General features: G+C 36.0%; 2 protein-coding genes across 12 annotated transcripts; one reads left to right on the top strand and one right to left on the bottom strand.

Annotated features, from left to right (window-relative positions):
* Positions 1-70,639: 70,639 nt before the first annotated feature.
* NDUFA4 (NDUFA4 mitochondrial complex associated) lies at positions 70,640-77,062 on the bottom strand. Its single transcript, XM_036429320.1, has 4 exons — positions 76,900-77,062; positions 75,834-75,922; positions 75,066-75,126; positions 70,640-70,855 (listed from the first exon to the last, which is right to left on the bottom strand). Exons 1-4 carry the CDS (start codon positions 76,939-76,941, stop codon positions 70,799-70,801), a joined length of 249 nt encoding a protein of 82 aa, XP_036285213.1. The 5' UTR covers positions 76,942-77,062; the 3' UTR covers positions 70,640-70,798.
* A 15,142-nt stretch (positions 77,063-92,204) lies between these two features.
* On the top strand, positions 92,205-242,284 carry PHF14 (PHD finger protein 14). 11 transcript variants are annotated; one of them, XR_006740965.1, is made up of 20 exons: positions 92,213-92,737; positions 93,235-93,345; positions 102,949-103,730; positions 111,038-111,182; positions 117,576-117,735; positions 120,776-120,887; positions 121,405-121,542; positions 124,009-124,155; positions 124,790-125,060; positions 125,363-125,469; positions 126,540-126,635; positions 129,356-129,459; positions 132,372-132,503; positions 134,880-135,048; positions 154,932-154,982; positions 155,107-155,228; positions 186,325-186,354; positions 187,064-187,181; positions 207,869-207,950; positions 226,035-226,230. XR_006740965.1 is itself a non-coding variant. In XM_045578335.1 (19 exons), coding segments are annotated over exons 1-19 (2,973 nt in total). In that variant the 5' UTR covers positions 92,205-92,736; the 3' UTR covers positions 192,137-192,151. The 11 variants fall into 11 exon arrangements, 10 of the variants coding, with proteins under 10 accessions (XP_045434291.1, XP_045434286.1, XP_045434307.1 ...); XM_045578335.1 differs by lacking the exons at positions 207,869-207,950; positions 226,035-226,230 and adding an exon at positions 191,957-192,151 and having other exon boundaries at positions 92,205-92,737; positions 186,328-186,354; XM_045578330.1 differs by lacking the exons at positions 207,869-207,950; positions 226,035-226,230 and adding an exon at positions 191,957-192,151 and having other exon boundaries at positions 92,205-92,737.
* The last annotated feature ends 4,900 nt before the right edge of the window (positions 242,285-247,184 follow it).

Raw genomic sequence — 247,184 nt, 5'->3', positions numbered from 1 at the left:
ATTTAGATATTAAAGTACATTTTTTTCTTATAGTGTAGCCATCTTTTGACTACATAAATTAGGAAATGACTTGAAAAAATGACTAAAATTAGATGGGGGAAAAAACTATCTTCACATTATAGAATAGGTATCACTTTGATATGTTTTGCGAAATAATACCTTGAAATACATGCTATTTTACTTAACTTTGTTTACTAAAAAAAGGATAAGAATAAATAATTGATAAAATATAGTTTGCTTCAATACAAAAGCCCTGATATTTGTTATTCTAATAAATCTCAGCAGAAAATGAACATACTCTAGCTCTGAGAGCCTATTTTGTAAATAGGTTGGTCTGATATTATGATATGCAGACATAGAATGTTTTTTTCCCTTGCATAACATATTTAGTTGGCTTTTTTCTTTCTTTTTATGTGTAATTTGACCTAAATTTGCTTTCTTATTTGTATAAAACTCTTTTGATATCTAACTTGAAAGAAAGAAGATAATGATATAGTAAAGTAGAATCCCTTTCCACAATAAACAAACTAGAGACTAGCATCTTTTGATTATGTTTTATTATGTGCACAGAAATAAAATATAATTATTTAGTCTGTATATTGACTCACATAGAAAATATACGCTATTATTCCTTACATAAGTAGTATGAAATGCTTTGAAAAAAAGAAAAGAAATATAACTAATTGGCCAGGATTTAATAGTAATGCCTCTAAGGCAACAAAGAGGAGATAATGATCCCTACACGCATAGCTTTAGGAATGCTTAAAATTTAAACTATTGAGGCTACCATTCCTGCCTCACTTGAAAAGTGTTCTTAAAACATTTCCTTTTCATTTGCTAAGATATGATACTAGTTATATGTCCTTCAAATTGGCTTCATTAAAATCCATTTGCTCAAAGATGATTCAATATAAAAAAATCTATTAATATACTATACCACATTAATAGGCTGAAAGAGAGAAAATATGTCTATTTCAATAGATGTCAATTGAAACTACTTGAATAACTTCACCATTCACAAGGGAAGGTCCACCTTTGATATTATTTAGTATTTCTATGGAAGTATCATTCAATGAAAGAAAAGAAAAGAAATAAATGTATATAGAAAAGAAAATAATTTGAAGATAATTTTTATACCTAAAAAGCCCAAAAAATCAATGTAAATCTATAATAAATAATAATAAATACAATAAAGTCTGCTGACTAAACCAATTCTAAAACTTAATAATTTTACTATGTATAATCAATGATCATCTAGAAAATATGATGGAAGAAAAATATTTCATTTACAATAGCAAAAAGATAAAATATTTAAAATAAACTTTTTTAAAATGTGAAAAACTTATATGAAGAAAATATTATAAATGTACTGAACTGTTAAAGCATTTTATTCTTGGGTAGTAATATTCAAAATAGAAAATACTGAATATACACTAACAGAATTATTATTGAAACTTTACAAAAAGTATTAGTTTACCTAGAAAAATAATGTGAGCATATCCAGGGGGGAAAAAACACACATTGAATAACAAGATTAATAAGGAATAATTAGCATAATGAGATATTAAAATATATAATGAAGCTATAAGAATTAAATTGTTTTGGCACTAGAGAAATATTTTAAACAAATAAATTAATCAAAATACATAACAGAAGTAATATGAATAATAATAGAGGCCTGGTGCATGAAATTCATGCATGGGGGCCAGGGGTTCCTCAGCTCAGCCTGCATCCTCTTGCAATCTGGGACTGCTGGCTCCTAACCTCTCGCCTGCCTGCCTAATCACCTTAACCACTCACCTGCATCCCTGATTGTCCCTAACTGCTTGCCTGCCTGCCTGATCTCCCCTAACTGCCTCTGCCTCAGCCCCCATGCCCAGGACCCAGGCTCCCCTCCCTTTGGCCAGCCACAGGCATCTGGGACCAGGCCGGCTCCACTCGGGCTGGCCAAAGGCACCTGGGACTCAATACAATCCCCAGCAAAATTCCAAGGACAATTTTCATAGAAATTAAACAATCCTAAAATTTTTAAGGAACCACAAACACCATATATAACCAAAGCAACTTTGAAAAAAAGCTGGAGGCATCCCACTCCCTGATTCCAAACTACTAGTATATTACAAAGCTACAGTTATTAAAACAGTATAGTATTGGCATAAAAACAGTCACAGAGATCAGTGAAACAGAATAGAGAGCCCAGAAATAAGCTCATGTATATATGGTCAATTTATTTATAACAAAGAAAGCAAAAATACATAATGAGGAAAGAACAGTCTCTTTAATAAATAGTGTAGAGAAAACTAAACAGTCACATGCAGATTTCCCAAGGAGAAAGTTGCTTACAGATGTCTCATCTCCTACTTCAACTCATCACATCATTCCAATACAACTTTTAAAATAAATAAAAGAAAAAAATTAATACTATTCTTACTTTCTAGATTTTATAACTCATCAAAAAAAATTAACAAAAAGTAAAAAAGTTTCACCATAGATGAAAACATTACAGCCAATTTTATTTCTACATAGTAAAAATATTCAGAAAAAAATTATTTTCAGCTCCACTAACCCCACATCATTTTAGAATTTTTCTTAAAATATTTCCATTCATCTAGCTCTAAGAGTTCCTATTAATTCAACCTTACAAAGGAAAGGCAAAGGAAATATCCAAATAAGAATGAAATTTACTTAATTTCTATTATTCTCAGGTTCAGTTTTCCATTTCCTCTACCTAATTTTAACAGAAACGTCTACTTTCTGAAAATTTTCAAATTATTTTTAAAAAAGGAAAAAAGCCAATAAATAAAGAGCATTTTAAATAACTACTGTGGGGGACTGATACGGCAGGGGCCAGATATGGAGGAGATCTCCCTTTTCAGTATCCTGCATGGAAAGACGGTTCTAAGTGGAAGTGGCCAGGGATTGAGAAATAATAGAAATAAAGAGAGAAGATACAGAGATAGATTTAAAGCTGGGAGCTGGGTGGGCCGCCATTCTGTCTGCTGGAGAGGCAAGAAAATGATGGCCCTCCTCCCAGCGCATTTATTTTATACCCCAATACCAGGAGGTAACACCAAAATTTAAGATCAAAAGAGCTTATTTGCATTCTTAAGTAGGCCCTAGCATTCCCGTTGCTTGTCTGGATTTACATATCTAGACCCGCCCCTGCCAACACCTGGGCTTGATATGAAGGCCAAGCTGATTACACTTCCTGCAGTTGTCTCGGACTCAGCTGACAATTTAAAGGAAAAATGCCCATTTGCTTTCCCAGGCGGCCCTCTGCAAACTACTTTATTTATATTTTAACATTTTATTTAAAATAATATTTATAATCAGAAAATATGCCAATCTTAAACCATCCACTAAAGGAAAATATACTATAGATTCTCAAAAGAGGAAAAAGCATAATTCTATGTTTCACCTCTTTTTTTTAGGCCTGTGTAACTAAGAGAGAGTTAGGGAGAAACATTTGAAAACAGGAAAAATGAAAATGCTCCCACGTCAGCAGCATTGGCAAAAGTCAAGGATCTCTGGTCTGCAGTTTCCTTTGATAAAAAGTTGTTGTACCGAGATTCTTTGAGATTCTGTGACCCCCAAAGACCAGCAGGGAGCCAAGTCCGATGCAATTAACAAGAGAGCCTCTTCCATGTTAACATGGGCTCTATCCCACACACTACCACAGCATGGCGGACAAGAGCGCAAATTTTGCCAAGTGGGGGTGGGGGGGTGTCACTGCTTTGGCTGACCCTGATTGGTTGGGTGAGGGCTAGGGTCCAGTTACACAAAATGGAGGATAACTCTGCCCTGCCCCACAGTGGAGTCAGGGTTCTAGTCAGAAGTTCTCCTCGCCCTGCCCTGCCCTGCTCTCTCAAGTACAAATTCAGAGTTTTACTTCATACTTGAAAAAGCAAAATAAAATCATGCATCTGTCTACAGCATCAACACTTAGCTTCAATGTTCTTTGATGTTGGCTCTTAATTATGCCTTGGGTTGCATTTCCCTTCATTTTCTAGGCCCAGGCCTCCCAGGGACTAAAGGCTTATCCTAGTATTTACACACATCAACAGTGCTAACTCCTACCCAAATAAAGACTTAGAGGGATTCAATAGTCATTTTTTAAGACTGGCTCTTTGGGAGCTCTAATTCTGGAAAGCTGAGTTGTAAATAACATTTAAGATAGTATTAATAAACATGTATTTCACTGATTATTAATGCGACTGTGGCACTTGTCCAAAGTCGATGCTCTCCTGGTGTAGATGGAGCCCTTCTTCTCTCTCCATAATGTTCCCACTGACTCAGTCTACCTTGGCTGTCTTCCTTAAATACTCCCAACCCAACCATAATTGTTATTGCTACTTCCTTTTTGTCCTGTCTCATCATTTTATAATCAACCCAGAAAAGATTCACCAAGCATGACTTGACTTATCCTCAAAGAGCCAATGCATTTTTTGCATGCTAGTCTTTTCATGTGTCATAACAATAGTTCAATTCATAAAAAGTTAAATTTAAGAAATCACTTCTGGGTTGCCAAAAATATTATTAGAGGGAAATAAAAATGAGTGAGACAAAATCTTCTCCTTGTAGAGATTAGTGTAGGTTAAACAAAATCAAAAAGAATAATTATAAAACAAAATTTAAAATATAATAATTGGGTTATTTATAATAGGGACCAAAGAGAATGTAGCTATTAATTTTGACGTGGAGAGAAAGAGAATGCTATGGATGATAGAGCTGAAAGGAAGATTGGACCCTGCCCTTCAATGTGTTGCATACATGCAAGAGGAATTATCAGATTCAAGTTATCAGATCCTATTTCTATTTTTCAAAGATTGTTCCAAAGCAGACAGGAGAAATGAGGAATAGACTAGATGAAGACATTCTAGAGTCAAATGCTGTTTAGGTCAGGGGAGAAGTGGAGCTGTTGATGAAGTTAATGGGCCTGCAGTTTTGATGTGATAACATCACATTAAACCCAGTATAGGCAGAATGGGTTATTATTCTATTTAAGAGTTTTAAAAAGGAATAACAGCCCGGATGGTGTGGATCGGCAGTTGAGCATGGACCTATGAACCAGGCCACTGTTCCACATGCCAGGGTTGCAGGCTCAGTCTCCAGTGGGGAACTTGCAGGAAGCAGCCAAATGATGACTCTCTATCAGCATTGATGTTTCTCTCTCTCCCTCTCCCTCTCTGAAATCAATAAAAACATTTTAAAAAAAAAATAGCAACAATGGCTCTCGTTGGCTGTAAAGTTTGGGGATTTTTTTTTTTTTTTTTTTGAGCTGGCTAAAATTTCACCAATTAGAGATTTTATGTGTATTAAAAAGTTTAAAATATAAACACTCCTGGTATGATTGAAGGTTATTGGTATTTCATAACTAAATATGAACTAGCTCAAACGAATTGTCTTCCCATTAATATACCAGGGGAAAATGGGAAATTTCTGAGAGGAAAAAAATTATAAAATGATAAAGGTAAAGAAAGAACCAAGTCTAGCATGAATAAGCCTGGATGGTATCCTAAAGTAGTGTTTTAGGGCTACAAAAGAGCAGTTTGAGGAAACTGAGGACCAGAGTTGTGGGGATAGGGTCATTCTAAGCAAAGAACAATTTATGCAAATCATTCCATTAATGTGCAATGTAAACTGATTCTTTTTTATGAATAAGAATATCAAGAACAATCTTGAAGGAAAAGATAATCTTTAAAACAAAGTTTGCAGCCTCAGAAGAATACTATGGGAAAATGGGAAGAGTTGCATCTTCATGTTTTAGAAGAAATGCTGGCATATTTTTGTATAAATAGATTGCAGAGTGATCTTTTTCATTGTTGCTCTTTAAGCAATATGTAGATGGCAGAATTACTTTACTCCACATTGGACAACATCCTGGAGTCTCTATTGAACATAAATAGTGATGGGTCTAGGGAAATGGTCAAAATTCACAATCTCCCAAGAATGGCTCAGTCCAAATTTACAAAAGCAATTTTAAAACATTTCTAATGTCCATCTCTGAGTACCACTCATTTTTAAACTTTTTAGTTTTAAGAATAAAGAAACCAATACAGATAATCCCCTAAAATATTTTGTGAAACCATGCTGAGTTGTAATTAGCAGCTATTTGAATAGTATTAGCAATCTCTTTGGCACTAAAGAATCATTACCATGATTTCAGGGCCTTGCAGTCAGCAAAATCTCAATACTACCTACATTTATGGAGTTTTTCTGCCTATTTTCCCCCTTCATCTAAATTCTTACAGAGGAGCTAAAGACTCACAGAGAAAAATTTTAAATAAAAATTATAAATTATAAATTTAGGGGGGAATTAGATGTATCCTATTGAATATTTATTTCCCCTTCTATATAATGTCTTTAAGTAAAACCTGACTCTTTTCCATTGGTACTGTGGTATTAACTAACTGGAAGTTTAAACATTGGAAGGATGATTATAAAAATAATTTCTGGCTTAAACTTCTAAGAATGAAAAAATAAAATATCTGTGTGTCATTTGTTAACCAATGGGCCATATCCTCCATGCTCTGGATATAAAGTCAATGGGTCCTTATGACAAAAGCTAGTTTCCTGACACTGGTCTCTGCTTCTCCCCATCTACCAAAAACTGGTCTGTCCTTCAAAGTCATGATCAGTACTTTTCCTTCTATTAATCCTTCTTTGAGATCTCTAGCCTCTTCCAAATTTGTCTATGTCAAGTAATTTTCTTAACAATATTTATAAAGTAATCTGACTCTACATAATTTTAGATGTTTATGGGGTGTTTCCTTAATTAAATTATAAGCACAATGCCAAACAAGTACTAGATATTTAGCAAATGTTTATTTCTTTGATTTGTTCTCTACCTATTATTGTTTCTTCCTTATCAAGCCTAGTGTAATCCAAATCTGCTGGGCCATTTAGCTATATTGATGATTTTCAAACTGTGCTTCAAAAGAAACCCTCAGAAGTTGAAGGGGGGGGCGGGGAGGGGGGGGAAGAGGCCAGCTTATTGGGAAACTCTCCCTGCCTTTGGGAAAATATATATGGTATATAGAGTAATGAAAGTGAACCAAACCAATTTAACAAAGATGCATAGAATTCTACAAATAAATCATTGGAAATAGTTAACAATAATCTTTAATTACCTTTAAACTTGAAGATTTCACTTAAGTAAAATATCAATAGTATTTGTTAAGTGATGATACACTTTTCTCCAGTCTAGGAATCTCTGACTATTATCCTTCTATAACCATCATTTTAGAGTGTTTTTTTTTTCTTTTTTTAAATTTTATTGATTTTAGAAAAGGAGGAAGGAAGAGGGAGAAAGAGACAGAGACAGAATTATCAGTGAGAGAGAAACATCAATCAGCTGCCTCCTGCACACCATGTACTGAGGATTGAGCCGGCAACCCAAGCATGTTCCCTGACCTGGTATCCAACTGGCGACCACTTGGCACATGGGTCAACACACAACTACTGAGCAACACCAGCTGAGCCAGAGTTGTTGTTTTTTCTTTTATGAAATCCATAGACTTGCCTAATAAAGGAAATTAAAATCTGGCTTTGATATCATTTAGTAATTAAATCTCAGTCTGTTTAAATTAAAATAAACAAATCAGAGATTACGACCAATAGAATTCTTAAGTTCTTATCTAGTAATTGTAATTACTTAAAATTACTATTTCTTTAGGTCTAACAATTATCATCGACTCTCTTATGCCTTTTCTTGATAAAGAAATTTTGTTAGACAGCTTCTGGTTATAGGTAGTATTACTGCTGAAAATTGTAACTGTAGCTGTTCTGTTCCATATAGAGCTTAAAACAGTGTGTGATATATAACGTTCAATAAAGGTGGATTGTTGAATAGGTACAAATTTTAATAAATTAAGATCAGGAAATGATTTTTACTAATGTTAATAGCTCCTAACTACAGATTAGTCATATCCAAATTGCCTCTTTTTAAGTACTCTCTCATTACAGACTCCATCACATCTCAGACACCCATACTAGTACTTCTTCAAGGAAGGAAGAATGATATGCTCTGAAACAGCAAGATTTCACAGTCACGCTGAGTGCACATCTGGACTCTAAAACGTGGACTCCAGCAAACTATCTAATGTCTCTAATTCATAGGCATAGTCTCCTTACTTGCCTTTCAGGGTTGCTGTTCATATTAAATAGATAGTACATGGAAATTCACATTCCAGAGCTCAGCACATAAGGCATCAAAGAGTGTTCCATTTTCCCCCCTTCAATGCGATATACTTTTCTGTATATCCAGCTTCATTGGGGTCTGGTACCTATAAAACGATTACTCTAGAATTTCAGCCCAAAGGACTCTGCTTCTAAAATGCTCTACTCCTTCACCCCAGCCAACAGACAGGTACCATGCCCTGGACACAAACCCCAACCAGCATTAGCTCTCCTTCAATACACCATCAAAGGAATTTAAAACTCTTTAAGTTACAAAAATCAGAGAATTCCAATCTCTCTGTTTCTGTTATTTACTCAAAACTCCTCAAGAAAAAGCCAAGCATGACAGCACCAGGTTTTAAGTTCTTTGTATTTAATCGAGGTATGCACTTCCAGGAGTAATAGAAATTTTGATCTAATTAACACTCATAACTCTCTAAAACAGACTTTAGAGTTAGTGGCTGGAATTCTCTTCTTTAAGGTTTATTACCTACAAATCAGAGTAATTTGAAAGCTGAGTACCCATAACTATTTCATTGAACATTTCTTCAAAATCTTAAGTAACTTAATTTCAACTAAAGTATTAATTAGGAATTTATACTTTCTCAATGTCATAAGTGACCTTTACTCAGAGGTTGTTAAGGTAATTTTGTGATGTAACCAAATTAAATTTCAACCTTAGATACAGGCTATTATTTTAAATCAGATATTTTAATAGTGGCTAAATAGACACTTGCATTACTTACATTATAACTTACTAGAGGCCTGGTGCACAACAATTTGTGCAGTTGAGAGGGGTTAGGTCCCTCAGCCCTACCTGTGCCTCTCGTAGTCCAGGACCCCTTGGGGGATGTCCACATGCTAACTTAGGCCTGATCCCCAAGGGATTGGGCCTAAGCTGGCAGTCAGACATCCCTTGGGCAGCCTGGGAGCCCTTGGGGAATGTCCCTCTAATGGGTCTAAGCTGTTAATCAGACATCTTTGGTACTGCGGTGGAGGCGGCAGAGGCTTCTGCCACCACTGCTGCACTGGTCATCCATGAACTGGCTGAACGATGCTCCCCCTGTGGAAGCACACTCACAACCAGGGGCAGCTCCTGCATTGAGCGTCTGCCCGGGGGTGGTCAGTGTACTTTATAGTGACCTTTCATTCTGCCATTTGGGTCAGTTTGCATATTATCCTTTTATTATATAGGATTTCCCCCAGAGAGTTTATAACTATTGTTTCTCGTTTAGCTATCATGCCTAAAGTTTTCAATAAAGCCAAGACAATTGTATGTTCATCCTCTAGCACAGAGTGTGGAGATATCAGCTGCTCCTATGACATAACATTTAATTTGTTTTGAAAATAGTTTCCATTTGACCCAATGAAATCCTCCATACAGCTGTCTTTGTTCCCTGTCTTTGCCTGCCTCCCTTCCCTTTGCCTTAGCTGCTTTTATTCTCCAACTCATACTCCATTACTAATGTATACACTGATTCCTTAATTTCATTCACTTCACTACTGAGACTATTCAAAAAAGATTTTCTCTAGCTCTGTGACTGGTGATTTTGACTAAATTACTTTATTTTTCTAAAAAGGAAACACAGGAATAATTTTTACCAAACTTGAACTCCCTCGTGATTACATTGTAGTTTATAGAATCTCATGCTAGATGCTTTACAGAAAGAGGTTAAACCACTAAAAATTGTATAATAGTATTTATTGATGCAAGTGTGTGGTTTTTCCTCAAAAAGTGTGTAATATTTTTAACATTTCAATGAAAATATTTCCAGATTCTCCTTCAAGCATCTAACCCAGAAAACAATGAAAGTCCTTCCGATTCAATAAAACTAGGATGACTTCACATTCCATTTTTACTTAGCTAGATTTATAATTATTTTTAAAAACCATGACTCGAAAATAACTGCCTAAACAGAGTGCAAAAATTTTTTTCTTGCTGCTAAATATGTCTCAGTCCCTTAAGGATGTGAAGTTGATAGTAGCTTCAAATGCTATCTCACATAGTTGGATTTTATTCTATTTATTCACTTGAAAAATATTTATTGAACATGTACTATGTTATGGACACTGAATAAGACTGAACAATACATTGGCAAAGAATCAGATGTATTTTTCTCACATCAATATTTCTCTTCATCTTTCCCTCTCTCTTCTACTCTCTCTAAACATCAATGGAAAAACATTCTTAGGTAAGGATTAAAAAAATAATACACATTAAACCAAATTACATTACAAAACCAACTGCTGTCAATTGCATTGTCTCACACATGTTAAAAGTTCCTTGAGGTTCCTAAGAAACCAGTAACCTTACTTTTCATTTCCTTTTCACAATCTAGTTTACCCTTTCAGTCTTTCCAAGTTCATACAATGAATAGTCTACCTTCTTCAACTGAATTCTGAAAAACTCTTGACCATTTCTCTTCCTTGCTTGTGTAGGACTTTGCCTTATTTTATTTTAATTTCTTATCCTTAGTAAAGCATGACCAAACAGAGGACAAAATAAGGGCAATGAAACAATCGTTGGATGCCTTTTATTTCACAGCTCTGCTCATCTGCTGCACAAATAGCACAGCCCATGGTTAATCACTGCACACTCCTGTTCCCAGGGCACTCGTGGAGCTTCCCATATGGTCTGTTCAAAATGAGGACTCAGACATATATCAAATACAAATTATCCAAAGAAATGTGATCACACAGTGGAACCGAGTCATAAGAGAAAAATACCTGTTCTACAAAAACAGAAACCTACTTAATAAACACTCCACATTTCTGGTTCCCAAGGCAAAGCAGTCATGTGCACACTCTATAAATCTTCATCCTAGCATTAACTCGGATAATCTCTCAGACATACTCAACCTGAAGAAGCCTTTGTTTCACTCATTCAAGCAAGAGGAAAAAAATTCCATTGATTATTTCCCTTTTCTTCTTCCTTCATGTTGTAGACTTTTCAGATCTCGCTGCCTACTCTAGGTGGGCTTAATTCCTCTATGAAAAAATCTTTAAATGTCCCCCCACCAAAAAAAAAATGTCATGTTTCAGCTCCATTCTGCCCCTTCCTACTGGCTTAGGCAATTTTCAGCCTTAGGTAGGGTAATCATATAATTACTGTTCAAACTGGGCCATTTTTGAAAGTAAAAAGATACACAAAGCAGGAAGGACAGTGCAACAGCCAACAAAACAGTTTTCTCTCTGGGAAAACTGAGATAGAGTGACCTCGACTTAGGGTTTGCTTTTTGGTCAACAGAAAGCTTTTCCCCAAATTTTAAAGGTTAGTCCAAAGAGTCACTTACATAACCAGAAACTACTTGACTGGAGGTTGATCCTATTCCCCATGCATCTCACATTCCTAAGGGCAGGCAACTGGAAAAGGCAATGAAAATCATCAGTTTTCATGAGAGACTTCTAGTTACAAAAAAGCATAGAGAATAAAGGAATGGGGGAGAACTTTTTGATGCAAATATGTGCCAGATATACCTAAGAGAAGCAACAGATTAATTGCATCTTCTTGATTAATTGCATCTTCTTAACAACTCCATAACTTAGGTATTAGCATTCCCATTTTAAGAAATGGGCAGTCCATATATTGATAGTGAGCATGTCAATTACTATAACATTTTTGGAAATTAATCTGACAATATCTATTGAAAACTTTAAAGTGCCTTTAGATCCAGAAAAATCTACTTTGGGATGTATCTTCTATAAAAGGGAAGCACCTGTATATAATGATGTATGTGTAAAGAAGTTTATTACAATATATTTTTTAGTAGCAAATAATGACCCAATTAGAAATCACATCAATAAAAGTATATCATAGAATAATGTGTATAGTGTGATCTTGTTTGGGGTAACAAGAGATGCTTTCTTATTTTTATCAATTTAGTCCTGATTTTCCGAATTTCATGAGCTATCTAAAATATAGTCTAGCTGGCTGGTGTTGCTCAGTGATTTAGCATTGACCCATGTATCAGGAGATCATGGTTCAATTCTCTTTCACCATTGATGTTTCTATATCTCTTTCTGAAATCAATAAAAATATATTTTAAAAAGTAAAATAAAATATATTCTACAATAGACTTTAATAACTCAATAACTGTGCAAGGGTTAATAAACACAGTTTTCTTAGAGCTTCAAAATCATTGTGAGCTCTGGAGAAGTGATGTTTCTAAACTGAATGGCGACAATTAAGATATGATTTTTAAAGGAAGACATATGTTTATTTCTTCTGTTAAAGTCTAGCTTTAATATTTGGCATGTTTCAATCAAATAATTAACATGGATTTACAAACTTCATTCTCTTTCCACAGTTATCAAAGTTATATTGGGAGTCTCCAGAGAAAGTCAGGTTGAGAACTCAGCAAAATATAAAGCAGAGGTTGCTTGAGTCAAAGATCTTAGAGTGAAAGTCACGCAAAAGTAGGACCGGGTGGGAGAAGTAGACAGTCAGGAAGAAGTCATGAGCTCTTAATCCAAGAATAAAATAAAAAATGTAGCCAGATTTCAGGCAAACAGGAGCTAGGCATTGGAAAATCTTGCACCAAGACTATGTGACCTGTCCCTCAGCAGCCCCATGGTTTCCTGTCTGTACTTCTCTCTGGGATTGTGCCTGTACCATCCACTTCTCTATTAGCAGCCCCCTCAGAAAACGCAGCTTGTGGAGAGCCTCTGATGGCTGCCAGCTTCAACTCTTTGTCATTGTCCTCAGCTCTAATAAACTCCACTGATTAATAACAGTTGCTTAGTTCAAATTTTTATAGAAAGATTCAGGCTAGTTATCCCAGCTAGTTTTTTTTTTTAATATTTTTTTATTGATTTTAGAGAGAGAGAGGAAAGGACAAGATAGATTGCAACATCACTTATTGGCTGCCTCCTGCACACCCCTACTATATCAGATCCTATATAATAAAATCCCAATATACAAGCTGACTGAACAGCAGAATGACTGATCGCTATGATGTGCACAGACCACTAGATGGCAGATGCTCAACTGGAGCTTCCCCCTGGCAGTCAGGGCACTCCCACAGGAGGAGCATTGCTCAGCCAGAAGCTGGACTCACGGCTGGCAAGCACAGCGGCGGTGGCAGGCGCCTCTCCCTCTCTGCAGCAGGCATACATCCCCCAAAGGGTCCAAGACTGCAAGAGGCCACGCTAAGAGTAATCCCCACACACACACACCCATGCACAAATTTGATGCACCAAGCCTCTAGTAGTTTAATAGAAGCCTTTACTAGTGCAGTGTGTCAGTCCCTGGTCAGCCTATGGAATAGATGTCTGAGGACTGATGGCTCTCTCCTGGTTTCACATGGACCATACACACTCAGTGGGCATGATGGGTACAGAAAGACCTAACATTTATGTTTGACACCTTTCAAAGGTTTGAGAGTCACTCACTTGAAATTTATACAACTTTTTCTCACAGGAAAAAAAATCAAAAGCAAGATAAATAATCTTTAAAAAAATCAATTGTCTACTACAATTAAGAACAGGGAGGAGAACTTTTTTTCATTTTCTAATTTCATTTCATTTCACTAATTGTCAAAGCAAGTTCTAGTTCATGAAGTGGTTTATACATTGTAGTTAGCTGCCAAAAATAATTATCAATATATTATTATAATATGTGTTAAATAGCATCCAAAATAGGAAAAATGATAACCATCATCCAAAATGGTTTCTCCACAAAACGTATGTGTATTTCACATCTCAGCTTGAACTGTATAGGCTTTTAAAAGCACATTTTCCCCAGTTCGAGCAAGAATTACACCCCCTTCCTCTCCAGGCTGTCTGTCTGGCAGTCAGGCACATCAGCTCCAGACCACAAGTAATGTAGTGCTCATGGCCGGAGAGAGAGTCTCTAGGTGAGACACAGATATGAGAAGCAGGCAATTGGCAAGGATGACTACACTATTTCAAGTTGTTGTTGTTGTCGTTGTTGTTGTTGTTGTTGTTAAAAAGCACTATAAAGAAAAGCGCAAGGCAGTAAGAAAAAGGATCAAAGTGAAGTTTGCCTTTTGTCCTCTAAAAGTTTCTGCTTCCTTTTCCCACTTATTGCTACTTCTAACGTTAGTATTAAGAAATTGTAAGGTGAGCCAAAACTGGTTTGGCTCAGTGAATTGAGCATCGGCCTGCAGACTGAAGGGTCCTGGGTTCGATTCCCGTCAAGGGCATGTACCTTGGTTGCGGGCACATCCCCAGTAGGGGGCGTGCAAGAGGCAGCTGATTGATGACTGATGTTTCTAGCTCAGCGTTTTTCAACTGCTGTTCCGCGGCACACTAGTGTGCCACGAGATGTTGCCTGGTGTGCCGTAGGTGCAGACAAGACAAGAATTTAATAATTTTTCACTATTTTGTTTACTTAATATTTCATAATAAAGTAATTATAAAATACTTTCTTTGTGTTTATTTGATTCCTATTCAAGAGAATTACTTTATATATAGTCAATATAGGCACAGAGTTAAATTTTTTAACATTTTCTAATGGTGGTGTGCCTCGTGATTTTTTTCATGAAACAAGTGTGCCTTTGCCCAAAAAAGGTTGAAAAACACTGTTCTAGCTGATTGATGTTTCTAACTCTCTCTCTCCCTTCTTCTCTGTAAAAAATCAATAAAATATATATTTTTTAAATTGTAAGGTGAAGTGAGAGACTTTGCCACAGCTTTGAAATGCTCAACTATGAATGAGGGAAAAGAAAAGGGGGTGAGAGAATGAGGGAATTCTGCTGACCCTAGCTAGGGAACCTATTTGTAATTGCAAAGACATTCTTAAGTCAGGCATATGCAAGTCAGGGGCTGTGTGTAATTGGGTCGTATAATATGACATTCATCCCTGACTTTTTTCCCCTCACCTAGTCTCCTGGTTTTATATCCTCCTTTGATGTAAGATAATATGGTTGTACATGAATGACTGGAGTTAAAAAATAGACACATAAAATTCTCTCAAGCTAGATACTCAGCATCCTAAATTGTGAGGCACTCTTTAGCCAGAGACAATTTCACAGAGAAGAGAAATGTGGCACTGTATTACACAAATGGAAAACAGCCTTTATTCCCTTATTAAATTTTCAAGAAGTTGCATGGAGATTTAACCACAAAGCTCACATTATTTAGGGGATTTAATTATTGTTTGTTTCTTTCTTTCATTTTCTATCTCCAAATAAAGCATATTTCATTACATGGTGAGCATTAATGCTTTTAGGAAGGTTCAGAAAGGGGGGAAAAATCAGCTTTTTACAAAAGCAAAACCATAGTCCTTATTATCTACACAAATTAAGAAAAGCCATGCTGCTCCAAGATCGGGCAGAAAAGAGGAAAAATGGTTCTAGTGATGCCTTCTCGGTTTCTCTTTAGTAGCAGATCTTTCTAAATTTTGGAATTTGGGTCGACCAAGGTCTAGCCTCACAGAGGAAGAATAAGCCTTAGTATAGTATCAACCAGGGGCCCAAAATCAACCAGGGAGAACCCAAAAAGCACAGGTTTCTGGATTCCAATTCAGATACTGTGGAAGCCAACTCCCCAAAAAATGTTAACTTGAATAAGGTCTCCCTCTGAATCTCTGATAGCCTACAGGCACATGTCATACAAATTTTTCAAACCATTACCTTTGAGTTTTTTTTTGTTTTCTTTTGTTTTTTAATAAGTTTTTACTGTTCATATTATTACAGATGTTCCTTTTTTTCCCCCCACCATTGCTCTCCTCCACCAGGTTCCCACCCCACCCTCTTCCCTTTCCCCACTCCCCATTGTCCTCATCCATAGGTGCACAGTTTATGTTCAGTCTCTTCCCACATCCCCCACTCCCCTTTTCCCCAAGAATCGTCAGTTCACTCCCCTTCCAAACCTCTGATTCTATTATATTCAACAGTTACTATTGTTCATCAGATTTTTTTTTTAATTTCCTTGGTTTTTAGATTCACTTGTTGATAGTTATGTATTTGTTGTTCATAATTTTTTATCTTTGTTTACTTTCTCTTCTGAAAAAACCCCCTTCAGCAATTCATATAATTCTGGTTTGGTGTCGATGAACTCCTTTAGCTTTTTTTTATTAGTGAAGCTCTTTATCTGACCTTCGATTCTGAGTGATAGCTTTGCTGGATAGATTATCTTTGGCTGTAGGTTTTTACTATTCATCACCTTGAATATTTCTTGCCATTCCCTTCTGGCCTGCATGGTTTCTGTTGAGAAGTCAGCTGACAATCGTATAGGTGCTCCTTTATAGGTAACTACCTTCTTTGCTCTTGCTTCTTTTAATATTCTCTCTTTATCTTTTGCTCTTGGAATTTTAAGTATGATGTGTCTTGGTGTGGTCTTTTTTGGATTCCTTTTGTTTGGAGTTCTGTGCGCTTCCTGGACTTGTAAGTCTAATTCTTTCACCAGGTGGGAGAAGTTTTCTGTCACTATTTCTTTCAGTATGTTTTCGATATCTTGCTCTCTCTCATCTTCTGGGACCCCTATAATTCTGATGTTGGTTCGCTTGAAGTTGTCCCAGAGGTTTCTTACATTATCTTCAATTTTCTGGATTCTCTTGCCTTCTAGCTTCTGTGGGGGAGTGTCTTCTGGCTCTTTATGTTCCAAATCTTTGACTTGATTCTTGTGATCTTCCCTTCTGTTTTTTAGGACTCTGTAAAATATTTTTTATTTCAGACAATGTATTTTTTATTTCTTGTTGATCCCTTATCATTTCTTGATGACTCCTTATTAATTCTAGTTGATCTCTTTTCATATCCTCATAGGTCTTATCCATCTTTTCTAGGAAATTCTTGAAAAACCTTATAAGCGTAGATTTGAACTCTATATCCAGACGCTTTTTGTCCTCCATTTCTTTCGTTTGTGATCTATTTTGTTGTCGCATTTCACAGTTACAGATGGGATGGGGTTTCAGGGTGGAGCCTTGGCTTCCGTCAGCCCCGCCCTATGCAGGTCCTTCAGTGCTCGCTGCCGGCGCCTCTGAGAGAAAGGTGCCCTCGATTTTCACCTGCTGCCAAACAGTCTATGCTCTCCCACAATGAGCCCGGTATTGGGGTTCAGTTCAGTTGGAAGTGGAGTTGGAGGTGGCGTTCAGAGCAGTCTGGAGCCCCAGTCTCCTTCCCGTCAGGGCACTCCCGCAGCACAGCCGACTGTCCCTTCTCTGCGCGCAGTGTGCGCGCCGCCGGGACCTCCTTTTGCCTCTCCCCGGGGTTCCGCCTTACAGCCCAGCTCCCTATGGCTGAGCCTGGGTCCCCGGGGTCTGGCCTAGAACTGGGGTTCAGAGCAGTCGGGGGCCCAGCGCAGTCGGAGTTTTATCTCCTTTCCGCTAGGGAACGCCCGCCAGGCACTCGGCCTCCCCCCGCCCCTCCATCTGGCTCCGTCCTCTCCGCGCTGCGTCTCCGTACCTTGGGCTTTTCCAGCTCCTCCTTGCCTCCTTCTGGTTTTCTCCTTGCTTCTCGCTGTAGAATTTCCAGTCAGTCAACCTTCCTGTAGTTCTGGGCAATGTCCGTTTTATATTTTAGTTGTTTTTTATTGAAATTGTTGTGTGTGGCTGCGGCTAGGTGTTCACCTGGGAGCTACCTTTGAGTTTTTTAAATGTATTTTTATTATTGATTTCAAAGAGAGGGAGGGAGAGATAGAAACACTGATGAGAGAGAAACATGGATTGGCTGCCTCCTGCACTGGGAATCCAGCTTGCAACAAGGCCAATGTGCTCCCACCAGAATCAAACTGGCAACCTCCTAGTTAGTGGGACAACACTCAACCCGCTGAGCCACACCACAGGGCCAGAGCCTGTTTTAGTGTGATACTTCTTTTATCTTCAAGCAAAATTCATTACCTTGTAGCTTAACATGCATATTTCCAGACTGAACTTCAGATCAACTGGATCAGATTCTCCGTGGGGTGTAATCCAGGACTCCTCCCCTGTAATTAGCACCCTTGCTTACTCTTATACCTCCTAACTTTTGAGAATTACTGCCTTAAGTTTTTTTTCCAGTAACCATTCATCCCTTGTCTATTTTTTTTCCACTCCATAGTTAATTTCTTTATTAATATACAATTTTCTCTTCATATTTTTACTAAATTCAAAGTAAAGAAAAAAAAATCTTCAATATGTTTTCACATGACTGAGGTTTTCCTAAGTATCAGGAAACCTTGAGACGTGTTACACTTGTAAGCGATGACTCTTGGCCATTTTCCAAGTGCTACTCCTTCCTTCATGTGAGGAACTGGGCTTTACAGATGGTCATCAGTGGGCTAGACCTTTGGCTTGCAAGATCTTGATGTGAACCCTTAGGATAATGTATATAAGTCACAACACACTGAATACTGCTGCTCAGTATCCCCAGTTAGGAAACTGCAGCTCTTGCCATCGCCATCGATTATAAATGAGGGAGTGTTGGTCTAAGTAATGTCCATGGAGTGTAAGCGTGGGTGAATTTCTCCTTGCTCATCCTATTAAGAAAACTGTGGGAGCCATCGAAGACAGTTCTCTTCTTATCAACTGTTCATAATGTCAAAAGAAGCCTCACCCACAAAGAGCTGAAAAACCAGTACAGGAAATACTTGATTCTCACTGTATTTTCTTAAGAAGAATATACAAGGACTTTTTGAAAATAATTTTTACCTGACCTAGGTCACTTCAAATCCTAAATCTGTCATTCAGGGCATTATAAAAAGAAACCATCCACTTTTTAAGTGCCAGCGGATTCTTGGTTAGTTAGATTTAACAGTGCAGATCTGTTTTTTATGTGGAATTTAAATCCACAGGAATGTTATTTACATGTTGACACTATGATTCTTTTAGTGCTCTTTTTCACTTTAACTGTCATGCTTAATACTAACAGTTTGTGGCCAGTACCACAGTCTGCTCTTGGTCTTGTTCTGGCAAAGAGAAAATAGCTTCTCCATCTCCTACTCCCAATTACAAAGTCTATTTGATTTCTCTAGTGGCTACCTGATGATGCCCATGTACACAGTTGTCTTTCAGCTATTTGAACCATGTGTTTACCGTATGCTAGTTGTTGGCTTCACAGAAATCAGTGAAGAGATCTCGTGTTTCATTCTGACACCCAGTCCAAATTTTCCAATGATATTTCATTCTGCTTTATTTCCTACTTTTGCATTCCAATCACCAATAGTCATCAGCATGTCTTAATTTCTTCTTGGAAATTTTGCATAAAACTTTCAATTGGATCTTCTCCCGCTTCTGGAGTTGGAGCATAGAGTTGAATGATGGTTATGTTAACAGGTTTTCCTAGAAGTCTGAGTGACATTATTCAATCAGACCTTGCAGCGTACCTTCCAACTGCCTGTGTTCCGTTTGGCCTCAGGATGAAAGCCACTCCGTTTTGTCTAAGTTTGTCATGTTCAGAGTAGAATACTCTGTAATTGCCTGACTGAAAATCTCCCATTCTTGTCCATTTCAGTTCACTAATACCAAGCACTGCAATTATATATTCCCTTATTTCCTGGTTAATTTTTCCAAATGTTAAGTCTCAGAAACTTCACACCCTTTTAAATTTAGTGAATGCCTTGATGGCAATGTTAAGTTTTCCCTACCCGGATTACCAGGGCTCATCAAATACGTGAGCATATACTTTATAGCACGCATCTGTTACTGGGAGGCAGTTACCTTACCAGGGTCTACATTTCAAAGTAGATTGGTTTTCTAATGTTAAATAACAAATTTAGTGGCTTAAATAACATGCATTTATTAGCTCACAGTCTGGGATTTCTACTTAGGATCTCTCAAAGTTTAATTCAGGCTGTTGGCAGAATCCAGTTCCAAAGGTGGTAGGAAGGAGGTTCCATTTCACTGTCTGCCAGCCGAAGTCTCTCTCAGCTTCTAGAAGCTGGCATCGTTCCTTCTCGGGTGACCCCTCCATATGCAAGCGAACCAGCTGTCATATTCCCCTCCTACCCCGTTATGCTTCAAATCTCTCTGACTTCCTCTTCAAATCATTAGCTGGAGAAAGCACTCTGCTTTTAAGTGTTCATATGTCAGATCAGAACCACCTATAACATTTCTACCTTAAGGTCAACTGAGACATTTAGCATAACACGATCATGGGAGTAATGTCACTTTGTATTCACGTGTTCCATAGAGTGATACATCTGTGGTAAGCCATCCAAACATTCTGCCTACCCCACTCAGCCTCTCTTATATTCTGGTGTGTTGACTCATGATCACCAATAGTTTATCAGCAAAAATGGTGTGTGTTTCCTCCAGGCTGGGATTGTAAAAATCAGATGTTTCTTTTCTAGTTTGTCTCTCACCATCTGCCTGATAAATGTTAAGGACTTTGAGGCCCTAATGGATAGTTGAGCCACAAATAAAAGGGTCGTAAGTCCCTGAATCACCAAGTAGAAGAAAGCTGCTCACAGACAAAGAAGATTCACAGTGAACTCTTAATAAAAAATATATTTTTATTGAACCAAGTGACTAAAAATTTGGCATTGATTTGCTACAGCAAATGTTATCTTACCAGATATTCTGTTTCTTGTATTTCTAAATACAGAGTAAGCAAAATTAACTCAAAATATACATTTTCTGATTAGAACTAGACAGCTCTCAGTTTGAAATCCAATTCCAATTCCTTCAAGTAATAGTTCAATGCTTTACAAAAGCTGTTTCACCTCTTTGACTGTTATCAAGTATTAACAAACTTCTGGTGCCTGACTAATTAGAATAGGAGGACTAAGATTTCACTTCTCTTTTTAGCAAATATCATACTTTATATTAATAGTTACCACCTATTAAATTTAATTAATCATGTTCTTTATGTACATATTCTTTGGCATTAGAAATGCTGGCCCAAACAATTAAAAAAAGGACTTTAGCCGGGACCAGTTTGGCTCAATGGATAGAGCGTCGGCTTGGGGACTGAAGGGTCCCGGGTTCGATTCCGGTCAAGGGCATGTACCTTGGTTGCGGGCACATCCCCAGTAGGGGGTGTGCAGGAGGCAGCTGATCGATGACTCTCTCTCATTGATGTTTCTAACTCTCTATCTCTCTCCCTTCCTCTCTGTACAAAATCAATAAAATATATTAAAAAAAAAAAAAAGGACTTTAGACTTCTCATAAGCACTTCAGTCATGCTGTTAGAGATTATGCTCCTATTTGGTGCCTTAAAACATATATTCTACATACCTACAGGTACTATTTATCTTCTTCAATAAGCAAAAACAGATGTCTCATTAAATTGCTGAAATAAATAAAAATATACACTAGCAAATCACAAAAAATGGGAATTACCTCTTCAGTAGTGCCCCTAAAATGGATAGTATTCAGTCCTTGGACTGGGAAACCAGCCAATACTCTTAAAATGACAATTTTAAAATAAAATTTTCATCTCATGTATAGGAAGCATTTTCCCCCCTTCGGCAAATCAACTTTTAGTCTGTAAAACACGATGCTCGCTCATAATGTCATGCATCTTACCCATAATAATTCTTTCTTATTAACTGCATGGGTACAATTTATTTTCCTCTCAGGCTATGAAGGTGCATGCAAGTGCGGTGACTCTGGCTGCAGCTGATAAGCCAGCCCACAGCAGCAGCACTGCTGGCCTGATGAGATTTGTAAGAAGACAATATTCCATTGGCTCAGAAAACTATGCTGTATATCAAACCCATCAAAAATAATATCTACAAACAATGCCTTGATGCATTTGCCAACTCTCACAGAAACCTCTCTGCTGTGCTTCTGAAAATATAGTTTGATTTTTTTTCTGTTGCAATGAAGAAATACAGACTACATTTTTTTTTTAAAGAAAATTCTTATTTTTGTTTATATTGTTTTCACTAAGTATGGTAGTCTAAAAGAATATTTTTAAATGTTGGCTTTCAAACAGACATTGCTATAATTCAAGAAAAGGATGGATTACCCCTCCTCAGGGTTAGGGTCATTTATTTCATAGAACAATTAAAAAAAAAAAAGAAAGAAAGAAAGAAAGAAATCAAGGAATGGTCAGAAGAGAAGCATGTCACAGTCTCACAAACTAAAATCCCATTGTAAGTTTTCCAATGAAATTCTTATCATTGAGGATGGCAAACACCTTCCAAAAAGGTGCTGCTTCTTCTGCTTAGAATAATTATTAATTATTTATACTATTTTAGCATCACATAGTTATTTGTCCCAAAGGCACATATAATATTTTAATCTAGTATATTTTTTATGTCTTTGTTTTTCACAAAAATAATGCTACTATGAAAAATATCTTAACAACAAACCACTGTGAGGCATTTAAATAGTGGGTGCACTAGATTTATTCACTTTATGTATGTTTTACACAAATTAAAAGGAAAATAAGTTACAAAGATGGGGTCATATTCAGAAAATGCTTTATAGTTTACAACGTAATGACATATACTTCCCACAATGCTATATACGAAAATGGCTAGAACTAGAATTAGCTTCGAATGTAAATTGACTCTCATTTTTTAATTTAAAAAATATTATTGATTTTACAGAGGATTAGAGAGGTAGAGAGAGAAACATAATAATGAGATAAAGTCATGACCTCCTGGTTCATAGGCTGATACTCAACCATTGAGCCACACTAGCCAGGCAACTATCATTTTTTGAGAGTTTATTGTATGTTATATAAAAATCCCTACACATCAAACCTATCCAAAAAACTCTAAACATGCTTTAATGAATTTTCCAACTTATACAAAAACATGCACACACTGTCTTATTTTTTCAATTAAAAAAATAATAAGCTGAGACTCAGGTAACTCAGCTGAAAGCAAAAGTATGAAGACAACTATTTGCGTTGAGCACCATTTCTGGATGGGCTGCACTCACACGATTACATGATCTCAGTTAATCTTACCAACTGCTCCATGAGCCTAGTATTACTATATCTTCTCTTTTTTCCTCTAATGAATTTTAATTTTAAATTTTATTTCCAAAGTTGTCATGAGGCAGAGTGGTTAGGAGAGATTGGGTAGGCAGGCAGGCAGGTAAGCTGTTAGAAGCCAGCGGTTCTAGATTGCAAGAGGGATGTCTGACTGCCCCAGGGTGGGATTGGGCCTAAACTGGTAGTCAGACATCCCTCGAGGGGTCCCAGATTGCAAGAGGGTGCAGGCTGGGCTGAGGGACACACACCCTCCACCCAGTGTATAAATTTTGTGCACCAGGCCTCTAGTAAACAATAATAGGGTTCTAAGAATCAGAAGATTGTGTTGCAAGTTCCATCCTTCAGAATGAAGATGAGATACTTCTGTGAGAACTAAAAAAAAAAATATATGATTTATATGAATTTTGTTTTTAATATATTTTTATTTATTTTAGAGAGGAAAGGAGAGGGAAAGAGAGATTAAAAAAAAAATCAATGATGAGACAGAATCATAGACTGCCTTTTGCATGCCCCACACTGGGATCAAGCCCACAACATGGCCATGTTCCCTGACCAGTAATTGAACCATGAGTTCCAGGTTCATAGGTCAACACTCAACCACTGAACCACACTGGCAGGTGATTTATGTAGATTCTTAAACTGTGTGTAACTTGCTACAAATTAATTTGTTTTGTGTTATTAAAATATGTCTATTGATATTTACATAAAAGAAAAATAATCCACAAACTATAACTACATTTAGTTTGGCTCAGTGGATACAGTGTGGGCCTGTGAACCAAATGGTCCTGGATTCAAATCTGGTCAAGGGCATGTGCCTCTGTTGCAGGCTCCTCCTTGGGAGGAGCAAACACATCAATTGGTTGCCTCCTGCATGAGCCCAGGTCCCAGTTGGGACTCATACAGGAGGCAATCAATCAGTGTGTTTCTCTCTCATCAAAGTTTCTCTCTGTCTTTCCCTCTCTCTTCCACTCTCTCTAAAAATCAATGGGAAAGTATCCTAAGGTGGGGATTAAAAATATAATAATAAAAGATAAAAATAAAGATTAAACCCAAGTAGTCACACAGGCAGTAAATGGAAACCCAAGTAGTCACACAGGCAGTAAGTGGCTGAGCCATGTCTGCTTGATATCCAAGTCCAAGATCTTTCCATCTCCACATGCTGCCTCTGCCAAACAAGGCAAAGGAAAATCAGAAATGCTTGCAAATCATTAGCCACCTCTTAATTGTAAATTTGTTTCAAAAACTTAAAAACCCAACAGCAAAACAGAAAAAAAAAAAAAAAAATGTGTGTGTAAACAAGGCTTCTTATTTCACTACATTGTGCGCCAGACCATATTGCCAGTAAAACAATGTGTTATAGGCTCATTTATATTCAAGGCAAGAAAACTCTTTGGGGAAAAAATTACTTTAAGCTGCACTTTTAATTCCCCAAATGGAAGCTTTCTTTCTTTTTTTTTTTTTTTTTTTTTTTTTGCTTTAATTTTCAAAGTAGGCCTAGATGTAAGCATCATTTTGCCAATACATCTACACAGAAAGGTTGCTCCTAAGGTACAAAAAGAGGATATGCTATATTCTTCATTGCTTCCTATGCTAATTTTGGCCTTTCACATAAAAGGCTTTCCTGAACAGTGGTGCCAAATGTGTGGATAATTCTGTGTGATATAACCTCTAGGCCATGTGAAACCAAGCCAAAGTTACCAAAATAATTTCATTCAAGAGAATTTGGATCTAGTCCTTCATAAATGAAGAAAACCTAAGAAAAAATGAACATATTCTTTTAAGTAAGAAAAAAATGCCCAACAAAAAGTAGCCAATGTCTAATTTTATAACGTCCCTGAAAGTAAGGTTTGCACTGTGAGCTTCAATACCACAAAAAGCTTTCTAACTATGGGTACGATGGGATAGAATTAATCTATATAATTGTGTCCTGGGCCCTCCTTTCTCCTTTTGCCTTAGCATGTATGTTTTGGTGACCATACAAATAATAATCAGGTCAATGCAAATAACCCACAGATCTACATTTGAATGTTTTAGATATCTTAACCAGTTCATCCTAGCAGCACTTCAAAGGGAGAACTATAGTCTAAAGTGGGCTCATTATTTTCCTTTCTAAACCTATTTCTATTCTTCTTCCCATTTTTTGTTGTTGTTGCTTATTGCACCACAAATAAGCCAGACTCACACCTTTGGATTATTGTGACTGTTTTGTTTTTTACCGTTTACTCACCATAAACAAACGTTCTGCTGCAGCAAATACTGTAGAGAGTGCCCGGGAAGGTACATGGGCATTTCTTTAAATCGTCAGCTGAATTCAGGGCTACTAGCAAAGCCACACCCTGGAAACACATTCTGCCAAAAGGCAGAAGTGTTATCAGCTTGACCTTCATTTCAGCCCAGGTGCCAGGGGGTGGGTTTTATTATGTAAATCCAGCCAAGCACCAGGAATGAATAGGAAAACTTCCTGGTATTTGAAAGTATAAAATAAACATGCTGCATCTGGATCACTCTCCATCAGCAGAGGGCAACTACCCTGTCCCAGCTTTTTCCTTCTATCTCTGTCTTATCTCTTTCTTTCATTTTTCTCAATCCCCTGCCGCCCCTACTCAGGAAATGGACCTCTCTCTAGTCTCACTGGATGTGGAAAAGAGAGAAATATTTACAAAATACTAAGAATCTGAATATTTTAATACCTCCACAGCTGCCATCTGGTCTAAACCACTGTCTCTTTCACTTGAGTCATTAAAATGATCTCATAAATAGGCCCTATTGCTTCCTTACTTCCTCCCACATTGGTTAGGATTGGATATTGGAATACATGACAGAACACTTAAAATAAGAGGACCTTAAACAAGACAGGAGCTTATTTTTCTCACACATGATATAGTCCAGGCAGAGGTAGTTCAAGGCTAGTATGGTATTCTATTGTATGATATCAGTGACCAAGGCTCTTTCTGTCTTGTTGCCTCGCAGTGAAGAAGATTCACTTCATTATCTTAGATGCTAACTCAAGCTTCAGCCATAAAGTTCATATCCGATTCAACATAAAGGAAGAAAGGTTAAAAGAAGGAAGGTTCCTTCTTAAAAATCAGTGTCTGAAAACTGCACTTAAACTTCCAATTTCCATTCCTAGGATGAAACTTGGTTTCATTGCCATTTATTACTGCAAGGAAGGCTGGAAAATGAAGTTTTTATCTCTATATAGGTTGTCTGCAAGGTGAATTCTCATCACCACATTAACAAATATTAAAGAGAGAGAGAGAGAGAGAGAGAGAGAGAGAGAGAGAGAGAGAGAGAGAGAGAATATCAAAGGATCATAAGTCTTAGTAGGTACAAATTGTGTATGAAGATCATACTTTAGAATGAGCAAGCTGGATACATAAGAGACAGAAAGCCAGAAATTAATATTTAAAAAAGGAAAGCTGTCATTGGTAGTAACAAAGACACTAGTGCAACCATGAAGATAAATAGCTGAAGTAGGAAGGAGAAAAGATCATAAGAGAATGAAAACTGAAGAACATAAAGGCAATGAAGAGATATTCTGCTTGGGATGCTGAGCCTATCCAAAATTGTGAATGGAGTAATTTAGAGAGAAGACAGCAATCCATATATTGACATCTTCAGTGAATTAAGAAAAGCAACTTGGAGCTTCCAGATGACTATGCAGCGGGGGCGGGGGGGGGGGGGGGGGGGGGGGGGGGGGGATTGGTTTGACCTGATGGCATGAATTTTAAAGCTATGGCTATTGAGGAAAATTTGAAAGCAACAATAAGGAGAATACTATTTCCCAGCCCTGGGAAATCAAAAAGTATGGAAAGGAAATAGTCACTCATCTAGATGGACAGGGGCAATATATAATATTATCTTTAGTATTTGTCTTCAGCTACGGAAAAAGAAAAAAGAAAAGAGGCAGAGAAATGCTGAGGTTTAACTTTGAGGTGCATTTGTTTGTGACAAATACATTCTAGGTAGGAGATAGAAAAGTTGAGTTTTAAAAATGGGGTAAAAAAGGGGGATGAGATCCACCTTAGGGGGATGAGATTCACAGAAGCACATGGGAATGAGAATCTAAGTATGAGTTCACTTGGGTTTTGGGCTTCTTGTGATAAGTAATGTAAACAGGATGCAAGAATTGATGCAGTTGTTACTGTACATGCACATATATATCTATATATATAAAAGCCTAAGCAACTGTTAAGACCAAATGACTAGAACAACCATAATGACCAGTTGGCAGATTTCAGTAGTGAAGCCCTCCTCTAAACAGTCTAATTCTATTCTTTGATGAGATTAGAGCACCAAAAGCTACATATTTAGACTGTATTCTTTAAGCCTAATTAAATCATCTTTTTAAGTCTCGTTTGACTTTTTATTTAAATATTGTTACAGGAAACTACATAAAATCCACTTTTACATGTGTTATAAAACTTTAAGTATAAAAAGTTAAAGATTATTACAGCAAATATTAAAAAAATACAATGATATGTGGCTGAAATAAATAATAAAAACGTATACCTAAATACGATCAAATAAAAATTGAAAGCATTCTACTTAAAAAGCAGAAATTGTCAGAGTGAATAAAAAAAGCAGTACCTAATTATATGTTTTCTATAAGAGATGTACTTTAAATGTAAAGATACTAGATTAAAAATAGATCTGCAAAGATATACCAGGTAAACAGCAAGCATAAGAAGACTGAAGTTGCTATAGTATTATCAGATAAAGTAGACCTTAAGACAGAGAGTATTACCAGAGATAATGACAGATGATTCATAATGATAGAAAAAAAGTAATTTAATTAATTAAGTTTCTACTTAAGACCCTTGCCTTTGAAGGAAGCCCATTCCCAGCCATAGTCTGATTAAGGCACAATGAAATTGAGAGGAATCAGGTTTATCTAAATTACAAAGCTGTTATATTTTCTTTAATTCTCCCCTTCCTTTCATGCACCTGTCCATTAGCTCTAATCAAATACTATTTAATGCATCATCCCTTATTACTCATTTTACTTAATTAATACTACATTTTGTAGCAGACTGGGAATCTAATCTCAGGAATCAGCTCTCCCCTGAGGACCCCATCAGTTAATCTATAACCTTTCACTACACTGTTAGACCCATTTTATACCTGACCATTTTGCGGGACAACTAATATAAGAAGTTTTGCAAGTTCTTTGTACAACTCCTAATATTCTAGAATTATCTTGAATATTCTAGTTGGAATACCAGGATTCCCTAAATCTACTCTTCTATATTTTCCCTAAATCTACCCTTCTATATTTTCACAGAAAAGAAATATATCTCTATATTGCATAGACATAGACTTAATAAGAGGAACAGCATACCTATAATATATATGTCTATACAAATGATATCACATCAAGATCCCAGAGGGAGTTGCACACTAAATGTGGGATTCCTTTTCTTGGAGAGTGAGAAATGCTTTTATAAATGTGTTTCTCAGATTTTATTTTTTTTTCAGCTACAAATCTATTTACTGTTTTATAAATAGATACACCTTAAAAGAAAAATATGACAAGTTGCTTTCTGCTGTATCCAACAAAAATGTTGCTAAAAGAGAACGATATGCCCTGGGAGGAAGGAAAAAAATGCATCACTAAATTCTTATTATGAGTCATACCAAATTGTAAAAAACTGTTTTGAAAAGGAGAAAAACATCAAAGAGAGGTTATCAGAATAGAATACTGTCAGATGCTATATCTAGATTAGAAGATATCCACAGAAGATAGATAATTTTCTTTTCTGTTTGTTACAATTTAAAAGAAGTGAATTTTGCAGTATTATAGACCTCAAATGAAAACTTATCTTTGCCGCATCACTAGTTTCAAGTCAATGTTATTTTTAGACCACCCTGTGTGTCTATATGTATATATATATATACAAATATATGTATTTATATGTACATGCACATGTATATCTATATATATAAAAGCCAAAGTGACTATTAAGACCAAATGACTGGAATAACCAGAATGACCAGTTGACCAGTTACTATGACATGCACTGACCATCAGGGGCAAATGCTCAATGCAGGAGCTGTCCCCTGGTGGTCAGTACATTCCCACAGCCAACCTCCCACAGTCCCTCCCCCTGGCTGGTCCCTCCCCCGCCCAGCTGGCCCTAATCCACCCCAATGGGGGCTGGCCAGCCAAACTTCCTCAGTTCCTCCCCTGGTTGCCCAACCTCCTGCAGTGCCCTCCCCAAAATTCTTCTCCTGATTGCTGGCCAGGCCTCAGGACTCCACCTGTGTACGAATTCATACGCCAGGCCTCTAATATATATATAAACACACACATGCATGCATTTCTCCCCTTAAAAGCATAAATGTACACAATTAATCTGTGTACATTCTCCATTATACATTTTCTACTTTCTCTGTCGCATAGTTTTCCACAAGGGACAGTGAAAATAAAACATGAAATTTTCAAGAGCTGTTTTCTGCTAAAGCTTTGTTGGATTTCTTTTACATTCATATCGGTCTCAATGTTTCTAGCTTTATTTCAGGGAATCAAAAGTTTAAAACAATAACCCATCCTGTTTTGCACACAAAAAGATAATGAGATTGCCTGGCCTGTGTGACTCAGTAGTTGAGTCTCAGCCTATGAACCAGAAGGTCATGGTTCCATTCCCAATCTGGGCACATCCCCAGGTTGTGAGCTTGATTCCCAGTGGGAGGCGTGCAGGAAGCAACCATTAATGATTCTCTCTCATCATTGATGTTTCTACCTCTCTCCCTATCCCTTCTTCTCTGAAAGCAATAAAAATGTATTTTTTAAAAAGACAATTAGATTTAAGTGAAAGTGTCTATAAAAATAAGAAAAAGGACTTTCCCTTTACAATTATGCACTTCATTGTCAAATCTATTATTTAAAACAAAGGTAGCCCAAGCCAGTTAGGCTCAGTGGATAGAGTGTTGGCCTGTGGGCTGAAAGGTCCCAGGTTCATTTACACCAGGCCTCGTGTGTGTGTGTGTGTGTGTGTGTGAGACACACACACACACACACGCATGCATTTCTCCCCTTAAAAGCATAAACGTACACAATTTATCTGTGTACATTCTCCATCATACTGTGGGCTGGATCTCCAGTAGGTGGCATGTAGAAGGAAGCCCATCAATGATTCTCTCTCATCATTAATGTTTATCTCTCTCTCTCTCTCTCTCTCTCTCTCTCTCTCTCTCTCTCTCTCTCTCTCTCTCTCTATCTCTCTCCCTCCCTCCCTCCCTCCCTCCCTTCCTCTCTGAAATCAATAAAAATATATTAATCTTAAAAAAAAAAAAAAAAAAAGACAACCGGTTTGGCTCAGTGGATAGAGCATCAGCCTGCAGACTGAAGGGTTCCAGGTTAGATTCCGGTCAAGGACATGTATCTTGGTTGTGGGCACATCCCCAGTAAGGAGCATACAAGAGGCAGCTGATCGATAACTCTCTCTCATCGATGTTTCTAACTCTCTATCTCTCTCCCTTCTTCTCTGAAAAAAAATGAAATTAAAAAAACAAAAACAAAAAAAAACAACCTGTGGTAAGGTGGACGATGCAGATTTGGCTATTCAAAGCACATTCATTAATGGTCACTTTCTCCAACAATTTAACTAGTCCTCCAGCAATCCACATGGATCAGGGTTAAATTAATGAATCAAGAAGGTTCCAATCTATTTACTTAATCAATATAGCCAAAAGGAGTATGAATTAAAAAAATTTAAAAGGACCAAAATAATAGTCTCTGTTTTACTTCTTTTTGTTTCTTTAATTTCTAAGAAGAAACTTAGCTTGCTTAACAAAAACAAAACAAAGCAGTTGTGAGTCACAACTCCTTCATGTTCCTCAAAGGAAAGCAATCTACTTATAACCAAGATACAGTCTAAATGGGTTATTATGCTGCTTCTTTGTTTTTTGTTTTTTTACCTTTTATTTTTTTATTTTTTTAATTAAGGTATTATATGTATACATATTTTTCCATTGTATGCTGCTTCTTTGTAACCAAAGACATCCACTGTAACTCATTACCACATCCAGAGTAAAACAGGTCCCTCCAACATGAAAGAGAAGAATGTTCTTAAGGAACCAAATAGAAACTATTAATGTTAGAAGTTCAAATATAAATGTACTGACTTGCTAGTTTTATGATAAACCACAAAAAGTGGATTTTCTTGCAGTATCTACACACGTGATCCTTAAAACACACACACACACACACACACACACACACACACACACACACGTGCACTCTTTAAGCATTTCACTTGCTCAGAGTGAGCAAGGATACATTTCTAGTCCCAAACACTGAGGAGAGTTTCAGGAAGTAGACTCTCAGCAGGTGTTCTCTCCAGCTTACTTCTTTTCCCCCATTCATTCTAAAATATGAAAATGGTTCAACAACTATTTCTTGAATATCTATACATGTCAGGCATTGGAAAAGGCATTAGAGCTCATAGATCAATGTTTTCTGGGTGCCTTCTCTTTCCTGTACTCATGAAGGGTGGATAGTCAGCATTTCCCCCTTCTCTTTGCCATGTAAAATTATGTACATATGAGCAGCATGTCCATTTCAGCTATCACCCTGTGCACTCCTGAATCCCATCTCAGTGCATAATATTTATTTTATAATATATTATAAAATAAATAAATAAAACTCAAAATTGGAGGCTTTTAATCAAATTCTCCTCAGAGCCGCACCAATCCCTGCTGGCTTTATTCCCCTCACCACCCTAACTGATGCACTCAAAATCTCCTACCCGATACTCTCTACTCAGCAAAACAAGAGCCCAACAGCACACAAAGCCTCAGTGGTTAGCCCGACTCTAAGAAAGTGGTATTTCCCTTCCCCTAAAAAAAGTCAATTATCTATACATATCTGTACCACATTTCTTTTAATGCAGGCCACTGAATTAATGGCTCATGCAGTCTTTCGGCCTGTCATTTACTTGAGTAAATGTACACATGGTCAGAATCCTTAATTTAGAAAGAAAATGTCTTCTTGAAAGCATAAAGTGTGTCCAAGCAACATACAGTCTTGGTTCTGCTTTCCTGTTCAGCCTTAAACCATTCCAAAGCAGTAGTCCAAATCGAGGCACCAAAGTCAAAATTGTTTAGCTCCGTTACCCAAACACCCTGGGACTGCAAACAGACAAGTCCATGGGTGCCTGTGGAGCCTCCGGTTCACATCAGCCCTCCTAAATCCACCCATTCTTCCTCCAAAAACTCTTTCCTCAGTCCAAAACCCAATCGGACTTTCCCAGCTGCATGTTCAGGGCTCTCTCTGAAGGACCCTGTTCTTAGGTGCAGGATTAGGAGAAACAGAAGCTGAAGTAAGTGAAGTGGGGCATACTGCTTACTTGCCTACAGAAGCAATTTCACCTCAATTTTTTAAATATATTAAGTTGATAAACAGCAGGTAAGTCCTCAGTAAGTATTCATTGCTGTTACAGTTGTTGCAAAAATTATTTCTATTCATTCCTCTGTCAACCCTGGGGAAAGATAGCCAAATCAAGTTACTCTTAAAAAAGCAGACACTTGCACTACAAACAAACTGGAGGGAAGAGGGACTATCCTTGCCAAGGACAGATTTTAATTGATGATGGCTGCAGCACTAATGAGGCTGCCTCCCATTGATATGGCTCCTGCTCCCAAGTACCCCTCTGAGGGGCAGCCACGGAGACACAGAAACAACCCACTCTGTTGCCAGAGCTTCTGGTGTGGCAACATCAATAATCATAGCAGCACTGATCCTCCTCCTTTAAACCTGTGTTGTCAGCTCAGACCGTGCCTAGGAAATCAGACTATCCAGGAAAATACCAGTAAAAAAAAAAAAAAAGGGAGGGAGGGAGGGAGGGAGGGAGGGAAGAGAGAGAGAGAGAGAGAGAGAGAGAGAGAGAGAGAGAGAGAGAGAGAGAGAGAGAGAGAGAGAGAGTAATATGTTATTACTAGGAAGACTAGGGACATGTAAAACTTTTTTTTCTAATATTCAATGTAAATTTAGCGGTTTAAATAAAAGCATTTCTGTTGTAGTCTTAATGTTCATGAAAGCAAGATATTTTAAAGGCAGATACTCATTTGGGAAAAATATATGAAGAACTAAAAGTTTTGAACTTGAGTAGAATAAAATTAAGGCAACAGCACAGCCCAAAAGCACACAATTCACCCCGAGGAAAACTTAAATATCCAGATACCAGAGGTGATTTTTTTTTGTTACTTTACTATCTAGTTTGTTTTTTGAAACTCCCCATTTTAGTAAGAGCATTTGAGATCTTGCTCAGTTTGGCTCAAATAAACTTTTCTAAGAAATAAAACAATAAAAAAAATTATTTAGAGAATAATAGCTGCAATAGGTGAATTGCCTCACTTATTAGTCACAACTTTCTTGGCAGGTACAATTGCAAATGAGGAAGTTGAGAGATAGAAAAGAGAAGCAATTTTTCAAAGTAACATAACTAGCATGTGATTGAACTAAGATTCAATCTATGCAGTCTAGTTTCTAAACTTGCTCTTATAGCCACTAACTTTGCTGCCTTCTTTTAATTTATATGATCAAAATGGAATTTACCAGATGAATTCATATCTAATTAAAGTAGAAAGTCCAACACTTAGAGACTAACTTTTTTCCATCTTTTTCATATTTTTAAATTAAATCTAGACAATGTACGTTTCAATATCACATAATTTTATTGCATTTTTATATCATAAAAATTAGATAAGATAATGCTTTCTAAAATTCATAAATTTAGCCCAATAATCTCATTATATAAATAATTTTTTGAAAACTTTATTTTTTTATCTTTATTGATTAAGGTATCACATATGTGTCCTTATTCTCCCCTTGCCCCCTCCCCTTCTTATGCCCTCACCACTCTGGCATCTGTGTCCATTGGTTAGGCTTATATGCATGCATACAAGTCCTTTGGTTGATTTCTCCTCCTTGAGTTAATCTCAGCCTTCCCTGCCTTCCCTCTGAGGTTTGACATTCTGTTCGATGCTTCACTGTCTCTGGATCTGTTTTTGTTCATCAATTTATGTTGTTCATTATATTCCACAAATGAATGAGATCATGTGATATTTATTTTTCTCCAACTGGCTTATTTTGCTTAGCATAATGCTCTACAGGTCCACCCATGCTGTTGTAAATGGTAGGAGTTCCTTACTTTTTACAGCGGTGCAGTATTCCATTGTGTAGATGTACCACAGTTTTTTAATTCACTCATCTGCTGATGGACACTTAGGCTGTTTCCAAATCTTAGCTATTGTAAATTGTGCTGCTATGAACATAGGGGTGCATATATCCTTTCTGATTGGTGTTTCTAGTTTCTTGGGATATATTCCTAGAAGTGAAGTCACTGGGTCAAATGGGAGTTCCATTTTTAGTTTTTGAGGAAACTCCATACTGTTCTCCACAGTGGCTGCACGAGTCTGCATTCCCACTAGCAGTGCATGAGAGTTCCTTTTTCTCTGCATTCTCCCCATCACTTGTCATTTGTTGATTTGTTGATGATAGCCATTCTGACAAGTGTGAGATAGTACCTCATTGTTGTTTTGATTTGCATCTCTCAGATGATTAGTGACTTTAAATATGTTTTCATATGTCTCTTGGCCTTCTGTGTGTCCTCTTTCAAAAAGAATCTATTTAGGTCCGTTGCTCATTTTTTGATTGGGTTGTTCATCTTTCTTTTGCTAAGTTATATGCATTCCTTATAAATGTTAGAGATTAAACTCTTATCAGAGATAACATTGGCAAATATGTTCTCCCATACAGTGGGCTTTCTTGTTGTTTTGTTGATGGTTTCTTTTGCTATGCAGAAGCTTTTTATTTTGATGTTTCTTTTCTCTTTAGTTTCCATTGCCCTAAGAGCTATATCGATGAATATTTTGCTCTGACATATGTCTGAGATTTTGCTGCCTGTGGATTCTTCTAAGATTTTTATGGTTTCTCATCTTACGTTTAAGTCCTTTATCCATTTTGAATTTATTTTTGTGAATGGTGTTAAGTTGGTGGCCTAATCTACCTCTGCTCTTCAAAAACACAAAATAATAGATGTAGAGAATCACAAATTCCACTTACTGGTAGTTCTCATACCACTTAAAAAAAACAACTTTTCACCACCTCAGTAAAAAGGGCATAAAATTCTCAACAAATTACAATCAAGAAGATGTTTACAGGATAGGTTAAACATTGTATACATCTTTGGTTAACTGTGTCAGCAAATTTTTCATTGCCTAGTGGGCAAATTCCTTGGCCAAGGGTAAAGATAAAGAATATGCTAAAGCATGAAATATAATAGGAAGAGAGCTCAATGAGAAATGTAAAGCAAACTAGTCAAAGTGATACCCAAATTTCAAGGACTAGAGAGCCTCCTGTTTAGAACAATCAGATGTATATTTCTGCCTAAGTTTTTATTGCCTGAAATCTAAGATTCTTCCAGGTTTTACTTAATGCAACATTTCTTCATGCCCTACTATGTGTAAAGTGATACATGTGATTGGACGTTGAGTAATGCTGAACTATGGTCCCTAATCTTTAACTGATTATAGTCTACCAAATTATATACACTTATAAACAACTCTTAGCTCCAATATGTCTTCCTCAAAGGTGGAAGTTTCCCAACTAACTTTAACGATCTTATTCATCAAGAATTTCTTCACCGTGGTGCTCTATTTCTAGTATCGTTTGACTACAGAAAAAAATACTGTAATTAATTTATTGTATCTTTCTGTACATTGCAACTTATTTTAGATATAATGCAGTGCCCTATGTGACATGAACAATATAGTTTACTAGTATATACTGAAGCATGTAAAGTAAAAGCAAGTCATCCAGACCTAATTCTAAGGTCTTGGCTCAGCCAAAACCTTGTGTACAAGTGTAAATGATAGACTCATGCCATCTAGCAGTTGCAATATCACCCATTGCTTATCTATTGCATTACCTGATTTCATGAGATTAATTTGAACAGTTTTAGCTTTAACATAGATTTAATGGAAAACTGAATTAAAAATATCTTTAAACCACTAATGTTGAAAATACTAGAAGAATAAAAATTATAATACTTTTACTAATTAAGGAACATATTGAATGTCTATTGCATACTTTGCTGGTATGAGACACCCTGACTCCTTTTTCTTTAATTAGACAAGATTTGAAACCCTTTACTTAAGAATTCCCATACAGTTAAAATATATCAAAAATAATTGTGAATTATAATAATATTTGCTTAATAAAAGTTTTATTAAGCAAATAATATTTGCTTAATAAAAGCACTTTACAAAGAATAGTTTCACCTGCCTTTTCTCTTATTTAATAACAAATCTGCTACATTCAGTGGATTACAGCAAAGGGGAGACACCAAGTTCTTTTTTAAACGTAAGAAAATATCGTGTCTGTTACCTTTGCCTTTTGTAAGTTGCCTGCTATCCTGTATTTGGCAAGACAAATAGAATTACATACTGTGAGTGACTCACAACAGAACTTCACTATCAATCATTTGTCTGGCTCTGCACAAATTCTGTAGGGCATTCAGGACATTTTGCTGCCTATGAATATTTTAGACAAGAAGGATCCCTGAAAGCTTCCTGATGGATTAATATGAGAAAGGAGGACATTTTCATGCTTTAAAACTATTTGTTAAAGTAATATGCCATTACTACACTCCAATGAAAAGATGCCTCTTTAAACAAAAGAAACAGCTCTATGGAAGAGTTCTGGCTCCCTTTATCATAAACTGATTTCAGGGTAATGAGATATAATATATAAATATTGCATGTACTCCTCTGCAGGAAATGAAGTGGTGTACTGGTGTCAACATCTCTACATCTAACAATAATTGTGGGGAAAAGAAAAAACAAAAGAAAATGTATAAAAGCCATTGAAGAAAATAAGTTTGGTCATGTACCTCTTTAGTATTGCCAATAAAATAAAAACTATTTATTACCTTCTCTATCATTGTAGTGTGGGATTCACACCCATGAATAAACTGCAGGTACCATTCTCAATAGCACTTCACAACTTCTCAAATACCCTTATACTTTATTTTAAAGGTAACAGAAAATCTGGAAACCACAGGAAAATAAAACAACAACAACGAAAGTGTTGCTTGTGGCTCAATACTATTAACATTTTAAAGTTTCCTTTCAGTTTTAAATATATTTTATATGTATTATTCTGTGTCTTAAGTTGTCCACTAATTTTTCAACATTTCCCCATGTTATTATAAAGTTATCATAAATATTTTAATGGCTACATATCATCTCCTTAAGAATACATAAGAAAGTTGATTTAACATTTGTCTATGTCAGATATATAGAAGGCACCCAATATTTACTCTTATAAATATCACTGCTGCTCATTTTTTACTACTTAAACTTCTTTTGTCTAAATTAAGCAATATCTCTTCCATCTAGAGATGGTAATGCACCCAACTCCCCAATCACATAACAGTTCTTTTTTTTTTTTTTAACAGCTTTTATATTACTAAGAATAGTATATAGAAAGTATATGTCTAGAGAATACATTAATTATTACCAATTATAATGTGCTTTACAATTTATTAACATTCTCATAACTACCTTGAGATGTGTAATTATCTCACTTTTTCAAATTAATAAATTGTAGACAAATGAGTTTAATTGCCCTACTCAAGTGCAAAGTAATTAGTAAGCCACAGGGCTGATATTTTACTCCAGGCTTTTCCAACTTCAATGGCTACTCTCTTCTCAACACATTTGCTGGGGAAGGAAGCTAGGAGGATGAACTCTGTAGTTGTTACAAGCATGAGCACTCAAGTCCAACAACCTTGGCCCAGAACCCACTTCTGCCATTTATTCTCTATGAGATCTTGTATAAATTACTTATCTCCTCTGTGCCTTAGGTTTTCAATCCTTTAAACTCTGATAGTTATAAAAATATCAAAGCTAGCAAATATTTAAGAATTAAGTGAGAAAATTCAGTTTATTAAGCACATAATTAAAACCTGCATTCGTTTCTTACCTGTTAGATTAAGCTTTCCATACCCTTAATTAGGAAATAATGAACAACATAAATAGGCCCAGAGAAAGAGAACCAGCAATCAGACTCTTAAACCTCAGAGGGAAAGTAAGGGAGGATGGGGGTAAGGGGAAGAGATCAACCAAAGGACTTGTGTGCATACATATGGGCCTAGCCAGTGGCCATGGACAACGGGGGTTGGGGGGGGGGGCATAACTAGGGAGGGGTTTGGGATGGGAATGGGGGAATAAGGACAATTATATAAGACCATAATCAATCAATCAATCAATCAATAGAATTTAATTTGACACATCACCCATATTTCCACACTTTCAAATAAACAACATACACTTTACCTCCATTAATTAAAAATAAATATGAGAGAAAGCAAGATGGCAGCATACATAAACAATTGAAATTGCTGCCTCATACAACCACTTCAAAACTACAACTAAAAAACAAAACGGACATCATCCAGAAACACAGGAAGGCTGGCTGAGTGGAAATTCTACAACTACCCTGTTTCCCCGAAAATAAGACAGTGTCTTATATTAATTTTTTCTCCCAAAGTTGAGCTACATCTTATTTTCAGGGGATGTCTTATCTTCCCATGCGCTAGGTCTTATTTTCAGAAGATGTCTTATTTTTGGGGAACCACAGTAGAAGGAAAGAGAAAAGCACATAGAGACTCAGAGGAGCTGTGGAAGTAAAGTGCAGAGGTATGGAGGTGCATGCGCTCTGAAAAGGGCTGGTAACTGAATACACAGTTGTCTTTTTCAATTGGGAGGGAGACACAAGCTCCCGACTGCTCTGAACTCCAGTTCTGAGCAAGACTCTGTGGACCAAGACACATACGGGGAGAAACTGGACTGTCTGGCTTCGGACTGAACTCAAGGGTGGCTTTCTCTTAGAGGTGCTTGCAGTGATTACTGCATGACACTGAGACCCAGGGGCCTCTTAGGTGTCTTCTCTGCACTGTTGATTCCCTGATACCCTGAGACCCTGCCCCACCCAAGTTGAGCTCAGAGGTTTTGCATATTAATGTCTTGGCCCTTTGCAATCTAAAATAACCTAACAAACTGCAGCTGGGTCAGAGAGCCCCAGAACATCCAAAAGAAGGCCCAAGGCTAAGGTGACCAGATCATCCAGGTGTTGCTGGGACAGTCCTGATTTCTAACAATTTTTCCCACGTCCCACGGCATTTTTAAAAAGTCCTGATTTTTGGAAAGAATCTTTCCAATGTTTTCGATCTTTTCAAAAATCGGGACTTTTTAAAAATGCCGTGGGACGTGGGAAAAATTGTTAGAAATCAGAACTGTCCCCCCAACACCTGGACGATCTGGTCACCTTACCCAAGGCCCCACAGCAGCTTGCATTGCTTCACAGCTGGGCCTCGTTTGGGCACCTTCAAACCCTAAACAAAAGAAAGGAATCTGCAGATCTCTCTGTAGCTCCTGCTGGGTGGCCTCAGGCAGAGGGTAAATTAGCACCTCCATGGAGATCCAAGAGCCAGTGTACCCAGGGGTCAGAGTGAGACCATCCAGATTACAATTCCTCAGATCCATAAAGGACACACTCAAGGGGCAGACTCAGTGAGCACCAAAGCCCCACTGAATCAAATCTTGCCTCATAAGAGTATCTCCAGCATATAAAGTCTCCCATTGTAGACACAGCTGATCCTCACAGCCAATTGGCCTGAAGGTCAATTCCTCCCAGTGATATCAACAACAATCAAGGCTTAACTACAACAAGATTGTACACACAGCTCACAAAGGGGTGCACCAAGAGTGTCCACCTCAGGTAATTAGAGAGACTGAGCCAGTGGGCCCTATAGAATACCTAGAATACAAAGCCACTCAATCAACACAGGGAAGCAGCCAAAATACAGAGACAAAGAAACAGGTCACAAATGACAGAAATGGAGGAAAGCAAACAACTGGATATAGAGTTCAAAATCACAGTCATAACGTTTTTCAAGAATCTTCTAAAGACCACCAATAAATTTAGTGAGATCCTTGAGAAAAAGGACCAACTAGAAATTAAGCATACACTGACTGAAATAAATAATAATATACAGTAATAGCAGATTAGATGATCACAAGAATAAAGTCAAAGATTTGAAATGCAAAGAAGCAAAAAGCACCCAACCAGAAAAGAAAAAGCAAAAAGAATCCAAAAATATAAAGATAATGTAAGGAGCCTCTGCTACAACTTCAAGTGCACCAACATCTGAATTATGGGGGGGCCAGAAGAAGAGAGAGAGCAAGATATTGAAAACCTATTTGAAGAAAAATGACAGAAAACTTCCCCCACCTGGTGAAAGAAATAGATTTACAAATCCAGGAAGCACAGAGAACACCAAATAAAAGGAATCCAAAGAGGGCCACACCAAGACATATCATAATTAAAATGCCAAGGGCAAAAGATAAAGAAAGAATATTAAAAGCAGCAAGAGAAAAAAAGTTACCTACAAGGGAGTACACATACAATTGTGAGCTAATGTCTCAACAGAAACTATGCAGGCCAGAGGGAGTAGAAAGAAATATTCAAAGTGATGAATAGCAAGAACCTACAACCAAGATTACTCTACCCAGCAAAGCTATCATTCAGAATTGAAGGTCAGATAAAGAGCTTCACAGATAAGAAAAAGCTAAAGGAATTCATCACTGCCAAATCAGTATTATATGAAATGCTGAAAGGTATTCTTTAAGAAGAGGGGGGGGGGGGAAAGGTAAAGATAAAAATTATGAACAATAAATACATATCTATCAACAAGTGAATCTAAAAATCAAATGAATAAAAAATCTGATGAACAGAATAAACTGGTGAATATAATAGAATCAGGGGCATAGAAAGGGAGTGGACTGACAATTCTCAGGGGGAAGGGTGGAAGGGGTGTGGTGGGGTGTGGCAAGAGATTGGACAAAAATAGTACACCTATGGATGAGGACAGTGTGTGTGTGTGGGGGGGGGGTGGTTAAGGGCAGAGGGTGGGGTGGGAACAGGATGGAGGGGAGCTATGTGGGGGGGGGGGCGCGAAGAGGAACACTAATAATCTGAACAGTAAAGATTTATTTTTTAAAAAATAAAAATAAATATGAAACAAAGAAACACTTCAACATTATCACCCACTTATCTAAAAAAGTATAAAACAGATTACTTTAATCAATCCTTATTCAGATACAATGCTTACATTTGTTAAGGTTTTAGATTAACTAATCTAGCTGTACTTCCAATAAGGTTGCAGTACAAAAATATATTTTATACCTTTGAAAAAGATTAAGATTATCTTACTATTACTCTAGTACTATAACTCACCTGGCTTTATACAAGGTCATCAGTATAATGAGCTTTAACAATAGCAGGTAAAGTATGATTATAGTTTTAGTGATCCACTAGAATCAAAACACTGAATAACCCTAAGAAAATTAATTTAGACTTTTTGCCAATAATTGAAATCAAATTTATTTAGAATGAGATGTCTTGCAAAAAAAAATTCATAGTAATTCATGACAAAGAACAGCAAAGGAAAAGTTATCAGAACAAGTTTCACCATGAATAATTGAATCAGTTAGGGTTCAACGAGGAAACAGACCACCATGAGTATGGTCTAAGAGATTTATAACAGGAATTAGATCTTACACAATTAGAGAAAGGGCTGGGCAAGAGGAAGTTCAAGAAGGAATTGGAAGCTCAGAATTAAGAGTAACCAACCAGGCAATCTGAGAAGCGCATTCAACCACTGAACCAGGGCTGTAAAAGAAGAGTTCATAGTGAGGTCTGGGGGAAGTGGGCTCCCATGCACCTGCCACTTCTGCGAGTCCACCACAGAGAGTCCAGGAGTGGGCCTGGAACTACTGTGGGTCAACAGGATCAGCAATCAGAAAGAAAAGCTGGATGCAGAGCAAGACCTATTGGAACCTGGGACACCTGCCTGCATCTACCATGTTTCCCCGAAAATAAGACATCCTCCGAAAATAAGACCTACTTACAGGTTTCCTTCTGAGTGAAATATAAGGCATCCCCCGAAAATAAGGCCCCCCTAGGCTAAACATAAGAGATTTGGTCCACTGATTCTGAAAGAAATGGAGTCACAAGAAATTCACCAGGAAATTCAGGAATTGGATTATTATGATGATGTTCCAGAAGATGATGACATGATTGTCATTGAATAAATAAGTAAATTCTTGATACTGTAGGAGTCACAGTTTGTCTGGTTTGTGTTGACAACTACCGTACTACCATACCGTCTACAGGTAATAAATTTCCTTTATTTTCATTTAACAATAAATGTGTACCATATTCGTCTTCATGGAAAAATAAGATATGCCCTGAAAATAAGACCTAGTGCATCTTTGGGAGCAAAAATTAATATAAGACACTGTCTTATTTTCAGGGAAACAGGGTAACTGTGTAGGCCTTCTAGGGAAATGGTTACTGTTTCACTTTTGCCTCCCAGATCTTTCATAAAGTCCTTTCCCTATCCCCTCCCCTCAACCCCCACACCACCACCAGTGCTAACCTAAAAGCACACAGGAAGAAGCATTCTAACACACATGGTTCTAGCATAATTGACACACTATGGCACGCCAGGAGAGCTTGGGTATAAAGGACAAGTAACTAGCATTATAATATAGCATGCCTCTTCTAACAACAGCTCTTGCTATTATAGAAATAAAAATCATCAAGATGCTAATATCCAGGAAAACAGCAATATTAATGGGAGGGGAAAAGCAAAAGGCTTCTTTTCACACCAAAACTTTGAGAGGTAAAATGGCAATAAGCAAGTAAATTTGTCTAATTTGCATGTGTGTGGAGAAATGTTTTAGTAAGATTATTCTTCCCAAATTAGTAAGAAATTATTTCATTAATCATTACCATCATTAGACAAGATTCAATTAGAATCTTTGTTGCTCATCTTTTATAACTTATAAAGATAATGCAGTATTTAAACAAATTTTTTCAAATTTTTGAAGAGAAAAATAAAGCCTAGGGGGCAAACATAAAAAAAGGAAGAAGGCAAGAGAAGTGCTAAATGATTGCATCCCATCAATTTAAATGGTATGGATGGAATGTGAAATAAGTCCCAGGGCAAAAACATACCATGAACAATAGGAAATGTCAAATATAATTTATTTGTTTAGCATTATAAGTCACAGGTAGAAAAGGAGAATTGGAAAGAGAATGTATTCTTTAAGTAAAATGTCTACAATATTTTGGGCATTGAAATGTGCTCTACCTCCCTCAAATAAGAAAGGTAAGGCCATTGTTATTTTGAAAAAAAAAATACATATTTTGCTAAAGAGTAAAATATAATGATAAGTATGGAATATGACAGTGCGATTAGTTTATAAAAAACAAACTGAAATAAAACATAATTTAGTTATAGACAGATAGATGAAAAATATTATCTGAATTACTCTAATTCATTGTTACAACCACCAAAATCAATTATTTGTTATTATTGTACATATGTGTTCCAGCTGCAGTAGCACATATGTAATAACAAATTTACTTAGAAGGTGCTAACTTCTAAGTAATAACAAATATGTAATAAATTTGTTATATGTAATAACAAATTTACTTAGAAGGTGTTAAGTAAACAAAGATGAGTACGATACATGTGTGGAAATCTGCCGTTTGGGTTGACTTCCCAGAATCTGAACCTCTTTCTATGTTGTATGCAGGATCTCCACTCCATTATCTAGGTGGAAAGACAAAAGCTTGTTCTTTCATAGGAGCTGAAAATTCCAGACACTCATATTCCCAGTTATTCTTACAGACAGAGAATAATCTAGTGAGCAAGGTTGTAACCATATCTGACTCTGACTCAGCAACCCTGCCTGCAGATGCAGTATCGCTAATGAGGGCTGCAGGGCCAAGGTACAGAAATGGCCTGTGGTGGCAGCTGTGGTAAGTTGAGGTCAGCCCGAAAGAGGCAGCAGTACAGGTGTGGCATCTGGTCTTCTGCCATGGCTTCCTCACTGACCACTTCAGATGTGGGTGTTCCTAGAAACATTTTCTCATTCCTACAATTCCAACCCAATATTAAGACTGGGAGGTGCTCAATATATTTTCAACAAACTTAATTGGAGTTAGCAACTGCTGCCTCAAAATAAAACTTTGAGTGATATAATATATATCCTAGCCTGCAAAAGTCCACAGACTATAAAGAGATATTAAATGATAACACAATATAAAGGCATAACCATGGTATATCTAATTAACAATCAGCATCTTCACTGGGAAGTCTCAAAAGTGCTTTAAACTTAGAATGTCCAAAACTAGACTCCAACTGGGCCTTCTGTCATTTTTCTGTCATTGCTTGGTACCACTCTTCTAGTTGTTCATCACAGGAACCAGTAAGGAGAACATCTTGCAACCACCGTCTTCCTTATTCCCAATTTCCAGTATATCACCAGTCTTATCAATCTTGCCTCCCAAATATCTCTCTAATCATTCACTTCTCTGCAGTATCACCCCCCAATTTTATTAATTTATATTTTATATATCCTATATTTAAAACAAAGACTGGCTTACTATGTACTAACATTGATACCATAATAACTCATAAATTACCATTATATTCCAGGAAAATATAATCAAACAATAATCACTGAAATCTTTTACTATTTAATGTGTGCTGGTAACAAAAAATTCAGTGACAAAAAAAAATCATCATATTTCATATATCAGGACAACTTCCAACATATAAAATTTCAACTACCAGGTGTAAATGTAAAATGACTCCCTATTTTCTAAAATTCCTATTGATCCATTGTATAATATATCATGCTTCATGCTGTTTTGCATTATGTAAAATAAACAATGAATACAGACCCTGGTTTTAATGCCTGAGGTGTGAAATTAGTTCTCTGCCAAGTGTGCTTTTGATGGTTAGAGATTTAAAACATTCCAAAGTGTGTCAGTCTAAGACAACATTTCTTCAGTTCACTTTAAAGAAATGGAAAAGTAATCTAGATAAATTAAAAGAAGAGACTGAGACTGTGTTATAGCGTGTGCTGAATTGTGACTTGTACACAGTCATTGGTATGCATTAGATTTTATGCATACTACTATTTCAGGCAATAATAGGTCACAGATTCAGTTTCCCTAATTTTTCCCCTGAGACTCTTTTACATTGCAGTTATCACAAATCCTCCATTAGTACAAGATCATCTTGTTTACAAAAGTATAATCTCAAAAAACATTTGCATATCTAATGTAATTAAGTACTTGTTCGCATGATAATGTGTCCTACCTAATCGTCTCTTTGAAATTTTCATATCTGCACAATGAATAAAAATACGTTGTCTGGTTAATAAAAACCTTGGAGGACTTTTGAGCTAAGATGGTAGAATAAAACAGCTGCACAAAATTTCCTTTCCCATTATCCACGTCAATGAAATAAAAATAAAACCCAGGAAAAAATCAGCAATAACAACTAAGTAATCCAATGCCGTGAAGCTCAAGAAGTGGCAACCAAGAGAGGTGGAAGAGAGCAGAGTGGGAGGTATTTTCTCATGAGGCACTCAATCTCTCACTTAGCCCTCTTCCTCAAAAGCCAAATAGTGCTAAAACCGGTTTGGCTCAGTGGATAGAGCATCAGCCTGTGTATTGAAGGGTCCCAGGTACATATCTGGTCAAGGGCACATGTCTGGGTTGTGGGCTCCATCCCTATTAGGAGGTGTGCAGGAGGCAGCCGATCAATGATTTGCTCTCATCATTGATGTTTCTATCTCTCTCACTCTGCCTTCCTCTCTGAAATAAAAAAAAAAAATTAAAAAGAGAGTTTTTTTTTTAAGCAAGTAAACAAGTGTTAGCAAGGATGTGGAAAATTGGAACCCTTGCTCAGTTAGTGGAAATGCACTAAAGGTGCAGCCACTATGAAAAATAGTATGAATTATTCAATTCAAAAAATGGAAAATAGAACTACTATATGATCCATCAATGACACTTCTGGGTAATTATTCAAAAGAATTGAAATGAAGATCTTGAAGAGTTTTAGCCAAAATGTGGAAACAAATTAAATATTTGTTGACATGTGAATGAATAAAGAAAATGTACACACACACTGGACTATTTTTCAACCTGAAAAACATTTATGCAATATGTGACAACATGAATGAACCTTGAGGACCCTATGCAAAGGGCAAAAAGCCAATTACCGAAAGGTAAATATTGCCTGAGTTTACTTCACAAGATATCTAAAATAGTCAAATTCATGGAATCAAAGAGTAGAATGGTGGTTGGCAGAGGCTAGGAAACCTGCTCAAGTGCTATTCAATTCACTGTAGATGCTGACAACTTCCTTATGATGGGATGATGCATATTAGAAGAATAAAAAATTCTCTATAAGCGAAGTATATACATTAACACTTCCTCTTTGAGTTGAAAGAGGAATGCATACTAAGAAATAAATATTTAAATAAAATAGTTGGTTAATTATGCCCTGTTAATTCCTATTTTGACTTTAAAAATGGGAATAGCATAAACTTACATTCTGATATTTTTCGTTAATTTGAAACTGAGAAGAATAGAAGGGAAAAGCAAATATCCTTCATGTTTCCTCCACTTTGGACTTGGAACCTGATTTTATAGACAGTACTCCAGGGTTCAGGCCCAGAAGAATTATGAGGAAAAGAGAGCAGCTGCCCAGGCCAGATCTCTGTCATGGACTCCTCAATAGATAAGGGCCAAGTCACAAAGGGAACAGCTTTGTCCTCAGCCTAAATATTCTCTTAAAGAGAGCAGAACTTTTTTTTTTTTTTTAATGAATTCATGAAACAGAGGCATTTGAGTAAAGGTGGGGCTATTCTCCAAAAAATGGGGATATGTCAGCAAGGCCATTAAGAAAATTACTACAAAGAAATATAGCTGGAGTAATTGATCTGGACCACTAAAAGCGTCAAGTTGAACATATCAGTATTTTGTGATCCTATTAGTCAGTCAAAGATAAACAGCACTTTAATCAAGGGTAATTGATTTATTGCTGTACGTCCAAGTCTTAATACCATAACAAAATACCAGTTGAACCACAAAAGTTCCCCTAAATATTTAGAACATTTTTAAAGCCATTCTGTAAATTAAATGAAATTATTTTCATGTTTATTCATAAATGCATGTCAAAGTACTTGTGTGTATGGTATATACCATAGAGAGGCTGAAAAAATAATGTATGGATATTTATAAAGATAATATATGCATGATTTAGAAAAAAACAGTCTGAAAATTTTATTTATAAAAATGCACATACAGTCTGAAAAATTGTTTCCTCATTGTCAACATAACAGAATTCCTTACTTTATGCTTTATAATTATGTTTATTTCAAATTTTTACAAATAGAAAACTTTACTGTAAAAAAAACTTAGTTTTCCTTTGTTTTTTTAATTGAAGGTAAACAATAAAAAAATCCATAGAAAAAAATAAATTTTAACGAGTTCTTTTATGTACACAACATATTTACATCTGTATATCTCCTGGGTAAGTTTTAGAAGCCATTCACCATCCTATAGTGCATGTAACACAATGAAGATAAAACATGGGTTACAGGTATTATTGTAATGTCACTTTCTCTTTTATGTTTCACGTTGTTTGTCTTTCTTTCTCATAATACCTTTCTAGCAATTATTAGCTGCTAATTATAAATTTCAAAAACTCCCAATCATCCAAATAGACATGTAGACACTGATTTGTATTAAAATAGAATTTGTGCACTTTAGGCTTTAATAATATAAATGCATAAACATGATTGCTAGTCTATTAATGTTTAAATTGTATAGATTAATATGCTCTTGCTGTTACAACTCATGGGTGTTTTGAAAGCTAACCAAATGGAATACACCATTCCTGCCAATGCAAGGATACTTTTATTACTTATGCTAAACCAGACTTCTCTCTAAATATAAATAACGCAATAATTTGAAAGAGTTAAACTTCTTTGAAAAATGCAATAATTTGTACTACACAAATGACTTTCTAAATCTTTTTCTAAGCAAATGTTCAATTGTTTCTAAGATAGTGGAAATCAAGATATAAAAAAATGAACCTGCAAAATGGAACAACCTCACTCAAATTTGTGGATTACAGCTCCTTCCTGATCTGTACCAACAGATTATTTTTAAAGAGCTCATCATTCATAGGGAAAAAAAGCATGCATTGAGATGAAATTGTGTAAAAGAAAACCATCTTCATAAAATGAAAGAAGCATTGGCTTGCTAAAGAATGACACAGAATCTATCAGTAAAATAAAATACCTGTCTCAGAGAACAAAGATAAAAGCTGAATGCCTTCATAATGAAAAAAAAAAAAAAAAAAAAGATGAAAACCTTGCAAACTCATGAGTCCTGGAGACAAAAGAAAGGTCATTGGCAGATACATCAGTTGTGGTGGAAGGAGGTACCCATACTGAACACTGAGGTCCATGGAGTCAACATTGTTCTGAATGGTTTCAGTCCAAATGGCACCTGCTCCAGAGATCTTTCCTGGCCACCCTCTCAACTCATTCACCCCACCCTGCAGCAGCATCCTCTATCCTTACATCCTGTTAATTTCCTTCAATACACTTAGAACTTTATCATTTCCCCCACAGGTCCAAGAGAGAAGATTTCACTTCAAATTTGTTCATCGCTATATTCCCTACATCTATTGTACTATTGGGTCGGCAACTAAGTAATTGCGGGTTTCACACATATATGGCTTCAGTTGAATTTTTAGGTTTGCAGACGTAGTACAAATGTAAAACACATTTTGTTATTTGATAGTTGGCTATTCAGCTGTTAATCAGTAAAAAAAGTTTTTTGATCTGTTTTGTAGTTTTCGTTTGGCGTTCCTTAAAAAATGAAAAATCAAAAGGAACATTTTCGTCATATTTTGCTTTTTTATTTCCGCAAAGGGAAAAACGCATCGCAAGCTCATAAAAAGTTATGTGCTGTTTATGGTGACGAAGCCTTAAAAGAACGGCAGTGTCAAAATTGGTTTGCCAAATTTCGTTCTGGTGATTTTTCACTCAAAGTTGAAAAACGCTCTGGTCGTCCAGTTGAAGTTGATGACGCCCTAATCAAAGCAATAATCAATTCGGACTGTCACAGTACAACACGTGAGATTGCAGAGAAGCTTCATGTATCACATACATGCATTGAAAATCACTTAAAACAACTTGGCTATGTTAAAAAACTTGATACATGGGTTCCTCACGAATTGAAAGAATCACAGTTAACGCAACGCATTAGCAGCTGCGATTTGCTAAAGAAACGTAATGAAAATGATCCATTTTTAAAACAACTGATAGCTGGCGATGAAAAATGGGTTGTTTACAACAATATCAAGCGGAAAAGATCGTGGAGCAGGCCAGGTGAACCAACTCAAACAACATCAAAAGCTGATATTCATCAAAAGAAGGTTTTGTTATCAGTTTGGTGGGATTACAAAGGAATTGTCTACTTTGAACTCTTACCACCCAACCGAACGATCAATTCTGATGTCTACATTGAACAACTAATGAAATTAACCAATGAAGTTGAAGAAAAGCGGCCCGAATTGACAAATCGAAAAGGTGTTGTATTCCATCATGACAATGCAAGGCCACACACATCTTTGGTCACTCGGCAAAAATTAATGGAGCTTGGTTGGGATGTTTTGCCACATCCACCATATAGTCCTGACCTTGCACCATCTGATTACTTTTTGTTTCAATCTTTACAAAACTCCTTGAATGGTAAAAATTTCAATAATGATGATGATGTCAAATCGTACCTGATTCAGTTTTTTGCTAATAAAAACCAGAAGTTTTTTGAACGTGGGATTATGATGCTGCCTGAAATATGGCAAAAGGTCATTGATCAAAATGGGCAATACATTACAGAATAAAGTTATTTAGTTCCATGAAAAAATTGTCTTTGATTTTCTTTAAAAAATCCGCAATTACTTAGCTGCCGACCCAATATAACGCCTAGTGTGAAGTAGCCATGCAAAAAAAAAAAAAAAAAAATAGTTACTAAATCAATTTACAAATGTCCTACTGCCACAGAGGGAATGCCTAGGCCTGACTGGCCCTAAAAAGTTAAGGTTGAATTCCCTAAGGACAGATTCTTGATCTTTCACCTCAGTATCACAGTGCTCGTCTCAACTGACTGCACAGTATCACTGAACTCAACATTGAGGAAAACGTTAACAGATTTTTAACAGACTCACAAAATTAAAGTCAATCGTTCTCCAAAAAGAAAAAGCTGGCCTCAAATTACAAGGAGAATCTGCGATTCTGTGAGACAGGTTTTCTGTGTCCTGGATATGCTAACGATATTATAATGTTATGGAAAGAAACATTTCTTTGCTGAAGAACTTCAGTATTTTATACTTATTGCAGAAACAAAAAGAAAATGGGCTGCCATTTGTACTTCAAATACAGGTGTAATATTTTTAAACTATTAGTAATTACCTAAACCCTAATTAAATGTGATTAATTTATCCAAAAAAAATCTGAAGAGAGACATGAATTAATGTACTGTCTCATTAAACTGTTTTATGCCTTTAGTAGTCAAAATTCCAACAATCCTACTTGAAATACTATGTCTTAATATATTAATCTCCAGTGGTCGGCAAACTCATTAGTCAACAGAGCCAAATATCAATAGTACAACGATTGAAATTTCTTATGAGAGCCACATTTTTTAAACAACTTCTTCAAAATAGACTTGCCCAGGCCATGATATTTTGCAGAAGAGCCACACTCAAGGGGCCAAAGAGCCACATGTGGCTCACGAGCCGCAGTTTGTTGACCAGGGGTTTAGACCATAAGTAGTAATAATTATTATAAAATAAGAACATACTATCCACTAGTCATATAAATGTATACACATATATTATGTCATTAGAGTCTCATAATTTCATGAGATGACTGTTTAGAGCCCTGTTTGACATTTAAGAAACTAGACTCTGATGAGTTAAGAAAAAAAAAGAAAGAAAGAAAACTTTGTCTAATACCAAGTGGCTTATAAATGGTACCTTGCAGTTAAGCATGACTCTATGGAACACACCACAATGAAATGCTTTGATCAGCCAAGCAATAGTCTAATGTCAGAAAAAAACATAGATAGCCAGAAAAAATAAGGAAGAAAAATCATCAGTCATTTTTAGATTCTGGACATATAGGTTCCACAAAGCAAAAAACATAATTCCTCCACACCCTGTGCCTCTGATAGTTTTGTTAAACTCAGCCTGAAACCTATCCCATGCCTCTTTTCTTAGAAAAAAAATATATATTTTCTAAGTTACAGACATCCTATCTTAAAATGTGGCATTAAAAAATGTGAAAGGAGATTGTGATTTTATTATTACCAACAAAACTCCAAATCCCACAGGTGCACTGTGGACTGCCCTGTTGTTGGAAGGTTGGCTGCACAGCCTATTAAGGCTATTACATCCCACAGATAACCAGTATTCTGAAGGCAGATCCTAGAAAGTGGGAACAACAATTCATACAACATTTAATTTATTTTCTTTGTCCTGCTTGGATTGAATGGAGGGTTCTCATTGGTTTCTTTTTTCTTTTTCTTTTTCTTTTTTTTTTGTGTGTGTGTGTGCCAGTTTCATTGCTCTTTTAAACACATCAGCAAGTAGACGCTTCATATCCTGCAACCATTATACATTCATCGAAGCAGCTTTTTCTTGAGTCCAACAAAATGGCCTTTTTTTTTTTTTTTTTTCATTTACGATCTTACTTGTCTTGAATGAACATTGACTTTGTGTCCTTCCTAACAGATGACCATGAAGCCTGACACAGGTTGCTTAGCAACTGCCTTAAAGCCAGAAGTAGAAATAACTCTTTGATATACTCACTATGTGTATTTCTCCTGATTTATTTCATTTGTGTTTAACATGGTAGATCAAACAGACTCATTAGAATTCTACGAAACACCCCCAAGGGTAGCAGAGTTCCTGGTACACTTTAAACTAAAGTACCCAGAGATCAAAACATCTTACAAGTCATCACAGAATGGCACTGCAGAGCAAAAGAACAATAAAACACACTGTGCCCATTACCGGGGACGAGGTGCATACATTCTCATCAGTGCTAGCACCATGATATTCTTTGAGACTTGAAAAGAATTCTCAAGACTGTGATTGTAGCTCACTTTTTTGCAGAATGATAAAGGACTCTGTAGTTCCCATTATGTTCTTTGCTAAAAACGTCTTTGATGTTCTGAAGGACAATCCATTGTTCTAAAGCATGACGTAGTGCAATTCATCATGCAGCGAGAACAATACTAATCACCCCTCTGGTTTGCATCAGCCATCCCTCTTCGGCCCTCATCCTATCTGATCCGATCTAAACTCATTTATAGTATCCGTGACTTGTTTACACAGCAAGAAGTCGACTAAATGTGCAGCGTACTGTCATCCCTCAGAACAATAATCCATGCACAAGGGCCCTAGATCTAAAATGCAAAAATTAAGAACTGAAAAGGTGGGTTCAAGTCGAATATGTTGGCCCGACGGCTCCTACCTTTGCAAGCTGCTCATCACTCGGGCATGCACTTCGGCCTGGACGCCAACAGCATGGCTACAGCTCCTTCCTCTCTCTGGGTGCGCCTTCCTCTCTCTGGGGCCAAACCCGAAGCCGCTGGGGCCTCCCCTGGCCCCTCATCCTCAGCCTCGAGGCTGCCTTGGCCCGTGGTCCTTCTGGGCACCGTGCTCCTGCGGCTCTGCCAGGCCCAGAAGGAGCCGTGCACGCCTATCCCCGCGCCCTCGGTGCCCGCACACCGAACACCAAACACCAAACACCTGGGGCCTCCAGACGCCGCGCAGGAACCAGGACCTGCCCCAGTCACCTGCCCCCGCATCGCCACCCGCGTGGGGCTGTGTGCAGAGTTCGGGCCCCTGCGGCCCTCCAGAGCCTGCTGGGCCCTAGCTCAGCCGCCGGCCCCAAGCTTTACCCCGAACCAAACTCTACACGGACGCACGTGCACGCAGCTCACGCACAAGCTCAAGTACTCGCAGGTGGAGGACAAGGAAGGCCCACTGGCCCGGCAGGTCCACTCTCAGAGCTAGACGGTGCTGCTCTCTGGGGCCCCACAGGCAGCTCCTGGGGGTGAGGCCAGGCCGGCAGGCAGGCTGAGTGCAGAGGGCTGCGGGGCGCCCTGTGTGAGGCACACACGCACATGGCACATGCCTACACACACACACACACACACACACACACACACTTGCACACACTGACATCACACAGTCACACTTACACACCTGCGTCTGTAGCACACGGCGCGTGCACAGCTGGGTGCTTGATAAGGCCAGCCCTTGGCCTGTGAGGAGGGTTTCCCAGGGGCCCCATTCACCACCCAACCTGTCCCCTCTTTCCACTCACCCCCCCCACCACCACCACACACACACACCCATTAGCAAATCCTAAACTCCCCACCTCTGCCCTGCCTGCCCACCTGCCTCCCTGCTCTGCAGGCGGGTGGCTGTCCAGGAGTCCACCAGTGGTACCTGGGCCGGACGTCGGGCATAGCAGGCCCAGGCCCTGTGCCGAGAGGTTGGAGCCCAGCTGGGAGTGATTCTAGTCATACCTGGCCTCCCTGCAGGAGAGAAGGAGGCCTGATATTTATGTTTAAGAAATTACGATAATAACAATAATGATGAAAGGAGGTCTGGGCCTCTCCTGGAGCCTAAGACCCACCATGTTTGTGGCCATGCTGGGTGTCCACCTGGGGACGGGGCACCCCTCGCCTCACTGCCTGATGTGGCCCCAGACCTCTGTAATCTTAAATAGGGTTTGAGCTGAAGCTTTAAAAAAAGGATATTTATCCTTTTTCTCTAAAAATATTAATATTTTGATTCAAATATGTAATTAGTATTAGAATGTAGCAAATATTAAAACTTAAAATATCAGTAAAAATTAAAACTCTTATGAAGGAAGTTGGATTTTTATAAGCCTTCTGTTTTTAGCACAAGTTTAAAAATTTCAGTGTCCTGGAAAGCTTTTCATTACCAAAGTAAATAACAAGTAAAAAATCTTTTCAAATTATAAAAAGTCAATTTAGAAACTATAAGGTTTTAAAAATAGAAATATTGAGGCAAAAATTTCTCCCAGTCACAAGAAAATATTTAAGGGGCTATTTTATTTTAGACAATGATTTTAAAATCACCCAAATATTTACATAGACTAAATAAATATAGCTTGATTAATTTAACAGTTATATAGCAGAATATTCTGCAGGAGTTTGGGGGTGTTTTTTTTTTTCTTTTGTTAATGATGTAGATCTCTACTAATTGATGTGAAGCCATTCCCAAAATGAACAGCAAAGTGAATTAAGTGGGGGTAGAACATTGTGCTACTATATGTTACATTTGTGTTCAAAAGGGTAAGTGTATGTTAGTGCAATTATATATGTATATTATCATATGCATATGATATACTATATGTATAATATAATATCTCCAGGATATATACATAATCTATACATATAAAGCCCTAAGCCACTGGACTACCAGACAACCAGAGGACCAGCTGGTAGCTGTGATGCGCACTGACCACCAGGGGGCAGATGCTCGACACAGGAGCTGCCCCTTGGTGGTCAGTGTGCTCCCACAGCAGCATAGTCTCTCAGCTGACCAACAGGAGCCAGATGCCAGGCTCACAGCTGGTGAGCGCAGCTGCTGCAGCACAGCCTCCCCTGCTTGCCCCTCCTTCCTCCCACAAGCTAGCAGGTAAGGCCGGGTTGAGGCCTCACAGAGGTACACTGATCCCCACAGGCCAGGCCAAAGGATCTCACCAGTGCATGAATCTGTGCACTAGGCCTCTAGTAATGACATTAATATCTCTAGAAGAATATACAAGAGACTGGTAACAATTTTTGCCTTTGGGAACTAGAAACATGAATAAGAGAAAAATTTATTTTTCACTATTCGTTCAGGAAAAATGTTATTCCTCTTTTTGTTATGGTCGTGTGAGATGTCAAAGACAAAAAGGTGTACAATTTATTTTATTTATTGACATAGAAACAGTACATAATACATAATGCCTACTAGATCCCAAGAAATGCAGAAGTTTATCAAGAAAAAACAGGTTCACAATAATAAAGCAAGGAGCCAAGGGGAAAAAAATAGATTATGTCCTTTCCATTCCAATCTCCTACTCACTAACCCAAATGCCAGCAAGCAGAATTAATGAGATTTCAGAATATTAAAGAATAGTACTTTCCTATGAATTGTTATTTCTCTTGCAACTGAAACTTGGCTTTTTAGAACTCTAAGAAAGGAGGGCTTAATAAGGAATTATTCTAAATCAATGCAAAAGAGATCAAAATTTATTTTCAGTGAGCTAATTATCACATGTGGTTTGACCAGGAACTGAACTGTGACCTCCTGGCTCATAGGTAGACCACTGAGCCATGCTAGCCAGCCTTAACATTTATTCTTGAAGGATTCTATAAAGAAAACAACTTAAAAAAACATTACCTTGGAACTCATTTTCCAGGAAATATACAGAACTTAGTTCCTTGAATCTGTTCCCTGAGATGTCACCTAAAGTTAGATTTGTTCAGTTAAATGTCATCTAAGAAAAAACAAAATTTCTAGATTAATTCTTTGGATAAGTATTAACTTTATTCATTATCATAAGCTGTAATGATTAATCCTAAAGAAAAGAAACACCCAGCATTGTAGATAGAGCTCTGGACTGGTATCATTGTAACTCTAAGCAACTGATTGAATTACTTACCTGAGAACTGAGAGAGGTAAGGGAAGGAAGTAGCTCCCCAGAGTTCATAGAAGTCCTGGAGCTTTTTTTCAATATTTTAAAACTATAATAGAGCCCTAACTGGTTTGGCTCAGTGGATAGAGGATCAGCCTGCAGACTGAAGGGTCTCAGGTCCGATTTGGTCAAGGGCATGTACCTTGGTTACAGGCACATCCCTAGTAGGGGGTGTGCAGGAAGCAGCTGATTAATGTTTCTCTCTCATTGATGTTTCTAACTCTTTATCCCTCTCCTTTCTTCTCTGTAAAAATAAAATAAAATAAAATAAAATAAAATAAAATAAAATAAAATAAAATAAAATAAAATAAAATAAAATAAAATATAAAATAAATAAAATAAAATATTTTAAAAATCTATTTAAAAGCTATAATAGAATTAATGTATGTGTACATAGTGAGACTCCACTAAACACTAGGATTTTTTTTTTATTTGGTAGAAATTTATCAACTCAAGATGGTGTAATTGCTGAACTCATGCTGAAAAGAATAGCAGTTGTATGTGTTTCTCATTAATTTTAAATAAAAAATTGAATTATAACTTTTTTAATCCTCTTCTGAGGATATTTTTTAGAAAGAGTAGAAGGGATAGGGAGAGACAGAAAAAAAGGCACATTAATTGGTTGCCCCTTATATATACCCTGTCTGGGGCCAGGGATTGAGCCTGCAACCAAGGTACATCCCCTTACCGGGAATCAAACCTGAGCTTTATCCCCTGATAGAGGTAGGACTAAATCTAATTATAATTTAAGGAATACTTTTGTTGGGGAAAATTAGACAAACTAATTCAAAATATTGAATCACTAGAGAAAAAATAATTAAAAGAGCTCTTGGCAGTATACCAGACAATGTTGATGATAGATTTCCACTTTAAAAATCAGTTTAGCTATGCATCATTTTTAATATTTTTAAATTTTTGTATAAAATTAGATGAAAATCAGATCAGATTTTATTTCTAAGCTGCTTTAAAGTTGCTTGACAATTTTTTTTAAAGATGCTCTAGTTGATAAGTGTGTAGGAATGAGAGCATTTTTTAAATATATTTTATTGATTGTTTTACAGAGAGGAGGAGAGAGGGATAGAGAGCTAGAAACATCGATGAGAGAGAAACATGGACCAGCTGCCTCCTGCACACCCCCTACCGGGAATGTGCCAATGTACATGCCCTTGACCGGAATCGAACCTGGGACCTTTCAGTCCGCAGACCAATGCTCTACCACTGGGCCAAACCGGTTTCGGCTGCTTGACGATTTTAAATATCTTCATTTTACTTTCTTATTTGTCTACTCACGAGAGAGTAGGTTTTTAAAAATGCTTGTATTCTAATAACTATAAACACCCTCCTTAGATTTATCTACTTACTAAATTTTTCCATAAAGGTATAAAATTCAAATAAGAGAAACTCCTAATTTAAAATAGATTTAAAAGAAATTTGAGCCTTAGCCAATTTGACTCAGTGGATAGAGTTTTGGCCTGTGGACTCAAGGGTCCTGGGTTCATTTCCATTCCAGTGCACTTACCTGGGCTGCAGGCTACTCCCCTGCCCAGACCCTTGTCAGGGCTCATGCTAGAGACAACCAATCTGTGTTTCTCTCATTTCGATGTTTCTCTCTGTCTTTCCCTCTCTTTTCCATTCTCTCTAAAAATTAATGGAAAAATATCCTCGGGTGGAGGATTAAAAAAATTTGGGGGAAAAAGGTTTGTAATCATACAGTGATAGGGAAAAGGAGATGATAAACATTTTTATAATGTGTTTACCATTATCTAATAATGCTTTAGAATTCAAACCTACAAGCTGATTTTAAAAATCTAAAATATTCCAAAGATCCTTTAAAATTTTCCTAACCCTATGACCCCAAGTATCAACATTTGAAGAGTGAACTTCAGTGATTTTTGTGTGTGCATTCTTTTTTTTTAAAATATATATGTTATTGACTTTTTTAAAGAGAGGAAAGAAGAGGGAGATAGAGCCAGAAACACCGATGAGAGAGAAACATCAATCAGCTGCCTCCAGCACAGCCCCCACTGGGGATGTGCCCGCAACCAAGGCACGTACGTGCCCTTGACCGGAATCAAACCTGGCCGATGGCCGATGCTCTATCCACTGAGCCAAACCGGTCAGGGCTGTGTGTGCATTCTTTTACAATTTCTTTAAAGATTTCACAAACATACATACCAGTTTATTTAAAACAGATCAATGATTCCTGGGAAACCTTGCTGCTGCTTTTTTTTTTTTTTTTTTTTTTACATGAATGTGCAGTATGAAACATCCAATAGTCTAGCTTCTGTTCCGCTCAATACAAACAAGAAATGGTAGGATTAGAGCACTCTCTGACTAGCAAATTGTGCAATTCATTAAGACCAAGGAAAGGAAAGACTGATGCTAGACTGTTCTCTTTATCTACACAGTATAACTGGGTGACGGTTTTGATTAAACTAATCACCAACTCTGTGCCTATATTGACTATATATAAAGTAATTCTCTTGAATAGGAATCAAATAAACACAAAGAAAGTATTTTATAATTACTTTATTATGAAATATTAAGTAAACAAAATAGTGAAAAATTATAAAATTCTTGTCTTGTCTGCACCTACGGCACACCAGGCAACATCTATTCATCTGTTGCCCTCATATGTGGCCTTTTCCAATGGACAGTCTGCTCAGATGAAGTTGGAACCACGTTGTCATGGCCCTCTGAAATTCTTCACTCACATACATACATCTTGCTTCCCTGATACCTACACTTCAAACTTTACCACAACTTTAATTCTACCTTCTCCTTCAAATGGATAACCTGGTAACCCATGGTTTTTGGCTGAAACTTGGTAATTCTTCTAGTCTTCATTTGTTTGTTTTAATCCTCCAAAAGGTAAGTGCCTGTTGAGTACGTAAGCCTTTTAGCACTCTTGTAACTTCTTTATTGTGTTGGCCTCTCAAGTTACTTAAACAGACCTGTGTTACAGACTTCTTGAACCTAATCTTCTGCTCAGTCCTGAACAGATGGCTCCTCAGGCCTGGGCAGAACCTCTTCAGCCTGTTCAAGCTATTGCTTTTCTTGTCAGCTCCTGGCTTCTGCTGCCCTCTGGCAGCCATTAGTAGCATGGCAGAATTTGAAACAATAAAGTTATGGTTTTACTGAATTTAAATTGCTCCATGTGTTGTTTCAGCAGCATATAAATTTTAAAAAAAATTAAAAAAGACATATAATTGGTGTCACTGTTCTATGATGTCCCACACCTAGGCCTGAATAAAAACCCAGGCTATAACAGGGCTAATGACAATGTCTGCACATGCAGTAGATTCTTTCACACCTCGATTTATTTGCCCACATCTGATGCCTTTCAAGAATCAATCCTTTAATCCATTCACCTGCTCAATCAACATCCTGACACAAAAGAGCTTCAAAGGAAGAAGTGACAAAAACAACTTAAAGTGCAAGAGTAAGGTATCACTTAAATTTTGGGAACTCTTACAATGGTATGTTTGTGAATATAAAAAATTATTTTTATAAAAACCCAAAACTATGGAATTTTTCAAATATGTTAGGTTAAATGCAATAGCAAAACATTAAAAAATAGTTATACTAAGATCCCAATAATAGAGAAAGAAAAGAAGAGTGGTCTGAAATGCTAGATGGTTTTTGTATTATCCAATATGCCTGTGTAACATTTTATAACCATGAAAGCTACATCATGAGTGCTAAGCTGAGGATCCCTCATGCCTGAATGTAAGGCTGAATAAACCTCTGAAAATAACTGTGGTCTGTGCAGGCTGCCATAGAGGTGATAGTGGATAGTATTAGTTACCTCTTTTTTGAGTCTAGATTTTAAAACTGGGGGTGGGGTGGGGAAGGATGGAGCTACTAGATTTGAATGGACAATTTTTTAAAATCTTTTTCTATCAAACTTACCAAAGTTTTCAACATTCCTAGGGAAAATTTAAGTCAAAACATCTTGTTAAATCATCTACTGAGATTTTTAAATGTACTCCGGAAAAAAAAATCATATGAAATTTCCATTTGAAAGAATAGAATTAATCTAAAATTGTATTTTCTTTATTAGTCATATAGTTCCCCAAAATGTTGTTAAATTAATTTGAGAATATTATGGGAGGCAGCAGGAATATAATAGCATAAGAATATGAGTCATATAGTCAGAAACACAGCGACTCTCTCCAGCTTCATCAATATGCAATAAACCTAAATGAAGGAAAATATACAAACTTGTAGCTTTTTCCTTCTAAGTTTCATTCTGGTAAAGTTATACAACTTGAATCTCATTTTCTGTAGCTCACATTAACATATCCTTGAAAATGATATCATAGTGTGAGATAAATATAAATATATTTTCATATAAATATAAAAATGACTTTGCATTGTTAATATTTATGGGAAGCTCAAATTGTATTTCAGGTTGAAATTGATTTGTATAATATGACATTTCATTTTCATTTGCACACATTTTGTCTCTCACTGATTAAATAATTTCCCAAATCAGCTTGAATTTCTCATATCTGTTTATAGCTGAAGGTAACAACCAAATTGTTTTGGGACTAATTTACATAATAAGTATAGTTGAATTTTCATCCTATATAAAGTATCAGATACAAACATAGTTTGTATAGCCTAATAAAAGCCTAAAGAATTTAATAAAGTAAATTAATGACATGATCTGTATACATCTATATTAAAATCTCATTGGAATGTTAAAATAATAAAAAAACATAAATGTTACATGAGCCGCTCTTTTCTCCTTTTCAATTAACATAGTTTTATAACAGATCCCTAGTCTCATATTGAATATGGTTTTATAAAGTTAGTCCCAATGTCTACTAATTAACTTAACTAACTATAAAGTTAGGTAGCAGATATTTGCCCACATTCTCAAAAAAAAAAAAACCTGGAAAAACAAACAAATAAATAAAATAAAACAAAAATGTTAAGTAGCAAAATAGTTCCAATTCTCAGGTCTAGTCTTGAGTCTCAATCCTTCCTTGAAGAGAATTTTGTTTTCCAACAAAATATTTCTTGGTGTCAGTATACAAAAAACAAAGGGGAGGGGGGGAGAGAGTTGAATGATCCTCTCGTCTAAATAAATTTTGCGTTTTTGAGTTTTTATATGGCAAAAGGTTGTCTTGTAGGCATAAATCAATGCGAAGAGAGGTGGTTAACTTTGAGGAAATTTTGTTCCACCAGCAGTAAGAGGTGAAGAATCCTAGCTCTTGTCAGTCAGCTCTGTGATAACAACAGTTCTCCCTCCAGGTTCACTGTCACACTCCCTTTGAGCCTGTTAGATTACTAGATTCCTGGGTTTAGTGTCTCCTTATAGGTCCTATGCTCACTATCACCTTTGGTTAATTTCTAGCTAGAGATAAGTAATATGATTATAAACTGGTAAATTTTCTATTTAATCTGGTATATTAAGCAGCAATTTAATTATGTCACAGCTGCTTATAATTATTCTGATTAGTTTGTGCCTGGAGATCTTCAGCTGCACTCCCTGTCTCCATTTCCTCATTTTCCTCTCATTCCTCAACCTACTCCATAGAGATTGCTCTTGTTTCAGTCTACAGGTTGCCAAATTGGGTGGCTATTTTCTGTCCTTTACTTATTGAACTTTTCAACAGCAATAGCTCATTAACCACCACCACCACCACTTCTTGGAACAGTCTCCTCACATCATGTCCATTCTACTACATTATGTCTCTCCGGCATCTTCTCGGTCTTCTTTCCTGTTCTGCCTCCTCTACAAAATCTATAAATGTTGAAGGGCCGCCAGATCTATCCAAACCTTCTTCTGTATTTTCACCTCCTCCCTATATGTACTTTAAAAAAAAAATCTTTATTGTTCAGATTATTACAGATGTCCCTCTTTTTCCCCCCATACCTCCCTTCCACCTGATTCCCACACTACCCCAGGCCCTCGCCACCCCACTATCCTCGTCCATAGGTACTGTATGCATGCATATAAAATCTTTGTTCAATCTCTTCCTGAACATCACACACGCCCTTCCCCCTGAGAATTGTCAGTCAGCTCCATTTCCATGACCCTGATTCTGTTATATTTACCAGTTCATTCTGTTCATCAGATTTTTTATTCATTTGATTTTTAGATTCACTTGTTGATAGATATGTGTTTGTTGTCACTTTGTTGTTCATAATTTATATTTACCTTTTTCTTCTTCTTCTTCTTAAAGAATACCCTTCAGTGTTTCATATAATACTGATTTGGTTGTGATGAACTCCTTTAGCTTTTTCTTATCTGTGAAGCTCTTTAACTGACCTTCAATTTTAAATGATAGCTTTGGTGGGTAGAGTAATCTTGGTTGTAGGTTCTTGCTATTCATCACTTTGAATATTTCTTGCCACTCCCTTCTGGCCTAAATAGTTTCTGTTGAGAAATCAGCTAACAGTCATATGGATACTCCCTTGTAGGTAACTAACTGCCTTTCTCTTGCTGCTTTTAAGATTCTCTCTTTGTCTTTTGCTCTTGGCATTTTAACTATGATGTGTCTTGGTGTGGTCCTCTTTTGATAACATCCAACCAGAAGAGCAAAAAGAAAGAATCCAAAAATATGAAGTTAGTGTAAGGAGCCTCTGGGACAACTTCACACATACCAACCTCCAAATTATGGGGGTGCCAAAAGAAAAGAGAGAGCAAGATATTGAAAACTTATTTGAAGACATGACATAAAACTTCCCCTACCTGGTGAAAAAAATAGACTTACAAGTCTAGGAAGTGCAGAGAACCTCAAACAAGAGGAATCCCTATATGTCCTTAACCACCACTCTACCTTTAACTACCATCAATATGCTGATAACCAGAAATATATATCTCCAGCCCAACCTTTTCTCCAGGTATCCAGACTCACACCTGTCCAAGTGCTTTTTTATACAAACACTTAGATGTCCAACAAGTATATCAGACTATCCAACCAGAAATCTTTATTTTCCCTCAGATCTTATTTCTTTACAAGTTTTCTATAGGTCAGTAAAGGGTACATACACTCAAGTTGCTCAAGTCAAAAACTATAGAGTTCTTCCTTAATCCTTCTCTCCTTCCCCCTTGCATCCATCATCAAGTCCTATTGCTGCTACTTCCATGTTATATCTAAAATCCAATTCTCTTCTCTCCAACTCCATTGCCACTAACTAATCCAAGATTCATTGCGTCTCACCAAAATTGTTAGAAGTGGTCCCAACTAGGCTCCTTGTCTTTGCTCTTGTCTCTTCATACATTCTCCATAGAGCAATCAGATTGTTCTTTGTAAAAATAAATAAATAAACAAACAAACAAACAAACAAACACAGATATTATAACTTAATGAATAAAAATATTTATATTAACAGAATAAAGTAAAGGTCAAGGTACATATCTAGGTGGTGGATGTGATTCCCAGTTGGAGCATGTATCGGAAGCAACCAATCAATATTTCTTTCTTACATCAATATTTCTCTCTCTCTCCCTTTGTATCAATGCAAACATAACCTCAGGTGAGGATTAAAAAAAAATACCATAGACTGGGTGGCTTAATCAACAGAAGTTTATATTCTCACAGTTCTAGAGGCTGGATGTTTGAGATTAATGTGCCTGTGTAGCTGTTTCTGGTGAGAACACTTTTCCTAACTTGTAAGCTTCTTTCTATGTTATCAAATGGCAGAGAGAGAGAGAGAGAGAGAGAGAGAGAGAGAGAGAGAGAGAGAGAAACTCTCATATCTCACTTTAGGAGGACACTAATGCTTCAAACAACTGAGCCACACAGTCAGGGCAGTCTATGCCATTTTTGTTATGGGAGCTCAAACTGACTAAGATATGAGGATTTATCTACTTTAACTTTAATAATTAATATTTCCCTATAAATATATGTAGTGTAAATTATTTTTAAATGGTCTTTAGTTGAAGTTCCTGATTTCAATGTCTCCTCTCTCTTATGCAGTTATACCAGATTGATATTCCAAAAGCAAACCTCTGATTATGCCTATCATAAATACTCCTCTTCAACTACCATATAAAATTTAATCTTATCTTTTCTTTCTTTCTTGGTCTGTCCTCAAGACACATTTTCAGTCTTATCTCTTACTACCAGCTTACATACACTATGCTATAAACCTTATACCTTATATCCCTATTTATCACTACTCAAATATATTTCTTCTTTTCCTCCCTCACATAACATATACCAAGAGCAAGTATGAGCCATTAAACAGAAGGGAACTTAAAAACTTGCATTTAAGTTTTATCCTTTATCCCCAGGCACCTGTCTACAGTATAAATCACCAGGAGGTAATGAAACCTGTAGTAGGGAGGAAGGATTTTGTAGTTCCTTCTCCGTGGGGCCTAGCATTTTAGCACAGTGGTTAAACTAGTGTGCTCTGGAGTTACCCTGCCAGCTTTCAAATCCCATTTCAGCAATTTGTGTTCTGTGTAACCAGAGGTAATCTACTTAACCTCAATACTCCAGATTCTTCATCTGTTAAAATAAAAATAACCCAAAGGCAATGAAAAGAGCTACCATAGCTAGCTACAGTTAAAGCAAGGCTAAGCCACTCCCACTGGGTTTACAGGTTTGTAAAGACAGATCATTTTGTAAATGGCTTTAAGACTCAAAATTACTGGCACTTTTCATGAGCTGCCCTGAGAAGCATAGTTGCAAGTAGAATCTTGTCCTGACAACAGGCATGGTATATTGCAAAGAAAATGAACTTTCTAGCCATGTAGATTTGAATTCAAATACCTGCTCTAATAAGATAGTAGTGTGATTTTGAATCACTTATTCAACCAGCCTCTTTGCACTTTGTTTTTCCTATATGGAAATGAGTTAAATAATAGCAGCCCAATAGCATTAATCCTATATATATTAAAAAAAAAACAAAAAAAAACCAACAACAACAACAAACAACCTAATATGCTAAGTGTCTGGTCATCCAGTTGGCAGTTCAACCAATCAAAGTGTAATATGCTATGATATGCTAAGACTGCTCAACCACTCACTATGACATGCACTGACTACCAGGGGGGCAGACACTCCGACTGGTAGGTTAGCTTGGGATTTGGCCAATTGGGACTGAGTGAGATGGACCAGACACACCCTGAAGCCCACCCATTGTCCCTCCCAACTGCTCAACTTCTTGTGTCCCTCCCCAGCCCCAATTATGCACTGGTGGGGTCCCTCAGCTTGTGCCCTCTTGTAATCTGGAACCCCTTGGGAGATGTCGGACAGCCGGTTTCGGCTGATGGCAGAACAGCTGGTCACTATGATGTGCACTGACCATCAGCAGATGCTCAATGTAGGAGCTGTCCCCTAGAGGTCAGTGAGCTCCCACAGGGGAAGCACCACTTGGCCATAAGCCAGGCTCATGACCAGTGAGTGCAGTGGTGGTGATGTGCCTAAGCTGCCAGTTGGACATCCCCCAAGGGCTCCTGGACTGGGAAAGGATGCAGGCCGGGATGAGGGAATCCCTTCCCCAGAGTGCAAGAATTTCGTGCACCAGGCCTCTACTGTGAGGATAAAAAGTGAGATAACCCATATAAATAGCCTTGTACATTGAAACAAGAGCTCCCTTCTCTCCCTTTCGTATCCATTACAGAAGCACAAGCAAAATTAATCTCTTAATTCCTGAAACTTTTTTTTTTTTTTTTATCTCTAGCAGTCCGAGTATTTAATGTATTTCCATGTTCTTTGCTTTCCAAGCATTTCTTTCCTAACACCATATGTGTACTCTTACGAAGCAATATAAATTAGCTCAAATGTCTTTCCGTTTTCTTTCTGGTGAACTAATTCTCACTGCATCCTAATAAATAAATAGCACTGTATTTCTTGCAACTATTTATGATCTTTGATCAAGTTTATATATTGATATCCAAAAAATACTATGGTCATTTTCTTCTACTGAAAACAATATTTATTTGAACCCCCATGTTATATTTATTTGAAAGTTAAATTCAAAACTAGAATTAAAATAATTTTTGTAACAATACTGACCAAGTAATATGATCTTATATTCTTATTTGTTTATGGACCTAAAAATTAATAATAGGCATCTAGTTGTTATTTCTCCATGGAGTAATTTATTCTCATTAATTATTAGGCCTTCTGCATTTTTTGTCTGCAGTAAGGAAACTAGAAGAGGGCACTGTCCTAGGGGGTTTGGCTCAGTGAATAGAGCATCAGCCCATGGACTGAACGCTGCTAGATTCGATGCTGGTTAAGGGCAAGTACCTCAGCTGCAGGCTGGATGCCCAGCTGGTAGAGGCACATGCGGAAGGCAATCAATCAATGTGTCTCTCTCACATCGATGTTTCTCTCTCTGTGTCTCTATCTCTCTCTTCCACTCTTTCTAAAAATCAATAGTAAAAATATCTCCAGATGAGCCAAAACCGGTTTGGCTCAGTGAATAGAGCATCGACCTGCGGACTGAAAGGTCCCAGGTTCGATTCCGGTCAAGGGCATGTACATTGGTTGCAGGCACATCCCCAGTAGGAGGTGTGCAAGAGGCAGTTGGTCGATGATTCTCTCTCATCGATGTTTCTAACTCTCTATCCCTCTCTCTTTCTCTCTGTAAAAAAATCAATAAAAAATATATTTTTTAAAAAAGAAAAAAAAACAGAAAATGTCTTAAAATATATATATATCTTCAGATGAGAATTAACAAAACAAAACAAAAAAAGAAGAGGGCATCTCATGCTCATAGTCATTTTGCTTCAATATGAAAAACAAGTTTATAAATTTACTCATGACTGTTAAGCACTGTAGGATAATAAAAAAGTGGGGGTATATCACCATTTTATAATGATAAACTACAAATGCCTATATACATTATTTTTCTAAAGTAATTCAAATTAAGATTTTCAATCTAGAAATGTCATATAAGCTGTCAACATGGTAAACAATTCCCACTAATTAGGATTTTTCAAGTTATTTTAACACTGTTTTATATATGATCTCTTCAGTGTTTATAAAAAAACATTTCACTGAATTTTATTTTCATTTTAATAACCTGTAAGCATTTGCATTTTTTATTCTAAACATTTATTCAAAACTCAGCTACCTTCTATAAATTAAATTATACTGAGAAAGTGTCTATAAATCAAAAACCCTCTGCAATCACATTATGTTCTAAGTATTGAATCAATGAATACTTGTGGGCCTATTAATTGTAGACACTTTCAGGCCCTAGAGATATATAATGATGAGCAAACCAGACATAAGTAGGCCCTGTTCTCATAGATACACAGAAAACTTCAGTGCTGTCCTCAATACATGTGAAATGAGGAAGTAGATTTATGCATAAAGCTTTTGTAGCCATCATAAATAGTAAAGCTACTAGAGGCCCAATGCACTAAATTTGTGTAAGAGTAGGCCTTCCTTCCCCTGGCTGCCAGCACCAGCTTTTCTCTGGCACCCAGGACCCGGGCTTCCCTCACAGCCCCAGCTTCATTGGGTCTAATTAGCATATTAAGCTTTTATTATAATATTATAGATGGTAATGTGTTATTAGAGGTCCAAGGGAGAAAAGAATTGCCGATTGTTTGTAATTCACATCCTAAACAATTTTTAACCTTCTCTTCTATTATGATTTTATTTTTTACTCAACCCTGTGCCACTCAGTCCCCAACTAACTGACAACAACTGAACTTTTCACTATCTCCATAATTTTGCCTTTTCCAGAATGTTAGATAGTCAGAACCATATGGTATGAAGCCTTTTCAAATTGGATTCTTCCACTTAGTAATATGTCTTCAAGGTTCCTCCAAGTCTTTTCATGGCTTGATAGTGCTAAATAGTATTCAATTGTCTGGATGTACCACAATTTATTTGTCCATTCACCTACTGAAAGACATCTTGCTGGCTTCCAGTTTTGAAAATTAAGAATAAAGCTGCAATAAGCACCCATGTAAAGTTTTGTGGGGGCACAAGTTTTCAGCACCTTTGTGTAAATATTATACCACGAAGCACAATTGCTTGATTTTATGTAAGAGTATGTTTAGTTTTATAAGAAATCCATTATGTTGTTTTTCAACAGCATGCAACTTTGGGGGGGGCTCTCTAGTCCATTCCATTAATCTATTTATTTGCTATTTTGCCAGTACCACACTGTCTTGATTACTGTAGCTTATAGTAAGTATTGAAGATAGATAGTGTTAGTGTTCCAACTTTGTTCTTCTCTTTCAATATTGTGTTGGCTTTTCTGGGTCTTTTTCCATCTCCATATAAATTTTAGAATCACTTTGTCGATATTCACAAAATGATTCATCAAGATTTTGATGGATGGTAGTAAGTACTAAGGTGAAAAAACAAAGAAGGGAAAGCAGATAAAAAGTAATGAGGGTGAAGTAGGATGTGCACTTTTGGACATGGAAGGCATCATTGGAGGAAAAACTAGAAAAATACTTATGAGTGAGTCGTGCCAATAATACTTGGGGAAGAGAATTCCAAGCCAGGCAAGGGCAAAGCCGTGAGACATGAATATGCTCCTGTTTGTGAAAGATTAAGGAAATCCAGTCAGTTGAGGTGTGTGACCAAGTTGAGGACAGTACAAAGTGGAGTAGAAAGTTTATTGATTAAAAGGGGGAAATGTTGGTGCTCTCCCTCCTGGAACACACCACCTTTCCTATTCTCCTCCTCTTCCCTGTAGGCGGGTTACCTTTACCCTCTCTCTCCTAAGCTCCAAGGGCCTCTTCTTTTGCCTCTGTAATTTGTTTTCTAAACCTGTTTCTTCTAGGGATCACTTCAACTCTGTGACTTTCTAAATAAACTTTCTCACCCTGGCTGGTTTGGTTCAGTGGACAGAGCGTTGGCCTATGGACTGAAGGGTCCCAATTGGCTTCTGGTCAAGGGCACATGCCTGGTTGCAGTTCAATCCCCAGTATGGGGCGGGCAAGAGGCAGCAGACAGCAGATCAATGATTATCTCTCATCATTGATGTTTCTCTCTCTCTCTCTCTCTCTCTCTCTCTCTCTCTCTCTCTCTCTCTCTCTCTCTCTCTCCTCTCTCCTCCCTACTCTCTGAAATCAATAAAAATTAAAATAAAAAAATAAAAACTTTATCTTATAGTTCGAAAAATAACATGTAACGGAGAAATGTTGGTGGGTTTTAAGGAAAGAAATGTCATATTGGGACTTATGTATTAAAGATCATTTTGGCTACTGTGTTGATAACATATTGTATACAGGGAGATCAGCTAACAGATTGTTTTAACAATCCTGGTTAATAGCTTAAGACCAAGGTGATGATAGAGAAATTGTGTGTTGAAAATAGTGATATTCTAGATATATTTTGGACATAGAGAAAACATGAACTGATTTAATAAGCAAGGTTAAGAAACTATGTTCTAGGGGCTGAAATTGTGCAAGAGACATAAGAGCTTAAATTAACTGAAATGTACTCTACACTGTAGATTCAAGACTACCTAGGTTCAAATATCCACATTTGAATGAGAAGCAATTTAATTCACCCACATCCTAGTTTTCTTAACTTTAAAAATAAAAGTGTATTTGAGATAATCCATGTTAATTCAAACATTTAGTTCCTGACATATACAATGTGCTTTTACTAACAAAATATCCTATATAATAAAGATGTAATATGCAAATGGTCGTTACTCCACGCATAAGACCAGATCACGAATCAGCAAGAAGGTGGGGCAGCAAGCTACAAGCTGGTAGCAGAGAGCTATGGGAGGCAGAGGAGCAAACTAAGGAGGGAAAAGTAAAAGGGAGGGTGTTGGGGGGAGCTACAGGAGGGTGGGACTGTGGGCAGTTACTGGAAGGTGGCAGTGAGCAACAGGCGTACAGATTTGTGTGCAGGGCTACTAGTTTATATAGTAAAATCCAAAGATGTTCTATGATATAATGACTCACAAACACACACCTATTTGAAAATTTCATATATAAAATACGGTTAATTCTTGGAATAACCACCATTGAAATGTCCTGCTCATTGGATAATTTCAGACTTGGCTAAAAGGTCTAAGCCACTTAACAGGTAATGTCAATATACATAGTAACATTTTCTTCAACTGAATTCCGATTCGCCCAATTTGAAAAAGATAACTCTTGTACATTTTCCCCACCTGAAAATTACTACTAATACACTTCCTGGCTTTTGAAAACCTTCCAAGAGTCAACAGAAATTCCCAGGATCTGTTCTTGGCCACTAGCTCCATGGTTAGCAGTGATAGGCTCAGATACAACTAAAATCCCGTTAGACTACAGTGACTAATAACCTTGAAAATCTTCAGCAGAGAATGCTATGGTAAACATTAACAATTGCACAGCTTAGATATCAGCCGATGTAGATGTACAGAAGTTTCCACTTTGCCAAAAAAATGTAAATATTTTTCTCGATCTGCCTTTGTATAACTTCCAGTTGCAGTTATTATGCTCTTGTGAAGTTATGGCCTAAACACAAAATAAAAATGTTTTATTGAGCAACTTAAAGTCTTCTTTTCAAATTATACACATACTAGAGGCTCAAGGCACAAAATTCATAAAAGGGGCTTGCCCTGGCCCTTGCAGCACCGACTTCGTCCAGACAATCATCTGGACAGTCCTTCTGTTTAATCTAATTAGCATATTAGCTCTTTATTATATAGGATATACAAACTCAAGAAATCCCTTCAATTCTAATATTTATTTCCCATACCCTAGTAATAAAATTCAGAGAACATTTTCAGCATTAAATAGCGAGACAGCCCTAGCCAGTTGCTCAGTGGTTAGAGCATTGGCCCAGCAATGGAGGTACGGTACCTTGGTTGTGGGCTCGATCCCCTGCCCTAATCAGGATGTGTGTAGGAGGCAACCAATTGATGTTTCTCTCTCTCTCCAATCTCTCTAAAAATCAATGGAAAAAAATATCGTTGGGTGAGGGTTAACAATAAAATAGTGAGACTTATCAAGTTTCAAATATTTATTGATCAGTGTAAACCCCAACACAATACACCAACATGATTTTGTGCATTTGGAAGGGGAAATATTTCCTGGTTAAGTGGAAAATTGTGCGGATGGCTCTGGAAGACCTTCATTTTAAGCAGCTTTATAGTGAAACATTCATTTAGAAGTCTGGACCTTCTTTCTTCAGTTTGCTGTAATCTACATTCACTGCGTAGAACTTGAAAAAGAAAAAAGGTATTTTACATAATTATCAAATACACAGAGATGGTACAGAAGTTTTAGAATTATTCTTATTCAGCTTTCTATAGTAAAGATAACATACATGATTTTTTTCTTAAGAATGTTTTTAAATTTAACTTTATTGTTCAAAGTATTACAGATCCCCCCCCCCCCCCCCACTGACCCCTCTACCCCGTTCCCTGCTCCATCCCATCCCCTCCTTAATAATGTGTAAGTCATTCAAAGACACCAAAACTCCAGTTCTTTAATGACGATTTTGTAAGGTCAAAATATTCAGTCTACCACAGAAGAGCAGTATTAGTATAACCTGTTATTCAGACGCCATAAGAAATTGTTTCCTAAGAGATAAGAATTCCTTATGATACATACTTCCAATTCTTAAATTTTTACTTCCATATCCATGAAGTATACAGAAGGATACTAAGCATCATCATCCCTACTTTGGTTAGCAAAGTAGGTTTGTAAGTTAAGATAGGAGAGATTCATAGCAACCAAGATAAACTAGTCATATGGTAATGTTTTGTTGTATGGTTTACATAACTTTTTCAACAGAAATTGATTTGCCTTGATGGCTTTTTTTCCTATTAGTTTCCTAACCCAGATGCATCAATATCAAAAAGACCCCTGACTACCTCTGGTATAAAAACTTTTAAATAGGTCTGTGTTTTTCCTTTTAAATACTACTGTATTTAAATAATATTGTATACTTGAAAATTTTATATTCAATTAATTTTAGAAATCTTACTATGACTGCTTAAAAAAAAACCCTGCTTCTCAGTAACTTTTCTTTTTAATGGTTCTAGTTGTCAACTGCTCCACACTGAGTAAACATTAGAATTTGTAAGTAAGCCAAAGAAAGGCTATAACCTTGAGTTTACTCATTCTTGTGCCAAAAACACTGAAGAGTTGTGCTATAATTACTTGAAGACTACATAAATCCCAGGAAAACCAAAATTACAAAATTACTAACATATTCTTCAGGGATTTTAAGCAAGAAGCTCATGAATCTGTATCCATTATTTCTTCAAGCTCTTTGCTTTATTTCTCCAAACATATCTTATCTTTTTTTAATCTAACTTTTGACTTCTTTAAATAAAAAAATAAAAAAATCCCATGTAGTAAAGCTTTTTCTTGAGAGACATAAAAGTATGAATGAGCCCTAACAAGTTTTCTTTATTTTGACATATTCTCTTATAAAGCAATTGAACTGAAATAATGAGTTAAACAAAGTTGTGCTATCCCTAACAAAATATTACAGAATATTTATAAAAGGAACTGCAGGATATATATTAAGCAGGATCAAGCTCCCATACCCATGCAGAGTGGAAAGTTGACGGTATTGCTGCCAATTTCCTCAAAACTAAGCAGGCTTCTATTTGGTTCCATATGCTAGTATCAAAATTTTGTTGCAGTAAGTCTTCAAGTCTGCTTATTTTTCTGCTTCCATGTCGCCATTCTTTTTCTCAATTTAATGGTGGCTACCTTGAAGGTCTTTGAAACAGTTGGGAAGGCACAATGTATTCTGATCTCTGTTTTGGCTGTTTTATTCAACTGAAGCGTTGCTGGGCCTTTGATGCGTAAATCCCATTTTAGTACCCTCTCTGGTTTGTATTAGTTAGCTTTTGCTAGATTGTAAAGTGGAACAAATAACCAGTGGTTTGTAACAATAATGGTTTATTTTAAATCCCTCACATTTCATATCACTTAGAAACTGACTGCCCCAATGTTCTTCTCATTTAAATCCTAGTAATCTTAGCTGTCAACTGTGGTTTCATGATAAATGGAAAATAACAATGGGAGCAACCACACACTGGTTCAGAAGTGGCAGATATCACACTGTCCCTCACTTATGATTTGCCAAAGCAAGTCATGTTGCCAACCCTAATGTATTATAGGTGCACCAGAAAAACAAATTCTCTTAGGTGAAGGGCAGTGAATGACAGAATAATCTAGTCTACCTCACTGTTTGGGTTTAGAAACAGTAGTAGGCTTTGTTCATTCTCAGCTTACCAGTTTCTGGACTGGTTCCCTTTTATTTATTCTTGCAAATCATTCTATTCTTCTACATGCTCATCTCTTGGCAAATATAGTTAGCAATTGTGGACCACTAATATCCTGTTTTCCAAAATTTCTTTCTATTGCTGCTCTTCAGGTACGTAGTCCACCTTCCAAGTACAGCAGGTGACACTTTACCAAATATTTTGCCATTATATGACTCATCTTTCAAGTTTTTAGTATCAGTGTCACAGCTACTCACAGCCCATCTATGCTACACACATTAGCTTTCTGTTGTAGCAACATTCCACTTCCAAGCTTACATGGCCTCATAGTGGCATGTGTTATCGTGTCCCAGAACATTGGCAACTGGCTTCATTATCAGAATCACCTGGGGAGCTTCATGAACTACACATACCCAGAGACTCCAATATATTCTTTGGTGGAAGAATCAATACCTGAGTTTTTTTGTTTTCTTTTTTAAACTTTATTGAGTATGACACAATTTCCTCTAGAATGGACTTGATTTAAACAATTCTAAGAGAGAAAAATAAAACATGATGCCTGTTTATCATTTTATTGAGGCAAAATGTAACACACAGATCAGATGGCTCACTTCAGCTCCATGGATGCATTCTTATTTGTTCCTTGAAGGGAGATCTTTTTAAGAGATTTGGAAGCCAAATTATAATCTGAAGGCTGAGTACAAAACTTAGAATCGGCAAAGGGTGATAATTAGCTTAAAGATTGCTGCTATCAGTAATGATAGTGTCACCTCCATAGGGAGGTTTATCTCCTAAGGGGTTTTAGACACACACTGGTCAAGAGTACCTCTTCTTAAAAATGCTTAAGTAAACTGCTATTTCTCTTTTGATGAAGCAGTCTGATATAGCAGAAAGTGCATGGGTGAGTTATATAGTTTAAATAGGTAAATTGTATGGTATTAAAATTATACCCTAATAAAGCTGTTGGGCTTTCCATTTTGTTATTTTGACATTGCGAGGATTTGTTTTATATACAAAAATTTTACACATAAGGAAGATTATGTTTGGGGAAACAATAAATGGTCTCAGATTTGCAAGGACATATGGACCCTGAGGGCATTATACTGAGATAAGTCAGAGAAAAACAAATACTATATGATATCATTTACGTGTGAGACCTAAAAAACTAAACATATAAAAACAGAGTAGAATGGTGGTCTCTAAAAGGTGGAAGATCTGAAAGATGTTTAAGAGTATAAACTTGAAACTAGTAGTAAGTTCTGGAGACCAAAGGTTCAAAATAGTGATTACAGTCAACTATCTTATAAATTTCAAAGCTGCTAGGAAACTAGATCTTAATTGTTCTCAACGCAAAAGAAAAAATGATAATTTCATGATGTCATAAAAGTGTTAGTTAACGCTACTGTAGTAATCATATTGCAATATATCAATGCATCAAATTAACATGTACAAACTTACACGACATTATGTCAATTATATCTCAAAAAACTAAGTAAATGGTCTCAGTCCATGAAATCATTCTTTAGACCACTCTTCAGAAAAAATGTTAAGTTTATCTAGAAGGTTCATGGTAAAATTTCAATTTCAACTGACTTCTAAAAATTCCTACTAATCTTCACATGAAATATTTCAACCACACCAACAAGGAAGAAAAGCTAATGAAAATTTCCACTAGATTAGTGCTACTCAAAGTGTGGTTCATGGATCAGCAGTGTCAGCATCAACAGAAACCTTGTTAGAAATGAATATTCTCCTTCACCACAACAGAGCAGCTGAATCAGAATCTCTGGAGGGGTGAGGGGGAAAAGGGGAGGCGGAGCTAAAGAATCTGTTTTCACAAATTCTCCAGAGGGTACCTATGTACACTGAAACTTGAGAAAAACTACACTAGACGAAGATATGAAAATGGTGAACAAGAGCTATACTATCTCTTCTTTCTTCATCAAATCAGTAGAATTGAGACATTATTTTAATTTCACATCCAGAGTCCAGTCTGTGAATAAAATCCTTAGCAAAAAATACTTATTAGAAAAACATGCCATTTTAATTTCACAGAACAATCTAGCAGTTCTTCAAAGTTCTTTATAATTAAATTTTGTTGCACATCCAATGTCAAAAACTACTACTCCATGAGAAAATTTACTAAAACACACTTCCCAGTAATTCTGAAACAATTTTGTAGCTTACCTTATATTGCTCATTGGGAGCCACTTTGTTCCAGGGTTCTGGGTTATTTTTTCTGTCCCAACTAAAAAATAAGACATTATAATCGTTACAACATTAAAAACTACTTAAAATGGTTTCCTACTTCTTTAAAATCTAATGTTCTGAATAGATCCCATTTATTATTAGGTGGAGTATGGTGTTGTTTTCATTGTAAAGTTGAAATGGTAACTGGATCTGTGATAAACAATCCCACATTATCTATTAGATATAAGGTAAACACAGAGCCTCTTGGGACAGTTGTCCTTCTCCCTATCCCTGGCACAGGAAACTTTATACTTGGATGTTCCCTATTTCATCAATGAAGTGTTATATAGCAAAATGCATAAAATAGCAATTAATCCATCTTTTTTTCCTTGCCTGTTGTTTTCCAACTTCAACAAACCAACCAAAAAACAAAAACAGAAACACCATGTTATTGTGGGAAAGCAAAAAGCATTTACATGTACCAGCAACCCTGATTAAGCATCTTACAGAAACAATTATCTCAATCTTTATATTAAGATAGGTATTAGCAGTTCTTATCTACCAACGAGAAAATGAGACTCAGAGAAATTTAGATGATCTCATGTATCAAGAAAATTACAACTGCAGAACTGGGATCTGAACTGAGTTTTGTTGGCTACACAACTCAGGTTCCTTCTATTACTTCAGGCTGCCTCCCCAGAAAGCCTGTGGCTCCTAAACCAGATGAATAAACCAACCAAGTTCCAAACGTTTTTAAGTGCTTACCAGACATCTGGATTGAACAATGCCAGCCGTGTGACATACAGCGCTGCTCCAGTACCCCCGGCTCCGATAAATATGAAGAGGGGGATCAACTAGAATCAAACACAAAAGAGACAAGAATTAACAGTCATCTTCAAATACCTGGACACGGAAAATGGAAAGGCTACCGTTGATTCTACATGTCGATTCCCAGATTTCAAATGGCTACTTTTCAATTCTGTGTTTAAAAACATGGGGTCTACGTCACCTCTTTATACCTCATCATTCCTAATAAATTTCCCAGCTTGAAAAACAAGCTCTTGACAGGTTACTTAAGCTTGCCTCGATATATCGATATATGTTATGAAAGACTCACTAAACAGCCGGAATGAGCAAGCAGCAGCACACCCATACAAACATTAGTTTTTAAGGCACAGCCTCTGAAAACATACTGCTACCAACTGGATTTAGGGTAACGATGAAAAGACAGCGTAGTAATTGAGTTTTTAAATCATAGTACGTTGAGGTGCGGGGGAGATGGGGCGGGGAATGAGATGCAAAATAACTGAACTGCAATTAAACTCTGCCGTCATCCAACTCCCCCAAACGTCAAGGCGCCCAGACAAACTGAGGATTCCAAGATCCCAGGCCCACAAGGCCTGGTGGCGGCGCAATGCAGTGTGTACAAGCTCCTTCAGGGAGCGCACACAAAACAGCGGGTGACAACCTGAGCTTCACTGGCCTCTAATGCACACAGCACACTCCATCCCTCTCGGTCCCTGCCACCTGCCAGAGGGCGGGGCCGCCAGCTCATTCCAGCACTCACTCCTTTACTTTCCTCCAAGGTATCCTTCACCTTCAGCCGGCCAGCACCTTCCCCCCCCCCCCCCCCCCGCAACAAAAAAAACCCACAATGCAAAGCGTGGAAAGGTCAGAGACCAAGGGCCCGGAGTGACCAGCAGGACAGGGCAAAGGGAGGCCAGGTCCAGCCTCCGGGAGCGAAGGGGGCCATCAGGGAGGAAGCTGCCAGGGACGGAGGCAGCCGCAGCCCCACACAGGGCAGGCCACGAGGAAGGGGTCGCGAACTTACGCTGGGATGCTTCTTGGCCTGGTTGAGGATCTGGCGGAGCATGGTGGCGGCGGAGGGCACGGAAGCAGGGAGAACACAAACGAGCAACGCCGGCAGCCGGGACTCAGTGCACCTAGGAGGAGCGGACGCCCAAAGTCACCCAGGACCTCCTACCTGAAGGACCCCTGGCTCGGAGGGCACCCTGCGGCAGGAGGCCCGGATGCGGCTGTCCAGAACAGTGCCTGACTCCCCCCCAGCGCCCATCGCGGCTGCTCTAAACGGAACAGACCTTCAGCGTCCGCTCAAAGGAAAGCATTCTTTTGCCTGTGCCATGTATGTTCCCGGAGGGTGATTGCTTTCCGTAAAAAACTGGGACACTTGTATCGACTAGACAGGCACTTTCTCAGGAAGCCGCGCGTGAAGAGAAGGAGGAGGCCGGGGACGGACCTGCGCGCGCCCAGGCCGCGGGGCCCTCTCGCGCGGCGCCCGCCGCCGGGTCCGCGCGCCGAGGCTCTGGGGACGCGCGTGCGGGGCGCGCGCCGGGAGGCCGCGGCGGCCGCCGAGGGAGCGGCGCGGCGCCTGCAGCCGCTGAGCGCCGGGCGCCTGCAGGGCAGGTCGCGTCTCTTGCGGCTGAGGTCAGGGACTGTGGTTTAAAAACACTGCAGCTGCTTCCTGTCAATTTCGGGCGGAGGTTAAACGCTGGGAAGGCCGTGAAGATCGTCCTGTCAGTGGGAGCTCTCAACCCGCAGGTCCCAGAGGGACCTCAATGAATGGTCAACACCATAGGACCTTTGACACTGCCCTCTCCCTGGGCCCAACATTGTATTCTTAAATGTGTTTTCAGTGATCGTGCCCTACACATCCTTTCCTACCATCCCAGTGCAATTTCGTTTATTTCTCTCTTTATTTTATTTATTTTTTTAAATATATTTTATTGATTTTTTACAGAGAGGAAGGGACAGAGCTAGAGAGCTAGAGACCTCAATGAGAGAGAAACATCGGCCAGCTGCCTCTTGCACACCCCCTACCCGGGATGTGCCCACAACCAATGTACATGCCCTTGACCAGAATCGAACCTGGGACCTTTCAGTCCGCAGACCGACGCTCTACCGCTGAGCCAAACCGGTTTCGGCCCTCTCTTTATTTTTTTAACCCAAAAGCCTTCCATGGGTCAGATTTTAGGGATACTAGGGATCATCTGAAGTGAATCATGAAGGAAAGGATCGCACAAGTAATTGGGTGTGGAAAGAATAGGAAAATGTTCCTCCGAAAAGGTAACGTTAGACCTGAAGGAGAAGTAGATGTTAAATCGACTGGAAACAAGGATGCAGGTGGACAGAACAGAGGTCCTAGACCAGTGGTCGGCAAACTCCTTAGTCCACAGAGCCAACTATGAACATTGTACAACGATTGAAATTTCTTTTGAGAACCAATTTTTTAAATCGTAAACTTCTTCTAACGCCAGTTCTTCAAAATAGACTTCTTCAAAATAGGCCGTGGTAGTTTGTGGAAGAGCCACACTTCAGGGGCCAAAGAGCCGCACGTGGCTCACTAGTCACAGTTTGCCGGCCACATTCCTAGGTTGTTAAGGGTCTGAAGCTAGAGAGGACTTCTGAGGAGCTGAGGGTAGTGGTAGCGGGAAGGTCCAAAAATGTTGGAAAGCCCATTACAATCCATGTTTCTGATGAACTTCTAGTTTTCAGTGAAATGGTAGGCCCCCTAGGGGGTATGTTAGCAGCATGGGTAGGTTATTAGCGATAGTTGAGAAAAGGTAATTGTTAGTTTGCAAGCTGTACTGACAGGGAATAGAGCACCTGGTACTTTGTAGACTTGCCTAGTTGGAGGGTGGATTCTCACATCTAGCTGCTTAAGATAAAAGTGAGGTGTTTGACCAAAAAGGTCAATTCCAACCTCAAGGTCATGATTCACTCAAGAATGTAGCCAACACACCTTTGTGGAAACAGGTCAGTAAGTTAAGGTGTCTCAGTAAATTCTCTCAACGGAACAATATGAAAGTCATAGATAAAGGTGTAGCTCTCTCACCAAAGCCTGATCGGATCAAAGTGACTGAAATTAAATCTAGAGGAAGAAAGAGGTACTAGTATTTCCAAAAAGAATTGTATGGCCTTTGATGGATTGAGTTTCCTGGAATCAAATAAAAGAGAAGTGGTGTTTCTGCTAAAGGAACATCAGCCTTGGAATAAAGAGCCTCTGACTGTTGTGGATGTGTAAAGACTCTTGGACTCCTCAATCTCTGGAGATGAGAAGCAGGTTGAGAGATGTGCTTATCTCCCATGAAAGTGCTATTCTGTAATTTCCTCTTTAGTGTATCTAAGACAAGACTTCCCAGAGAGGGAGACAGGAGCCACGGGGAAGAGTGGATTAGAACAAATCCCCAGATGGCAGAATTGGGGCCTAAGCAAAGAATGTTCTCCACCTCCAGTCAGCAGCAACTTCTACCTTGCAAGATTTCAGGACCAGTGTATGCCTCTCTGTCTTTCTCTTTGTGAACAGGATCATTCATTGTATGGTTTTCCAATCTCTGTTTCACCATTGCATGTTGCATGTTCTGAGGGCAATTAACTTGACTTTGTTACTTCAAAGCTCTCCAGATCAAGAGAAGGCATACCCAAAACAAACACAGAGACTACAGCATGGCTCAGAGATCATAGGACTTGAGCTGGCAATAATGATAAATAATACTTTTTGGTTATCTCTTTTCGTGAGGAGGGGGATGATATTTTGACACAGGAAGAAAAAAAGATTGGAATGATTGCAATCAGGAAGAGCAGACTGTGGTAGATTGTCTTTTTGTTTATAAATATTTAACATCCTAATCGAGAGAATATATTTGTACCTCATTTATATCAAGCTTAGCCATATGACTTGTTTTGGGCAATAAGGGTATAAAAGTGAAAATACTGATAATACAGAAAGAAAGAAAACTTTGGAGCACATGAAGAACTTAATGAAGACTAGGATCTTTGCAGAATGATCAGGCCAGAAAAGAGGAAAATTTGCACTTCATAAAGATGAAGTACCCTGAATAAAGCAGAAGAAATAAAAGTACATAGTGTAAGTACATAATGTGTAGAAAGAACTGAGATGAGGTTAATGTGATAAGAGATTATGTTGAATAGGAATGTGTTATAAGAAATTAACAGAAAAAGATTTACCCAGTTTTTAAAGTATTTTATTTTATTGGTGTGACAGTGGGATTTTTTCTTAAAAATGTTTTATTGAATTTGATTTTAAAGAATTTTAGATTTAGAACTATTCTTTAAGCAGTGAGGACTCATAAAAAGTTTTGTACCCAATCATGGGCTAATTCTATCTAAGAAAGAGGGGGTATGCAAATTGACCATCACACCATCACAAAGATGGTGCGCCCATAGCCACAAACTGGCGATGCCCAGTTACTTCAGCCCCGCAAGAGTCCTCCAGTCCTTTCACAGGAAATGGGTTGCCTCAAAAGTTGGTTAAGCTTCTTAGGACAAAAAGCATTCAAAATCTTTGAAATGGGAATTTCAATATTTATAAAAGCTTGGACTAGACAATTCAAGGTTATTTCCACTACAGTCTTCTATGACTTTGTGATATTAACATTCTGAATTCACATGGTATCAGCTGTATTGTATGTAAGCAGATATTTAAATGAATGGTCGTTATTATTAAAACAGCTCATAAAACCACACTGTTTTTATGTCAGGGACATTCTGTGTTATTTTCCTAATGACTGGAGTTAATTCCCCTAAAACCTGGCAGTCAGACAACCCCTGAGGGGTCCCAGATTGAAGAGGATGCAGCCCAGGCAAAGGGACACCCTCCACCCATGCATGAATTTTGTGCACCGGGCCTCTAGTATCTTAATAAATGAATTGGAACTGCTTTTTTATCAGCCCACTCTGAGACTTGTGCTCTCTGGAGTTCTTATTCTTTTTTTTTTTTTTAATATATATTTTATTGATTTTTTACAGAGAGGAAGGGAGAGAGATAGAGAGTTAGAAACATCGATGAGAGAGAATCATCGATTGGCTGCCTCTTGCACACTCCCTACTGGGGTTATGCCCGCAACCAAGGTACATGCCCTTGACCGGAATCAAACCCGGCACCTTTCAGTCCCCAAGCCGACGCTCTATCCATTGAGCCAAACCGGTTTCGGCAAGGAGTTCTTATTCTTTTGCTTGATTTAATTTTGTGGACAATTTTAAAATCCAAAAGAAAGTATAAATATTAGTTGTCCAAATTAAATATTAGTTGTACAGTGAATAGCTCTAAAAAAAAATCTACACAGTATATCAATAGGACTCCTCCTCCCCCCACCTAAACAATGAGTTCTCTTACATAGTTTCTCTGAATATTAAAGCCTAGAAATTTTTGGAAGGTATAGTGATTATGTGCTGTTATTAATGTGTAACAGTAAAGAGGAATAATTTGATAAGTGAGCCATGGAGTACAATTATATTAATGCAAATTAAAGGCAGAATCGTTTTTTGTTTTTTGTTTTACTTTATTGCATTTAGGCATTTAATTATTTTCCTAGTAGGTAAATTGATAACTGGAGTTGTTTTTCTGATAATACAAATACAAATTATACCTTCACTTGTTAATAAAGATTCTGCAGCTATCCTTAATCTAAAAACAAATATGTTCTTCCATTAGTATCATAGTTACTTAGCATAAACTGTATTTAATTACAAAATTTCTATTAGAAAAGTGAAAACATATTTGGTCTGTGAAAGTTTACTCCCACAATTATAAATCTCAAAGCTTTTTAATTCTCATCATTTTAAATTAAATACCTGAAGCACTTTATGTGCAAAATTCAATGAATACTAAAAAATAAAGAAACTCTAGCAATTTTAAATAAGTGATACTTCTTGTCACTAGAATCTTAGATTTAAATAACATTTTAGAATAATTCTATTTGAAGTTTTTAGAATATCGATATTATACCATACTACAGGCCCAATGCACAAATTTGTGCACCTTGAAAGGAACTATGAACCACGAGACTGTGGTGGGCACAGGGGTGGGTCTCAGCCCTTTTTTTGCTCCCCAGTCTGGCCCCTCCTGCCACAGCCCTGGAACACTGTTTGCCAGCAGTCCTGCTCCTGCCACTGCCACTTCCACATGTTGACAGTGCCAGCCATGCTCGCACCACTGACAGTGAGTGATTGGGGCCGGCGCCATCTGTGGGTGTGAGTGGCAGCTGCTGCCCCGATCGCCTCTCAGATCAGGGTGGGTGGAGAAACCCTCAGGGGAGATCTGGGCTGGCAGCTGCCACTTGCATCTGATGATGGTGCCAAGCGATCAGGACCATCACTGGACGCTGACAGCGGTGCAAGAGGGTTCAGTGCTGGCAGTAGGTGTTAGTGCCTGGTGGGACCATGGCACGTGGAAGCAAAGAATTTTCAGTAACCTCCAGAGGCTTGCTCCAATGACAGCAACCAATGTCCCGCCTTGGTCTGGTGCCCCCACTCACCTGCTTCACCACCCCACCACGCCTGATGCCTGCCATGTTCCATGCTCTGCCACCAGCTGTCAACACCTGCCATGTTCTGTGCATGCCCCCTGGTGGTCAGTGCACACCATAGTGACCTGTTGTTCAGTTGTTCATTTCTTCAGTTGTTTCGCTGTTTAGTTATTTGCATATTAGGGTTTTACAATATATATAGAGATGAGAGGCCTGGCATGCAAAATCTGTGCCTAGGAGAGTGGGGTCTCTCAGCCCAGCCTGCATGCTCTCCAATCTGGGACCCCTTAGGGGATGTCCAACTAGCGGACATCCCTCTTGCAATCCAGGACTGCTGGCTCCTAACTGCTTGCCTGCCTGCTGGCCTGATCACCCCTAACCACCCTCCCCTGCTGGCCTGATTGTCCCTAACCACCTCTGCCTTGGCTCCTGCCACCGTGGCTTTGTCTGGAAGGATGTCCGGAAGATGTTCGGTCTAAGTAGCATATTACCCCTTTATTAGTATAGATACCTAAATTGTCAGTTTATAGCTTTTTTAGAACTAAGCTCTATTACTCTTTTATATTGTCATTTATTATCTCTCTGAAATTTCTATATTTTCTGTAAATCCATCCATTCCGTCAATTTGTTTGTTTATTAATGTATTCATTTATTAAATACATATTAAGTGCCTACTATGTATTGTTCAGCATACTGAATGCTTAGGATAAGAAGAATGACACACTAGTGTCTTTCTTTAACACCTGGTAGGCTAAAGGGCCTGGGGGATAATTACAAAGCTTTGTTGTAAGTACTAAATAGAATTGATATATGGCTTAGGTTATCTACTGGGAGTATAGTGTCCATACCAAGATCAAGAACATGAATTTGTTTTTGGAATTTTAAGTCTAAGATACTTATGAAATATCCCATTAGAAATATGCCGAGTACTGGCAGAAAATACCCCTAAAGGGTTAAGTTTGGTCTGGGGGTACAGTTTAAAAAGAAAAGCCATATTGGTGATCTTGTCTAGAAAGAATGTCTAAACTGGAAAGTGTAAAGGGAAAAGAGAATCAATGTTAAAACCTAGAAAACATGAATAAAATGAGGACCAGGCTAGTCAGGAGGAGACAGAACAGAAAAGTTAGAATAAGTCAGAAATGTGGGAAGATATATCAGTCAAGGTTTATATAATAAAGGATTTATATAAGGAATTGACCTTCTGCAATTGCGGAACAGTGTTTCTTATTGCAGTCCTGATGTCAGCAGGGGAGGCAGAAGGGAAGTCGGACATGAAGTGTAGAAGCAAAGGCACATTAGAACTTATGAGAATAGGTGAAACCCATGAGGTAAGAAAGACCTCACTGGATCTCCTGTTACCTCCAAACTCTCAAATTCAATGATGTAGGTGTCCTGCAGAAGACATGAGAGCCGTTTTTCACAGAATTATAAATGGAATATAGTTCAGAAATAAAGAAATTAAAGGAGTAGTTTGGCAAGAACAGGAATATAAAGGGGCACCCCCAAGGAATCTCATGCATTCATATTCCTCCTTACCCTCATTGAGTTTTAGTGTCCCAATTTTCCCATTGTAATCAAAATCAATCAATCATGCATGTTACTAGGGTAAGCCCTCTTATATGCCTGTTGATAGATTGACATGAGGAGTCCAAGTGACTAGCCAGCAGACGCAGCTTCAAGTGTGATGGAATCATTGCCCTATCTCCTAATAGAAGCATTCTTCCCTGGAAACAGACTTCTAGACCAGCAAAGACACAGTTACAGAGATGGTAAGTTAAAATTTCATTAGCAGATCACTAGGGGAAATAGTAAGAAGAACCACTCCTTTCACTTCTGTCCTTCAGGGTCAATCCAGAGTGAGACCATAGTAATACAGTTGTCTACTTTAGCATATTGACAGCTTATCATACAGAGCCATCTGTAAACCAGGTTAAAATATTTCTTCCTCAGTTAACTTGTCATAGAGAATGCTTCATATAACTATAGGTGTAGGTTGAGGTGTAGGGAAAGAGGCCTAGAACATGGGTATCTGTGACACTTGCTCATGCAGCTTACCTATGCCTTCAGTACCTGTTCAAACCCACCTAGTTTCCATTTGTTTTTGGACTGCTGCTATGCATATTCAATATTATGACTTTGTTAGATGTGACCCAGTTCATGATAGATAACTCAGGTAGCATGGTAATCTGCTTCAAGCACTAACAGACCTGATAGATTATATATCGCAGTTGAAGAGTAGTTTGCTTGGCATCCCAGACTGGTTATAGGGCCTTGCCCCAAACTATCATCTTTTCATTTTGTTCAGTAAATAGGTCAGAGTAGCACAAGCAGATGTGGTTAATGTTGTGTATCAAATTCAGAGGCCTACATAGTATTACACATATTCATGATAAGGTTTTTCTTGACACTAGGGGCCTAGTGCATGAATTTATGCACTTTTAAAGGAACTGTGAGCTGCAAGGCTGTGGGTACAGGGGCGGGTCTCAGCCCATCCTCTGCACCCCTGTCCAACCCCTCCCTCTGCAGCCCTGTTAGGTGCCAGCAGCAGGTGCAAGCGGGGCTGGCACTGCTGCTGCCCTGATTGCCCCTCAGGAGCAGGGGAGGTGGAGAAGCCCTCAGGGGTGATCTGGGCTGGCAGCCACCTCTTTTACCTGCTGACACCGGGTGCAAATGACGGGTGGGTCCATGGCACCTGGGAGCAAAGAATTTTCAGTAACCACCAGAGGCTTGCCCCAATGGCAGCGACCAGTGCCCCACCTTGGTCTGGCGCCCACGCTCATGTTCTGTGCTCTGCTGCCTGCTGCTGATGCCTGCTATGTTCCACACACACCCCTGGTGGTCAGCACACAGCATAGTGACCGGTTATTTGGTTATTCCACCATTTGTTCTATTTGCATATTAGGGTTTTGTATACATAGATGTCCCAGATCACTGGAATCCTATAAATATCACTGAGGTCACAGAAACATGATTTTTTAAAATTATATCTAGGTCCTACCATCTGGCCTACAATTATCAATATGTTAAGAGTACTGATTACTTCTTTCCTACTAGGTCCAATCAGCATGACACCAGCAATGTAACAGATCATCATGATTTTCTGTGGAATTTAAGAGATGATTGAGGACCCTGCAGGAAGGCTCCAGAGTTAATGTACCCAGGTATGACAGTCAAAGTATGTTCCTAGTCAACAAAAAGCAAACTACTTTGGATGGTCTTTCATAACAGCTGTAGATACAAAAGCATTCGCCAGTCCAAGATCAAGGTGCCCTCAGTTTGGTTTCTGCTGAGAACCTTCTTTTTGCATTGCAGATGAAAGCCTTGTCACTGTCCTCACATGGTTTTCTCTCTTCCACTTATAAGGACACTAATCCAATAATATGGGCTCCACCCTCATGATCTCATCTAAATCTAATTACCTCTAAAAGGCTCCATACCCAAATACTATCACATTGGGGTTTAGAGCATAATGTATGAATTTTTGCAGAATAAAAACATTCAATTCATAACATCTATGAAGGTTTCAAGGTATAGATAATTCTGATGCTATTAATTTGTCCCATAACATTGAAAAAGGAGTCTTCCAAATTCACATTAAAATCCAAGTATTAACCTCATAATAAAACTTGACATGAATAGTCCACTCATGGTTTCTTTAATCCCAACCAGGCTAATGAGAGCAGTTTATCAAATAAATGTCAGATCCCTCAAACTGTGGAGCTCTAGTAAAATATTGATTTAAAATTACTTGATTTTAAAACTGTTCATAGACTTTCACTCCAAGATTGGCATTCTAGATTACTTAGATAATGCAGACTGTTTTTCTGTTTCAAGACGTTGAAGAGTATAGTGGGCAGAACAGTGTCCCCTGAAACTTCATGAACACCTAGAACCTCAGAATTTGAATTATTTGGAAGTAGGGTCTTAGCAGAGTTAACTGTTTAAGATAATGTCATACTGGATTAGGGTGGGCTCTAAATCCTATGACTGGTGTCCTTATAAGCAGAAGAGTGGACACACAGACAAACACACAAGAAGAAGGTCATGTAAAGGACCCAGAGATTGGAGTTAAGTTGCCAAAACCCCAGGAACACCAGGAGTCACTAGGAACTGAAAGAGGCAGGGAACAATTCTCCATAGAGCCTTTGGAGGAAGTGTGCCCTGTTGATACATTTCTGACCTCCAGAACTGTGAGGAAATAAATTCCTATTGTTTTAAGCCACCGAATTTTTAAAGTAATTTTTGTGGCAGTCCTTGAATTATAATACAGATTTTGGTACAAGAAGTGAGGTACTGCTGTAATAAATACTTAAATATGGGGCCATGTCTTTGGAATTGGACAATGGTTAGAGGTTGGAAGAATTCTGAAGCACAAGTTAGAAAAAGAGCCAAAATGTTGATCAAGGGTAAACGAGTAAATAAATTGTGGTACATTCAAGCATGTGTTTCCATAATACAAATGAACTACAGCCACACACAGTGACAAAGATGGTCCTCACAAGAAAAGATTAATCAAAGAAACCAGAAACAAACAAACAAAAAATAAAACCCATACTAGTACTGTATGAATCCCACTTATATAAAATTTTAAAATAGTGTTATACTCAAGATAATGGCCATCTTTATGGTCCACCAAGGGAGTATTAATTGAGGGGGCTTAAGAGAGGCTTGTTGGGTCTTGGTATAGATAGCATTTATAAGGGTGTTTGCTTCTGGATGATCCTTTGATCCAAACATTTACTTATTTTTCACTTTTCTCCATTTGCCCATATATTTTTTTAAACGAAGTTATCTAGATTTAGAACAATGTTAGGGAGTTTACTTATGATTTGTCATTAAAGATCTGATGGGTTAAAAAGAATATAAAGTATAATTTATGCATTTTTGTTTATTTGAAAGCTTTTCCACCTTTTGAGTTGATGACATGAAACCTCCTGTCTCTAACCAACCTTATGTGTCTGTCTGACATATAATATTGTAAACGTGATGATGTTGTGTCACTGCTGCTGTCTTTGCCCATCTGCTTTGCTTCTTTGGGACTTGCCCTTTGTGAAGCTCAGCCCCTAAGACTGCCATTCATATGCACTGAAACATGATGAAATGCCTTGGCTTGTCTAAGATATCTGTCAAATAAATAGCTACTATGGCAAACATTGAGGTACTCACCTGTCATTTTTGTTTTTTCTTCATGCAGAACAAATATTGATCACATTTTACAGTACAATGTTAATTTAAAAATAAGCTATATTACAATATGGATGAACCATGAAACCACTACACTTGCAAAAAGAAGCCATTCACATAAGACAACACATTTTTTATTCTATTTATATGAAACTAGGTGCATGAAATTCATGGATTTGTGTGGGGGAGGGAGGGGAGGAGGTGTCCCTCAGCCTATCCTGCACCCTCTCCAATCTGGGACCCCTTGAAGGATGTCCGACTAAACGAGCAGTCGAATATACCTCTCATAATCCAGGACTGCTGGCTTCCAAATGCTTGCCTGCCTCTTTACCTAAAAACTCCCCTGCCAGCCTGATTGCCCCTAACTGACCTGCCTGGCTGGTCTGTTCACCCCTAACTGTCCTCCCCTGCAGGCCTGGTCACTCCCAAGTGCCCTTCTCTGCAGGCTGGTTGCCCCTAACTGCCCTTCCCTACACACCTGCCCCCCCCAACCGCCCTCCCCTGATGGCCATCTTGTGACAGCCATCTTGTGTCCACATGGGGGTAGCCATCTTTGACCACATGAGGGTGGCCATCTTGTGTGTTGGAGCAATGGTCAATTTGCATATTACCTCTTTATTATGTAGGATGTCTAAAATAGACAAATCCATAGACACAGCAAGTAGATTAGTGATTGTCAAAGGCCAGGAATAGGGGAAATGAGGAGTTACTAATAATGGGTATGGTGTTTCTTTCTGGGGTGATATAAATGTTCTAAAATTAAATAGTTGTGATAAAAAATATGAATATGCTAAAAACCACTAAATTTTACAATATGGAAGGGTGAGTTGTTTTTTTTAAAATTTATTTTATTGATTTTTCACAGAGAGGAAGAGAGAGGGAAAGAGAGTCAGAAACATCGATGAGAGAGAATCATCGATCAGCTGCCTCTTGCACACCCCCCACTGGGAATGTGTCCGCAACCAAGGTACATGCCCTTGACCGGAATCGAACCTGGGACCTTTCAGTCTGAAGGCCGACGCTCTATCCACTGAGCCAAACTGGTCCCAGCTGGAAGGGTGAGTTTTAAGTTATGTAAATTAAATATCAATAAAGCTGTTATAAAAACTCAGCCCTGAGCTAAGTAACTGTTTTTTTAAAAGTTACCCTTATGTCTAAAGAGATGACTGACTGGCTAGGGTACAAAGATAAGATGAAAATATATTTTCATGATATTCATTTGTGTAATATATAGCTATGAAAAACTTAATTGATTAAATTTTTTAAAGTATAATTCTTTTGTAATACATATGAAAAGTTTTTACTTATGTAATACTAGAGTAGATCCTTACTGCCTAAATCCTTGAAGAAAATTCTGTAGTCAGTATATTTTATATAACTTGAAAATGGTGATTATCAGTAAGCCCATTATTTAAAAAAAAATAAAAAAAAAATATATATATATAATAAAAGCATAATACAGTGGAGCCTCACACAACGAACTTAATTCGTTCCAGGAGCAAGTTTGTTATGTGAAAAGTTCGTTATGTGAAATTCGTTTTCCCATAACAATACATGTTAAAAAAAATAATTCGTTCTGTAGCATAAAATATGCTAAGATGACATAAAAAAAGATAAATTTTTTGTTATTATTTTTACTTAGATACATCTAAAAACATAATTTTTTTTTTAAAAAACACACATTTTTTTAATTTTAAGACAGACTAAGTAGAGTCTACCGAATCTTGCACATCTTCATCCATTTTCTGCTTTTTGGCCGATGGTTTCATGAAAAACCTGTCCAAAGTCGTTTGTTTTTCTCTTTTCTCCAACATCTGCTGGAAATAACGGACAAGAGTATCGGAGTAAAGATCGTTGATCCTGTTTGCTTCAGCTGAATCCGGATAGTGGGCATTGGTAAACTCCTGAACTGCTTTCCATTTGACCAGGATGTTCTTGATGTCAGCAGTTGAGATTGGTTGATTGTTTGATTGTTGCTCCTCGTTATTAGATGACGCTTCCCTTTGAGCATTGTCCTGTTTTTTAGAAGCCATGATATAAAAAAAATATTGAGTTTAACTTAAAAGGACGACTGCCGTGATACGTGCGTGATTTGATTCGTAATGAAGAACGATTGCCGCGATACGTGCTTAAGTTAAGCGCAGTGACTAACGACTGCCTGCAGTGCCTGCGCGGAAGGATGCAATACATCAGCAGCGATCGTGGAAGCTCGGGCGAAGCAGTCATGGAAGCTCGGGCGACTTCGTTGTGTGAAACGAAGTTCGTTGTATGAATCATGAAATGTAGTTCGTTGTGTGCAGCGTTCGCTGTGCGAGGCGTTCTTTATGCGAGGCACCACTGTATGCTAATTAGACTGAATAGCTGAAGGTCTTTGCAAACATCCTTCTAGATAAAGCTCCGGCAGTGGGGGCCAAGGCAGAGGCAGTTATGGGCAATGAGGCAGATAAGCAGAGTGGTTAGGGGTGATCAGACAGGCAGACGAGCAGTTAGAGGCAATGAGGCAGGCAGGCAAGCAGTTAGAGAAGATGAGGCAAGCAAGCAAGTGGTTAGGGGCAATCAGGCAGGTAGGCAGGTGGTTATGAGCCAGTGGTCCCAGATTGCAGAGGGCACAGGCTAGGCTGATGACCACCCTCTTCTGTGCACAGATTTCATGCACCTGGCTTCTAGTTTAATAATGTTTTTAATAATGTTTGGGTGGCTGAATTTCCCAACCATCTAAAGTTGCAGTTAGGAATTCTTATTTGAACCTGTCTTTTCTCTGTGGGAACATTTGAGATTGTCATGAAGTTCATAAATTTCAGCACAACCTTTTCTTACTTCATCAATAGTGTTTTCTCTTGAAAATTTTAATTACAGTGAGATCAAATGAGTGATGGAATTTCTGCAAAAGATATCTTTAGGAATCATAAATGACAGCTGTTTGGCTAACTACTGGCTCTAGCCCTGCTCAGTATTTCTTATTTCCAGCTTAATATCTGTCAAACACTTAACAAAGGCTTGCTTTTAATAGGCACCTCATTCCAGATGATTACATGTGACTATATAAGTAATTGTTTTACCATTGTATGCCTTCAACTACCAATATCTTATTTTCCACTGGTAATGAAATTATTACTGTTTGACCAACACCAAATCAAATAATAAATCTTAAATTCCTATCATTAAGGTTTTATTTTATGAACACCTTTCTGACCAAATACTGTATCAGAAAATATTTAATAGAGGAAATAGAAACTACTCTGGATAGTTTATACTGAAAATAAATTTTGGTGCATACAAGAGTGTCTGAAAGGTTGGGGGAGTGAAAGCCAAGGCTATAATGAGACTTTTAGTTTTCAGAGGAACTGAACTGCCTGCCTGCATAGTGTTCCTGCCATATGAGCCAGCCCTGATAAAGGAGTTCCTGAAATAGTTTTTCAATCAATAGGACTGAGGCTCCACATCCAACTCAGCTGTACATCTATATCCCCCATCAGATTCTTCACTGACCAATCAGAGAAGCTTCATTTTGACCAACCAGGACAATGCTTTTTGGGCCAATCAAACTGTGAAGATTTGGCACCCTCCTTTGCAAAAGTCCCAGGAGTGGGAACTTCTGTCTATATGTCAGCAGCTCTCCTCTCACTGAGAAAGTACAATTTCCCTTTCCACTGGAGACTGAAGGCAGTGCTTCCCTGGCTGAGCTCAAACACCAAAGATGTCACAAAGATGTCTCACTGGAGCAGAGAGGAGCAAACCAGGAGCAGAGCTGTCTTGCCAGAGATGGGCCTGACACCAGGGGCTGCCTCCCAGCTGTGCTGCGCTGTGCTGCTTGGTAATTGAGCTGTACACTATCCGGCAGTTTCACAGCTGTGCTGTATCACAATTGAGCTGTTTGCACTAAATAAAATGTCTTTCTTCACTGCACCCCAAACTGGGGATTCCTGTTGGGATTGAAATGGCACCAATGACCATCCATTGACAGAAGACTGCCTTGTCTGGTTGTACATACTGTCCTCATGTTTTTATAGTAGTAGTGAATTTACTAGTATTAAAATTCCACTTTAATAAATTCTCTAACTGGATGTAAGGCACTATTTTACATTCATTGGACATACATCATAAGTTAATGCATATTATATTTCCCCTAGGTCTATTACCTCTTTTTCTTGGCAGAATTAAATACTGTGTATATTTTATTTAATGCGGAAATGTCTGTCCGAAGCACAATCATTCTCACAATAGTCAATATAATTAAATGAATGCTTTCCCCTCTGTTAAGAGTTGTAATTATCAAAGCAGCAAACAAGGCCCAATGCTATTCTCACATCACCCGCTTCCAGAAAATAAAATTTCCCCATGTAACCAAGATATCTTAAGGGATGCAAATCTATGGAAGAAGCAGTGGAAGAGATGGTATTTTTTTTTTTAGAATAACTTAAGTTAGCAAACGTCCCTTTGTGGAAATCGTATAATATAAATCCTTTTTTTAAAAAACTCGCCCCTACAGATTTGGACTGAAGGTGGAGCCTCGGGGATTTTGGGCGGGGCCACTCCGGATCTGCGTGGCTCTCCCGCACCGCGCACGGCCTCTCTGGACTCGGTTCGGCTCCGCTCGGCTCCGCTCGGCTCCGCTCGGCTCCGCTCGGCTCCGCTCGGCTCCGCTCGGGGAGGAAGAGCGGGCCGGGTTTGGCGCAGGCGCTCTCGGCTCCCGATGCATAAAGGACCTGCTCTGCCTCCCGCTTCTACTTCCTTGTCTTCCGAGCTGTATCCGGGTCGTTGCTTTCCCTATTGTCTCAGGCAGTCGGGTCTCGGATTGTGCAAATTCTGGGTCTTTTGTTGCTTCTGGTGCAGGCTAATAAAGTTTTTCTTTCTTTCTTTCTTTTTTTCTTTTTTTTCTTTTTTCCTAACGGTTTTAACGAGGGAGCTCGCTCCGCAGGGCTGCCAGGTTGGCGGCGCTGCCTGGACCGGAGGGCGCCCGCGCCCGGGGAGCGAGCGCCTGGGGCCGGTTCTGCGAGGACGGAGGGGCGGGCCAGGGGGTGGGGTGCGGGCAGGGACCGCGGGGCTGCACCGGGGACGCCCCATCCGCCCGGCGGCACCGCCGATTTTTAAATAGCATCTTCCGACTGGTTCCCGCGGTCTCAGCGCCCGACCTCGGCGCTGCCTGGGCTCTCGCAGCCTCTCGCTAGGTCTCCCAACGACCGCCTCACGGATTCCTTAGTAAGTGTCGGAGGCCTCCGCGGGGAGCGAGGTCCCTGTCAGCCCGTGTAGGTCGGAGTCAGAGCCGGTGGGACCGCAGGGCGGGGGTGGGTGGGGTGGAAGCCTCCCCGTCGCGATCCGCGGGAACGATCGTGACTTCTTTTTATTCCCCGGGCCTTGCGTGTTCTTTCTGTGCACTGTCACGGTGTCCAAATGAGGGATTGGGACCCACTCGCAGAAACATCCCAAGCTGTGCAAGAGGGTCAGCTTCAGTGCCTCCTGCCAGCCTGGGTTCGCCTTCGCCGACCGGTGGCTGGAGCTGCCCACTTTACTTCCCGGCCCTCCCCAGCCCGCGTTCCCACCCCAACCTGCCCCGACACCTTCTGCCCAGAACGGAGTCCAATAAAGATCCGGAGCAGGAGGTCTTCTGCACCTTCCCTCAGCACCACCGCTCTCCCCTGTGCTTCGTGTGGTTTTTGAATGACGCTGTAATTTTTTCTTTCTTTCTTTCTTAACAGTGGATCGCAGCTCCAAGAGGAGGCAGGTGAAGCCTTTGGCAGCTTCTCTGCTAGAAGCTCTCGATTATGATAGTTCAGATGACAGTGATTTTAAAGTTGGAGATGCTTCAGGTAAATGTTTCTCCCCTTTCCCAGCTTTCTGAAGTTGGGTTTATTTTCGGCTTCTTCTTCTTCTTCTTCTTCTTCTTCTTCTTCTTTCTTCTTTCTTCTTTCTTCTTTCTTCTTTCTTCCTTCTTCCTTCTTCTTTCTTCTTTCTTCTTTCTTCTTCTTTCTTCTTCTTTAGAATTGGTTTTGATGACAATGCCAATTTAAAGTTAAAGCACATAAACTTCATTTATGTTGTACATTTGATTCCCCACATTTCTCTTAAGATCCTATCACGAGGTCCTATCATTGTGTCCGTTTCTGTTGATACTTAGATAATGAACCTGCCAAAGGATTTTTTTTACAAAGATGCAAAAAACATTTTCTCTATTCTTTACTTGAAAATATATTTATGCTTATTTTATGGATATAGGGGGAAAATGAGAGAGATTACGAGGTAGAGTCATATCTTTTTTTTTTTTTACAACTGAGTTTTTTTTTCAATATATATTTTATTGATTTTTTACAGAGGAGAGGGGGATAGAGAGCTAGAAACATCAACAAGCTGCCTCTTGCACACCCCCTTCCGGGGATGTGCCAGCAACCAATGTACATCCCCTTGACCAGAATCGAACCTGGGACCTTTCAGTCCGCAGGCAGACGCTCCACCCACTGAGCCAAACCGGTTTCGGCAAGAGTCATGTCTTAAGAGTAATGTAAGTCATGAACTGTTCATGAGTAGGGTTCTTCTCTTGTCAAAACATTTGGCGCACCCTCTGAGGGGAGTTTTACTAAAGCCGACCAGAGGGGGGAAAAAAAATTGTGTTTCATAGTAGCCACTGGACCTTGTGGTTTAGGCCTTTCAAAAATCTCTGAGATATAAAGCATGCATGCTTGCTCTATGGTTTGTGATTTTTAGAAAACAAACTTTTTAAAAAGGTCATATATTCACATTGTACAAAATTGGAAACCATAGAAAGAAGAGTATGGTTTACGTTGTTTCTTCAGTTCATTGTAGCTCATGTAAAGATACATCTAAAATTTTATTTGTAGGAATCTGAGAAATGGACAAATTATGTTTCAATATGTGAAAAATACCAAGACAATACCAAACATTACTTATTATTCTGCCCCCTTTGAGTGGAAATTTAAAGAAAGTGAGAAGTGAAAGCCCTTATGGTTTCATCCTTTTTAACAGGTTTTAAAAATACTTTGAAGATTTATTTATTGATTTGAGAAAGGGTGGGAGAGAGAGAGAGAGACATCGATTTGTTGTTTTACCTATTTATGCATCTGTTGGTTGCTTCTTGTATGTGCCCTGACCAGAGATGGAACCTGAAAACAACTGAATTACCCTGCCAGGGCGCATTCCTCTAACAAATTTTAAGTATTCTTCCATAGAATTTCCTATGTTTAGTCTTTCTCCCCTTTCTGGTTTTTTTTTTTTTTTTTTTTTTTTTTTTTTTTCCTGCTAAGGATGATAAGGAAAGGATGAAGTTAGGTTATGTTATTGGTATTACTTTTAATAGCATCAACAATCAGAAATCACTTGTGATTTACTGAGAACTTTCCTTTCCATAATCCCATTTAATGTTTAAAGTAATTTAGGAGAGGAGATATTTTCTGATGATAGGGGAACTGAATTTAAAGAACTTGCATGAGGTCACTCAGGCCATAATGGATTCTCATCCATGTCTTTTGATTCCAAAATTGACAGTCTTTTTCTCTGCTTAGATATTAAACAGAGATAGGATATAATCTTAAACCAAAACTACTTGGATGTTGTGGTGACTAATTCAGGTCACTCCCAGTAATCAAAAGTTGTTAAATTTATCTTGATTTTTGTTTTGTTTGTTTTATGACCTTTTCAGCTCTTTTACCTTCCATTTAGTTGATTCACTGATGCTTGGTACTTCCAAAGAAAGGAAAGAAAAGGAAGGGCAAGGGGGTAAAATCCAAATCTACTTTGGTTCTCTTGGTGAAATGTTGGCAGATAGGATATTCTTGACTAGAATGTTATTTTGATTTGTTATAGTTCAGATTGTAAACTGTGATGAAAAGAGTTGGGTCTCAGAGATTATTACTTATTTGAATACCATTCTGGGAAAAACTCCAAAACTTAATTTCTTTAAATATTCCATAATTATTTTTTGGCAATAAATTCTGATTTTGTAATTTTTTTCTTTTTGCTTATTAAGTTGTAGTCATTCACAGGTATCACTTCTCTTTTATAACATTTAAAACAATTTTTTTATTTTTTATTTTATTTTTAAATATATTTTATTGATTTTTTGCAGAGAGGAAGAGAGAGGGATAGAGTTAGAAACATCGATAAGAGAGGATCATCAATCAGCTGAGAGGATCATCAATCAGCTGCCTCTTGCACACCCCCTACTAGGGATGTGCCCACAACCAAGATACATGCCCTTGACCGGAATCGAACCTGGGACCTTTGAGTCTGCAAGCCAACGCTCTATCCACTGAGCCAAACCAGTTTCGGCTATAACATTTAAAACAATGGCACAAACTACTTTCTCAAAATATTTTATGGTATCACGCTACGTAGAGATTCCTGATCTTGTTAAATTTTAAACAGAGTTAATGGGAATTATCTGTTTGTAGTAAGTGGTAGGATGAGTTTTATTAGCTGATAATTAAAAAAAATTCTAAGAGCACTAAAAACCTGTATACTTTCTGTTCCCTTTTGTCATAATACCCTGTTTCCCTGAAAATAAGACAGTGTCTTATATTAATTTTTGCTCCCAAAGATGCACTACTTTCAGGGGATGTCTTATTTTTTCATGAAGAAGAATATGGTACACATTTATTAAATGAAAATAAAGGAAATTTATTACCTGTATACGATACGGTAGTACAGTAGTTGTCAACACAAACCTGACAAACTGTGAATTCTACAGTATCAAGAATTTACTCATTTATTCAATGACAATCATGTCATCATCTTCTGGAACATCATCATAACAATTCAATTCCTGAATTTCCTGGTGAATTTCTTGTGACTCCATTTCTTTCAGAATCAGTGGACCAAATCTCTCATGTTTAGCAATAGCACTGTCTTTAAATGAGTACTTCTTGTCAAGGTAGCCTGCTCTCAGTGCATTTGCAATGCAACTATCAGTGATTTTCTCCCATGAATTCTTCACCCAAGTCACAACTTCTTGCAGTTTAGGTTTCACAAAGTTTCCACACTGATTTCTCTCCATTCTGTTTTCAATGTCATCATTAATTTCCATGCGCAAATTGTCTTTGAATGGCTTGTTTATTGCAATATCAAGAGTCTGGAGATAGGCCTTCATTCTTGCGGGAATCATTATCTGATCTATTTTTCTTTTGTGAAGAAATGTCTTCATGTCTTCAGCGTGGTGAGTGCTGGCTTCATCCCAGACTAGCAGACCTCTTTGGCTCCCTCGCATAACAAGGGGCAGCATTAAATCGACCCACTTCCTTATAACTGCTTGTGTGGCCCAGGCTTTTTCAGTTTCAAGAATAAAAACGCCCAAAACACGTTCAATCTTTTCCTTCTTGCCCTTAGAAATGATTAAAGGTGGGATTTTAGTGCCATCTAGGTGAATTGCCAAAATACAGAAAACACGTGCACTTTAATAAGCAGTGGAGGGAATGTACACTAAGGAGGCACCCCGCTGTTCAATTGTTGTTTGAGGTGATTGGCCCATAATCACTGCAGTTTCATCCATAGCAATCATGTTGGAAAGATTGTATTTAGAGAAGTCAGAGCCTGGGGGAAGGGGGGGCTTATTTTCGGGGGAATGCCTTATATTTCACTCAGAAGGAAACCTGTAAGTAGGTCTTATTTTCGGAGGATGTTTTATTTTCGGGGAAACACGGTACCTACTTTTTTAACCTCTGGGGAGATTAAATTGTGACCCAAAGTCAACATTTATCTGTGTAGTTCTTGATGTTATTGTGAATTAGAGTTAGATTGATTTTCTTTAAAATAGTTCATAGTCAGTAGAAATTGAATGATATTTTCTGCTTTTGGATTATGTGCATTGGTGTCTCCCGTGGCTGAGATGTGGGCTTATTCTAGATTACCAGTGATTCCTATTTGCTTCTTTTCTCTTCTCTGTCTGAGATAGTTGAACTCTTACAGGAACTAAGACATTAAACTTACCACTGTTTTTTAAACATTGTGACGTTGTGGAATCCCAACCCTACCTATGAATAGATTAAACTGAAAGTGGAGAAACAAAAACTATTTCTTTCAAAACAATTTCTAGACATGACTCCTGACTTTCTTAGAACTTAATGTTAAAATGCTTAGATAGATTGGCTTCAATTTTTATCTGATTCTCTGCATCAGTTTCTTCTGATCTTCATTTTGAAATCTGAATTCTGACTACAAAACTTCATATTTCTGTTTGACTTTAAGAATAAATATCGAAAATTCTATAGACAAAGGTTATTATATTTAAGACTCCTGCAGATAAACATAATTTTATTCATGTGTTTCTCAGATGATAAAATCTAAAAAGATAAATATTGTTAAAAAATTGTCTGACAGTGATTATTAACAATAATTATAAGCCTCTTCCATTCAAAATAGTGAACTGAATATAAATTACCTTTTGTCCTAAAGGTGAAAATAGAGCTAAATTTTTCACTTGTTTTTGCTTTAAAAAAAATTATTTTATTTCTTTCTCTATTTTTTAAAATATATTTTTATTGATTTTAGAGTGGAAGGGAGAGAAAGAGAGTGATAGAAACATCAATGATGAGAGAGAATCATTGATCAGCTGCCTCCTGCATGCCCCTTACTGGGGATCAAGCCAGAAACCCAGGCATGTGCCCTTGGCTGGAAACAAACCTGGGACCCTTCAGTCTGCTCTATCCACTGAGCAAAACTGGCTAGGACTCTTATCTATTTTTTAATCTTTATTGCCGAGTGTATTACAAATGCACTCCCTTTTCTTCCCCTTTGCCCTATCAACCTGGCCCTCCCCGCCCCCCAGGCTTTTACCCTTTCCAGGTGTTCATGGGTAGTGAATATATACATATAAATTCTTTGGTTAATCTCTCCCCGACACCCCACACCTAAATTTTTCACTTTTGATTGAGAGCCAATAAATAAATTTTAAAATTAGTAAATCCTAAAATGGGATGTAAGTGTATTATAATTATGGTGATACCACCAGAAAAACCATATGTAGAAATGTTAGGTAAAGCTATATAAAATGACTAGTTTTATAGGAATAAAACTGTCAAATATGATCAATTTCATGTTTTGGCCTAGTTAAAGTGGTCATATTTGACACTTGGACCTAAGATTAGGGCTAGGATAGAGTCATTGAGTAATCTGCTATATAAATGAAATATTTTTGAAGAAAAGTATATGCATTACCTTTGTTAAATAAGACAATAAACCAATGCCGTGTCCCTAACCTTCTGGCCAAAGTAAGAAGGTTAGTTTATATTGTGTCATAGCTTAGTTAGGTGAAATTGAGAGTAATTCAGCTGCAAGAGTTAGGCTGGGGCTTTGGTTTAGTAATAGCTTGTGCTTAATTTGACGTTAGCTTTAAGTGGATCAAAATATGTTCATTGATCACCTATAGTTTTGTTTCAAAGCACTTTTCTGGATGTTATGGTGAATTTTACTAAGCAATAGCGATAATATCAGAATAATTAGATAAAATGATGAATAGGTGATACAAAGCGTGCTTGATTACTTATGCAGTTTAAGTCATTCCAAGGATACAGGACTACTATAGAGGGATTGATCTAGGAGAAGGCATTGAGATAAGGATTAAATTAGAAACTGAAATCTAGATGGAGAAACATTAAGTGTTAGAAGCGTAGAGGTTGGAAAATGTTGATTAATCCTGGATTGTGACTGAATAAGAGAATAGAAGAGGTGAGCCTGGGAAAGTAGAATGAGGTCACATTGATGCCTTGTATGCTAGACCAGGGTTTCTTAAACTCAGCACTATGGACATCTTATGTTGAATAATTCTTCGTTGTGGAGGCCTGTCCTGTGTATTATGGTATGCATCCCTGTCTTCTGCTTAAATGCTAGTAGCATCTTTCCTACCTACCACCCCCTTCCCCTGAACCTTCCATGGCCACCATTCTCTCTAGACACCGCCAGGGACCATATTGTCACAGCTAGAAATAGAGGGTGAGTTGTGTTGACTGATTGGCTTTTTCAAAAATGCTTTACTGGATTTGTCAAAATGGTCACAAGATGATAACAATAACCAGTAGACTGGTGATCTGTTGTCTGATGTGTATATTTATAATATTGTACTAATCACTGTTGGACTGCATCAATGAACAGAATAAATACTTAGATTTGATGCACAAAGATGATTCTTTATATTGTAAAGCTAACATAAAATTCTGATTTAAATCATACTGTTTTATTTTTGGTTTTATTGTTTGATATTTATCTTGGGGAAAACTTAAGCATTGAAAATTGTGAAGGGATTCTTGAAGAATTTTTTAAAAAAATTCTGTAACTGCAAAAAATATGTCTATAAGTTGAAATAGCAATTAATTGGAGAGATGTTGATAGAGTATGTTTGAGAAAGGTTACTCTTTGTTTAACTGAGTAGGGAGTATGGATTTCAATTTTAAAACTTTTTTCTAGTGTAAAATTTTTATTATAGAGTTAGAATTATCTGGTTCGTATGCCTAAGATTAGCTGTATTTGAAGTATTTGGATTATTTCTCTAGTCTGTTCTGTTTTTCTTTGAAGAGTGTAAGAGTGATAGATTTGGAATATAGCAGAGAATCTTTATTTGAATTCATAGTAACATGAAATATTTCTTTGCAGACTAAAAAAATAGAAGCAGCCAAGAACTCTGATTTTGTCATTCTCATTATTGCCAAACTATACTGTAACTAAATATTTTTTATCTCCATCCCTCAAGTACATATGTACCAAAAAGAAGTGATGACTAATCAGATGAAGATGTTATTTTTCAGAGATCAAAGAAAAATAAAATTTGATATATTCCTGATGGCTGCAGTTGGAGTATGGCTAATATGTTATATTCGGAGAATGATGGGTTGGGTAAGCTATTAGGATTTGTATTTGTGGAAAAAACTCACATTTAAATGTAAAGCATTTAAGTTTTTCAAAATTGCTTTCTATTCAGGTGTGATTATGGAATAAAATCAGAACCAAAGTATCACTTTCCCTCTACTTTGAAAAACAATTAATTGATTGGTATTGGCAACAACAACCAAACCAAAATTATAAACATTCTTTATGTTTTGTAAAATTTACTAAATTCAAAGTTAAATTCCTCTCATTTTGATGAGATACCCACTTTGTGCCTCAGATAATCTTACATTTGAATCTATTGTTATTTTATTTATTTATTAAAATATTTTTATTTATTTCAGAGAGGATGGGAGCAAGAGAGATAGAAACATCAATGATGAGAGAGAATCACTCAGTGATCAGCTGCCTCCTTCATGCAGCACACTGGGGATTGAGCCCACAATCTGAGCATGTGCCTGACCAGGAATCAAACTGTGACCTGGATCACAGGTCGATGCTCAACCACTGAGCCACACCGGTTGGGATCTATTGTTATTTTTCATTGGTAAAAATAAGGAATGCTTTCTAAGTATTTCTAAAATGGCTTCTAAAAGATTAACCCAAGGGAAAGTACCTTTTGTCCACCTGCTAGCTCTAGCTTGCTTGCAAGATGTTCCAATTTTCTTTAGTCAGTCTGCATAGAGATTCTTTTTTGCCAGAGGTTTTTTTGTTTGTTTTGTTTTGTTTTTGTTTTGTAAGTTGGGTTTAATTGAGTGGTCTAAAAAAAGTATATTTTCTTAATGATTTGTAGAGCTACTGGACTGAAAGAAGTCCCCTTTTTGTGAGTGAAAATTGGGTCCACACACTTTTTTGAAATCTGAGGAGCTGTTTCCTAAGTTTAACACAAACTGTTTGATGGTAAAACCTGATTGGTACTGGTAGATTATTTGTAGTATATATATTTATCAAAATCATAACTATTCATACATTTTATTGCAAAATTATGTGTTTGACTATAGGGCAGGTGCTAGTGTGATATATTGTGCATGTACTGCGCTACCCCTTCTAAAATCTAAAAAACAAAGTCTAATTTCTGAAACATCTGTCTCCAAAAATCTCAGACAAGGGATTGTTAACCTACATGATTTTATGTCCCATGTAAGAATTTTTAGGATGAGAGTGTTTTTTCACAACAGTCCTGACTAAGCTGTGAGTACTTGCAGGATAACCTAGGGACTGACAATGATTTTATAAAGTCAGTCAACATCTGCTAAATGTTAGTTTGTTTGTTTTTTAAAATGTGATTTAATTAGCATGATTTAAATTGTACAAAACTATTTGAAAAGCATTTTGAGCTATTGTAGATACTAGATACTTATTATATTATAGACAATTTCTTTACATCTAATGCCCAATTAATTAATTATAGAGGCTGAGGCTGGTGGAGTTAGCAGAAATTAAAATGATGTAGAAACATAAGCTTTTTCATAATGTATTATTATCCTTTTCTTGGTTATAGGTGCAAAATATTCATCACCCTACAGGTGTTACTGTTGCTGGCTATGATCTAACTATGACTGCTTTGTTTCCCACTTCCTTTTTTCCCCTCCCTGTGTCCCTTTCTATAGATATTTTAAGTTTTATTTCATCAGGCATAAAAAGGATTAGAAGGTTGGCTTAAGAGTGCCTGGACTGTGCTAAGCAGGAACAGAAGAAACTTGCTAGAAGCCTTATAGTTCTTTGTGAACTGCCAGGACATTTGATGTCCAAAAGGACATTTGATGTCCTTTGCCTATCTTTTTAGTGACTACTGTGGTTGCTCATTTCCAAGATGGCTTAGTTTTTAAAAAAATTATTCATTCTAAGAGATATAGCAGTTACTGCCTAGAATTTTTGAAAGTTTAGGTGATTCTTTTATTGATATCCTAATAAGCAGGAAAATTGATAACCTCTCTTGCAACTTCCATTTTCTGTGCCATTACTATTGTCTCTTCTCATCTACTGTATGTACGTGGTGCTCCTAAACTTGATGGCTGTAGTAGGAATGTGGTACAAGTTGACTACCATAAATATCTATGCTTAATTTTGCTGGGTAAAGCATGAAACAATGAAACAAAGTTCTTTTGGGCCAGGATTTTCTTGTTCTGAATGTGACTCAATGTTTATAAGTCCATATAGTTTATGAAAGGAGGATTTAAGGGGAGAAGACTATGATGCATATTCTATTATCATTAAAGTTAAAACCACGTGCCCAATTTATAAAGAATGACATTTACTTTTAGAAAAAATTGCCTTTAGGGTGCCAAATAAAGCATGTGCTATATGACAAAACAATGCTCCTCTTTTTAAAGCATATCTTAATTTAGAGTTACATATATTCATCTTCATTAATGCTATATTGAACTAAAACCATTACACCAACTTCATTGATTTATTATTTAATCAGGTTAGTAATGTCTACCATCATTTGACTTAAATTTGTTTATATTGTTTTACAAGTTACTCACAGATTTTGGTGGTTTCATTTGTGTCAGCGTTGTGTGTGTGTGTGTGTGTGTGTATGTATATACATATGTGTGGTTTTTTTTTTCTCATATTTTCAACAGATTCTGAAGGGAGTGGTAATGGAAGTGAAGACCCCTCAAAGGACAGTGGAGAAGGTTCCTGTAGTGATTCCGAAGAAAATATTTTAGAGGAAGAACTAAATGAAGATATTAAAGTAAAAGAAGAACCACTTAAAACTTCTGCAGAGGAGGAAATACTGCCATCAGAAAAACAGTTAATTAAAATAGAAAAGAAGGAAGAAGAAAATGGAGAAAGACCTAAAAAGAAAAAGGACAAAGAGAAGGAAAAAGAGAAGGAGAAAGAAAAAGAGAAGGAGAGAGAGAGGGAGAAAGAAAAAGCAACAGTATCTGATAATGTGGCTGCTTCTGCTGCTGCCACCTCACCAGCCACAAGTCCTCCTGCTGTCAACGCATCTCCTTCAGTCCCTACTACAACTAGTACGGAGGAACAAGTCAGTGAGCCAAAAAAGTGGAACCTTCGTCGAAATCGACCGCTTTTGGATTTTGTATCCATGGAAGAATTGAATGACATGGATGACTATGACAGTGAAGATGACAATGATTGGCGACCTACTGCAGTAAAGAGAAAGGGAAGATCTGCATCTCAGAAAGAAGGAAGTGATGGAGACAATGAGGATGATGAAGATGAGGGGAGTGGAAGTGATGAGGATGACAATGATGAAGGCAATGAAGAAGATCATAGCAGCCCTGCCAGTGAAGTGGTTTGCAAGAAGAAGAAGAGTAAAGTTCTTAGCAGAAACAGTGCTGATGATGAGGAACTGACCAATGATAGCCTGACACTATCTCAAAGCAAGAGTAATGAGGTAGATCAACCCAATTTTTATGGTATCTGTCTGTTTGGGGAGAGGGAATTCTCTAAACCAGTATACTCCTTATATTAAGTGGCTTCCTTGAAATCCTATTTATAGACAGTTGTAGGAGTGAATGAACTCCCTATATATAGCATTTTTTTCATTTGGCCAACCAATCTTTATTGAGTAACTGCTCTGTGTCACCGTTCTCAAGGAGCTTACAATCATCGTCCTCAAGAGCTCACAGTCTCTATGTAGAGGAATATTTTTATATCCATAGACTTGGGAAGTGGTAGGGATTTTCTTCCAGCTTTCTATCCTCTCACCCCATTGTTCATAGGACTACTAAATTGTGCTAGTTGGATTATGAGAAAGGTCACCTTTCTTTAAACTTAGTTATATTCAGATCTACATAAAAGTTTAGGCTTTTAGAATACTTCAGCAGGGCAACACAGCTTAACGATTGCCTCAGACTTTTAGAGATTCATTTTCAAGATTAATTCCTTTACCAGTTGTAGCACTATCATTTGAATGGTCACCAAATCTTTGTTTTAGATGTATGGAAGTAAAACTAAACTATATGTTTATATGTATTTAGAGAATAAATTCTCTCTACAAAGAAATGAAAACAAACGTTTTTATCATAAAACTACAGTAATGATTCAGTTCTACCACTTGAAGTTCAACTGAAAGTTAGGTTTATATCCATTGGGCCCAAGATGCAACATTCAAGACTCTTCAGTCAAATACATTTGTGTCTTTTTGTCTGTGTGTTTATGTACATGTTTTTCCTCAAAAGAAAGATTGAGTTGTCTTTTCACATGTAGATGTATTTGTTACATCACATGTAGAACTAGAATAGTTAAGTCTGTCATTTTGTTAGTGTGCTTATAGTCTTGAAAATTCACTTCATTCACTTTATCAAGCACTTATTTTTTGTTGTTTTTTCATACCATTGACAGGTTAAACTGGTAGAATATTTTTCCTTTTATGCTTTATTTGTTCTTTTACATTTCTTTTGCTTACAAATTTTACATACCAGTGATTTTCCATCCTAACTTAAGTATCATTTATAATTTTGGTGATTTTATTAACCAAATAATATAGAGTAGTTGATAAGGGCTATGTGTCAGTAGAGGTGAAACAAAGTTTATATTTTAGATTATAAACATTTTTTAACTTCCAGTGTGCCCACTTTCATAGGAAGATGTTGCTTACCTCAAGTGCTATCTTAATTCTTTAGTAAAGAAAAATTGTCATTTGGAGTATAATACTGTATAATCTTGTAGCACAGGCAATTCCATATTTTCAATGCCAATTTATGGGGATAGAAGTATGGAAAATCCAATTATTCATATTTGTTTTTTAGGTACATATCCTGTTTATTTTATATCACTTAGTATTCCATCTGTATTTACTAAATAAGTTTGCTTTTGGCAGCATCACTTCCTTCATTTTTATTGGCCTGACATTCACAAAAGTAGGCTGGCTGATGATAGAGGCAGTGTGGAGATACCATATGTTTAGAAATTTGCCACATTATCAATTTGTTAAATATCTGTAATAAATAATATATTGCTTAAGAGGTTGTAGGCTATTTTTAGGATGCATTTAAAGGCCACATGCACTGTTTTTTTCTTACCCAGAAAACTTGAGTAAATAATTTACATATTTAGATGAATAGTTCCAAAGAAATGAGATTCCAGAACATTTTTTGGAAAAGTGCCTTGTTTTTCTGAAGTAAATAAATTAATTCCTCTTCTATTGTTTTATGTTAATTTTCCCTTTGCTCTGCCCTATGCAGAAATGTAGAACTTATAAAAAGTTAATTTCTCCTCAATAATATTCTATCTGAAAACTTGATAACTTTTTCCCAAGACTATTACTCAAATTAGATATTAAATTTTAATAAATAAGAATCGAGATTATTATTTTATCCTATGCTTCTAAATCCTATTTATATTATTTTGCTTTTGTAAAAAGGTGACTAAAGGTAATCCTTGTTGCCTTATGGCCAATGTTTGTATCTTCCTGGCTATTGTAGGTAGTTAGTTATATCTTGCCAAGTAGGCATTAGTTAATCTATACAAATAAAAGGGTAATATGTAAATTAGTCATGACACCCTCACAGTAACAACTGAGTGGAAGGCTGCTTGGGGTGACCAGGCCAGCAGAGGGGGGCTGTTGACTAGGCCAGCGGGGAAGAGGGCAGTTAGGGGTGATGATCAGGCTGGCAGTCAGAGGCGGTTAGGAGTGATCAGGAAGGCAGTCAGGTGAGCAGTTAGGAGCCAGCGGTTCCAGATTGTGAGAGGGATGTCTGACTGCCAGATCCCAAGGATTGGGCTGAAATTGGCCGTGGGATATCCCCAAAGTGGTCACGGATTGGAAAGGATACAGATTGGGCTGGGGGGAAACTGGGCCTCTAGTAAGTATGTATTTGGTTATAGTTGATGTTTTATTTTTCTCTGCTTTTACTTTAAGTTTTCAAATACTACTTGGTAGTAGAGATAGCTAAAATGTGGCTTTAGAAATGCCTAACAGAATTATATTTAATTTATAAGCATATTGAATTTTTTTCTTGGATTTATGTCAAGTGCTTTGTAGGGAAAGATGTTGTATGTCATGTAAATGATACCCGGGAACTTTAATAATTTTGACATTTCTTTGAACAGGGAACTTTTATAACTATTGGCTGTTAATGGCCTGAACATATCTATATATGCTAGGGGAGCGGTTCTCAAACATTTTGAAATACTCTAGAGCAGTGGGTTTCAAACATTTTTGTCTCATGACCACTTTACACTCTTAAAAAAAATTAATTGAGGATACCAGTTTTTATTTATGTAGTTATATGTAGATGTTAACAGAAGAACATAAGTTGTCAGATCTATAATGCCATCCCCTATCATGTAGCTTGTGAAAATTTTTTACCTTTGCACCCATGATAGAGAGTGAAAAAGGCACATAACCTTGGTATTATCATGAAAATAGCCTTTACCTTGTGGACCTCCCTAAAGGAGAGTTCCTACACCACATTTTGAGAACCACTGTTGTAGAATTGGGCATTTTCTGCAAAGAGGCACTTGCCTTTGTTACTGGTATTATGGCATTTTGGAATTTGGTGCTATTTGAACAATCCCTGCAGAATATGGTTTTGTCTTTTCAAACGTTATCTTGAAGCTTTGAGATTTACTAAGGTTATCTTGTCTTTTAGTTTTCTAAAGTATACTTTTGGGGGAGGGCTGTGTAGTCTTTTCAGAGCCTGGTTTCTATTTTTAGGACTTTAAGACTAGAGCTTTGGGTAAATATATGACAGAAAATTATATCAATAGAAATTTTCAGATGGAAGTTACTCTTTTTGTTTTAAAATACTCATGTTAAATGGATGTTAGTGTCTTGCCATGTGAGTTATTATCTGATTTGCTAATTAAAATGTAAAAGTTTTGCTGCAGTTTATAAATAGCCACTATGTTTAGGGCTCTTTAGTTATTAATCAATTGCCTTTGTACACATTTCAAAATAAAACAAATTTCTCCAAGGCCTAAAAATTCAATTTATAACACTGTACTAAAGTACTTCAGATTCTTAAGAATTTAACCTTCTTTAAAAACACAGAGGAAGAACTATTGGTCAAACTTTTTGGTATTCCCCGAAAATAAGACATCCTTCGAAAATAAGACCTAGTGCATGGAAAGATAAGACATCCCCTGAAAATAAGACCTAGCGCAACTTTCGGAGAAAAAATTAATATAAGACACTCTTATTTTTGGGGAAACGGTATTTTTTTTCTCTTTTTCAAGGCAATAGATTCCTTAAATTCTGTTTTACATGTAGTGTGCTGGAATTTCCATCTATTAAAAATACATATAACTTAGAATTTACCATTTTTATATATTGTTAATAATCATCTATGTGGAATATACACATAAATGAACACTAAACGTATTTTAGAGCCACAAGACCATTGGGAAATATTAACATTTTTTGGAATAAATTTTAAATCTCAAGGGGAAAATGAAATGATTTACTGTAATGTCCCATTTATTCTTAAAGTTACCATTAGAATCCTTTAAATTATTCTATAATATTAAAGTTATACTCTAGGTGATATTCTTGTGGTACTCAAAACAACCTTTCCAACTTCTATTTTCATGTAAAAATTGTATTTTCAAATGATATATTTTGTGGTGAAAACTCGAGCTTAACTATTTTGTCCCAAAACTTAAAAGATGATATACATCTTTATTTTAGAAATATGCTGATAAAAATTGATATTAAATTGGCTTTAATATTCTGATTATAAGTGTGCTTAAACCCATGTTTTCTATATTAAGGACAACTTGGAGCATAATTTTTATGAGACTGTTACTCAGATTTTTCCATTGAAGTATTGCCTGCCATCGACCATTGGATTTGGTAGTATTATCTTAGGGTGCTAATTCCCCCTATTTTTCTCTCATTTTTTCATTACATTGCTAGTAAGACTTTTTATGGATGGGGAACAGAGTGCCAGAGATACCAATTAACTTTGTTATATCTGGCCTAAACGATAATATATATAGAGAGAAATTGGTGCAGAGATATAAATTAGCCAGTTACTGTTTTCCTAAGCAAAATAGAAAAATAGGAAGGTAATGGAATTAGAACTACCTGTTGATATTAATTTTTCTGATCCATAGAAATTTACTTATTTCCTATAGAAATTTACTTGAAAAGGATAAATCTTTTTCAAGGCCTGATTAATTATAATTCCATGAGAGAAATATTGTCACAGCCCATAAACTTGAGTATCCTTTCAGATATCAAACTGGTTGTTAGGTCTTTTCTTAGTCTGTGATTTTTAAAACCTAGTTGTGGTATTCTAAGAAAAAAGTTTTTTGAAATTGACGCAGAGAAGAAAGTATTTTTGGACTTACTCATGGGAGAATATCTTATATAATAAAAACCTACTATGCTAAGTATCTGGTTGTCCAGTCGTCCGTTCAACCAATCAAAACATAATATGCTGATAATATGCTAAGGCTGCTCAACCGCTCGCTATGATGTGCACTGAACACCATGGGGCAGACAGTCGATTGGTCGACCAGTCACTATGATGTACATTGACCACCAGGGAGCAGACGCTTCAACCGGTAGGTTAGCTTGCTGCTGGGGTCCAGCCAATTGGGACTGAGTGAGAGAGGCCGGACACGCCCTGGAGCCCTCCCGTAGTCCCTCCCCGCTGGCCAAGCTCCTGCATCCCTTCCTGGTCCCCATTGTACACCGGCAGGGTCCCTCAGCTTTGCCTGTGCCCTTTTGCAGTCCAGGCTGAGGGACCACCCCACCCCACTGAGTGCATGAATTTTGTGCACAAGGCCTCTAGTATATATATAGAATCTTATAACTTTTCCCCTGTGTAATAATAGGTCATCTCAATGTTTCTCTTTTGGCCCACCTACAAGAAATACAGGGGAAAGAAAAATGGGGATTAATGAACATTTATTGAGTACCTAGTATGTCTTGGGAACATTTTAACATACATTATGTTATTAATTCTCACAACATCCTCATGAGGTAGGTATTATTTTTATCATCCTATTTTACAGGTGAGAAAACTGCAGCTTCAGGTTCAACAGCTATTGAACAAGAGATGAAAGTGAAACCAAACAACATTTGACTCTAAGTCAAATGCTGTTATATTTAAAGCATGGCTAATAGGATGGAATCTGGGCATATTTTTATTTTGCTCACTGTACCAAAGCACCGTAAAACATGTTTTCTTTTTCGGAAGGTTTTGGCTGTACTTGCTTGCCATGTCCAAAGCCCCTAAGCCACTTTGCTTTTATAACAAAAATAATAAAAATATAAACTTGTAAAGTACTAGAATTCTCAGATAAGGCATACCTTTTTTGGCACTATTTTCTTGATTTGTTTACATATCTATTGCAAGTTTACATGTATTACACAGAAATATATTGAAAGATTATTATAAATTGTGACATTCAAGTGTCATTCAAATGTTACAAATTCCTATTGAAATGATACCTACATGTTACCTTTCAATATTAGTTTAAAAGAATATAAAAATATTAATGGATGTAGAATATGGAAATAGTTTGTCGATTTTATTTCTTAATATGGTTAGGTTCTTCAGTGAAAATATATAGATTCAAATGCCACCTTTTATTATATAACACTTAAGCCCAATCTGTGAAATATGACAAGAATTATTATCTTGTTAACTTATCCTTTAAAGTTTAAATTCATAATGTAGAAGATTTAAATTAAAAGAAACAAACCATTTCTTGAAATTTTATCTTTTTGTATTTGTCTATTAATATCTTTCTCCTTTTACATTACAATTATCTAGGTATCTTTCTTACCAGTTTACACTAAATATTTCTTGACATAAAACTAATATGAGTGTTCTGCCTCTTCTAGCAATTAGTCAACCTGAATCTTTTTTTTAGATGGTTTTCTGTACTTGTAAATGCAGATATACCTAGGTAGGTACTCATGTATCTGTCATCCAGTAGTTGGATGAGCCTGGAGCTTCTGAATTCCCCTTATACACGTAAGGATTATATACAGGATATTCCCCTGTAACTATGCTATCACATACATAGTTGCTTACATGTTATCTTGAATTAGTTTATTCCTGTTTGATATATGTGTGTTTTGTCTTCCTAGCTAGGATTATAAGTTTCCAAAGAGTAAGAGCCTAATGTGGTATATTTTTAAAAAATATATATTTTATTTATTTATTTATTTATTTATTTATTTATTTATTTATTTTTTACAGAGAGGAAGGGAGAGGAGAAGGATACAGAGTTAGAAATATAGATCAGCTGCCTTCTACACACCCCCTACTGGGGATGTGCCCACAACCAAGGTACATGCCCTTGACTGGAATCAAACCTGGGACCCTTCAGTCTGCAGGCCAAACTGAGCCAAACCGGTTTTGGCTGTTGTATACTTTTTAAACCAATGTTTAGGATGAATAAATACTTATGGGTTAATTTTTCCTTCTTGTTTAAGGGATTAGACTATAATTCAGAATGGAAAAGCTATTGTAGATTTTGTTAGTTGCATGCTTGTTTTTTCATTTCCTAAGGAGAAAGTATATGGGACTTGAAGAGAAGTGAAAAAATAGAGGGTAGTTATAGGGTTCTTTGTCAAAGAGTTGTACTTCTCAAATGTAGCATACCCTGAAATTACTAAAAGAATGGAGAATGCAGCATAATTATGGAAATGCATAAAATAATTTAAGTGAGAATTCCATTTGTTAAAATTATCTTTTAATTTAAATATGTGATTTTCTGATATATTTTAATAACTAGGACTCGCTGATTCTTGAGAAGAGTCAAAACTGGAGTTCTCAAAAAATGGACCATATTATGATCTGCTGTGTTTGTCTTGGAGATAATAGCGAAGATGCTGATGAAATAATTCAGTGCGACAATTGTGGCATTACAGTTCATGAAGGTAATTTTGCTTTGTTTTTTTTCTCTCTCTTTTTTTTTTTTAGAAATGGCTGATTGACACTGCATTTAAAAAAGTATAATTAGTTCTTTGACATTTGTACTATTTTAAAGATTTTCCTGTATTTCATGATGATTCAATTGTTGTAAGACATACTTAAAGTATGATGGTATTATTTTTCAGGTTATGTTAACTTTAAACATGTTTTTAAAAATATTTATTACTGGAGTGAAACTGGTTAATAAGATTATGTAAGCTTCAAGTGTATAATACTATAATACATCATATATATGTTATATTATGTGCTCATCACACAAAGCTTAGTCTTTCTATCATCACATATTGGACCTTCTTTACCCCCTTCAATTTCTCACCACTCTAAATCTGTTTTTAAATAATTAAAATAGAAAAGTTACGATGTGGAAGGCACAGTATTTCTTTGATGGTCAGTGTTATATTTTTTCTTCATGGCATTTTTTATTTCTAGTTTTAAAATAAAATTCAGAAAAAGTCTAATAAGTTAGTCTACTAGAATGCATTGCAGTGTTTAAAAAGTTACATTCTAAGTCTAGCAGTTAATATGCTTTCTTCTTTCATAGTTATTTTTAACTTTAAATTTGAAAGGAAAATAAAGTATTTTTCTTAATTATAATTTTTGAAACTTCTTTGTTATATATATATTTTACTTAAAATTTTTATTTTAATGTAATTTCTGACTCAGAAAAGTTGTAATACAAAGAATTCCCATAGTTATTTCACTCATATTTTATAGATGTAATATTTTACTATACTTGTTTTATCTTCTCTCTCATATAACATTTTTTTCTAATATCAAAGGGAGTAAACTGTAGCCATATTTTTTATTTCTTAAGAAAAAGGGCGTTCTCTTTTTACATAAGCACATAATTAACAGTCAGCAAATTAGCCCTGATAAAATACTATTATCTAATGACTGTATTTACATTTTAGCAATCATCTTGATAATGTCAGCTCTAGCAAAATAAAACCCAGGATCTTGGATTGCATTCAGTTGTCTTGACTATTTAGGCACCTTTAATCTAGAACATATCCTGCGTTTTTGTGTTCCATGCCATTGGCATTTTTGAAGAATACAGGTCAATTCTTTTCTAGAATATCTTTATAATGGGTTTTTAACATTTATTTTATGTTTTCTCATGATTAGTTTCAGCTTATGTGTTTCTGGCAGGAATGTCACAATAGTTACCTTGTCTTCTCAGGGTATCATATAATGTTTTTTTGTCTAGTGGCTGGTGATGTTACTTTACTTAGTTGAGAAGTTGTCTTCTAGCTCCTGCCAGTTAAAAATTATTATTTTTTTTCTATCAGGGCCATGGTTTCGATGAAACAATATTTCTACGGCCTTGCCCTTAGCTGTCTTTCTGGTATTACAGCTATTACAGCCCTCCTCCCAGATAGTCCTGGGAGACTTCTGGGCCTGCTGGGCCTGTGGGGCCTGTGGGGCCTGGGGGGCCTGTGGGGTCTGTGCTGTTAACCCATCCTCTTGCCTTTATATGAAGCTGCCCTTTCTTGCTGCTAAGGCTCACTGTTGGAATATTTTCTCTTCCTGTTATTTATTCTTTTCTTTTTTTCCCCCCTCAGTAATGTTTGTTAAGTACCTATCATGTACCAGGCTTTCTTAGATTTTGCACATGGAAAATAAACAGGATATGAAAATTGTTGACTTCATGGAGCTTAAAGTTTGGTGAGAGAGACAAACAATGAAAGAAATAAAATAATAAATAAATCTATATTAGGTGGTGATCTGGAGGACAATAAAGCAAGACAAGGAGTGTTTGGAATGCTATGGGTGCAGAAGGTTGAGTAGACACGTGGAAGGTGGGAATCAAGGGGACAGTTTAGAGGGACTTTTTCAGTGATCCTGGAGAGGAACAGGTTTTCAGGTAGATAGTACAACTATGGTTTTTAAACTGTCTTGGTGTAGGTAAGATGTTGGGACTAGAGATATAAATTTGTGACTCATTAGCTGCAGATGTTCTTTAAAGCTGTGAGACTGGCTGTGCTTTCTAGGGTGTAGTGAAGTGGTCCTAGCACCTCAGTGGTTGGGGAACACAGGGCTGCCTAATGAGGTAGGAGAACCATCCCTGTGAAATCTGAAACTGACCCCTTCAGCTGGAGGACAGGGAGCCGCTGAAACAGGCAGATCACCGCAGATTGTAAGCTGGCGGGTTTACTAAGCCAAGGAAAATAGGAGGCTTGTCATGAGGAGCCCCAAGACTGGTAGTTTTCTGTACCTGCTGGCCAGAACCTTAAAAGTTTGCATAAAAGTCTTAACTGGGGTCAGTCACATGCCAAGTCCAGATCATCTCATCAGCACATTTTTACCTGTGTCCTTAGGCAGCTTCTAGGGCAAGGAAACACACATTCCAAATACAGGGGAGGGAGTGGGAAGCCCCCACTTGCCCAGGTCCAGTTCCTGAGTCAAACCTGTGAAAATCTTTTTTTAAGTGTTAATCCTTTGCCTGATGTATGTTACAATTATTTTCCATCTTTGAAAATATTTTTTTACACTCCGTCCTGTATTTTTTCACTTTTCGCTTGTGGTATTTTTCACTGTTTAGAATGTTCTTTTTTTTTTTTTTTTTAAATACATTTTATTGATTTTTTACAGAAAGGAAGCGAGAGGGATAGAGAGTTAGAAACATCGATGAGAGAGAATCATCGATCAGCTGCCTCTTGCACACCCCCTACTGGGGATGTGCCCGCAACCAAGGTACATGCCCTTGACTGGAACCGAACCTGGGACTTTTGGTCTGCAGGCCGACACTCTATCCACTGAGCCAAACCGGTTTCGGCTAGAATGTTCTTTTTTATACAGTCACATTTGTAGATCTTTCTCCACTAGCTTTTAAGTCCTTAAATGAATTTTCATCTAAAATTAATTAGTCCAGAGAAAGGGAAATTTTCTAAAGCACAATAGGAAGCAAGTGTTGCTAAGATTTGTTTGCTTTTTAAAAATTCAGGTGCTTAAATGACAGATTTTCATATTGTAATTCATCCATGCAACTCTCCCTTAAACATCCCATGGTTAAAAATGAACACTTGAATGAATGCTTTATTTTAGAGAGAAACAAATTACCCATCCTATATAATAAAAGCCCAATATGCAAATCAACCAAGTGGCGGAACAATCGATCACTATGATGCGCACTGACCACCAGGGGGCAAACACTCAACGCAAGAGCTGCTCCCCAAGAAGGAGGCTACAGGGAGTGACCATCAGGAGTTGGGGTGGGACTGGCCGGTGAGCAGTGCCAGGCCACCAGCCAAGACAGGTACCAGTGTGGGGGCACTGATTGCCCCACCCACCGGTTGCCCTGCAGAGGGAGGCGACCGATGATGGGGACAGGGCCGGCCAGTGAGTGATGCCCGGCTGCCAGCCATGGCGGGTGCCAGCAGGGGCCCCCCAATCGCCCTACCCACAGATAACCCCACAAATCTGCCCTGATCACCAGCCAGGACTAGGGACTCTACCCTATCTAAGAAGAGTCTCTTAGATTTAAAAATTAAAACCTGGCAAGGCTACTCTAACACTGAAAATATAGGGTGATGCAGCGATGACATGCGTGGACTCTGGCTTGCACATTTTGTGGTCAGCCCTGATTCTGACACTTATAAGTATATGACAAAGCCAATTACTTAACTTCTCTCTGCTTCAGTTTTTCCACCCATAACGGGAAAATGGTACTACTGCCTCAGAAGGATCATGTTATGAACTACTTTTTATAATCCGGGCAAAAAACGTAGTTGCCCATACAACAGCAAGATGCCTTTCACCCGTATGAAAAATATGGTCACTGGTGCTTGCAGCGTCCTGGATTGTGAGATGGATGTCTGACTGCTTGTTTAGGCCCAATACCCAGGAATGAGGCCTAAAATAGCAGTTGGACATCGCCGAGGGTACAGGATGGGCTGAGGGACCCCCCTCCCATGCAAAAATTTTGTGCACTATAATATACTAGAGGCCCATGCATGAAGTTCTGAAATTCATGCATGGCAGGGTGGGGTGGGGAGGGGTAATGGGGAGAATGAGTGTCCCTCAGCCTGGCTGGCACCCTCTGGCAGTCCAGGACCTCTAGCTCCGTCTGCTTGCTCCTTACTGCTTGGCTCACTGCTCCTTACCACCCACCTGCTCACTCCTAACTGCCTGCCTGCTTGCTCCTTACCACCTGCCTCCTCGCTCCTTACCACTTGGCTCGCAACTCCTTAGCACTATCACCGCTGTGCTCACCAGCTGTGAGCCCGGCTTCTGGCTGAGCCGTGCTCCCCCTGTGGGAGCGCACTGATCACCAGGGGGCAGCTCCTGTGTTGAGCATTTGCCCCCTGGTGGTCAATGTCTATCATAGTGACTGGTCATTCTGGTCTTTCTGCCATAATGGTTGCTTAGGCTTTTTTATATATAGATGAGCATTAAATAAATGTGGGAAATAGAGAACAGAGAGAAGAAAAAAACCATGTCTAATAGTCTTAATATCCAGACAACTGTAGTTAGTGTTTTGATGTATTTCCTTTCTCTTTCCCCCCCACATCTTTTCCTCCTCCTCCTTTTTAAAAACACTCCTAATTAATCATAATTAAGAGGGACTTTTAAGTTGAAGTTTTTGCTAAAAGATAGTACTCCAAATGTTGCTTTTAAATGTATGATTGTCTAATTAGTTTTCAGAGGACTCACTTCATCTCAGTGTAGATAAATCTCTTTTCTTTTTGAAATAGAAGAGTTCCAAACTGTCAGTGTAAACACCTTTGTGACATGATCTTGTAACTGACTTGTAATACTAGGGTACCCCTGACTGTGTTGCCAGTTATCATGATACACTGATTACACCATGTCTGGAGAAAAATGTCAGGTCTGTGTCAGTGGATGACAGAACATTAGGTAGTGCACTTACCAGCAGTTACTCTTCAGTTCAGTAGCTGTGCATTAAATCAGATCAGGTCTGCTAAGAGATATTTTCCTCCCTGTTGTTTAGTTTTCATTCTGCTGTTAGCTTAGCCCTAGACTATTTTTATTTCTAAGTGTGTGCAGAGTGTTTACGGCATAGGAAAGTTGGTTATTTTATGCTTTAGGATATACTACCTTTTTTTTTTTTTTTGAAGCTAAGTCCTGTTTTTCTTTCATAAAGAAAAATTTAATGTATTTTACAACCCTAATGAATTGCATTACATAATAATACAAGAATTTTTAAACTGTATTAAAAATGATTCTAAATAATTCCTCCCATAAGAAGTTAGGATCTATTTCTGACAGGTATCATGTATTAGTTCCTTTTTCATAAATAACAATATACAATGTCCCCAAAAATGTATACACACACTTTGAACAAAGGCAATGCTTATTAAAATGCATTTCATTTTCAAAATTGAGCTATCAGCTATTAAAGTGTCTATACATGCTTTGGGGCACCCTGTAGTACTGACTTAAAAATCTTTCAGTGGATTTTCTAATCAGATGTTTAGTGATAGGATGTTAAATAACTAAGAATTGTTTTAAGTTTTTAAATGGAAATTTTGTGTTTCTATATGTTTTCCCTCTCTATGCTGAGGAATAATTAGGATAGATATAATTAAATATATATTGCAGATGAGGTGATCCAGTCTCAGAGATGCAGTTTTCCCAGTTATATAACCAGAAGGTAGAAAGCTGCAGATATTTTGGTCCCTTGTGACACATTGAGTGGGGAAAATTTCCACTTATTTGGACTGTTTATTTGCTTGCATAATTCAAAACAATAGAAAACACAGTTTATGTAATTTTTCCTAAATTATGATTTGTGTAGAATGTGTGTGTTACTGAGATGTTGATCCTAATTAGATAGCCATAGAAATATGTATTCTATTTTTTGTGTTAAAACACGATTGATCCATCTGAAATGTATTTTATGTCTATAATTTTTTTATGTTTACCGATATAAAACAAACTTTTTCCGTGATCATACTGGAGATGCACATTTTGCATATTCTTAGAATTAGATAGGTAAAAGAGAATGAACATTTTATGATTTTTCATGGTAAAAATTTATATCTCAACAGAAGTGATGAGGATGATGATACCAATTACAATTTAATGATATTAAAGAAGTTAATGAATTTTTATTACTTTGCTTATCTTGTATACTGGTGTCTAGTCTCTTTAAAATCTTTTTTTTTGGCATTTATGACTTTTATTGCATATACTATGGTAGGTGAAAAAGTATTTTTTTAAAATGATTTCATCTTTGCATTTTGACATAAATGTCATTATTATGTAAACTATTTTTCAGAATGTTCTCTATTTCCCTTCCTCTTTTTCTTTTGTGAATTTATAAATATAAATTTAAAAAGTAAATTATTAATCATACTTTTTTTTTTTTTTTTTAGGTTGCTATGGAGTTGATGGAGAGAGTGACTCTATTATGAGTTCAGCTTCTGAAAACTCCACTGAACCTTGGTTTTGTGATGCCTGTAAATGTGGTGTTTCCCCTAGCTGTGAACTGTGTCCTAATCAGGATGGAATTTTCAAGGAGACAGATGCTGGAAGGTTGATGTCATAACTATCTTGGATCAATATGTATGCTTTATAATGTGGCTGCTTCTAACTATTCTTTTACTCTAGTTTTCTAAGTTCCATACACCGTTTCATTTGATCACTTTTTTGTAGCTTGTTGGCATAGAGTAAATGAACAATAGACTAAGGGTCAGAGGGGAGATGGGGGAAGACCAAGTTTTGGATATCTATATTTGCCTTTATACCCTTTATTCTATTTAATGTTAATATTAACTTTATGGTGAGACAAGTTATAGTTTCTGACTTAGTACCTAAGGCTCGGATCATTTAAATAATTTTAATTTTCTCAAAACCACGAGCTGGTGAATAGTCAAGTTTGAACTAATGTCTTTTTTATTCCAAGAATATATCACAAAACCCATATAGGGATTTAAAAGAATTTTTATTTAAAGAATTGTTAAGCTATGATAAATACTATTGGATATAAAAGAACTCTTAAAAATTAGGAGGATAACTCCTTCTCCCAGGCTGAGGTTCAGACCTTGGGGAAAGAGAAGGTGTAGTTGGGGCTTACTGGATGACAGAGTGCTCTGTTCCTGGTAGATACTTAGTAGTTGATTAGTGAGTGAATAGATGAAGGACTGAAAAGAACATATTAAAAGTGGATTTCCTGTGTTGTAAAGGCACTACAAGTTCAAGGCATTTAAGAATCAAATTTGATTGATTAATATAGTTCCTATTCTAAAAGAAAGCATCTTTCTACTTAGTTTAATGTATTAAACTAAGTGAATTTAAAGAATCTAGTCACCATTTCTATACTAGAATGACAATTCTGACTCTTTGTTTTTTGGTGGTTTTACGTGGTGTTGGTTTTCTGCTCCTTTCCCCAATCGACATCTGTCAGCATAGCTCCAAGAAAAATGGATGGTAAAGTAACACAGAAGATTATTCCTGTTTGATTTCTCTACTTGCCTTAATTACAAAGTTCTAAAGTATGTGCAGCTAAACAGGTGAACAAATAATTATTCACAGCAGGTATTAATAAGGACCAACATTGCCTCAGCTTGTTGATATGCATTTTAATGAAGACTCATGTTAGTGTCCTCTCATGAGTGGTTGGGGAAAATGATACACTTGTGTGCCAATCATACTGAAATGGCAGTTTGTATCTGTAGTACTTGTGTGACTTGTACTAAGACATTTTAAGAAGGTCAGTCTGAAGCAAGCAGCCAGCTGTTAGGTTTATCAAAGATAAACTCCTGTCGAGTACAGCAGCATTTAACACATCAGTGGAGCATGAAAGAACTGTGCAAATTAAATTGAGAAAGCTGCTTGTCGAAGATGTGTATCTTTATATTGAACTCCACAGGATGCATTTGGGAGGTTGGATTAAAATACTGTATCAAGAAAAATCTCCAAACTTTGGATTTTTTCCCATTAAAAAAGATAATTTTTAAAGATTCGTAGCTACTTTCCCCAAACCTCTATAAAATGATTCTTAGTCTTATTTCTTTAAAACGCATAGTGCACCACAAAACAGAACCATGTAGCAATCATAGCCTCTTATGCTGTGATAAAGCGGAATTTATTGTTAATATATTCACAAGGGTAAGAGAGATTTGCCATCTCATTTTTACTCTCTTTCTTACAGAAGTGATATAGATCTTTTTAAATTTGAAAATCCATTGATCCATCTTTTGTTAATTGTAAGCAAACAGAAATGGAGCGTCATTTAATTTAAAAAGTTCAGAGCAATTTGACCAGTGTCACTCAGTGATTGAGCTGCGACCTATGTACCAGGAGGTCACAGTTCGATTCCCGGTCAGGGCACATGCCTGGGCTGTGGGCTCAATCCCTAGTAGGGGTGTGCAGGGAGAAGGCGATCAATAATTGCCTCTCATCATTGATGTTTCTATTTCTCCCTCTCTTCTTTGAAATCAAAAAAGTATATTTTTTTAAAAAAGGTTCAGAGCAGTTAAAAAACACACAACAGAATTAGAATCAACTTGTGTTTATTTGTTATTTTTAGTGTATTAAAACTTTGAGCATTCTTAATTTAGTGTTGCAGCATCATTCAGACTTAAAAAAAATTTGTATGTGGGGGGATATAAATTCTAATACATAGGTTGTATGGTGGAGAGATATGACTTCCTTATCTTTTTTTTTTTTTTTTTTTAAGGCCACAGGAAAATGGCAATTGTTACATGATCTTAGAGCAGTTAATGCTACTATGCATACCATGGGAGCTTTACAACCTGGACTTCCAGCACCTTCACAAATCCATTTATTTATTTATTTATAATATATTTTATTGATTTTTTTACAGAGAGGAGGAGAGAGGGATAGAGAGCTAGAAACGTCGATGAGAGAGAAACATCGACTAGCTGCCTCCTGCACACCCCCCACTGGGGATGTGCCTGCAACCAATGCACATGCCCTTGACCGGAACTGAACCCGGGACCCCTTAGTCCGCAGACGGATGCTCTACCACTGAGCCAAACCGGTTTTGGCACGACTTCCTTATCTTATTGTAACTGTTCTGTACAGTTTACTGGGAAGAGAGTCAAGATGCATATCAAAAATTGTTGTAAAATGTGTCCTCAAAGGATTTTCCAACAGCCTTTAGAAAAAAATAACAAGAATAATTTTACCTAATTATTGCATAGTAATTTCACAGTTCTTCAATTAGTACCCTTAATTCTCAAAGTACTTATAATAATGAATGTGAATACTTTTTCACACATATGAAAATGATGTTTTGTTTCATTTGAGTAATGGTTTTGTGCAGATATTTAAAACTAACAGGTAAATGGTAAATATAGTGAATTTTAAGTGCATGGCAATTATAGTCGTTAACTCTCAGCTTTGGCTGAGCGGCTGGACAAATAGTGCTTTTTGTAGTCACTCTTTCTGTAACTAAATATCATTCTATACATGTTCTATATTCTTCAGATGTATGTCTGAGATTTTGAAATCTGACCGTAGAGATGGTATATATATTTTATGTCTACTTTCCACGTGGACATTTTATAAAAAGGGTTTGATAGAAGAATCTTATGTTTTCTCCTTATAGATGGGTTCACATTGTTTGTGCCCTTTATGTTCCTGGAGTAGCATTTGGAGATATTGACAAATTACGACCAGTAACACTAACTGAAATGAATTATTCCAAATATGGTGCCAAGGTGAGACAATGTTTTTGATGGTGTAAGATAGAAAGTTTTTTCTTACTAGTTTACACGGCTTTTTACTTGCATTGTTGACTATAGAGATGCCAGCTAGTAATCATACTGTTTGTATAGCAGTTAAATCTAAATAATTTATTATTTATAGTAAAGTTTTCTCATATCTAAAATGGAAATACTATAGTACCTCATTCACATATTAGTGTGGAATATTAATGATATTAATATGTGCAATGTGCTTAGAATAATGATATTCTATGTGCAAAGTGCTTAGAATAATGCCTACCACATAGTAAGCCCTCAAATAATATTATCATCATTATTATGTTGGTGGAATTATGGTTTATTTGAATACATAGAGACTTTTTTTTTTTTCATATATACCCTTGGCTTGCCTACTGTTGTTTGTATTAATATAGTATTGGTTCACTACTTGTATTTTGTGGATGCTTTGTAAGAGAATGCTATCTCCTAGAAATATTTGTTTTCTGAGCTATTTCCTGTTATCCCATTGTAGGAGTGTAGCTTCTGTGAAGACCCTCGTTTTGCTAGAACTGGAGTTTGCATTAGCTGTGATGCAGGTATGTGCAGAGCCTATTTCCACGTGACTTGCGCCCAGAAGGAAGGCCTGCTTTCGGAGGCAGCAGCAGAAGAGGTAGGTTTATTTAAACCTATAGTTGATGAATACTTCCATGAAGCTTCTCACGACTGTTATATCCTACATCAGGTATCCTCAGAAATTTAACTTAAAAGTTTATTTGCCTAGATCACTGGTCTGAAACTTAAAGAGTTAACAATATACCAGTATATGAGTTTTTTCCAGTTTTAAAGCAAGTCAGATGCTTGGAAGACTTGTTAAAATTTTGGTAGTGAGATCTAATAAATGAGATGAAACATAATCCAAAGTATTTTAAAGCATTAAAATGTCAGCCTATCCTACATAATAAAAGGCTAATATGTAAATGACCAGATGGTGGAATGACCGGTCACTATGATGTGCACTTACCATCAGGGGGCAGACACTCAACACAGGAGCTGCCCCTGGTTGCCAGTGTGCTTCAACAGGGGGAGCGCCGCTCAGCCAGAAGCTGGGCTCAGGGCTGGAGAGCACACAGCAGTGGTGGGAGCCTCTCCCACTTTTGTGGCAATGCTAAGGATATAGACTGGCAGCTTACTAAGCCTTCAGTCAGACATCCTTCCAGGACTCCCAGACTATTAGAGGCCATGATGAGAGACCTCCCCCCACCAACTGCATGAATTTTGTGCACCGGGCCTCTAGTTTTATATGAGTCTGAAATTGTATTTGGGTAATAATCTTGCTCTCTTACTCTCTAAATAAAACCACTACCTTGTCTTTAGAATCTACATTTCTATCTCTTTACAGTTATTTTTAGTTCTATAATTTTTCTTCTAAGTTTATTGTCTTTAGATTAAGCAATCAGTTGTTTTAAAAGCGTGTTTTGGAAGCTCCTTAATATTCTATTAAGAGGTCTGTGAAGTTAAAGCTATTTTCATGACAATATGAAAATGGTATATACTATTTTTATTCTTAATTCTCTCATAAGCAACAGTGGCGATATCCAGAGATAATATAACATAATATGATCAGCATAGTTTATCCCCACTTTGACTGGGTTCCACTCCATTGGAAGGAGGGAACAAGGACAGTAAGAGTAGGCAGTTTTCTTTCATGGGCATGGAAATTTCACACCTCATTGGCTGGATCTTATCACATGGTTATATCTATCTGCAAGGAGGCTGGAGCAGAGCATTTCCAATCAAATAGCCATGGATGCAGTAAAAACTCAGAGGGTTGTACTAATTGAAGAAAAGGGGAGAATAGGTAGTGGAAGGCAGTGGTTTTTATAGTAGTTAATATTTGCTTTATATATCTGTTTCATTCTCTTTGCTTAGAGAATATTCAGTCATCCTAGCTTTAAAATTAGGGTTTATTGCCTCTCAATCCAAAATAAACTGATTAAAACAGAACAAAAATTATTTGGACTACTTACTCATTTTCAGATATCTTTTAGAACAGAAAAGACTGATCTTTTTCCTAAGTCAGGCTTGATCCTAATGCTTAACTCACCCATACAAACATGAATCCACCTGATAATTCAATTTCAACCTTCCCTACTTTAAAAACAATAGAATAATACTTTAGATGTGGCCATCTGGCTAAGGTTCAATATAATCTTTATTTCCACATAGCATTTTCTGTCACCAGGATTTAAAGCATGTCATGAAAAAGATGTGTGTGTGTGTGTGTGTGTGTGTGTGTTTGAATGCACTCTTGTAGCTACATTTTTGTGTTTTATTTATATAGCCATATGAAGTAGTTATTATTAAGTCCATTTTACTAATGAATTGTTTAGCAACTTGTTTGAAGCTGCAAAACCAGTAAATGATAGAGCTAAAATTTGTAAGTAGGGTTTTATATTTCTAATTCTGTGACCATATCCACAGCATTATAGTATGACATCTGTGGATACCACCCTACAGAATGATATTGTATGGCTTTTTTTCTATGTTAACGACACCTTAGATTCTTTTAAAATTATTATTTCTCTTTCTATTCTTACTTGTGTGTGTGTTTTTTTGTTTTGTTTTGTTTTTAGTATTATCATTTTTCTTTGGGTTGTAAAACCCCATCTTACTAATAGGCCTTTTTAGTATAACTTAGATTAAAACTTTATGGGTAGCTTATCTTTATTTCTCCTCCTTACAACTTCTTAATATATTGTTGTTTTATCATCTTAACCTATATATGCATAACTTTGATATTTAGTGATAATTTCTTCTTAAGGTTATTAAAATCCTATTTATTTTAAACAGAACTTTTAATATTTAATTTATGGATTAAATATACAACATAAGAGTTGACTTAAGTATTTTTAAATCCATAAAGCACTTTTAAGAAAAAAATTATTAATTTGACATTGACATGCAGAATTAAGTTTCTAAAGAAGTAGTTTTTATCTCTATGTGTATAAATTACTTTTATAATTTACTTTAGAAATAATACTGTTGGAGAGATTTTAAAAATTAGATCTTGTGTTGTGTTCCCTATAACCTTCTGAAGTAAAAAATGTTTATTTCTTTCCCTGTTTTTTTGATATAGGATATAGCAGATCCATTTTTTGCTTATTGCAAGCAACATGCAGATAGGTTAGATAGAAAGTGGAAGAGAAAAAACTACTTGGCTCTACAATCCTACTGTAAAATGTCTTTACAAGAAAGAGAGAAGCAGCTATCACCAGAAGCACAGGTATGGAATTTATGCCAAACTCACATTTATTTGAGGTTATATATTTCAGATCTCACGTGTGTTTGCCAATATCATATGAAATATAGTGATGAAATTTGGTTAGTTACTTAGGAAATGGGTTGTCATTAAATTAAATGGCGAGTAATTTGTGGCTAAATACATTGCTTCTCATCTAGTCAACAGAGCAACCATTTATAAAGCATGTTTCCAAATACACTGAGAACCATGGCTTAGAAGGAATTATTCTATCCATGTAATATATCAACCACACCTTTTTCAATCTCTTCTGATGTTTATGCAAAGTATTTGGTCAGTTTGCCCATCATTTAAAATGTATTTCTGTGTAAATTAGATAAATTTATGGACACTACTGCAGTTATTAAGAAGAGAAAACTTCAGCTTAATGAAATTAATTTATTACAACTCTGATCATAGAGTAGGACAGTTATTACTAGGGGTAGACATAATTTATTGTAACCCAAGAATTATACAGCATATACTCAAGGACCATGGATAGTTATTACTTGCTTTGACATAGGAAATTCAAGTATCTTTACTTTCTCTAAGCATGGAAGTAAAAATTTTGAGTACATTCCATTTTAATATCTTAAAATTTGTATGCATATTTTTATAGGCAAGGATCAATGCCCGGCTTCAGCAGTATCGTGCCAAAGCAGAACTAGCTCGATCTACCAGACCCCAGGCCTGGGTTCCAAGGGAAAAATTGCCCAGACCACTTACTAGCAGTGCTTCAGCCATTCGGAAACTGATGCGGAAAGCAGAATTAATGGGGATCAGCACAGATATCTTCCCAGTGGACAATTCAGATACTAGTTCTAGTGTGGATGGAAGGAGAAAGCATAAGCAACCTGCTCTCACTGCTGATTTTGTGAATTATTATTTTGGTCAGTATAGACACGGATGCATGCACATTTTCAATGAGAACAATTTGCTAATGAAAATATTTGATATGCCATAAATTTTTAATTTATTAGTCATGATGCATGTATCAAGCATGTTTATTTTCCTAATAATCTATGGGTTGTTATAAAATGCTAGGTTTATATCTTTGTGAATAGAGTTAAAAATGTTTTAAACAATGTAGGTTTATCCATGTGACATTTCTATGGCTAGCTTCTTCCTTTGTGTATTTTGTATATCAGCTTTTATTTTCTATTAAGTAAAATTTGATATTTAATTTAAATAGAGAGAAATATGCGCATGATTCAAATTCAGGAAAACATGGCTGAACAAAAGAATATAAAGGATAAATTAGAGAATGAACAAGAAAAGCTTCATGTGGAATATAATAAGGTAAGTTGGCTGCAGGACAATAATATAATAGATCTTATTGATGATTTTTTGGTGATTTTTACAGCATTACTACTTATCTTTCATTTTGAAGTTCTTCTTGAGTTTTAGGCCCTTCCCTACAACTCCCATCCCTCATTATCTTCTCTAACACTTATTGGGCACTTGCTATGCTATGTGCCAGTCACAATTTTGAGAACTTAACTTGTATTCATTCATTTAATTCTGATGCAACTGTATAATGTGGATTATGCCCATTTTCAGAGAAGGAAACTCCTAAGCAGGTGAAGTAATTTGTGTAGGCTCATGTAGGCCTTCAAGTCTTAGAGTGATGTCTCAGACCAAGCAGTCTGACTCCATTCTTTATTCCTAATCCCTGAACTGTGGAACTTCTCTTAAGTCTGTAGAAAACTTGGAAACTTACTATTAAATTACTATTTTTATCTTGAATTGTAATGTTATTTTTGATTAAAAACAAAACTTCTCGGTTAAAATTTGCATTCTACCTCCTTATTCTAATAATGAGGGAGCTCAAAAAGAAAGGTCATATAAAAACATCATATAAAATGTTAGGTAGTAAGTAACATTAACATTTGGTATTGACTTATTGTTAGATAACATTTTAAGTGATAAAAAATTAGTAAGAAGAAATATCCTATAATTAGCCACACAATAGTGAAAGAATACTTGATTAGATTCAGGAGTCCTGGGGGTTCTTGCTATTTCTATGATCATTTCCAAGTCAACAAAACACTGTTTCTTAGTTTTCTCATTGGGATAGAGTAGAAATGCTTTTTGATAGTCACAAGAATTAATTAGCAAAATGTGTGTGAAATTATATAATAAACTACAGAAATATATAAATGTAGGTATCATTGTCATTAGGAAAAATGCTTACATTTTGTTAAGTCTTCTCAACTAATTGGATACATCTCTCAGTGATATGTGACTATAATGTATTAAAACTATATGGAATATGAATATAAGTATTTTTATATCGATAAATAATTTACATTTTTGCATATTTTACTATCCATTTTAATGGTTTGTTAATTTGAATTATTGCATTGTAGCTATGTGAATCTTTAGAAGAACTACAAAACCTGAATGGGAAACTTCGAAGTGAAGGACAAGGAATATGGGCCTTACTGGGCAGAATTACAGGGCAGGTTAGTTTCTTTCCATTTGCTATCTTCTTCTATTCTTATTCTCCATTTTATTTTCAAAAATCAGATCTCTGATACAGCTGCTACTTTGCTAACTGAAGAATTCTATTTAATTAGGGCCAACTAATCCTCTTGGATAATGATTTCTGCCTGAAATATATAGAGAGCATTAAGGTCTGCCTCCATAGAATCTGTAGCTTAATTTTGGTTGTTTTGACAGCTGTTTTGTTTGCAAAATTTTTCATTTGTTCTTACTGAGTGACTTGTGATTATGATGAAGATTTGAAGCATGAGTTAACTCCTACCACATTCCTCACCCCCACCTTCAATTTAGCAGTTTTAAATTCTTTGTCATATTTTCTTCTGACTTATTCTTATATTTAGTTATTTTGTGTTTTTAATATATATATATACATATATATATATATATATATATATATATATATATATATATTATAGGGTTTTTTTAGAGAGAGAGGAAGGGAGAGGGAGAAAGAAACATAGATGTAAGAATTTTTTAAATGTAAAATTTAAAAGGCTAATGGAGAGATGAGATTCATTTTCATATTGTTTTGCTTTTGTAAGAAATGATTTGTGAAACTTTATAGTTTTTCTCTTCAGCAGGTATTAAAATTACTTTACCCTTTACCATTTTTAGCCTGTGCTTTTGTTGAAAAGAAGAATCATTTTCAAATGGTTTTCTTTGAATGTTCTCTTTTTTTTTAAGTACATGTATATAATTCATATATTTAGAATTCATTCAAGTATTTTCAGATATATTTTTTAAGGATGATGGAGACTCACTGTGGTCCTTTCATTTTGAAAGTAGTTTTGTTTGTGAACAATGATTTTCAAAGAAAAGATATTTTTCATTATACTCATTTCACAGATTTACAAAGACTCAAATTCATCGTACAGTGTGTGTAGACATATTTCAGGAAGCAATACACACTGATATGTATTGTAACATGCTAGTTTTGAGGAATGCATTTGTGAATAGGATATATGTGGCTTATCTATATATATAAGACTAAGCGACTGTTATGACCAAATGACCAGAACAATAGAAGCCAGTCTATCATTCACTATGACATACATTGACCACCAAGGGGCATATGCTCAAGGCAGGAGCTGCCCCCTGGTGGTCAGTATGCTCCCACAGCCAACCTCCCACTGCTGGCCAACCTCCATGGTCCCTCTCCTTGAGCAGCCTGCCAACCTCCTGTGGCCCCTCCTCAACCCCTCCCACTGGCCGGCAGACTCCAATCAGCTCAGCCTCAATCAGGATTGGGTGAGATGGCCCTGATTGGCCCTGATTGCCAGACAGGCCTAGGGACCCTACTTGTGCACAATTTCGTGCACTTGGCCTCTAGTAATGAATAATACAGTTTAAAAGCTGAGAATGAATACTTGCTTATGCAGAACTTACCTTTGTTTCCATCAATAAGTTGTTGATGGATTTTTAGAAGATTATGGTGTTTTATATATACTAGAGGCCTGGTGCATGAAAATCTTACACTTAGGGGCGTCCCTCAGCTCTTCCTGAATCCCCTCTCAGTCTGGAAGCCCTTCGGGGATGTCCAACTGATGGATATCCTTAGTGCTGCCACGGAGGCGGGAGAGGCTCCTATCACCACTGGGGTGTTTGCCAGGCGTGAGCCCAGCTTCTAGCTGAGTGGCACTTCTCCTGTGGGAGCACACTGACCACCATGGGGCTGCTCCTGTGTTGAGCGTCTGCTCCCTGGTGGTCAGTGTGTGTCATAGTGACCAGTCATTCTGCTGTTCGGTTGATTTGCATATTAGCCTTTTATTATATAGGAAATCTATTGATTGATTGAGAGAGAGAGAGAGAGAGAGAGAGAGACAGACATTGATTTTTGTTGTTGCACTTATTCATGCATGCATTTCTTGTATGTGTCCTGACTGGGGATAGAACCCATAATCTTGGTGTATCGGGATGGGATGACGCTCTAACCAACTGAGGTACCTGGCCAGAGCTGGTGTTTTGTATTTTATATTTAGAGAACTTAATGTTGAGTACAAGCTAGTTTATTTGCCAAGCTAGCATTATCTTTTGGCTTGATTTACAAGTTAGTCTCGTAAGAATCTGCTATAAAAGGGCATTTCCATTTATTAAATGACTTTTAACAGAAGCTCTGATTTTCTTGTGCAAATATAAAATGCACAGCAGAGGTAGAATTCATTTGTACTGCTTGCACGACACTTTTTTCCAGTTGGTTGAACAGATGCCGGCCCACTGGGCCACTGAGAAATGACTTTGATAGATGATTGCTGTCTGAAAAGCCAGCATACTACAGATTAGTAGAAACCCAAAGAGATTCTCATTCGCTTTGTGGAGAGTTTGGTCCAATAAGATAATTTTTCTAATTAACCTAGGGAGCACCAGTGTAGTTGGGATACTGAGGAAAATAAACGGCTTCAATATTCTTTTTGTCAATGTACGGTGTGTATTTTTTTTTAAATGTTCTTAAATGCTTGTCCTTGTCTTTCACTTTTTAAAGCTAAAGTAGTTTAATTTTCATGATGTTTTAGTGTTCCCCTGAAAATGATGGAAGTAGGTGTGAAACAAAAACTCATTTTAATTCTTTTTCCTGTGTAATAGCTGGTAAAACATTTCCCCTCACAATCCTAGCACTTTCAGTTGACTTGAGTAGCATAGAGGGGAAAATGTTGAAATAAACTGTATTTGTTCAAACCAATAGAAGTTGAACATACCGGCAATTTTGAGGGCACCCAAGGAGCGAAAACCAAGTAAAAAAGAAGGAGGTGCACAAAAGACATCTATTCTTCCTACGGTACTTTATAGGCAAGTAATGAAATTATGGCAGATTAATATTGTGTGTTTTCAAGCTAATTCTTTTTAGTAACAAAATACTTCAATGTATTTGAGAATGAATTATGTCGACACCAGAATTTAAGTTAAATGCATTTAAAATTATTTTTATTAATACCTTAATAAAAAATGTTTTCAAGTGTAGTGATAGAAGAGATTTTTATTCCTCGTTTAATAAGATAAATGAAATGACTCTTTGTATCTTTTAAATAACTGAGGATATATGTGCATAAGCTTTATGGAAATGAACGGTCTTCTTTGGGGAATTGGAAAGTGACTTTAAATAATGTAGATGATTATTTTTATAAATAATTACACAATACATTAGATAAATAGTCATTTTTATTTTACTTGAGTAAGTTTTAGAGTTCTGCATGTGTTTTTAGGTTCTTTTTGTTTTTCTTTTTTTTTTTTTTTAATATATTTTATTGATTTTTTACAGAGAGGAAGAGAGAGGGATAGAGAGCCAGAAACATTGATGAGAGAGAATCATCGATCAGCTGCCTCCCGCACACCCCCCGCTGGGGATATGCCCGCAACCAGGTACATGCCCTTGCCTGGAATCGAACCCGGGACCCTTCAGTCCGCAGCCGATGCTCTATCCACTGAGCCAAACCAGTCCCTGCTGTTTTTAGGTTCTGATGGTTATCATATATATGTGTGTGTATATATATCTATATATCTATATCTATATTTATATAGATATAGATATATATATATATATCTTGAATTATTGCCTTTGTACAGTGGTGGGTAATGAAGATAGGTTTTAAATTGAACCTGTCTACATTTTCCTCTCTCTATGCTAAGCTTTAATAATTCTGATAATTTTGTTTCCAGATGTATTTTTGTTCTTTTTTTTTGGCTTAATATTTTACATTGTCACCATTATAGTAATTTTACATAGTCAAGACTTCTTACCATACCCTAATAGGTTACAGTATTTTCCCCTTCCTCCCTTACTTTCTTCTTCTCTCCCTCTCTCCCTCCCTTCCTTCCTTTCATTTTCCCCTTTTTATTGGGGTGACACTGGTTAAGAAAATTACCTAGGTGCACAATTCCACAACATGTCATCTGTACACTGTGTTTGTGTTCCCCACCTCAAATGATCTTTTTTATTGTTAATCCTCAACCAAGGATACTTTTTCAGAGCAGTGGAGGGAGGGGAAGAGAGAAAGAGAGAGAAACATTGATATGAGAGAGACACATGGATTGGTTGCCTCCTGCACATGCCTTGACCGGTGTCCGGGATTGGAACCTGCAACCCAGGTGTATGCTCTTGACTGAAAATATTTACCCTCAACCCTTTGGGGCTCTATACTCTTATCCACTGAGCTACACTGGCCAGAGCTCAAAGGATATTTTTTAATAAAATATTTTATTGATTTCAGAAAGGAAGGGAGAGGGAGAGAGTTAGAAACATCAAGGTTGAGAGAGAATCATTGATTGGCTGGCCACTGCACACTCTCTACTGGGAATGGAGCCCACAACCCAGGCATGTACCCTGATCAGGAATGTAACTGTGACCTCCTGGTTCACAGGTTGATGCTCAACCACTGAGCAACACAGGCTGGGATTTTTTTTTGTAACTGATTAAATGAGAAAAGTTTAGAAGATGTTAGATTCATTTGTGTGTATATATACATTGTGTATACAAATGTAAATATTCATGTAACCTGCATATATGCTTATGTAATACATAACATGACTACAGTCTTTTCCTTTTATAGAAGTAGTAGCTACAGTCACAGTATCAATCTTTATACTTATTTTCCATTCCTGTTTGAAGGCTCCCTCCATAGGTAATAGCAAATAACTCCCTTGAAATGTGGAAAAAGCCCCATTAGTGTCTTAGTGTACTGTGGGAAGACTAACACATTCTCAATTCAACTTTTTTCCAAACAAAACTAGTTCATTTAGAAGTATTCTTCTAAGTTTTATCTCTACAGTTAATTTTTACTTTTGACTATATTGTAGGTGATTTTTTTTCTTTTTTCTTTTTTTTCACTCAGAATAATTTTGAGACCAAATACTGGTGGTGGTGGTGGTGGTAGTGGTGGTGTTGGTTGTTGTTGTTGTGTGTGTATGACTTTTTTTTTTTTCTAGGATTATTTAAAAAATTAAAAATTCATTGCTGTTTCTGCATATGGATAGCTCTTTTAGATTCTCTTCCCTTAGTCTTTACATTCCCAGTATTAATAAATATACTCTAGATTTTCAGGACATGGTGCATGTGCTCTCAGTAGTTGCCTTTTTGCACAAGAAAAGTTAGATTCCTTAAAAACTAACAAAAATCCAAAATAACAGTAACACCAATAGTAAAACTCCCCATTCTCTGCAGTAAATGTATATAGTATATTTTTAAGATGCTAAGTCTGATTTTGAAAAGAGACATGTATATATAAACCTTATTTACATGTTGGAGGCTCTTTGAAAGATTTATAATTAATAGTAGGAAAGAAACTGAACTTTGTAACGTTACTTTTTTTTGTAGTTTTAGAGAGGTAGAAAATTGAAATTTTTATTTAATAATGTATATTTTTACAGGAAAATATAGCTAATGTTAAATGGGTTTTAAGTGATAAAATTAAGATAAAGATGTTGAGAATAAATATTACCTATATTTCCTTCTGCAAAAGGTTTGTTTCTAGCACTATTTAAATTTATACTAGATTCATGCTATTTTTCTATATCCTCAAAAGTATTTAGAATTAATAATTACTTATTGACATTACTAAAAATTTTATTTTGAAAAAATATTTGACTTCAACAAAAATACAAAAAAAATCAGTACAAAATTTTGAAATTTTAAAAAATTACTATCAATTAACCGTTCTACACTGATAATTATTATTCTAATACTTCATTTGCTGCCTTATTCAAAGTTGTGGAATTTGTAAGAAGAACCATGATCAGCATCTTCTTTTGCTGTGTGATACCTGTAAACTCCATTACCATCTTGGATGTCTGGACCCTCCTCTTACAAGGATGCCGAGAAAGACCAAAAACAGTTATTGGTGAGTACAATGGAGTGGATTGAGATGTTGGAATTGGGTTGGCTTCATTTCAACAGTGTAAGATGACGTGTTATATTGCTTCATAATAAAGCGTGTGGCACATTTTAAAGTTGATACTTTCATAAGTATTTTATTCAACTCTATTGAGGTATATCGACAAAAATGGAATATATAATTTAAGGTGTACAACTCAATGATGTGATTGTAAAATAATCATCACAACCAAGTTAATTAATATATTCATAACCTCGCATTGTTATTGTTTTCTGTTTTTTAGATAAAAATGCTTCTGATATACATGTTTGTAATAGTATTATATGAATAACACAGTAATAGATTTTTTTTTTTTTTTTTTAGAAATGAATTTTAAGTTAATGGAGGCTGTTTTGGTATTTTAGTGGATTCTTAAAGCCTGAATTCTATCTAGTGTGTTTATAATTCTCTTATACTTTATTATAAGAATTTCTCAAATGATTTATTTGTTTTGCAATGCAATTTATCAAAAATTTGCCTCCATATTCATGCTTTTATTTGTAATTTACAATATATTTTATTTCTAAATTAGTGTTACTGAAGGCTTTACATCTGGTAGTTGTCATTTGTGCTAGTTATATATAAAACTATTCTTTGCAAATATAGAAACATTTGACAAGTTTCTTAATTTTTTTTTTTTTTCTTAAACCTGGGCATATTGAATCACTACAGATATATGATAAAAGTTTATGATACCTATGTTGAGTTCTATTCTTTTCTTAATTTTAGTCCAAAGGAGAGACAGATGTTCAGATTTTAACAGGTTGATTCTATATAGGAAGAATATGGGACACAAAAAACTTTGGAATAGACATGATATTTTTTTTTAATACAAATTACTTTTCTAGTTTTAGAATGAACTTAATGAACCCCAAATTTTTAAATGGTAGTTTATACAAAAAGTCGTGTGTGTTTCTCAAACGTATTAAACATGTTTTTTTTTTTATCTCACTGTTGTATCTCATGAAGCTACCTCTGTTCATTGTATTAGGAATCTTACATTTTTTCTCACAACTATACAGGATTGATTTTCATAATGATCTTTTGTCAGTTTGTCATGAGACACTCATACTTGTCTGCTCTTCTCGAATATAGTGGACTATATTTCTTTTGATATTTATGTGCTTTTGAAACCAGAATTTAAGAAGATACTGCTATATCTTATGGAATGCCAGCAGTATTAATAAGTATCCTAAATGAAGGTGGAGGGATAAAAGATGCCAATCTTTTAAGTTCTGAAAGTCATATCAGACTGAGGGGGAGTATCTTGCAATAATAGAGGGAAGTCACCCACCTCTTTGTCCATGCTCCTATGATCAAAAGTACAGAGCACAGAACCCAGTATTTGAAGTCTGGGTTTATTTTGCCCACCTTGGATTTTAACTACTGTGTGCAAGCTAGTGCAGGAATATGTGCATAACTGCCTGTCATGTGGCGTGGGATGGGCATTGGGTTAGCTGCTGTTTGGTAAGAGCTGAAGTTGACTGAAGTTAACAGCAGTTTGCCTGTGCAAGCCTTTCCCTGGAAGTTGCAAGTCTTCTATAGACTCCAGAGTTCCAAAGTAGTTACATCAGATAGATTTGGCTAGTGCAGTTATATTCCAGTTAGAGAATGTTAAGGACTTGTATACATGCATATAAGTACAACCAATGGACATAAAACTCTGGGGAGGGAGGGTATGTATGGGAGGGAGGGAAGGAGGGGGGCAAAAAAAAATCAATAAAATATATTAAAAAATAAAATAAAAAAATAAAAATGATTCATTAAATTATTTTAATGAGTAAGTTTATATTTCCTCTTCCATAAATGGTAAAAAAAAAAAAAAAAAGACCCATTCATCTTTCAACACTTTTTAGAAATGATTTTTACAGTTTTTTAGTTGGTTTACTATTATGGCTTATCATTAAGAATAAAGGATATGACTTCTATAATGGAAGTAGAGCTAGGATTAATAAAAGACTGATTTTCAAGTATCATAGTACATGTCACTTAAGACAGTCATGATTTCCAAAGGGAAATATTTTTTATTAATGTTGAATTTTCTTATGTTATTTACTTAAACATGCAGCATTATTACATATTGTTCTTATAACATTTATAGGGGTACATGAATTACCTTAGAAAAATATATATTTATATACTGTTGCCATTCTTATTGGTAGGTATATGCCTTTCTGTATGTATAGTCATTGTATACCCTGTGGTCACAAATACCAATGTATATTTTTATATATTCTTCACAATGTATGTTTTTATGTATTCTGAATTTTATATTTATAGAAACCAATGCTAACATTAGGAGGTAAAAATAAATGTATGAACTTATATTTTTCCTTTATATAGGCAGTGCTCAGAATGTGACCAGGCTGGGAGCAGTGACATGGAAGCAGAGATGGCCATGGAAACTTTACCAGATGGGACTAAACGATCAAGGAGGCAGATTAAAGAACCAGTGAAATTTGTTCCACAGGATATGACTCCAGAACCCAAGAAGATTCCAATAAGAAACACGGTAATTTATTCCCTAATTATTGTAATCATCACAAAATTCTGAGACCAAAACTGAAAAGGTGAGAAAGACAAAGGATGAATATATATGTAGGAGGCAAAGAAAGAAATATGTATATTGCTATTGGTCATTCTTAGGACCATATCGTTTTACATCATGAAATATACCATACATACCTGAGAATTTATAGTTTATATATCCCACCTAAAGCATAATAATTAACACCTATTATTAATATAATGAACATACCACGCAACTTTAAAAATAGAGCATTACTAAAGCCTTTGGAGTCCACTGCGAATTCCTAAGTAATCACATTCCCATCCATTTAGTCACCCCCTTCCTCAAATTTATATTTCTCATCTATTTTTTTGTAATTACACTCCAATTGTAAGTATTCATAAATAATAAATAGTTTTTCTGGTTTTGAATTTTGTACAAATGGAGTCACTCTTTTTTCTTCTATTATTGATACTTTGAACAACAAACAATATATTGATTTGATTCATATATGCTGGTCATTTATTTTCACTAATGTGTGTTTTTTTGTTGTTGAAAGAATAGGTAATTATTTATTTTATCTTTTGTTCTGTAGATTGCCAGTTTTGCTGTTTGTATCTTTTTTTCTTTTATAAACAACAAAAAGTATTTAAGTATTTTTGTAAATGTCTCCTACAGCATGGTCACAAGGAGTTAGAGTATATACTGGGATATGGCTTTGTTTACCTAAAGGATATTTGCCCCTTCAGTTTTGCAAGATAATTCCAATGTTTCCCAAACCAGTTTACACTCATACCAGCCATATATAATGTTACTGTTGCTCTCAAACTTGGTTTGTCCACTGTGTTAGTGCTCTTCAATGTTATACATATAAAATAGTATATCATCACTTTATTTTGTATTTCCATCGATGCTAATGAACATCTATTTATATATAATATGTATTATAAATATACATATTTATATAATTTGGTTGCTTCCCTGTGTTTGTTTCTATGGTTAGGTAGAACACTGTGTTTCCTGGAATTGGTAAGTGGCCTTGTGCAGTAGGTGACCTGTGGGCTGTGCTCATGATCTTGTAGTTGAGCCTGGATTGCTATTGGCTTCTTGGGGAGGAGTTGACCTGATAACCAGCTGCGACTACAGTGGGAAAGTTGCTGTGCAGGAGGCCAGGCCCAGTCTGAGGCAAGGCAGGCTGGTGCTAGTGCAGGGTCTTGGGTCTTTTATTGATAGGTTTGGGACATGCTGTCACCAGCTGTTTGAGAGATTTCAGCAGAGTCTGAAGCCTGAGCCAGGACAGGCCATTACATGGAAAAACTGCTACAAATACCTTGGTGGGCTGCAAACTGGATGGAGTGGGGTCTCAGGGAATCTCCAGTTCTGAATAAATAGTATGTTCCAGACTGTTATGGCTGCCAGTCAACCCTGGGAGAGGGGAGTTCCTAGCTCAGGAACAATGACCCTTCCAAGCACCTCTGTCTGGGAGAAAGCTGTCCCTGAGTTCCTGCCTTGGTGCAAGACAATCCAGTTCCCCCAAGTATGTCTGGGTCCCCTGAGCTGGAGCTTGTTAAAAGCTGGACCGTGTAAATTTGTGCACTGGCCCTTTAAGAGGGACACCTGGGATTCCAGCAGCCTCTGTGTCACTGAGCCAAAACACAGATGGTTTTTAAGGCCAGGAGTTATAGGGACTTCTCTTCCCAGCTCTGAGTTGGGGGTGTGGTGTGGGTCTGGGACCCCTTGTTCCTCATAGGCAGCCTCCACAGGGACGATCTCCTTCCAGATTAAAAAAAACAAACACATTTGGGTGATGGACCAGTGCGTTCTGCACCTCCCTGCCTCTTGCCAGTCTCAATGTGCTTTCTTCGTTACTTCTCTGGTTGTAGGGCTTCCATTCAGCCAGTGTGTAGGTGGTTCTGAATGATGGTTGTTTTCTATTTTAATTGTAATTTTGATGTAATTATGGGAGGCAGACAGTATAAGCATTTATCTATGTCATCATCTTGGTTCCTTGTTCTAGTCCCTTTTAAAAAATAAGTTCGTATTTAACTATTTCAACCTCTATTTTACTCAAAATCATACTAAGGATAGAAAGCCTGTAATCTTATAGAGAGTAAGCAAATAGGAACAGAAGCCAGATAGCCCGATTAAGAACGCATGTCTTTACTGAGGTCTGTAGAACATTTAGGTGAGGTACAAATAGAGTTGTAAAATATTTGGTTATTATGTAGCATAGTTGGGAATGTGGTGTTATAATCTGACAACAGAATGTCCATGTGTATTTCCACAGTATAGTGTCATAGGAATTCAGGCACATATCAAACTTATTGTCTCGTATATCTGAGTTCATTCACATTAAATATAGATTCAACACTCTTTTTCTTTGTACTCTTAATTGCATATGAGGAGTTTTCCTTTTCAAGCTTGCTCAAGAGCATCAGCATCACTCCTGTCAATCTTAGTGCAATAGTGTTGAAGTTAATAAAATGCATGAAGGTATTCTACCTTGAGGAAACTGACATTAAAAAAAAAAAAATCAAACAAAAGAAAACATTTAGAAGCAGCAAATCAGTAAGTATTAATACACTGACAGCATGCATATAAATGAGCCACAAGTATATGTTTGTTTGTTTTTTTCTGTTGCTCTCTGTTGGTTTTCTTTTGCTTTCTTGAAATTGTGAATACTATGAAACCTGCTTGGCAGCGGCGGGGGGCGGGGGGGTGGAAGGGATAGGGGAGGGGGAGAGTGTGTGCACTATTGTATTGAGTGAAATTGAAAAAGTTCATGGTTTTCTGTCCTATTTTTTTTCTTTCCTAAGTAGTCACTCCAATTTATCTAAAACATTTAGCTTATTGAATTTCAGCCTTTTGATTAAGCAATGAATATATTTTTGATTTGATCATGTGCTTTGATCATTATTAAGAGAGATGAGCCCAAAGAGTCAGTCTTTGTGCTCCAATGCCCCCTTTGTGTCAGACAAGGCTGCTACCAAAAGAATGGCATCCACTTTTGCCTGCTGACAGGCAGTTTCCATTTATCATGGCCAGAGAGTACAATGGGCGACTTCAGTAAGCCTTAACTATATTTTTATTATTCGGATACAGAGGAAAGTCAATTTTCATTTCATTTTACTCTGGTTTCCTTAGTAAGGATTTATAGAAACCTGAATGAATACAGTGTATTTTGAGACATCCAATTTCCTAAGATGTAGGTGCTCTTCAAAGTGAGTAGTCCCAGAATTACATTTTTCTCTAAGATTTTTTTCTACTTGAAGGTGATAAAAAGATGAGCCAGAAAAAGTTACTTGAAAAAAAATTATAGCGCTTAAGATTAGATGTTTAAAAATAATGAGTCAAAAGACCTATTTCTAACGGTAAAAATGAAAATACTATACTTTCAGAAAATACCTTTCTTTTTTTTCAGTTAATCCTCATCTGAAGATATTTTTTCCTTAGATTTTTTGAGAGCTTTGTAAGGAGGTAGTGAAGGGGAGAGAGAGAAATAAAAAACATTGATGCAAAAAAGACATATCAGTTGGTTGATTCCTGCACATGCCCTGACCAGGATCTGGGATTGAACCTGCAACCCAGATGTGTGCCTTGACCCCAAAGTGCCTGGGTCTGTACTCCAACCACTGAGCAACATCAGCCAGGGCAGGAAATACTCTTTTTATACAAACATGGAGATAATATCTGATTATATTTTATTATTATTTTTTTAAATAAATCTTTATTGTTCAGATTATTACAGATGTTCCTCTTTTTTCCTCCCTTAGCTCCCCTCTACCTGATTCCTCCCTCTACCCCCCATGCTCTTACCCCCTGCCACTGTCCTCATCCATAGGTGTAAGATTTTTGTACAAACTCTTCCAGCACACTTCATGCCCCTTTCCCCCCCAAGAATTGTCAGTCCAATCCCTTTCTAGGCCCCTGATTCTATTATATTCACCAATTTATTCTGTTCATCAGATTTTTTTATTCACTTGATTTTTAGATTCACTTGCTGATAGATACGTATTTGTTGATAATAATTTTTATCTTTACCTTTCTCTTCTTATTTCTCTTCTTAAAGAATACCTTTCAGCCTTTCACATAATACTGGTTTGGTAGTGATGAACTCATTTAGCTTTTTCTTGTCTGTGAAGCTCTTTATCTGACCTTCAGTTCTGAATAATAGCTTTGTTGGGTAAATAATCTTGGTTGTAGGTTCTTGCTATTCATCACTTTGAATATTTCTTGCCACTCCCTCTGGCCTGCATAGTTTCTGTTGAGAAATAAGCTGACAGTTGTATGGGTACTCCCTTGTAGGTAAATAACTGTTTTTCTCTTGCTGCTTTTAATATTTTTTCTTTGTCTTTTGCCCTTGGCATTTTAATTATGATGTGTCTTGGTGTGGTCCTCTTTGGATTCCTTTTGTTTGGGGTTCTCTGCACTTCCTGGACTTGTCTTTTCACCAGGTAGGGGAATTTTTCTGTCATTATTTCTTCAAATAGGTTTTCAATATCTTGCTCTCTCTCTTCTTCTGGCACCCCCATAATTCAGATGTTGGTATGCTTGAAGTTGTCCCAGAGGCTCCTTACATTATCTTCATATTTTTTGGATTCTTTTTTCTTTTTGTTTTTCTAGTTGGGTGTTTTTTGCTTCCTTATATTTTAAATCTTTGGTTTGATTCTTGAGGTCCTCTAGTCTACTGTTGGATTTCTATATAGTATTCTTTATTTCAGACAGTGTATGCTTAATTTCTGACTGGTCCTTTTTTTTTTTTGCATTCTCATTAAGATCCTTGAAGGTCTCACTAAGTTTCTTGGCAGTTTCTAGAAGATTCTTGAGTAACCTTATAACCAGTAGTTGCTTTTCTCCATTTCTTTCAATTGGTATATTTGTCTTCGCATTTTGGCTGCTTCCCTGTGTTGCAGGAGTGGCTTTGTGTTGTAGATGACCTATAGGGCCCAGTGGCTCAGCCTCCCCAATCACCTGCGGTGGATACTCTTGGTGCACCCCTTTGTGCACAGTCTTGTTATAGTTAAGCCTTGATTGTCATTGGTACACTGGAATTGACCTCCAAGCCATTTGGCTGTGAGGATCAGCTGTGTCTATCATGGAAGAACAGCTGTGCTGGATACACCCTTATGGGGCAGGACTTGCTTCAGTGGGGCTGTGGTGCTCACTGAGTCTGCTTCTTGAGTGTGTCACGTTTGGATGTTAAGAGTTGAAATCTGGTGTCATCTCACACTGACCACTAGGTACACTGGCTCCTGGATCTTCAAGGAGATGCAAGTCAGTTACTGTCTGAGGCCACTAAGCAGGATCTATAGTGAGATCTGCAAAATTTTCCTCTTTGTTTGGGGTTTGGAAGTTTTGGAGTTGTCTGACTCAGCTGCAAATTTGTTAGGTTAAGCTGCGAAAGGGAAGGCCATTCATATTGCAAAGGATGCTGCACACAGCTCTGGTAGGTTTGTAAATTGGGCTGGGCAGGGTTATAGGGAATCACTAGGGTGTAGCAATCAGTGATGGCTGCCACTCAGCCTTCTCCAGGTGTCTGCATTTCCATGTTCCCAGGTCCCACGCCCCAGCGCAGTAAACAATGATTCCTGTGTGTATCTCTGCGAGAAAGCCATCCTCATTTACTGATCCAATGCCAGACAGTCCAGTTTCTTCCCATAGGAGTCTGGGTACCCAGAGTCTTGCCAGAAACTGGAGTTCAGAGCAGTTTGGAGCTTGTGTCTCCCTCCCACTTGAAAAAGACAGCCACATCCTCAGTTGCCAGCCCTCTCTGCACGCATCCATACCTCTGCTTTTCTGGGGCTCTGCATGCCCTACACAGTCTCAATGTGCTTTTTTCTTTCCTTCTAGTTGTAGAACTTCCACTCAGCCAGCTTTCCCATGGTTCTGGATGATAGTCATTTTGTCTTTTAGTTGTAGTTTTGATGTGGTTTTGAGAGGCAGCATGTACAGGTGTACACCTTATGCCACCATCTTGGTGGTTATTTTAATCTCTGATCATATTTTGTGTTATATTTAATTATTTGGCAATAATAATTAATTGCCAATTTTTGGCAGTTTATTATTCCAAATGTTAGAATTATTTTTAAAGTTCTTACTATAAAAGTACTTTTTAGTTTTAAAAATTTTTAAACAAAATTAAATCTCATTTGAGTTTCCTATGAGCATTCCCCTCTCCCAATCCAAATTCACATGCTTCAAATCTACCTTTAATGCAAGGGTACATATTAGTATTTTGAACTTTGATGATCTGATATTTTTGTTGGCATATTTGTCAAAAAAATAAGAAAGAAATAATCAATGAACCATATGGAAAAGTAGAGCAGGAATAATTAAAGAAACAGAAATATTCAAATATTAATAAGTAAAAGAGGAATGATCTGGTTTCAGAGACTTTTTCACATATTGTTTCCTGCTCTGGAGACATGGCTCTGTATCATCTACTTAGATTGGCTCAAAAGTACCCCATATCCAGTATTTCAGTACCAATTATTCTCTATTTTTATTAATGGATATAAATAGAAGGACTGAGTCTAAAGACAGATAAGAATGAAAAGCATATTTTATTTACCTTTATCTCTTATTTAGTATTAATCCATTGGTCATAAGTACCCCATGAAGTAGTTACTAATATCAATTCCTTATTGCTGAGAAACTGAGAAAGACTTTAAATAAATGTCTAAAAACATGCAGCTTCTCCAGCATCACCCTAATACCAAAACCAGATAAAGACAACTCAATGAAAGAGAATTACAGGCCAATATCCCTCATGAACATAGATGCCAAAATCCACAACAAAATTCTAGCAAATCAACTCCAGAAGAACATCACAAAGATCATACACCACGACCAAGTAGGATTTATTCCAGGAATGCAAGGATGGTACAATATCCGCAAATCAATAAACGTGATACATCACATAAATAAATTGAAAGATAAAAATCATATAGTCATATCAATTGATGCAGAAAAAGCATTCGATAAAATCCAACACCCTTTTCTGATAAAAACTCTTAACAAGGTGGGAGTACAAGGATCATACCTCAGCATAATAAAAGCTATATATGATAAACCCACAGCCAACATTATACTCAATGGGCAAAAACTAAAACCATTCCCTCTAAGAACAGGAACAAGACAGGGATGCCCACTCTCGCCACTCCTGTTTGACATAGTACTGGAAGTACTAGCCATTGCAATTAGACAAGAGGAGGAAATAAAAGGCATCCAAATTGGAAAAGAAGAAGTAAAGTTATCCTTATTTGCAGATGACATGATATTGTACATAAAAAACCCAAAAGACTCCATTAAAAAACTAATTGACTTAATAAATGAATTTGGCAATGTAGCAGGATACAAAATTAATGCCAAGAGATCCATGGCTTTTCTATACACCAACAGAGAAACTGCAGAAACAGAGACTAAAAAAGCAATTCCATTTACCATCGCACCAAAAAAATTAAGATACCTAGGAATAAATTTAACTAAGGAAGTAAAAGACCTATATGCGGAAAACTACACGACACTGAAAAAAGAGATAGAGGAAGATGTAAGGAGATGGAAGAACATACCATGTTCATGGATTGGTAGGATCAACATCATCAAAATGTCCATACTTCCTAAAGCAATCTATAGGTTCAATGCACTCCCCATTAAAATACCAACAACATATTTCACCGACCTAGAACTCTCCAAAAGTTCATTTGGAACAATAAAAGACCCCAAATAGCCACAGCAATCCTGAGAAAGAAGAGTAAAGTAGGAGGGATCTCAATACCAGACTTCAAACTATATTACAAAGCCACTGTTCTCAAAACAGCCTGGTACTGGCACAAGAACAGACATATAGATCAATGGAATCGAATCAAGAACCCAGATATCAACCCAAATCACTATGCTCAATTAATATTTGACAAAGGAGGCATGAATATACAATGGAGTCAAGACAGTTTCTTCAATAAATGGTGTTGGGAAAATTGGACAGACACATGCAAAAGAATGAAACTAGATCACCAACTTACACCATTCACAAAAATAAACTCAAAATGGATACAGGACTTAAACATCAGACGGGAAACCATAAAAATACTAGAAGCATCCACAGGCAGCAAAATCTCAGACGTATGCCAAAAGAACTTCTTCACTGATACTACCCCTAGGGCAATGGAAGCTAAAGAGAAAATAAACAAATGGGACTACATCAAAATAAAAAGCTTTTTTACAGCAAAAGAAACCATCAACAAAACAACAAGAAAGCTGACAGTGTGGGAGAACATATTTGCAAATGATACCACTGATAAAGGTTTAATCTCCAACATCTACAAACAGCTTATACAACTAAATAAAAGGAAGATAAATAATCCAATTAAAAAATGGGCAATGGACCTAAATAGAACATTTTCAAAAGAAGACAGAAGGAAGGCCAAAAGGCACATGAAAACATGCTCAAAGTCACTAATTGTCCGAGAGATGCAAATCAAAACAACAATGCGGTACCATCTCACACGTGTCAGAATGGCCAACATCAACAAGTCAACAAACGACAAGTGTTGGCGAGGTTGCGGAGAAAAAGGAACCCTCGTGCACTGCTGGTGGGAATGCAGACTGGTGCAACCACTGTGGAGAACAGTGTGGAGTTTCCTCAAAAAACTGAAAATGGAACTCCCATTTGACCCAGTAATCCCACTCCTAGGAATATATCCCAAGAAACTAGAAACACCAATCAGAAAGGATATATGCACCCCTATGTTCATAGCAGCACAATCTACAATAGCCAGAATTTGGAAACAGCCTAGGTGCCCGTCAGCAGATGATTGGATCCAAAAACTATGGTACATCTACACAATGGAATACTATGCTGCCATAAAGAAGAAGGAATTCTCATCATTTGCAGCAACCTGGATGGAATTGGAGAACATCATGCTGAGTGAAATAAGCCAATCAATGAAAGAGAAACACCACATGACCTCACTCATTTGTGGATAATAAAGAGCATTATAAACTGATGAACCAAAAGATAGATATAGAGACAGTATATCAACAAGTAGACTGTCAAATTACAGCGGGGAGGGGAGGAAGATCTGGGGGAGATAATAGATCAACCGAAGGACTTTTATACATGCATATAAGTACAACCAATGGACACAAAACTCTGGGGAGAGAGGGGTTGTGTGGGAGGGAGGGAGGGGGCAAAAAAAAATCAAAATATATTAAAATAAAAATAAATGAATAAATAAAAAAAAACATGCAGCTTCTTAGTCATAAGCAAACTTAGTTTTAACTATTTATTATGCTGCCTTTCTAGATAAAATGACTACAGCTCTTCCCCTGGGCCAGAATCAGAGGCTCCTCACACTTCCAGCAGCGTAGTGACTAAGGGTTTGGTCAGGAAAATGAAAAGTCATGTGGAGAATTAGGGGCTAATGTGGATGTTAAGAAAGCCATCACTATAGTTGGGGGAGCTCTGCTGAACATCAGAGAAATCGTTGATGAAATATTTATCCTGAAGCATTGAGCGAGTGGTGGGAGCTGGCATTAGGTCAGAGAACTTGACAGTGAAGATCTCAGCCTAAAGAGCCCTGGTGAGCTGGTGGAAAATGAATCTGTGGGGAAGTCTGCAAAGCTGGCCAGGCCTGTGATGTGGAAGTCAATGGAAAGGTCCACAGGCTGCAGCATCTGAGAAAGCCAAGCATCAGAGAGCCCCATGACCTCCTGAGAAAAGTGACCTTCACTTTCTTTATCTGTTTCAAATCTGAGGTTACTAACATGGGACTACATAAGAAAGGGAGTCCTGGGAAATGGGATTTCCAGGCTCAGAGTAAATAAGATGGCTGTGGTCGTGGTGGAGATGTGTGTCAGACTGACCACAGGCAATCTGGCCTAGTACCCAACTTCTGTTTTCAGCAGTCGTTAATGTAGTGCTTACTTGTCATCACATTGGTAGGTATCCTCAACAGTGACATTTCCAGACTCCTTTCCTCCACCCCTTCTCTTTCCTCTTTGAGGACTGCAATTTTGTCTTTTTCATCCATATTGTCCTAGCTCTGAGCATTGTGCAAGGAGGGCAGTGACTTCTTGATAAAGTGGTTAAATGAATCACTGACAGCATGAATGCAGTGAATTGAAGAGTGATGAAATAGCAAGAGGATGTTACCTGAGTGTAAGCCAAAGGAAGTGAACCTGGGCTTTTTACAGGCCCAGCTGTATTTAAAATGGAGAGAGGGTTCCAGCTGAGCCTTCACAATGCTTGCCATTCATTTATGACTGAATCACAGGATTTATCTCCCTCATTTTTCTTCTTAAAAAAGTTAATTAAAAGGGAGTAACGTGAATGAGGTAAAAAAATCTTTAAAAATAAAGGTTCTTGTGATAGATGGTACGTCAGCTTCCGTTACCCCAGTGACTTTCTTTCTCTCTTCCTCTTTATTTATAGAACCTACATGAATGAGTTTAGGATTTTTCTCATTAGAGACTTTGGCAGAGAGAGTCCCTTTTATTTGGACTGCATTAAGCAATTCCTTTACAATTCCTTTAACTTATACCTTCGGTTGCCAGTGTATATTTAAAAAAATTGGCTTTGGTATAATTTATTTTTAGTGGTTGAGCTGATACTTTGAATCTACATCAGTTGATATAGTAATATCACTTTATAAAATAATAAATTTCATATGTGTATACATCGTGGAGAAAAGTAGTAGTTTTCTTTAATAGTTTTAACTTCTGCATTGATAGCCATTGATAACAATTGGGGATGATTTTTTAAAACGTTTTTCATTTATTATAGAAATGAAAATGTTTAGTCTTTGGGACTAGAATCTCATTTATCATAATACGATTCAACTTCTTTTGTACCGGGAGAATTGCTTTCCTTCTCCCACATGAGAGCTTTTATAGGACAGTGAATTAATTTATGTACCTAGCCCACCTTCAAATATAAAATCACCATACTTCAACAATTATCAACCAGTGTGCCACAAGAATTTTTAAAACATACAGTACCTAACTATTTAGTCAGGGACACTGACCTCTTTTCCTTTAGATTGTAAAATAAAAAAATAAAAACAGCCAGTACAACAATAGCCATGCAGTGTGAATGAGTCACAATTATATTTTCTTTTGTCAGATTGGCAAAAAGTATATTTTTTGGTGTGCCACAGAATTTTGGTAACTAGTTTATATGTGCCATGAGATGGAAAAAATTGAAAATCACTGTCATACTTCATATATTACTTGGATTAAGAAAAACTTTTTCACCGAAACCAGTTTGGCTCAGTAGTAGAACGTCGGTCGGCGGACTGAAAGGTCCTGGGTTCAATTCCGGTCAAGGACATGTACCTTGGTTGTGGGCACATCCCCGGTGGGGGATGTGCAAGAGGCAGCTGGTCGATGACTCTCTCTCATCGATGTTTCTAGCTCTCTATCTCTCTTCCTTCCTCTCTGTAAAATAATCAATAAAATATATATTTTTTAAAAAAGAGAAGGGTAAAAAAAAGAAAAACTTTTTCTTGAAATTATTAAAATGTTATGTGGTTCTCATCTTTCAACTATGAATTTTCATTCTAGTATTTCTATTCCACTAGTTTCAAGTAGTGTATTTTTCCTTCCCCCTTTCCAGGTTGCTTCTTTGGTATTCAGCCAAAACAGCTGTAACCTCATTGATCTTGTAGGTTGCTGTTTATCTGAATTGTGAAGCATTCGCTGTCTAGTATCACATAGTCCATTTTATGATTTTATAATATTCTAGTTTTAATACTTAATTGTTTTATATTTCACATCTTTGGAGATCCCAGCAGTTTTACAGTTATTTCATGTACTTTGCTTTTGCAAATTTTCAGCTTTATCTCACAGTAGTTAGAGGGTAGATGCATGCAGCATAATTCTTAGCTTTATTATTTAATCGTTAGTGTATTTTGTCCTCTTGGTTAAATCTTCAGAGTCCAGTAAAGGGAAGACAGTACTTGAAGGTGAACTTTTGTTTATAAGAGATAGAAACATGGATTTATATTATGTTTTCTTCACAATTGTCAAAATTGTAGGCAATTACCTTTTGTCTGGGTGCTTTGGTCATATTTATTTCTGAATTGAATAATAGTTCTTTATGTTAAGTAGTAAAAATTGGATGCTTGAGAATACAGATCATTATATAGACTCTGTAACCTTTGCTTGTGACTGCTTGTCCTACTCTTGGAACATGATCAAGTTAATTTTTTTCAATATATTTCTGCTGAGGAACTATAATAATGTAAGGCACGATACAACAGATGATGTATAGAATACCAAAATGAAGACATGCTCTACACCTTCTAGAAAATAGAAAGTTGATACGAAGTTGACTGTAAATATAATGTAAATTAGAAAGTACAGTGTCCATATGAGAGATATAGTTAAATTCCTTAATGGGTAACATGATAATACTGAAACAGAAGCAAAAAGACAGAAGATGGAGGTGAAACACAAATACTACTAGTTGAAAGTTATCATTGCCCAAAGCCTGGGTATTAGTAAGCTGAAATTTTTAAAGTTATAGCAAGCCAGACACCTATAAAAGCATTGGAAACTTGAGCATAAAATTTAGTGTAAAAATTCTGAATCTGTAGCCATCTTTCTTACAATGTTGTTATGATAGGCATTTCGATGGCATCAGCCTCTGACATTACTATCATGGCAAAAATTTGAAGATGTTAATGGGATTAAATGTTAATAATTTAGCCTCGGTTTGTGTGGCTCACTTGGCTGGGTATCCTCCCCTACACCAAAGGGCTGCTGGTTAAATTCCCAGTTAGGGCACAGGCCTAGGTTTTAGGCTCCATCCCCAGTAGGGAGCATGCAGGAGGCAGCCCATCTTTATTCCATGAATGCAAGGATAAATTCAGACAGTAAAACTGGGCCCAACAATTAGAACTAATGGAACATGCTGCCTGTTCCTTGAAATAGTTAAAACAATATGACTATAAGGGGTATATATATATATATATATATATATATATATATATATATATATAATTTTTTTTTACAGAGAGGAAGGGAGAGAGATAGAGAGTCAGAAACATTGATGAGAGAGAGTCATCGATCAGCTGCCTCCTGCACACCCCCTACTGGGGATATGCACGCAACCAAGGTACATGCCCTTGACCGGAATCGAACCCAGGACCCTTCAGTCCCCAAGCCGACGCTCTATCCACTGAGCCAAACCGGTTTCGGCTATAAGGGATATTTTTTGAAGGGTTTTCTGCATTGGGAAGAGAAGATTAGATGAAATAATTTTTAAAATTTTAATTTTAAGGTGTACGTGAAATAACCTTGGTAGAAATCAAGATTCCTTTGAGCTCAGGATGTTGTGGGTTCTTCTTTACATTTCTAGTCCAATAGCCATCTTTGTTCTCATAGTTACCTAGCAACCTGTTTACTCTGGTACCTCCTGCTATCACTTAAAATTCTATATAGTATCTTATATGATCCTCTGTATAGTCATTTTAATAATGCTGCTACCATCCTTGATTCTTTTGTATTCTTGCTCATCCAAACTCATTCTTTTTTCATTCCTGCTTGAGGACACTGAAATGTGTTCCTTTGAGATGTATTTTATTAGGCATATTTTCTATACCCATCTTTAAGATGAATGTAGAGTTTTATATTTGATTAGAATTTAAAGGGTATTAAAATTTGATTCTTAAATTTTAGAACAATTTTTACTGTAGTTGTGATTTTGAAAGATCTGAGCAGTATGATTTTATTTCACCTTAGTTGTGTTTATGATATTTATAAGTAATTATACATGTAATTATTTGTTTGGTATCAGTTAGACTCAGAGATCTGAAACTCCATGGACAGGAGCTGTCCTGTTTACCACTCTGTATCCATGAACTACCACAAGGTTTGCTTCACAGCAGATACTTAGTATTTCACAAATAAATTCTTCCATCTTCCACCTTGGCTATGCGTTTGAAGCCACTGTACTATGGAAGACTTTTTTTCTAGCCCTTTATTGTTAGGAGCAAATTGGTCCCTTTCTTCTTGTATGTTAATCATGTTTCATTGGTGAAACTAGAGAATTACTGAAAAGGCAATCTTGGATACTTCCTATTAAGTACCCATTATTTAGACATTTTCTCTGTATTTTTATTTGGAAGCTTTTCACTTGCTTTTAGGCAAGTAAATTACTTTTGAAGAAAATACAAATTAGCTTACACATGTCCCCTTTGAAGTTACTTTAAAATTGATGTTTGTACTTTTGGGCATATTTTCTAACAACTTTAATGTAACTTGAAAGCTTTCAGGTTTCTTTTCATTTTCTTTGCATTCTGTGTCATGTGGTAACTTTTCATCTTTTATACAAGTGCCAAAGGACTTATTGGGACCTATCTTTCCATAGTCTTTTACACACATGCATCATCTTCTGCTATCTTTGAAGTTGTCAGATCTTTCTTCCTGTCTCATATATTTTGTCTCTTGTTTTATATGTGTCCTTTTTTGGAAAATAAATACAATAAAAAGTCAAAAAACTTTTTAGCAGTTTTGACTGAAACCATGTTGTTTTCCAAGACGTACCCTTTCTTATAGATCCTTATTTTGGAGATAGACTTGAACACTTGGTTAATTTATTTTCCATCTTACTTAACAGTATAAGTCAATAGCCTGTTCCAAATAGCAGTCTTACTTGAGAATCTAAAATCGTAGAGTCTACTCTTACTACATTTGTTGCTAAATTAGTTTTACAGATTCACAGTGGCATCTTATTTAATAAGGTTAGAGCTTAAGTCCTAAGAATTTGAAAATCTGGAATATGTTTATTATATATTTTTTAAATTTAATTTTTACTTAATATACATACAATTTTTATGGATTCATCCCTACTGAAGTAACTAAAGGTTACTATGTCTTGTGTCCTTTTCTTAATTTACTTATTATTTTATACTGCTTTAATTAAATTATTATAGTTCTATGAGGAAAGTTTTATTTGGAGGCTTTACATATCAGTTATTATTGAGTCTATTGTGAGACTCAAAGTGACTATTGAGTCACTAAACAGATTATATAACCTCTGTCTTTCATTCTTAGAAGAAACCCTGGCAAAATTTTTGTGGTGGAACTGGACCACACTTAACTCACTTTGGCTCACTTGGAAGAGATTCATTGTGGGTATTACGGAATCTTATTTGGAACCCAAAGGCTTCAATTGTGTTTTTTGCCTCTTGGAAATCCATAATTTTTCTTTATCTCCAGGAGTATGGAATAAAGAGAATAAAGGATAGCAAAGCTTTATTTTGAATATACCATTATCTGTGAGAAGGGTTTTACAGGACTACCTATTATATAAAATGTATATTTTAGTTTATATTTTTAGGTTTACAGTTGTTTTAATTTAAAATGTTAACCCAACTGGTCATGATTTTCTTTTGCTTCTTCCATGTATTTTCCTAACCCTGTTAATATAAATCAGATTAGATAAAAATAAACCCTACAGCCAATGGATAAGAAGGAAAAACACTCCCTTACAGTGCTCACTACTCCATCTGTTGGATGCCAGCAGCCAACAGAGACAGATGGTACTTTGTTCAATCTGATTTATATATGTAACTAACATTTTTCTATTGCTTATTTCATGAGTTTTATACAATGTGTGATTGTTTTCAATATATTGTTCTATAATTGGAAAACATACTTATTTTTAAGAATATATATGTAAACTTTATATGTATGTGTATATACATATACACACACACATATATAATTTATATAGAAGCATTTTGAACAGCTGCTAGATAGCTACTGGCATTTAGTCCTTAGTATAAATATGAAGATATTTGGCTTTATCTAGTTTTTCAAGGTTTGAGTTACTTGTCCTAATTAACATTGAATTTGAAATTTTACTCAAGAATGAATATATATATATATATATATATATATATATATATATATATATGAATAAGCAAAAACTAAATGATTCTCTTGCTGTTTCAATACCTAATTCTGGCATTCTAAAATGTTTATAGAACTAAAATGAGTAATTTGAATATTTTCCCTTTGATTTTGGTTTTTCTGGTCACCTTAATTGAAAATATATATATACACATTAAGATAGTGAGTCAATCCTTCTATTTTATCTGGCTGCATCATAGTTTATTTATTAAAATATATTTTTATTGATTTCAGAGAGAGGGAGATGAAGAGGGAGAGATAGAAACATCAATGATGATAGAGAATCATTGATTTGCTGCCTCCTGTATGCCCCACACCGGGGATTGAGCGTGTAATCTGGGCATGTGCCCTGACTGGGAATTGAACCATGACCTCCTCCTGGTTCATAGATCGACGCTCAACCAGTGAGTCATACTGGCCAGGCTCATGGCTTACCTATTAATTGTTGTTGGTGTAAACGTTGATTTGTCATAAAAAAGGTAAATATTTAAGTACAGAGAAAACTGAACATATGAATGTGTAAAACTCATCCTATGATATTAAAGATAAAGATATGGAGGTACTGTCTTCTAGCTTTAAAGTTAGTTCATTTGTCAAATGAATCATTTTAACCTTGTGAAAATCATCATGCATAAAACAATTGCATATTAAACTAACCTCAGTTCTAAAGAACTAATTTAAATTTGTTACATATCTTCTAGTCCAAATGAAGTTATTGAAACATTTAATTATTTGTTCTTGATGAATAAGCTACTAAAATATTTTATTATTTTCTAATACAATTTCATTCTCTTTGTGAATGTTTTTATCACCTTTTGTTTTCAAGTAAATGTACCACACACAGTTAAAGAGCCAAGTGATCTAAGCAGCTCAGGTTGAATTGTTCTTTAGGCAAATAAAGTTCTTAAAATATAACAAACCAAAAAAATAGTAATGTGTCAAGATTTGGAGTGATTTTCAAACTTTCCATTTGCTTTTAATAGCTTAATAATTTGCAAAAGGAACCACAATTTGGAATTGAACCTTCAGTTGATCATTATTTGCTTATTATATGTCTTGCCCTGTTAGAGATTGTGTCTATTTTGTTTCACTCCCATTTTCCCAGTGTCTAAAACTGTACTCAAAACCTAGAAATTAACAATTTAAAAATGAAAATTGTTAAATGAATGAACACATGAATGCATTCTCCATGTGTGATTACTAAATTTTTATTTCAAAAATAAACTGAGTTTTTAAATTAAAAAAAAATAGATAATGTGTCTGTATTAAGTTCTAAAGCACATAATTGTTAAACAAAATTCTATTTACACCCCATTACTTTATTTTGTTTATAAAATAGTATCAGCCCCAATGTATATCATAAAATTTCCACCTGGTTTTGAATACTTCTATACATCTAAGATGGGACAAGTTCTTTGATAATTGAAATTTGTTGGATGAGCCAAACACGTTTTTGTTTTTCTTTCTTTTTACTTTTTTGTATAATTTCTCCCACTTTTTCACTGCCCTAACATTTTCTAATTCATTCAAGAGCACCATGTGTAAGATATGTTCTGTTGTGATCATAGGCAATTATGAGTTGTCATGAGTATTTCATTGAAACTAGAAAGAAACCAATAGCTCTCGGAATTTTCTTAGAGGAGTTAGTATTGTCAAGAGTTGTGTTTGGAATAAATCACCTTATATATTTGTGTGTGAATATTAGTTATGTGATAAATGATGAAGCTTGCTATAATTTACTTTGGTAATGGATCATGGTAGTCACTATACTGTGTAGGATAGCAAATATGGTAGAATACAGTGTTAATTTGAGATATGAAGGTCTTCTCTTCATTGGGTACAATTCTCTAACTTATTTGTTTCAAAATGTAAGAATTCATTTAGGCATTATGATGATACAGCTTAAGTATTCAAGTGAGAGTTAGATATTTCTTTTCTCATGATTTTGCTTATCTCTATTTGGGATTAAATTTATTAATTTGGATTTGGCATGCAAAAAAAATTACTGAATTGGGAGTTGAGACACCTGGGTTGGAAGTTTAGCTCTGTTAATTATCAGCTGTGTGATCATTAAGTCAATTCCCTGGACTGCTTTTTCAAAGCTCTAAGTCCAATTTCATTTCATATTCTTACAATAATGTTTCTGACTAGAAATTGTTTCTCTTATGGCTAGTTATTTAAAATTACTACAGGAATACAGCAATGATTATTATTTAGTAATAAATGCACTTAATGTAAAATAACTGTTTTAGATATTTATAAATACACTTACTCATTTTTAAAATAGCATTTAATTAAGTATATGCATATTTATATAAGAAAGAAGTTATAAAAATAAAGAAGTGTAACTATGCCATCACTTGTTATGATTATTTATTGGCATTATTTTGCCTTTTGACCCTAATTGTAGTGTATGAAAAACTTCCAATTGATGGAGTCATTCCAGATGCTTGAAGATTAAAAGTATTAATTATAAATTGTATATAATTGTATGTCTTCTAAAGAATTGAAAACGTGAACTTGGAGTTTTCACCTATATATTTCAAAAATCATTTCACTGATTAGATGATTCAAAAACTAAATGATTCTCTTGCTGTTTCAATACCTAAAAGTTGGGTTGAATGAAGAGAAGAAATATGGCAGTATGTGAAGGCGTGTTGAGCATTCTGGCATTCTAAAATGTTTATAGAACTAAAATGAGTAATTTGAATATTTTCCCTTTGATTTTGGTTATTCTGGTCACCTTAATTGAAAAACTTATATGCAAAAATTTTGCAAATTTGGAAAATAGCTTATTAGAGAAGGAAGCAATAATTTATCCTTTTAAAAATTGATTTCAGCTGGGACCGGTTTGGCTCAGTGGATAGAGCGTCGGCCTGCGGACTGAAAGGTCCCGGGTTCGATTCCGGGCAAGGGCAAGAGGCAGCTGATCAATGATTCTCTCAACTCTCTATCCCTCTCTCTTCCTCTCTGTGAAAAATCAATAAAAAAAATTGATTTCAGAGAGGGATGGAGGGAGGGAGAGAGAGAGAGAGAGAGAGAGAGAGAGAGAGAGAGAGAGAGAGAGAGAGAGAGAAACATTAGTCAACAGAGTGGCAAACCAAGGCTCGCAAGCCACATTTTGCTGACCACTGCCCTAGCCCTGTGGTCTGCAAACTGCGGCTCGCAAGCCACATACGGTTCTTTGACCCTTGAGTGTGACTCTTCCACAAAATACCATGGCCTGGGCTAGTCTGTTTTGAAGAAGTGGCGTTAGAATAAGTTTATGTTTAAAAAATTTGGCTCTCAAAATAAATTTCAATTGTTTTACTGTTGATAATTGGCTCTGTTGCCTAAAGAGTTTGCTGACCACTGCCCTAGCCGGTTTGGCTCAGCGAATATAGTGTCGGCATACGGACTGAAGAGTCCCAGGTTCGATTACCAACAAGGGCACATGCCTGGGTTGTGGGCTCAATACCTAGTGTGGGATGTGCAGGAGGCAGCCAATCAATGATACTTGGTCATCATTGATGTTCTGTCTCTCTCCCTTCCTCTCTGAAATCAATAGAGAAATATATATTTTTTAAAAATTGATTATGTATGTTGCATAAACATGCATGCATACCCACATACATGGTCATACAGTCGATGTAGTATGAGTCTAGGTTTCGCATTTCAGCTGTAAAAGTCGTCTGAGTTATGAAAATTTAAATTTTCTGCATAAATCATAATTCTATATGAATTATTTTAAAAATATTCAGACTAATTTTAGATAACTTCCTCTCAGATACCTGTGTTATTTAAGTGTTTAATTTTTCATGTTTTTTTCCCCTGAGACATAAATAGTACAATAGAGCTATACAGCATTATTTAGAAATACTAATTTTCTAAGTACTTAACCTAAGCAGTAACATTTAACAGAGAAAAATGTTTTTATCATTAATTAAACATTAGATATTTTTATGGACTTCTTTTTTCTTTTTCTTTAGAGAACCAGAGGACGGAAACGAAGCTTCATACCTGATGAAGAAAAACATGAGGTTGGATTAAGTTAAGCATTTTTTATATAGTCTAAACTTGGAAAAACTTTTTTGCTAAAAATTATTTGTTTTCCTCATAGCCTGATTTTGTTTTATGTTTTATATTATTCTCCTGGGATGGCAGGAAAGAGTTCCTAGAGAGAGAAGACAGAGGCAGTCTGTGTTACAGAAGAAGCCCAAGGCTGAAGATTTACGAACTGAATGTGCAACTTGCAAGGGAACTGGAGACAATGAAAATCTTGTCAGGTAAGTTGGATTCTGAGTCTTTGTCTTTAGGGGTTAAAGACTGCATTTTCATCATTTTCTCATCATAGATATAATGGGGGGGAAAGCTCAGTGCAGGACCTTTTATAAAACCTTTTATTAAACCTGCCACACATTGGGTATTCTCTGGAGTTAGATGTAATTAGGAGCGATAATCTGAATTTTGAATACAAGAGAAGTTAATATTCTGCTTATAAAGGCCACAGAAACACTTTGTACTAAGATTGTTTTATCTCATTCAATACTGAAATTACTATGTTCTCTTAGCATGTTATAGAACTTAAAGTTTATTAGCAATAGCGAGAAGGTAGAGATACTTTTTATTGATAAGATCACCATCAGTAGTTCTTTACTGTTTATGAAAACAAATGTGTTGAATGCTTCTCTCTTGTGAAATAAAGAAAGATGAAAAGATGGCCTAGATAGATTTTACTTTGTTTTTTGTTTTGTTTTGTTGTTTGTTTTGTTTTGGTACCTTTTTTTTTTTTAGTTGGCATAATGCTAATTAGGAATCTCAGCTGATATTGCTATTCCTGATGGTCCAGACACTCCTAAATTTAGCCATTTGCATCTTCTTCTGAGATTAAGAAATTGCTCAAAGCCTTGGGTGAGATGGAGGAATAGGTGGGCGAACTAAGGAAACCTCATTTAAAAGAGTTTTATCACCTTTTCAGAGGACAGTGACATAACTAATCTTTTAGTATGTCAAGGGAACCCTTTTTGATTTCTTGAAAAATCTATTAAATTACATGAGGGCCCAGACATTAAAAGTTTCAAAAGCAGTAAATTGATAAAACATGTATTAGTACTACTAAATGATTTTAAATATTTGCTTCCAAAATGATATCATTTATTTGTCGTTAAAATTATAATTTCTATTTGTTTTAATTCCTCATAAAAAGACAAGAATGTTTGAACTTATGAGTTTTTTATACTATCATTGAAGAAGATAAGGGGAAAATTAAGATTATAGTGAAAAAATACAAAGTGCTTCAACAAACTCAAGAAAGTATGTAACATGTGGCCAGTGTTTCTTGAATGTCATGGGAATTCTCCTTGAGGTTAAACTCATTTAAATTTAGGGAAAAGTAGTTCTAATGATAGAAGATACCGAATAATTCTGACCACAATGCAATTTTCTAATTTATTAAAAAATAATTCCAAGCAAAGCATAACATAATGGAGTGCATGAAACAATGAAACAACAAAAGTGAATAAACAAAACAAACCCCATAAAAACAATCTTATATAGTAGACAAAATTCACTACAGGGGAAATTTCCTTGGGGTTGAGGATGGCATTGTTGTGAATGATCAATTTGAAACAATCATTTAAAACATAGAGAGCTGATTATCTCCTTTTTAATTAATTGAACCTATAGGAAATATCTATTCTCGTACTTATTTATTTTTAACTAGTAGGTTCAGGCCTTTTTACTAAAAAACCTATATATTTTTACCAGCTTTTTATTTATTTATTTGATCATGTATTTGAAAAAAATAATCCAGGAAATAAATACAACTTTTATTTAAAAAACTACTTTTCAACAAGAGCTCTTTTAACACATATTTAGTTGTATTAAAATGATAGGTACCATTTTTCTTGTATTTTTGATAATATTTTTGAATAATATTAGTCTTTCATCTCACTTATTTAATTAGTTTCTATTATAAAGTTTTCGTTCCTAATTGCATTATTATAGCATGCCAGTGTCTGGGATTTTGTGAAAGACTTCTTAGAAAGTAAAGATATTTTTGTTACTAAAGAAATGACTGGTATCCAAGCCTTCTTCCATGGTTTTACCTTGTTAAGAAGATAACATCACAGATTTTCTTCGAAGGATTTAAAGAGATACTGAAGAGGATTTAAAAAGTTTTATAAATATTATATATTATTGTATTTGAGAACAAAATAAACTGGATATAAAGCAATGCCATAAATGTTTTATGGTTATAATGTGGTTGCTCCATAAAATGAAAATTAAAAAATATACATTGAGTTTAAGCACTATTTGCTCTTGAGTTCAAGAAGAATTACAATTCATGTAGAATTTAATATGTTTAAAAAGGTAATTTATGAGCTAATATCTGCCATTTCCCTTAATATCTCTTTTGTTTTGTAACTGGCACCATCATTGTTTACAAATTCCCTAAAAAGTACACACATTTATGATTAAGTTGCATCTTAATATTACATTTTTTTGTAACATTTAATTTTTTTGTAACATTTAATTTTAAAACTTTATTTTCTCTAAGGATATATTTCAGCGCTTGGTTAGGATTACATTATACTTATTATATGTATGTCTATTAGGTTCTCATAAAATAAAACTTCTTGTGTCATAATTTAATTAATAATCTCTTATTGAATACACCACATTTATTTCTCAAGTTTCTTTGAACAAGCAAATACGATTCATTAGAACCTGCTGTTTAGCAGCTATGATTTTGAAACCACACTTCTCTATGTAATTCAGGCTATATAAAAATTCCTTCTTAACTATTTCCTTGCTTTTTTGGTTCTTTGTATATATGTATATGTCAATTTACATGTATAATTTTTTACTATTACTGGGAAATTGCATTTAGTTTATCAGTCAGTTGTAATAGTAGGTTCCAACTGTTATTTATTTATTTATTTATTTTTGCCTCTTTAGCTTTTCTCAGGTCTTCTTATAGCAAGTAATTTAGCAATTTCTGTGTTTCAGTTTTCCCTTTATTGTACATGGTAAAAATCACATTCTGCTTCATTAGGGACTGTTAATAATTAATGAGTGATAGTAAATTCTTTCCATATAAAATAGTGCAACAGTGATATAATTTAGTAATACAAAGGATACACATATATGTGTATTCTGATATAAAGGTTCCATTTGGTAAATATGTTCCAGTAATAATAAATGCTTAAATGTTTTACCTTTCAGAGAATGTGCATGCTCTGTTTTTGTAAATAATTCTAGAATATGTGGGACAAAAACAATTGAATTTGTTGAAACTCCTTCTTCTGAAGTGATTAGATTGAACTATTTCCATTAGACATGGAAATTAAATTACCAAAGTCTTAAAGAGAAGATGGTTTTATACCATCTTATGGACTTCTTGAAAATAGTGTTTCCTTTTTTTGCCATTTATTTTTTAAATTTAATTTAAAATTAGCTGGCAAGTTTTCAATTAAAATACGTATTTCTTTATGTTACTTAGTATTTATTTCTTTGTGATAGATGTTGTTTATTGGAGATAGTTATGGGCCTACTTAATGTCTGTCATCTTATTTGTTTTTATTTGCACAATTTCTAGCACAATTACTAGGTGTACCGGTTAATAATTCATATTTCCTGTTAACTGGTTAATAATTTGGATTCCCATTATTAACCAATTAATTAGTTAAAAATGTGGATCACTGCCCTGACCAGTTTGACTCAGTGGATAGAGCATTGGCCTGCAGACTCAAGGGTACCAGGTTCAATACCAGTCAGGGGCATGTACCTTGGTTGCTGGCACATCCCCAGTAGGGAGTGTGCAGGAGGCGGCAGATTGATGTTTCTCTCTCATCAATGTTTCTGACTCTCCTTCTCCCTTCCTCGCAGTAAAAAAATCAATAAAATATATTAAAAATAAATAAAAATGGATCACTTATTAACCAGTTAAAAATTCAGATTGCCTATTGGGTTAAAAAGTGGATTAACTATTAACTGGTTAATAATGCAGATTAATTATTCACTGAGCCACACTGGTTTCGGCAAATAATGCAGATTAATTATTAACCGGTTAATAGTGAGGGTTAACTGGTTAATAGTGCAGATTAACTATTAACCGGTTAAAAATGCCACAGCTCCATTAGGTTTATTATTATTTCTGTCCAGGTTGATTTTAATTTGTCTTTTTTCTCAAGTAAAGTTAGGGACCTTTTGGCTGTGATAATGGAAAACGTACCTAAAAGTGTTTGAACTAACCTAACAAGAAGTCAGATAGCTTAGCACTGCAATCATGTTCTCAAGGACTTGTTTTCTTTCCATTTTTCTACTCTGATCACTAATGCCTGATAAATTTAGCGTTTGTCTCCTCAAAATCTCAATCAATCTCTCTCTCTCTCTCACCAGGGAGAGGATAGGGGCAGGCCTACAAACAGCTTATGTCTCCAGGTACCTAAATAGCTTTGCAAGTTTTGTTTTGTTAGCAAAGAAAAAAGTCAATTGCCTTTGAGTGGGCAGTAAAGGCAATTGAATATACAATCAGTTTTCAACTCTAGCCTTGATTTGCATTTCAGTCTTATTCAAAATACATATACTAAATAAATGCTTGATAATGCATGATTGCTCCACATAAAGTAGTGAGTGATTATTTTTTGGTGAATTAATCCAAAAATTTTAATATAATTTATTCCTAGAATAAATAAATTGGACACTAAATATAAGTATTTGATGAAGATGTTTAAAAAGTTTAATGAAGGAGAGTTCCTTTTGTGTGACTAAAGAATAGTGGATATTTTTTTTCTGAATATTAGGTAAGGAAATACACATATTTGAGATGAGTTAGTTAATTCTTCATTGTAAAATAGAAATGAAGTGATTCCTCTCCTTGAACATATTTGATGTTTAAAAGATAGATTTTAAAGATAGTGAGCCTTTTTTTCTCCATAAACTTTATCAGGCTAACACACTAGGAATAAGACCAACATTTCAGAACTCAAATGTTATCTTAGCTATATAAACTCATTACAACACATTTTTTTAATGGGAGATGTGGGAGAGAAAAAGTGTTTCCTACAACTAAGAACCTAGTGTCTTTAATATTATTTTCTATTGTGGCCAGTACTCAGAAGTGGGGAAATGATCTATGGTGCTCTATCACTTTTATAGCTAAATCCAAACTATTAAATGCATGTTACATTATCCTCCTTATTTGAGTACATGGCAAGTTATTATAGGTATTGAACCATTTTAGTTTAAGATTAGATGTCTGTTTAGTATCTTATCAAAACTATTACCATTTTTATTTATTTCACGTTTTAATCATCTGGCCTCTGAGTACTTTACTTAAAACCAAATTTGATTGTATCATCAGTTAATATGAGTACCAGCAACAATTGGTATTTATTATAATTTTATTTCAAATGTTAGTCTCTTTGATTATTTAGGTTTTTTATTTTTAATTACCTCTTTTGTCCATAATTTGTATAGATGTTTCTAGATTGCCTAAATCATAGTTGAAGGGGTGTTTTTCTCCCAGAAATGTGAATAGATTAAGAGAATGAAGTTACTAAGTTGTAACTTCAGTTATTATATTCCTAGAACATCAGATCACTTAAAATGGTTACTTTAAAAAACACACACCTAGTTTTATCTCTATTAAGATCAATTAAGACTCATTTGATATATTTCCTCAAGTAGAATTTTATATTTACATAGTTGCCACTTCATATTGTTTCTTGTGCAGTTTATCACATAATCACTATTAATAAAATTTGCATTCCATATGCTTGTGAAGTGATGGTGCAAATATGTATTATTTGGATACGTAAAAGTTAAAACTTATAAAGAATTTATAAGTTTTAAAATGATTTGTGTTTTGAAATAAATTTCAAATGTATAAAAACCAGACATTTTCTGCATAAAGACATTTTTGGATAAACTTCTGTTTCTATTCTTTATGAGCAATTTTAAGGATAGGTTTCAGGGTTTTGTCTTCTTTAGTTTATTCTTAGTAAGTGATTAGAATAGTGCAATTACTGTATTTTAAAGGATTGTTTCTAAAGCTTGGATTTCTAATTCTTATATGTAAAGTACCTCTCATGTTACCCTGACAGCCTGCGTAATATACCTCTTTCTTCAAGTTTGGCTAGTGTTATATAATAGAGGCCCAGTGCACAAATTTTGTGCATGAGAGGTGGGGGACGTGGATTTCCCTCAGCTCAGCCTGCACCCTCTCCAAGCTGGGACCCCTTGAGGGATGTCTGACCACCTGTTTAGGCCTGATTCCACTGGTTGGACATCCCTCTCACAATATAGGACTGCTGACTCCCAATTGCTCACCTGCCTCTGCCTAATTGCCCCTAACCACTTCTGTCTGCCAGCCTGATCACCCCCTAACTACTCCCCTGCTGGCCCAATTGCCCCTACCTGTCCTCCCCTGCTGGCCTGGTCACCCCTAACTGCCCTTTCTGCTTGCCTAATCACACACAACTGCCCTCCCCTGCAGGCCTGGTCTCCCCCAACTGCCCTCCCCTGTACGTCTGGGTGTCCCCCCCCCCCCCCAACTGCCTTTCCTTGCTGGCCTGGTCTCCAACAACTGACCTCCTCTGCTGGCTTTGTCACCCAAAACTGCCCTCCTCTGTTGACCTGGTCACACCTAACTACCCTCACTGTGGCCTGATCACCCACAACTGTCCTCCCCTGCAGACCTTCCCCCCAAACTGCCCTCGCCTGCAGGCCTTGTACTCTACCACTGCCCTCGCCTCCAGGTCTGGTCTCCCCCAACTGTCCTCCTGTGGCCTGGTCTGTCCAAGTGCCCTCCCTTACAGGCCTGGGTTTCCCCCCAACTGCCCTCCCTTCCTGGACTGGTCTCCCTCAACTGCCCTTCTCTGCTGGCCTGGTCACCCCTAACTGTCCACAGCTGCCCTCCCCTGCAGGCCATCTTGTGGCGGCCATCTTATATCCACATGGGGGCATCCATCTTTGACCACATGGGGGAAGCCATCTTGTATCTTGGAGTAATGGTCAATTTGCATATTACTCTTTTATTGGATAGGATGGTGTATGTCTAACCTTGCTTTTCTTTTTTGAAAGTATAACCACCTTATCCTTGTATAGCTCTATGTTGTTCAATTCACTGAACAAGAGCCCCATCCTGGTGGTTAGTGACTCACACACTTTATAGAAATTTGCATTAAGGAATCACTGGCAAGATATTAAATCTTCCTAATTTTTATGTTAGATTTAATTTTGTAAAAAGGCAAAGATAAAATAGCATATCAGATGTCTCAGAAGATCCAAGGACTTCCTATCTTTCTTAGTCTTTATAAATTTTAACTTCTATATTGAGATATGTGATTCATCTGAAATTAGTTTTTGTTTATAGGTTCGGGTAGAGTTAAGGTAGCTTTGTTTATTATCCCATGTGGCTTTCCAGTTTTCTAGCACCCTTTGATAAAAATACTTGTCTTACCCCAATAAATTGCTTTGGTGCCATTGCTTAAAAATAAATTTATTTTTTAAATGTGGGTCTATTTCTAGACTTTGTATTCTCTTCCATTAAGCTAATGTATCAATTACCTTGATTGTTAGTGGCTAGAGTAAGCTTTTTTGTTATACTACATCATTTGTATTTCCATATTAGTGTCAAAAACAGCTTGTCTATTTTCATTATAAAAGAAAGTATGACATCAGAAGAAAAAAAGCACAGGCAGCAACAACAAAAATAGATAAATTGGAATCATTTTTATGTAGCAAAGGGCACAACAAAGCGAAAAGGTAACCCACAAAATAGGAGAAAATATTTGCAAATTTTATATCTGATAAAGGATTATCAGGAGTATATAAAGGGATTATCAAAAGTACATAAAGAACTAAAACTCAACATCAACAACAACAAAAAAAACGATTAAAAATTAGCAAAGGACTTGAATAGATATTTCTCCAAAGAAGATATGAAATAACCAATAAGCATATAAAAAGATGTTCAACATCAATGATCATTAGGGAAATTCCATGAAGAACCACCTCAAACCATTAGAATGGTTATTAGAACATAAAAATGAAAATAAACAAGGAAACCCAAAAAAATAACAAGTGTTGGTGAAGATGCAAATAAATTGGAACCTTTTTGCACTGTGGTAGGAATGTAAAATGTTGCATCCACTATAGAAAACACTATGGCGGGCCCTCAAAAAATTAAAAATAGATTTGCCATATGATCTAGCAGTTCCACTTTTGGGTACATACTCAAAAGAATTGAAAGCAGAGACTCAAAGAGATATTGTATATCCTTGTACATAGCAGCATTATTGGCAATAGCCAAAAGGTAGAAGCATCCCATTGTCCATTGGCGGATGAATAAACAAAATGTGATAAATACATACAATGAAATATTGTCCAGCCCTAAAAAGGCAGACAATTCTGATATATGCTATGACATGGAAGAACCTTGAAGACTTTATGTTGAGTGAAATAAGCCAGTCATAAAAGAACAAATACTGTATGATTCCCTTTGAATATGAGGGAATTGGAATAGTCAAACTCATAGAGACAAAGTAGAGGGGTGGCTGCCAAGGACAGGGTGACTGAGTAGTTCATGTTTAATGGGTACAGAGTTTTGGTTGGAGAAAATGAAAAAGTTTCAGAGATGGATGGAAGTGATAGTTACACAACTGTGAATTTACTTAATGCCTGCGAACTGTCTACTTAATGGTTAAAGTGGTAAATTTTATATGTATCTAACCATAATTTTGAAAAAAGCCTACTTGGGTTATGGTTAGCTTTGTTTTGAATACATGGGTGAATTTGGAGAGCATTAACATCTTAACAATTTTGCCTTCTAATAAAATAAACAGGTATATTTCTATATTTATTCATATATTCAGATACCTTTTCTTTTCCTCATCAGTGTTATTGTAATTTTCACTATAGAAATCTTGCAAGTCTATTATTAAATTTATTCCAAAGTATTTAATATTTTTTGATGCTATAGTATAGGAAAACTTTAAATAATTTTTTTTTTAAATCCTCACTCAAGGGTATTTTTTTCATTTATTTTTAGACAGAATGGAAGAGAGAGGGAAAGACAGAGAGAAATATTGATGTGAGAGAAACACATTGATTGGTTATCTCCTGCACGAGCCCCTACTAGAGCTTGGGCCTGGGAGGACACTGTAACTAAGGCATGTGCCCTTGACCAGAATCGAACCAGGGACCCTTTGGTCTTCAGGCTGATGCTCTATCCACTGAGCCAAATTGGCTAGGGCTAAATACAAATTTTAACCGCTTATGCAAGTGTTGAGAGGTGCCAGGTGTTGAGGGGTCACTTAAGATCACAAACCAAACTGAAAGTTACAGTTAAAATTACTTATTACAATATCATAAGCAAGAGGCGGAATAGGAATGGTTGCTGGCTCCTCCAAATGTTCCACTTCCCCCACTAAATAGAACTTGGTAAGGTCAAATGGATCACTGCAGACATTGGGTGAGGTATGGGACATTAATGTCTCTGCTGACAGAGCCCTGAACAAAAGAATCTTTCTATTTTATGGACCGAGGGGGTAGATGATGAGGTAGAACTGAGTCAGTGGATAAAAGTATCTTTAAGATCCCTCCCTCAACAAGGGGATCTTGGGGAAGGTGCAGGAGTAGTGTTTTAGTCTAGCTCTTCCCCCTCCTCCCCCCAAAAGGAGGCCTTACAATCCTGGAATAAATCCTTCCTGATCATGAGGTATAGACTCTTTTATATATTTTTTGGAGTTTATTCACTAATATTTTGATAAGGGCTTTGTGTCTCTATTCATAAGTCTTGCTTTGTTAATTTAAGATTGATATTATTTCTTCATTGTTGACTTCCCCAATGAAAACATGTGGACCAGAGTTTTCTTTTTTAAGTACATTTAACTTTAGTATACATTTCTGGGAATTAAACCTAAAAAATACATAAACTCAGAATTATATAACCTTAAGGTGGTCTTGTTCAATATTAAAGTGTGTGTGTGTGTGTGTGTGTGTGTGTGTTAGTTAACTGGTATTTTGCTCTTGCATTTTATGATTAAGGATAGAGAAGTTATCGAACCTCATTTTTCTCCTTATTTTACTTTATTCAGTCATTTTCTCCAGGTGGTATGTGTCATTAGTGTAACTAATTTCCTACTGAATATTGTTGTATTTGGAGAGATTGTTGATTAGGAAAATGTAATAATTTTCTTGCTTGTTAAGAGACAATCTTCCTCTTTCCACCTCTCTCTCTCTCTCTCTCTCTCTCTCTCTCTCTCTCTCTCTCTCTCTCTCTCTCCCTCCCTCCCTCCCTCCCTCCCTCCCTCCCTCCCTCCCTCCCTGGTAGTACATTTATTGTAATATTTATCTTAATAGGCTCAAAAAGTAAGCCTCCCTTGAAAACTTAAGTAACTAACCAGGAAAGTGATGGGGAGGGCATAGGACTAAAATTGAAAGGCTGGAATTTTAAACAAGAAGCTGTATCACCATGAGTATGTAGGTAACTTTTCTGGGAACCAGTTATTTCATTCATAACACAAGCAATGTATGAAGTTGATTTGAAGATCCCTTTAATTTTCATATTCTATGACTTTATAATACTACTAGAAGCCTGGTGCATGGATTTGTGCACCAGTGGAGTCCCTTGGCCTGGCTCCGACATCCCCCAACAGGTCCCAGATTGCAAGAAGGCACAGGCCAGACAGAAGGACCCCACTGGTGCATGAATATGTGCACTGGCCTCTAGTATGCATATAAGATCTTTGGTTAATCTCTTTCCGAACTTCCTCTCCCTGCTTCCCTCTGAGATTCATTAGTCTGTTCCATGTGTCCATGCCTGTGGTTTCCACTCTTGCATTGAGCGTCTGCCCTCTGGTGGTCAATGGATGTTGTAGCTACTGGCCAGTCAGCTGGTCGCTTAGGCTTTTACATATATAGATGGGATTGAAAAAGAGAAATTTGGAAATGAAAAATGGTATCGAGGTATAAAGAATTCTGAATAATTTATTGCACAAATCTTCCACCAACAATGCTAATTGTATTAGCCCATAATATTTTTTTCTAATTTCAATTTCAGTTATATATTTTATAAAATCATAGCCTATCACAAATATGTGAGTTAATTATTAGACATTCATTTTTCATTTTTTACCAATTGAGATATAGGTTTGTAAGGGATGGTTTATAGAAATTTACTTTGAAAAGTTTTTGTTTGCTTCTTAATTTTATAAAATAAAATATTTACTGAGCTTTTACTTATATATTTTTTCAAACACACTTTATTGATTTTTTACAGAGAGGAAGAGAGAAGGATAGAGAGTCAGAAGAATTAAAATGAAAAGAAACCATATATTATATATTCAAAAAAATTGAATAAATGAGAAATGCTATACATACTCAGCTATCATGTCATCTACAAATGTATTTCAGCCTATTTAAAAGCTCAGTAACCCTGACCAGTTTGTCTCAGTGGATAGGGCAACTGAGCTTTTAAATAGGCTAAAATATATTTGTAGATGACATGATAGCTATGTATAGCATTTCTCATTTATTCAATTGTTTTGGATATATGATATATGGTTTCTTTTCATTTTAATTCTTAATAATTTTTCTTTTAATTTTTAATTAATTGTAATCCTTTTTGTGAAAATATTTCAAGGATTAATTACATTTATCCTAAACTGAAATGAATTAAGATTATCAGTTTCTGAATTAGCTTTTTCTCTTACCCTTTTTCAATAGGATTTAAAGCTAAATATAATGTACTTATACATAAAGCATGCTCCCACTTAAAAGGACTTTCCTCTAATTCTGTTTCACTTTCTCGACTGATCTCATATGTTATTAAGAAAATACATAATCAAGAATTGGTTTGACATTGTGAGATGACTTGGTAGCTGACTTTTACCATCGCACATAAACAGTGCACTTATTCTCAATCACAGTATCACTTTCAGCCAGATAACCACTAAAATCACTGCACTGTGGTTTTCTGAAAATGCCATAATCCTTCAAATGCCACATTAAACTGAGAGAAAACCATCAGTAGTGTCCGCACAGTTATGTAGAAGAATGAGCCATGAACCAAGTGAAAAGATGTTCTGGAAGAACAGTAACCTTTCCCTTGATGTGTGCATTTCCCATTACGTTTTTGACACAAAATGTTGCAAAATGATTTAATGTTGGCATTTTGTTTTGCTGACTCCTTTTTTTCATTAAAAAGAAGCCAAAGTTAGGATAGGAATGTAGGGGAAGAGTGACCAAATACTGAATTCTATTGTATGAATCTGTTTTCAAATTAAATAAATAAAATATGTTTAGGAACATGGCTTTTCCCTGTTTACATTGTATGTTAACTGATAAACAGATCTCTTAGTTCTATTGATATCTTCACAATGATGTTATTTTTCTTTACAGTTAATTTTTTCTCCATTCTCTTTTTTTCTTCCTAGTTACCCCCTGGTTATAAATGGTATGCTAATAAATTAATAAATTTTTGTTTAGTAATTACATAGACCTCACCTACTACATGTAACTCAGTAGTGTCCTACTTTTTTACTGTCACTTTGTATGTGTAACTGATTATTCAAGAAAATAAAGTAGGAATAAACTCAGAGGTCTAAAAGATTGACGTCTGTTAACTTTGACAGGGTACATGTCTATGGGGAAATCAAGTCATTATGTTGTCCCACATAAAACTAGTACAAAGCCATGTACTAGCAATATTGACTGTAAACCTATGTTAAAGATAAAACTGTCCTTAATACTATATTATTTTTAAAATATATTTTTATTGATTTCAGAGAGAAAGGGAGAGGTAGAGAGAGATAGAAACATCAGTGATGAAAGAAAATCATTGATTGGCTGCCTTCTGCATGCCCCACACTGGAGATTGAGCCCGTAACCTAGGCATATGCCCTGACCATGAATTGAACCGTGACCTCCTGGTTTATAGGTTGATGCTCAACCACTGAACCATGCCAGCTGGGCTCTTTTTTTGTATGTTTGTTTGATTTCTATTCAAAGTGAGTTTGCTAGGACAGAGTATATGTGTATTTTACACTTAATAGATAATGTTCTTTCATTTCCCAACAGACCCAAATATGTGACGATGTCATAGCACAGATTTTGACAATTCTGGTGGATAGAAATGGGCATTTTGATTATATTTTGTGACTACCTATGAGGTGGAACATTTATACATATATTGATTAGCCATCTGAATTTTCTCATCCATGTGTTGTCCTTCCAAGTCCTCTGCTTCTTTATTGATGGTTTTTGCTTTCTAAAAAATGAGGTTTTTTTTTATTCTATGACATTTTATTTAGTCTGGTCACTTCAGGGTAATTGATGATCAATTCTTAAGCTTTAATCTTCATAGTCATATCTTTTTAAATTCTGCACCCAGCATACTAGTAGTATTATATCTCATATATAAAACTATTCATTTTATACATTTCCTAGATTATCTTGGTCTGATGTTTGGCTATCTTAATAAATTCCTGAAAACAATTTTTGGTAACAATGTATAATTTATTGATATCAGATAAAATTGCTGTCTGTAGGCAAGTTTTTCAGTGTCATTAAGCCTGTATTTTGTTTTGTTTTTTTATACTGGCAAATACCAATAATTCAATATATAATATAGAAATATATATGTGTGTGTGTGTGTGTGTATATATATATATATATATATATATAGATATATAGACATTGCTTACTTTCTACTTCATTGCTTGACCTATAATACTTTTAAGATAAGATTAGACTTGGAATTAGATTATAAGTCCTCCTCTTGATTGTTCATTTTATTTTAAATTTTATTTATTGATGAGAGAGAGAGAATGTGTTGTTCCACTTATTTATGCATTCATTGTTTGCTTCTTGTATGTGCCCTAACCAGAGATCAAACCACAACCTTGACATATCTAGACTTTGCTCTAACCAAGTGAGCTTCCTGGCTAGGGCCAATTGCTATTTTTATACAATTTTTATTTACTCTAACTTTATTTGTTAGTGGAATTGGAATTAGAAAATAGAACACAAATAAGTGACATGCCTTATTATGTATTTCAAAAGATTTATTTACTGTTAAATCTGGATTTTTCTCATTATAACCTTGCATGTTAGAAAGGTTCTTGTGATCTTTATTTCCTTGCATGTATTATTATTATCTGAAAACTAAATGATCAATTCCAGGATTTATCATTTCTCTCTAAAACAATACCTTTTCTTTTTTACCCATGTTGGTTATTATATTTAATTCTATCTTAGATAAGGGTATGCTGTTATCTAACAAAAGTTTGTTTTATTATACCCTTTAGTTCTTTGGTGAAAGAGAGAAAGAAATTTAAACAAATATTAAAAAGTGAATAACACAGTTCCTTCAGCCTTTCTTTCACAGGTCCTATATTGTTTAATACATTATGGTTTTCCTTTAAATTGTAGATGAATACTCTAAAAAAATTAACCTTGAAAGAAGTATTATGGGTGAAAAGTGACAAGTTAGAGGTTGAATATTACTTCATGACTATGCATTAAGAATGTAACTGTATGATTTGACTTTAGTGTAAAATTGTCCATATATATAAAATAGTGTAAATTGTCATAATATATTCATGTCATTTTTAAGTACATGAAGCCAAGAACTCTGTGTTTTAGTTCACAAAGAGCAACCACTTGAGCACTGTGAGAACTGATAGATTGAACTATGGAAAAAGTAACTCTTTAAGTATGCTCCCTCTAAATAATCTCAAGTGGAGGAGGAGTTCTTCCTTGAATGAAACTGTTAGGTACTCCCTGTAATTGCTGAGTAAATCAGATGGACACAGACAGCTGCACAAGGCAGATAGGCCTACCAGAGACTAAATCAATGGGATTCAGTCCCATCCAAGTGAATTACATCAGTCAATAACTGACTGAAACATCCAGGTGCAAATTTCTCTTGTCAGGTTATTTATTTGTGTCAATTATTAAAGAATTGAAAAATTGCCTGATTATATCAAGGACCTTCTGTAACATGGCCTATATGTAGATCTTTTTTAAAAGAGAAGTTGAATTTCATGTAGAGCATTCAGCACTATGACCAAAGGTTCTTTATTCTTTTGAAGCTTTCATTTGTAAAGAAATCATAGAATCCATTTTCCCTATTTTTTCTTTTTTTAAAAATCTTTTTTGTTGAGAGTATTATAGATGCCCCCTCTTGCCCCCTCCATACTCTCCTCCACCCAGTTCCTGCCCCATCCTAGGCCTTTATCACCCTACTGACTGTGTAATAGGTAATTACTTCTCCAGAAAATAAGTTTCTGTTCATAAGGCTTTCAACTGATTGGATAAATCCCACAAACATACTCATACTCTTCCCATCCCCCCTTCCCTCCTCCCTTTGTGATTCCTCAGTCTTTTCCATGCTTCCATGCCTCTTATTCTGTTTTATTCACCAGTTTATTTTGTTCGTTAGATTTTTTGTTCATTTATTTTGATTTTTAGGTTAATTGTTGATATGTATTGTTGTCATTTTTATTGTTCATATTTTTATTTCTTCTCCTCCTCCTCCTCCTCCTCTTCCTCTATCTCCTCATCTTTTTCTTTTTCTTCCTCATCTTCTGTCTTCTCCTTTCTTCTTCAATAATACCCTTCAACATTTCATATAATCCTGGTTTGGTGGTATGAGCTCCCTTATATTTTTTATTTATTTATTGTGAAACTCTTTATCTGACCATCAATTCTAAATGAGAGCTTTGCTGGGTAATCTTGTTTGAAGGTCCTTAATATCCAGCACTTTGAGTATTTTTTTTGCCACTCCCTTCTGGCTTGCAAATTTTCTGTTGAGAAATCAGCTGACAGTTGTATGGGCTCTCCCTTGCAGGTAACTAAATGCTTTTCTCTTGATGCTTTTAAGATTCTCTCTTTTTCTTTAACCCTTGGCATTTTAATTATGTGTTTTGGTATGGTCCTTTTTGGGTTCCTCTTATTTGGGACTAGGTGCCTACTGGTCTTGAAAGTCTATTTCTTTCACCAGGTAGGGGAAATTTCCTGTCATTATTTCTTTAAATAGCTATTCAATATTTTGCTCTCTCGCTCAGCTCCTTATGGACCCCTCATGATGTGAATATTGGTAAGCTTGAAGTTGTTCCAGAGACTCCTTATACTTTCTTCATATTTTTGGATTCTTTTTGCTCTTCTGAGTGAATGTTTTTTGTTTCCTCATATTCCAAATAGTTGACTTGATTCTCAGAATCCTCTACTGCACTATTAAATCCCTATAAATTATTCTTTATTTCAATTAGTTTATGCTTAATTTCTGACTGGTCCTTTTTTGTATCTTTGACATTCTCACTAGGATCCTTGAGTCTCATGAAGATCCTTGTGTAACCTTATACTTATGGTTTTGAACTCAGTATCCAGTTTGATTGCTTCAATTTCTTTCATTTGCGACCTGTTTCTTTGTCTCCACATTTTGGCTGCTTCCCTGAGTTGATAGAGTGACTTTGTTTACTAGGTGTCCTATGGGGCCCAGTGGCTCAGCCTCCCCAGTTTCCTGAGATGGACACTCTTGGTGCACCCCTTTGTGGGCTGTGTGCACAGTCATATTGTAGTTAAGCCTTGGCTGTTGTTGGTATCACTGGGAGGAATTGACCTTCAGGCCAATTGGCTATGAGGATCTGCTATGTCTATTATGGGAAACTTCTGTGCTGGAGACACCCTTATGAGACAAGACTTGCTTCAGTGGGGCTTTGGTGCTCACTGAGTCTGCCCCCTGAGTGTGTCCCTTATGGATCTGAGGAGTTGTAATCTGGATGATCCCACTCTGACCTCTGGGTACCTTGGCTCTTGGATCTCCAAGGAGGTGCAAATTTAGCCTCTGCCTGACGCCACCCAGCAGGAGCTATGGAGATATCTGCAGATTCCCCTTCTTTGTTTGGGTTTTAGAGGTGCCCAGATGAGGCCCAGCTGTGAAGCAATGAAAGCCGCTATGGGGCCTTGGGCCTTCTTTTGGATGTTCTGGGTCTCACTGGCTCAGCTACAGTTTGTTAGGTAAGTTTAGAATTCAAGGACCAGGCCATTCATATGTAAAAGCCTCTGCTCTCAGCTTGGATGGGTTGGAGTCTCAGGGTAGAGCAAACAGCGATGGCTTTGTGGGGTGGGATCTCAGAGTGGAGCAAAAAGCAATGGCTTCCCGTCACCCCTGCCCTAAGAGGTCCCTGGGTCTCAGTGTCCCGAGGTATCGCTGCAAGCACCTCTGAGAGAAAGCCGCCCCTGAGTTTAGCCCGTTGCCAGACAGTCCAGTTTCTCCCCGTATGAGTCTGGGTCCCCAGAGTCTTGCCCAGAACTGGAGTTCAGAGCAGTCGGGAGCTTGTGTCTCCCTCCCAATTGAGAAAGCCAGCCACTTACTCAGTTGCCAGCCCTCTCCGCACGCGAGCCTCTGTACCTCTGCATTTCTGCAGCTCCTGTGAGTCTCAGCGTGCTTTTCTTCTTTCCTTCTAGTTATAGAATTTCCACTCAGCCAGCCTTCCTGTGGTTCTGGATGATGTTCGTTCTGTCTTTTAGTTATAGTTTTGAAATTGTTGTGCAAGGCAGCTGTTCAGGTGTTTACCTTTGTTGCCATCTTGGTTTCTTCAAGGAAGGAGTATATTGTGAATCTTTGTACACCTGCTCAGTTTTTCTATAAATCTACAACTGTTCTAAAAAAAAAAAAAAAAAAACCATTTATTTTTACAAAAATAAAATCAGGTAAGTGAAAACATATAATTAAAATTTTTATTTGTTATAAAATTACACTTACCAAAAATTTCTAAAATATAAAAAAGTTTAAATCCATATAATTTTGTAGCATTTTCATATATATTTTATTCATGCAATTTTAATGATCTTGTTGAAAATTTCCAAAACATATGGCCGTTCTGTATTATTTGAAAACTAAAAATCTCATAATAATTTGGGAACAATTTTCCATCATAACTTTTTTTGATATCCATTTCCACTCTGTCCCATTCCTGTGGCTTCCTTGAGGTCTTTCTTAATTTTTGTTTCACTATTCTCTACCACACTGCTTCATTATTTTGTCTTGTCTTCTTTCTGTTTTTCTCACCTCTGCTTAGCCCTCTTTGGACCTTGGCGTTTGCCTTGGCAATCCTTATTTTTATTGCTAATGTATAACCACATTCTGTAGACCTAATATGTTTTAATTCTTCAGCCTCTGGGTCTTTCCCTTGCCTGATAAAAATTATCAAAATTGGAATTCCAGTCATTGTGGAAAGCCCTCTGGTATTTTCCCCAATATTTAGAGAAGGGCACATGTTCTCTACTTCTTCATTCTCCACTATTTTGAGCATTTACTAAGCAATTTAGGATAACAGAGAAGTCTTATAGCACAGAACAGTTAAAATCTAAAATCAAATGCTTTACATAACTGTTCTTATAAATTACTTGGCCATATCTATCACCAATAATGTGGCCTTTTGCCATAGATCTGGCTTTATGAAAACTGTGGTCACTTATTTAAATTAATGACTTTAGACTTAAATTGATGCTGTAATGTACATCAATAAGAGAAGAGAGTCTAAATTAGAAAATAAATTGAGTCTTGTGAAGGAAACTACTTAAACGCTATTTTTAAATAATGCTTTTCTATTAGTAACAATTGGGGAAGAGATGTTTAATTTTCAAAATATTTGTATTTATATAATGAAAATAGCCAAACTGCCACTTAATTTTTCTTATTAAGGTGGTATTCCAATTAAATCTGGTTTAAAAAGGAAATGTTTACTTAATGTAATTTTTCTCTTATGATTAGTTGATTTGATAATTTTGTTAGATGTATGGAATGGTTAGCCTGTCTCACAAATTTACTATTTAATAAGCGACATTCTTTGACTTTCAAAATCTATTGAAACATTAAATATTTAATTAACTTTGCATGACTCATAACTTTATTTTTTTTGGAAGCTCAAATTTATTTCTACTTAAAAAATGCTCAAGAAACCTTAAAAAGGCCCAAAAACCTAGAGGTGTCCAGATTTCATTGAAGACCATCCTGAGGTGGTATCCATTGATTTATCTTTTTATGAGGCATCAATTTGATCCTTGCTAATGAAACACCCTGTTAATTCTCATTGGATCGTGGCCCGTGTGACTCCCAGTATCTGTCATAAATGGCCATCAGGTTATGAACTATGAGAAATGTAATACCAGAAATAATTACGAAACGCCTGCAGATTCTACTTGAATATCCTTTTTGCATTATTCTTCGCAACCAGGGCCAGTGATTATTAATTTGAGAAGCGGAAATCATGATCCATGTAACTTGCAAAGACTGGTATTGAATGCAGCTCTTTCAGAACAGAACCCACAAACAGCCTTCAAGATAAAACACCCTCCTTACTATTGTATTTTTCATTTTATGTGTTAAAATTTCAATTTTTAAAATAAAAAAAATTAATTATTGACAAGTACTTTAAAGGAAACAGAAGCCTGAACATAGTATACATTAATTACATAGTGAAGTGTGGTATTTCTGGAGTATACCATTTTAGAGCAGTAAACATCATAATTTCAAGCACATATAGCAATGAAATATTTTTTATTTCACTCATTTATTTTTAGTAAAATTTGCTTTTGTAATTTAAAAATTATTTTTAGTTGCAGTGTGTTACTATTGCTAATTTTTAAAGAAGGGATTACTTATTATATATTCAGTTGATTGGAAAGATTGGTACAGTAGCCCCAATTCTGTTACTGGCTAGATCAGTGGTTGGCAAGCTCATTAGTTAACAGAGCGGCAAACCATGGCTCATGAGCTACATGTGGCTCATGAGCCACTGTTTGCTGACCACTGGGCTAGATGAATGACCTTGAATTAAGTTACTTCTGAAGTTATATTCTCATTTGTGAAATTCGGTCTCAACCTTATTTTTTCTAAAATTTTGTAACTTTTATAACTCAAAGATGCCTAAACAAACACTATATAGTCCTGAAAATGTTCTCCAACTCTGTTATTCCATTATTCATCTGAGACTTGAACCATCTGCCCAGTATCACTATTAAGCAATAAGGAAGGAGCTTCTGCCGGGGATACAAGTAGGTAACATATTCCATCTTGAAGCAGTTCTGACAATCGGCAGTTTTTCTCTCCAAGAGAGCTGACAGTTCTCTCAATAATTTCAGGGCGTGGTGTAATACAAAACAAGCATAATCCAGCTTCTAGCATTAGAAACCAATTGCAGTAAGTCCTCAGTAATGCCATGGATAGTTTCTGCAACTTTAAATGAAAGCAAAACCAATTTTACCATGGATTAATTGATATAAATAAGATTTAAGTTCCCACACAGCCTAACAACATTATAATGAAACAATTTTGAACGAAATGTTTTTAGACTATCTGCCATGTATTCTTTTTCTTCTTTTTGTAAAATCAAAACATCGTTTTTTAGCTGTTCCTCCTGTAACAAGGTTTTGATTTTATTATTTTTGTATAGTTTTGGACATATGAAATAAAATTAAAGATGAACAGAAATTGAATATAAGATTGGATAAACATTTTGGAGTTGATAGATTTTGATATCTAAGTAATAATGTATAATCTTATATTTTTAATTATAATTAAACCTAGACATATTATTTTAAAGGCCTTATTAACTGAGAATTAAAATAAAACTAATGTATCTCCCATATTCTATTCTCTGCTAAGTGTATTACCTCATTCAGTTTTTACAGTAGTTCTGTGAAGTTTCACATCTCCATTTTGGAGATTAAGTACTAAGCATCATGAAATAGAAATTATTCCAATTATATATTGAAATTATACTATATAAATTATGTATTAGAATATAGTTTTTTTCCCTTCTATTGAACACTACTGTAGTGTTTGGTAAATCTATTGTTCTTCATATTGGTTGCTGAGATTTATAGAGTGCTTACTATGTGTCAATGTGCTGGTGCCTTTTGTATTTTATCTCAAGTAATCTTCACAGCCACCCCATAAGATAGGTATTGATTTAATACCTACTTTATGGGTGAGGAAAATTAGAAGAATTACTTGTCCTTTATCACACAACTAAAAATGGCAGAATTGGTCTGAGTGTAGGCAGTCTTAACTAAGTAGTACCTCATGCTCTTGAAGGCATACTGCCTCACCAACTGTACTGCTTTAGCATATTTGACATTGTTGGGGGGAAAGAAGTAGATGCTTCTTCCTAGCAGGCAATTCCAATTATATAAGGTACAGACTATATGTGCATACATCAAAGAAGTCCTTTGAAATTAGTTAATTTCTTTTTTTCTGCATTAATTTGTAAGTAAGCATACTAGGTTCATAGGGAATGAAGACAAAGCTAAAACTTGATCTCTGAAGTACAAGCCCGCAAGTCTTTTTTCCTAAGATGACAACAGCCCAGACAAGTCATATTGCTTACTCTGGCTTTAAGGAGATTTGGAATATTAAGTGAAATTTTAGGATGGAAGAATACTAGTGATAGCTTTTTAATTTTTTTTCAAAGTTAAACATCAACTTATATTTAATTGGTGGTTAAAGCAGATTTCCTGTTACCCAATGCATGTATATTCATATTCCTATCAAAATTAAGTACATATATATCTTTTATGTTGTCTGCTAGTCTTCATCATTTGTGCCTATAATTAAGAATTCATTGCACTTCTATAGTAAATGATGTAGTTATTTCCTCTTGTATTGTACTGACCTGATAGTGCTTAACCTATAGACAAAGCAATGCTTAGAATATATGATTCAGGATGTGCCTGAAGCTCTCACTGAAAAACTGAAGCATTGATAAAAGTTAGCACATGTAACTATTCAACAAGGGAATTAAACTTTTCCTATCTATTTCCCTGTTATCCAGCAAGTGGATTCAACTCTATTTCTCAGATGTTGATAAGGACATTTCTCTGAACTCTCCCATTATATTCTTTTTTTCCTTGTACTCTTTTGTTGGCTTTGGCAGTTTCTCAGTTCAGCATGGTAGCTCTTCTCAGTAGTGCTGTGTTTGTCTGTGACTGTGCCACTTTTCACTTTCTTTTTCTCAATGGAACTTGGAAGCATTAAACACATCTCTCTCACAGTTAAATATTGAAATGACCTGTTTCTATGATGTGTGACTACTTGCCAATTTCCCCTCATCTACACTAATATAAATATCTGAATAAAATGATAAATTTGTATGTTTACCATAGTAAGAAAAATATTCTAATCACTGAGCACTTAAAATTTCTCCTCTGAAAATAAAGGAACAAAGGTAGCAAATGGATATATGTTAATAGGGAAAAATCAGTACAAGAAACATTAGAGAAAGTCTTGAGAAATAAATGCAATTGTACAAGTTTTGAAAATCTGGCTAAAATTGGTGCATTTATAATCAACAACCAGTATTTACAGTATGGTATATATTCTATTGTTTTTGTTGCACAATTCTCTAAAATAGCTAGATAGGGTTATGATTTTCACAATTATAACCAAACATTTCTGGTATAGTATTTTTTTTTAATAGAAGTCAGTGTTGGCACACGGAATAACAATCACTTGAAAATTTCCTCCTTGAGACTCTAGAGTTGGGTAGAACCAACCCTGTACATATTGGTTAGGTGTGCTTGTTTTCAGAACAGTTACATGCTTCCTCAAGGATTTGATGAAAAAAATAGCACATTGCTATTTTTTTAAAGACATTTATTAAGCAAATACATGTTTTCTTATGTAAATACAAACCATTCATCAGATTTATTTTTGTTTAGTCTTAGTAAGATAGACTTATTCTGACAACTAAATGTAATAATAAAGAGGAGGCAACTCAATGTTTCAAGTGAAAAATTAGTTCCATTTTAACTAGTAAGAACCCTACACAAGATCTTGGCATTTAGGTTTAGGGTATGTGTTTCTTTGGACTAGATTATATGTTATTTGAATCTACTGTGGTGTTGTTAGTATGTTTCATAAGGCATAGTGCAGAGTGCTGTGATCTTTAAATGTTAATGTTCTTTTCTTATCACTTTACTGTGTAGATACCCTTCATGAGACCCAACTCTGCCACAGCTCATCCTCGGAGGCAATCCTGGAAACCTCTTTAATAAGTGTGATTTTAAAAATGTGGATAACACTCTCAATAGAGTACATAAAGTAAAGGAGAACAGCTATCTTGTCCTTCCCATAAGCTTATCACTGCAGAAAGTTGCCTTTGCTTGTCAGGTTTGGATAGAATGTAATTGATTGGTTTGTTACCTGGACTGACAAGGCACTTAATTTGCCTGTGTGGAATTTTTTTTCTATTTCTTCTTCTTTTTTTTTTTTTTTTTTTTTTTTTTGCACTAATCAGAAATATTTGATATGTGCATTGTAGAAAAATACTAGATACTGTCTTGTCAGAATTATCCTATTAAGTAATGTTTTTCCTCTTGCTTCTTTGGCAAATGATGATACACAGTATTTGGACTTACTGAAGAGCTATGGAAACCTATGGGACTTAATTGCAATGTGCTATTACTATTGTTGAACACTACCAGTAACTAACAAAAAAGACAATGCATTCCATTAGTTTGCTATTTTGCTTCATCCAACTCAATACATAATTCATATATGAAATGCTACATTGAGAAACAACTATAGACTCTTACATTAATTATTTCTATTGATAATATTCAGGAGTGAGAGACTTGTAAAGCATATGTATTTTAGTTTTGACTCATTGTATGAAAGTATTGATATTATTAACATGAAATTTTTACAACTTCAAATTTGAAGCTCCTAAGTAAGAATATGTATGTGTTGATTTCTAGATATTTTAAAATAATGCCCATATTTATTCAGTCCTTATTGACATAATACAAACTTTCTGTATTCAGTATAATTTTATTTTTTCAACCTTAAGGATGAGGTTAAGAAATAAGGAGAGATACAAAGCTTATTGACTATACAAGTCACCAGCTGAAAGATCTTCATCAACATCTTTATCTTTCCGGAGGTTTACAGAATTAAATTTTGATCTTCAAGCTTTAATGATCGAGGTTTAAGGCAACTACAGAAATTTGTTGAATATTTCATCACTCCACCTTGAACTGATTTAGAAGAGACACTTGGTTGAAAATGAAATGCACATATACATGTATATTGTCAACTTGCTTCTTGGAATTTCTTGATCTATAAATGTGGTTTTGGACATCTTTTCAGGTATAGTGGCAAGTGAAAATAGTTTAAACTTTAGGAATAGGGTAGGCAATGTGATAATCAAAAGTAAGTGTAAATATAAAGTTATTAGTAATCTATAGTTATAGTAAGCAACCATATTATTGGATACCATGTTTACTACAGTAATAGTAATATGTGTATAAAATATATATAAATAGAGATTAAGGATTATCAAAAGATAATTTGGAGGAAAAGTATTACTAACCTATAGCAAACAGTAAGCTTTTGTTTTAAGAATAAGAAAGGACTTATTATTTATTACTACATAAGTTTATTAATGCTGATAATTAGTAGTATTGCCTGGACTCTAGCTGATTTTAAGAAAAATTACACATTGCCATTTTCTTAAGGGAATGTGCTACTGTGTTATATCCTGGGCCTTCTTTGATATATGGTGAGAAATTTCTAGTGATAATTTTAGATTTCCTTAGAAATCATTAAGCCTTATGGGTTTGGTATAACCATTAATCAGAATCCCTTCCTCCTTGGTTCTAATCAGAATACTACATTATGATTCTCTGTCTTGCAGCCTTTAGTGGTAGATAGGCTAGTGCTAAGAATATTTGTCACCTAACACAAATATAAACTACATAACTAATAATTATTGGTCCTAGAAAAAGTTATTTGGAATAAGAGAATTTCTAAAGGGAATAAAAAACCCTTTCTCCAGATAATCTCCTAAATGCTTTCATATTTTCACAGTATACAATTAATTTCCCCCATAATGGTCCAGTTGCTATTCAAAGGAAATATTAATATGTGCTTAATAAAATATAGACCAATTCACAGACAATGTGAGAGAAAACTGCACAATAGGTAAACGATGGCTGTTTGTTATACAACAGGGAAAGAAAAGACACTAAAATATCAGGAAGGAAATTAAATGACTGAAATACAAGAATGACATGGTAGGATATAGTAGTGGTTCTCAGCCTTTACAGTGCACCAGGATTTGTGCCATATTTCCCTCCTTCTTCCCCTTTTCCTTGCTTTACTCCCTCCTCCTGGCTCCCAGCAGTTTCTGATTCAGTGGGTTTGCAGTGAGGTCTCAAAATGAGCATTCCTATCAAGTTCCCAGGTGATGCTGCTGCTGTTGGCCAGGGACACCCCTTTGAGAACCATTTGTATATATTTTTGAAAGAATCATTGTGTTTAACATTGGTTGATTGTTGTTTTAATATCCTTAAAAAGGCCCTTACATTTTCAAAAATATTGTTTCCATATACAGTGGTCTGCAAACTGAGGCTTGTGAGCCACGGTTTGCCCTCTGTGGTCTAATGAGTTTGCCAACCACTGCCAATAATTAGTTTCATCTATAACACATACAATATAATTTCTTCATTTTCATAAATTCAGTTAAATGTTTATTTTATTTCATACCTATTATGAGGGAAGCAATATTTTAGATTCAGAAATGAATAAAAAAAATGTATCTTCATCCATAATCCACTAATTCCTTTTGAAAAAAGATTTGAAATTAGGGTTATATTTGAACATGAAAACAAAATTTAGCCTTAAACTTTATCCATCTTAAATTTAGAAATGATATTTCTGTATCATTAAATATTGTTAATATGTTTCTTGAATTTTTATCTAATTTTACATTTATAATATTAAAAGCTATTACTGACCATAAAAGTTAGAATATTCGCACCAATTATCATATTTTCATGGTTTTATATTCAACTACTTCATGAGACCACTCTCTTTTTCTTTTTCTTTTAACCTTTTATTGTTAAGACTATTACAGATGTCCCCTTTGCCACCCCCCTACCCCTTATTAATCACTTAATATTCTTTATTTGACAAATTACCCGTTTTGCTTAATTCACAGTATGGCATATTTTATGAATATTTCACCAAAATCTATTCAAGGAATTTAGAAGGACTTTCTGCAGCAGAATGAAGTATTAACATTGTTAATTTTATTTTCTGAAATAGTTTTTGATGGTTGTACAAGAGATTCAGCTTTAGTGCTGTATGGCATATGAAGGCAGAAATCTTTTTCTGTAATCCGAGTCAGCACTTTGTTAAGTTTTACATATACTAGGGATTGTGCATAAAAACATTTCTGAGATGGACATGCTTTGCAAATACATTCTTAATAAGAATGTAGACCTCTTTCTCCCAGCACTCCCCCTAAGACTTTCTGCAGGTCTGCTGATAAGATTCACTGCTGTTCAGGCACATAAGATATAATGAAATTGGATGTTCACGCTGGGCTTTGTAAATAAAATGAGATTGACCCCCAGCCATTAGCTCACTTATCTGATTTACATTGTAAAATGAAGATCTACACTATTGATTAGGGCATAATTAGTTAATTATGAACAGGTAAATACAAAGTTATGTGGGGCTTGAGCACAGCAGGTTGTACTGCTGAAACATTTCCAGGGGCATGAGCAGATGGAGATCAGTTTGTTAAAGAACAAAGCAGACATGTTTCAGGTATGGAAATGTTGAATCATTCTCTCATGCTGTGAAGAGGTACTTGACCTTACTGTGTATTTTTATATGAATTCTTTGATTTCATGTTTCATTTTTTTTTTTGTTTCACTTTTAATCTTGTAATGTGTTGTGCAGATGTAGCTAATTGGAGCGATCTTGTTATTTAAGTGATCATTAAATATGAATTAGAGGGATTTCAGTAATTATCCATATATTTTTCCAATAATATACTTTCATGTATAAAGAATAGTTCTGTTTTTCTTACCATTCTTTCATTCATTACTGGCTGTGATAAAAGTCCATAGTGGCATTAATGAAAAAAATTTGTAAGGCCTTCACATTAGTCTTATATTTGTGAAATATGCTATGAAGACATTTTCTAGTTATTTTGTTTAGAAAATACTTATATAAGTGGTTTGCACTAAGATTGTAAAATAAAAGGAAAAAATGTCTTTATTGATATTAAATGTTACTCTAATATTGTAGAATGCAGAATTTTGTGCATGTTTGTATTATGTTAAAGGTGATTTAACTCATGGACCATAGTCCTGCATCTTCTCCATCTTTTAAAATGAGTAATTGCAGTAATTGGTTACTATTCAATGAAAGAATCTTTCCCTCCTGGTTGACAGATCTGTGTAGGTGTTTAAGCTGCTAGTGAGATTTTGTTTAAGTAATGTTAATATTCAAGACCAATTCTTTTTATCTTTCTTGTATAGAATTTTTACATGGAAATGATGGAAAAGTAAAAAATCCAATCTATGAATTATCTTAGTATTTAGGGTGTTGTTTTTTAAGTGAACAGATGTAATAGTATCTATGTTTAGAGTATTTTATTTTACTCCATATAGACCTGGATGGGATCTAAATAAAATGTTTCATGACATAAAACAATAGCTTGATTATGGATCAACTTGATCATAAAAAAAAACACATACATTCCTTTTCAAATCACATGTTGGGGATATTGCTTCTTCCTGACATTTATTTTAGCATCTGATACAAATTATATGCATAGGAAATGCACTTAATTGTTTCTATTAGTTAAAAAGAAGTTATTTAGTGTACTCTCCCAGTGAAATTTCAACAGGATATTAGGGGAGTTAATGAAACCCTTTGGAACATTGCTTTTTAGCCTTTTTCTTGGACACAGGAGGAAATAAATCAGTTGACTCTCTTTGAATTGCATGTATATTCTCAGCAATCAGATAAACATGATTGATTGCTTGTTATATGGATCATAGGACATATGAATATAAATCATTTTCTTCCTCTTCTTTGTCTAGGGTGCTATACTTAACCATGTGCTAAGTAAGTATTTTAAATACATATAGAAATATGTTTATTTGCTCACTGCATTTTGTTAAATCAGTGTGTAAAAGGCCATATATATAGCTGCTTTATTATCTGGATCCATTATTAATCTGCTGCCAAGAAAATTGTATTTAATAAGAATCTAATTAAACAATCAGTTTTTCTTTTATAAATGGGATTCATTTAATCTCATTTAAAATTGTAATTTTAGAGTGCCCTATAGTATTAATGTGTACATTATTTATTAGATGTTTAAAGGTTACTTCTTTAAGCATCTAGTTTGCATTTTATTAAAAACTTCATAGTATTTCTTTACTGTCTCGTTTTATATTCTCTTTGAATATTTTAAGACATTTCCTTTCTATTTAACATATGTGCTATTGGTATAATAGTCTGTTTTTATTACATAGACATTTGCATTACTTAATAAAGTATATTATTATATTACTATGCTTTTGTGGGTCGATGACTGCTTTTGCAAAAGATTTTAAAAACATTTTATTCATTATTTATTTAGATAAATACTATATATGTGCTGTAATTATGTATTTACAAGAATATGTAAGAAGTAAAGGTAAAGACCAGCAATAATGATTTCACCACTAACTACTTCAACTCTACTTTGTTTTTAGGTAGCATAATGATTGCAGGCTCTTACGAGTTTCTAAATATTGAATTTTTAAAATGATATAAATTTGTAACATAGCCAGAAATTGTTTTGACAGAATTTGCTATGGTTTACAAAATGGTGTGTGTGTGCATGAAATAAGAAACCCACTATTTTCACCATTTACATTGTTCTTTGATTCGTAGGATTCTTAATGATATCTCTTACATTGGTCTGTGGTATAATCTTGAAAATTCTGCTCAGGTTCCCTGTGTCATTCAGTATATTTTTGTTATCAGCACATAAAGATTTCTTCAATTCAATATTCTAGTGTAGAAAAAAAAAACACAGATTTTTTTCTCATGGAAATAATTGTAGTCATTTCTAGAAAAAGCTTATTTGAATATTTACTTATTAACAGAGATAAGGATTTTAATATTGAGTTATTTTTTTTTTCTCTTCTGGATTTTGGCAGTTTCTAAGTGTATTAAATACTCCTTTTTTAAATTTAGTCTTGGAGTTGCAGTTTTTTATTTACTGGTGAGTGAGCTATAACCTGAGATAAATATTACCCTTAATTTAGACAAGCAAATTCTTCCTCACCTCGGGGCCCCATCACAAATACACCAGAGCTCCACATGTAGACTAAGTCATTCTAAATGTGTCACGATTGAAAGTATTAGTAAGGATTAGCTCATTTCCAAATGGCATATATTTCAACATTGTATTCTAACAAATCTAGCATATAAACCGTACTTTATCCTTTTGCATTTATTCTTGAACTGAAAGATAACTTGATTTTACTATTAACTGAAATCATCTACAAATTGGAACTATATCAATGTAACAAACTTGTTCTTAGTTTATTAGCTGGAAATTCATAGCTATACCAACAAGAATCACCTGCGTACATGAAGGTAAAAAATAATAAATTAAGATTCACTTTTATATTCCTCATGGTGTTTTACTTGAATATACAATGAAAATCTTAATTTATAAGTTATTATGACAGAGTTATGAAGTAAATATGCAGTAATTATGTTGTAATTTTATATGAGCTAGGAAGACATTAACACCTAACTCTTCACCTATCAAGAGCCCAGATTATTGGCATTCTGAACTGTAAGGAACATTGCCCAAAAACCTAAAGTTAAGCAAAAAATATAGTTACTGAAAATTGTGTCCATATACTTAGCTCAATAGAAATTCTCATTTTTGTGTCTTTTTACTGAATTTGTCTTAATGAGGTTAGTGGTCTGGTTTCTAAGTCCATAATAAATTACTGTTGAGGAAATGTTGCTTAGACAAATACACTGACAATATCAGAAAACAGTGGCTGAAACTTTTCAATCAAGTGAGGACTCTGAAAACATAAAAATGTTGAATACAAGAATTCAGACAGAACTGGCAGATTGATGGTACTCGCTGCAAACACAAAAGGCTGGCACACTGTTAGACACATAGCAGCGTCTGTTACCCATACTCATGACCCTGAGATGACAAAGAGCGTGCAAATTATGTTTAATGTATTTTCTTGAAGTAAAGAATGTGATTCTTTTCAAATTTCCCTTTGGAAGATGATTGAAATACTAGTTTGCTTGAAGGAATATGGCCTCGATTATTTGGAAATTTCTCCATTCTCATAAACTCAGAAATGTTTATAATCTAAAGGTTCTCATAACCATCTATATGTTTAACTGAATTTTTCACTATGGAAAGTTAAATAAATTAAGGAGAAGGAACATCAAATTGTGTGGGTTTGTCATTTAGTCTGTATTACATTTGATGTTAGCTAGTATTATCTATTATTTCTTAATGTCAGAACACAGATATTTAAAATTTTTAACTGCTTTCAAATGTGATTTTAGATGGTTTATTTATAATACTGGCAGAGTAACTAAAGTATTGTTATTTTTATTTGATTTTATTTTTTTCCATAGCTAGAATTACCACAGTAAACTCTCCCTCCTACTTCACCTCAAATGCATTTCTTGAGTCTAATAAGGAGAATATTGTAGAGGAAGAAATGCATAAGCTTTATGACATAATTGTGTTTTAAGCTTTTTTTTTAAAATATATTTTATTGATTTTTTACAGAGAGGAAGAGAGAGGGATAGAGAGTTAGAAACATCGATGAGAGAGAAACATCGATCAGCTGCCTCTTGCACACCCCCCACTGGGGATGTGCCCACAACCAAGGTACATGCCCTTAACCGGAATCGAACCCAGGACCTTTTAGTCGACACCCCGACGGTCTATCCACTGAGCCAATCTGGTTTCGGCTTAAGCTTCTTTATACCTAAATAATTTAGCTAAGTTGCTAACTTTTCTGAAAACACTTGATTCCTTAAATGGGTTTGAATACTTGATTCCTTAAATGAAATTGGGTTTTGTAACATTATATGAAATATTTAGTATAAATGTATATTTATAATCCTATTGTGATTAAAAAAAAAAGTTTTTGTGTGTTGTGTGCTTCCCCCTTTTTTCTAAGAAAGGTTATTAACTAGTGTTAGCATATATTCAAGTAATGTGGGTCCTATAATTTCCCCGTTGGTTTCTTAGTTGTGGATATCTCAACTTTTAAATCAGTAAGAGAAACAATGTATGAAAAGAATCTGACAGATTGGAAAAAAGAAATTTTTTTTTGCTTTTTGTTTGTTTGTTTTTTACTTTAAAAGAGAACACAAAGAAAAGGAGGAATATAATTCTTTCTATAAGATGTATACATCTTTGTTATTTGTTGTTCAATTTTGGTCATGTTATTCCAACTGATAAAAAATTATTTTTATAAGACACTGAAATAATACAGATCTTTCTTCATTGTCAGCAGGATGAGATTGTCTGAAACGAAGAATAGGTATGATAGTTTTTTTAGACTTTGTACATCATAGGTGGCAAAGACACTATAAAACATTTATTAATAAGATTTAAAATGTACTAGGAGGCCCTTTGAAAATCAAATACACTGAGAAAAAATGACAGGTAAATTTTGAGAAAATTACATCTAGTTCTTAGAATGATTTCTATTTGCTATAGATTGTGATAGCATTCTATAAAATTTGGAAATTATATAATCTACATTAACTTGGAGAAAGAGTGATGAGATATAAATTGTATAGAATGATTACAAATTGGTGTATATAGCCTTAGAATTCCTTAGAGTTCAAAAAAATTTTAGAATAATCACAATGTAGTGAATTGAATTAATAATCTTGAATTATATGTATCATATCATATTTTTAAGCTACCTAATGGAAAAATGATTAATCCTTGAAGTTCAAAATAAAAATTGTGTTAGTTTTAAACACATATATTCATTCATATGACCTTAACATTTCTATTACAAAGTGTTCTGAATGATATTTTTTTTTATCATTTGTTATATTTTGTTTTTCCTACCATTATTTTAGGTTTAGATTGTTTTTGTCATAAACATTAATTTAATAATCTTGTGAACTAAAGGAAGAATTAGCAATGATAAAATTCAAATGGGAAATTGTTATTTGTCTTTGAAAAAGATGCTTTCTAAAATATTTAGATATACCTTAAATCTGTTTACCCTGCAGATGTGATGAATGCAGACTGTGCTACCATTTTGGCTGTTTGGATCCTCCTTTGAAAAAGTCTCCTAAACAAACAGGCTATGGATGGATATGTCAGGAGTGTGATTCTTCATCTTCTAAGGTAAGGGAGAAAGCCTATAAGGAAAAGTATTGTTTCTCTTCATTTTGATAGCTTTTCTATATCTACCATCAGCTTTCTAACTTTAAAGAGAATTGGGGTATGAAGGGTTAACATTTTAATCTAATGCAATTTTATATATATATATATATATATATATATATATATATATATATAGCCACAGTAATTTTATTGCCCTTAAGGAATAAATAGCTCTACTAAATTATATCAATTTCCTCTATAAAATATTTTATCTCTTTTGTATGTTCTCTATATTATTGTAACATATCAAATAGTGCTATGGTAGCCAAAAAAGTCACCCTCTGCTAATTTACCACACCTGGGGAGTAGGGACTAGCAGGGAAATTCTGACTTGAGTCATGTGTATAAATGTTAACTAAAAGAATAATCAGTAAAATCCAATTTTATTTTGTAGATGACTCAATTTAACATAAATAAGTATTTTGTGAATGTTTATATGATCTGTATTTTTTAAACTAGTTTTTATATTCTAAAATTCATTTCTGATATTTATTTTAGCTAAGTAGGAAGGATCACATTTCCAATAAGGTCATTTAATAGTTTATTTCAATAGTTTATGTCTTTTGCATATCATTATTATACCCTTAAGTGGTAGTAATCTATAGTTTAAGATTATTGTGTTTCTTTAAAGTGTGTGATTAGCTAGACTTATAATGCTTTGGTTCATTTGACAGAAATATTGAATATATTTGAATTAAGACATTCTGTGGGTTAATCAAATTGTTCTTCCTTTACTGTCTATTGTAATGTAGCCATCAAACCATCCTTTTTTAAAATACCACTTAAATGCATTTATCTGTCCTAGAGTAAGTTAAAATTTATACTGGATTTCTATTTAATCAGGGAATCAAAAGTATTCTTTCTATCATTAGTTAGAATGATTTGCTCCAGCTTACCACAGAGGCCATCTGTAAATGTTTATTTATTAAAACTAGTTTTACAGAAAAAAAATATTTAAAGGTTTTATAAAGTAACATATGTATTAAAAGATTATATATTTGTACAATAATTATTAACATAGAAAATAGTATGCATTTTATTTAATAAGTAAAATATTTTGCACATGGTTTTAAACTATACAATATCAAGAATTATTTTCCATTAATTTTATTAAGACCCAGATTTAAGAGGGAGCATATTTAACAGCAAAAGGTTTTATTGCATAATTTTTAAATGCTTTCCAGAAGTTGAATTTAAATGAACAAATAGTGGCATACTATATATTTTAAATAATTTTCTTATGGAACTCTTTGTAGTCTAAAATAATTATTTAAATGTGTTTTTTTGTTTAGGGTTTCCTCCTAACCTTAACAAGCAAATTATGAAAGCAATTTTTGAAAAATAATTTATTGCCTTTTATAAATATGTCTTTTTGCATACATCCTTTTGAAAGGCTCTATACTACCATAAATATGTAGCTTTATATTAAACACAGAGTGGCTTTGTAAAGTGATATAGTAATGAATATTGAAAATGCAAGGGGACATATTTCACATAGTTTTGGAATGCACCATACATTTTGTAAATGCAGTAAGTGCCAATAGCCATTGAGAAGAGTAAGTTATTTTTTATTTTTGTTTCTTCCTCTCTACTAGGGATTAAGTAGGTCTTGAACTCTGAATGGAAATCCATTAGGATGGCACACTGTTAGAAAACTTGCATTGTATTTGCTAAACTGTTTGACAAGTGATTGAAAAGCTATTTAAATATTTTTAATATATTAAGACCATAGTCCTAATACTGCTACTTGAGTAATCTTTCAGAAAATGTATTTGTCACACCTCTGCTTTACATCTTAGTGTGCTTTCATCCTCCTATATATCAAAAATATATCCTCCCCAAATCAGGAAATTAATGTTGATACATTATTCAATTTAATTCTCAGATCCCATTCAGGTTTTCCCATTTGTCCAGTAATGTCCTTTACAGCAAAAGGATCCAGTACAAAATCACTTGCGGCATTTAGTTTCTTAAGTCTCTAATCTGTGTCAGTTTTTGTCTTTTATTATCTTGCCATTTTTGAAGATTACAGAGCAATTATGTATCTTTGATAAGAATAACACTGATGTGATGCAGTATACTTTCTATCAGGTGACACATGATTCTGATTTGAGCCATAGATGGTGGTGTTAACTTCTTGATTCAAGTGATTAAAGTTATCTGGAAGTCTTTTCCACTCTCTTCTACTTATTCATCAAATTTTCATTTTCTGCCCGCCTCCCATGGCTTTATTTTCATTCCTAGAGGCCCGGCGCATGAAATTCGTGCACAAGGGGGTGGGTATCCCTCAGACCAGCCTGCACCCTCTCCAATCTGGGATGTCTGATTGCCCGTTTAGGCCCAGCCCCGGTAGGATTAGGCCTAAATGGACAGTCAGACATCGCTCTCACAATCCAGGACTGCTGGCTCCCAATTGCTTGCCTGCAGCCTTCCTGATTGCAACTAACTGCTCCTGCTTGCCAGCCTGATCACCCCCTAATCACTCCTCTGCCAGCCTGATTGATGCCTAATTGCTCCCCTGCCACCCCGATTGCCCCTAACTGCCGTCCCCTGCCAGCCTGGTCACCTCTAAATGCCATCCCCTGCAGGCGTGGTGAAACATTTTGGTAAGATATGTATATACATTGTACAATATATACATATATGTATATATGTATATACATATGTATATACATTGCCACCCCGATTGCCCCTAACTGCCCTCCCCTGCCAGCCTGGTCACCTCTAACTCCCCCCCCCCCCCCCCAACTGCTCTCTTCTGCAGGCCTGAGTCCCTACAAACTGCCCTTCCCTGCAGACCTGGTCACCCCTAACTACCCTCCCTTGCAGGCTTGATTGCCCCCAACTGCCGTCCCTTGCAGGCCTGGTTCCTCCCACTTGCCTTCTTCTGTTTGCCTGATTGCCCACAACTGCCCTCCCTTTCAGACCTGGTCCCTCCCCTGCTGGCCATCTTGTGATGGCCATCTTGTGTCCACATGGGGGCAGCCATCTTGTGTGTTGGAATGACAGTCAATTTGCATATTACTCTTTTATTATATAGGATAGAGGCCTGGTGCATGGGTAGGGGCCGGCTGGTTTGTCCTGAAGGGTGTCCCAGATCAGGGTGGGCTTGGCTTGTGGGTGTATCGAAGGTATGGTCAATTTGCATATTACTTTTTTATTAGATAGGATTTTGATGTTCAAATTGTCCCAGATTTGGTGAATGGGAGCCACTTCAGGCTGATGTCTGCCTCTTTAACTTGGCATTTGTGTCCTTTTGACATGATCAGCAGTCTTTGAGTATTTTCTTACTAAAAATGTTCTAGGCTCAACTTGCACTTCTCATTTCCCTGCTCCTGGAACCAGCTATTTCTCCAAGGAACTCTGCTTCCTCTTAGTAGAGAATGGTATCTAGAAACCAAGATATGGGTACTAGATGTGCTCATTGTTACTGGGATGTTGCTCCTACTAGCTCTTCTAAGTAGGCAATGCCAAAGACTAGATATGTGTACAGAGTACAGGCATATCTCTTTTTATTGCACTTCACAGATACTGTGTTTTTTACAAATTGAAGGTTTGCCCTACACTGAGCCAATCTATTGGCATTTGCTCACTTTGTATCTCTGTGAAACATTTTGGTAAGATATGTATATACATTGTAATTTTAGACATAATGCTGTCACATACTTAACAGCTGATAGCTCTAGATTCTATTACATTTTGAAAATGAAATATATTTTAATAAACATTGTATATACACTGTGTAAACATTTTTTGGGACACCCTGTGTAGTCTTACATGACTAATCCCGATACAAAACTAATATCTTTCAGCCTTTACCTCCACCCTACATTGATACCTACTTTGCTTACCATAACTTGATGGCTTTTAGACTGAATTGTTCAGGAAGAAGAGAAATAGGGAGTAAGCGTGGATGTTTATATTTTTTTATAAGCTCCTCAAATTAAAAGTCAGGAATAACTGTTTATATATTTTGTGAATTCTTCAGTTATTAAAGTTTTCAAGCTAAAATTTAACTTTTTTAGAATTGTAAAACAAATACACACAATGCAAAACCCAAATTAAACTTTAGCTGACACTTAAAAATTATAATGTATATTTACAAATAAAATATGAGGTAGACAGTATTGTATTTTTGTAGGTAATAAATTAACCTATTTTAATAAAGTTTATTATTTAAATTTTAAAGTTATATTGTAAATCAACCAATGGACTAGTATGCATTCATATAAGCATAACCAATGGACACAAAACACTGGGAGTTGAGGGCATATATGGGGATGGGGTGGCAATGGTAAGATATGTACACATATAATACATTAATAAAAAATGAAAAAAATTATATTGAAAAGTATAATCTCAGGCAAAGGTTTGACTTTTTAAAAAACTAAATCTTTATTGGTGAAATTATTACCTATTTCTCCTTTTCCCCACATTGACCCTTCTAGCCCACCCCTACTCCCATGTGCCCCTGCCCCTGCCCCTGCTCCAAGACCTTTACCACCCTAGTGCCTGTGTCTAATGGTTATGCATATATGCATATAAGTTCTTTGGTTGATGTAGGGCACAGTTCACTATTCAGACTTTTTCTAAGGTATCCTATCTAACAAAAAAGGGAATATGCTAATTGACCCTCACATGGTTGCAAAGATGGCAGCACCCACAGCCAATAAGGAGGGAATTTGCTAATTGATTGCCATGCCCTCAAAGATGTGCATCTGCCTCGTGTCCCCCAGTCCCCTCAGCTCTCCTGCCACCCAGAGCTGCCAAAGGCGCAGGTAACCAGGCCCGCCAAGGCTTGCAATGCCGGCAGTGGAAGCAGCAGACGTGTGATGGGGCATCGCCTTCCCCTGATCGCCAGGTCACCTCCTGCCTCTGAGGGCTCCCGGACTGTGAGAGGAGGCAAGCCAGGCTGAGGGACCCCCCTCCAGTGCATGAATTTTCATGCACAGGGTCTCAAGTACTTAATATAGATCTCAACAACTTCTGTGGCTGAAACACCCAAAATAAAGTCAACTTATTTTGACATTGTTAATGAGCATGTATATTTATTTATTTTAAAAGTGATTCATCCAAGTCATCTATATTCACAAATGCCACTGAGGATTTAAATTTATATCCTATATTTTACAGTGACTTTGCCAGTTATGATTTTACCTTTTCATCCTTGTTTAAGCTCTGTTTTGCGGAAAACCATAAAGTAAACATGACAGGTCATTATCTGACGAGTACAAGATGAGCTGTCTTAGCATAGAGACCTGCATGTAGTTTGCCTGTATTTGATCTTTCTAGTATGCTACTCTTTATAAGTCATAAATATGCATAGAAATCTCATCCAAATTTTTATGGAAGATTTTCTGGAACTACAAATGCCAAATGAGACAAGTGGCACTTTTTGATAATTATTGTATTAAAAAATCCCTGAGTAAGGGAACTATGATATTTTTTTCACTTCTGTTTTATTTTCCAAATTTTCTGCATTGAACAACTAGAATCCTATAACTGATATACTTATGTTGAAATGACATATATATTTATTTTCAAGTAAAATAGTCATTGAGAATTTTGCCTCTTTAAGAATGGAACAGAACAATCTCCAAGGAATATTTGTTATAATACATTAAGCCAGCACATTTAATTCAGCCTAGAAGTATTATAAATTGAATGTCTGAATTTTATGTATTATGAAGATTTGTGAAAAATATAAAATTAAAATGAGTTATCCTTTAAGGTCCTTTGAAATTTGAAGCACATAACTGATTCATGGAGAAGGACTTTGTAATATTTTAACTATTCATTTGGCCTCTTGGATTTTTTCTGACATTAGGTTAAATTTTAAGTCTTTGAATTTAGCACAGTTGACAGAGAAGTCATTTTCAGGTAAAATTTATACCACTTAACCATCTTAATTCAGTATTCTCGCACTTGTGTAACAAGCAGTGCACTTCATTCAGTGCACTTACTTTCAGCTTTACTGTACACTTAAAACAGTGCACTTCATTCAGCTTTACTGAGTGTTGACTGGCCTTTTCACTGATACAGGCATGTAAAAATCTGGAGAAAGGTTGTGTGCAGTGCCCTTTGTTACAATCCCGTAGAACAAATCTGTTGTGGTTTGTAGACTTACTCAAAGCCTGAGAATTAAAACTCTGGGGTGGTTCTCCTTGATGATGGCTATAATTAAAAATTTAAACTTTAGATTTTGTCTTTTCTACTGTGTGTGATAAAACCCAAAAACTCCAAATGATGTTCTACCTTATCTATCCTAGACTAAGTTCAAACTATGGCCCGTTACTACGGCATTTTCCCTGGCAGGCAAAATTGTACTAGTATGTCTGTTAAGCTTTTAGTTCCTAAAGGAGTATCATACTTTAAGACTAGCAACATGATTTGTGAATTCAGTGAAAAGTAATAGCCATTCACAATTCCAGTGTGCTTTTTTTTAGAGTATGTTGTTACACTGAACTGAACTTATTATTTACTTGTCATAATAGCCTGCTCACAGAGGTTGCTTATATCATTTGTCCCAGACATGTTTCTGAAACCTATTCCTAGGTAATATTTTTATCACGTAACAATTTTCAGCAAAACAAAGGTTGTTTATGGTTGTTCTTCATAATAGAATTAGAATTTATGCCGATGTGTTTAGTTCTATAACTTAAGGAAGTTTTCATGGGGCTTGTGTAATATATATTAAGCATATTGGTTTACTTCAATAAGTTATGGTCAGGTATTCCTTAAGAATCTTTTAAAATATGTGATTTATTTCCTTTGTAAAATTTATCAGTGTTTATGACATATATTTTTATATATTCAGCATCATATTCATAGAGAAAGAAAATGATTTGGAACCTTTAAAACTAGACAAATGTTTTCTATATTAATAACATGCAAAATTAAACTAAATTAAGTTACCCTTACTACAAACTGGAAAAAACAAGCCGTTTTTTAATTTGGATGGCATGTGGGCTTGATGAGTTTCCATAGCATGCTGTGGATTGCCGTATGTGAGGAGAAACTAAATCACAACTAAATAATTAATCAAAGTACACTAGTGTGCCATACATAGAGATGTCCTTCAGAAATTACCAACTTAATATTATTCTGTAGTTTAAATTTTATTTTTTTTATTTTTTAATTTTGGACAAAAAAATGGCCCCTATTAAGCTGAATAGCTGAAAACGGACTTAAGCTGAAAAGTATTTTATTACCTCTTTTCAAAAGTTAGTAAGACCCAGTATTTGAAATATTAAAATGGGGTTTTATAATATACCATTGTAAAAATTCAGAGATAATGTAGACTATTATATATTAATTATGTAAACTGTTATTCCAGTATTTGTATATAAAGTGTGAGAGACATTGTTCATTGCAAAATGATGATCCTAGTTGACATAAGCTTTCTCAGAGCTGTGAAAGTAACCCTAGAATAAGAAAGACTCAAATTCTAGTTTCAAAAAAGAGTGAGATTTCATGTATGCTAGATGTAGATACAGTTAGTTTATTCCTTCTAATTTATTAAACATTTAGTTTAACTATTTCATCATTTTGTAGAATTACTTATGTTAAAAATTAACCTACATATCATGACTTAAATTTGTTTTATTATTATTTTGGAGAAACAAAAGAATATGGACTTTTTGCCTACAACAAAAAATAGATTTCTTCAAATCTAAACTAGAAAATTCAAAGAATGCACTCTGATAGTTAATAGAATTGAGTTCTGAAGTTAAATACACTTAAGCATTCTAATCTTGATGTTTTGATAGAATCCTTTCCAAGATTGATAAGAAATTATAGGCTAGGCTTTGGGGAAGTTGTGAAAGTGTGTTATACCGTGTTACTAACATTTTGACATTTATTTTTTGACATTTCTGAAATTCGGATTTGTATCTATAAGCAGTTTATATCTTTAAGTGATAATATTTTTTCCATCAAAATTTGCCATTAAATGTATGGAATTTCTTATATTTTGAGACATTGTTGAATAAGAAAATAGAATCATTTCAAATACTCAGAAAGTCAAAGAATGCAATATGATATGGAGAGAATAGCATTATGAGCTTTCAAAAGAAATAAACTGGGTTCATAGAGTAACTATAATGCTGTGACCTTCAGCAAGCTTCACTTCAGTGAGCTTCAGCCTGATCATTTGTGGAAAGTTTAATGGCAATACTTACTAAATAGCATACTTTTAAAAATAAGCAAGCATTTTAGTCAAAGAGAGAAAAGTTCAAAATTGGTGATAATGTTTCTCTCTCCACTCCCACCCCTTCCTTCCACTCTCTCTAAAAATAAATGGAAAAAAATATTCTTAGGTGAGGATTAACAACAAAATCTTCCTCATTACTTTTACTTTATCTCTTTTGCATCTCCTTTTGGTAGTTGATAACTTTCCACTTTTTATAAACTTTCTTGCCTTTAGTGAACCTGTTCTCTCCTGGTTTGCTTTTGTCTTTCTGATAGGCTTCTCTTGCTTATTTTCACAGATGTCTTTTCACAGATGTGACAATATTCATACCCAAAGCTCAGTACCATAGCAGTTTTGTGACAGGAAATTTGGGATTTACATTTAATGATCCATCTACTTTCTCTGAGTTAATGTTCATCAAAAGAAAGACTTTTTGCCTTTTTAAATAATCTGTGACATAATGTAGTGATAAATTTATGCATAAGCTCTAGTTGGCCATTTCCATTATCTAATTAGTCTCCCTGTACTACAAAGTTTAGTATTTACTTTAACAGGAGAATACATACCAACTGATCTCCAAATGAAATATTATCCTGGAGATATGATTAAATGTGCTACAACTGAGGTGTCATATTGTAAGTTTTGTTTAACTTTAAAGCTAGAAAGTAATAATTCAAAACAGTAATTTTAATATAACAGAATTAATAACATATAAAACTTGGTTTAAAAAATAAGTGCTTCTCACTCTTTTTCTCTTTACTTCTTTTCTCTGAGTCTACCTCTCCGGAGAAACTTAGAGTCAGAAAAATAAGTTACTTTGTTTATATGTTTTTAAGTTATTTATAAATGCAATACATGGTCATTGTAGAATAATTGAAAAATTAAAAAAAATTAAAAATATTTAAAATTACCTGTAGTAATAGCACCTAAAAGTATGACATTTCTGCTCATGTTTTGGTATAGTTTACAACAAGCTACTTTTTAAGAATTGCATTCATATTAATCAAAGGAAACCATCAACAAAAGAAAAATACAGTCTACTGACTGGGAGAAGATATTGAGCAATGATAGATGTGATAATGTGTTAATATCCAAAATTTTATGAAGAACTCATGCAACTTAACACACAAGATTTGATTTAAAAATGGGCAGAGGACCCGAAAAGACATTTCTCCCAATAGGACATACAGCTGGCCAATAGATGTATGAAAAGATGTTCAGCATCACTAATTATCGGGGAAATGCAAATTAAAACCACAATAAGATGTCACCTCACACCTGTCAGAATGACTATCATCAATAAATCAACAAACAACAAATGTTGGGGATGACGTGAAGAAAAAGGAACCTTTAAAACTAGACATGATTTGGTGGGAATGCTGCTGGTGGGAATGCAGATTGCTGCAGCTACTGTGGAAAACAGTATGGCGTTTCCTCAAAAAATTAAAAATAGAACTCCCATTTGACCCAGCATTTCTACTTATGGGTATTTATTAAAGAAATCCAAAACACTAATTCAAAAAGAATATTCACTCCTATGTTCATTGCAGCATTTATAATAGCCAAGATATGGAAGCAAACGAAGTACCCAAAGACAGACAAATGGATAAAGAAGAGGTAGCGCATATATACAACGGGATATTACTCAGCCATAGAATGAGTGAAATCTTGCCATTTGTGACAACATGAGTGACCTGGAGGGAATTATGATAAGTGAAATTGAAATAAATGAGACTAAGTAACATATGTCTTTCTAGACAACCAGTGGAATCTAAAAAACAAAATAAATGAACAAACGAAACAGAAACAAAATCATAGATACAGAGAACTCACTATGTTGTACATCTGAAACTATTAAAAAACTGCATGGCAACTGGAATTGAAAACATTTTTCAAATTTAAAAATTATAATCATATACATTCTGTTTTAATGGCCTTTTTCATCTAATTTTATATATAAGAATTTTTCATGTTAAATATTCTTTTTCAACCAGATTTTTCAGTATTATGCAGTATTTCTTTGGGCATATATACATTTTTTTTTTTACAATATATTTTATTGATTTTTTACAGAGAGGAAGAGAGAGGGATAGAGAGTTAGAAACATCGATGAAAGAGGATCATTAATCAGTTGCCTCTTGCACTTCCCCATCTGTGGATGTGCCCACAACCAAGGTACATGCCCTTGACCGAAATCGAACCTGGGACCTTTCAGTCCACAAACCAATGCTCTATCCACTGAGCCAAACCGATTTTGGCAGACACATATACTCTTATTGTAATTGCTGGATCAAAAAACAAAAAGAACACTTTTAAAATAAGGAAGTGCCATAGTAGTAACAGCAACAATGAACGTTTATTGAGTACTTCTATGTGCTAGCACTATCTAAGCACTTAAATATATCATCGCTTTTAATCCTCACGATAGACCTTAAATCTTTTATCTCCTTCTTGAGGGTTAAAAAAAAAGTTTAAAGAACTTAAGGATTCCACAGCTAATAAGTGATGCAACAGTGATTCAAACCCATGTCTGCCTGGTTTTTTAACCTGTTTTAGAAACTTGTTTTTATACATATATTCAAATAAATATTTCTATTTATTTGTTGTAAGAGATTCTCAAATTAGGTTTTGTCCTGAAGCTATTTTAGATTTTCATAATGTAGAAATTCAGATAATTTTTCTATTAGAAGTAAACACTAAGAAAAGGAAAAATACCTTTTGTTAAGAGGTATCTATTTTGGGCTTTCCAATGAATAGGAGAATAAAAACTGGGGGTTATTCTTAAAACAAACAAATTGATTAAAGATGGTCCTACTGTAAGGAGTAGAAGATAGATGATGACTCCTCAAGGCTTTTTCTTCATAAAATTCAATGAAATAAGTATCTGTGTTAAGAGAGCTGCCACTTGACAGTATAGATGAGTTATGTAGAGCCAATCGAATGTTATCTATTATACTTGGAGGGAGGGTGAGGGAAAGGGATCTAAAAGTGAATTTCATATTAGGCACCAAGAGATGTCTTTTAGCTGAGTCAAATATTTCTTCTTAATGATTGTCATGAGTTGTGAAGTTTGAAAACCTTTTTTTGTAAAACGAAACTCAAACCAACCACATTCAATCTCTTTGCAAAGATATTATAGATTAAGAATATTTTGATTTGTGAGGTGTCAGCCACTTTATGTACAAACTAGAAGATTTTGTACATTTTTTCAATATCAGCATTATGTTGCAGTAGAAAGTCCCTTTATTTAAAACAATATCTTGTTTGTCAGTGGATCAGATACTAATTATAATGCATTTTATATTGGTTTTGGGTTCTTTTGTGTGAAATTACTTCTCATATAAAAAGTTAAAAAATAGTTACCTCCTCCTTTATAGATAAAAATTCATGTATTTAATTGTTTTTACTCTATTTCCACCCATGACCTAGCTCAACCATGTAGGTTCTTTTGTGGTTTCAGACTACTACAAGTTGTTCTAGCCTTAAAATAGTGTTCCCTTTCTTTCCTTTGAATTATATTCATATGCTAAATTTAAACTCTGGTCACCTAAGATGTAATCTATTTTATGTTTTCTCTGAAGGTTTCTTAAAGGTTTATGTTGTAGTGTTAGACCTTCATTGAAGTTAAGTTGGTTTTTTGTTAAATGTACCTTCAATAATGCCTACAAATGATTATCTGCTTCACTGGTTTGAAAACTGTTTAAAGTATGCTTATAGAGGTTAAAATTTTTAAGAATCACTTTGAAAAGTTCAGACTGCATCAGAGCATTTTTATTAGTTCACTTTTGTGTTCCTGGGGGATTGGATTATTTCCTGAACTTTTCAAGACAAATAGTATTCTGTTTCTCCTAAAATCAGGTATCTAAATTTAGATTACCAGGTGTTTGTGAATCAGTTTCCAAATCACAGATATATAAGTAGCTTAAAGCAAGTCATAAAGATAAGGTAATCAAGCATTGTTTTATTTTAATATAGCAGTTTAACATATAAAAACATCAGAATGTAATAACTTAACATTTATTCCATTACCCAGTTATTAGTTTACTTATCACTAATTTTCCCCCACTTCAAGTTATTTAAGATTGTGAATGAAGTAGATATTTTTAGAACGAATTCTTTTCTCTTTTAAAAGCAGGTAACTTGCTATATAATTTAGACAGTTTTCTGCCTTTTCCCTGTGACATTTAGTGACAGTGTGAAAATTTTAAAGTGTTTACAGCATAAAGCCTATATATAGTAAGTCTAGCCTTGTCTTCCACTTCTTTGTGCACCTGAGTCTACTACTCATATGTCTAAATTTTGGGTGAACTTTGTCTTCATGATTGTTCCTGAATCCCCAACTTTTCTCTTTTCTACTCTTTCTCATTTCCTCCTGAATTAATGGAAGCAGCATTTGGAGACATGTCAGTCTACAAATCCTGCAATCTGAAACTGACACCTTTAACAAAAAAACCATTCAAATTAATTTTAAATAAAGGGTACAAAAGGAGACAATGGAAGTGGTCTTATCTATTCTCTGTATGAAATGCTTTAATGACTATCCAGATTCCTATTTTTATAAGACTAATCTTTAGTTTTATTCAGATATAAATATTTTTTCCTGAATTCAAGATGCAAATAAAAAGCAACTTAATACTTTCAGTTCACTGCCTTTAAACAAGCCCTGTTGGATATTTTCTCCAGTGAGGCTGGGGCATATCTCATTTTTCTTTTTTAGTCTCCTTGAGGTATTACTAGTCTTTTAAATATATAACCTAACCCAGTTTAATGTCAGGGCTTCATCAGGTCTACCTCAGGATGGGAAATCTAGAGTTTGGAAGGGCCCCCTGGGCTTTGATCTTGTCCCTACTTCTTTTGCAGGTGCTGTCTGTCATTACTAGGGTTTTCCTATCTGCAGTTCCCTTGATGTGAGAGGTGCCTTTTCCTGTGGGTTACTTACAACTTTTCAGAACTTAAGTTCTTTCCTCATTTTGATTGGTATCACCTCATTCCCATAAGCTGTCCTTATTGGTTGGGTACCTTTCTAGACAAACAGAGTCTTGCTGTCTACCACCGGGTGTCATTTGTCCTAAGTAAGCACATGGGAACCCTGACCTTGCAAGCTCAGACAAGCAGTCATTCCTCACAGCCCTGCAGCTTTTCTCTGTATTGCTCTGTCACTATAGCCAGGCAGACTTGCATCGCCACCCAGTCTCTGTGCCCTTCAACCTCCCTCCAGGGCACACACTCTCTGAGTTCTTTTCAGAAAACACCCCTCATCTAGGTACTTCCTTTAAAGTACCTCTTCTAAAGAAATCCCTTCTCTCCAGTCTCTGCTCTCCTCATTCGTCAGGCTTCTTCCCCTTGAGTTAACAGACCAATTTTTGGTTTGAAATGCTTCAGAGGAACTATTTCCTGAAGTACTTTTTTTTTTTTAAAATATATTTTATTGATTTTTTACAGAGAGGAAGGGAAAGTGATAGAGAGCTAAGAACATCGATGAGAGAGAGACATCGACCAGCCGCCTCTTGCACACCCCCTACCAGGGATGCGCCCGCAACCGATGTACATGCCCTTGATCGGAATCGAACCTGGGACCCTTCAGTCCGCAGGCCGACGCTCTACCACTGAGTCAAACCGGCTTCGGCTATTTCCTGAAGTATTTTATCAGTGCATAACTTTTAAAAAAAGAAATTTTAGACCACTTATGAGAGGGTGAGGGAGAAAATTTCACTCACCCTAAGAGTCCTTTAAAGTGAGTATGTCAAATACCCTCTCACAGTGACTCAACTCATGATCTCTCATTTATTTATTTATTTATTTATTTTATTTATTTATTTATTTATTTATTTATTTATTATTAGGACATCCACTTTTTCAAATACTTTCTACCAGTTCCTCAGCTCTTCTCGAGACCTCCAGGATATCCTCCTCCTTCTGACTTAACCCTTTCCTTCCTTTTTAAACTACGATTTGGCATTTCAGTGTACACTTTTACAAAACATTAGAGTCCTTTATTATAATTTCTCAACTTTCTCTGGATTCACTGTATTGACTCATCACAACTGTTTCTTTCTGGTTAGAAATACGTTACTGGAGAAAACCATGAACTTAGGTTCACTACAAATGTATGCCTCCTACGTTAAACCGGGCCTCATTGCCATCATGTGAGCTCCTTATCAGATTTCTTATAGCAGCTATTTCAAATCTCTGTCACATATCTCAAGTCTCAGCTTTATTTCCAGCACTCCCATTTATCAAGAGAACTCTGTCTTTTACTTCACTGAGGAAAAAGGGGCCATATCCTCATCTTATCTCCTCTCAACTTGAGAAATAGCCTTTGTACTTTCCATATCTCAATCTCTTATTCCCTGTCTCAGAAGAAGGGGGGAAAAAGTCTTTAGTGAACCAGTTCTTTATTACTTTTGTTCTTTATTCCAAAAAAATCTTTCTCTTCAGAATCCGTTTCCATTCTCATTAAGCCATGTTAGAAGTTTTTTTTACAAGTCTATCTTTTTGAAAGATGACTTTTCACATATCTTTTAAGGTTAGAAAACTCAAGGAAGGAGCTCTCCATTGTCCATGCCATAGGACAGGTGTCAAGGCTTTATCCCTCAATTCAAAGGCCATCTATATAGCCCTAAGCTGCTCACACACACATCCCACCCTTCCCTCTCCACTTCCTCCCTCTTCCTTCTCTCACAAATATCATCAGGCTTGTTTTTGTTATTGTTTTTAAATTAAATATCCAGCTTAGGTCCTGGTTTTCTCCACAGTACTTAGGAATAAATTTCTCTTGCATTTGTTTGCTAGAGTGTTCATTTGGCATTTGGTAGATGCTTCTTTGTATTCAGTTATTCATCTTTTTATGTCTAGATTCTTTTTACCAGATAGATTATAAACTCTCATTTCTCTCATACTTTCTTGAAAACAGGGAACCAGAATATTATATATAACTTTTTCAAGGTAGAGTTAAAATTGCTCTTGGTAGTTCACTGCTAGATGTTTCCTGTTAGTTGTTATTGAAATAATTTTTTAAACCTTTATTTTACTGAATGACAGTAGAAAGATATAAGTTATAGGTTTTGACCTAGATGCCCAAGGCTGTTTGTTGAAATAACAAGTGATGTCTGAAACATAAATGTCTGCCAGCCATGACCCAAATATGCAGGAAAGACTAAGAGACATCAGAAAATACCTCTTGAGCAAATTTAAAATATTCTTTCTTAGAAGATTTTCTGTCTAGTATACTCAGCATTTCTGTTAACATTTAAGAGTATCTGTTGATTGTAGCAGATTTCTTTGAAGTAGAGATATAGTTTTAAATTAAAAAGAAACTGCGTTCTCCAGAATGAAGAATACTGAGGTTGTCAAAGTGTGTAGAACTAATCCCAAAGAAAATATCTGTTTTGTATTTTTTTCATACATAAAATTTGAGAAGAAACAGTAATTCTTTTACTTACATAGGTGTTTTCTTTTTCTTGATGGCCTACTAATATGTCTGTAGTGGGAACTTCATTTTATTGAGTAAAAATCTATATAGTAGTCAAAGTTATGGCACATTTTCCAGTAGGTGCTCGAAGTATACTTAGATAATCAGGCATAATCTGGTCATTAAAAAACATTCTGGAAGGTCAGATAAGACATGTATACATATAATTGTAATACAAGGTTTAAAGTGTTAAATGTCATTAGAAGATGCAGATAAGCTACTGTGGTAATTGAGAGACTAGGAACATTGTTTTCAAGAATCAAAAGGAGATTGTGAATAATATATCATTGGAATGGGATTACAAAAACTAGATCAGGTTTGATAGGAATGTAAATCATGATAGGTTACCAGGGGTATACAGCACAAACAAATGAAATACAAATTTTTGATGGATTAACACTTGTTGATTTCCATGCAAGTAACATGTCACTACAGGTTAGAAGAGCAAGTCTGCACATTTGATTACTTGGGAACCCAAGCTGATGACAGTTTTATTTCAATATAGGTCCAAGGCATTGTAGGAGGAAACATGGCAACTTGAATAACTTTTAAAACCATACATGGAAGTTAACACACGCCATTGCAGCTTACATTCTACAAAGTACATAGTTAAACCTAACTTTAAGAAGCCAGGGAAGTATAATGCTACCATACTTCATAAGTCTTTCTGGAACTTAAAACATCATAGGGGAATCCTTGAAGAAAAATAGAGTACAATAAGTGCTGGAGAGGATGGGCAGAAAAAGGAACCCTCCTGCACTACTGTTGGGAATGCAGACTGTTGCAGACACTGTGGAAAACAGTATGGAGTTTCCTCAAAAATTTAAAAATGGAACTCTCATTTGACCCAGTAATCCCACTTCTAGGACTATATCCCAAGAAAACAGAAACACCAATCAGAAAGGATATATGCATCCCTATGTTCATAGCAGCACAATTTACAATAGCTATTATAAGATTTGGAAGCAGATGAGTGGAAACTGTGGTACATTTATACAATGGAATACTACACTGCTATTTGCAACAGTATGGATGGAACTGGAGAGCATTATGCTAAGCGAAATAAGTCAGTCAGAGAAAAATAATTATCACATGATCTCATTCATATGTGAGATATAATGATCAACATAAACCGATGAACAAAAATAGATCCGGAGACAAGGAGCAGGAGAGGAGAGGGGTTTAGAGATCAATCAAAGGACTTGTATGCATGCATATTAGCATAACCAATGGACATGGACACTGGGGCAGTGGGGGCTTGCCCTCAGGGGTGGGAGTGGACAGGGGGGGGTCCATCGAGGAAAAAAGAGACATATGTATTACTTAAACAATTAAGAAAAAAGAGTATGTGTATAATTGGTATGGGGGAAACTGCCTAATAGCTTGAAAAGCACTAAATTCTGATAATTGCTAATCATGTGTCTTAAAATTTATTTTGATTTTTAATAAACTTTTTTATAGGTTTTTTTTTTTTTTAGTTTTAGGTTTATAGTAAAAGTGAGTAGAAAGTACAGAGTTCTCATATATCCCCATTCCTGCATCCATCCTCACAAATTTTCCCATTAACATCTTGCATTGGTGTGGTACATTTGTTAGACTTGCTGAACCAATTTTGATACATTATTATTAACTGAAGTCCGTAATGTACATTAGGATTCATTCTTTGTGATATACAGTACTTTGTGAGTTTTTAAAAAATTGTGATGTCGTGTATCCACCATTGCAGTATCATTCAGGATAGTTTCACTGCCCTTAAAGTCCACTGTGCTCTACCTATTTACCCCTCTGTCCCTTCCCCCAGGCTCCTAGCAACCACAGATCTTATGCTGTTTCCACAGTTTTGCCTTTCTCAGATATAGTTGGAATCATACAATATGTATGAATGCCACAGTTGATTTATCCATTCATCTACTGAAGTTGAGAGAGAAAGAATACGTGAATAATTAGTTTGTTGTGTGTACAACAATTTTGGTAGCTTCCAAGTTCTGGCAATTATAAATTAAGTAGCTATAAAAATATGCATGCACAGGTTTTTATGTGGACATAAATGAGTTTTCAACTTATTTAGGAAAAAGCAAATGAGCATGATTACTGGATCATAATGATAAGTGTATGTTTAGGTTTGTAAGAAGCTGCCACTTTCTCCCAGTCACCTAGATCTTCTATTGTTATCTTCTAGGAGTTTTATAGTTTTGCATTTTATATTTAGGTCTGTGGTCCATTTTAAGTTAATTTTTGTGAAAAGTGTAAGGTCTCTGCATAGATTTTTATGTGATGTTCAAGTGTTTCAGAGTTTTAAATTTGTTAGTATTCAAATGTCAATTGCTTTCTTATAATCCAGCAATAAATGATTAAATAGGCTACAAAACCACAATATCATTTTAATTAGCACTTTTTATAAATCTAATAAAATATGTATAAGATCTATATAAGGAAAATTATAAAATTCTAATTAAAGAAGTCAAAATCAGATGGAGAAATATTCTATGTTCAAAGATAGGAAGACTCAATCCTGTCACAAATTGAACTGTAGATTCAGTGCAATTCCAATCAGAATCTTAGCAAATTATTTTGTGGATATTGACAAACTGATCTAAAGTTTATATGGAAAGTCCAAATTCCCAAAATAGCCAACACAATCTTGAAGGAGAAGAACAGAGTTGGAAAACTAAAACTTATCTGACTATAAGACTTACTGTAAAGTTCTAGTAATCAAGACAGTGTGGTATTGGCTAAAGAGCAGGCATAAAGCCATAGCCAGTTTGGCTCAGTGGATAGAGCATCGACCTGTGGACTAAAGTGTTCCAGGTTCAATTCCACACAAGGGTACATGCCCAGGTTGTGGGCTTGACCTGCACCCTCCCAGTAGGGGACGAGCAGGAGGCAGCCAATAAATAAGTCTCTCTCAAATCAATAAAACGGATTTGAAATAAAAAAATCCTATATAATAAAAGCCTAATATGTGAATTGTCCCCTTGGGCTGCTGTTCAACCAGGAGATCTGGAGTTTGACTGCTCGCTATGATGGGTGCTGACCACCGGGGTGCCGCGAGATGAGCCATACTGCAGCTGCCAAGACCACATGGGCCAGTCAGGCTCCCTGTGGGTTTCCACAGGAGCTGGTGTGCGCAGTCAGCTTTCATGCAGTGCCACTGGGTGGCCCAGCGGCCCATGCTGTACCATAGTCCAAGGCATCCAGCCGGGCTCACCACATCTTCACGTGGGGACTTGGCGACATGACTCAAGTGGAGGGGGGTGCGTGGTGACCTGGGGTCCAGTTGCTGCCCAGGGCCCAGAGGTCAGCTGGGACCTGCCCTTCCATGCCAGATGCTCACGTTTCGATTGCCAGCCAGGCCTAAGGACCACACCCCTGCACGAATTTCGTGCACCAGGCCTCTATTTTAAATATATATATATATATATATATATATATATATATATATATATGGAATATTTCTCCATCTGGTTTTGACTTCACTGGAAGAACAGAATAGAGAGCTCAGGAGCAGAATAGGAATACACACACACACACACACACACACACAATTAACTTTTGACAAAAGAATAAAGCCAATTCATTGGGAGTTTACCAGTAGATTGAGACTGTATTATAATGAATTATAAATATTATGTCATGAATCTGTAACTACTGAAATTTGTTTGGCTCCCTTAAAATGAAAAAACAAAACACACACACACACAAGATTAGTTAAGGATTAGAAGAAGAGGAGATATTATTTAGACCAGTGATTTGCAAACTTTTTCAATCAGATTTATTCTATATATTTTTTTTACATATAACTTAAAATATTTCATGGAATAAAATCGTGCTTAAAATTTGTTTTTGTTTTTTTTTTTGGATTAAAAAATTCTGACAAATCTTCACTAAGTTGATTTCACTATCGGGTTAAACAATTTAAGAAATTTTGATATAGTCAAAGAGCTTTATTTTATAGAAAGTACAGTGATACCCAGAGAAGTAAGCTTAGGATTACACAGTTTATTAATGACCAGGATAGTGCTAATCAGTGCTCTTTCTAGAGTCATTTATTATTCTATCATTGAGCACTTTGGAAATATTGTATATTAACATTAAATCTGTTCAGTGATTAAAAACAAGTTTTAATGTATAAAATCATTTTTCATAAACATGAGTAATAAGTTGTAGAAAGATACACAGGAATTATTAGGTAGAGCAACATATATTCCTCTAAGCAAAACTTGTCAAAAGATTGAAAACATTTCTGCGTTCTTTGTGTGTTCGATGAGTACTTGCACATAAACATGCAGAGTTCCTTGTCTACTGGCATGGGGACCCAGCTCTTTCTTCACTTGACTTACCCTTCTAAGGCCTCTAAACTTGACTTTATGCCTTCTCTCATCGATGTTCCTCATTGCTACTTCTGCTACAAACAGTGTTTTCTAAAAAATCAGTCTCTCAGATGTACTCAATGTCCCTGTACTCTTAGTCAAATATTCTACTGACTCAGAATCTAATTGTCTAGTTAGTGTATAAACTTGGGGGTGACTTGTTCTCTCTGTGCCTCATTTCCTCAGTAATAAATACCTCCTTATTTGCTTTTATGTATTTATTTTTATTTTGCTATTTTATCTGTGTTTTAGAGTCAGTTTATAATGATGCTAAGCCTAACTAGTACTTAATTCACTTTTCTACTTAATTGCATGGCCACAGGAAACAGAAATGAAGTGGTTTTCACAAAGATAAAAATGAAACATATATTTATGTATACTACTTCCAAAATATTGAGAATAGCATATCCATTGTGTTGTTATTCTTTCCCATATTTGAGGACTACGTAAAATTATTTTAATAGAATGTCGGCTTTATAACTTTTTAAAACACTCTGGAAATGTGTGTGTTTTTTCCCCATTGAAACTCCATCTTTGTGAAGGAGTAACAATTTCCTGCTTTGGTAATGTTAAATGTACTTTAGCTCTCAATTCATTGCTGTGGTTATGTTTCCAGAGCCTGCTGTAAGAGATAAACCCATTGCAAATGAAGACAGCATTCATTTTCTTCCACCTCAGGCCACACAGAATTGATTGAGGTAATAAAATGACAGCACCTTGTAATATACTGAAGGCTCTTTAATTCGAAAACCAGTTCTAACCTGATTCACAGCTTGTTTAAAGCTAATTTATAGCTTGCATAATTTACAGCTGGCCAACCAAGGTAAAGGATGATATATGAAAACTGGTAAAGAATTAACTTATGATACATTCAGACCTGTCTTGTTAAAGTCAACTGGCATTAAAAAGCAGGTGGTGGGGAATGGTAGGAAAAATAATTGGTAAGCTTTTGGTGCACTTAGGTAACATTGTTAACAACAGTTTAAAATTTCCAACATCTTATTTCAAGCCTAGCTTCTTGTCCTTTCTCTCGAAAATCAGTTCTGTTTGCATTTCTTATATTTTAAAGCCCTTCATTTTCCATCACGTATTAAGGTAGTGTGAGGCTGGGTGCAGTTAGCAGCTACTGTGACTTCCACAGTTCCAAATATATTGTCTGCCATGGTGGCAATGCTGCTGCTAAATTTAATAGTTCTGTCAGCATTTTAATTACAAATAATCTTTCTCAGGATGCAAGTCAAAAGGAATTTGAGTGCTTCAATTTTGCCCTGTTGGCTGGTTTTATCTCTTTATTCTAGCATATTAATTCATTTTTGACCCACAAATAATGCAACTACCATAGTAAAGTATTCTGTACTATGAAAGAAGTCAGGTTTTCAGAAATTTCATGTCAGCATTTTCAAGCAAAACATGGATTACATTTTCCTTTTTTATGTTTAAATCTTTGCATGGCTATTCCCCTCATAACAATTATTCAGCAAATGTGGTTATAAAGTTGTTATATTAATAGCTTTTAATTTTTTATTTTAAATTATATTTAGTCATTCATAGTCTATGTCAAATAAAAAATTGAGCTTTAGTTTTACTCTTTTTATATATAAAGTATAAGTATACACAAGCAGGTAAACAGATATACAGTATATATGTGGCATTAAAATTTCATGGGGAATTTAGGAAAAAAGTTCTAAAAAGACTCTTGGTGGGGGGATGTTTATAAAAAAGTTGAGAAACATTGGAATAAACGACTTTTATCCTGCTTTTTCTCATAATATTACATAGCATTAAAAATTACTTTTAAGCAAAGCCTGTGGGCATACTATTAAAATTAAGAAGTAGATTCCCTTGTATTACCAACATCAGTCATAATAATCAATTTCATTTGTGATGTCATTTCTGGTGATAATCCAGAAATGCTAGCATTCTATAAATATCCACAAAGTACTGGATCACTTTGTGATTGATGGAGACAGAGAACTTATTTCTACAGCTTGAAGACTTCTGTGTTTTATATTCAGCTCTCATTTTCATTTAGTTTACTGTTTGTAAAATCTAAACTCCTTGATTTGAATAATATAAAATTTTATTTAAAATATTTTTCTCCTTTTTAAGTGAATTTGTGACAAGTGATTCTGGAACCCAAATAATCAGCCCAAATACAAATATGTGGTTGTTACATATTTCTTGCTTTTATAGCTTGAAGAAGGTATTGTTTTTTGGGACAAATATTTTACTTTTTTGCATGTTTAAAAAATTTTAATAAAAGCAAAGGCTGTGGAGATATTCTTACTAGAAAAATCTCAGCGAGCAGAGATATCTATAAAAAAGTATGTGTTGTTTTTCATATTAATATTTATATACGTAATCAAAATTTTATTTTACAGCAGATAATTTTTTAGATATGTTCTTTCAGTGCTACTGGAATTGATAATAGGAAGCAATCGATTTTGAATAATTTAAAGTAAACTTTGTCCTTAGAACAGAACTGATTTATAAATTTATAGACTTATTAATAAGACATATTTAAAAAAATAATTTAAATTTTTGCCCTAGCAGCCCATTTGGCTCAGTGGATAGAGCATCAGCCTGCAGACCAAAGGGTCCCGGGTTCCAGTCAAGGTCATATACCTTGGTGGCAGGCTCCTCCCTGGCCCCGGCCCTAGTCAGAGGGCTCAAGTAGGAGGCAACCAATGTGTTTCTCTCACATCAGTATTTCTCTCTGTTTTTTCTTCTCTCTTCTGTTCTCTCTCAAAATCAATGGAAAAATATCTTCTGGTAAGGATTAACAAAAACAAACAAAAAATAAATAAAGGTGATTAAATCTTTAAAAGTAAATAATTTATATTTTCTATTAAAATTAGACATCTCTATTAAACCTTTTAGAGCCACTATTTATTTCAATGTGTTGTCACTTGTTCTGATATTTGGAAAGTATTTAATACATGACTCGGTGTCATGCACATTACATAGGAACATTAATTTTACAAACAGTTCTCAATTTGAGTAACTTTACATATTGACCTAGAAAAATAGCTTAATCAAGTTTGCCTAATTAGTTAACTAATTGTCACACTCCGCTGAGAGGAAATTAAAGACAAATAGAAATCATCAGCCTTTGGATAGAAATCAAATTGAAAGGATTTTAAAAAGTTGTATTATATTTAAATGAAGAATATCTATTTTACACTAACTTTATAGGCAATTTTAAAAGTTAAGACAAATATCTGGAGTGTGCCAAGCATTTAACTTTGTCTCTGAAAGAAATAAATTACAAAAATGAAATGTATATAGGTAATTTTGGTACCTTTCAAAGGTATAGCAGGTACACAAAAAGCATAGTAAATATTTCTAGAATTAATGAGAGTTGAGCAAAATATTCCACAGGCTATACATAATGTTACTATTGCTAATAATGTACTAATATATCTTTTTGATTAGCAAGTCTGCATAACAATAGCAGGGTAGTGGAGATGACCTGGCGTATCAGGCCATTTATTTGGAACAGTAACTTTAAAAGATCTCTGACTGGGACTCACAATTCCCTACACACTCCTACATACCATCCTACAGTCATCCTTATATATGCCCCTGTTCACATTCTTATACATGACTCCATTCATACCTCAATATAGCAACCATCTCATATGTAAAGAAACTAGAAGATCAAGCTAAGTTGCTCAAATGATAGGATTGAAAGAGGTTCATGTAATATAAAATTGAAATTTCTATACTTTGTGTTAAAATGAAGGGCTTCCTGCCAATAGAATGGCAGTAGGTTGCAGGTTTTGGCATTATCTTAAATTATTCCCTACTACTTGCTGACACTGAGAAATGTTTAGTTTCTGAGAAATATCTTTTGATACACTGTCAGCCTTGTCACATAAATGTCAAGAAGCCATTATTGTTTCCTTTTATACTTATTATCTGTAAGGTAACCTCTTGTTTAATGTCTATTTATATAAAATTGAAATTAAGTGAAATATACCTGAGAAGCATGAGGTTTGTAGTCAGACAGATCTGGATTTGAATACCTACTCTTGCACTTGGTAGCCATGCCACTCTGGGCAAATTCCTTAACCCTTTCCAGTTTTAGTTTCCTCATTCTATATAGGCATGTTCTGGAATTCAGAGAATAGCATATGCAGAAACCACTAAATCTTCCATTAATGGCAACAGATGCTGTGATTACTATTATTATAGTTATTAATAGTGCTGTTAATATCACATTTATTCTAACTTATGAGCAAAGTTAAGCTATTTCATTGGATGTATGTCCGATATTTCATAATCAAAAGAATAAGAAATGCCTAGAAATTTATAGTAGCTCTTTATATCATTGTTACCGGCAAAAAAGATTTCTTGAGAACAGTTGTATCATGTATAAATTTGATTACAGACACTTCCCCCCTCACTTTTAACCTATTGTGTCTGTATTAATATGAAATTAAAGCATACTACAATTTCACAATTTTTTCAACAGAAGATTACATGAATACTGTATTTTCTAAGTATCTTTTAAATCATGCCCTTGGTGTTGCCAATTATTGCTAATAACAGAAACCAATAGAAGGCATTATGTGCTTGGACTTACCTGAAAACAAGTGATGTCTCCCTTAAAAAATCAGTTTGTTATAATTATAAAGTTAACACAGGGAGAGACATTTTTCTCCCAAGGTTATTTGAGGAAAATACCAGTTTCACCTTAAATTTTATTCTCAATAGTGTACTTATTCATTTGGAGTAGTTGGAATCAAAATTCACATAATATAGAAGTGACTTTATAAATCAACTGGTTAAATGTTCTTAGACCTCAATCCTCTCAAGATTATCTGAGGTTAGGGTAACTGGTGATTGTGGGAAAGAAGGGAATAAGTGGAGGTAGAAGAGGGTTTAGGGGGGATAAGTGGTGATGGAAATAATAAAGTAAAATACTAAAATAAATAAAGTTTTAAAAGAGAAAGAAACGTAGAATTTCAGAAGATTTGTGAAGAAATTGTCAAAGACCCATTATAAATACCAGGGCCCAGATAAGGATTTTGAATTTCTGTATACAAGCCCATTGATCTTTCCCCAGTGCTCATTTATCTACATTACTGGTTAAATCCCTTTCAACCTCAGATTCCCCTTATGTTGTATAATTTCTATGATTATACAACATAGAAATGCTGGCTTATTGTTGGACATATGTAGGTAAATATTTTCTTATTTTAATAGAAAATAAGTTATTTTAAAATTTTCTTTGCATTGCATTATATAATAGCCTGTTTCATCAAGAGCATAATTTTTAAAATATATTTTCCATAAGGAGGTTTAATCTATAAACAGATTTTTGTAATTACCAACTTCATTTTGTATCAGTGTGTATGTGAATCTCCTATATGTTTGTGCTTGATTTTTAAAAACTATTCCTTGTTTAAAGTATTACATGCCTCCTTTTTTCCCATTGACCTCTTCCCAGCTGTTTCCACCCCCTAGCATATGCCCTCACCCCCCGCTCCCATTGTCTGTGTCCATGGCTTATGCTTACATACATGCATATAAGTCCTTTGTTGATCTCTACCTCTCCTCCCCTGTGTGCTTGATTTTTTTAAACCTAGTTTCAAATAGTTTGTTTCTAGCATCTGTAAGTTTTTATGCTTATATTCACGTAGGTAGTGATATTTCTGCTTCTACTTGATATTTGCTTTTTATCATGCAGTCTCCTGTAAAAGTACTTCTTCATGAAATTTAAAAAAACATACTAGCATATTTTCTTCATTTTGAGAATTGTTTGCCTACAAAATTTTAAGTAGCCACCTTTTGAGTATTTAATATCAGAAATAGCAAAATAAAATGAATAAATTGCTTAAGCAGATTTACTGATTATTATTAATAGTTTTACATTAGACTTTCTTGGACAAGTTTTTAAAACAAACAGTTTTGAGTTTTCTCAAAAGTGTACTTTAGACAACAATGTCAAATTTATTATCCATGCAAATCAATGAATCCCAAACACATAAAATTATAGCTTTAAATTTTTCTTATGAACCTAAGGAATCCTCAAATTTAAATACTTGATGCCCTTTTGAGTTTTTACAGTTGTACTCATGGCAATTATTCATTACTGCATACTGGTTTGTTTTTATCTAAATCTTGTGTCTGTTTATATAGAATAAATATTTATGTTTTTTCATTTTTCTGAGGAAGATTCAGATAAAAAGGTTTGAAATACCACCTATAATTTATGGCTTGAAAAGAAAGGCCTTATCCTGGAATTGTATGGAAGAGAAAACTACCTAAATCATTTCAGCAGCAAGCTTATAATTAAGATAACATCAGCATTTTCCTTCTTAAAGAAAAAGATATGTGTTTTCCATATATTAAAGTAAGGGAGCATTATTTTATTTAAAATGTTATGATAAGTTTAACCTATCAGGATCTCAAACTAGGCTTAATGAAAATTCTGTTATTTTTGATAGAGAAAAAATGATAAAAATGTTTTTAATCACATTTTCACTGTATATGCAAGATCATAAATAAAACCCCTAAAATAAAAAAGTACTTGTTAATAGACCATAGTTTTCTCAATATATATGCAAGATCATAAAAAACTTCTAAAATATAAAAAATACTTGTTAATAGATCCTAGTTTTCTACTTTAATTCTCAAAAAAATTATCCCATATAAATATAGTGATAAACTAATGTCATAAAGGCTAATTGATAAAACTTTTCAATTTGGAAAAAAAATCTAGATTTTAATTTTCTTCTAACACATAAAATGTGGCCTGTGACTTAGTATTGCTTGTATTTTTTTTTTTTACAAAGTTTAATGTTTGCATAGAATAGAAACAAGCTAACAATATACCATTTGATCTGTATTACTTAAAAATTAGGGATAAAAGGGGTTTTAGTTATGTTAGAAATGTTTGACATGCATTGGGAATCCAGATTTACATTTCTTGGCTTTGATTAGATATTTCCTTTTCCAACAATGAAAAAAAAACTTTATGGAACTATGATCTATTTACTAAAATATGCTTTAAACAATTTTTGAAGATTATATGCAATATTAATTTACAAATAAGGTATATAAATTTCATTTAGTGTAAATGTTTTTTATAAATAACCATGCAGTATAAATTTATTTTAATTATTACTTTTTTCATGTTGGTACTTATCTATTGTATATTCAGTAAGGAATTAAATAGCATGTTAATTTAAGAGCTGTATTTAAAAATCTATTAATTATTTTGTTTTCCTCATGCAAATAATATATGTTTTTTATAGATCATTTGAAAAAAGCAAAAAAATAAAGAAAACAAAAGTCATAACCTCCCTCCTAGAGATTACCACTGTTAGCTTTCCTTCTTGCCTTCATTTAACAAATATTTACTGAGCATCTTATAAGGATAAGGCCCAATAACAGTTTCTGGGTGTATAAGGTGTTCGTGGTAGGATATAACTGCTGTCCTCTTGATGCTTATAGTCTATCAGAGAAACACATGAGATAAAAGCTATGAAAGAAGAACCCAAGGTATTGTTAAAACCAGAAGCAGGGAGCTAATCTGGTTTGATGAGTCCTAGCAAATATTCTTGATATTTTGTGAATGTAGTAAAAGTCTTCCCTAGATTACTGTACTATTATAGACATATGTACTTCCTTGCTTTCTCTTTCCTTTTCTTATATTTTTAAAATTCCATTGGCTATTTCAGTGAGAATCTAGAAGGAAAAACAATTATTGTGTTCATGTAGCCTCCATATCTGAAAAATTCACATTATTTTAAAAGCCTCTATGGTACCATTATCACTGTTATAAACCTAAATAGACTGAAAATGAGCAAAACTGCAAAATGTCTATTAGGCAATTACTTCCTTATAGGCATGAAAGAATTTAGCTTTTCCAAGTTATTTTTATGATAATATAAACTTGCTGATTCACTTGTTATATTTTATGGAAGAACTTTATTTTACCTGGTTTTAACACTACTCTTGTCCTAAAGCAATTATCATAGTTTCATAGCAATTTTGTTACAATTTTATATTAATACTAAAGGCTCGACGCACGAAGATTTGTGCAAGAATGGGCCTTCCTTCCCCTGGCTGCTGGCACTGCCTTCGCTCTGGCCGGTGCCGCCTTTCCACCTTTCTGCCTTCCCAGGCTTCTCCGAGGCCCAGAGCTACTGGGTGGTGCAGAACACCCTGCCCCCAGCTGCTGGGTGCTTGCATATGCAAGGTAACCCGCCATCTTTGTTGGGTTAACTTGCATACTCACTCCTATTAGCTGGTGGGAGTCGCCAAAGTAGAGTCAATTTGCATCTTTCTCTTTTATTAGTGTAGATGCTTAATTTAATTAAACTATTTAAAGAACTGTTTTTCTAATAAGAAATCATGTGCTTTGTTTTTATCATTGTGACCTATACTAATGAATATGAAAAGGAGTGTGTATTGTAGATATATGTAATAGTACCATAATCATATTTCATTAAAACAGTAAGCTGACAATGTCATAGGATACTAAGCCATGAATTTGAACTCTCAACATTCCCAAGAGCCCTCAAGTGTCCTTTATGGACCTTATGAATCTTCTTCTTAAAATAGAGGCTATTTTTTTTCTTTCTGGGAAAGCAAGCTTTTGTGTTAGTAGCTGCCAAAGAATTGAGAAAGCCATGGACTTTATAATAAATCCTCCTCACAGGAGCTTATTTGAAGAGCAGTCATCCCAGGGTAATGGCAATATTTTATGTTGCTCAGAAAGTGGTTTTTGTAAGTTTCCCAATACTTCCTTTTGTCCTTAACTATTTCTGTATCCTCACGAGATTTAGGAAATATAAGGCAACAAATCCTGACAATTGTCAGGATACTTGAAAAATGAAAAGCAGTGTGTGTGTCTTTCAAAATTTTCATAAGTAATCTTTGGGGAGCAGTATTGTTGGATTTGAAACTGCTTTTGGAATATGGGTTTCTCTAGGTAACATTTTATTCACCTTTATTATTTCTAATACTTTGCCCAGTGTCTGACACACAATCATTGTTCAATAAACTTTTGTAGGAGGAGCATAGGATGGATTCTAGCAATAGAGTTTACTTAAAAAGTTAAGATCATTTTTAAACAATTAAATGTTTAATATTAGCCAAGGCACTAATGTATTCTAGACTCTGCTAAAATGAGATTATTTGATCAGTTCTGCAAGATAGACCTAGGACCACTTTGTGTAACTAAGTCATTAATGTGGTCAAACATTGAATTGTTTTGGAAAGGTATATGAAGCTTTAAAATGTATTGATCATGAGCAATTCTAATTGTCCAAATGTTATACTGGAAAGAGAATTCTTTGGAGTCCAGCATAGGAATGTATAAATGGCTTATATAGCTCTCTGATTATGTTTTATTCATGTAAATATTTTAAATGACACTATATGAAATATTTCTCTAATTTCCTATAGCCAAGATTATGGATTATTGAGAAATATCTCGTATTTATAGAATAACAAATTCATAGAAAATATTGGTTAAATGAATGCATTATCAGGGGAGCTTCATAAGTCATTTGGGACTTGCAAAGTAAAGTAGCCTACTCTTTTGAATGCATATATCAATGCATGGTTTCAAGATAACAGTTTAAAGGAAACAGTTTAAAATATTTAATCATCGATCTTTAAAGCAAAATAGTCTCTAAGTGAAAATATGTAAATTTAAGGTGTGGAAATATGGCTATTTTTTGACACTGATTATGAAATATCATTATTAGAGAATAGCGTGGTATTTTCTAAAATACTATTTTTAATTTTTTTTGAAGCAAAGTCAACTTTTTCCATGCATGAAAAACTAATGTGCCATAGGAGATGTGTTACTTAGACATCTAATGAGCAATTTATTTCCAATAAAACTACAAAGATTAATGGGTTCACTCTGGGAAAAATAGCGTTCAGCTTGAAATAGGGATATTTGAGGCAACTTAATATGTTCTCTTGGGAGTAAAGTTTTAAAAATTCACTTTCCAAGCATAAGCTGATTTCTGAATAAGTTCAGAATATTGGTTATCTTAATAAAATAATTATGAAGTATTTGTTTTAAATATTCATAATACTAACCTTTGAGCATGTAGAAGGGTATATTATTGTTATTCCATAGACCACTATATAGAATATTAATCGCCCCCAACTTCCCTCGTCTGCCAGCCTGGTCACCCCTAACTGCCCTCCCCTGCAGGCTTCGTCACCCCCAACTGCCCTCCTTTGAGACCTGGCCCCTCCCAACTGCCCTCCCCTGCTGGCCATCTTGTGGCAGCCATCTTGTGTCCACGTGGGGGCAGCCATCTTTGACCACATGGGTGCAGTCATCTTGTGTGTTGGAGTGATGGTCAATTTGCATAACACTCTTTTATTAGATAGGATAGAGGCCTGCTCCTTAGCTGGGGGCCAGCTGGTTTGCTCTGAAGGGTGTCCTGGATCAGGGTGGAGGTTCCCTTGTGATGTGGTGGCAGCCTGGGTGAGGGGCCTTTGGTGGTTTCCAGGCCAGCCATGCCCCCCAGTGGCCCAAGCAGAGGCCCTGGTATTTGCAATTTATTTATCTTCTATAATTAAGATTTTGTAGCCTTGAGTGGAGACCGGGACAGGCCAGGAACTTGGCTTTCTCCATCGCCAGGGAAACCCAAGCCTCCTGCTCACTCTGTGGCCACAGCCATTTTTGTTGGGATTTATTTATCTTTTATAATTGAAACTTTGTAGCCTTAAGTAGAGCCCAGGCCAAGCCAGGGTGTGCAGGAAGCTTGGCTTCCTCCATTGCCAGGAAAACCCAAGCCTCCTGTTTGCTCCGTGGCTGCAGCCATCTTGACTGGGTTAATTTGCATACAGGCTCCTGATGGCTGGTGGGCATGGCTTGTGGGTATAGTGGAGGTATGGTCAATTTGCATATTTCTCTTTTATTAGATAGGATATGAGCAAGAAAAATAATCAGTCCTAAACCTTAGCATAGCATTATTAAGTAGATGATAGAATTCATTTGGGTTTTACTGATTCTGACAAACATGTCATTTTTCTGGTCCAGGACCCCCTATTTCATTTTGTCATTGTGTCTCCTCCAGTTTCAGACAGTCCTGCCTTTCATGATCTTGACACTTTTGAAGAGTACTTTGCATTTATTTTGTAGGATATCTCTCAATTGGATTTGTCATTTTTTCATGATTAGATTGAGGTATGCATTACTGGGAAAGATACCAATTCCAGTGCCATGGTTATTGCTTATATTAATGAATAAATAAAATATGCTATATAAAAGGTGTGCTTTTTCATGTTTATGGGAAGATTGCAAGCTTATAGAATTGGGTTTAGGCTCATTAAGAGTCTACCTCAACACACCATCCATCATTCACTTTACTTCCTTTCTCTTATTCTACCTGTTGTGCCAGACTCTCATCTTCCACTCTCACTGATCTTCATTTCCTTTACTATAACTATACTCTCACTAAGTGGCTGGATAAATCCTTACAGTATTTCTTCTCAGGTCAAAGAGATTCCCTCTTGATCCAAATCATACTTGGGAAATCCTAAGTTTTATTTTTAATTGCCCTATTTCCATGCCACCAAAGCCACCACAAAGAAATAAAACACGACATGAGGAACTAAAGACTTCAAAAAGCCTTTATACCACTAAATCTGGTCCAGAATCATTAATGGGAGAGATAAGTGATTGATCAACAAATGAAATAGAATTATTCATGTATTCTTATACATGAAATTGGAAATTCTTTATCTTACTTGCTGTTAAAATAAAGGATATAATTTTGTAACATTAAATATAGGGAGAGTTTTAGATTAGCTCTCTTTTGTTTGAATCATCAAGTAGAGAAAAAAAGATAGAAATGTATAAAATAGCTCCATTTTGTTTTAATGACATATGTATTTGAACTAGGTTTGCCAAGAGTCTTCATAGTTACTTTAATGTTACAATATAACCCTACACTTTCTAATTAAATATGCAATTCCTGTCATAAGAAAAAAAACCTCTTATGTTTTTTTTACAATAAATTAAGCATTTCTTGTAAGTTCATTTCAGTATCTATCATGGCCCACTAAAGTTGGAATTCAGTTGTAAAATGGTAGATTAATTGCTTTTTGTATTAAATGAAATAAGAGTCTCAAATATGCAAAGTCAGGAAATTTAATTGTGTTCTTCAATTGCTTATTCAATGCATTGGAAAACTGAATGCAGAAGTACGGAAAAAAAGGCCAAAGGTTGTTAAATGTAGCACATCACACGCATTTTGCACTTTACTTAATGACCCAAGTATTTATTACTATGAAGTAAATTACTATTTAAAGAATTATAGTGGAATTGTACACCGTTAAAACTCTAATTAATTTTAGTCTGAAGCATGGAGCGTGATTATTTTGCCTAAAACATTTTCATTATCGTATTTTTCCAGTTATTAAGATAAATTTTTCCTCATTGTGCAGCACTAGCATATTTTCTCTATTAAAAGCACAATCTTAAATATTGTTGTGAATTATATTTGGTATGTGTTTTAAGTGAACAAAAGAAAGTTAACCACAGGTTGGAACAGTAACTACAGATTGTGTATCTACATATTTTTCACCAAAATATACATATGCTAACAATTTTAAAAGGTTTATTATTAAAGCATAAAGATGATTATGACTAGTCATTTTAATCCAACTATTGTACAATACTTCTTTAATTCATCAATGGAATATTTAAAATCTAAAGAAAATAGAAATACTTGTAGTGTTTAGCTGCATCTTCTCACTTCACTTTACTGTTGTATTCCTGTGTGATTTTGTCTGCTGTGAATAACAAATTCAGTAAAATAAAAAAAGCTGACATTATTCTCCTTGAAAACATAGGATCCGCCCCCCCCCCCCCAATTAGGTTTACTTATTTCCAAAAACAGTTCAAATGGACAAATTATAAAGGAATTTATTAAAAGAAAGCTTATGTTTTCTGATTAAGAGAGTAATCCATGCTCAGAGTAGAAAAATAAGAAAATACATGAAAGCCAGATAAGAAAATAAAAATGAATAACAATCTCTATGAACATTTGAAGTACTCAAGAAAGGAATTTTAAGTAGAACCATTAAGTAGCCATTTTTATTTTTTAATCTTTTTATTTCAAAATAATTTTAGACTTAAAGAAAAGTTGCTAAATCAATACAAATAATTCTCTTTTGTCCTTCATCCAACCAAAAGGTTAATGTTAATATGGATCATTGTTTAACTGGTGTATGACAGGTTTCTCCACTCTAAATGTACTTAAAGCCATTTTTAAAGATATGAAGAAACAATGGGAAAAGTTATCCCTTTGTGTAATTCTATCCTTAAAAGAAATCATTTAAAACTTGGTAGTCTACAGGATAAATATAGTCATCAGGACTGTCATGCTTTTGTTTTTTATTTATCCTCACCCTATGATCTTTTCCCATTGATTTTTTTTTTTTTAATGGAGTGGGAGAAACACAGAGAGAGGAACATTGATTGGTTGTCTCCCTCGTGCTGGCACCCTATCCAGGGCCTAGGTTTGAGTCTGCAACCAAGGTGTGTGCCCTTGACTAGAATTGGACCTGGGACTCTTCAGTCCTTGGGCCGAGGCTCGATCCACTGAGCCAAACTGGGTACGGCTGTAATTTGAATCTGAATATTACCTGAGCTGTAGAAATTCCAGCTGCTAAAATAATTGGGATTTGTCTGGAGTTGGTTGCCTCCTTAAGAGAAAGGAAACGCAGGATGGATAGGTTTTATTAATTGGCCTGAGAAATAAGTCAAATTTATAAAGAAGGAAAAATAGAGGGCAATTTTCTTGCAGATTGATGGTGCAAATGAAAGCTGAATGACATTTAAACAAAACCTTGAAAGTTTTACTCAGTGGCAAGAGGGATTTAATGTAAACATGGCAGTGTTTGTATTTATTTCTGTTAGAATAACTATTTTAGTCTCATATCATCAGAAGCATTAGACCACGCATGTCAAACTCGAGGCCCAAGGGCCTCATGCAGCCCCACAGGAATATTTTTGTGGCCCAGCCAATATAATGGTATGTCAGAAACATTTTAATAAAAATTTTGTAACTTAATTTTTACAATATCCTGTTATACATAATTATTAACAACAAACTACAATGTTCGCTAATGCCTGATTACTATAATTGTGTTGCATTAATTTCCCTTACACGCCTTACACACAGGTGCACAATTTCTCTCCACTAATACCAGCAGTGAATATTTTAACAGCCGATTGCCACATCATTAGTCTTGTACTAATTTGCTTGGTGTGCACCATAGGAAATATTTCGCTGTCATAGAACAAGAAAAATAGGTTTATTTGCATTACGCTTATTAATTTTCACAGTTACTCAGTGTCTGTTAAGTGAATGGTCAAGAGAAAATATCAATTTTTATTAAAATGTTCTATTATGTTAACGATTATTTCAGCCCTTTGTATTCAGCATATGCTTCTATGAAAATTGAAGCTTTTGGGTTTTTTTTGCGGCCCACATAATCTTAAACCTTGTTTATTTTGCCCATGTTAGCCTTTGAGTTTGACATGCTTGCATTAGACTATAATTACATGGTCCATACCTGCCTAGAAATTAGTGTTCTCACTACAACAATGCCAATGTTGTGAAAAGAGCAAGATGGCTAAGGGATCATATTTAGCCATTTGACCTTATGAATGTTATTGTCATATGAGTGGGTATTCTTGAAATTCCACACATAAGTAGCAGATCTGCAAGGATGTTATAATCAACACTTTTGGGGGGAGTATGAATTAACAAGCTTAAACATTAAGAGGTAAATCTGTCTACTTCCCAGCAGCCCCAAAGGATCCATTTTCTTGCTGACTGCTTCAGAACACTTCATGAAACACATGTCAAACCTGTCAGGGCTGTCACCAAGAAAATGATCCGTGTGGCAAGGGTTTTTCCCTGGGAAACAAACAGATGTCTTTCCTCAACAAAGAGTGACATAACCCTGCCATCTATTAGAGAAATGTTTGCCTGCCTTTAATATCCAGGAGTGAAGAAAATCTTTGGTAAAATGGTTTCCTTTCTTTGCACTATCATTCATTATTCAGTCATTTTCAGTGGCACTTGATTTGCTGCCTGCGCTATTTTAATATTTTTTGTTTTTTTTTATCCTTGAATTACAACTTTCTTAACAAAAATTGATCTGCAATGTTGGAAACACAAACACTTTTTTAAAAAGTAGAAGAAGAAGTCAAAGCAACCTATAACACCCTTTCTGAAGCTTTATTGTCTCCATTTCATCTGTTACTGTTATTTTGGTCATTTTTTATGATGCAATTCTGTAGCAGTTATGATGAATTATACTCTAGCAGTAAGGGTTAAATGCCTTTTCCACCCCTCCATAATTCTTTTTCCATCCAGGACACAGCTCTCCTTGTACATAGGAAGACAGAGATTGTTACTTAGACAACTGTTTGAAAGGCAGAGAAAGGCAAGATGTTTTAAGACATGTCTTCAGCATAAAGGAGAGTGTGCAACAGATTTTGCATCTGTCCTGAACAAAGAGTGCTAGGAGAGACATGCGTTGACAAACCATATTTTCTTATTCAGAGAAATTTAATAATAAAAAGACTGGCATTATATTAAGAAAGGTAGTTAAATAGGAAAGTAAAGCATATAGCTACTTCCTAGCCCTCAGGGACATTATTAAGCCTTTACATTCCTATTTTGACTTAGAGCATCATTGAAGATTGTTAGGAAAACTGGATAGCCAAGCTTCTTAAACCAGTGAGTATTGGAGTGGGAAGTTGGTAGACTCCACATGATAACAGCTCCATTCGTATACATAATAAATGATATGAACTTGATCATAGCTATCTTGGATGATTTTGCTTCAAGCATTTTTGCTTATTGAGGCTTTTAGTACTGTTCTAAGCTAGCAGTGTGACTACTGGGTAAGAAAGAATATTACACTTCTTCAAATTATATATTAGTTTAGTCAGAACTTTCTTTTATTCAATTTTTACTACGCTGTTTCACAAGCTCAGAAAACATTTATTGGACTCCAATGATATATTAAACTAGTGTCTTGGTGCATGAAATTTGTGCATGGGGATGATGGGGCTTTCCTCAGCCCAGCCTGCACCCTTTCCTATTGGTGACCCCTTGGGCGATGTCCAATTGCTGGTTTAGTTCCAATCCCTGTGAGATTTGGCCTAAACTGGCACTCAGACATCCCTCTCGCAATCTGGGATCACTGGCTCCTAACTGCTCACCTGCCTGCCTGCCGGATCACCCCTAACTGCCTCTGCCTGCCTGTCTAATTGCCCCTACCTGCCTCTGCCTGCCTGCCTGGTTGCCCCTAACTGCCTCTGCCTGCCTGCCTGATTGCCCCTAACTGCCCCCCCCCCTCCCCGCTTGCTGGCCTGATCTCGCCCCCAACTGCCCTCCCCTGCCAGCTTAATCTTGCCCCCAACTGCCTTCCCCTGCTGGCCTAATCTTTCCCCCAACTGCTTTCCCCTGCTGGTCTGATTTCCTCAACTACCTTCCCCTGCCGACCTCGTTGCCCCCAACTGCCCTCCCATGCTAGCCTGATCGCCCCTAACTGCCTTTATCTCGGCCCCCGCCACCATGGGTTTGTCCAGAAGATGGCTGGTCTACACATTCTAATTAGCATATTACCCTATTATTATTATAGATAAATTATATAGGATAGGATTGCTTAAATGGGGAGGGCTTTTTCTTCAGGAGGAGATGCTCTTGACAGACAAAAATACATAATCCCTATATCTGGACTGAGAGCCAGCCATATGCACTATACTGCTAAACACGTCATTAAAAAATTAAACCGCTTTCTTACACCTTACACCAAACAGCTGTTGCCCTTAAAACCCCTCCTCAGTCCCCACCTTAGGTTCTGCCTTTGAAGTTCACCCATATTAGCTTCTGATTGGTCAGTTTTTATGCCAGTCAGTGTCAAAAGCTCCACCTTCTAGGCAGCCATTGGCTCCTCACAGTTCACGTAGATTTGGTTCTGATTGGTCAGTTTCTATGCCTATCTCTGGGCCGGATAGAAAAGCAGGGCTGATCAGAAGCCTTGTACTGCTGTGAGGCCCAGAGAGAAAGAAAGACAAGGGCTGATCAATAGCTGCCATGGAGGTTGGGGATCAGACCCTGCTTCTCTCTCCAAGTCTGATCCACAGCCCCCTTAGCAGTCAGGACTGACTTCCTGTGTTCGGTCAGCCATTTGGTCATTTTGAACATTACAGACCCTGGCTCCTTATATATATATATGCGCCCTGTTTGACTATAGGAATATATGATAAAAAAGATAAAGCCCTGCCTTGAGGAATATATAGACAAATTCAATGCTAATTAACAAATAATTCTTGCCACTTTTACCTGTTGATTTAATACTTTCTGTTAGTGTTTCATCTGAAGAACGAAGTGGAAGTGTAGAGTTGTATTTACTTTTTATTATGATGTAATTAAAATGTAATTTCTAGAAATTTTTGTATAAAAATGGAAACTACTGGTTCATTCAGAGGTTTTCAAGAGTCAACGGAACATAATATTTACAGTGGCCTATTATGCTTAAAGAAATATATTAAAATTACATTGCCAAGATGATATTTGAAACACCATCCCTTACATAGCTATAATATTCGGTTTAGTTGATAATATTGATAATTTCTCTACTTTCCTGGTGTCGACAAAGTTTGAATCACTAATGCTATTGAATTTATAGGTCAAATATGTAAAGGAAGCTCTCTCTAACTTAATGTTTTCAGGTAAAGTGTGGTTATTCATGGGAAACAAATATGTATACCATGATCTGCATTTGTTTATACGATCAGTTTACTCAATGATTTAACTGAATTTATATTTGTTTTACAAGATACAGGGTGATGTGTTTGGTGATATGGATATTATTACTGTTATGTAGAAATACTTTATAAATCTCTACTGCTTTAATTAACTCAGTCAAGTGTTAGGCAATGCTTTTTACTTCCTTTAAAAATGAAAGATCTTACTTGATAAATAAAAATAAGATTAGAAAAGCAAGACTGTTTTGTGCTTGGGTATTGTTGAAGGAGCAGATATGATGAGATGGTTTCAAATTGTGAGATGAAATATTTTTCCAGACTCTCATTATTTATACTTTGGAGGTCACCGTTTAATAATGAACACCAGAAGCACTTTGTTCCTATGGAACCAGACATGATGTCACTTCATTTATTCGCCATGTTCCACAGGAACTTGCTCTGAGTTATGAGGCCACCACCTAGAATTGAAGCTGTAGACAGTTGTAAGCTTTCTCTAGTCTGTCATGCCCATGTTTCCTATTTTAGAGCTGACTGATCTTCAGATAACATATGGTGGTGCAAGTAATTGGAAAATTGGCAGACCTGTCAAGAAAGTATGCTAGATGACACAAAAATGCCATGCTTGGAGCACATAGTGTCTCCGAAGTTAAATTTATTGTTTTTCATCAAACGGTGAAGTAAAAATACCTGACTGACCCCCTTTAAAAGGACACTTTTTAAAGGCAGGTGTGATTTCAAAAGACATTTTTAGGTAGTTGATAAAATAAGTTACTTTAAAAAATACAGAAATTTTAAGACAATGTGTAGTATAAAACAGCACCCAATATAAATATTTAAATGTTACATAATTTTTGCATTTTGTTATAGCCTTTTCCCTAGGATTACTAGAATCATAATAGTCCATTCTTCAGAGAAATAGAGTTAAAATGTATTAAGTATAGCCGCTAAAAATGCCCTAAAGTTTATATTTTAATGTTTTCTAAAATTTATTTCACAGGAAGATGAAAATGAAGCTGAAAGAAAAAATATATCTCAGGAGCTCAGCATGGAACAGAAAAATCCAAAGAAATAAAGGATTTTCTGTAGTGTTTTGAAAAGTTTGCAACTTATGTAGTAGCAGATAAAATTTCTAATTGTAAAATGTTAATTGTAAAATCTTAATCTGCAAAATGTTCTGAATAAAGTTGTTGAAATGAAATAGGAGCTTGCATTTGAAATTTGTATGTTTTTAGAGCAGTTTAAACTTTTATATAAAAGTTAGGCCTTTAAAAATATATATTTTTAAAATTCTTAACTGAAATTTGAGAATAGAGACAATTTTTTTCTTATCTGTAACCTAAGTGTTAGTACATCTGAATGACCTGAAAGAAAACTGAGTCTTTTATCCCCTACTAGTCTCTTCTTCAAGGACCTTAACAGAATTCCAGTTAAATTTATAAAGAAAAAACAGCATAGTTCAAAAGTGAACAAGTGCATGTGAAAACACTTAAAATCAACCAATGCCACAAGATGAAAGACCATTGTCTGATTTCAACATATATCAATTTATATATGACCTAATATCCTAGGATTGCAGTTAAAAGCTAAAAAGAAATGATGTAACATTTTCTGTGGCAGAAGTAGGGCCATAATTTTTGATTAATAAAATACTAAGGACCTACTGTGTACTGGTCCCTATACACTTTTCCTGGACATTTCAAGAACAGTTCCTACCTGTTTGGCTTAGGGATTATGTAAAATTTCTTTAATTCCCATATTTCTCATTTCTCAGCAACCAGCCATTTTTCTTTCCCTGGTTCCAATTCCCAAGCTATCATTTTCCAACTATAGTAGGAGCAAAGAACCTACTTGCTATTTGCAGAGCCAAATGTTTTTGGTAGATGTCTTTGTTTGATTATTTAAGGCAGACTTGCTTAAAATAAGAAACAGAACTTTGGAGGCTAATAAGAGAATGCCAGAAATACAACTTCCCTTGAGGATAGAATTCATGTGCTTACCCTGTGGCCATAGTTTTATCACATGTGTCTGACAAGCTCAGTGAGGGTGTCACAGTGGGACATGCTGGCAGCTATGATACAGTGGGCTGAAGTGGGAAAACTGCAACCAGGCAAGATAGAAAATTCATTGCAAAGTCCCAAATAATGCATCATATGTGGATATTAGGAAAAGAGCTGTACCCCACAGACTAGACCCCCTCAAAGAATTTAGGAGCAAAGACAGAGACTAGGAAAAGTCTGGGAAGTCTGCAGAGGGCTTTCACAATTATCAAATACAAATTAATTTGACTTTCCCCCTATTTTTTCCATTTAGTGTCACTTTTGAAAAGAAGGAATAATACATGATACATATCATAGTTGACATGTAATATAGTTATTATTTGCAGGCACTATGCTATATGCTACTTGGTATGCATTATCCCACTAATCATCCCAATGAATATATAATATAGTTCCTACCGTGTTTCCCCGAAAATAAGACATCCTCCGAAAATAAGACCTAGCGCAACTTTGGGAGAAAAAATTAATATAAGACACTGTCTTATTTTTGGGGAAACAGGGTATCACCCTTCCCATTTTATCAATGATTAATCTGAGGCTTAGACATGGGAAATAGCCAAGGTTACATACTTGTAATTTAATTGGCAGACCCAAGCAGCATCACCCCAGAATATCACATTTTATCACTGTAAAATTCTCAATTCATACCTCTTTTCAATCCACTATTCTCCCCCTTTCTTCTTAGCACCTCATTCATTACCTACTAATCCTCCTTTAGTTATTTCTTTCCCCCACCTTCTTAGTACACTTAACTCATTTTGAAGACCTGCTTGAGTGAAATAAGCGAAACTATTATAACTACTACTAGAGACCTGGTGCACAAAATTCATGCATGGGGGTGTGTGTCCCTCAGCCCAGCCTGCACCCTCTCCAATCTGTGACTCCTTGAAGGATGTCCGAATGCCTGTTTAGGCCCAGTCCCACCAGGATCACGCCTAAACGGGCAGACATTCCTCTCACAATTCAGGACTGCTGGCTCTCAACTGCTCACCTGCCTGCCTTCCTAATTGCCCCTAACCACTTATGCCTGCCAGCCTGATCACCCCCTAACCACTCCCCTACAGGCTTGGTCACACCTAACTACCCTCCCCTACAGGCCTGGTCACACCTAACTGCCCTCCCCTGCAGGCCTGGTCACCCTAACTGCTTTTCCCTGTAGGCCTGGTCCCTCCACCCCCAACTGCTCTCTCCTGCAGGCCTGGGTTCCTCCTAACTGCCCTTCCTGCAGGCCCGGTTGCCCCCAACTTTCCTCCTCTGCAGGCCTGGTCCCTCCCAACTGCCCTTTCTTGCTGGCCATCTTGTGTAGGAGTGATGGTCAATTTGCATATTACTCTTTTATTAGATAGGATTCCACCTGCTCCAGAATATGAAAGCCCTGCTTTATCTTTTTATATTGAGTTACGATGGAACAACAGGTATTAAGGTATCTTACTGCTTTTCAATGATTTTTCAATAACTTTATGGCCATATTTTTCAGTGAAGTGCTTATTTAATTATTAGTATGCTGTCATCTCAGCTCTTAATTTTTTAAATTTCTAAAACAAGTTTTAGGTATGAGAGGCACAGTGACACTTAGCCATCTAGCAGGCATTTTAAATATTTAAATTTAAGTGATATCTTTAACCATTCAAAAACCCCGTTCCCTTTCTAATTTTCTTTTCTAAATATATACCCCTTGGTTTAGGATAGTGAGTAGGACAGAAGAACCACTATCAATTTCCTTTAGGAAAAAATGCACCGTGTGCATTTCTCAAAGTTTAAGGGTCCATACATCCATGCCATAAGTACATACATATAAATCTTGCTGTAATACTAACATTGCCCACATTATGTGAATGATTAAGCTAGTCACTTAATTTGAATGAAATTATTCATATAATTTATATTATGAATATAATGCATATTGTTGATTATATTAATGTTAAATAACATTATATTATAATAATGCATATAATAACTCTGTAGACTATTACATATTATTTTAGCACAGGTTACCGTAACAAAATACCCGAGGTTAGTGGCTTAAGCAACAGATATTTCTTTTTTTTTCACTGTCCAAATGCCTATTTTATAACAAATCTGAATCATGCTAAGGAATACTAGAGTGAAGTCCCAATGAAAAGGCTATGGCAATATGGATTATATGTATGTAGGGTCCTTAGAAAAGTTTATAATTAGAATATAATCTAAAGGTTGATTTGTAAAGAAGATAAACCACTGCACCTATTTTATCTCTATATCTCCATTACTTAGTTCATTTTCTGACCCATGCTAGGTGTAGAACTACCACAGAAGCCAACTTATAACAATATACACTATCTAAAGAACCAAATCCCCTTCTAATTAATGATTCCTGTATAATTTCCACCTGCTCAATCAAACTGTACTGTCTTCATGTTAGTTACTGAGATATATTTCTTCACACCTTCAAAGAATTTAAAAGCAACACAACTTTTAATCAGTATTTTTCTCTATTATTCTGATGAACAGCATTTAAAAAAAAATATTCAGAATTCTCTTTCCTCAGGTCTATGGAACAAACAACAGAAATAGCAAGGGGTGTTATGTTGTTCTCTAATGGAATGTACTGGGAACTAAATGCCCAAATTCTTAAATTCACTCAGCAGAACTTTCTTAGGACTCACTTATATGGTATGCACTGTCTATCAATCACTGGGGATTCAATAACAGACAAACTTCCTTTGCTGTCTCTGTCCTGAAACTTTTAAAAATGCTTAATTTTTTAATAAGGGGCCTCACAGTTTTATTTTGCAATTGGCCTATAGAACACAAAACAAGTGCTACTAACATGTACTGCTTTTATATTTAAACTAGAGGCCCGGTGCACGAAATCCACACATGGGGGTGTGTAGCTTTAAGCCCCAGTCTGCATACTCTCCAACCTGGGACCCCTCCAGGGATGTCCTACTGCCCATTTAGGCCTGATCCTTGCTTGCTTGTCTGCCTTCCTAATTGTCCCTAACCACTTCTGCCTGACAGCCCAATTACCCCTAACCCCTCCCCTGCCAGCCTGATTGCCCCTAACTGTCCTCCTCTGCTGGCCTGGTCACCTCTAACTGCCCTCCTCTGCAGGCTTGATCTCCCCCAACTGCCCTTTCTTGCAGCCATGTTCCCTCTCAACTGCCCTCCCCTGCTAGCCATCTTGTGGCAGCCATCTTGTGTCCACATGAGGGCAGCCATCTTTGACCACATAGGAGCAGCTATCTTGTGTGTTGGAGTGATAGTCAATTTGCATATTACTATTTTATTATATAGGATTGTTATTATTATTGGGATATGTTACATACAAAGAAATCATTTTAAATGTGCAGTTCAATAAATTTAGTATATATGTAGTCATCAGTTGAATCTAAATATAAAGCATTTCTATCACTTCTAAAAGTTTTCTTGTGAAATTCTGTAACCACTAACACATCCCTACTAAAGCCACTGATCTGCTTTCATTCTTATTAGTTTTGCCTGCTCTAAAATTTCATACAAATGGAATAATTTTTGTATATGTTGTTTTGAGCCTGGCTTTCTTCATTCAGCATATTTTGAGTTTCATCCATGTTACAGCATGAATCAGTAGTGTGTTTCTTTTTATTGCTGAGTACTTTTTCATTGCATAAATATACCAGAATTGTATGTCTACTCACTTATTGCTGGACAATTGAACAGACATACAAAGGAAGATATACAATGGCCAGTAAGTACATGTAAACATGCTCAACCTCATTTAGTTATAAGAAAAATGCAAATTAAAACCATAGTAAGTTACCACTGCAGATCCACTAAAAGGACTAAACTGTCCAATCCAGCAGCCACTAGTCAAAGGTGGCTATTTGGCACTTAAAATATGACTAGTCTTGATTGAGATGTAAATAAAATACATGTCAGACTTTGGTGACTTTGCATGAAAAATGGTAAGAAAGCTCATTAATTATTCTGATTACATGCTGAAATAATATTTGAATAGGTTTAGTTAAATAAAATGTATTAGTACTATACATTTAAACTATCTTCACTTTTTATTATGGTTCACAGAAAATTGGAAATTACATATATGGTTTCTATTTCTACTGGACATAATTATTCCTAAGCTATAATATAAAGTGTGATAATAATTCATTAGCTGGGCCATGCCCAGACTATAAATTCATGAAAATTGGGAAATAATTAGTTGTATCATTATCAGCTGCTAATTTTGTGGCAATGCCTATGCAGCAATAGAAAACTAATAGAGATGTCACATAAGAGGTTGAGGATAGGTTGCTGCTGTGAACAAGTTAGGCATTCAGCCGCATTAACCAAATCAGTCTTCAGGAGTAAACATGGATGTTTTAAATCCATTCATAACCTTTCTCCCTGAAGAATGGCCACTTTGTTAATGAGTTTATTGGAAAGGCAATGATGTGGCCATGGCAGAAAGCTGACTAACAGCTAAATGGCTTTGTCATCTTGTCTACCTGATTATTACTCAAGTATAAAATGGTACGCCACTTTGCGAAAGAGTTTGCAAGTTTCATGTGAAATTAAACATACCCTTAATATATGACCCAGTAACTCCATTATAGATTTTTATACAAAAGAAATGGAAGCCAAAAATGAGAGGCATCTTTTTTTTTTTCTTTTTAAGTAAAAATCATATTACTTCATAGCGGTTATTCTTTTCAGAATACACTTGTCACGCTAAGTAGTGTGGTTCATAAAATGAGTATTTAATCTTTGATTTTCTCTCAGGGAAGTTGGATGTGTTGTGCAATAGCATTTGTAACAACAGTGTAAACATTAGAAATACTCAATGCAAAAGATGCTAATGAAAGTTTTCAAAGAAATCAACATACAAAAAAATTCAATGTTCAAAAAACAGTGTGATATCTTATTGAAAACATTTAATGTAGTTAAAGCTTTTTAATGATTGCATGTTCTGTTTTAATGGTTTTTTAATGGTCTTTGCAGTTGAAAATGCATTTAAACTCAATTAAAATTTTTTATATCATAACTATAGCTTTTGGACTATTTCTATCCATTTCCCTTTGGACTAAAAAGCTTGAGGGAGGAGAAAAGCAAGACATGTGTCCAGTTACTCCGACTTTAAAGGCTTATGAACTGCTTTGTGTTTCATTCCCCCACACACCAAATAGGACTTGCCCTCCCTGGGGTATAACAGTTCTCCTCTTGTAACTTTTTGGTCATCCAGATAAAATTATGTGAGTCTAAGTCACTTTGCTTGTTTAGGTGGTTTTTTGTGGTTTTGTTTTTTTTTTTTTTTTTAGGAAAGCAATAATTCTATTCTTTTTGCTCAGATTTCAGGGCATGTTCTTTCTGCACAACAATCACTAATGCCTTTCCATTAAGCTTAAACAGTAGCAGGCATTTGATATAGCTGTATTGTCCTATATCCACTATAATTTGTCTTGATTTTCCCAAATGTAGGAAACGGTTGCTCTTTAAATTGAATGTATACCCGCTTCCCACAAAAAAGGGAGAATGTTTTCTGAAACTGCACCACTCCCATGGCTGCGGAATGTTTATTCTGAAGTTCACTGAGAAAAAAGAAACAAGATCAATTAACTGCTAATGACGTTGTCTCAATGCCATGGGTCCCTGAGGCCTATACATGTCTGTTGGTGTGGCGCTAACTCCATATGGGCACCTTACATTGCCTGATCTTGGGCTACACAGATTCATTCTGACTAGTGAAGGTTGATTAGAAACTTATTCCCTTTCATATTACCTCAAGAAAACAGTTATTACATAGCCATGAATGAACACATTTCATTTCCACCGTGTTCTGTCCTAAGCAATCATAGCAGGTAATAAATGTCTCCCAACGGTGAATTCAATGTGGAGTCCATGGTTTTGTTATCTCCAGAGGAAGTTAAGTGCTAAAGACAGCAGCATGAGAACTATGGCATAATTCTGATTTGTTTCAGAAAAACTATTAATTTCCTTGTTACAAAGCCAAGTAAGAACAACCCTTTAAAATTATTGAACCATGAGAGCCATTTGCCTTAAGAATTTTAAATTTGGAAACAGACTCATGAAATTTATAGCTTTAATGAGACATTCTTTGCCTGCAGTCAAGATGAGAGCTATTATAGATCATTGGTTTCCCAGCGTGACACCTATGTGTTCTTATGAGCACTTGATATCATTAGGCTCATAATAACACAGACATCATCACATTAACGTCTGGAAGGTTCACTTTTGTCTCTTAGTTTATGTCTTTCATTTACACCTACAGCATGCTAAATATCTCACTCTAGAAAATAAGATATACTCGACCTTCATTGATACTATTAGTGGAGTGAAAAAGTCACTATTTTTCATAGGCATGTTTCAAGCCAAAAACAATCAATAGATATGGTTTCCAGAAAACAATAAACTGAATTATGTATGAACACGATATCCTTCCTTATTGATACATAAGGAGCAAGAAATGTGGCTCTCCCTGATTCGTGTCAGTTTCAACCATTATCATGTTAATATTCAGTCTAATTCTAAAGGTGATACAAGATTACTGTTGCTGTTAAAGATAGATGAACTCTCTCAGAATATTCAGATTTCAGGGCATTGAGAAAGGCAGCTTTCTCAATACAGTGTCAGAAAGAGGTAATGACCACTGCAGGAGTCTATCACTCTGTGCTCCAGGATGAAATAACGTGTGCAAGAGCTTGGGGGACGGACTCAAACCTATTTGCAAAATTCATTATTTTGGACCTTATTTTTTACATAAATGAAATTCTGCAATTAAGGAACCTAATACAACAAGCTCTGTCCTTAGCTTTGTGCAAGTGTTTGAAAGATTTGTCCATAAGTTTATGATCCCTCTACTACTTATCATCAACAGTAATATCAGACGCATGAGAGTGGGGAGAATCCCACGTACTCATAACTGAGATGCAACAAGAGTAGTAAGAGTTTGTCATGCTTGCTCTATCTATGTATTTTCCCCTTAGCTCCCAAATGCTTTTTAACATCTATTTTTCTCCTTTCAACAATTCATTTCTGATTGGATATGTTTAATGCATACATTTTTTTCTATGACAGATGCACATTTTCTTTTTTTTTCTTTTTTTATATGGTGTGACAGTCACGAGGTTAATCTGGATGGTATGGAAGATTGGACCATAGTATATTCTGCTTTGTGCATCTCAGGCCACATTTCCAATGAGATTCTAAAGATACTTGCTTTGATTTTTTTAATGGTGATGATGAAAGAAGCATAAATGATACAGAATCTCAATTTATGTTTGCATTTTGCATCTTAGGCAGAAAAATAGAACTAATCAGAGCTGCCAATTACAAAGGAGAACACGTTTCAACCTCTAGAGCACTGTTGAACCCAGACATCTTTCTGATTATACCCACAAGGGGACAAAAGTGGTGCATCCGGCAGCGCCTTCAAAAATATATCTCATTAGTAAAAATCAGATTAACAAATGGAACATCTGTTCAAGATCATGATTCTTTCCTGATTTTTTTAGACTGTATATTTTTGGCAAGTATTGATTCGGGGTTTGAAGTATACATTTAATTATGCCTAATTCTATAAGTCAGGAACCATCTTATGCAAAATGTTTTAGTAGGCTGTTTGTCTTCAGTGCCCAGTTTGTGAGTTCTTTATTTCCTCATCCCAACCCAGGTCTATCTTCCTTGAGGAACAACTTCTGCTCAAGACCTCTCCTCCATACCTGCTATTTTTCTCAGACTCCTCTAAATTCTAGTTCTCCTTCTGCCTTTCCTCAAAGGCAGAATTTCTTTCCTGCAGGGTTTTCACATTCTCTTTTTAATTACATGGCGAGAGAACAAGCTGATAAACATGGTGAATGAATTAGACACGAGTGTATTATCGATAGTTAGGCTCGGCTAGGCTATGCTGTAGAAACGAACATCCCTGAAATCTCAGTGTCTTAAACCAACGAAATTGACTTCTGAAGCACATCACTGTCTCAGGTAGCTTTCTTGGCAGCTCTTGGAGAAAACTGCCTCATGAATTAATATGCTCACATTGCAATTTTGTCATTTGAGTGTTCAAATGACATAGAAAATAGTCCTGATTCAGTGCTTGGTTAGAAGTTGATAAAGGATGCTATAGATCACTGAGGGGAGCAGCTAAAGAAGCCCAGGGGAGTGAGAAGCACCCCATGAAAGTACTGGGGTATGGCTCTGAAGACATGGGGTTTTACCATAAGCACTGGGATAGTGTTTTGGAGAGATGAATAGACACAAGAGTTCTCAAAGGTTAAAGATGATTCAACATGCCTGGATCCAAGAGAATGCCAGGCAGGAAGTGATCAGAGCTGCATCTGGAAAGACAGGAAGGCTTGGGGGTTTTACTAAGGCACTTGGACTTATAGAACTGGTTATTTATTAAAGTCAAGTAGGAAGAGAAAATAGTGGTGATGACTATACCACACTGTGAATATAATTAATGCCACTGAATTACACAATTTAAAATGGCAAATTTCATGTTATGTACATTTACCACAACTTAACAATTGATCATTTAATATAGCTTTGGACTGTATACTCTAAATGGATAAGTTATATGGTATGTGTGTTACATTTTAATAATGCTTTAAAATAGATTTAAGCCTAAACAGATAATAAAATCACATGAGGAGCTTTTAAAAAAACGGACGCTTGAACCCCACCCAAGGGTCAATTAAATCAAATTTCTGCAGGTGAGCTGAGCATCTGGTACTTCAGAAGTGCTCCAGGTGATTCTAATGTGTGGTCACGTGCAGAACCCCTGCTGTAGGCAATAAGGAGCCAGTGGAGAATTTTAATAAGGAGAATAACATGATCAGATTTGCAGCTTAGAAACCGGCTTATCTGCTAAGATCTTTCAGTAGCTACAGGAGCATGCATATGGTAGACCCCCCTTAAGCATGGGAGATACATTCCAAGACCCCTGTGGATGCCTGAAACCATGGGTAGGGGTATGTGTACATACCACTTTTTCCTAGGCAGACATTCCTATAATCTATTTAGGCCCAGTAAGAGATTAAAAATAATACCTAATAATAGAACAGAATAATTATAACAATATACTGGAATAAAAGTTATGTGAATGGAGTCTCTTTATCTCTCAAAATATCTTATTGCAGTGTATTCTCCCTTCTTGTGATGATGAATATGATAAAATGCCTTATTAAGTCAAAACTTTTACCTTTTCACTTAAGGGAAGCACTTTACAGCTTCTCTTTGGCATATCCGAATTGCCAGCATCACTACTCTTTGGCTCTGGGGCTGTTATTAAATAAAATAAGGGTGACTTGCTATTTAGAGTGGTGCACAATTTAAAACTTATGAGTTGTTCATTTCTGGAGTTTCCCATCGAATATTTCCACAGTGTCTGAAACTGTGGAAAGCAAAACTGCTTGTAAGCGTGGGACCACTGTGGAGACTTTATTTATAATTGCCTGAACCTGGAACCTCAAATGCCCCTCACCTGGCAAACTGATAAATTCTGGTATGTTCAGACAACAGAATGCCAGTCAGCAATAAAAAGCTCGCCACCTTGACCCATATCCATTCTCTATATTTCTGCCGTCTTGGGTTCTGTTTGACAAAGCGGAATTTTACCCTGTTTCCTTTGGGGCTTGTCTGCTGCCCAGCTAAGCTTTCTTCTGAACCTTAGCAATGGCATGCAAGCCAGAAACCTCATTGACTTTTCCTTCATTTTTAAAAGTTATGATTCACATGTAGTAAAATACGGTTCTATCTGTTTTTTGACAAACCATACAGTCTTGTAATTGCTACCACAAGTAAGATAAGCAATTCCATCATAACTTCCAAACTCACTTGCTTCCTTTTATAGCCAACTGTCAATATCTCACCCCCAACCTCTGGCAATTACTGTTTTCTGTCCCTAGAGTTTACCTTTTCAGAATATCATATGAATGGAATGATACAATACATAGCTTTTTGAGTGGGGCTTCTTTCACTGAAAACTGTTCATCCATGGGGTGTCATGTACCAGGACCTCAGCCCCTTTCACTGCTGAGGAGTGTTCACCATGAACCACCGTGTGTTACCCAGTCACCCTCTGAGACATTTCAGTGGTTTCTAGGTTTCGGTGATGATGAATACAGTTGCTATGTACACATCTTTGTGAGGAAATGACTTCCCTTTCTCTTGGGTAAATGCCATGGGATGGGGTTGCTGGGTCAAAGAACAAATTTAACTTCCTAAGATGCTACTAAGATGTTTGCCAAAGTGACTGCAACATTTTACATTCCCACAAGCAATGTGATGGCTTCAGTTGCTTCATAGCTTCACGTTTTCACTAGCACTTGGTTTTTTTGTGTGTGTTTTGTTTTGTTTTGATTTGTCTTTAACTAGTCAAGTGGACATCTCATTGTGGTTTTAATTTGCAACTCCCCAATGACTAATAATGGTGAACACTTTTTTATGTGCCGATTTGCCGTCTATGTATATAATCTTGGCTAAAGTACCCATTCAAATATTTAGCCCATTTTTTCTATGATGCTGTTTGCAAAGTTGTTTTTAATGTCTTCATCCCCTTTCTTGAGGACCGAGGCAGTCCATTGTGCCTCCATTACAATAATCACATTTTTTTCGACCAGTAAATAGCCTTCTAGGACCTGCTTTCTGGAACGGGTAGCATCCTCCTGTTAGTCTTATTCCAGCAGCCTCCCTCTACCTGTCTGAGGCCATTCTCTCACAAAGCTGACATCTCCAAACTCCCCTCTTCTTAAGGAAGCTTGCGGCTACTTTGCATTGTCACTCTCCCCTACCCCACCTCGCATCCCCCCAAGCGTCCTTCCCTTTTCATGTGGGAGGCTTTCCTCATATGTCTGGGGATCACTGACTGCTCACTGGTACTTAGAGGTGGGCACTAGGTCCACAGGGAAGCTTCTAGGCTTCAGCCTCCCAATGTCCACACCTGTCTCATCTCTTTTCTGAGCGGCTGTGCGTTTCCTCCAGGCAGCACACTGCAGCCTCCACCCTGGGTTTGTGTGTCTCAGGACAGGCCATGTTCCAAGGATGAGGGAGCCAGGGCTCTAGTGGGGCTAGAGAGTCCCATGGGCCCTCAGGGAAACTCACTCAACCTCACGGTCAGAGGGAGCCTCCCCCCTGGCCTCGGGGGAAGCTGCTGTCCCTCCGCCGGAGACTCTGGCTTACTTTCGGCAGGGAATGAGCTTCCGTTCTTTAGCCTGACTGGACAGGTTGGAGAAGTGCAGCCAGGTGTCTGTTCCCCAATTCAGTTTTTTTTTCAGGTTCATTCATGCCTTTTCAGGTTCACTCCAGCCTCCCATCATGCCTGTGGTTCCAGTTTGTGAGTTTTTATGGGCTCTGAGGCATGTACTAGTCTGATTCTCATCCCCTTTTTCAGGCACCTGAACCTCACCTTCCCTGCTTAGCTTGTTCCAAAATTTGACTTCATTTTTCTTCACTTTTCATTTGTCCTGTGATTACAAATCCCTTTATCTCTTTACTGCAATTTGACTGGTTCTTAGAGAGGCAGCAGAGAGAAACAGGGCTCAGTCCACTATTTTTAAAGAAAAGTCAGTTCTAATTTTTAAATATGATTTTCACAGGAATGTTTTAAAATTTCTTAGTCAGATACAGTTAGTTTGTAAAGACTAAAAACCCACTCAAGCCTACTTATGTAAAAGGCAGCTTTGTGTGTGAGCATAGGGCTGGCTCACAGAATCCAAATGCCAGAAAGCCTTGAACAGGCTGGAATAGGGAACTAGAAAGTCTTCAAAAATGAGGGTAGCTAGTTGTTAGCATTCTTTTCTGTAGTCTTCCATCTATTTTTCTTAACTAAGATGGGTTCCTCTCCAAATTTCTCTCTCTCTCTCTCTCTCTCTCTCTCTCTCTCTCTCTCTCTCTCTCCTCTCTTTCTGATTATTCATCAGCATAGCTTTTAAATTAAGCATAACAGGCCCCTGATCTAACTCTAGGAACTTCTAATGAATTCTAGAGCCTCACATGAAGTAACCTGGCCCAGTTCCTGAGTCAGCTGTTTCCCCACATTCAATCAGCTGTGAGAATGGTAGGCTCCTCAGTGAAGGTCAGGCCATTGGTAGGAGACATTTCTCCCAGGCCAGGGTCACTGAGACTTACCAGCCACATGAAGATTAAATATGTAGTGAACATGCCAATGCTCTGGTACATGACAGAAATCAAGTAACTTATTTTTCTCAAATAGTTTCAAATTCATGGAATATCTTCTCTAGCTCTTCCTTTAAAATGTCATTGAAACATTTTATTCCCAAATAAGCTTAAAGTCAATATAATCTAGTAAGAATAGAAAAATAAAGCTAGTCATTTTTAGCCAAGGGGCTCAGGGAAGCCACACATAGTGATGGAAACTGAAAGCATGAAGAATATGACTTGTCTACACAGGCCCTGCACGAGAAAAGCAATTGATATGCAAGGGACTAGGCCAGAACCTCTGACATGATGACCAACACTCACAAGACCTGAAGCTTTTTAATGTGTTGAGAACAATGCTAAAGTGAAAAATCTTCAATGAAATAAAAACATAAAGGATGGGTCCCTTATGAAAATAAATAGTTTATTGTAAAGTAGGTCTAAATATCAGGAGGGACAATGAAATATAAAAGAAGAGGCAAAAATATACATGAAATTTAATTTAATTTTAGAGGTATTGTGGCTTTGTACCCAATTAGCTGGGGGTAGGGAGTACATATTATTTCTAGGAATCATATTTTCAAGGATACTATATAATGGTATTACAATAACAAAAGTGATATAGTTTTGATGACTAATGATAATATAAAACTAGGGAAATAATTGTTGATTTAATATGCTCTTACAAAACCAAAATTAATTTTTTTAAAGAGAAAATCTAGTGGAATATTATTTCTAAAACTTTGAGAACAAAAAAGTTAGACACAGGTTGGTCTTTAAATATCCTAAGCTCACACAGGGAAGATATATTTCTCTGGCTTGTAAAGGTTTTCATTTTCTGCAGTTCACTGAACAGACAACATGCCTCAGCTCTTGGTGCCCATAGTTTATATTATAAAACATAAAAGGAGCTCTGAGCGTCCCTTGAAAAACAAAACAAAACACCATCACCTACAAAACCCTCTTGTTTTGTAGTCATTTAACACCTGGTTAATGTCTTTTCCTCCTGGTTTAGTGCATTGTGATCTACAATCACATGTACTCCTTAAGAAACTGGGCTGGAGGCACAGGCTTGGAGGAACAAAGAGGAACTGGCTCTACAGGGTCAGAGGAGAGACGTCTGGCAGACAGTGACCCACGTCTCACTGGGAACCACAAGAAGCAGGACCCAGCTCTTTGGCTGACTGTGGTCCTGAGTAGAGGAGACCAGAGGAAACACACTCTTGGGCCTCACTGCTAGCTCTAACACAGCCTCAGCAGTAGTCACTAACAGAAGGGCTCCAATAAACACCCCAGAGCCATCTGTGCCTTTGCTTGGCAAACACAGTTCCTATAGAGCCCCAATTCCAGACCCTCTTTGGGTTCTGTCAGTTCTTGTAACTCAGGCTTGAGCTGGATGAATGGAATATTTGCCTGCTCTGGATTCTCTTTCCTCCTCAGGGGAAAAGAGTGAACTCCCATAAGGCTTGATTTGGGTAATGCACCATTACTACCCACTCCAGCTGGGTTTCTGTCTTTCAGCAAGGCTGAGACTATTTTTATTCCTTCCCAAAGTGCCTAGAGGTAACCATGCACTACAACCAAGAGAATTCATTTCCACCTCCTAACCATCCAGGCTAGTCTATGTTACAGAGCCAGACCTACAACCTGTGATTCTTTTCAATATCAAAGTCCCCTTGTGCTTTAATTTTTATTAATTTATGTTAAAACAATTACTACCCATTAGGGACATGTCTATAATACAAACAAGGAGAAATACCCAAGCTACTCTACAAACACATAATCCACAAATGCTCATTGAAGCTCAGCATTGCTAAGGTAGATGTGTTAGAATGGAAAGCAAAATGATACCAAAAGCTCTAGGTAATTGCGGGAGATAAACTCTTAAGGTTGCTCCTGTTAAAGAAAACAGAGTGGACATTTGACAAAGGTGGCAAGACAGATTTTATTCAGGCTACTGTAGTAGGGAAGAGATACTCTAGTATAAACCTAGTTCAACTCCCTGAAGCAAAAAACAGGATACCCTTTCAATGCTGGGTGTACTAATGCAAAAGTGCTAACGGATGCTGTGAGGGGAATTGGTCAGTGTGATTAGGCCACCTGTGTCTGCTAACTGGTGCTTATTGAAGTCAGGCTCCTGTCCTCCCACAGAGAATGGGAGACAAAGACCCTGTCTTTCATGGTGATCATATTTAAAGGAATGGCTTGAAAGTCCTTGAGGAAGACATTCCTAGGTTGTAGAAGATACATCTCAAAGAAACAGAGAAAGGACTTGCAATTGCAAGTTCCCTAATGTAAACGCTCAATGAAAAGGGAGATGAGGACCTCAAGACAGATTTTAGCTAGAAGAGCTTTCTCAGGCAGCCATTTGAAGGGGTTGGAATTATCATTCTGGGGACACAGCCCTGAGTTTATAGAAGCCATGCTAGAATAGTAAAATCTCTTAGTGTGGGTGGTGGATAAAGTCATTTGTATGAAGAATTTGCAGTTTTACCTCTATGATTCCTAACTCTTGATTTCCATGCCTTTGTGTAATTCTTTCTCTTTGAGTGTAGGTGAGACCTATGACTTGCTTCTGATCAACTGGTTTCGATAAGGATGATGGAAAGAACATGACTACATTTACATAATTATGTTATATAAAATGGTAACATACATCTTGGGAAGACTCTCTGCTCACTTGTTGGTTTTGATGGAAGGAGACCCAAGTGGCAAAGAACAGCCAGCAAGAAAATGGGATCCCCAGTCCTACAACTACAAGGAAATGAATTCTGCCAACAACCTGATTGGAATGAACGATTTCCCAATCAAACCATCAGATGAGACCCATCCTCAGACACCTTGAATACAGCCTCTCAGAAAATGAAGCAAAGTATACCCAGACTCCTGACCCACAGAAACTGTGAGATAATGTGTGTTGGTTGAAGCTAAATTTGTGGTAATTTGCTACACAACAATAGATAGCTAACACAGTCAGTACTTCCAAAAGCATGTTTAATCGCACACTCTCATACCAGGCTCTATGAAAATAAAAGTTTTCACATCCAAATCATTTTGGGGAATGTTTCATTCTACATCTTCTACTACCTTGGAGAGTTACAGTGTATTCTGAGAAATAGAAAAAAGAATCTCTGTTAAATTAAAGTTACCTATAATTTTTTTTCTTTATGAAGCTGAGTCCCACTTTAATTTTTTTTAAATGTTCTTTTAAAAATATATATATTTTATTGATTTTTTACAGAGAGAAAGAAAGAGGATAGAGTGTTAGAAACATTGATGAGAGAGAAACATTGATCAGCTGCCTCCTGCACACCCCCTACTGGGGATACACCCGCAACCAAGGTACATGCCCTTGACTGGAATCGAACCTGGGACCCTTCGGTCTGCAGGCCAATGCTCTATCCATTGAGCCAAATCGGTTTCGGCCCCACTTTAATTTTTAAAATTTCTAATGATATCTGATGAAACTAGTTTTCAAATTATCACACCACAAGGGAGTGGTTGTGAAGAACAATAGCCTTCATGCTGGGGAACACATCTCATTAAGCGAATCAATTTTCAGATTCTCACTTCCTAATATTCTTTGCCCAAAACTAATACTCTTGGACAGGAGTCTTTAAGTTTCTATTTCCCACTTCATAAAAAAATAAATTTCTAGATGACACACAGAAGAACAACTTGAAATACTGATGCCCATCTTGAGACAGTGAATGACCAAAGACTGGATATCAAATCCTTCCACAGACCAAACTTTCCTTCTTTACTTTCACATTGCAGAAGAGTTTATGGGATGCAGAAATGGCTGTGGCCATCTTTGGAAAATATTGTCTGCCACAAAAGGGCAAATAAATTTACAAATGAGTCTCTTCATAGGTAATTAAAGTAAAATGAACTATGTTCAAGGGTAGGATGAGAACGTCCCCTGGGATGAAGTGTAACCTACAGCCTGAACAGCTGTTGCTGAATCTTGTCTGAGCTTGGTGGCTGTTCATGAGGAAAGAAAGAAGCTTAAAGCCCTGGGGTTCACACACACACAGAATTCATCCCCGCTGCCATGCCAGACACGTACACATTGACTCCTCACAACCACTGGAAAGGTAAGAGGCATGTAGTCGCCCTATTTTACAGGTACAGGAAATTACACTTTAGTGATTTACAAAAGTAGGACTTGAACTTAGATTTGGTTCTCTAAGTCCAATGTGCTTTTCATACCACATCACCAAGTGGACCTTCCCCACTACAGTGGGAAGGCAACTAACCAATCCTTTTGTTTTTCTTCTTTAAGGTAACACTGTATAGTTCCTTTTATGGATATTTCGCCTCTCTAAAGGGATCTGGGGAGCACTGGGCTTCCAGGGTGATATAGATGGATCTCAAGTCCCTCGAGCAGCCTGTTCAAGTTGCATTCTTAACCTTTAAGTACAATGGCAGGCCTTTTTAAGTTCATGAGATGTCTATTGGAAGACTGATGAGATTCTGGTGATCAGAAAGTACTTTTGTAATAATTATGTGGCTGAGGAATATTTATAGAAACTGAAAATTCAGTATCATATTATATAAATCGTTATAGGAACTGAGATCCACAAAGGTGACCTTACTATGACTGTTTATTCATTCCTAAAGTGTATTCAGTAATTACATAGGAGATCATGGATAGGTACCACAGTTGGCTAGAGCATCATTCAAATATGCCACAGTTTTGGGTTCAATCTCTGGTCAGGGCACATACAAGAAACAACCAATGAATGTATAAATAATGGAATGACAATTTGATTTTTTTTTTCCCTCTGTCTCTCTCATTCTTTCTTCTTTTCTCTCTAAAATCAATTTTTTTAAAAGTTACTTAGCATATGAACAGATTAAGTAATATATCTAAGTATTTCATTGTCTCTAAGTGAAATATGCCAAGAAAGAATAATGACAAAGGAAATTGTAATTTTCCCCAGGAATTTCTTTTGTAAGATTAAATACAGAAGCATGTATAATCTATTGTATAAATTTCTTTTCTTTTTTTATATCTGAACTATTCCCTAAAGAATTTAGAGATGGGCCCAGCTGGTATAACTCAGTAGTTGAGCATCGACCTATGAACCAGGAAGTCATGGTTCGATTCCCAGCCAAGGCACATGCCCCGGGTTTGCGGCTCAATCCCCAGTAGAGATTCTCTCTCATCACTGATGTTTCTATCTCTCCCTCTCCCTCTCCTTTCCTCTCTGAATATCTAAAAGCAGGAACAAACAAAACATAAATTAGGAACCAAGGTGAAGATGTTACTGGAGGAAACGGGTTCTTCAGCAGAGTCATGGGAAAAGAACTCCAGGGACACTCACGCAGGAGGAGTTTTGAGGGATAGTGGCCAGGTTTATTAGAGTGAAAGCAACAGTGCACTCTCGGAGAGACAGAGGGCAGGCAGGCTACAGGGCAATGGCTGTGTGGACTCAGGAAAGGAAGTTGCAGAGGCAAAAGGAGAGTCTTCTGCTGCTGCTCACTGTGCCCCTGATTGCAAGTCTCCTGGGGACCCTTAGAGTTCAGGACAGTGGTGGGCAAACTCATTAGTCACCAGAGCCAAATATCAACAGTACAACAATTGAAATTTCTTTTGAGAGCCACTTTTTAAAAAAACTTAAACTTCTTCTAATGCCACTTTTAAAAAATATTTTTTAAAGAAATACCAGGCCAAGGTATTTTGTGGAAGAGTCACACTCAAAGGGCCAAAGAGCCTCATGTGGCTTGCGAGCCGCAGTTTGCTGACCATGGGTTTATGAGAAAGGAAGGCAAAATCGATGTGCCCCAGAGAAGGTAGGGCAGGCTCTAAGGAGGGTGCACACTGGGTTCTTTGTCTAGCTTCCATATGGGGTTCCAGAAAGAACAGGCTTTCTTTCAAACTATCCAGTCTCTTTCCTGGATTTTCCCAGGGCTTGTCCCCTTCCTCAATCTGATCCTTTCCCCAGATTTTCCCAGGCTTTGCCTTCCCCCTTTATGGTTGCCATTTTGGCCCCAACTGCGCGTGCACTCTTCGAAAGGAATCCCCTTCTTTGTTTTCTCTGCCTTCCAGTTAATCCAGCTGAATGATGACAACTACCCCCCAGGGTTGCTGTAAGGCTGTCTTTCCTGCCTAGTCCACTAGGCAGGACATTGTCTGAAATCATGACAGTTCCTCCCTGGGGTGACTATGAACTATTTCCTGACTTGATTAGGCTTAGTTTGTTCCCTTCTCTTTTGTTAATAACTACCGCCTCTGCTGTCAGACTGGAGAGAGGTAGAATGCAAACAGGCAGGTTTTACTGAGTTATTACAGTCAAGCTTCAAATTTGGCTCTGAGCTTCCTGGAGGATAAGCAGCTAGAAATTAATGAATAGACTAACAGATTTTGATTTATCAGTAGGAAGAATATATTTGCCATTAGCTACCTAATTCTATAATTCTTCACACTCAGTATTCTTTGCCGATAAATTTAAATATGGAATTTTTTTGTGTGTGCAAAATAAAGGTTTTGCTAATTAGGAGGAAATGCATAAAGGAGTGTGTTTACTAAAGCGTTTCTCATTATGAAAAGCAATAGTTTCAAAAAAAATGTTTTAGATAAGGAAGAGAGTTTCAAAGAGTTCCCAGGTTAATCAGGAAAAGTAACCAAGGGCCTGCTGCTTTGAAGGTTTAATCCAATATGCTTATCCAGCCTCTTTGTTGAACAAATCTTGCAAATAAGGTCTTCTCAGGAGATCCACAGCATTTTCTGTGGGAGTTTGAAATGTCAGCAGAACAGGCTTTCTTATGATATGATGCTGGCATAACGTCCTAACAGTTGGAGTGGGGATGGAAATGAAAAATAGCAAAGTTGTTTTGTTGCCTGATTTTTATGCAATAGTACATAAAAGCTTTTCTGGCAATAATGACAGGCATAAGATAACAACAACAACAACAAAACACACAAAAAACACACACAAATAAACAAACCAAAGAAAGAAAACAAAGCTTGACAAGAGCCACAAACTCTTTGCTCTAATGACAGATCTTTCAAGGGCTGCCTTTAAACCTGAGTATGTGCCCTAGCCAGTTTGACTTGGTGGATAGGGTGTCAGCCTGCGGACTAAAGGGTCCCAGGTTCAATTCCGGTGAAGGTTCAATTCTGGTCAAGCCTGCTAGGGTTGCAGGCTCAATTCCCAGTAGGGGGCATGCAGGAGGCAGCCAATCAATGGTTCTCTCTCATCATTGATGTTTCTATCTCTCTCTCCTCTTCCTTCCTCTCTGAAATGGATAAAAATATATTTTAAAATAAAATTTAAACCTAAGACTAGAGCAGCTGGTGAATAAATGAGATTAGTAAATGTCTGGAACTCAACATCCTCAGTTCTCAATAATTACTAGTGCTAATAGATAAATTCTAAAAGAGGATAAAAATTATGACTCTTATGGAGATTAAAAATGAACACCCAGAAGAAGAAGAAAAAGGTAAAGATAAAAATTATGAACAACAAATACATATCTACCAACAAGTGAATCTAAAAATCAAGTGAAATTGAAACCAGTTTGGCTTAGTGGATAGAGCATCGGCCTGTGGACTGAAGGGTCCCAAGTTCGATTCCGGTCAAGGCATGTACCTTGGTTGCAGGCACACCCCTAGTAAGGGGTGTGCAGGAGGCAGCTGGTTGATGCTTCTCTCTCATTGATGTTTCTAGCTCTCTATCCCTCTCCCTTCCTCTCTGAAAAAAAAAAAAAAAAAATCAATAAAATATATATTTTTAAAAAATAAACACCCATGAAAAATTTTTATTTAATGCATTGTTGTTTTTTAATTGATTCTAGAGAATTGTTGTTCCACTTATTTTATTGTTTTTGTTGTTGTTAATCTTCACCTGAGGATATTTTTTCCATTGAATTTTAGAGAGATTTGAAGGAAGGGAATGAGACACAGAGAGAAACATCCATGTGAGAGAGACATATGGATTGGTTGA

The sequence above is a fragment of the Pipistrellus kuhlii genome, unplaced genomic scaffold, assembly GCF_014108245.1.
Source record: "Pipistrellus kuhlii isolate mPipKuh1 unplaced genomic scaffold, mPipKuh1.p scaffold_m20_p_10, whole genome shotgun sequence".
Taxonomy (NCBI): domain Eukaryota; kingdom Metazoa; phylum Chordata; class Mammalia; order Chiroptera; family Vespertilionidae; genus Pipistrellus; species Pipistrellus kuhlii.
Note: the sequence above shows the minus strand (reverse complement) of the source record. Positions and strands in the feature narration are given on the sequence as shown.

Coding starts and splice junctions, on each gene's coding strand:
- NDUFA4 (XM_036429320.1), bottom strand. CDS start 76,941: ATGCTCCGCCAGATCCTCAACCAGGCCAAGAAGCATCCCAGC. Junction 75,923..76,899: donor AGGCCAAGAAGCATCCCAGC/GTAAGTTCGCGA, acceptor GTTTGATTCTAG/TTGATCCCCCTCTTCATATT. Junction 75,127..75,833: donor TTGTTCAATCCAGATGTCTG/GTAAGCACTTAA, acceptor CTTATTTTTTAG/TTGGGACAGAAAAAATAACC.
- PHF14 (XM_045578330.1), top strand. Junction 111,183..117,575: donor TGGCATTACAGTTCATGAAG/GTAATTTTGCTT, acceptor TTTTTTTTTTAG/GTTGCTATGGAGTTGATGGA. Junction 124,156..124,789: donor AGCTATCACCAGAAGCACAG/GTATGGAATTTA, acceptor ATATTTTTATAG/GCAAGGATCAATGCCCGGCT.